This window comes from Panthera onca, chromosome B2 (assembly GCF_046562875.1).
Source record: "Panthera onca isolate mPanOnc1 chromosome B2, mPanOnc1 haplotype 2, whole genome shotgun sequence".
NCBI lineage: Eukaryota > Metazoa > Chordata > Mammalia > Carnivora > Felidae > Panthera > Panthera onca.
In genome coordinates, this window is record NC_138343.1 from 138464127 (window position 1) to 138752484 (window position 288358).

A 288358-nucleotide genomic window follows, 5' to 3' on the forward strand; every position below is an offset into this window, starting at 1 on the left:
TGACACTTTGTATACTTGATACTTTGCATTATACTACTCTATGATGTAGGTACAATTATCTCCATTTCAAGCCAAGGAAACTGAGGCATGGGAAAGTTAAGTAACCTGCTCAAGGCAAAAATTTAGTAATTGACAAAGCCTGTGTTTTAATCCTGGCTCTGACTCCAGAGCCTATGCTCTAAGCTACTATACTAGATAGCTTTTTGGTATAAAATGATACATGAGAGCAAAATGGAAAATCCATAAAACAGGCTATAGTCATCCAAATATAATTCTATTACATATAGAAGATTTCTCTTCACAGGGAAAAGAATTCAACATCATCGATGAGTTTGAGTGTTCTCAATACTTACACTCTTACCTTTCTTTCCTGTAATTGTAAACTGTCTAAATGGCATTCTGAGCTTTTACAAATTCAAATAAAAAGAAACTTTCTAAGGCTTGTTCGCTAGAGGTCACTGTCCTAACTCTGGAGTCTGGTTGGTCTTACTGCACAGGAAGGCAGAATTGGGCAACAAATGATGGCTGCCATTCATGTGTCCAGCAGATGTCACTAGAAACCCGTGGATCCTGAAGTTGATTCTTAGCTAAACAGTTACACTTCATGAAAATAAGCATCTCATTCTGTCAAGGCAGGTTATGCTAAGTTTGTTATTTTAATAAAATTTAAAATATAAAGCTGTTTGGTTGTCAAGACAGTCTACCTAATATTCATACACAATTCACTTATCTTCTAGGAAAAGAAAACAAAATAAGATATCTTGCTTGACATAACAAGGTAACTGAGGGAAAAACAAGAGGGTTAATTGACAGGAATGACAACTCAGACTAGGTTCAAAGTTGTCTTCTCAACAGCTCTTACCAAAAAACATGCCACGCCTAGGATTAGGGATACAAATGAGTGCACACAGCTTTCCATGCTTCCATTGTTCCTCATCAAGGTGCTCTCAAGGGTCTTAGCCTGCTGGAGCTCGAGCTGCCATAACCAAATCCCAAAGACTGAGGGGTATTTTTTTATTTATTTATTTTAAAGTTTATTTATTTATTTTTAGAGAGAGAGAGTGCACGCGAGAGAGAGTGGGGGAGGGGCAGAGAGAGAGAGGGAGAGAGAGAATCCTAAGCAGGCGTCACACTGTTAGCACAGAGCCTGATGTGGGGCTCAAACTCATGAATCTAAGATCATGACCTGAGCCAAAGTCAGACACTTAACTGACTGAGCCACTGAGGCGTCCAGACTGGGGGGCTTTTTAAACCACAGAATTCAGGGACGCCTGGGTGGCTCAGTTGGTTAAGTATCCTACTTCAGTTCAGGTCATGATCTCACATTTCATGAATTTGAGCCCTGCCTTGGATTCCATGCTGACAGCTCAGAGCCTGGAGCCTGCTTCTGATTCTGTGTCTCTATCTCTGCCCCACCTCGGTTTGTGCTCTGTCTCTCTCTCAGTAATAAATAAACATGATAGATAGATAGATGGATAGATAGATAGATAGATAGATAAAAATAAAAATGAACCACAGAATTCATTTCTCACAGTTCTTGTAGCTGGGAATCCAAGTTCAAGGTGCAGGCTCATTGGCTCCCTGGTAAGGACTCTCTACCTAGCTTGCAGACAACCACCTTCTCAATGTTTTCTCACATGGCAGAGAGAAAGAAAACAAGCTCTCTGGTGTCTCTTCTTTCAAGGGCAATAATCCCATCAAGAGGGCCCCACACTCATGAACTCACCTAAACCTAATTATCTCCCAAAAGCCCTATCTCTGAATACCCGTCACACTGGGGGTTAAGGCTTCCACATGTGAATTGGGGCAGGGGAAGGCAGACACAATTCAGTCCATAACACCAAGTTTAGTGGTAATAGAGTTGATCGATACAGCCTTCAGTGAGGACTTGGCTATGTCAGAGGAACCCAGAACACAAGTTCACGGTCATTTATACCACGTTAGGCCTTGGAGGCCACATCAGCCCCCGCAAGGATACACTTGTATTACCTTAGGAATTTATTGCTGCATGATTTAGTTACTTCAGAATTCTAGTTTTTATGCTGTCAGCATGCCTAGGGCAGGCCTACCCATGCCTTACTTCTGGGACTTTGATTTATCAGGAAAGCAGTATTAATCTATCACTTCACAGACAGATGCAGCCTATACGAAACCTTCATGGAGGTCTCTCAGCCTCAGAATCTGGTGTATATCATCCAGTTCCATTTATCACCCATTTCATAAATACAACATTCCAAGAGCAAAAGGCTATCTAATAAGGATGAGTATGGAAATTAACATTTTTGTATTTATAAAGTATTATATAGTAATACTATATATTACATATTGTATATATATAGTATATAAAGTATATATATTATATTATAAAGTATTTATAAATACTTTTATAAATATAAATAAAAATAAACATTTTTATCATTATGACTCAGCTGAAATAATGATAACTTATAGTTCCAGTTAGGAAGATGCTATTTTAGCTATGGTAGAACATACCCCACTTTATCAACACTGTGAAGAGTGTTGAGAAGCATACTGAGAACAAAAGTCATGCGCTTCAGTGACCTGACCAACACAACGCCCAAGTGCTTCTACTTGTACTCTTATTCATTTTGGTTCAAGATGTTTAAATATGTTAAAATAGATCTTTATATCTTGAAATATAAAATGAGTGTTAAAAGCACTGAGGAAAAGAATACTTTTTAGGTAGGCTGGGATACTGAGGATAGATCATTCAAAGACGGGTTTAAAGTGACTGCAGAACCCAACTCAAAAGACAGAACATATTTCTGAAATATTCCATGCATAAATTTTGAATGCCTTTGCAGAGAACATCTCTTCTGTTTCAACTGTCTTCTCTGCCTATAAATCCTATTCATCATTTAAGGTTAAGTTCAGATAGTTCCTTCACTGGAAAATATTCTCCAGCCTCCTCAATCATGGTCAGAATCAACAACTCTGAGCTCTCTTCTCTCAGTACATTTTACAAACTGGCACCACTAAAAAGCTTATCAAGTTAAATGACTGTCAGGCAGGTAACTCGAGGCAGTACATGCAGAAACACAGGCTCCAGAGCAGATCGTGGCATTCGTTTTTCATTCTCCCACATACTAACTGTGTGGCCTTAGATATGTCATTAAGCTTTACCCTGAATCATTTCCTTATCCATAAAATGGAGGTAACTAGGGGTGCCTGACTGGCTCAGCCTAAAGCATGTGACTCTTAATCTTGAGGTTGTGAGTTCAAGCCCCATGTTGGATATAAAGCTTACCTAAAAAAAATAATAAATAGGGGCACCTGGGTGGCTCAGTCGGTTAAGCATCAGACTTCAGCTCAGGTCATGATCTTGTGGTCTGTGGGTTCGAGCCCTGCGTCGGGCTCTGTGCTGACAGCTCTGAGCCTGGAACCTGCTTCAGATTCTGTGTCACCCTCTCCCTCGGCCCCTGCTATGCTCACGCTCTGTCTCTCTCTCTCTCAAAAATAAACAAATATTACAAATAATAATAATAAATCAATGGAGCCATTCTCTTTAAAAAATGGAGGTAATGATACGTTTATCTTACTGGGTTATTAGAATAACTAAATAATATAAAATATGAGAACAGAATAATGCCTCGCATAAAGCTGTCCTTAATAAATGTTAACTTTTACTAGCTCACCTATTAGATTGGTTGTTCTGTACTGTATGTTAAGATCACCTGGGGAGTTTTTTAAAATTTTGATGCCCAGGACCCACCCAAGACCTATTTTAGAAGATTCTAGATGTGGCTTCCCATGTATTAATAAGTTTTAAGGCTCCCCAAGTGAGGTGAATGCTCTAGAGTTGACGGCCGTCGCATCAGATGTTTACCCCTTTGACAAAGGAAATACTTATCTTTGTTTTTTTTTTTTTTTTAATTTTTTTTTTTATTTTTTTAACGTTTTTTATTTATTTTTGAGACAGAGAGAGACAGAGCATGAATGGGGGAGGGGCAGAGAGAGAGGGAGACACAGAATCGGAAGCAGGCTCCAGGCTCTGAGCCATCAGCCCAGAGCCCGATGCGGGGCTCGAACTCACGGACCGCGAGATCGTGACCTGGCTGAAGTCGGATGCTTAACCGACTGCGCCACCCAGGTGCCCCGGAAATACTTATCTTTGTATCCTCAGCATTTGGGTTAATGTCACACATATGGGAGAATTCAATTATATTTGTTGTACTGAACTGATGTGAGAAGATCCAACAGGTCATAAAATCAAAGCAAATCTTCAAAGCACTTTCTAAGATCTAAAGATGGCTTTAGGTATAACTGTTTCCCAGAATTGCATGCACGTACCCCAGAGTAGACAGCTTACCCGCGTACATCAACGACATTTGGGGGATAAGGGATGGTAGAAAAACACTGGTCAGCAGCCAAGTTTTTCATGGAGACCCAGAATTCCTAGTGATAGAATATCAACAAGTATAAGGAGAGGTTAAACCCTCATTTGGAAGGACTGAGAAAATATCTTCGACGTATTAGTGATACTGTCCACTCTCGAAAAACTATTTTCTGGTCATTTCCTGCTCCTTACAACAGGATTGGCAGTGCTCCCAAGAAGCTGAAGTACTTCACCAAGAGGCACGGTGGCTAGTAACACAGAAACTGGTTTGACAGGATAATGCTGAACCATCGAAGATGACGGAAAGATAAAGGATGTGGATTTCAGGAGCTGAAAAAGTAAGCAGGAGTTTTCTCTCTAGAATTTAGAGGTTTTTAGAGCTATGTGGGATCCTAGGGGGATTTTTACATTACTTCAAAAAAGGCTAGGCTCTGGGAGGTGTACAAACTGAAAACATACAGATCTGGACTGTTGAAATGAGAAGCTGTTATTAGGTCCTCTTCTTTGTGGGTCTGCTTTGCGATGATTATTGTAACCACAGAGGAGACAACATTTTCCAGCACTTTGTTTTTTTTTAGTGTTGTTTCACCCGACTATCTTCAATTCAGTATAGCTCGGCTCCAGTGAACATTACAGAATTTTCCTGAAGATTTTAGTTGCAATCAATCAAAAAGCCTTTATTAAGTCCCATATACCCAGACCACTGTACTGGATACTCCAGAGATCAGATTGCATACATGATACAAGCTCTCAAGTGGCTCATCGTTCCAATAATTCACATACAAAATGGTTCAACTATTAACTCGGAGCCTGAGCAGCCTGAGATCATGTGTTTAGTACTTTATGCTTACACTGCAGTTTCCCTGGCTTAACACTGAGAATATTTTAGAGCATCTCAAGTCAAGTACCATTTATTATGAGCCTGGAAACACCTTTTCAGTAGGAACACCAAAAGCCATAGTTTTTTCTCCCCCCCAACCTTAAATCTCCAGTAATAGCCAGTCACATACATGCCACCAAATAATCTTCATGAGTAAATCAGATGGCTGTAAATGCACTGAGTAAAAGATTACTCCTAATAAACTGAAATAGGTCTTTCACATGATGACGGCTGTTGTCTGCGATGAAATAAAAGCCAGAGCTCTCTCACCCTCAACTCTGAGCCCAGTACCACCTCCCTGACCCATTCCTATGTGTGCCTTTTCGCCAACTTCTTCCTTGTCTCTACGTGATCACCAGCCACAGGCAGAAACTGAAACTTCCCTTTCTGAAAGTGAAAAGCATCAAGGGAAGCTCTTGGTACTCTCCCTCTTCAGTGTCTTTCTGTTTTCTTCCCAAGTGTAAGCTTCTGGAACCTTTAAGTCTCTGATAGTAACAATTTCTCCTTAGTTCTTAAGGGAGGAATTGCACAGGAGGTAAGAGAGAGCATAGTACAATTACTCAACAATGAATCATTTTGTTCAAACCTAAACCACCCTCATTGTGTATTGTTTTTTTTATTAACTTGTCTTATTTTTTATTCTTTTTAATTTACATCCAAATTAGTTAGCATATGGTGCAACAATGATTTCAGGAGTAGATTCCTTAGTGCCCTTTACCCATTTAGCCCATCCCCCCTCCCACTACCCCTCCAGGAACCCTACCTAGTTTGTTCTCCATATTTAAGAGTCTCTTATGTTTCGTCCCCCTCCCTGTTTTTATATTATTTTTGCTTCCTTCCCTTATGTTCATCTGTTTTGTCTCTTAAAGTCCTCATATGAGTGACATCATCTGATTTTTGTCTTTCTCTGACTGACTAATTGGTCTGACTAATTTCACTTAGCATGATACCCTCCAGTTCCATCCATGTAGTTGCAAATGGCAAGATTTCATTCTTTTTGATTTCCTAGTAATACTCCATTGTATATATATACCACATCTTCTTAATCCATTCATCCATCGGTGGACATTTGGGCTCTTTCCATACTTTGGCTATTGTCGATAGTGCTGCTATAAACATGGGGGCGCATGTGTCCCTTCGAAACAGCACACCTGTATCCCGTGGATAAATGCCTAGTAGTGCAATTGCTGGGTCGTAGGGTAGTTCTATTTTTAGTTTTTTGAGGAACCTCCATACTGTTTTCCAGAGTGGCTGCACCAGCTTGCATTCCCATCTCATTACGTATTGTTAAACTCACTTCCTTCAGTAATTCACAACTAGGGGAAGCCTCCATCCAGTCTCTTCTAGAGACCTATGGATTCTTTGTTCAGTCTCACATTTAAACTGTACTTAAATTACTGCCACGCACCCCACCACTTTTGAGATATGGGTGAGTTCAAACTTGGAAAATTCTTCCTGCCACCATGACCTAGGCTTTCATGTAGACCATATATTCTCCTTTTTAATTTTCTTAGGACAGATTTGTGAGGGCTCTGACTCAATTCCTCATTGCTGGAATCTCTTATATGTGTTTCCTTCTCCTCCCATTTCTAGCTTCTTTAACCCTATCTGCCTCCTTTTATTCTCAGCTTTTTTTTCTCAGGTTATGAAATATAACTCATTGTAATTTAAAAATAAAACTTCAAATGTGTTTGCGTCTACTCGTGGTCAGTTATAATGATCAAGTCGCAGAGCATCTTTCAAGAAAACATTTGCACATACAATAGTAGTCTTTAAACACACACACACACACACACACGCACATGCACATGCACACACACACACACAGGCAGCAACAGGGAAAGCTCAATCTTTCCAATAAATGGTGCTAGGTCACTTAGATAGCCATACAGAAAAAATATATATAACTTGTCCATACCTCACATCACAAAAATTAATTCCAGATTGATTATAGTTCTATGACAAATAAAGCAATAAAGCTTCTAGAAGATAGCATAGGAAAAAATTCAAACCTTGGGATAGGAAAATCTTTCTTTAAAAGGAAATGAAAAGCAGTCTCAATAAAGAAAGTGACAGAAAAATTAAGCTTCATTAACTTTCTGCTTTTCAACAAAACGCCATTAGGATGGTGTTTTCATTTGCCATGAAAAGGCAAACCAAAAAGTAGGAAAGGATATTTGCAACCAATATAATTGACTCAATATTTCTATCCATTATATATATAGAACTCCTACAAATTAGTAAAAACAGAGAATTTAATAGAAAAATGGACGAGCGACTTTTTCTTTCTTTCTTTTTAAATATATGAAATTTATTGTCAAATTGGTTTCCATACAACACCCAGGGCTCATCCCAAAAGGTGCCCTCCTCAATAACCATCACCCACCCTCCCCCCCCACCCCCCATCCACCCTCAGTTTGTTCTCAGTTTTTAAGAGTCTCTTATGCTTTGGCTCTCTCTCACTCTAACCTCTCTCTTTTTTTTTTTCCTTCCACTCCCCCATGGGTTCCTGTTAAGTTTCTCAGGATCCACATAAGAGTGAACACATATGGTATCTGTCTTTCTCTGTATGGCTTATTTCACTTAGCATCACACTCTCCAGTTCCGTCCACGTTGCTACAAAGGGCCATATTTCATTCTTTCTCATTGCCACATAGTGGACGAGAGACTTGAATCAACACTTTATAAGAGAATAATTTAATTGCCAACACACATTCGAAAAGGGACCCAAATTCATCGATCACTGGGGCAATACAAATTATAATGGCAATGAGAGAGCACAACATTCCCAAGAAATAAAATATAAAAGACACATCTTTGGTGAGGCTAAGAACAAATGAGAAATCGCCTACACTGTGAGCGTAAGTGGGTGCAAGTTGGAAAATGTTGGCATCACCTACTAACATTGAGCATATACAAATACTCTATGACCCCACAGCTTGACTTCTACATGTATACTCAACAGAAGTGCATGCATCTGTACTCTAAAAGATATGTACAAGAATGTCCAGAACAGCATTACTCACAAGAGCAAAAATCTAGGATGAAACGTGCAACATTAGTAGATAAGCAAAATAAATCACGGTACATTTGTACAATGGCATTTTATACAATGAAAAAGAACGAATTCCTGCTATGTGTAACTTTCTTGGATCTCATAAACACAATGTAGAGCGTTAAGAAGCCAGTCATGAACGAATACATACCGTATGATACTAGTTCCAAACCAGGCATTAGAAGGCAGACTAGTGTCAACTTTGGGAAGAGGGTAGCAGACAGGGCAGGGAACACAGGGCTTCTGAGGCATTGTTAATGTTCTATTTCTTACCCAGGTGGTGGTAATTGTGTTCACTTTGAGATAATTGAGCACTTTTTTTCATGAATGTCTACTATGTCATACTATGTGTTATAGAAAAAAATACATATGAGAGAAAAGATAAATGCCTAAATATTAGAACTGGAGATAAGGTCAAAGCTGGACTATTAGCGAGATAAGGAAGGTTCTGCTGAATTCTAGACAGATTGTCTAATACGCTTTAATATATCCTCCTTAGGGATGGCATTAGTCCTAAAGATAGTGTTATGAGCTTATAGATGAGGTTCAAATAGTCATAGCCCTGACAAACTAAGGGCTGTAAAGGTGAGGGTACATGCAAAGGTTAAGTTAAAATGACCCTAGAACTTCTTGCCAAATGAGCAACCTGATACAGTGCATACAACTTTAAGATCAATTTTCCAAAACTGTTGACCAAAGATATTCATGGGGCATGTCTTACTGAAAATATTTTGAATTACTATAATTTAATGTCTTGCATCAAAATGAGACAGAATTGTATTTTACCTAGTCTTTTACAGAAGAATATAAGTCATTAAGAATTTGCGAATTTGCTTATATACTGGGGCTCCAGGGTGGCTCAGTCGGTTAAGCGTCCGACTTCGGCTCAGGTCATGATCTCATGGGTTCGAGCCCTGCATCAGGCTCTGTGATAGCAGCTCAGAGCCTGGAGCCTGCTTCAGATTCTGTGTCTTCCTCTCTCTCTCTGCCCCTCCCCTGCTTGTGCTCTGTGTCTCTCTCTCTCAAAAATAAACATTTTAAAAAATTAGAAAAAAAGAGAATTTGTTTATACAATAGTAAGCACACGTTACACTTTAAAAATTTTTTTTAATGTATATTTATTTTTGAGAGAGAGAGAGACAGAATCCAAAGAGGTTCCAGGCTCTGAGCTATCAGCACAGAGCACAACATGGGGCTCAAAACCACGAACCGAGAGATCATGATCTGAGCCAAAGCCGGTCGCCTAACCAACTGAGCCACCCAGGCACCCCAGCACACATCACACTTAATAAATGCAAGTTGTATATTTATAACAATCTGTACATTTCTAGGTGTCATCTGAAATAGCTTTATTTTCTTCTCATGGCAAGAGCTGAAGTTTTACTTAAACAAAATGTTTTATGTTTCAAAAAGGGAAATATGATGCATTCATGTGACTTTCTTTTTCTCAATTAGATTCTAACCAAGAAATTTTCTTTTTGGGGGTGTCTAGGTGGCTCAGTAGGTTGAGCATCTGACTTTGCCTCAGGTCACAATCTCACAGTTTGTGAGTTCCAGCCCCATATTGTATCCTCTGCTGTCAGCACAGAGCCCACTTTGTATCCTTGGGACCCCCCCCCTCTCTCTGCTCCTCCCCTGCTCACTCTTGAGCTCTCTCTCTCTCTCTCAGAAACAAATAAACATTTTTAATAAAAAAAAGAAATTTTCTTTTTAAGTAATCACATTTTAATAGCCTAATAGTAAAGTAACATTTTGAATAGTCAGTTCTTTCTTTTATTTTTTTTTTTTTAATTTAATGTTTATTTATTTTTGAGCGTGAAAGTGAGCAGGGAGGGACAGAGAGAGGGGGGCACAGAGGATCCAAAGTGGACTCTGCACTGATAACAGAGAGCCAGATGGTGGGGTTCAAACTCACAAACCGTGAGATCATGGCCTGAACCGAAGTCAGACGTTCAACTGACTGAGCCACCAGGCGCCTTGAATAACCAGTTCTTAATCAATCACTATAATTTTCCCACCAGTTATCATTGAGAATGAGGTTGTCAAAGAGACCAGAAGTTTCATGAAATCTCTGTGATTTATCAGGTTGAAAATCAAGAAGTTTTCATTTCAGGGCCATGTAAGACTGTCCGCTAGACTGATCGTACACAGTCTCAGAGGAATCTAAACTCACAAAAAGGCCAGATGCTGATACAAATTGAATGATTAAAGGAGAAAGAAAAGGTTAGGGAATAACTCTAGGTCAATCTACCAGAAGTCAACCAGAAAATAATAGAATGTGTTGGCAAAAGCAGTGAACAAGGAGTCAGAAGACCTACCTTCTAGGTCAACTTTCCTACCAACTAGCTTTGTGACCTTAACTAGTGTTGTGACCTTGGCCAAATCTGCCCTCCCATGGTGCTTCAATAAAGCAGTGGCCTCGTGCCTGAATGGACTTTGTAGAACAGAACTGCCAATGATGAAATAGGTACGAGGTGTTTAGGCGAGGGCTAGGTGGAGTCCCTGCCAAGACTACGCACTAGTCAAATTCCACCTGTAGAAATGTTTAGTTTGGCTCAGAAGGCATCAGTTCTGCGGTGTTTTGAATTTGAATGTGCCGATCACATTTAGAATTGGGAAAACCCTACATAAAAGTCCAGATTTCCAACTTTCCACTGAAAATAGACATACACCAGTGGGCCAGCATACTCATGTTGCAAAAGTTGGGTGATGTGAGAAGAGGCTGTTCCTTTAGAGACGGCACACATATCCCATCCCACATGGGGCTCACACTTCCTGTCGTTGCCTTGATGCTGAAATCAACTGATTTAATCTCCCAACTGAGTTCCATTGATGCCAATACTATACCACAGGGAATATCAACAGACTTGTAGGAGTAAACTGAAAGATCTGTATTCACAATTAACTGGAACATGGGAAGCCCGAACCCGCTCTTGTGAGGTGGAGTCCCTCTGGGAGAGAAATCCGGGAGAAACTTGCCTGCCACCTGTCATCCCCACCATGTAAATAATCACTGCCATACTTGGAGGAGGAGGGAAAATTTCAGTGTTTCTTGCTGTGAAGAGAGACAACTGAGGGGTGCCTGGGTGGCTCATTTGGTTAAGCGTCTGACTCTTGGTGTCAACTCAGGCAATGATCTCACAGTTTGTGAGTCTGAGCCCCATGTCAGGCTCTGTGCTGACAGCTTGGAGTCTGCTTGAGATTCTCTGTCTCCCTTTCTCTCTCCCCTTCCTTCCCCCCCACCTCAAAAATAAATAGACTTTAAAAAAAGGAAAAGAAAGATGGCTGAAAAACTAGACCACTGGATCTGTACTGTTTTCTTCAATTTGGTTATGGGTTGAATTGTGTCCCCTACTCCCATCCTACTCCCTTCTTAACAATGTGACTATTTGAGGGTGCCTGGGTGGCTCAGTTGGTTGAGCGTCCGGCTTCAGCTCAGGTCATGATCTCACGGTTCGTGAGTTCGAGCCCCGCATTGGACTCTGTGCTGACAGCTCAGAGCCTGGAGCCTGCTTCAGATTCTATGTCTCCCTCTCTCTCTGACCCTCCCCTGTTCATGCTCTGTCTGTCTCTGTCTCAAAAATAAACATTAAAAACAATTAAAAAAAAAAAAAAGAATGTGACGATTTGAAAATAAGGACTTTAAAGAGCTAATTAAGGTAAAATGAGGTAATATGGATGGGCTCTAGTCCAATATAACCAATGTCCCTATAAGAAGAAGAGACTGGGACACAGACACGCACACAAGACCATCTACAAGCTAAAGAGGGGCTTTCAAAAGAAATCAACTCAGCTGATGCCTTGATTTTAGGCTTCAAACCTCCAGAACTGTAAGAAAAAAAATTTTTTTACTTAAACCACTCAGTCTCTGGTACTTTGTTATTACGACAGCCCTAGAAAATGAATACAAGTTCCCTGTGGGTTTATTGACATCTTTAGCGTAAAGCTCCATTTTTCTGGGGTGCCTGGGTGGCTTAGTGGGTTAAGCATCCAACACTTGATTTTGGCTCAGGTCATATTCTCATGGTTCATGAGTTGTGACAACAGGGAGCCTTCTTGAAATTCTCTCCCTCTCTCTGTCCCACCCCTGCTTGTGTTCTCTCTCTCTCTCTCTCTCTCTCAAAATAAATAAATAAAATAAGTAAATAAATAAAGCCGCATGTTCCCAGCAACAAAAGCACAAACAAATCTCTGGGATCCCTCCTGAGGCCCTCCACACTCCTGCTATCATCCAGATCAACTGCTCTATGGACCCGCTACACGGCTGGGTCTTCTTTTCTTTCTCTTCTTCTAGCTCCACACTTTCTAGATCACATTTCTTCTTCTTCTTAGTTTCTTCCTCATTTTACTACAGTATACCCTATCTTTATTTTTTTTAATGTTTATTTATTTTTGAGAGAGAGACAGAGTGTGAGTGGGGGAGGAGCAGAGAGAGAGCGAGGCACAGAATCCGAAGCAGGCTCCAGGCTCTGAGCCCGACGCGGGGCCCTAACTCACAAACCGCGAGATCATGACCTGAGCCAAAGTCGGACGCTCAACTGACTGAGCCACCCAGGTACCCCTACTATAGTATACCCTAAAGTAACTTCCTAAGAAATGGTGTACTGCACATAAACTTTCTGAGTCTTTGAATGTCAAAACAAACAAACAAACAAACAAAACTCTCAACCTTTTCCCTTGATTAAGTTTGGGCTAAGATTAGAATTTTAGGTTAAAAATCGGACGGCCAGTCTGCATCCGTTTGCTAGGGCCACTGTAACAAAATATCACAGAGTGGGTGGCTTCACCAACAGATACTCCTTTTCTCACAGTTCTAGAGGCTGGAAGTCTAAAATCAAGACGTCATCAGGGTCAGCTCCTTCTGAGGCCATGAGGGAGGAATTGTCCCATGCCTCTTGCTTAGCTTCTGGGGATTTAAGGACAATCTTTGGGTTCTTTGGCTTGTAGAAGCATCACTCCAATCCTTGTCTTCATCTTTACATGGTGTCTCCTTGTGTGCGTGTCTGCGTCCAAATTTCCTCTTGTTAGAAGGACACCAGTTGCAGTGGGTCAAGGGTTCACCCTATTTCAGGATGACCTCATCTTAACTAATGACATCTTCAATGACCATTGAATACAGCCACATTCTGAGGTACTGGGGGTTAAGATGGCAACATATGAGTTGGGTGGGCAGGGATCAGGAAGCACAATGTAACGCACAATACAGTCTTCTTAGCAAATGATTGAACAATTATCGTTAGCTTGAATAATTAGCTTGAACCTTAGCTTGAACAATTGCCAGGTCCTAAAAGATAAATTTAGATTCTTATCTCACAGCTTACATAAAAATTAACTCTAAGTAGATCAAACAGTTACATATAAGAGCTACAGCTATAAAACTCTGGAAGAATACATAGGGAAAAACCTTCATGACTTGGTTTTGCAGCGTTCTTAAATATAATGGCAAGGGGTGCCTGGGTGGCTCAGTAGGTTACATGTCTGACTCTTTATTTCAGCTCAGGTCATTATTTCACAGCTTTTGAGATCGAGCCCTGCAAGGGGTTCTATGCTGACAGTGCAGAGCCTGCTTGGGATTCTCTCTCTCCCTCTCTCTCTGTCCCTCTCCCCGACTCGTCCTCTCTCTCGAAATAAGTAAATGAACTTTAAAAAAAAAAAAATCTGTTTAGAAAAAATATATATAATAGCTCATTTATTTATGTTAACTCGTTTTACCTCATGTATCTGCTAAGGGAGTAGTGTCCATAATATATAAAAGACACTTACAACTCAATAATAAAAAGACAACCCAATTTTTAAAATGGGCCAATCATTTTGTTAAGCATTTTATCAAAGAAGCTATATGAATGGTTAATAAGTAAGTGAAAATACTCAACCTCATTAGTCATTAGGGAAATACAATTAAAACCACAATGAAATGCTACTTTACTTGACTCTAATAAAAAAGACACAATAACAAGTGTTGGTGAGGATGTGGAAAAGCCGAAACCTTTCTACATAGCTGGTGAAAATGTTAAATGATACAGAAACTTTGGAAAACAGTTTGGAAGTTTCTTTAAAAGTTAAGTATAAACAGAAACTTGTTTCTGATACTTGCTACAATATGGGTAACCTTCAAACGCATTAAGCTAAGAGAAAGAAACCAGATGCAAAAGAGTATACATTGTATGATTCTATTTATATAAAATGTATAGAAAAGGCAAATCTATGGGGAGAGAAGCTAATTAGTGCTTATGTGGAGCTGGAGTGTGACTGAGAATCGACTGTGATTTGGGGAAATCTTTTTTTTTTTTTTCAACGTTTTTTTTTTTATTTATTTATTTTTGGGACAGAGAGAGACAGAGCATGAACGGGGGAGGGGCAGAGAGGGAGGGAGACACAGAATCGGAAACAGGCTCCAGGCTCCGAGCCATCAGCCCAGAGCCTGACGCGGGGCTCGAACTCACGGACCGCGAGATCGTGACCTGGCTGAAGTCGGACGCTTAACCGACTGCGCCACCCAGGCGCCCCTGGGGAAATCTTTTTGAAGTGATGGAAATGTTCTAGAACTGGATTTTGGGCATACCTTCACAACTTTATAGGTTTACTAAAAATCATTGGCATTTTCACTTAATATGGGTGAGTTTTATTATATGTAAATTCTACTTCAATAAAACTCCATAAAGCCATAAAATCATACAGCTTCAGAATTCTTAATGTATCACCCTATATTTTGTAATACTCAATATTGCTGTTAAAAGCCTATGCCAGTCTGATTCATGTTCTTTCTGGATAATCTGGATTGTTTCTTTGCTTTTTTTTTTTTTCATCTCTGGAATTTTTTTTTCTATTTTTATTATCAAAAATATATATAGTATCATTTAGATTGTTAAATATGCTAAAATAGTATCTTCTGAATATATCACTTTGTAACCTGCTTTTTCTTTTCTTTTTTTTCCTCAACATAATGGTGTTGAGAGTTACCCATGTTGATACGTAATAGTTTTAACTATTATACAATAATCTGTTTTTCAATTATAAACACTGTTGCAAGGTATAATCTTATTTATGTTTCTTTAAGAAAAGGTCCTGGTTTCTTCAGAGAATATATCCATAAGTGGAATTACTGAGTCATAGTCTGTGTGCTTCAGTTTTACTAGATAGTTTTCTTTAAATTTATTTATTTCTGAGAGAGAGAGGGAGAGAGAGAGAGAGAGAACATGTGGGGGGGAGGGCAGAGAGAGGGGGAGGGAGACACGGAATTCAAGGCAGGCTCCAGGCTCTGAGCTGTCGGCACAGAGCCCAACGTGGGGCTCGAACCCACGAACCATGAGATCATGATCTGAGCCCAAATCGGACGTTCAACCAACTGAGCCACCCAGGCACCCGTTTACTAGTACTGACAAAATGCTCTTCAAAGTAATTATTCCAGTTTACACTTCCACAACCGTGTCTTGTAGTTCATGTTTCTTCACACCCTCATATGTATGTTCAGGCTTTTACATTTGGGAGGCAAAACACGTTGGCTGAAAATGGAAATGAAAATAATCTTACTTTAGCCTCAAGTTTCTGGTATTCACATCTAAAGATGCGCATCTTGCAGCTCTGGAAAATTCTCCTTTCCTCTTCTCTGTTATTTCTCTTCTCTCTCCCCAGATCCGTCTCGTTTGGCTGTTTTAAGTTGTGAACTGCACAACCGCATAATGACAAATGACTCACCTGCCGTTGACCCCCTGAAATGATACTCTCTGATTCCAGCTTTATTTTTCCATCTCCTTTGGCTCAACTTCCTGAGATCTCTCTTCAGCTTCCCATCCCCCCCACCGCGCCCCAGATATTCCATAACATTTTGGTAAAGAAAATCTCTTTCTCCTTCTCTGAGCATTCCCTTTGCAGAGTCTCCTTCTCCTGTGTTCCCAACAAAGAGTTTGGAAGACGCTACTATTTAGAGAAAAACAAAATTATGTTCTCTTCTGTTGCCTGAATCATCTGTTTACTCTCAGGTCAGTTTTCCTGCTTGCTATTTTGTTCTTGCTCATTAATTTCATGATGTTTTCATCATACAGTAAAACCTTGGTTTGCGAATAACTTGTTCTGCAAGTGTTCCCCAAGAGCAGCAAACATTTCTGATAAATTTTAACTTGATAAATGAGCGATGTCTTGCAACACGAGTAGTAAGTGATGCCGAATGTCACATGATCACAACTGAGCCAATGGTTTCTCTCTCTCTCTCTCTCTCTCTCTCCCTGTGGGATTGTGGGTGATCGTCTCCCATGCTCGGGTGCTCGGTCTCAGGCTGTGGTGTTTGGCAGAAATCAGCGATGGTTCAGAACATTGGAAGGTGCCCACAACTGGCACTAGGGTATTTTTTATCACTTCAAAGTCCCTATGGACAGTCCTTTGCTTTTCCATACCAGAGTAAGCTTAGGAATGCTTTGCTTCATTCTAGGTCAGGCTGCCTGCAGATATAGACCCTTTCCTCTGCTGCCTTATTGCCAGTTACATTAAATACAGTGTATGACGAAAGTTTATTAATACTGTACTGTAGTCAACATCCGTGTGAGTGTATATGATGGCCCCCGTGCAGAAAAACGTTGAAAAGAAAGGCGGTAAGGAGATGATTACAGTGCAAGTTAAGAAGGAAATCATGGAGAAGTACGAACGAGGCATGCGAGTGGCTGAAATTGCAAGATTTTAAAAGAAGTCTACATCTGCATCACGTCTGCAGAGGAGGAGGAGAAAAAGGTGGAGGAATCCCTCACTTCAAATGAGATTAGGGAGATGTGTAAAATGTGAGAAATAGTGCAAAATTTTGTAGAAAAGCACCACCTGAATAAGGCTGTAGCAGTGTGAGCGATGAATCTATTTAACGACAACGCAATGTCACATTTCCAAGAAATCCTCAAAAGGAGGCAAGCAAATGTCATTGGACAGGTTCCTTGTCAAAGCTGCACAAAAAGAAAAAGATCCCATTGAGCCAATAGATAGCAATGATTCTGCTAGTGATCGTGAAAGTCATCCTACACAACGACCCTCCTCTCTCTTGTCTCCCTCACACCAGCCAGGAAGGTTTTCAGAGGTAAGTGCGGGTTCATTTATTTTTCTTTATGTTTTATATTTTATTTATTATTTTGTATTACATTACAGTATTGTAATCATTTTTATATGAATAATTTTGGGTCATGGAATGAATCATCTGAGTTTCCATTCTTTCTTAGGGGAAATTCGCGTTGATATACAAGTTTGCTTTGGATTACAAGCATGTTTCCAGAACAAATTATGCTCACAAAGGAAGGTTTTACTGTCGTATTTATGACTAAAGAATCAGAACAACAGATTGGAAGCTCTGTATCTGTGGACGAGTTTCTCAACTAGCAGGCATTGCTTTAGAAGTCATGTACAGGGCAGGGCGCCTGGGGGGCTCAGTCAGTTGAGCGTCCAACTTCAACTCAGGTCATGATCTCACAGTTCATGAGTTTAAGCCCCACATCGAACTCGTTGTTGTCAGCACAGTGCTCACCTCAGATCCTCTGTCCCCCTCGCTCTCTGCCCCTCCCCCACTTGCACTCTCTCCAAAAAAAAAAAAAAAAAAAAAAAAATGCACGTACAGAGAGTAGCCCCCCATATGCCAGAATGCCAAAGCTGCCATGGTTTTGCCCAGACTTCATTCAAATTCTCCAGATTTTGTCCACTTTATTTAATGCATTTAGAAGAAAAAAGGCCCTCCATTATCCTCTCATTAATTTCTGTGTTTTTAGTGTCCTCCACTGTGCCTGGTTTCTACAAATTTTGAGTGTCCCCAAAATACTGCACAGCAGAGGGCTCTTTCTTTAGCAGCATCTGTTACACATAGTTTCTAAGTAATAGGTCACCTAGTCTGTTTTATTGGTTGTTTCCTCTGTTTTTCATCTTTTCCAAACAAGTTAAAATTCTTACCCGTATTTCTTTTCTTTGTTGTGATGACTATGTATATATTTTTTATTATTGGTCTTTAAATTTTTTATTATTTACTTAATTTATTTATGTATTTTTAAAGTAGGCTCTATGCCCAATGTGGGTTTGAACTCATGACCCTGAGATCAAGAGTCACATGCTCTACCAACTGAGCCAGCCAGGCACTCTTTCTTTTCATTATTGTAAGTTTTGATAGGGATTCAAGAGGGAAAGGTAAAAAAGCATGAGCTCAATTCACCACTTTGAATTTTTTTTTTAATTTTTTTAATGTTTACTTTTTAAGAGAGAGAGAGACAGAGCATGAGTGGGGGAGGGGCAGAGAGAGAGGGAGACACAGAGTCTGAAGTAGGCAACTGAGCAGCTGTCAGCACAGAGCCCAACGTGGGGTTGGAACTCATGAACCGAACAATGAGATCCTGACCTGAGACGAAGTCGGACACTCAACCGACTGAGCCACCCAGGCGCCCCTCAATTCACCACTTTGAACCAGCAGTCTCAAAATTAACTTGAAGATTAAAAAGGAACTTTGTTCCCCAAATAAATGAATTAAACTACATTATTTACACATAATTAAGGTAACGTATTGGGACTTAGTACTATTATGTACTATCATGTAACAAGCACAAATGACTAGTATCTGAACTTTTTCTGATTTTTCGTAGAGAATATTTAAAAATGAAAGGAGAGTACTGCCTTAAGGAGGGGGACCCACAAAGACACTGGGGAACTGCTCAGAAAATCAGCATTACAAAGAAGACAAATTGTCCCACCACTCCTTCAATGTGGCCTCACTGGTTTTCAATCTTATGAGGACACACCCAGGAAAAATCAGTTTTAAAAGATTTAAGAGGGTTTTTTTTTTAATATGAAAAATGTAATAGAGGCCCTCAGTTACTAGAGGATTTATTGCTCACTATTGATTGTCTAGTTTCTACTCATTTGCAATATATTTATTGGCGACTTCTTACTATAAGGCAAAAGACAACTGCTCCAGGCATCAAAAAGAATGAGACAAAACAAAACAAATAAACAGGCCTCACATTCTGGACCTGAAATTGCTTACAGCCTCATGGTGAAATGGCAAGGTAATAGATACACGGGCCCCAGGAGACTCCATGGGACTGAGGAGGAAGGAGCTTCTAAATTTGTCTCAAGACAGGGGGATTGTCGTGGAAGCAATGATGTTTCAGTCCACACTTAGAAGGTTAGGAGTCTGCAGTGTGTGATCTGGGAAAGGCATTCCAAACAGCATTTGAGAAACACAAAGTGTTCAGAGAGCATGGTACACTCGGAGACTGACAAGTGTTTTGATATTTCCGGAGCATGAAGCGTAACGAGAGAAGAATTCTAAGTTGGCACCACATACAGCAAATGCAAATCAGTGTTACATGGACCATTACTGTCACAAAAGCATAAAGAAAGTTATCAAATGCAAAAATACTTTGAAAATAGTACAGAAACTGGCATTTCCTTTTAAGCCAAACTCCCTTAAAATCTCATTAGATGGTCTCTTAACTTCTTCTAACAAATTACTTTGGTCAGGTCAGGTTTTCTCCCTCTTGAAATGGCATTTTCTCATTCCCTAAGAACATATGTTAAAGCTAAAACTAACTTCTCACACACCCATCCTTTATCAGACAGTCATGGATATGTTCCTGTAAACCTCTAAATAGCCGTGTATTTTAGCATTTCAATTTGATCGATGGAATGGAGAGGATTTGAACAGAAAACCTCATTTATCCAATTTTGAGTTAGAAAAATAGGAGTTTCAAGTTGGAAAATACACCTTTCACACTTTAAGAAACCTGAAGTAACCTCTCTTTTCTCATGATCTTATACAAGGAATGTATGGATTTTGAAGGTTAACAAATTCACTAAAAGACACCCAACAGTAAAGACTTTTGAAATAAAATGAATTACTCATTTTAGAGCTCAAACTGAAGAACACACATTAGTATCAAATCAGCGTCCCAAAGACTAACTTATTTTTAAAAAAATCAGAATTGATCATGGAGTTGAAGATGTTTGGTTCCAATTTCGTGGGCCTCACTCTTTCACTTCACATTTCTGGCTTACTTAAATATTCATGGAATATTGTCTATTTGTGAATTCGTTCCAACATCAGTGTTTAAATATAGAATCTTTGATGAGCAAGCACTTACCCAGAGTTTACTTCTAAACAATCCCATATGCCCCCTTTTCACTTTTAACGTTGAAGATGTGTAATAGTTTTTTTCTATTCCTTTCTCAACCAAACAAAAAGGAACATTTTCAACTAGAAATGTTTCTTCCTCACAAATACTTCTATTAGGGACCAATGTTCCAAATCACATTTTGTACAAAGTTTGCGTAGGCAAAATTTTTATCAGATGATCCATTTATATAGATGGAATTTGTCAATCATATACTCCCAGCATCACATTAGGCATGGAGTAGTGAATACAATAAATATAAACATCGTCCCTGCACATCAGGAGCACACTATTTTACCGAGGAGAAATACAGAGGCAACAGGTAACGGTAAAAGGCTACCAATGACTACATGACCAAAAAGGGGTGCAATGTGGCAGTCTCCTATACTTTTCTATCAAAAGTGCCCCTGGAGGAGATCCCCAGCCTCCTCCTCTAGAATTTGTTAATTAGATGTGGGGAGGAGCCAAGGAATCTGCATTCACAGGTGCCAGGTGTTGATTATTACTAAGATGAAAGTAAAAGCAAACTAAGGTGGTGTGCCCAAGGAGTATTTCACTAGGGAAATGAGCAACGGGCTAACCTTACCAGGACAGAGAGGTGTAATTAGGTTTCAGCGGTGGACGAAGGCTGTATGTGTGTGTTTTAAGAAGTGTGATAAACGATGTGCTTGGCTGGGGCAGGAAGAGTTATTTTAGAAGGAGCAAGAATTAAAAGTAAAGCAAGATTTTATTTGGGCCAGGAAAATGTTTGCTTTGTAGACAATGCAAAGGTATTTTTGAGCTGAAGATTCACATGATGAAATCAGCTTTTTAGCAATAGCAATCCTGCAGAGGCATTTAGGGTAAATGTGTGGGGAAAGCCAGGAGACATAGCCTACTTATTCATTCGTTCATTTAACAAGTATACACTGAACACCCAAATTATGTGCATGCCCTGTGCTAAGTGGGAAGAATGCACAGCGTTAAGTACCACAGCATCGAGTCTGTGAGTTGCCTGTGCTTAATTTTTTTTTGTTCCCTAAAATTTCTTCTTGTAGCCTGACTTAATTTAGGACTACCCTAACAGCTTTCAGTTCTGTATTTATGCTAATTTGCCTAGCTATTTGGAGTTCACTGCATTTGCAATTAAAATGTTCTATGTAGTTGTTAGAAAACTACTCTGTAAGTGAGATGAAAAACAATTTTGTTCCATCCAAAATATACTTAAAAGACTGAGAGGGAAAAAAAAAATTAAAGCCATATTGATTGGTAGCCAGATCTTGAAATATAGAGAATAGTTAAGGAAAGTGGTTTAATGGTAATGCATTTATCAGAACAGAGAGGAATCAACTGGTATACATAATGATGATTACTAAAAAAGATTTAAATTTATTTTGTTAATGTATATTTATTTTTGAGAGAGCACAAGAAGGGGAGGGGCAGAGGGAGACACAGAATCTGAAGCAGGCTTCAGGCTCTGAGCTGTCAGCTCAAAGCCCATCACGAGGCTTGAACTCACAAACCATGAGATCATGACCTGAGCCAAAGTCAGACACTTAACTGACTGAGCCACCCAGGCACCCCTGAAAAGGATTTAAATTTAGAAGTATGCTTAATTACATTCTGACTGGAGGCTTGGTCTCTGGGGTAATGATTGGTATATGTCATATATTTCACTGCAGAACTTTTGAACTCCTAATAAGAGGCACAGTCAGATTCCAAACCATTAGTTGTGTTATGAGTTATTGTATCACACATTCCAACCTGTAAGAAATTAGCAAAATTTTCCATCTTCTTTAAATCAACTGAAATCTCTTTTCACAAACCCCATTCCCAACTGATGGGAAATTTATTCCCACATACATACACACACACACACACATACACACACACACACACACACATGTATGTATGTATATATACATACATATGTGTGTATATGTATATAGTTTATTATTTATTTATTATATTATATATAAATATATAGTTTATTATTTATTTTGAGAGACACAGACAGCATGAGCAGGGGAGGGGCAGAGAGAGGGAGAGATAGAATCCCAAGTAGACTCCATGCTGGCAATGCAGAGCCAGATGCAGGGCTTGACACAGGGCTTGATGAGGGGCTCAAACTCACGAAACCGTGAGATCATGACCTGAGCTGAAACCAGGAATTGGACACTTAACCAACTGAACCACCCAGGCGCCCCGGAAATTTATTCTTGTCTTCGTTGCTATGTGTCAGAAGACATGAAAGCTATATGAGAGGTCACAAAATGGTGCCCATCAGCCTACATTTAGCTTGATGTCTTACTGACCCACAAAGTATACTACAAATAAATAAAATGTGTAACTACCACACAGTTTCTACGTAGTTGTCGGAATTAATGTGGGAAGCATTCATGTAAAATTTGCATTTTGAGCTTCTATTACAAAATCGGTATTAATTAGTCTATATTAGTTGTTGGCAACAATTGACTGGACCCAAATAGCCCCTGACCCTCTTAGAAAGGGTGTCTTCTTATGGTTGCCACAGCCCCCAACATCTTTATGATCTTACACATAATGGCTTCAGTCATTTCATGTTACCTCCTGTCCTGTAGGCATTTGATTTTTTTGCCACTCTAGCCCATTGGATTTTGAGGGGGAAATGTGACCTGTGCTAAATAACCCAATAGGCTAACTAAGCATGTGTTGAGCCTGCTCTGAAAACAGGGCCATCAAAACATGAGACTTGGTTTTGAAGTCTTTATGTTCTTAAAACATGAAAGTAACTATGAGAAATGCCAAATTTGTGTTGGATTTTCTAATATCTATTTTATAGCTTAGGGGGTATTTTTAAGTAAATGCAGTGGGGGCACATATGGCACATAAGTAGTTTTTCAATGCTAGGACCATGCAGATCATTACATGAACCCTACGACGGGCCTCAAGAACTTTGCCCCTGAGATTTCAGGTACGGTGGGTCAGAAATTATGGCATCCATGGGGCGCCTGGGTGGCTCAATTGGTTGAACGTTCGGCTTTTCAGCTCAGATCATGATCCCAGGGTCCTGGGATGGAGCCCCATACTGGCCTCTGCACTGAACTTGGAATCTGCTTAAGATTCTCTCTCTCTCTCTCTCTCTCTCTCTCTCTCTCTCTCTCTCTCTCCCTCTGCCCCTCTGCCATTCTCCCCCACTTATGTGCACTCTCTCTCTACAAGAAAAATAATTTAAAAAGGAAACTATAGCATCTATAATTGAAATTACTTGGAATCCTTTGCCAGAGATCACAAATAAAATCAGCACTGTAGCCAGTGAGCTCTCCTCTTCTATGGTAAGGGTATAAAAGTAGCCCAGGGCAGGTAAGGGGAAGCTCCTAATTTTGCTTCTCATTACCTGGGGTCAAAGAGAATGCACATGAGACACACGAAGCTATACCAAATCCCTCTGTTCGTAGCCTATAGCCACATCTGCCCTCATATTTCAGTAAGGCTTAAAGTGTGTTTTTTGTTTTTTGTTTTTGTTTTTTTGCTTCATGCCCAGATGAAGCCGATTTAAGAGTTCAGTAATGAGTGGTGAGAATTGAAACAACTTAAAATACATGAAAATACAAACTTTAAATTCATTGTAAAACAAAGCAAATGTTAAAGATTCCTCTCAAAATGAGATTAGATAATATTAAAATTAACTTGAAATGCATCTGAATTAATTTAAGATTATGTTAGAAAAATCAAAAAAAGGAGGAAGGAGGGACAGGAGAGGAGATAGAACAACTTATACTAAAAGAACTTGCCAGAAATGAGGGGAAATAAAGATTTTGTGTCACTGTTGATGCTGACTATTACAAAAAGTCTAGACAAAAGACTGCTTTTGAAAAAGTTAATGGTCAACATGAGGAAATTTCAAAACATAATACAGTAATATTTCAATAATAACAGCTTAAAAATTGAACAAGAACTGTTTGCAAGGCACTATTCAAAGTTCTTGACATGCATCAACTTTTTTAAGACTCCATAATTGCTTTAGGAAGCAGGAACTATTGTTACCCCATTTTTGCCAGTGAGGAAGTTACAGCTTAGAGTATGTGACACACATAAAGTCAACAGAGTAAATGATTTGTAGAACGGGATTGAAAGCCAGATCTACCTGATTCCACAGCAGAAGCTCAATAGTATTCAAGCTCTATCCAACTGCCTCCCTAAACATTAGAGAAGATACAACAGAGATACAGAGCAACGTTACAGGAAACAGAACAGAATGACAAAGGGACAGTATAGTAAATCTTTTATTTTAATAAGTATATCTGGGTAAAATTCCCATGTTAAAAAAAAGTTATGTTAGGCCATAAGCTGTCTTCTAACTATATACTGTTTATCAGTCAACACATAAGATGAAATGACAGGGGCTCCTGGGTGGCTCAGCCAGTTAAGCATCTGACTCTTGATTTTGGCTCGGGTCATGATCTCACAGCTGGTGAGATCAAGCCCCACATTGGACTCAGCATTAACAGCGTGGAGCCTGCTTGGAATTCTCTCTCTCTCTCTCTCTCTCTCTCTCTCTCTCTTTCTCTCTCTGTCCCTTCCCCACTCACACACTCTCTCTCTCTCAAATAAATAAACATTTAAAAAGATGAAATGACATAAAATTATTAAAAGTCAAAGGATATTAGAAAAAAACTTTAGTCAAATGAAGAGATAAAGTTTTTACTACTACATTAGCATCAAACAAGGTACTCTCAAAACAGGGGCATCCAAAAGTGAGAATTCTTCTCTAAATTGATACATTATTAAATTATATTATTAATTTAATATACCATGAAATACAGACTTGAAGAAAAAATAAGAAATTTTGTACCAGCAAATGTATATTTCACAATAAATTATAACTCTCATGAAGCTTTACTAAGAAACATTGAACCAAAAGGCATAGTGTCTACCTATTTGCAAGAGTGAGAGTGAGCGGGAGAGAGAGGGAGACAGAGAATCCCTGAAGCAGACTCCAGTCTCTGAGCTGTCAGCAACAGAGCCTGACATGGGGCTCAAACTAATGAACCACGAGATCATGACCTGAGCTGAAGTCAGACGCTTAACCGATTGAGCCACCCAGGTGCCCCAGTAATGTTGGGAGAATTTAACTGCCTTCCTCCCTGATATGTGATAGGTGAAAAATAAACAAGGGGATAAGTAAAAAGGAGACCTGAAAAAGGCCTACAGATGAATTTAAAGGTGCAAGTACTCTATAACAGAAAATCATAACTGTCTTTGAAATATCTTAAAATCTTCTGTACTGGACCATAAAGAGACTCTCATTGTATAGGCCAACCTTCCAGAGCCAGAAAAAAAATGGCAAACTCCTTCCTTTTCCCAAGCCCAACCCAGAAGATGCCTTGGAAGGAGGAAAGAATCGCATTGGTCTGAAAAACTACAGTAAAACTGTGGAGAAACCCTTGGGGAGGCAGGAAGCAGTCATGATACAGTTTGAGAGGCAACAGCAGTTTTGGGCAGAAACAGGCTGGGGAGCTGCACAGAGAATACCTGAGGGAGAATTTGACTTGCGCTCTGTTCTCTCCACTACATTGTCCTAGAACTTTCTTGCCCACATCCTCACTCTACAAGGCAAGGAAGGAATGGAAACATTGCAGTGGCCAGGTCGGTTGGATGACAGTACAGTGGCAGCCATTTGAGGGGAGAAGTTCAAAGCCAGTAGCGGCCACCCTGTGGCCTTTGAGCTTCTCTCCTATTTCCTCCCTACCCTAAGCTAGCACTCCCACACATCCATGGCGTATGGGGTTATGATCCAGGTGAGAAATACTCCTGAAAAGAGCAGTGAGCAGTGTCAGGGCAGAGATACAAGGAGAGTTCCTTAGGACATTCTTGCCTTGGTCAGGGAGAGGCGGGGAGGGGGCAAGAGGGAGTAGTCAGGTATAGACTATGACATCAGGGGCTCTTCATCCTGAGATATAGTCACACACGTACACCTACATGCAGGCGAGCGCGCGCACACACACACACACACACACACACACACACACACACACTATACCTTAAACTAACCCAGAAGGTTAGGAAGCAGAACTTAGGCTTCTGTTCATTACTCTGGACCACAGTCCCAGACTACATCAAACATTGGGGAGGAAGACACAAAAGCAATTTACGAAAACATTACCACTCAGGGGCACCTAGATGGCTCAGTTGGTTAAGCGTCCAACTTTTAATTTCGACTCGGGTCATGATCTCAGGGTTCATGAGATCAAGCCCCACACCGGGCTCTGTGCTGACAGTGAGGAGGCTACTTGGGTATTCTATTTCTCCTTCTCTCTCTGCTTGTCTCCTGCTCTCTCTCTCTCTCTCAAAGTAAATAAACATTAAAAAAAAATTACCCCTTATAGTAGAACTCATGGAATATATAGATTACTGTTTCAAAATAAGCCTCTCTCAAAGAAAGAACAAAGGATTTTAGCACCACAAAGTAAGAACAGTAGCAAAGAAGACCCAAATAGATATGCAGGCCATGAAAAGCAACAGTTTAAATCAGGAACTCAATATGCATCATTAAGTCACAAAAATGGGTGCAGCTCATCTTATCTGGAAGCAGAGTGACCAACCATGGTGTTTTGCTAAGTGAAGAGTTTCACTGTCAGTTCTAAAACCAGAAAGGCCTGAGCTTTGGCACCCTATCCAGAAGACAAGAAGTCATTCAGAAGACTTCAGTTAGAAATAAAAGTTAGAAAAAAGTTTTAAATGTTATCAAGTAAAACTGTCAACATTCATGTAATAGGAGATCTAGAAGGAGGAATTATAATTCTTTAATTGTAAAGATTTAATGACTGAGAAATTTTTCAGAATTGATAAAGGCTGAAAAATCTAAGATGGGAAGGGTTCTAAACTGTCAAACAGGATAACACGTTTACTGTAAACATCAAAGAGAGAAAATTCTAAAAGTACACAGAAAGTGGGGTGCCTGGGTGGCTCAAGTCGGTTGAGGGACCAACTTCGGGTCAGGTCATGATCTCGCAGTTCCTGAGTTCGAGCCCCGCATCGGGCTCTGTGCTGGCAGCTCAGAGCCTGGAGCCTGCTTCAAATTCTGTGTCTCCCTCTCTCTCTGCCCCTTCCCCGCTCATGCTCTGTCTCTCAAAAATGAATAAACGTTAAAAAATAAAAATAAAAAAAATAAATAAAAGTACACAGAAAGAGAGCAAAATACCCACAAAAGAACAAGCAGCAGATGAATAGGAAACTTCTCAAAAACAACATTGAATGTAGAAAAGACGATGGTCAAATATTTTCAAAAGTATCAAAAGAGATGAACTTCAAACGTAGAATTTTGTATTCAACTAAACTGCCTTGGATATAGAAGGGTCTAGAAGGCCTCAAGAACTTTGTCACACAAATCTCTCTGAAGGCAATCTTGGAAGAAATATTTCAACAAGAAAAAAAAATAAGAGTAACATAAGATACATGGACGCGACTTAGCGATATGTTCTATGGTATAAAAGAGAAAGGAACAGGGGCGCCTGGGTGGCTCAGTCGACCAAGCATCCGACTTGGGCTCAGGTCATGATCTCGCGGTCTGTGAGGTCAAGCCCCACGTTGGGCGCTGTGCTGACAGCTCAGAGCCTGGAGCCTGCTTGGGATTCTGTGACTCCCTCTCTCTCTCTGCCCCTCCCCCCATTTAGCCCCCTCCCCCACAAGTGAATAAACACCTAAATTTTTTTTAAAAAAGAGAAAGTAAAGGAACAAAAAAGTTCATCCAGGACATAAATTGTAAATATCATAGTGAGGGCAGGGGGGTGGCCTGTCGTGGGAAGAAATGGGATGATAAAAGGGAGATCAAGTATGCTAGAAGACAGAGATGTTTATAAGCTCAAGGAATTGAAAAGTCCTCTAAGTGGGAGCCCCGGGCTATTTCAGGCCGTTTGCACCTTCCGCGGCGGTGGAGGCGGCGCGTGCTCAGCGCCCAGCACCGCGCGTCCGGCGGCCCGGGGCGCGCCCCGCAGGCCCATCGCTCCTCCACCTGCTCCGGAGCGAAGGGAAGGTAAGCGAGCTGAGCTGTGACTCCAGCCAGCCCTTGACCTCCAAGCACGGAGAAGCGGGGGCGGGGCAGGCTGCGCAAACGGCCTCCGGTGCGTCCCCAGACGGCGCTGGTAGGGAGTCGGGGACCCGGCCAGGTGCCAGCACCTAGAGACCTCGGGCGGACCGAAGGGGAGCAAAAAAAGCAAGGGCACTGCCGAGACTGGAAAACTCCCACAACTCCAGAGAGGAAACCAAGGAGGCAGACCAAAAAAAAAAAAAAAAAAAAAAAAATCCGGATTAGGAAGAAGAGGGCATCTGGCAGTGTCCTCGGAGGAGGAGGGGGAGGAGCAGTGACCAATGCGCTCCCAGCTCCTTCACCGAGGCGCAGTTTCCTCCTGGGACTGGCCGGCTCGGCTCGGCTCCCACTTGCCCCTTCCCCCAAGCCCGCGCGTCCCCGCCGCCCACCTGCGCCCTCACCAACACCCTCCACCGCACACGAGCCGCCCGCAGGGCCCCCCCCCCCCCCGAGGCTCCCCGAGTGGGGAGCGAGTTTCCTTTGGTCTCGGTTACCAGCGACCCCTCTCACCCACACACTTGCCCTCCCGGGCAAAGCTGACTTCCTACCTGCCGCTCTCTGCTCCTGCTGCGTCCCACACTCTGCGGTGGGAACACAGGTGACTGGGCTCTGGGTTTGGGGGTGAGGAGGTCCCTTCTGCTTCTCCACTCTTTCCTCTGGCTTCCCACTAAGGGGCCTGGGAGAGCTCCCCTGGCCTTAAAAGGGGCCCAAGCCCCATCTCATCCTGATCTGCCCCCCTCCAAGGCACTGGCAGCAGCAGCAGGTGTGGTCAACGGGGCCCCCAAATGCCCCAACCAACCTGTGCCTCCCAGATGTGACCCACGCTCACTTTTCTTCCTTCCCTAGTCCTTGTTCTAGGTCGGACAGCCCCTTCTGGGACACAGGAAGGGAGGCAGGAGGGGCTGCAGCCCACCACCCTCTCTAAATGGGCTCTGGCCCACCTCACTTCCACCCTGGAATCGATTGCAGTGGTGGAAATGCAACACCTTATATCCGGCTGAGATCCAGGAAGCCCAGGTTCCCTGTGGCAGCCACCTGAGCTGGGCTGGAACCACTGCCCAACCCAGCCACTTTCACCTTAGGCCTCAAGTTCCCCTTTCCTCTCCCCGCTAATAACAAGGAGGTAGCCTTGCCCTCCGCCACCCTTCTGTGCCTCCCCACCCTGCAAGGTTCTGGTTCCGTCTTTCCTCTGTTCACAAACTATTTCTGGACAGTTGTGTTGTTTTTGTTCAATGTTTCCATTCTTTGACATCCATCATTGCTGCTGTGACCAGTGCCCAATGTTCAACCTCATCACCTCCTCCTATTCTGCCCACATTTCCCTCCTCCAAGATGCTCTTAGGGGAAGGGGCTTGGGGCAAAGCAGGTGGGGGTAGGGACCACCCCAATCCCAAGGAAGGTGGGGCCCTGCCCCTAGCATGCTGCAGCAGAGTGAGGAACAGCACTCCTGTGTTGACTGGGGAGGGTGTAGGGACCACCTTCTCTCCCTGTTCTGCCAGTAAGGAGGCAGCCATTATTTTTCCCAGCCTGCCCTCACCCCCAATCTGGCTTCCTATCTGCAGTTACTCGAATTCAAAATAAAACCCCCCTTGGGGCGCCTGGGTGGCTCAGTCAGTTAAAGTGTCCAACTTTAGACTGGGTCATGATCTCGTGGTTTGTGAGTTCGAGCCCTGCATCAGGCTCTGTGCTGACACCTCAGAGCCTGGAGCCTGCTTTGGATTCTGTGTCTCCCTCTCTCTCTCTCTCTGCCCCTCCCTGCTCATGCTCTGTATCTCTCTCCTTCAAAAATAAAGAAACATTAAAATTAATTAATTAATTAACTAATTAATTAAAAACCCTTGAAAAGAAAAGAAATTGACAGAGAAAAATAACCAAGTAATGATCTTAATAATTTAGTGGCAACCACCTAAAAAAATTAGAATATCATAAATATCTTTCAGTCTGACACCCCCTCTCAAAATCTGGATCTATTCAATAAAAAACAGAAAAGAGAAATAAGTAGGAAATATGAAATGAGATGGTATAAAATTCTAAAATGTTATTACATTTAACTAATGTAAATAAATTAAAAACAGAAAGCAAAAGAATCCTAAAACTGGATAAGAAAGCAAAATACAACAAACTGCCTGTAAGATAAAAATATGCAAAAAGTTTGCAGATAAAGGGATGGATACAGATACATGTGGAATAATAATGAAACAAAATAAACGCCAGGAGACTAATTTTAATATGGCAAAATATAATTTTTTGAGCAATAAACACCTTTATTACATGACCAAAAGTAGGAGGAAGGAAGATTTATTTGCCTTTCAGGGCTTTAATTTTCCTTAGAGAGAAGTCTAGTTCCTTGCCCTCTAGTTACATAGTCACCTGCTCGGCCACACTGGTAACATTTATTACCTTCAGCTCCAAAGGAAAATGGAGCATTAAGACTAACAAAATAATCAAGATACAGTTTATAATGACTTAAAGAGAGAGAAAGCAGCAACCAGTAGAATTCCAGGAGATAGATAGACAGATGTAGCTGGAAATTTTAAAGGATGGTCACCAAAATTTATTGATAAAGCATCCTAAGAACAAGTGAAGTTACAGATGCTATAAGTAACATGATTAATAAATTCACATAGATAGCTGTATAATCAATAACAAATTTTCTGAAGCAGACACAGAACCTGAACAAAAATTCCCCAAAACGCCCTCAGCAGGCTTTTGCCTACCTCTTGCTCTCCAGACCTGTGTCTCATGGCCACCATGTACAGTTGCTGTACAAAGCTTGTAAACAGGTATTGGGATTCACCAGCCTCTGTTGGAGAGGCAGGCAGGGGGGAAGGAGGTCGGGAATAGAAATGGATCAACCAACCTTCAGTATCTACCACATCTTGGTTGTATCATTATTCTGCCCTAACTTGAATGATCAAGAACACCTGGGTCTAAAAAAAATTCAAGTCCTACGTTTTTACGTTCAGAATTTCAGACATTGTCGGCTGGCATCCAATGCATCTAAGGCAACTTTTATACTTGCCTCTTCCAAGTTCTTTTGTAGTTTTCCTAATTATTATTCTCTGGAGGTTTTTATGAGCTTTACTTTTATTATAATGTTCTGAAATTATGTGTGACTATGCCTAGCTAGGTCTTTTTAAAGTCATTCTAGGGGCGCCTGGATGGCTCATTCCAGGGGCACCTTGAGTATCTGACTTTGGCTCAGGTCACAATCTCCTTGCTTGTGAGTTCAAGCTCCACATCAGGCTCACTGATGTCAGCCTGTCAGCACAGAGCCTCCCTCAGATCCTCTGTCCTCCTTTCTCTGCCCCTCCTCTGCTTGTGGTCTCCACCACACCCCCCCCCCCAAAATAAATATATATATATATATATATATATATATATATATATATATATATATATATATTTAAAAGTCATTCTATGCAGCACCTTGTGAGCCTTTTTAATCTGGAAACTTGAATAATCCCTTTCCAATTCTAGAAGTTTTCTTCTATTATTTATTTGGCAATATTTTCTCTTATTGAGACTCCAATTAGTTTGCAGATGTTGGTTTTCCTTGATTGTCTTTCTCGCCTATTTTCTGTTTTATAATTTTGGACTGACTTTTTTCTTCTCTATGTATGGTTTTTCTATTCAAAGTGTGTGCATAGCCCAGCAGTGCTGGCCTCACCTGGGAGCTCATCAGAAAAGTAGAAATTCAGGGGTGCCCGAGTGGCTCAGTCTGTTAAGCCTCGGTTCTTGATTTCAGCTCAGGTCAGGATCTCACAGATCATGAATTTGAGCCCACATTGGGCTCTGCCCTGACAATGTAGAGCCTGCTTGGGATTCTCTCTCTCCCTCTCTCTCAAAATAAATAAGTAAACTTAAAAGTAAAATGTAGAACTTCAGGCCTCACCTCAGAACTACTGAGTTAGAGGGGAACCTGGGTGGCTCAGTCGGTTAACCTTCTGACTTCAGCTCAGGTCATGATCTTATGGTTCGTGAGTTCGGCCCCTGTGTCGGGTTCTGTGCTGAGAGCTCAGAGCCTGGAGTCTGCTTCAGATTCTGTGTCTCCCTCTCTCTCTGCCCCTCCCCTGCTCTCTCTCTCTGTCTCTCTCAAAATAAATAAACTTAAATAAATGTAGAACTTCAGGTCTCACCTCAAAACTACTGAATTAGTCTTTGCATTTTAATGAAATCCCCAGGTGATTCTTACGTACATTTAAGTTTGAGGGGTATTGTGGGTTTTTCTCCCACTGTCATCCTCCATCTCTATTGAAATATTCTCATTGTGACATTCATATTTTTTTTGTTGCTGATAGCCCTTTCTTATACCATTTCTTTTTCAAAGTATTTTATTCTGTTTCATATATATATAATATTTTCTTGAAACTAATTAGTCTTATTTCAAGCTCTCTCCTGTTTCATGAGTTATCTGTTTCCTCTGGGATTTGGCTGGTGGGGGGCTGGTGTATCTTGGTCTAGCTCTTTCCTTTTGCTTTTCTTTTTCTTATATATCTGTTGATCCTCGGTAGTTTCTTTATATTTAAGGATAAAAGATGTGGTGGGCTATTTCATGCACTTGCTATAGGTTTCTCCTTCTGCTGCATGAGAATAATAAGCGTGTTTCCCTAAATGGGAATCCATTGTATGTGAGAGAGACATGTTGAGCACACTTTATTTCATCATCAGCCGCCAAGGAGCCAAACTCAGGACTCCCCTTGGAAAACTTATGTCTTCAAATACCTTCCTTAGGAATCGGATTTTTCTTTTTTGTGATGCAGCCTCTCTGGTGGGTGAGGTAGGGAAGTAAGGAGTCGATTGGAACAATTCTTCTGTATTTTCAGTCCCACTTTGCACTGTAGTCTTTTTCCAGTAGGTTCTGTGGTCTCCCAACTACACTGCTACCCGCCCCCCGCCCCCCCCCACCCCCAGGCTATAGTTGAGCCGCATCTTGAGCACAGCCACCCAGGAATGTATCAGCATTGCATGATGCTTTTGTAGACAAGATGATGTGATGTGGGTGGATTTGTATTCAATGGAATAATCTGAAAAGATTGAAAGAGTGCTGTTTGTTTCAAGCTGGGAGAGGGCTTTACCGGTGAAGAGCCGAGACCTTAGTAACCAGACTGTTTTTATAGCAATTGGTATAATGACATTGAGAGTATGCTGATGAAATCTTCAAATGAGGTAAAAGTAGAAGGCTATAAGAGATTTGATAGAAACAGAATTTTTTAAAAGGTGGTGGTAGGTTGCAATGATGGATTTAATCTAAAAGAACAAAGTTTAATATAGGCAAGTATAACATCCGGGACTTTGTCCAAGAAACTAACCACACAGGAGTATAGCTTACAAGCAGCAAATGTGATGTGATATAGATGCTAAAAATAGCAAATGGAATTTTAAGTCATACAGATAGAAGTAGCATAGGGCCATTAATAGGTTTGGTTCTCTCTGCATCAGGCAGTCCTTATTCGTGGTATTGTATTCAGTTTGGGGAGCCATTATTTGGGAGCAAACTTATCCTTTTTTAAAAAATGTTTATTTATTTATTTATTTTGAGGGGAGAGGAGCAGAGAGACAGAAAGAGAGAGACAGAGAGAGAGAGAGAAAATCCCAAGCAGGCTCCATACACAGTGCAGAGCCCAAGGGTGGTCTTGATCCCAAAACCTTTGAAGCAGATCTGAAGACAGTGTTTTGGCTGATGAAATGATCACAGGAAGAATAACTAAAAGAAGTGGAGAGGGGCACCTGGGTGACTCAGTTGATTAAGTGACCACCTCTTGATTTTGGCTCAGGTCATGATCTCCTGGCCCATGGGATCAAGCCCCACATCAGGCTCTGCGCTGACAGCATGGAGCCTGCTTGGGATTCTCTCTCTCTCCTTCTCTCTCTCTCTCTCTCTCCTTCTCTCTCTGTCCCTCCTCTGCTCATGCTCTATCTCTCTCAAAATAAATAAACTTAAAAAAAAAATAAGTGGAGGGGTGCCTGGATGGCTCAGTTGGTTAAGTGTCCAACTTCAGCTCAGGACATGATCTCACAGTTCGTGAGTTCAAGCCCTGCGTCGGGCTCTGTGCTGACAGCTCAGAGCCTGGAGCCTGCTGTGGATTCTGTGTCTCCCTCTCTCTGCCCCTCCCCCATTTGTGCTGTGTCTCTCTCCCTCTCTCTCTCAAAAATAAATAAACATTAAAAAAAAAGAAAATCATCAAAAAAAATTCACATAGGCATTAAGCATTGGCATATGCTCATATTCTTTTCAACTTCGAGATTTTATGAAATATGAGTGAGGAGGAAGGAAATACAGGTTTGATGCTTTATTAAGTTATAAATGAAAAAAGTCAACTCAGCTATTTCCAGAGAACTGATCAGTGCTCTATAAATTGTGGCTTTGATTTCAGCAAGGCCTACAATATGTCTTGTAGCCTCCCATTTGACTTCTCACAGCCTCGGCAATGGAAAAAAGAGAATAGAAAATGGTGATTAATCAGATTTGTTATTCTGGGATAACCAAAATTGAAGAGGCTTGGGCTTCTGATAGAACAATTATCTTAACTGTTAGCTAAACTTTCCCCATTTTCTGTGAATTTCAATGATTCCTTCCATTCCTGTTATGATTGATGTTGAAGTTTAATAAGAGAGTCTTTAACCACGGCTGCATTCTTGGCTACATGATAATTTCTGGAGACCTAAAACTGTTCAGGTTTGTAAGAATACTAGTAATTAGTTCCTTTTAATCAGTTAAAAGAATTAAGTGGTTTCTTTGCTGATTTACAGTTTGAAGGCTAATCTCTGAAAAGCTAGTTTTACACTAAATTTTACCAAATAATTCTGGTATTCTGATTTAAGAGACCCAGGGACACGTTTAACGAGAAATGGTAAATGTTTCTCTTTTTTGCTAAGTGTTAATTTTTTTGGTTAATGCTCTACCTTAATTTCTTTTGATATGCTCAAGACATAGACAAGCATTCCATACTTAACAGAGTTAAGTGACTCATGCATGTTTTACAGAAGCGAGGGGTGCAGCCAGCCCCCCTCCTGTGCACATTTCTCTCTGTTTCCAGCTAAAAGTTCACAGTTACCATCATCATCCCCAAAATGTGTCCTCCTCAATTGGCTCGTCTTTCTCTTTCTTTCCTTCTGTTTCTCTGTGGTTCCTGCTTGGTTAAATCGCAGCCCAAGGAAGTGCTGTGTGCCTCTCCCCGCACGGCTCAGTATGGCTAGAGCAAGATGCACAAACATGTTGCTGGTTCTCACTTTGAATTCCCAGGCACTGTTCTTGAATAGGCCCTTAATGCTCTCTGCCCGTAATGCCATCATCCCGTTCTCCTCTTACACTGCCTTCCAAATCCTCGCTCTACGCAGCTTCCTATTTTCACTAAGAAAACAGGAGCCTGTCTATACCAGCCAGCCACCCATCTACCCATCAAAATGCATCTCAGCTGGCAGCTCTGCGTGTTCATGTTCTCCTGTTACTGTGGATGAGCTATTTGTGCCCCTCGCAAAGGTCAACGCTTGGGGGCCTTTGAACTTTCCACTCCCTCTGTCTGGAGCATGACTCCCTCCTTCACCTTGTCGGTGTCTACACTAAAATACCAGTGAGTGTCTCCTGTTCAAAATAGTAAACTCCACCCCCACCTTCCAGCCTCTTTCCCTGCTTTATTTAGCAGTTATCATCAAATGACATATCATACATTTAGTTTGTTTATTTTGATTATTATTTATCTCTCCATAGATGACTCAACATCAAAAAGATGTCCATAATTTATCTATAAATTAGGAGGATCCCAATAAAAATATCTAGGGATATGTACAAGAGTAGGCAAGTGGATTCTAAAGTTTCATATGGCAAAAGAAATAATAGACAGGAAATCTCTGAAATAAAAGAGCAATAAGGTAGAACCAATCGTACCCTAGAATAAAATATATTATAAAAGCCTGAAGTATTAAAACAGTATTAGACAGGCATATTAATTAACAAAACAGAGACAATATGTGGGAACTTAATGTACAAGACAGGTTGTTTCTCATATCATTGGGGAAAATATAAACATTTCAGTGAATGAATTTGGGACAAGTTTCCCACCTGGGAAAAAATAAAGTCAAATTCAAAGCAATTTGTAAATTTAATGAGAGTCCCTAGAAGTAATTTTTTTAGTACCACTATGTAGTACGTTTCTAAATTCCAAAAAGGATATTTAGATGAGTTAGAATTGTCCAGAAATTTGAAAAAGTAAGACTATTAATTAGGGGAACTGACATTATCAGATATTGAAACAGTATAAACCTATGGTAACTAAAAACTATGGACTAGACACATGAACAGACAAGTTTATCCACATTCATGTTCATCCCTTCCTATTCCTGTTTGTTGAAGATAAAATACAACATTCGACTGAGTAAAGTATTATCTTTAAACTATCTTTTGTGTTATAGTTTAATCGTCCATTACTTTATTAATGGAATTTGAGTTTCCATTAATATAAATAATGTATCCATAAGCAAATTTTAAAATAATGCTTTATCAAGTTGAAGATTGTATTCTATCTTCAACAAATGTGTGTATGTATATTTCGACACACAATACCTACATTCATATAATAAAGTTTAAACAAAGTAGGTGTGTATACACACATCACACACTAGATACACAGGTGTCAACATGGATGAATCTCATAAGCGTTATATTGAGAACTTGAAAAGTGTATTATTCCACTTATATGAAGTTCAAAACATTGCAAAACCAAAAACAAATTGTATAGCAATATATACATATTTAATAAATCTACAGAAAAAGCAAGAGGATAATAAATGCACATCTAATGTGGTGGTTACTTGGTGAACGAGGGGGAAGTGTTTGGGATGAAGGGTGATGGGATTTGGGATGGGGATAGACAGGAAGTGGGGGGTAGAATACATTAACAGCATGTCTGAGACTCATTCTCCTTAGAAAGACCTGCTTGCAAGTTTAGACCTTGGCTTGTGTCTGGGAGCTTGGATTTCATCTTGGGAGAGTTCCCACCATTGGCCGATAAGCATGTTTCGCTGTGCCTAACGACAAACAATGTAATTTATACCAAACACCTGCTATTTTTTCACAAGTCTTGGAGCCTATATGTCCAGCTCCCAGTAAAAACCCTGGGCACTGAGCATCTAATATGCTTCCCTGATAGGCAACATTTCATGATAGGCAACAACACATGTCACAACTCACTGCTGGGAGAATGAAACACATCTCATGTGACTCCCCTGGGACAGGACTCTTGGAAGCTTGCACCTGATTTCCTTGTGCCTTTTCCTTTTGGCGATATTGCTTTGTATCCTTTCACTGTAATGAATCATACGGCAAGCATTACTGGACTCTGAGTCTGTGAGTACTCCTAGCTAATACCGAAATGAATCGCTTGGTCTTAGGAATCTCTTTCAGAGTGGGTTATATAGGTGTTCACTTTTAAATTTTTATGGGGGCCCCTGGGTGGCTCAGTCGGTTAAGCATCCGACTTCGGCTCAGGTCATGATCTCACGGTCTGTGAGTTCGAGCCCCGCGTCGGGCTCTGTGCTGACAGCTCGGAGCCTGGAGCCTGCTTCAGATTCTGTGTCTCCCTCTCTCTCTGACCCTCCCCCGTTCATGCTCTGTCTCTCTCTGTCTCAAAAATTAAAAAAAAATAAAAACGTTAAATTTTTTTTTAATTTTTATGTCTTTCATATATTATAAATATTGTATGTAACCAGTGAATCGAAAGGAAAATAAAGGAAAAATTAATAGTTGCCCAAATAAAGATGAGATGCAACCGTGTAGACAGCATCCCAGTAAAATGAAATAGAATGGCAATGTCTAGCATCAAACCATAGATTACTGTATTCCAGGAACTGAAACTGTGAAAAGGGAATCAGGAAACAATGAAACTGGAAAATTAACCAGAAATAGCCATGGCTGTGAGCCCCGTAACTTCCCCACCAACCCATCTGCCCTCCATGTACTGTTCCTCCTCTTCTTAATCTTCCTCTAGAGTGTGCTGCAAGGATTGAAGCATATTCTTATTTTTCTGTACAGATTGCCTTTTTCTCTATTACTATGTATTGAAAAGACTATGGGGGCATCTGGGTGGCTCAGTCGGTTAAGCGTCCAGCTTCGGCTCAGGTCATGATCTTGGGCTTTGTGAGTCTGAGCCCGTGTCAGGCTCTGTGCTGACAGCGTGGAGCCTGGTGCCTGCTTTGGAGTCTGTCTCCCTCTCTCTCTTCCCCTCCCCTGCTCTGTGTCTCTGTCTCTGAAAAATAAATAAACGTTAAAAATTTTTTAAAAAAAGAAAGGTCTATGAATTACTTTGGCACTTTGTTGAAAATTAATAACCTATATCTGTGTGGAAATATGGATGGATGGAGGGAGGGATTGATGGATTTTATATTCTCCTTTTTTGATATGTGAGTTTATCTATACTCCATTCCTACATTGTCCTGAGGCTGTAGCCTTATAATACTTTTTTAGATTAGGCAGCATAAACCCTCCCAGTTTTGTTTAAAATTGTTTTAGGCACTCTACATCCTTTGCATTTTCATAGAAAATGTGGAATCAGCCTGTAGATTCCTAGGGGAATCTACTTTTCTTTTATTTATTTATTTTTTAATTTTTTTTAACGTTTATTTATTTTTGAGACAGAGAGAGACAGAGCATGAACAGGGGAGGGGCAGAGAGAGAGAGGGAGACACAGAATCAGAAGCAGGCTCCAAGCTCTGAGCCATCAGCCCAGAGCCCGACGCGGGGCTCGAACTCACGGACCGTGAGATCGTGACCTGAGCCGAAGTCGGACGCTTAACCGACTGAGCCACCCAGGTGCCCCTCTACTTTTCTTTTAAATTGCCTTGAACCTTTAACTCACTTTGAGAACAACTGCCATCTTAACCACATTGAGTCTTCATTCCACGGATGTGCTCATCATTCTTGTTTGATTTTAATTCAATACTGCTTTATTTGCTTCACATTGTTTCTGCTTTGGTCACTAGGAACTCTTTCAGTTGGTTCTTGTGTTGTTTTGACATACACATCAGTGTGTGTGCATGCGTGTGTGCATACGTACATACATGTAGCGCTTTCCAGGGAATCACAAGATTCTCCACTCTGGCTGATGAGAATTCAAATGCCTCCTAGTTCTGGGTCTTGTTTAGCTCTCAGCTCCCAAGTGCTTTTCGTTGCCTGGCTTTGTGTTGTTGTTGCCTGTGCATGTGCTGTTCTGAATTTAGCCAAAACTTAAGATGACCTCTCTGCCAATTTCTGGAGTCCTTTCTCCACATAGCTTACTTCTTTCTCTATAGGACTCTGTTCTGTGAATTGTGCCATCTTTCCAGAATCTGATCTCTGTCTCTTCAACTCAGCAAGATTTCCATGCTTTGTTGGCGTTTCCCCTCCCTGAACTGTGGTCATGAAAGAGCCGCCAGGCAGAAAGTAGAGGTCTCATTGGGAGAATATTTTGATATGCTTCTGGGTCTATTGTCCGATGTCTGAAAGCAGTTGTTGTGTACAATTTGCACATTTTTTGGTTGTCGATGTGAAAGGTAAAGGGTGCTACCAGTATTCTACTGTAACAGGAAGAACAACACCCTCTACTGTTTTGGTTGCTATTTAACATGGTATCTATTTTTATAATTGATTACATTTTCTAATATAAATTCCATATGAGGGAATACAGACATGTAAATGTCTTGAACTGTTATTAATTCCATAATTTAGATCTGGAGGTTTTTTAAGCTTTCTATATAGATAATTATGTCAATATAATATTTTTTGCATTTTTCTTTTCAATTCTTAGAATTTTTTTTCTTTCTTTTGCTACTTTGCTTTGAGCTTCCAAGATAATATAGACTCGAAGTGGTAATAATGGGCATCTTTTTTTATTCCTTATTTAAAAAAATTTTTTTAACATTTCTTCATTTTTTGAGAGACAGAGAGAGAGTGCAAGCAGGGGAGGGGCAGAAAGAGGGGGAGACACAGAATCCGAAGCAGGCTCCAGGCTCTGAGCTGTCAGCACAGAGTCCGATGTGGGACTTGAACTCATGAAATGTGAGATCATGACCTGAGCCGAAGTCAGACGCTCAACCTACTGAGCCACCCAGGCGCCCCTATTCTTGATTTTAAAAGCAACATTTGATATTTGCTGTGGCTGTTTATTATTTCTTTTTTTAAATTTTTTTTATGTTTTATTTCTTTTTGAGAGAGAGAGAAAGACAGAGTGTGAGTGGAGGAGAGGCATAGAAAGAGGGAGACACAGAATCTGAAGCAGGCTCCAGGCTCTGAGCTGTCAGCACAGAGCCTGATGGGGGGCTGGAATCCACGGACGTGAGATCATGACCAGAGCCCAAGTCAGAGGCTTAACTGACTGAGCCACTCAGGCGCCCCTCTTTTTTTTATTTCTTATTTATATATTGCGATATAATTGACATATAACATTATATTAGTTCCAGGTATACAACATAATGATTCTGTATTCATATACTGTATACTTGTGAAATGATCACCCAATAAGTCTATTTAGCATCTATTTTTCAAAGCCTGATTGAAATACAAGTTAAGAAAGTTGTCTTTATAATTAGTTTGTGGATTGTTTTTATGGTAAACTGAAAAAAGTGCCCCCTCCCAAAGTTATGTTTTCTTCCTAATCCCTGGAACCTGACATATTACCTTATACAATCCAAGAGTGAAAACTCATTTGTATGGAAAAAGATGTTATTTTTTTTTTTAATTTTTTAATGTTTATTTTTGAGAGAGAGAGACACAGAGACAGAGTGTGAGCAGGGGAGGGACAGAGAGAGGGAGACACAGAATCCGAAGCAGGCTCCAGGCTCTGAGCTGTCAGCACAGAGCCTGATGGGGGGCTTGAGGCCACGAACTGGGAGATCATGACCTGAGCCGAAGTCAGACTCTTAACCGCCAGACCCCCCTGGCAAAAGATAGTATTAAATGAAGAACCTTGAGAGGAGTCTACTCTATGCAGGATGGGGTCTAAATATAATTACATGGTTCCTTATATGAGGAAGGCAGAGGGAGGTTTTACACAGACAGACATAGAGGGGACGGCCAGGTGAAGACAGAGACTGGAGAGATGTAGCTGCGAGTCAAGGAACACAGCAGAAGCTGGGAAAGGCCAGGAACAGATTCTCCCTTAGTGCCTCTGAGATGATCTTGGCCCTGTCAAAACCTTGATTTTTTTACTTCTAGATTTCAGAACTGTAAGAGAATAAGTTTCTGTTGGTTTAAGCCACCAAATTTGTGGTAAATTGTTACAGCAGCCACTGGAAATTAATAGTGATTTTATTTTTAAAAATTATACTAAATCGCATCAGATGTGTTTTTTGTATTTACTGAAATAATATACTTTTTCTCTTTTAATCTTAATATGTGGATTATGTTAATAAATTTTTTAAATTAATTTATTTATTTTTGGGGGGGGGACAAGCAAGGGAGGGGTAGAGAGAGAGGGAGAGAGAGGATCTGAAGCGGGCTCTGCACTCAGAGCGGAGAGCCAGAGGTGGGGCTTCAACTCACAGAACATGAAATCGTGACCTGAGCCAAAGTCGGACGCTCAACCCACTGAGCACCCAGGCATCCCTATATTAATGAATTATTTAATGTTAAAGTAAGTCTACATTCCTGAGACGAACCCAGCTTGTTCATGATGTATATAGGTTTTGTTTGCCCTTCCTGCAGACTCTCATTAATGATATACTGTTTCCTTGTGACTTTAATTATTTTTGACTGTGTGATCCTTATTTTGGGAGGCCAAGTAATGTCCCCTCTCCAAGATGTCCGCATCCTAATCTACATGGATATATTACCTTTCGTGGCAGAAGGGACTTTGCAGCTAGAGTTAAATGGAGGGTCTTGATCGAGGGAGATTATCTTGTAGTAAGCAGGACCCAGCATGATCAGTGGGGTCCTCAGCAGTGAAGGAAGGAGGGAGGAGATGGAAGGGAAGGTGTGTAAGGGAAGTGATGACAGAAACTTGATGGGAAAGACTGGAATTGCCCTTGCTGGCTTTGGAGATGGAAGAAGGAGCCAGCAGCCAATGAATGGGGGCAGCATCTAGGGGCCGGGGGTGGACAAGGAGCTGGATGCTGCCCATAGAGTCTCCAGCCAGAGGAAATGCAGCCCTGCTGACACCTCATTTTAGCCCAGTGAGACCCGCTATTGACTCCTGACACTCAGAACGATAAGATAGTAAGTTTGTGTGGTTTTCAGCCACTAAGTTTGTGGTAATCTGTCCCAGCAGCTACAGAAAACTAACACTTTCATTAATCTTGGGAATATACTTGTAGGGCTTCCTTAAAGCCTTAGATGAAGGAGCAATCTTCCAGAGAGAACTCGTATTTACCTCTAGTTGTCTAGGGGCACTGTTGGCCCAGAAACACTGTGAACTACACTGAGGGCTTCAGGGAATGTACTCTTGAAGCACAACTCCAAATAAAGGCCGGTGCTTTTTAGTATTTCCCTCTCTTCTTGCTCCATTAGACAAGGAAAGTTTTCTCATAGTCCCCTGGATGAGGAAGAGAAGTGAGTTGACTTCTATTTCCCCCGAATCCTGGATTAAAACCCTTTGGGGTCCAGCTTAATGTGAAGAGAGCCTCCAGTTAGATTTCCCAACCCGAGTGGCCCTAGGCTTTGACTTCTGTCCCTTTTACCTCAGGAGGCTATCAAAACCCCAAGTTTAAGTTTGTCTGGAATGAATGGAAAATGCCCTCAAGACAAAAACAATTTCACCGTCCTCTCTGGTTCTCACTTTATTTAGGTTTTGCCTTGTTTTCAGTACTTTCAAAGCTTCTTGTATTTTTTAGTTGTAGATAGCATTTGTAATTTACAGTAACGGGACTGGTCTGAATCACCTAATCCATCATATTCCAGGAAACCTATGAAAAAGTTTGCATTCCAAATCTGTCAACACCATCATCTAAACTTCATGTTGGTCTGATTCCACTCTTACGTTTCTGTTCCTGTTACTCCTGATGCTTTGTTTTTCTGTTTTGTTTATTTGTTCAATTATAATTTTATTTTCAACAGATCTTCACTTGCCAGATTTCTTTGTAGGGTAGGTTGAAGTTGCTTTCCTCCAGAAAGAATTTGCAGTTATTTTCTCAGTTGCCTGGAGGAATGTCAACCTAGTACCAACTTGAAATAATTTGCTTGAAGTTTTATACATCACCCAGGTATTATGAATGGAACCAAAAACATGCACGAAGGCTGTAAATTCTCAGGGAAAATTTTCCCTGTCTTTCCTCTGCTCCAGTGTTGATCCAGGCAAATTTTCCTGCTGCCCCTGCCTGTCCCTCCCCACCCTCATCTTTGGGTAAGTTTGTGTTTGTGTTTTTCCCTCCCTTTACATCTTCAACCACTTCACTGATGATGTTGCCCTTGACATTTAAGCATTATTCAAGGTTCTCTTATAAGACTCCATAATGTGGTCATCTCAAGTCCTGTGTACATATCTTGAATAGAGATCAAAATCAAACCTTAGTAACATCAGGGACTGGCATTTAAATACTATCTTATTTCTTGGCATCTGAGAACAGCTTATTTTATGCCAATTACTTTATATCATTTCAGCGATGCACTTGAAAAGAAAATTTAAGCATTTTAACCATCATTACTAGTTGTTATGCAACAAAAGTGTATAGGGAATCTGATCTGCCATTCTGCTAAAATTCATCATTTTATTTTGACAATGAAATTCATCATATTTATTTTTTTATTTTTAAAATTTTTAATGTTTTATTTATTTTTGAGGTAGAGAGAGACAGAGCATGAGCAGGGGAGGGGCAGAGAGAGAGGGAGACACAGAATCTGAAGCAGGCTCCAGGCTCCAGCCCAGAGCCTGACGTGGGGCTCAAACCAACGAGCCGTGAGATCATGACCTGAGCCAAAGTTGGACGCTTCATCAACTGAGCCACCCAGGCACCCCTGAAATTCATCATTTTAAATTGTCAACTGTCTGAAGGAAATTAAGGGGCTAAAGGACTAAGGAGCTAAGCCTGGAGATCCTAAACTATGCACCAATGTGTTCTGCCTCTAGGAAGCCCTCCCTGATTAGATTCTATATCTATCTATCTATCTATCTATCTATCTATCTATCTACCTATCTATTTAAAGTAGCCTTCATGCCCAATGCGGAGCCCAACATGGGGCTTGAACTCACAGCCCTGAGATCAAGACCTGAGCTGAGATCAAGAGTGGGAAACTTAACCCATTGAGCCATCCAAACACCCCAAATTCCATTTAAATTCAAAATGGATTAAAGACTTGAAGGCAAGACCTGAAACCATCAAACTCCTAGAAGAAAACAGACATTGGTCTTAGCAATATATTCTTTGCACCAGTATCCTCAAGCAAGGGCAACAAAAGCTAAAATAAACAAGTAGGATTACCTCAAACTAAAAAGATTTTGCATGGTGAAGGAAATCAACAAAACAAAAAGGCAGCCTATTGAATGGGAGAAGATACTTGCAAATCATTCATCTGATTAAAGGTGAATATCGAAAATATGTAAAGAACTTACACAACTAAATGTCAAAAAAGCAAATAATATGATTAAAAAATGGGCAGAGGACTAAATAGACATTTTCCCAAAGAAGACTCAGAAGATGCTCAGTGTCACTAGTCATGAAGGAAATACAAATCAAACCTCAGTGAGATACCACCTCACACTGGTAAGATCGACTACTACCAAAAAGACAAAACATAAAAAGCGTTGGTGGGGATGTGGAGAAAAGGGAACCCTGGTGCGTTGTTGGTGGGAATGTAAATTGGTGTAGGCACTATGGAGAATAGTATGGAGATTCCTCAGAAAACTAAGAAGGAACTACCGTATGATGCAGGAATTCTACTTCTGTGTATATGTTCTAAGGACATAAAATCACTGTTTAGAATAAATAGCTATACTTCTGTGTTCATTGCAGCATTATTCAGAGTGGCCAAGATATGGAAACAAACTGAGTGTCTGTTGACAGAAAATGGATAAGGAAGATGTGGTATATACATATATATGTATATATGTATATGAAATTTTATTCAGCCATGAGAAAGAAGGAAATCTTGCCCTTTGTGACCACATGGATGAACCTAGAGGACATTATGCTAAATGAAATAAGCCAGGCATACAAAGACAAATATGGCATCATCTCCCTTACAGGTGGAATCTAAAAGAAAGTTGAGCTCATAGCAGGAATGCTTGGCTGACTCAGTTGGAGGAACGTGCAACTCTTGATCTTGGGGGCGTGAGTTTGAGCCTCATGTAGGGTGTAGCAATTACTTTAATTAATAAAACTTTAAAAATAATAGAATAAAGTTGAATTCATAGTAACGGAGAGAATGGTGGTTTCCAGAGATTGGGGAGCAAGGGGGTAAGTATTGACCAAAGGGTACAAACTTTCAATTATAAGATGAATAAGTTCTAGAAGCCTTATGTACAGCATGATGACTACAGTTAATAATAATATAAAGTATATTTGAAATTTGCTAAGAGGGGGTCCTGGCAGGCTCAGTCAGAAGAGCATGTGACTCTTGGTCTGGCTCATGAGTTTGAGTTCCATGTTGGATGTAGGGTTTACTTAAATAGATAGATGGATAGATAGATAGATAATTAAATAAATAAACAGAAAAAAAAAAGAAATTTGGTAAGAGTAAATCTCAAGTGTTCTTACCACACACACACACACACACACAAGTGGTAACTATGTAAGGTAATGGATATGTTAATTAGTTTTATTGTGCTAATCACTTCACAATGTATAAATATATCTAAATATCATATTGTATACCTTAAATACATACAATTTTTATTGTTCAGTCATACCTCAAAAAAGTTGGCAGGGGGAGGGGCACCTGGCTGGCTCTGCATGAGACTCTTAATCTTGGGGTTGTGAGTTCAAGCCTCATATTGGGCATGGAGCCCATTTTATTATTTTTTATGTTTGTTTTTTTAAGTTTGTTTTCATTTATTTTGAGAGAGAGAGAGATAGAGAGTAAGCAGGAGAGAGGCAGAGAGAGAGGGAGAGAGAGAGCAAGCAGGAGAGAGGCAGAGAGAGAGGGAGAGGGGAGGGACAGGCTCCACACTATCAACACAGAGCCTAATGTGGGGCTTGAACTCACAAACCAGGAGATCATGACCTGAGCTGAAGTCAAGAATCAGACACTTAACCCACTGAGCCACCCAGGCACCCCTAGCATGGAGCTTATTTTAAAATAGATAGATAGGTAGATAAGTAAATAAATGAATGCAAGCTGGCAGGGGAAGTACCCTATCTCCAAATTCGGTTCCATTCTGAAGTACTTGTGCATTTGGACTTCAACATATGTCTTTTGGGAGACACAATTCAGCCCATAGCATCATTCAAAACTGATTAAAAAAAAACCACCTTGAGAACCTTCACATTTGTATTAAAATCTATAAAATTAATATAGAACGGATAGAGTTAGGTCTTCAGAAGACCGTGATTCTGCTAGTCTTACTATAGGCATTAAATTTAGCCAAAAGGGGTGCCTGAGTGACTTAGTTGGTTAAGCTTCTGACTCTCAGTTTTGGCTCAGGTCATGATCTCATGGTTTCATGAGTTCAAGACCTACATTGGGCTCTGTGCTGACAGTGTGGAGCCTGCTTGGGATTCTTTCTCTCTCCCTCTTTCTCTGCCCCTCCCCTGCTCACGCTGTGTCTGTCTCTTTCAAAATAAATAAACTTAAAAAAAAAATTTAGCCAAGAGATGTCAGCCTAAAAACAAAAGAGATACTAGAGATGTTTGCAGTGTTTATTCAGTACAGTCTAGGAAAAAGGAACACTAAAGCTTGGGTATATGTTGTGGAGAAGGATATAGAAGTTCTAGTCACTAAAGTTCCTTTTTGGCATTTACTGATTCAAAGTAACCTTCAGATTATTTGTTTCCCAGGCATCTTGATAGGAAAAACTTTGTCTTGAATAGTAGGGGAATTCTAGTCACTTAAAAGTGATATAGTAGGGACACCTGTGTGGCTCAGTTGGTTAAGCATCTGACTCTTGATTTCAGCTCAGGTCATGATCTCATGGTCATGAGATCGAGCCCTGCATTAGGCTCTACACTGAGATTGGAGCCTGCTTAAGACTCTCTCTCTCTCTCTCTCTCTCTCTCTCTCTCTCTCTCTTCCCCTCTCTCCTTCTTGTGCATTCTCCCCCTCTGTGCAAAAAAAAAAAAAAAAAAAAAAGACATAAAAAATGGTAAATTAACTCATTTGCATTCTAGCAGTGTATATCAGACTCCAGTGTGTTTGATTATCTTTAATTTGTCTATGAGGCACTGATCTACTCTGCATATATTAAGTTAACTTACTAATTTATCAACATATGAGAAACACAGTGATCGCAATTTATTGAAACCCCATGAGGCCTCATTTCAAGGGCCACCTTGACGCCACCCATCATTGTACCTTCTTAAAACAGGTGTTTGGGGCGCCTGGGTGGCTCAGTCGGTTAAGCGTCCGACTTCAGCTCAGGTCGTGATCTCGAGGTCCGTGAGTTCGAGCCCTACGTCGGGCTCTGTGCTGACAGCTCAGAGCCTGGAGCCTGCTTTGGATTCTGTGTCTCCCTCTCTCTCTGCCCCTCTGCTGTTCATGCTCTGTCTCTCTCTGCCTCAAAAATAAATTAAAAAAAAAAAAACATTTAAAAAAATAAATAAATAAAAAGAAACACTTAAAAAAAAAAAACAGGTGTTTGTAGCAGAATGTTCGACCATGTCTAGGGACATAAGTCAATGCCTTTTGGGCAATATAACCTCTTTTATCACAACCTGAGCCTTCTCTGTAACAGCAAAATAATTTGGTCCCTTCCTCAATGACGTGAAATGAACATAAATTTGTGTAGTCATCACAGGCTCTTTCATTTCACAGCAGTGGCATAAAACTCTAAGGTGGGCAAAATACCCCCTTCTCACAGGCAACTTGCAGTAGTGTTCCCTCGGAAAGTCTGGGGGCAACAAGTGAAGGTTGTGTTTGTAGGCCAAGCAAATAATTTGGATCAGGAGTGTGTGTGTTAGAAGTAAGGAAAGATTCATTGTGAGGGCAAAGACGTGAATCTGCTGGTTTATTCGTTGGAAGGGGAAACGTTCAGTTTAAATCGATAGTTACACTATGGAGCCTGGAAATGTAGAAGTTTTCCTTGGTCTTTGACTACTACTACTACTGATGATGATATGTTCTGTTTTACCTTCAGCCATTTGAAGAGCCACCCTTTAACAGACAATGGAACACACCTACCAAACTCAAAATTGCTACTTAATTTAAGCTGGTGAAAGCAAAATGTTTACTTTGTATCTTCAGTATCTTACGACCCTCTTATACCACTTGGTTTCAGTATCAAGTTTGGTGAATTATAGCGTGCCCATTAAAAAAAAATGAGATACAAAAAGATTGAATTATTGTAAAGGGGTGCCTGGCTGGCTCAGTTGGTAGAGCATGTGACTCTTGATCTTGGGGTTCAGTTGGAACCCCACACTGGGTGTAGAGATTACTTAAAAATAAAATCTTAAAAAAAAAAAAAACACCTCACAATCCCGGCACACTAAAATACTTTTCAAATATAGTTTTTCACTTTTTGCATATGTATTTTTAGAGCTGAAATACATTAACAGTTTATCTTACTCCTGTGTACTTAGTAGTCTATCAAATGCATTTCCCATATTTCTTATTCTAACCATTTAAAAAATTACTGTGGTTAAATATGCCTGACATAAAATTTATCATTTTAAGTATTTTAAAATGTACATTTCTGTAGCACTAGGTACATTCACATTGTTGTGCAACCATCATCACCATCCATCTCCAGAACTTTTTCATCATCCCCAGATGAACTCTATACTCCCCATTCCTGCCTTCCCCTGGCAACCACGATCTACTCAGTCTCCATGAATCTGACTATTCTAGGTACCTTATATGAGTGGAATCATGTGATATTTGTCTCATTGTGTCTTATTTACTTCACTCTGCATAATGTCTTCAAGGTTCATGCATGTTGTGGTGTCAGAAATCCCTCCCATTTTCAAGTTAAATAATACTCCTTTATATGTGAATATACCACATTTTACTTATCCATTCATCAATCAATGGATGCTTGGGCTGTTGCCACCTTTTAGTTATTGTGAATAGTGCTGCTATGAACATGGGTGTAAAAATATCTGTTCAAGTCCCTTCTTTCCATTCTTTCGGGCATTTACCCATTCGTGGACTTGGTGGATGATACGGTAATTCTATGTTTAATTTTTGAGGAACCACCATGCCATTCCCCAAGTCTAATCATTTCTATTGACTGTATAATATCCCATTTGTTTTCTATACCTTTATTTCCCAAGCCATTCCAGAATGTTTTCTAAGGATCCTCAAGTTTTCATCCCCCCCCCCCCCCCCATTGGATGGGAATGAGTTTTGGTTTAAACAGGTTTTTGTCCCAGTTAAAAACAAAAGCAAAAACAAAAACTCATGTACGGGAGCACCTGGGTGGCTCAGTTGGTTAAGCATCTGACTTCGTCCTAGGTCATGATCTCACCATTCCCAAGTTCGAGCCCCACGTCGGGCTCTGTGCTGACAGCTCAGAGCCTGGAGCCTGCTTTGGATTCTGTGTCTCCCTCTCTCTGCCCCTCCCCCACTCACGCTCTGTCTCTCTCAAAAATAAACGTTAAAGAAACCCCTTATATACACATATTGTTACTTCTGATAGCTGATAATTAAGTTGATTTTTGCTTCGTGTCATCTCACAACTATTCCCTTGTACCTAGGAAGTGCCCTACCCACAGGAGCAAGTCCTCTCTAGCTAGACCTCTGCTTTCCAATCTGGTCGTCACTAGCACACATTTAAACTTGAATCAGTTAGAGTGAAATAAAAAATAAAAATTCTTTCCCTCAGTTGCACGAGCCACATTTCCAGTACATAATAGTCACATAGAGCTAGTGCTACTGACTTGGGTGACACAGATGTAGAACATTCCCATGATCCCAGAAAGTTCTGTGGTGAGTGCTGCTCTAGACTCTGACCTTTCGGCGAATTGGAGCCTATGAGTTATTCCCAGAAATGACTAAATCCGAAGGGACAGGCCCATGATACCACATTCAGAAGAGAATGTCACAAACTCTAAAACGTGAGTTTCATCGTTTATAATGGGCATATCTCTTCCAGGGGCAGGAATACTTCTGCCTACTATTTCCCCTATCATTCTTCTTCAAAATATGAATTAATGGCCTTAAGTTTTTTGGTGATGGTCACCTAATCCAAGTTGGATCAATTAAATTCCATCTCCTTCCCTTGGAATTTGAAAGCAGGAAAGTGTTCAGTCAAGTCCTCTAGGTGTTTAGAACTATAAAGCCAGGAACATAAGTCCTATCTCACTAGTAAAACAGATTTGGATAAAGTAACAGAAAGAAAATGAAAGCAGGTAAGCAGAGATTAGGGTGCTGTTTAGGGTTTCTGTATTCTGGTTTCTTAGGCCCATCTGCATTCCTGACTTTGGAATCAAGGACAAAACCTACCCACATCCTAATAGTGAATTCTTGTATGCTGAAGTTAACTTAGATTGGTTTGTTTTGTCATACTGGGAATTGGAACCCTAACTAATACACACACGTACATACACTATAGATATGGGTATTGCCATGTTCACATTGTAGAGGTATGCGTGGTTGTGCAAAACATCGTACTTAGTTGTTGCACTGGGCCTCCTCCAGACTCCCTGTAGCTCCTCTGATCTTTCTCTACTTTTCCTCTTGCTTTACTTCCTTCTCATCTCAGTGCTCAGGCTGTCCTCTACTTTTTCCCTCTTCTTTTCCTTCTCTTGATCAAAGTATGCCCTTTGCTATCTTTCCGGCGTGGAAGCTTTATAAAATCAAGCCATGTAACATATTAACAACTGGCTTTATTCTTTAGCCTATATTGCATTTTACTCTCTCAGGCCTAGGTAATTCAGTCAACGTTCATTAATGAATGACTGAATAAATAATCCCCGACAGGCCAAAGCAGTGGATGTTGAGCTTTAGAATCTGGTCTGAATAGAACTGAGTAGGGTAATTGTGCAAATTTAGCACACTACTTTTACTTTAGATGGACTGATTAGGACAGACCTCACCTCTAGGACAGGATGAGTCAACTATGAAAAGAATCCCGGCATCAGCATCTCAGAGGGAAGGGACACATACAAGTGTTCTAGGTAGGAAAATGCTTAGTGTTGCCCAGGAACAGAAAGGAGGCCAGGGTGGACAGAGTGGAGATAGGAAGGCAGAGTAGCATGAGCCCTGGGAGGCAGGGCCTTCAGGCCCTGGTAAAAGGTTATGACAATATCTGAAGAGCAATAGGAAAATTCTAAAGGGATTTAAGCAAGGAAGTGACCTCATCTGAGTTGTGTTAAAAAAAAAAAAAAAAAAAAAAAAAGTCCTTCTGGCTAGTTTGGAGAATGAATTTTAGGACGACAAGCAGGGGACCAATTAGGAGGCTATAACAATTGTTGGCCAAGAGATCATAAGCGCCAGGCCTATGAGGATTGGAGGCCAAAGGACATGGAGCACTTTGTGACCACATTTGAGGTTTTGAAGATAGAAATATAAGCTCTTACTGATGAAAAAGTTGCCCTTTTTACCTTTTAAGTAGCCAGCCCCCATGTTAAAGTTGTTAATGAGTAGACCTAGACCCTAGGGAATCAAGAAGGGCATGCCTCTCCGTTTCATAGGCTCTGGGCTCAGCTCTTACCAAAGTACCTTGAGACCAACAATCCCCCAGCATAAAATCCTGCCATTTTCCTCCCGTTCCTTTGAGTGAACTTGGGAGGTGACTGCTGAAAAAAAGACTCTCAGCAAGAGGACTGCAGCGTTTGGGGTTCGGTGGTACACCCCTAACTTTTAATTTCAATAAATTTTGCTTTTAATTTGGTATTGGTTATTTTACATTGCACAAAGTGAGAGCAGGCATTTTGCTAGCAGCATCTCCCTTTTCATCACGAATATTGTATTCACCGTTTCAACTCCAAACAACCAAGGGCAAAATTCCTTTAAAATAATTCATCTGCCATTAAAAATGAGTTTCCCTTTCACCTATACAAATCTCGTGCATCTGGGACCCGCTTCCCGCCGCACAGACAAATGCTCTCATTGTCTGTGCACCAGTCCCCCTGGATTTTATGCAGCGTGCATTTCCTGCTCGGAGCTGCTTGCTGGCTGTGTGCGTGCTTCCCTCGTCCCCCTGCCCCCATCCGGATCCGAGGCTTTTGTTTCTCACATTTCCTCGAGACGCTATTAAAATGCATGGACTCATCGTTACTAAATAAATGAATGACTAGGAACTTTTTTCTTGGCTGTTAACCTTTAGGCCACTGTCCAGTGAAGTTCTCAAAGGCACGTGAACCCAGCATCTCACGTAAAGGGGCCAATCCACATGCAAACAACCGAAACGTGGACATTATTTCCCAAACTTGTCGTGTTACGGGGACACTTTGGCATTTCTCAGAGAAACGCTTTGCAGGGCCCTCGGGCCGCGGCGCCCCACGCGGCCGCAGCGCTCGCTCCCGCGTCTGCAAGGCGCGAGGAGGGGGCGAGGAGCTGGCCGCCCCGGGCCGAGCGGAGCGGGACCTCCGGGCGGCGACGCTCTGGCCCGAGCTGGCTCGTTGGTTTCCGCGCGGCCGCTCGGGCCCGCGCGGTCCAGTCAGCAGGGGGCGCGCTGGCCGGCGCCGCGGATCTTCGAGCTGCGCGGCCCGACTCGCGTCCGCCATATTGGATGCCGCAGCCGCTGCTGCCAGCGCTTCCTCCTCCGTCTTCGCTGTGCGCTGCTGGTTCCTGCGGCCCGAGCGGCGGGGAGGTGAAACAGGAGTCTGACGAAGGAAGAAGAAGGAGGGGGTGGGGAGTGTAGGGGACGGGGCTAGAGGGCGGAGGACCGAGACCGAGCGGGGCTGAGAAGAGAAGGCGCCGCGGCCCAGCCCCTCCCCCGCCCGCTGCCGACCCGCCCCGGCAGCGCCTGTGTTCCCCAGACCGGCGCTCCGCCCGCCCTAGCGGCCATGCCGGAGCCTCGCTGCCCCTGAGGGAGTCTTTCCCTGCCAGTGCTTGCCCTTCCGCTTCGGCCCCAGGGTCGCAGCGGCCGGGTCTCCCGCCGGCGCCCCTCCTCGCGGCGGCGCCGCCGCCCGCGTCTCGCTCTTCCCACCCAGTGCAGTGGCCGCCGCCTCTTCCGCCGCCGGGCTCGGGGCCTCCGCACCGACAACATGGAGGCTGTGAAAACCTTCAATAGCGAGGTTGGTATTGCAGTCTAGCTTCCCCTCCTACCCATACCTCCCACCGGGACGAGGCCCGCGTGAGCCGGGTGGGTGCGGGCCTGCAGGATTTCCCAGGGTGGGGCGAGTGGCGGCCTAGCTGTGTCGGGGAGGAGGGGGAGGGGTGTTTCTCTGCCCCGCGCCCCTCCCCCGAGTCCGAGGGGAGGGCTGGGGGAGGGCCGCCCCGGGGCGGAGGGAGGTTCCGGTGTCTCCGGCGCCCTATTGAGTGGCTTAGGGGTTGGAGGGAAGGCCCCGTTGGGCCCTCCCCCGGAGGCTCCTGGCTGGTCTCTCGGGGTCAGTTCCGCCGAGGCCTGGCCCGCCCACCTCTTTCGTGAGCTTGCGGGATTTTAACTGCACGCCGGACATCACTGCCCAGACTTCCCCGGGGTCCTTAATGAGGCAGGCACCGATGAGGGTAGTACAGGAAGGGAACCTAACAGGGGTGATGATCTATGGTCACGTTGTACGTACTGTTTATATTTGAGATACTGTTGGCTAGGTAACCTGCCAGCTAGGGACTTACGCTAAGAGAATGGTTGATGGGGACGCAGGATTGTTACTTGTCCCTCCTCTCATCATTAGGGCATAAAGACACAAATGGTAGGCAGAGGTCTGTGCTTCAGGAGAGGGAAGATGTTGGGGAAGCCTTTCCCACGGGCTCATTCATAATGTCAAATCTAACACTAGATTTTAAAGCAGGCGTCCAGTTTTCACTATTTAATTGAATTCACTAGTCTGAAAGGAGACAGGTTTTAATAAAGTACGTTATTTTTTTTTAAAACTCCGACGTAAATAGATCCTAATGCAAACATTAAACATAACGAGCACCTATCTACATAGCCAGAATTATCTTTATCTGTCTTGGAAAGAATTTTAATGTGATGTTAACTAAAGTCGCATGAATTTTATGAACTTCTGATGCGGAAGTGCTGGTACTCTATTCAATAGTGTCATTAACAAAATCTTAAATATTCACCTTTTAAAATACCAGACATGTTACTGTTGATAATATGAAGAGGATAATGCTTTTTTTAAAACTGTCTTACATTTTTTTTTCTTTTATTTCTTCTTCCTTTTCTTTTTTTTTAAGAATTGGCATTTGGGAAGCTTAGCAAAGAGGCTAAATAAAAGTTAGATAACATTCGTGTGAGTTGGGCTCTCCATATTACAGTACACGGCAATGACACAGATGAAAACAAACTTTTTTTTTTTTTTTTTATAAAGGATTTTCTTTTTTGGTATTGGATTTTCTTTCTCTTTTTTAACCATTTAATAAACAGAGCGGTAGACTTGGAAATCTTTTTTCCATTTTATTTATGAATTGACAGCTAATAACTACAAAATTTGGTTTTTTCAGCAATACTATGTAGTGCTTAAAATCTAAAAGAAAAAATATTGGTACTGTATGTTCCAATTTATTGCTAATAGTTTCTCAGCTGTGCGGGAAAGAAAACAGCTCTATGTAGCCATTTTATTTGCTACATACTGTGTTACAGCACTATGGAATGTTAAAGTTTTAAGAATTACATATTTTTAAAAAAAAGCCTTTCTCTTATTTCCAGTGCAGTGATTTGACTTACCCCCACCCACACTTTTTTTTTTTTTTTCTAAGTTTATTTTTTTAGTAATCTCTGCATCCAACGTGGGGCTAGAACTCCCAGCTCGGAGATCAAGAGTCACATGCCTTTCTGACTGAGCCAGCCAGGTGCTCCTACCTCACCCCTTTTTGATGGGTGTTTCTTCTGTTTGTCTAGGGGTTTCCTAATATATATCTTCCCTCACTCCAGCACCCCCCCTCCCCACAAAATTTTGAATAAGATCCCTCATGTGATAGAGTAAAGGTGCTAACTACACTATGGTTGTCACAATAGAGCACAGTGGAATAGAAATGGTATATCAGTTTTTCAATTTAGTATTGCCATTAAGGATAGGGGGCCTAATATTTACATGGCTAGCTGTATATTTAACCTGTTTTCTCATCTAGTCTTTACAGGAATTTGAAATTGGCAGTAGTAGTTCCATTTTAGTGTACGTAGCGCGCTCCCCTTTCTCCCTACGGATTTCAAAGAAGTTAGAAAATCTTTCAACTTTTATTTACTAATCTGCTCAAACTTCACCATGTTTGAATGTGGAGTTAGCTTAAAAATAGCAATATGGAGTCATAGAGTGTTGGGGGAGGGAAGTACTGTCAAAAAAGATTCAGAGGAATATACTTTTTGTTTTAAACACAAAATACATAATCTTTTTTTCTGATTTTGAATATAGTTTCTGTGAATGTAATGCTTGCTGTTGTAGTAATTTTGTTACAAGCAAACATATAGTCATGGGAAATAGTTCAGTAATGAATATTTTCCATTAAATCATGTATCGCAAAGGGTAAAAATAAAAAAAGAATCTTGAGTTATAGTATTAGGAGAAAAGGATGTTTTAGAATGTTTACTTATAATGAATTTGGCTTTTAAAGCCTGATTTAAAATATGCTTAGGTTTTATGGCTTGCTAATTCTCAGGTTATTATTATTTTTTTAAGTTTATTTATTTTGAGAGAGAGAGAGCATGTGTGGGAGAGCTGGAGAGGAGCAGAGAGAGAGGGAGAGAGAATCCCAAGCAGGCTCCATGCCGTCGGCACAGAGCCCAACGTGAGGAGCTCGATTTCACAAACTGTGAGATAACGGCCTGAGCTGAAACCAACAGTTGGACCCTCAGCTGACTGAGCCACCCAGGCACCCCAGTTCTCAGGTTTTTTAATATTGACCCCCTTCCAGCATTGGCTTGAAAATAGGGACATACAGTACCAGAGATTTGAAAGTTAAGAATATTGATTTTTTTTTTTAAGATTTTATTTTTAAGTAATCTCTACATCCAACGTGGGGCTTGACATCACAACCCTGAGATCTAGAGTCACATGCTCTATCGATTGAGCCAGCCAGCCAACCCAAGTTAAGAATATAGATTTTTAATTTACAAACCATGGATGAGTTTCAGTCTGAAAATTCATGCCTTATGCATCGTGTTTCTGAATCATGGTCAACAGGTGCTGCTGCCCCCACCCCTACCCACCATAATCTGTCAAAGGGAGTCTGTGCCCTCTCCTTCCCTGTGTTCAAAATCACTGTCAGAAGATCCTTTATGTGGTAAATTCCTTAGTTATCTTGAGTTCAATGAGATTGAGGTCTAAGAACTGATATTTAAGTGCCCACTGTGCTAGTTTTGTGAGAAAGCCGTCATTTACAGATAAGCGTCATCATTGTGATGAGTTAATCCCAGGAGCAGTAATGTCAGTTCTGAAATGATGAAAGAAAGTTTGTCCACATTGGAATATAAGATTCCCTAAGAGTCAGTGCTTGACCTGGGCAGTTAACTGAGAGAATTATTACCATTACAAGTATTGTAGTTGTAGCTGCTCCGAGATGGTGTCATACCCTTGTTACGGTGGTTTAGAGTTCTCACTTCAGTGAAAGGGGACTCGTTGGTCTGCTTAAATTCTGTTAACTATTTTAGGACCACAGCTGATTACTGGAATGCGGCAGTTTTATGTGAGCTGTCCCTAAGAATGCCACTGAATGGTGGTCATTGTGGTAGGGTTATTACTTTGTTTTTGAAAAGATGGAAAAGACTAGCAATGCATAACTCTTTCCTCAGAAAATCATAACTTAATTGGAGAGGGCACTTTCATGATAAAGGAACTCTTTTTTCAAATAATTTTTTTATTTATTTTAATGTTTTTTTTAAGAGACGGAGAGACAGAGTGTGAGTGGGGAAGGGGCAGAGAGCGAGAGGGAGACACAGAATCCGAAGCAGGCTCCAGGCTCTGAGCTGTCAGCACAGAGCCTGATGCGGGGATCCAACCCACCAGCCGTGAGATCATGACCTGAGCTGAAGTCGGACGCTTAATGGACTGAGCCACCCAGGCGCCCCCATGATCAAGGAGCTCTTAAAGTAATACATGGAAAATATAAGCATCTGTTATGCACTGGCTATACTTAGACAAAGTAACTAGAGGAAATGAATTTTACTTGTGTGTTGGATTCTTTAAATTTTTAAGGACTTATTATACTTCAACAAGTTAACATTAATACTTTAACATAATCAAATACCAGTTAGTGATCAGTTTTTTCCCCCTAGATTCTTTGTATAGCTTGTTGAATTACTATAGTTGTTTTTTCTATCATGATCCATTTCTCTTGCTGCTCAGAAAAGGCTGAGTGGGATAATAAAGAACCAGATATGTAGATTTGAGATGTGTCCAGTAAATTACCACAATGCAAATTTTGGATTTGCCTTGGTTCATAAATTCTGAAATGGTTCTAGTACCTTTTATCATCTTTAGGATGCCTAAATTCTTGGTGTGTTTTGTCCTTAGGATCCTTCAGTTAGTCAAGATTAGCAGATGTAGACTTTTAAGAGTCACGTTAACACCTAGGACATTTTCCTCTTCTGTGTCTTGTCTTTCACACTGAAAGTGAAGTCCCATCTCTGTTTTATTTCATTTCCAGTTTTGTTTCCATAGTGTTCATTTGTCCAACTATAGGACTTTTTATAATCTTCCCACCAGTATCTAGTAGTAGACATGGGATGGTGAACAGTGGAAAAGGTAGAGGGAGTAATAAATAAAAACGTGTGAATTTTGTTTTTATTTGTGTATTTTTCTTTTGTCTGTGGTTCAGGAAAGGAATTTTATGTGAAGCAACCAGAAGACATTGCATTTTTGTTTCATTTTCACCTACCAGGGAATCTGTCTCCTATTTCCTTTCCTTTCCTGTTTTAATCCTTTCCTTTCCTGTTTTAACTTTCTAGTGAGTACTTTGGTTAATTGTATCAATCAAGCCATCTTTTTTGTTTCCACGCTGTGAAACTCTCTTAAAGATAGGCATACTTAGTGTTATAAAGGGAGGAACCCTTCACTAACGCCTCCCTGCTCCAGTGGTTTAGATTAGGGTTTTTCACCCTCAGTACTATTGATGTTTTGGGCTGGATAATTATTTGTTGTGAGGAGCTGTTCTGTGCGTTATATGAAGTTTGGCAGTGATCCTGGCCTCTACCCACAAGGTGCCACTATTGTGACAACCAGAAATGTCTGCACATTATCAAATGCCCCTTGGGGAACAAAATAGACCTTGGTTGAGAATCACTGATTTAATTCCCATTACATGATCTTAGAAAACTGTACTTTCACTCTTAGTGATTACTGTAAGTAATATAATAATAGTTTTTCCTACCAGACGATAAGTTTCATGAGGACAGTGACCATATATTTTCATTGCCTCATATCCTCAGTACATAGCACAGTACCTTAATACATAGTGTGTGTCAAATAAATACTTCTTGAATGAATGAATGAGTGGTATTCTATGGACTGAATGACCTGGATCAAGGTAGTTAACATTTCTGGACATTTGGTTTTCTCCTATGTAAAGAAAATGATTGATTTGAGATATTTAGGTTTCCTGTTAGAAGATTCTTTGATTAAATATAAAATTAATGTGGGGGTAGAAATTTTTTAATTGAAACTCTGATCTGTTTGTAATGTTCAGTTTACTAAGGAGAGATCATTGGGAGGGGACTATTCCATTTGAAGGTTCTAGTTAGATTAAGCTTCATTTTTTGATTATGCTATTTCCAAACCTTTTTTTGCTTTACTGTTTTTCAGTTTAAAGCAATGTATGATAAAAGTTGTGGGGTTTTTCCTTATATTATTTTGAAAATTTAGAAAACAAGGATAATGGAGATTGATAATAATGCTTTTTGAGAACATGCTTGGGAGTGTTATAGTCTTAATTGTTCAAGATTAAATGTAAGCATTTTTTTGGCAAGATTGAAATAGCTCTATCATTTTATTTAGGCTAGCACTGAGTTTGTTATAGTAACTTTGGTTGACATTTAGGGGACATCTGTATTCCCCAGATTCCTAAATAGTCATATTTTATGATCGCTTGCTTCTTTTTTTAGAAGTATAGTTGGCTTAGAATTAGTGATGATATTACTAGTCGCACATGGAATTTCAGATATCTCTTTCTAGGGCCAGTTTTGCTGTTATTGGACAACTTCTAACTCAAAATGGTATGAGAAAATGTAATCAACCTTGACCTTGAACACTGGCTGAGCTCCTGAACTCGAATGAGCTCATTTTATCTGGTTTTGTTTTCTCAACATCTTTCTCTACTCCTCTCTCTCAGGATTGTGCCTCTACTCCTGCTTGTACAGACTGCTTTTTCCAGCAGCATGGACACAAGAAGCATAGTAAGATGATTATAACGCACATAAGGCAGGCCCTTTGGAAAATACTAGGTTTAAATTGGAAGTGAAATGATGTCTTGATTATATGGGCCATACTTGGGAAGTGGAATAAATTTTGTCACTTCGAATATGTTAGTAATCTTAAAGAGAACATCTAGGGAATAGTTGAATTTCTTCACAAAAAGTAGGTTAAGTGGAAAAAAAAGTTATTGTGCTTAATAGTGAGCATAAATCATATATACTCTTGCTGCATTTACTTACATTCTGCTCCACATAACTTTACTGTAATGCAAAAGGAATATAACATTACCTATTTAATGTGAATAAATTGCAAACCTGTTAATTTGGTGGTTGGAAATAAAATACATCTTATATTTTGAGGAAGTTCTTCAAACTATAAGATGATAGATCATTGACAGATATACTGCAGGGTTGGAGAAACAAAAAGACTACATCAAATTTTTGGTTTTCTAATTATGAAGGAGCAGATTTTGGTAGAGCTACTGATATGAGAAATAAATGCTGAAAAGAAATTTTTCTGTAGCCTGTAAATTCTTATGTAAGTTAATTCTATCTCAAGTTTGATGATAAACGATGCATTTGTGCTTTGGTTTTTAATTTTATGCATTTGGTCTTCTGATCTGGTTTTACAAGAATTTCTTACACACCATATTTTAAACTCAGGGAAGGATATGTAAATGCATTGTGTCGTCTACTATAGGTCAGGAAGTGTCTTGGTAACTTTGACCTTACCACATTTGGTCAGAATGGAGAATAGAGAATATTTGTTAACGTGTCTTAAACACAGTTATGGCTATGAAGTTAATGTGTGCCAAATTTGTTTTTACAATAATTCCACAACTTAATATAATTTGTGTAGGTTGATTTGAAAGACCTAGGATTTTATTCTTTCATTTAGCCAATAAAGTGCTTACCCATGTACCAGACACTTTTCTGTCTGCTGGGACACAGTGGTAAACAAGACAAGCAGGAAGCATACCCTTTTTGGAGCTGATGTTCTTTTAATCCTCCCCTGCCTCGATCTGCCTTATGTGCCTGAGTGAGGTGGTGCAGAGCTGGTGAGGCTATGCGGGCAGGCCCGACGCTGGGGCTCTGCACTTTGGGGACCGGCTGGCCGCAGCCCTTCTCACTTCTGGTTGCTCCTCTCAGCATTTTGCCTTAAAGAGTCTAGAATGCTCATCTGTTATTCAAAATAGACATGAGTAAGTAGACTTCTTTCAACAAGAACATGGTCTTATGTTTCAATAGTGGGAAAACAAGATGAGCTACATTAAGTTTTATACCAAATTTTGTATCATGTGTTTATAGAAATCAGTTTTTATTTTGAAATCATAACTATTGCATAACAGCTGTAGGAATGTTTCCCTTTGTCACTGAAGTATTTGTCTCCACATGCAAATGATTAAAAACTTGTCTTAAGTGGTGACGAAACCTTTATGAATTTGGAGAATAAGTTAATAAGTATTTTTATTTTTAAAGCAAACTTTTGCTTAAGTACATGAAAAAATCGGGTTCTCTTTCTTATAAACGCTTATTCTTTGAATTTGATTGGATTCCTTAGGGCTAATTTGAGTAGCTTGTCAGTGAAAGATGAAACACTTTGGATTGTGTATCTTACGTCTTGGTATATAGAATTTTGGAAATGATATAAAGATCTTTTTATACTGGGTCACAGTCCCTAAAAGGTTTACTGGTACATCTGAAACTAATAGTGTTCTATGTCAGTTATATTTTACTTAAAAAAATAAGTTGACCAAATCCTAGTTCATGGCTTTTTAAAATTTAGTAAGATTTTTACACTGTAAAGTTTTATGGTAAAAAAATAAATAGATTGGGGTGTTTGAATTTATTGAAATATTTGAAGTATATGGGTAAAAAGAATGTTGAGTAAGTGAAAATTTTTATAAACCAAAATATATAGCAGATACCTACTTTCTGCAACAGCTGTTTGCTGTGATGAAAGATGTGTGGCTTAGGTCTTTTTGAAATACTTTTGTTTACCATTGTTAAAAGTGAGCCACTTTACAGTATATAGTGTTGTGCTCTGACCCTCTTGACCCCAACCATCAAGTTTCAGTGGAAGTTTAGGATAAGCTTTTGAGAAAAGGATAGGTGCTACTCTCCTTTTACCAACTAGAAAACTGAGGCCACCGTTGTGGTTTTACCAACAAAATGTGACTTTGTAAGTATTAGAGCTGAAACTGGAAGAGACAGACCCAGGTTTCAACCTTTGCTTGAGATATGTTCTTACCCTTGTGTAAAGAACTATCACTCAGTTTTTCACAATTCCTTTTTACTGTCATAATGTCCAAGTATAAATTAGCCTTTTCCCACTTTTGAACTTTATTTTGACAACTTCAGATTTACAGAAAAGTTACAAGAATGAAGGATTTTATGTACACTTCATCTTGACTTCTCTACCTAATTATGTTAATGAACCATTTTTGCTGTTTTGTTCACTCCCTCTTCACATGCACATGAAAACACACAAACTTTTTTGGGCATTTTGATAGGAAATGCAATTCATTTTACTTTTAAGTGGCTGTTTTCTACAAGCAGTGACATTTTTTTACATAGCCATAGTATAGGAATCAACATCAGGAAATTAACCTTGATATAATGCAGTTGTTTGCAGATCTTGATCAGATTTTATTAATTATATCAGTAATGTCCTTAATAACGGAAAGAGTAAATGCTACTCCACACCTTGAATTCATTCATCTTGTTTCTTCAGTATCCTTTACCCTGAAACAGTTGGTTATAACTCTTTGTCTTTTATGACCTTTGATTGTATTGAATGATAATAGGCCAGTTATTTTTAGAATTTTCTCAGTTTGAGTTTTCTTCTGTTGCTTAATGATTAGGTTAAGCTTACACATTTTTCGCATTCTGCAGAAATGATATTGTGTTCTCAGAAAGCACATGGTGTCTATTTATCCCATTAATAGGAATGTTAACTCCCCTCCCCCCTCCCAAGGTTTCTCTGTTGTAAAGATACTATTTATCCCTTTGTAACAAGTATCTTATGGGGAGGTATTTTGAAACTAAGCACATACCTTGTTGCTTATCGAACGTTAACCCATTTGTTTAAGCATCTGTTTAATTCTTGCCTTGAATCAGTACTAATGCCAAAAGGTGATTTTCTAAGTCTATCATTTCTTTATTATTAGCATTCTGTAAGAGCTTTTCCTTCTTCCCCCTTAATGTGTTTATGTATATGTATGCATATCAGTATGAACTCGTGGATTTTTTTTTTTTTTTAATCATTGGGGTTTTTTGATGGAGAGTGTCTCAGTTTTGACCAGTCAGAGCTATTTCAAGCTGTCTTTTGTGTCCTTTTGATGTGTGGTCGTTATGTTTTGAGAATTCTCTTTCTTACATAATAAGATATTCCCACCCCAGCCTTGGAATCAGCCATTCCTCCAAGGAATTCTAGTTTCTTCTTGTGGATATTTATTAGTGGATTAATCTAGAAATTATATATATTATATACATATGTATATAATATATAACAATACTGCATATATGTATACATGTATACATGTATACATATGTACATAAACATATATACACATAAATTTTTGGTTTTTAACTGTCTGCCTATCTAAAAAGCCATGGATTCACCCTGATAACCTCCAGTTCCAGTCCAACAACTGTAGGGTTCATTCTAGCTTTTCCCCTTTCCAATTCTGTAATTACTTTCTCTGACAGCAAGAAAACTAGTTTCTGTTACCCACAGTGTATTTACATACTTGATCAAACCTAAAACACACAGAAAGTAGTTTCAGAATTGCTAAACCATATGTCTCTGAAAACAAACGTATTAATGAGCATTTAATATTTGTTTATAGTTCTCTTTTTTCTTTTTTTTTTTTTTTTTTTTTTACCTGAGGGTATATAGTCAAAATGCTATGTTTAAACATGGCTTGGTTAATTTTTTCCCCTTAATGTGGTTCTGCTATTCATTTGAAGTATAATTAGATTGGGTTTTTTTGTATTCCATTTTGTTTTTTTTCTTCCTTTGTCCATTTTTGGTATTTTATTCCTTTAGTGTGGAAGACATTAAACCCAAATTAACTTTATTCTTCCCTTTTTATTAGTTTCAGCATTTGTAACCATTTATGTTGTGGTTTAAAAATGTTTCTTAACATTTTTCAAATCAAAAAGCCAGAATTCAGAAGTTTAGATGTAGAGAAGGTTTTAGGTGAAAGATGTGTTTCTAATATTGTAGATTCATAGGTGAAAGAAGTGTGTATTCAAAAAGCTTTCATTCTCTTGTGAGTGGAATCTCCATCCACAAGGACCAGTAAACTCTTTCTCTAGAGGACCAAATAGTAAATATTTTTAGGTTGTGTTAGCCACTTGAGGTCTCTTTCACAGATTTTTTTTTTTTTTAACTTATTTTGAGAGAGAGTGCGTGAGTGTGGGGGAGGGGTAGAGAGAGAGGGAAAGGAGGAGAATCCCCAAGCAGGCTCCATGCTGTCAGTGCAAAGCTAGACATGGGGCCTGAACTCATGAACCCGTGAGACCATGACCTGAGTCGAAATCCAATCAGACGCTTACTGACTGAGCCACCCAGGTGCCCATCTTTTACATATTCTTTAAAACAATTTTTTTTGATATTTATTTATGAGAGAGAGAGAGAGAGAGAGAGAGAGAGCAGGGGAGGGGCAGAGAGAGGAGACACAGAATCCGAAGCAGGTTCCAAGCTCTGAGCTGTCAGCACAGAGCCTGATAGGGGGCTCCAGCCCATGAACCGTGAAATCATGATCCAAGCTGAAGTTGCACATTTACCGACTGAGCCATCAGGTGCCCCTCTTTCACATATTCTTGTTGGTCTTTCACAGTTCTTTTAAAATATGAAAATGTTCTTGGCTTGAGGGCCTACAAAAATAGGCCATAGGCCATAACCTTGCTGGCTCCTACTGGAAACTTTGAAACCTGAGAACTTGATTAATAGTATGCTACTTATAATAATTATAATTGAGCAGGAAGATATATTCCTTGTGGCTTTATAATAGGCTTATTTGGACATCAGCAATAGGAACAAACAACTTAAAAAGCTGCCTTAGTGAAAATAATTTATTTAAAATTTTTGAGCACTTACACCAAGTGTAGATGCTATTCTAGGCTCTAGAGATTTAATAGTGTACAAAACAGACTCCACAACAAAACACAACCCTACCCCCCGCCAAAAAAAAAAAAAAAAAATCTGCCCTCGTCAAGTTTACATTCAGTTTTGTGTGTGGATGTTTTCACAGTTTTATAAAATTCATGTTTTTTGTTTTTTTCATTTAGTGACATTTATCTATTAATTGTTTTCAGGGGTGCCTGGGGTGGCTCAGTCAGTTAAGTGTCTGACTTTTGGTTTCAGCTTAGGTCATGATCTCATGGTTCGTGAGTTTGAGCTCTCGGCTGCCAGCACAGAGCCTGCTTGGATTTTCTCTCTCCCTCTCTCCCCGCCCCTCCCCTGCTCATGCTGTCTCTGTCTTTCTCCCCCAAAGTAAATAAACTTAAAAAGAAATACTTACAAAAATAAAAAAATTATTTTCATATTAATTGCAGAGTGAGCATTTTCTTGAAAACTGGATTAAAAATGCAGCAAAAGGGGCACTTTAAAAAGCTTGGCTCATTGCTTCCCATCTACTAATACTACTTTTGTGTGTGTGTGAAGTGTGATTTTTTTTATTTGAAAATGATTCTTAGTCCTGATGCTTTCAGGTTATAGCTATACTAACTCACTAGAAGATGACAAGCTAAGCCTCATTAATTGGGACAAAGAACCCAGACTTAATTTAGTGATAAATATATGTGTGTTGTATAATCTTAATTTAAAAAAAATTTTTTTTAATGTTTATTTTTGAGAGAGAGGGAGAGAGACAGAATGTGTGCGGGGGAGGGGCGGGGGGGGGGGAGGGGGGGAGAAGCTGGCTCCAGGCCCTGAGCTGTCAGGGCAGAGCCCAGCTTGGGGCTCGAACCCATGAACATGAGATCATGACCTGAGCTGAAATCGGATGCTCAATCTACTGAGCTGCCCAGGCGCCCCTGTTATAGAATCTTTAAAAAATATTATTCAGATACATTAGTCTTTAAGGCTTTAACGAATGAATGATAATGGAATGATTCTTAAAAATACCATCTGGGGCGTGCAGGTGGCTCAGTTGGTTAAGTGTCCGACTTTGGCTCAGGTTATGTTCTCACAGCTGGTGGGTTCGAGCCCCGCATCAGGCTCTGTGCTGACAGCTCAGAGCCTGGAGGGAGCCTGCTTTGGATTCTATATCTTCCTCTCTCTCTCTGCCCCTTCCCCACTCAAACTCTGTCTCTCTGTCTCTTAAAAAAAATAAACATTAAAAGAAATTGTTTTAAAATACTGTCTGAAGTTGCTAAATGTAGTTTTCTTGAAATAGGGAGAACATGTCCTGATAGTGTGAGTATTTATTTATCTAATAAAAGCTCCAGAGCTATGTGCAGGTTACCTATCTAGTCCCTGGCTAAATACTGAATAAAACTCATCACAGCGAGTTTTTACAATGTTGTAAGTTTGTTGTAAAAGGATTTTTACCTTTGAGTAGTTTTTCTACAAGCATTTAATTAACCAGTAAGTGCCCTTTTTAAAAACTTTATTGAGGTATGAGTAACTGCTCTTGTAAGGATTATTAACACCTTGAAGTTTTTACACCAAGAAAAATATTACGGTAATTACTCTTATTGAGCAAAATTTTCCAAATTCTTGTTTCTATTTCTGTCAGGAGAACTCAAAACCTTTTTTATAGGCCTGTCTCTGCTTTTGTGGCAATTGTAGGAACAAGGGTTGTAACCAACTTAGCTGAAGGGTATTGACATTTTAAAGGAGTTGGCCAGAGATACCACATCATTCCTTGTACAGAATTTCCCAGTTTTTTAACTCATTTGCATAATCAAAGGATTAAGATGCCTTAGGCCTGTTACAGCTGTAATTAATGATTCGAGATAATTCTGTGAGAACTTCTTTATTTACAAGTCCTTCAAGATCGTTAGACCATTTTTTCATTCTATTTTCCTTAGAATTTTCCAGTTGCTACAATGTAATTATAGCTGATGAAGGTTTTCATGTAATAGGAACTAGTGGTTGGAAAGAATGCTGCAAAGAAGTAGTTGCTGGTTGTTTGAGCTTTATTTTTTATGCATATGTGCCGGCTATCAGGCATTGTATTCTGCAGAGTGGTTATCAGCCTTAAAACTTAGATACCTGTGTTCTGTTTCTCAATTCATATTCCAATAGGGGTGAGAATGGGAATGGATTACTACAAAGTAGTAGTAGATTACTACAAGTAGGTAGTGTAATGAATATTATGTTACAGAAAGTAGTGATACAGCATGTGTAAACTGTGTGTAAGCTCTTTATTGTGTATGTCATGATGTATACAGAATGAGAGAGGAGATGTTATGTGATGCAAAGGATAGATGATTTTCAAGAAAATAGAAGCTTTAGGTAGGGGATGGGGTTGGGTAGATGATGGAAAATGGGCCAGGGATGTTCTGATGAAGGGCCTTTGTACACTGTATGTAAGACCTCATTTTTAATCAAAGAGGATTGGAGATTCTGAAGGGTTTTGAAATTGTGTTTCAGAAAAATGAGTAGTATCTTTGAAACAGGGCAGGACAATGGAGGGATGAGATTAGAAGGGAGGCTAAATTAGTATAGAGAAGATGAGGGGTTCAACTAGAGTGATAATAGGGAGAAGAAAAAGGGATGAATGCAAGAGAAATTTCATAATAATAAGGAGCTAGATATGAGGACAAGTGTGGTGCCAGGGCTTTAGCTAAGTGACAAAGTAAATAAAGGGGTATGGTATCAATCACTAAGAGGGGCAGATCAGGAGGAGCTAAAAACTTGAGAAAGATAATTTGGTGGGTTGGGTTGAAGGGAGATCGTTTTTAATAACCTGGAATAAAAGGAAGATCTTTACTATGGAAGGACTGAAATACTACCCATATCTCAACCACCAAAAGTTACTTTTACTATTTTGCTGAATACAGTAGTAATTTTGAGAGTTTTCTAGGGAGATGATACAGAAAAGAGAAGCAGGCTTAAGGCAAAATCTTGTGGAATCTTTATGTTCTTCAGTTTTTTAATTTATTTTTTTTAAGATAAGACTTCGATCCATTCTGTTATATTGTATTTGTGAATATGAGACATTTGAAAGCAACTCTGTATGCATAGGATGCTTGATTTTAAACTCTGCTTATAATGCAATTGCTTTTCTTCTGTGCAATTGAAATATAAGTTGTATATGGAGAGATCTGTGAGTAAGATTGATTTAATTTTCTTTAAGGTTTTTATTAGAATTTCTTAACATTGAGCTTACTCATATCATTCAGCATTTTATTAGCTCCTGTTAGCCACATCATTCTTTATCTTATTTAACTATGTCTGTAATAACCAATTGTGAACGTGAAATTGTAAAGGTAAAGACTACATCATTAGAAATATAGAACCCGTTATTTATCTGAGAAATTTCAGCTAATATGGTTTGTGGGGATCTGTTTTGAAGAGGATTTAAAAATGAATTATTCTTTCTCATTTTTTTTTTTTTTGGCCATTTCATTATTATTAGTACTTCTAAAATTAAAGGATATAAAACTCATTTCATTTCAATGTTTCACAAAAGACATAGGGAACTGAAATTAAACAAAGTTGGATTGTTTGGATCTCAGGGAAAATTTAAACTAAAGAGTTACTTTTATATATGTGTATGTTTGTTTATATTTATGGATTTTGGTTTCTCCCATGGAGAATCATTTGTTTCCTTTGACTTTAGGGTACTCAGAGACCATTACAGTCATGTGACACATTTGTAGCTATAGGCATAACTGAAGTGTGTGGTTCTATGATTGGGTTTCTTGTTTACTTCCGTGCTTAGACTTGATTTCCAGAAATTACAGATTTTAGACCTGAAAGATGTATATCACTTAACAAACAAACAAAGATGTGTATCACTTAACAAACTCATTTTATGGATGAATAATCAAGACCGAGAGACGATGAAACTTACTTAGTATCAAAGACACATAGTCAGCAACCAAATTAGAATTTCTGCTCTTGTGACTCATTTTAGCATTCTTATTTTTTCAGCGTGTATTTGTTTAGTGAGATTTTGGTAGTACTTAATGTGTGTGTGTGTGTTGGATGTAGAGGAGTGGAAATAGGGAATTTTAGTTGATTATTATCATTTCATGCTGCCCCTGGGTCAGGATAAGGAATGAACTATTATGTTATACTGCTGCTCTCCTGCCCATAAGATAAGGTGCCATAGGAAAATATGCATACCTTGGCAGAGAAGTACCACACAGTAACACCCCTCTAGCCAGCAGTTTTCTAGCAATTCATCCCTCTCCAGAAAAGTGAAAAAGCCATTGGGTCAAAGCTCACGTATCTTACACCTTCTTTGTGGGAAAGGAGTACAATTACTCTGTAAGCCTGTATCCTTAGCATCTTCCTAATGTTCACATTTTAATAGTGGTGGCTACTTTGTAACTACCTTTAGATTTTCTGGGACTGCTGTTTTTACAAGGCTTCTGGTTCAGGTATTTTAAAGCAAGGCTGCAGGGTCACTGTGGTTACTGTCACAGTAGGATGTGATTGTAGTTGACAAGGGAAGAGATAGTTGTGGGGTTACACAAGATAACCTTTAGGATTTCTTTAATATTAACCCTGATGAACAAGTTTTCTAATTAATTTTTCTTGGCTTCAGTTTACTTATTTCAAAAATAAAGATAATGATGCCTTCCTTGACCACCTCTAAGAATTTGTTTAAATATTTAAAATATTGGCTTGTTTTAGAATGTTTAGAAAAGCTCGTTTAAGTAAAATAGTAAAATTATTTTTTCAGTATTTGCGAAGTTAATACAAGTTCTAGGGACACCTGGTTAGCTCGCTCGGTTAAGCGTCTGACTCTTGATTTTGGCTCAGGTCATGATCCCATGGTTGAGGGATTGAGCCCTGTGTTGGGCTCCATGCTGACCGCACAGAGCCTGCTTGGGATTCTCTCTCTGCCCCTCCCTAGCTTGCTCTCTCTCAAAAATAAACATTAAATAAATACAAGTTCTAATATTATGTTTTTAAAATTTTTTTAAGTGATTATTTCAGAGAGAGAGAGAGAGAGAGAGAGAGAGGGAGAGAGTGTGTGTGTGAGCAAGGGAGGGGCAGAGAGAAAGGGAGACACAGAATTGGAAGCAGGCTCCAGGCTCCACACTGTCAGTGCAGAGGCCCATGCAGAACTCCGTCTCACGAACTGTGAGATCATGACCTGAGCTGAAGTTGGATGCTTAACTGATTGAGCCACTGAGATGACCCCAAGAAAATCTATTTTAAAGTTATTAGGAGTATAATTTTGCACTAGAATGTATAAAGTATTTATTTTACACAGATACATATATACACACTTACAGTATTTGTGTATGTACATAGGTGCATATAGAAAATTCTGGAAGGCAATCTACCAGTCTTTTAACAGTGGTCATTTCTTAAGAGAGCAGTAGGTGGATAGTGTGCAGTGAATGAGATCTTTCAATATTTGGAATTTTTCATTTGGAATTACCATGTTACATTTATAATATCCCTCAAACCCAAAATACTACGTTTCTTAGCTTTTGTGAGAAAGAGGGAGTTAGTCTATCTTAATAATAATACTATTTTTTTAATGTTTTATTTTATTTTTGAGAGAGAGAGTGCAAGCAGGGGAGGGGCAGAGAGAGAGGGAGACACAGAATCTGAAGCAGGTTCCAGGCTCTGAGCTGTCAGCACAGAGCCCAACGCGGGGCCTGAACCCATGAACCATGAGATCATGACGTGAGCTGAAGTTGGACATTCAGTCAACTGAGCCGCCTGGGCACCCAATGATACTGCTACTTTTCAATGCTAATTAATATAATGAGATCACATTTTGTATATATCAACTGCACATTTATTTTTAATATTTATTTATTTTGAGATAGAGCACGCACATGAGCAGAGGAGGGGCCGAGAGAGGGGGAGAGAGAATTCCAAGGAGGCTCTGTGATGTCAGTGCAGAGCCCAGTGAGGGGCTGGAATTCATGAACCATGAAATTGTGACCTGAACCAAAATCAAGAGTTGGATGCTTAACCAGCTGAGCCACCCAGGTGCCCCTGACTAAATCCTTTAGAGAGTGAGCTTGCTTGTTAAAGGTTGGAAGATTGTTAAACCTTATTTGACAATTGCTTAAAATTCATACTGAAGTGAAATTTGTTTAGCTGTTACTTGGTCAGTAGATGCATAAGCTTCATAATCTGATGTCTTTTGATCAGAGTCTTCTTGGTTATTAGTTAGGTTGATGCTACTCAATGGCAATGTCTCCACAAGCATCTACCGTCTTACTCAGTGGCTCACTTGTGTATGTTCAGTTGGCTGCTAGCTGGTGGGCTGTTTTGTTGGGTGTTTGGAAACCGAGCGTCTGGGTAGGCAGAAGAACTGGGTTTGGGACATGGTTCTGTAGCTTACTACCAATTTGAATTGCGTTAGGTTACTTACCCTAAATTTATCCATCTATAAAATGAGAACAATATTAATGTGTCATTCTGAAGATAAAAGCGATACAGCCTTTATGATAGTACTTAATAATTGACAAAGTGTATGAAAAGTCATTATTACTATCTTTCTTCTTCATCATGCTACTGCCTGTCCCTTGTTTTAATTCTGTATATTTGTTGCTCATATTTCTGGAATCATTTCACCCGAAGGCCTGGTAGGCTCTTGTTCTTATTCTCTCTCTGATACTTAGTCTTTGGTATTTATTCTTTATTTCTTTAACTGTTATCTCTTCAGGAATGACTTGTATTTTTGCTTTTCTCTTCTGGGATTCAGTCTCATGTTTTTTAGTTATTTTGTATCCATGTGCACGTGAAATTATATTGTTATCACTTGAATCTAAACTTGTATTCCTTCCACAAACTTCTTTTAGACTTTCTCTTTTTTTCTTCTCATTTTATATAAAAGAATATTTTAATTCTTGTCCTTAGGAACTGGAAAGACTATACATATTTGGAAATGAGCCTGTACCAAACACTGGCCAAAGAAAAATCTGCGACTTTATGCCTTATCTTTGTTCTGGTCACTCAGAGATACAGTGTTATCAGCTGTGATTGTTGTTGCTTTTTGCCTCACATTATTTTTGTCTGTGTGTTCAACGTAGTCTACTTTCCCTTCTGCATAGATACAGGACCCCCTTTTCACATTCTAATATGCCACATCTCTGAGGCCTGATGGGAATACTAATATTCTGTGTTATGTTGTCTTGTGACTGACATCACCCATCTGGTATGTTTCACTTTCCCCTGATTGCCACATCTTATTCATTGTTAGAGAAAATATTGTGACTGGGTTTTTCTTTTCCACCTGTCTCATGACAGGGTTCTGACCCTCTTGCCCAGGTAACTGCATACGATTAAGAGATGTTTCAAGAACGAAGCTGCTAGCTATTTCAGATTCCTGTCTTACAAAGTGATGGAACAGCTCTGATGCAGGTTTTCAAGACATGGCTTTTATTTGCTTTTCCTACAGTCTAGTCTTCCGTCCTCCCCGGATGCTCTAGCCTGAACCTAGACTTCCTCTTTATGTCAGTAGTAAAATCATACTCCCAAATACCCAGACTTGAGAACTTGGAATTTTCCTAGTTGCCTCTTTCATTTATATCTTCTCAGTCATAAAATCCAATGAGTTATTTTTAAAAATGTGTTCTGCATCCTTCCTTTTTATTCTTAGTATTAAATAATAAAAATAAAATGTTGATACTTTAGTCCAGGTCCTCATTATGTCCCCCCTTTGGTTTGTTATAGTTAGTTTTGAGTTGGCTTTTAATTTACTATTCTCTGTTCTCTCTAGTTCATACTGTAGAACTAAGTCTTCTTATATTATTAGATTAATTTTTACTACATTAATCTTTTCAGACAACTGTTTTGCTTGAATTGCTTTATACTTTTAAAAACATTTCATATTACCTTTGCGTTCAACTGTGCAGACTTCTTAGCTATGGGTTTCAGGCTTTTTATAAGACTATATTTTAGAAATGAGTAAGATATTTATAAGTAAATGTAGAAGTGTGCTTATCATATACATCGTATATACACAACACTATGAAATGGGAACATTATAGTAATATATGAAGGTATGCATTATATATTCTTATCTATGTGTCTTATTGTTTTGGTACTCTGATTCTCCAGTAGGAAAGCACAGCATTCTATTGATATTCTAATGAATTCCCATTAGGAAATAGCCCTCTTCTCCAATCCTTCTTGAAAATTGCTATTTGTAAAGAGAGATTTATTGATGAGTGTGTTATGAATGTAAATAGTGTGGAAGCAGAATCACAGCTGTTAACAGAAATGCTCTCTTTTTCCAGTCAGCGCATTTCACTTCCGTTTTCTTTATTAAACCTTTTCTCTGTTAGCAAATGCATATACATTTCATTTGTTTGAATGTAGCATTTTTTATCCTGGCACTAAATTATGCCATGTGTTTTGTTTTCATGAGGCAAAATCTTCAGTTTCTCATGGGTCCCCCAAATTTTAAATACCACTTTAGTATATTATTCCTCTGTTAAATGCAAATGAGAATTTGAGAGAAGAGAAACAAAGATCCTCAGCCACTAATAGTTAAGTAAATTGTTTTCCCATACATCAGTTTTTTAATATACACACCTCAAATTAGTGTCTTCACAGAATTACCCGTGATTACATTTTAAAGACATTAGGGATAATTAGCTGACCATGGTGAATTTCAGAATGCTAAGAATCTGCTATATCATAGTAATGGTATGTCACTGACCTCCCCTTCTATGTCAGTAGATTGTTACATATTTGAGGTGAAGTTCTTCAAGGTTTTTGTTGTTGTTGTTCTTGTTGTTGTTGGTTTTTTTTTTTTTTTTTGTTTCTTAAGGGCTTAATATTGTGCATATCTGCAGATCTAGTTAGTGACTGTTGGTTTAATTATATTTAAATCATTGTTTGGCTTTGACCTATTAATTGGTTGAATTTGGCTTGGTATTTCTCAGTTCTTTGTTTTTAGTTGATAACACCTTGATAATAAGACTTTATTGATCTGAGTAAGAATATTGAGTGGTGATGATTAACTCTGAAAGTCAATTTGAAAATTGTATAGAAGAATGATTATTATACAATATTGTAAATGATATTGGGGATTATTTCAGAGTGAAGCATTCTTCTGCTTTGAAATAATTTCTTATTTTCATGAATATTGGCATAGAATTATAAATAAAAGGCTGCAAAGATTTTTTTTTTTTTAATGTTTATTTTTGAGAGAGAGAGCGAGCAAGCAGGGGAGGGGCAGAGAGAGAGGGAGACAGAGAATCGGAAGCAGGCTCCACACTGTCAGCGTAGAGCCTGACATGGGGCTTAAACTCAACAAACCATGAGATCATGACCTGAGCCGAAACCAAGAATGGATGCTTAACAGACTTGAGCCACCCAGGTGCCCAAGGCTGGAAAGATTGAAGTTCAGGGGGGAAAAATAAATGTATATCTTTACCTGTGGTTTTCATATTCCACTTCTTTGAGCAAAATAGATCTGTTTCATTTGAGTGAATTTAAATATGAAGAAGCCTGATAAATTTTTGCCGATTTGTATTTGGTTACTTGATTACCGTTGGAACCCAGTAAGCTGCTTGATCAAAGTTGAATATGCATATATGTGGATACCTGATACGTTCAAGGAACTATTTTAGACATTGTGGAGGATATGAAATAAAAGATACTGATATTGGTTCCTGTTTATTGAAGGTTTACAATATGTGAGGTCAGTGCTTTCCAAAGTGGGTGGATGAATGGAAAGATGGATAGCCAGGTAGGTAGGTAGATAGAGACAGACAGACAGACAGACTAAACAGAGAACAAATTATGACCAAATAAATTTACCCTTGTGATAAGATTGCTGTGAAGGTCATAAGCAGGGTGTATAACAGTTGCAGGAGGATATATACATCACTAGTGGCACAGTGTGATTTAAGATATGAAAGTTAACTCCCTTTTCCCATTTTACTGATTACAACTAGGAAAAAGTCTGAGTTTTGTACCACTATGTCTTTTACATTTCTAGGTATTTGCTGTCTTTAAAAAAATAAAACAGATTGCACTTTAGACTCAGCCTTTGGCAAGAATTATCCAGAGAGAATTTAATCATGTTTTACTTTCCTTATAATTAATTTTAGTATTACCTTCTACTTATGACTGTGGGCTAGCTAGAACAGTGTCTCAAATTTTTACAACCCACAATAAGAAATATAATTTGTGGGGGTACCTGGGTGGCTCAGTTGGTTGAGTGTCCAACTCGTGATTTCAGCTCAGGTCATGATCCCAGGGTCGTGGGATCAAGCCCAATGTCAGGCTCCACACTGAGCATGGAGCCTGCTTAAGATATTCTCCCTCTGCTCCTCTCTCCTGCTCGTGCGCTGTCTCTCTCTCTCTTGCTCTCTCTCAAATTAAAAAAAAAGAAGCAATTTAATATGTGTCATGAGCCAATAGTCACATATGTAAATATAACAGGACACAAGTCTCACCCAAGAGTAGTCAGTGTGTACTTCATTATTTTCTATTTTATTCTGTTTTATTTTAATTGGGCTATAATTACCATGAAAAAGTTTTCATCTAGTTGATTAATTAAATTATGGTTTGAAAAAAAGTAAAAGAAATGCATGAAATAGAAAAAGGAATGTGTGGTAGGACTTTTGTTTAATTGTAAGAAAATTATGTGTGCCTAATAAATTATATTCAGTTATAACACATTTTTCTGAATGTTTTTCTTATTTTTACATTTAATTCTTACATTTATAAAACTAGTTATTACAGATATTTTATATTTGTCATGTAATATATTAGGTGTTTCCATATTTCCATGTTAATAATGTATGTATGTTAGCTTTCTGTCTCTTAGAATACCTTACTAAATTTTTATTCTTGAACATTTTTTAACTGTTATATAAAATGTTGATGTGGGGGCGCCTGGGTGGCTCAGTTGGTTAAGTGTCTGACTTTGGCTCAGGTCATGATCTCGCGGTTCGTGAGTTCGAGCCCCACATCAGGCTGTCTGCTGTCAGCACAGAGCCCTCTTTGGATCCTCTGCCCTCCCCCCGCCCCCCTCTTCCCCTGCCCCACTTTTGTGCACGCTTGCTCTCTCAAAAAAAATACACATTTAAAAAAATGTAAAAATTCCATGATTCTGACTTTTTGCTTCTTAAAATATATGAAGTCACTCATAAACATTTTGTAGCTCTTGTATTTAGCACCATACTACCTTTTCCTTCCAGACATTAGTTTTCAGTTCTAAAATTTTCAAATTTTCAGTTGGTTCTTTTTTGTAGTTTTTCTTTCCTTGATGAAAACTTCTGTTTTTGCGTTTATTTCAAGAATTTGCTCCTTTGCCTTATTGGAGATGATTATGATTTCTTTAAAGTTTGATAATTCCAACATCAGCATCTTCCTGTGGTTGGCATCTGTTGATTATCCTTTCACTTGAGCGTTTTCCTGGTGTGTGTGTGTGTGTGTGTGTTTGTATGTCCAGGAAGTTTGGCTTGTATACTGGACATTTTCAGTATTATATTGTAGGACTTTGTTAAAATCATCTTAAGAATGTTGATTTGTTTTCTTTAGCAGGCATTCAGCTTGGTTAGGTTCAGGATGCAATTTCTGTCTTCCCTTTTTGTAGTGGTTTTGACGTCAGTTCCATCTTACAAGCATTTTGCGTTTTGCTGTTTAGGTGTACTCAAAGCATGTGCCACTCAGGAGTTCGTGGTTTATACAGATTTTTGTTCTCAGAGCCTTTGCTGGGTTTGTTTTGGGCCTGTTTCACGCAAACACAATTCCAGAGTGAGCCCAAGACTTTTAAGTTCCTGCACAGAATTAGAGGATCCTCCTCAGATCTCTGTACAATTCCCATACTCTCTCTAGATCCCAGGGCATCCTTTTCTCTGTTCTCTGGCCAAAAAATCAGGTTCTCTCCGTGTTGAGCCTTCAGAGATGAAGTGGTGAGAGAAAAAAATGGGGATTTTGGATAATAAAGCCCCTTTTCCTAGTTCCTCTATCTGGAAGTTGCTATTCTTCGGGGGGTTTTTAGGTGCTGGCAACAGTTGCTTCTCTCCAACCCATCGCAGGGCCCAGGGGGAAATGGGAGGGGGGAAGAAAAGAAGATTGCTCCTGATGTCCAGCTCAGCAGCATGGAAGAGGCCTTTTACCTGGTGTTCAGGCTGGACACGAGGGGTTTCCTCTAGTGTTTCTGCCTCTAGCATTGGCTGCAGTGATTCTGCCTACTCTCGGGGATCGAAGCCTGTACATAATACAGTTATTTACAACATAAAGCAATATGAAATTTACCTCAGTCCCTTCCCCTGCCATCACCGGTTATTCTACTCCAGTTTCTGGTCAGCTTCCTGTTGTTTCTACTTCTCAGTCCTCAGGTAGCCTCAGGTTGCCTTTGTGTGTTTAGTCTGGCATTTTTAGTTGTACTCAGTGGGGGGAGAGAGGCTGTATTGGCTTGCTCCATCTTGGCTCACTGCCACTCTGGTATACCACTTTAAGAGGTTTTTGTCGTTGTTTTGAGAGAGAGAGAGAGGGTGAGCGAGCGTGAGTGCGAGCAGGGGAGGGGCAGAGGGAGAGAGTGAGAGAATAAGCCCACATTGTGCATGGAGCCTGACTCCGGGCTCAATATCACAAATGTGAGATCATTACCTGAACTAAAATCAAGAGTCACTCAGGCACCCCAAGAGTATTGTTTTATCCACTTTATCCCAAGAATTTGGGAAGGATATGTAAATTTTTGTATTGAATTAAGGGACTACGCAAATAAGTTTTTGTTGTCTAAATTTAGTTTTTTAAGTAGTAGTTTTTTGGAGGAGAGTTGATTATAGTTTTTCTTTGTTACTAACACAGTTTTATTTATTAAAAAAAAAATTTTTAGTGTATTTATTTTTCAGAGAGAGAGCGCATGAGCAGGGGAGGGGCAGAGTGAGAGGGAGACACAGAATCTGAAGCAGGCTCCAGGCCCTGAGCTGTCAGCACAGAGCCCGATGCAGGGTTTGAACTCAACGAGCTCTGAGATCATGACCTGGGCCGAAGTCAGATGCTTAACTGACTGTCCCCCCAGGCACCCCCACTAACACAGTTTTAAACTGTAAGTTAGATTCTAAGATAAATGGCTTCCTTTTTATAAGAGTGTTCAAAACTATACTATTAATCTTAGACCCCTGCCATGGTTGAGAAATAGAATGTTCTCCTTGGTAATATACAAGGTTAATTATTTATGTGAAAATACTTTAGCCCATAGGAAAGCATAATTAGTTACAAAGCATGTAAACATATATGTTTGTCATAATAATTATGTTAGCACTTATACATATCAAATTCTGGCTTTTTAAAAAATACTTATTTTTGATAGAGTGCATATGAGGAAGGGGCAGAGAAGGAGTGACAGAGGATCTGAAGCAGGCTCTGCACTGACAGGCTAACAGTAGCGAGCTGCTGAGTTGGACTCTCAACTGACTAAGCCACCCACCGCCTCACCAAAAGCGTAGTGTGTAGGTTTGATCTTACTAGACAGATGTTTGCATACTTCACATTTATAATTTTAAGAAAATAGGCATCATTTTTCCCGATAATATTTTATACTTCTGTATTTTCTGTTTTTTATTTTAGAAGAGAGCATACGTGAGCTGGGGAGAAGGGCAGATGGGGTGAGAGAAGGGAGAGAGAGAGGACAGCGAGAGAAAGAGGGAATCTTAAGTAGGCTCCATGCTCAGTGCAGAGACTGATTCAGGACTTGATCCCAGGACCCTACGATCATGACCTGAGCCAAAATCAAAAGTCAGATGCTCAACCTACTGAGTCACCCAAGTGCCCCACTTTTTTTTTTTTTTTCAAAGAGGTTCTGGATTTGAGATCCTGACAGAGGTATAGTTTTGCATACCCTTCACTAAATAATAATTACTTTCGTTGTATACTTAATTATACTTTGCAGACTGTTTGTTAGAATATTACCTGTCTCCAGAAGCATGCTGTCTGTTCCATGAGGACAGAAATGTTGTCAGTCTCTTCTATTGGATCCATAGTGCCTGGCACTAATGAGTATTTTTGGATTGAGTGATGAATTGTTGGATTATAGAGAATTTGCATTTTCTGTCATCTTTGGGCTTTTAAAAATATTTTCCAATTTTTCTGTACTAAAATATAATCACAGAAAAGGTTTTAAAGCCTAAAAGCCTTTAAGGTTATATTTTAAAGGAAAAGATTATTTCTTAATTTTCCTCATTGATTTTTAGATTTATAACATTTTAGATTTTATGTGCTGTGATGTTTCAATTACATATGGTTTATTTATTTCAAAGATGCACTTGAAACATTGGAAATTTTTAAAAAGTTTTTTAAAATATTTATTTTTGACAGAGAGAAAGCAAGTGAGGGAGGAACAGAGAGAGAGAGGGAGACAAAGAATCCGAAGCAGGCTCCAGGTTCGGAGCTATCAGCACAGAGCCCAACTCGAGGCTTGAACTCACAAACCGTGAGATCATGACCTAAGCTGAAGTCAGATGCTTAACCGACGGAGCCATCCAGTCACCTCAAAACATTGGACATTTTTATACTGGCACATTATTAGTTTAAAATCAGGAGCTGTGCCTTTGTTAAAAGCTTGATCTGGGGCGCCTGGCAGAATATCTGTAACATATCTTTTGCTCTAAAAAGTTCTGATTGTTCAGGAATATTTCTACTTCAATGGAAATAACCCAAGCTTACGTATAGTTTTCATTCAAACATTTGTTACAAAGAAATATACTTTAAAAAATCTGAGGTAGGGGCAGCTGGGTGGCTCAGAATTTGCGGTCTGTGAGTTTGAGCCCCGCGTCGGCCTCTGTGCTGACAGCTCAGAACCTGGAGCCTGCTTCAGATTCTTTGTCCCCCTCTCTGTCTGCCACTCCCCTGCTCACATCCTCTCACAAAAATAAAAAACATTAAAAAAAAAAAAAATCTGGGGCGCCTGGGTGGCTCAGTCAGTTAAGTGTCAGACTTCAGGTCAGGTCACAATCTCGTGGTCCATGAGTTTGAGCCCTGCGTCGGGCTCTGTGCTGACAGCTCAGAGCCTGGAGCCTGCTTCAGATTCTTTGTCTCCCCCTCTCTCTCTGCCCCTCCCTCACTTGTGCTGTTTCTCTCTCTCTCTCAAAAATGAATAAATGTAAAAAAATAAAAATTTGAGTATAAAGTCACTGTTGGTTTCATTATTCTTTTAGAACATGCTTTTAGTGTTGCATTTTCTTAGTGTTGAATCTGCTACTGTTAATTCTGTTGTTACTTTCTGGTCACATTCTGCTATGTCAAGTGCAACTGATTTTATGTTACTTCAATACATGCTTATTGTATCTAATATTTCATTGTATCTAATATTTATCTCAAATCAAAAAATAATTTGGAAGACCCTGCTATATAGGAGAGGAGAACTTGTATATTAGGGAGTGACAAATTTTGGATGTAGTTGAAGTAAACCTTTTAGTAAAGTATTCCTTCTCAGGTATTACAGTTGGAGAATAATCTCTTTAAAGCGACTATCAGTGAAACAAGTCTCTTACTTACTTTTTTTATTCCTATATGCAAAACACTGAATTTCTATTTTTTTTATGTTTCAAGTTATTTAGGAAATTTTTTTTCATTTTAATTTTGACTTTGAATTATAAAAATAACTTTCACAAAAATATTTTGCAAAAGTTAAAAAAATCTATACAGTCAAGATATAACGAAGAAAAACCATTTACAGCTTTTTTAACTGTGTAAGTTTTCTGTTGGTGTGTAACACATTGCCACAAATTTAGCTTGTGGCTTAAAGGACCACAGATTTATTTTACAAATTCCATGGGTCATGACCCAAGCACTAGTTTGCTGCCTTTGCTGATGGGCTCACCAGGCAGAAATCTAGGAGTCATCTAGGCTGGATGCTCTCATTCAAGACATGGGTTCCTCTTCCAGCTTCATTTAGGTTGCTGACTGAATACAGTTCCTTGCTGTTATAGGGTTGAGGTCTGGTTAGTTCGCTAGCTATGGGCTGGGGTGTTGCTCTCAGTTCCTACCAGCTACCTCAGGTCCTAGTAGTCATGTGGCCCCCTCACACGGCCGTGTGAGAGAGCTAGATCTTTGGTGTCTCTTCTAATGACACTAGTCCTGTTGAGTCAGTCTTATGATCTCTTGTAACTTTACACTCTTACAATCTCATGTCACTTTACCACCATGTAGGCTCTATTTTCAAATACAGTCACATTCGTGGTTGGGGATTCAACATAAGAATTTTGAGGGGAGAGATACTGTGGAGGGCCATTGTGGCAAGTATAGTTAAAACAAGATTGCACTAAAATATGATTATTATATTTTTCAAAGTAACATAGGCGTGTAATTTTTTTAAGGACAAAAGAAATTTTATTTGAAGCTCATCCTTCTCACCTTACGCTGGATCCTCCAAAGAGAAAAATGTTTTAGTTCTTAATACTTTAGTTCCTTTGCTGATTACGTTCATGTATCTAAGCAGTATTTTTGTAATACTGTTCCTTGAATAGTCGATTTTAGATGTTATTGACTTTTTGCAAGAATAGATGAGGCATTAGTTCACTTGTGTTGCTCTTGCTGTCTTTAATACCTCAATTTTGCGTGGTGGGACTCTGGAATTAGGCAGGACAAATTATTTTCCTCTGGGTGTATCTTCTGTGTGTACTGTGGCTTGTGGTTTCCTCTTTATGTCCTCAGTTACTAATCCCCTTAATAATATTTCCAGTTTTTGTAAATTTGTGACATCTTGTTTGCTGATTATACTCCCCTTCCTATTCTGTTTTCATTGTGAGGTTTTGGTTTTTTTGTTATTTTTCCACCTGTTTAAAATTGTATTCCTTTATTGTCCTCCTAATAGGAGGAAGAGGAGAAAAATGTCTGTAGTCAGCTTGCTGTCTTGAATTTAAAGTATCAGGATTGTGTTTGTTCCACAATTTCTGATTTTCTGATTTTGGAGATTTGAGGGATTCTAACTAGTACTATCAAGGCAGTAAAGGATCATTGTTGGGAAAGATGGATTGGATTGATCACTGTTTTAGTTATTTTAGGTTTACATAGTGGGTTAATTCCATTGATCATGGAGCCACACCCTTGAAGGTTTAACAATTAACCTGTAAATGAGCAAGATTTTACCTAAATTTGATTGTTCTCCTGGGTGGTCAGTTAAGTTCTTTTTTGGGCTCTTCCAAGGTAATGATAGAATTCATGTAATACCTATGCTCAAATTGGGAAAGGCACTGAAGTTTTTGAAGTGAGTTCCCTTAAAATAACAGCATGAAGTACAACATTTTGTTAAGTTTTGGGTGATGAGTCACACTCAGCGTGTGGAAGAGGAGGGCATGTGTGTGATGAGTCACACTCAGCGTGTGGAAGAGGAGCGTGTGGAAGAGTCACACTCAGCGTGTGGATCAAGGAGGACATGAATATGCTTTCCAGAGACATGAGATTGCAGTGTTTATCTAAAAGGAAAAAAAAGTGCACAGTTCTAGGATTGAGAAACATTGCCCAAGTTCAGAGTTGGCCTGCTTTTGTAGGTAACTTCTCTTGGAACATACCCTGCCCATTCATGTGTGAATTGGTCCTCGGTTGCTTTCTTGCAACAGGGGTAGAGCTGAGTAGTGTGATAAGAGACCATGTAGTCTTAAAAGTGTAAAATACTTACTGTGGTGACTATTCCTTGGCCTAATCAGTAGTTGACAGCTAGCAACTTTAAAGATCTTTATTCTAAATAAAGCAGCCAGCAGCAACTCACATATCTCAGTGTAGGTAAAAAATTTCTCAAAACTTGATTAAAGTCATTAGAAACTGATTTGATTAGTTGTTGTTTTCATATCTAAAAAATACATTTGATGTGCCTACAAGTTCCTGAAGGGAGTGAAACATAAGGAAGGAATTAATTAGACTGAAATCCAGGCTATTGTTTAATGTCTTTGTGTAAATAAGTCTTGAGTAGCCAAAGGAAAGGACAGGTCAAGACTGGGACTTCATTTCAGTCAGAGGTCAGACAGATACGGAGAGTTTGTATAAATAAAGGATTGTCACATGAGATTAAATAACATTAGAACATAGCATTCGAGGGGAAGAAGCTTGGTTTTCAGACACAGCAGGTATCAGTAGCCCTAGAAAAGTTAAAATAGTCTTAACAAAGGGAATAGTTTGATGGAACAAACTAACAGGAATCAGCAGCCACTTTAGACTTTAGAAAACACTATAGCAGGGAGCCAGCCAGACCCCAAAAAATTGATGTGTAGGATTAAAACATATACATGAGAAAACTGGATATCTAGAGATCCCAAGCTTAGAGTGCATGCAGCCCCGATCTTCTGACCCAAGCATAGTGGTGGGAATCATCAGGCAAATGGGAAAAAAAAAGTCCCAGAGTAAACTTTCATTCTTCTCCAACATTTTCCAATCTAAAACCAGATCACATGTTGAGAATACCGGGAGAATAACATTCCCAATTTTTGGTGAGGGATTGGTATTTCTGATTAGAATGAGGATTGAAATGAAGCTTGGCACTTCCTAATGGCAATATTGTAGCAGAATTAAGTTATCAGTTGGGTATTACAGGTTTATTACTGTCTATCACACATTATGTCATATCCTGTAGATTTAAAGATTAAATATACTCTCTTGATATACATTGGATTATTTATAGAAGTTTTTTAAAAGCTTTGAATGGTCTGACAGTGTATTTCATCACTATTTTCTTTTGCTAAAATACTGAATGTTGTAGTGATAATCGTACAATTCTCAACAAATAGTCTTTAATGCAGGTCCTAGAGGATTGAGTTTGATGTTGAGAGAATTGACAACAGTGAAATATATAGAACACTTAAATTGAGATAGAAGTTGAATAGAAGGAAGAGTGGATAATGACAAGCTGTCTCTGAAGTCATGTGCTTAGTTCACATTAGTTCATTAAATGTATAAATTTATACTCCACCTACTTCAAAGGAACTTTGAAGCAGCTTATCAAAATTAGACACCCATGAAAATACATTTTATTTTTAGATCCAGTAAAACTAATAGTTAAATATAGCACAGAAGTAGATGTCAATAGACATTTGAGATTTATGTTCAGACAAGTAGAAGAAACATCAGCAGGCTCACTTAGAAGCCAAGCCACAGGATGGGAGAAACATTAATTTTTTTTTTTTTTTTTTGATTAAAAAAGTAAGCACATGAAAACTAGCTGAATCATTATCCTGTTTCTGTATTCAAGGAGAAAATACTTTGGGAATTCTTGCATAAGGGATTTTTTGGGGGGTTAAAGATAATTTCTTTAACAGATTGGTAAAACACAGTGTACTTACAGTTTAGTAAAGGCATATGGTGGGGAATTAAATGAAATGATCTGTGTCCATATTCTGATGATGAGATTTAATAAAGAAATGAGATTTTAGAGAATCCAGAATAATGGTTAGCTGGAAGTGTATATATTAAGTGAGCCTTGGAAAAGTACTTTATTATCAGTATTTCTCTGAGTACTGCCTTAAATTTCTCCAGTAGCTGCATTTAAAAAGGGGGAGGAGATGTCTGGTGAAAGATGCCTTTTAAAAATGTTTTATAGGTCTAAATTGCATGTCCCCTAACTCACCCTCCAGCCCTCAACACACACAAAGAGAACAAACGAAGCTTTGGTGTGCTGTGATATGGACGAATACTTGATTGAGACTTGGGGCTTTGCTACACGCAATGTATAGTCAACTTTGCTACATGCAATCTATAGTCAACGCATAAACCTGATGCGTTTTCATCTCCCTAGTAATAGAAGTTATTTTAGAATGGACTTGCAAGTATTGGAGTGAATAGATGTTTGATGGATCCCTTCATATTGTTCATTTAGATGGAGAATACCTACCAGAGAGAAGGATTTTAATTTTAATAATGGCTAGCCTTGTTGAGTAACTTTAATATGTTCTAAAAGCTTTATTATATGTGATGTTTCTGTGAAATGAGTTTCTACTTTGTGAATGAGAAAATGAAACTTCAGAGCTTTAGCAACTTGTAATAAGGTGACATAGTTGGAATTTCTATCCAGGTCTTTCTGTGCAAAGCTTGTACAATGTTGTGTCTTATGTATATTCATTTTAATTTATTCTTTACAAATATTTATTTTTTGAAGATACTGAAGGTACAGTTTGGAGACAAGGAAAAAATCTAAACAAAAAAGACACAGTTTCTATTTTTGAGCTTACTCTCTTGTAAGAGAAGGCAAGAGTGGGTCTCAGACAGGCAGCAGCCAGAGCCTATGAGAAATTCTGGGAAATTGACCTTTACTTTTTATATACAGCTTGGTGTAAGCACCGTAGAATGTGTTGATGTTATTTTGTACCTGGTGAGTAGACTGGCATACGGGTAAGAATTGAAGACAGAAATATATTAAAATTCCCTGTGAGGGGCACCTGGGCAGCTCAGTCGGTTAAACGACTGACTTCATCTCAGGTCACGGTCTCACGGTTCATGAGTTCCAGCCCTGCGTCGGGCTCAGCATTGACTGCTTGGAGCCTGGAGCCTGCTTCAGATTCTCTGTCTTCCCCTCTCTCTCTGCTCCTCCGCTACTGTGCTCGCTCGCGCGCGCGCTCTCTCTCTCTCTCTCTCTCTCTCTCAAAAATAAATAAATATTTTAAAAAATTTCCTGTAAATTTGACAGAGGTAATTTCTTAAATCATCTGATGGGATCTTGACCCTAATGGGTGGCAGTGTCATCAACAGGTGGGTACTTCAACGGAAGGATATTTGTGTGCCGCACAATTGATTTCAGCTTGAACAGCTCTTGTACCATTAATGTCGTATTAACGTAAACTGTATTAAAGGAACTTACGTTCTTTGTCCTTGGTGTTATTGTCATTTGTGACAGTTCTTTTAAAAATCAAGTATTAGTTAAATGATCAATAAATAAATGTCAGAGTGCTATGATGAGTGCTTCAGAGCTGAATGACATACAGTAAGAGCACGAAAGGGGAAGTATTGATCTGGCTGATTCCTCATTGGGTGTTGCTTAAACTAAGATGTATGACTGCACATTAACCAGCAAGGAGGCCATGGTGAGGAGTATTCCAAATAGAGGGAATGGGTCCATTTTAAAGGCTCTGTGGCAGGAAACTGAAAAAAAAGACCATTGTGCCTAGAGCAAAGGGCTCAGGATGGGAGCATGGGGCGAAATGAGACTGGAAAGGTAGACAGGAATTGAACCATGTGTTTATTCAAAGCATGGGAAGTCATTGACCTTTTAAGGGGTATTAGTCAACTGATCAGATTAGTTTTTGAAAAGATAGGCGTGCACATCCATTTAGAGGTGTTGTCTGTGTGAGAGATGAAAGTGATTTGAGCTGTGGTTGTGATGGTGGTAGGAGTAGGAAGAGGAGACAAATATGGGGGAAACTGGGTAAAAATCAGTAGAGTTCATTGATAGATGAAGCAAAACCTGTAGAGGACTCCCTAAATTGCCAGTTGACTAACATTCTGTTTAAGTTACTTTTAAAGTCTGTTCAGATTTATTTTGGCTGTATTCAAATGGCCAAAGCTTAGTTTTCAGACTTGAAATTAATAATCTTGTAGCATTATAGTTAAAATCTTAGCATCACTGAGTACAATGTAAATTTTAATCAGTATTCATTTAAGCTTAGTTATTTGTTCACTGCCTGATTTTTCCCACCTTTTTTTTTTTTTAAATTATTTATTTACTATGAGACAGAGCGAGAGCAATTGCGGGAGAGGGAGGGAGAATCCCAGGCAGGCTCTGCACCATCAGTTCAGAGCCTGATGCAGGATTCGAAATCACATACTATGAGGTCATGATCTGAGCCAAAGTCAGACGCTAAGCCTACTGTGCCGCTCAGGTGCCCCCTGATTTTCCCACCTTTAACTGATTTTCTCTCTAAGCAGTTTTATATCCTTTGCTTATATGAGAAATTTCAAAACAAAATTATTTTTTTTTGGTGTGGGGGATTACTGCTAAACCTTAAATCCTTTGATTTCTAAAAAGTTTTGAGATATAATTTATATACCATACAGTTAACCAATTTGAAGTGTATAATTCAGTGGCATTTAGTATGACTGTACAACATTACCACAATCAATTTTAGAATATTTTTATTACTACCCAAAAGAAATGTTGTACACATTAGTAGTAACATATCATTTCTTCCAAATTCCCCCAGTTTTAGGCAGTCACCAGTAGATATGATTTTTCTGAACATATCATATCAATGGAATCTTGTAATATCTGGTCTTTTTAATATAGTTTTTTTAACTGAGTATAATGTTTTCAAGGTTCATCTATTACGTAGCATGTATCATTCCTTTTTTGATGGCTAATATTCTGAATGGTTTTAACATATTATGTTCATTCATCAGTTGATGGACATTGGGTGGTTTTCCACTTTTTTACATCACTTTTTTATGAGTAATGTTGTAATGACCATTTGTGTACAGTTTTTATGTGAACATTATTTTCAGTTCTTTTGGGTATATACCTGGGAGTGGAAATGCTGTGTCATATTATGTATTACTATGTTTCACTTTTTGAGGAACCACCAAGCCATTTTCCAAAGCTGCTGCCCCATTTTACATTCCCACTAGCATTGTATAAGCTTTCCAGTTTCTGCACATCCTTGCTCACTCTTGTGATTATCTGTCTTTTTGATTATAATCAAGTAAATGTGAAGTGGTAACTCATTGTGGGTTTTTGTTTTTGTTTTTGTTTTTTAATGTTTATTTTATTTTGAGAGAGAGAGAGAGAGAGACAGCAAGCCGGAGCAGGGGAGGGGCAGAGGGAGAGGGAGAGAGAATCTCAAGCAGGCTCTGTCCTGTTCTGTACAAAGCCCCACACAGGGCTTGATCCCACAAACCGTGCCTGAGATCATGACCTGAGCTGAACTCAAGAGTCAGATGCTTAACTGACTGAGCCACCCAGGTGCCCCCTCATTGTGGTTTTGGTTTGCATTTCTCTGATGGCTAATGTTGTTGAACTTGATTTTTAAAAGAAACCAGCACTTTGATTGTATTGAGACTATAAAAATGGAAATGTTTGGTAACTTTCTGTAATTGCTTAGAGACCATTAGTTTTGCTGTATTTAAAATTTGTTCTTTTTTTCCTTTTTTTTTTTGTCAGTTGTATTCCCTGAATGACTATAAACCACCCATTTCTAAAGCCAAAATGACCCAAATTACTAAGGCTGCCATCAAAGCTATTAAGGTGAGTAATAAATTTTACACTTGAGTTTTCAGAAGAAAATACTATACTAATATTTTAGAGGAGGAATAATTGTTAAAGATTATATAGTTGACCATTGAACATCACAGATTTGAACTGCACAGTCCTCTTACATGTGAATTTTTTTTTTGTTCATAGGTACAGTGCAGGTACTGTGGATTTTTTTTTTCTTCCTTAGGAGTTTCCTAATTACATATCCTTTTCTCCAGCTTACTTTGTTGTAAGAATATGGTATATGATACATACAGAAAATATGTGTTAACATTTTGTTATTGGTAAGGCTTCTGGTCAGTAGTACTTAATTTTGAGGGAGTCACAGTTCTGTGCAGATTTTCGACTGTGCAATCAGTTGGTTGCTTCTAACTCTCATGTTGTTTCAGGGTCAACTGTGTATTTTCTTCCTCTTTACAGAGTTAATAAATGTTCTTGGGGAAAAACACAAAAATGAAAATCTGGTTATCACCTGCTAGCTCGCCTACCTAGAGCTAAACATTTAACATTTTGATAAATGTTCTTCCATGAACTTGAAGCTATCATTTTTCTTTACTTTTCATAAGCAAGATTTAAGATAGGGCCACATTGTGGAGAATGTGTTTATGCTGTTGTTTGTCACACTGACTTTACAGAATCTTGGTAAAAGGTTTCTAAATGAAAATTAATGTTTTTTTTAATTCTTTATATTTGAAAATGAGACATTATGAAAAATAATTGAGCCTTATTGTTTATAGGACATTTGAACTGGGGGTAGAGGCCATAGGCATTTCGCCATTGCTCTGATACAGTGGTTTTGAGCCAATCTATGTTGACTCATGGATATTCTGAAAATCTCAGAGAAAGGTTGGACTTTCTGTAGAGAAATATACAGATGCACAAAATTTTGCATAAAATTTCTTGGCCTTAAGGACCTTTTGAAGTTCAACCAAACACCTCTTTCTAAGAGGTTCTTGTCCCCAAAGTTAAGACTCCCTGCTTTAGTAAGCTGTTAAAATTGAGAATGAATGAGTGCTTATTTTTAATTAAGTAGGTTTCAACCTGTGGATATTTGGTGATATGTTTTCCTACTATAAATAAGAACATCAGCCATAACCAGAAGCACCAATTATTTGAATAAGTTGTCTCTGAATAACCGCATTATCTATTAGATTTAACAAATTCCTATTTACAGAGAGAATTGCCACTAGGAAAAAATTCACATAGTTGATTTTTCAGTGTTCTGATGGCCATAGCTTAGTTTTCAGATGTACAGTTAATTTCTTACATCATTATAGTTAAAATCCCTGTTTATATGTGGAAAATCAAAGAGGTGATAAGCGATAAGGACAGTGACCAGTAAGCACTTAGCCAAGAGAACTCTTCCAAAAAAGTGATTTTTCAGGATATCTGATAGGCTTAGTATAGAATATTTACTTTCTTGGGACTTTCTTTATCCTATTTTACATTGTGATCTGATTTTTATGATCATGATCTGGAGAGTGTACAAACATGTATATTATTACCATTTTTATTCTGTGAAAATAATTGATGTATTTTATGTAAGTTGAGCAAGAATACTTTTTAAAAATTGTTTTCAATAAAGTATAGTTGACACATAATGTACTCATTTCGGGTTTATAGCTTTGTGATACAGTATCTCTATTCCTTATCCTGTGCTCAACACGAGTAACTGTCATCTGTCACCATACGTTGCTATTACAGTATCATTAATTATATTCCCGATGCTGTACCTTTTGATAACCTATTTAAGCCACAACTGGAAGCCTGTCTCCCACTTCCCTTCACCTATTTTGCCCATCCCTCCACCCCCTTCCCTCTGAGAATACTTTTTAATTAAAATACTCTGTAAGTATTGGCGTCAACATTATTTCTATTTTTCAGGTGTAGGAAGGACCTAAGAGAAATTAATTTGCAATAGTCAGCATAAATACAGCTAGATTTGAATCCAAGTTTCTCTTAATCAAGAACCTAACTATTGATATACTATACTATTTTGATTTATTGTTATTGCTTTAAATTTTTTAATTTTGAAAATTCAACATCGATGTTGCAAAATATAATGAGCAACGCAGAGTCTTCTATTAGATTTGCCAATTGTTAATATTTTGCTACATTTGGTTTGTTTCTGCACACACAAACACATTTTTTGGCTGAATTGTTTGAGTTTCAGATTTCATTCATAATAACACTTAAATCCCTAAATATTTGATTTTGACTCTCCTAAGAACAAAGACATTTCCTAAGTAATTATGTAGTGCACTGATCACATGCAAGAAATTTCAGGATCCAGTAAGATCGTGCATTACATTTATTTGTCCTGTCACTCAGCCTGACCCAGCTTTTTTTGTTTTGTTTTTTATGTCATTGACATTTTTTAAGAGTTCAGACCAGTTGTTTCGCAGTACTGTATTATTTTAAACTGCATTTAGTACATAACATAAATTGAGATTTGAACTGCCTTTTAAATCAGATTTAAATGATACTGTGGTTCATACTGAGGTAAGTTGTTTTCTTTTTTTTAATCAGTGTTTAGAGGCATGATTATTTTGATGGGCAGTTAACATTGCACACTGTCAGAAAAATCTCACAGATGAACCTACTAGGGAAGAAGGCCTATGTGAATTGATAAACTTTGAATTAAAATTTAGTGAGCAGTTTTACTCAGAATTACATGTAGTAAAATGGCTAGAAGCAGGAAGCATTGTCAAGATGTTTTCCAGAAGAATTATTATTTAATAACAATGATTCAGTATGTAATCAATATTTTGTATGTTAATTTTAAATGCTTAAGTAGTGCTTAACTAACTTTTAAGTAGTTGTTTTCCTTTTTTTTGCTTAAGCAACTTAAACTTGTGAGTAAACTGTTCCTTTATAGTATGAAAATTTTAGCCAAACTTAAATTTGGATATTTTGATTTGATGACTGTTAGTAATGAGGTTTTCCTTTATTTTTTATTTTATAAATATTGGATTTCATGATGCAGTTCAGAGGAATGTTCTTGTGTCTCTTAAGGGCCAGAGGATGGCCCTTAAAAATAGAATTCCTGAGGTGAAAGTATAAATAGAAGCACAATTGAAGTTCTTTAAACAAATATGCTAATATGCAATTGCCATAAACTAAAATATATTACCCTGATTTAAAGATACTGTAGGAGGTCTTTCCCTTCCATGAAAGTAAGAATATACCTTTGCCTGTGTGCTTATTACCAGTACTTTGCTGTCAACATAACCACTTGGGAAAGTATGGTTTTATAAGGACCGTGATTGAATTCTTTTGTATCTCTTAACACACTTTGGATACATAAATTGGCAATTCAACATCATGGGGGGTGGGGTGCTGATCCCCCCACGCATCGAGAATCTGTGTATAACATTGGACTCCCTCAAAACTTAACTACTGATAGGTTACTGTTGACCTGAAGCCTAACTGGTAACATAAATAGTTGATTAAATACAGTATATGTACTATATACTATATTCTTACAATTGAGTAAGCTAGGGAAAATAGGATAATTATTAAGAAAATCATAAGATAAAATACACTTACAGTACTCTATTTATTGAGAAAAATCAGCGTGTAAGTGGACCCACACAGTTCAAACCTGTGTTCAAGGGTCACTTGTACTGACCATGCATGTATGTATGTATATATGTATGTCAAGAATTCTTTACTAATTAGATGTCATAGTTACATGCTTATGAATGGGAGTGACATGTTTGTCTCAAAATTCATGATTAAAAAGTATTGTTTAGATAAACCTTTGAAACTATGTTAAACCTACGTGTAACAGGAAAATTTGAATCTAATTGAACAGATTTTAAAAGTACACTTCATGTTTTTTCTTTCAGTTCTATAAACACGTGGTACAGAGTGTTGAGAAATTCATTCAGAAAGTAAGTATATAATTTTCCATATATACACTAAATGTACTGTAATTCTAGATTAATGCCTTGTGCTCTACTCTTTTAAATCAGATACTCAAGTTTAAATTGTTTTGATGGGCTATTAAAAGTGATTTCACTTATTTTCTAATTAATAAATAAAATGGTAGTGCTTTTTGTATACTTCTAAAAACAATAGCTTTTATTCAGGTAGATGTTATTGTCAATTTGCAGTGCCATAGTGAGCATCATGTCACTTGAAAAAAATGGTGTGCATATGATTGATTTTAAATAGCATTCTAAATTTGTTGCTTTTTATAGCTTTTCAGGAAATTCTTGCTGGTCATTTTAAGCAGAATGCCTAGATAGCAAGACTTTTAGATAAGGTGTGGAGAAGACATTGCCTACCAGCTACTTCTCTTCTGCTAATTCATTTTGTCTCATCCATTAGGACATTATACATCTCAACATCTTATTATGTAGACTTGAAATTCCATTTTCCAGCGTAAGCAGAGGGAGATGAAGTTGAAAACAGCTGTCTTACACACATGTAGTAGTGCTTTTTATAAGCACAGTCTTGGTGATCAGTGCCCTATTCATGCCACAGTTTGGGACAGGAGTACATAGTGCTTAAAATTTTAAAAATGGTATTATGTTTGTACTTTACTGTAATTGAATTTAGGTTTTGTACTCTGCCCATGTCCATGTGCCTAGATGTAACCACAACCAGTTTGAGAATCAGTGGTATATGGCATTAAGGATTCAGCAAGGTAGCAGTGTTTCTTAAAAATAGTTGACTGAGAGAAGGATATGTGAATCAAAGTGAGGTGACTGTGTCACTAAACTAGGTAGGTAACCTTGAGTAAATCAGCTAACCTTTATGTGATTCAGCTTTTATCTAATGTCTTGGTTTCTCAATACTTACGGTATTAGTAAGACATATTTTGAGATGCAGAACTAGTGAAGTGAGGCTAAGACACAAGGTAAAATAAAATAATAAGTGTGCCGTGTGTTTTAGGCAAATCACAGTATAAAATAAAAACGTTGGTGATTTGAAAGATACCCCTGTTCTAAAGCTTTTAAAAGTTTTTTTTAAAACATTTTCAAATGTTGGGGCACCTGGCTGGCTCAGTTGGAAGAAGAGCATGCAACTCTTGATCTTGGAGTCATGAGTTTGAGCCCCACATTGGGTGTCAGGATTACTAAAAATCGATAAATAGATGAACTTAAAAAGACATTCCAGATGTATAAAACAGTGCATCTTAAACCTTTTTGTGCGTAGGATTTAGCTAGGGATCTTTTTTTTTTAACTTTTATTTAAATTCTTGTTAGTTAACATATAGTGTAATAGTAGAATTTATTGATTTATCATTTACATGTAAAACCTGGTGTTTATCACAAGTGCCCTCCTTAATACCTATCACCCATTTAGCCTATCCCCAGCCCACCTCCCGTCTAGCAACCCTTGGTTTGTTCTCTGTCGTTAAGAGTCTCTTATGGTTTGTTTCCCTGTCTCTATTTTCCACCCCCCATGTGTTCATCTGTTTTGTTTCTTAAATTCCACATATGAGTGAAATCATATGGTATTTGTCTTTCTCTGACTTATTTCAGTTAGCATAATATACTCTAGCTCCATCCATGTTGTTGCAGATGGCAAGATCTCATTCTTTTTGATGGCTGAGTAATACTCCTGTGTGTGTGTGTGTGTGTGTGTGTGTGTGTGTGTGTGTACACACCACATTTCTTTATCCTTTCATCAGTTGATGGACATTTGGGCGCTTTCCATAATTTGGCTATTGTTAATAATGCTGCTGTAAACATCAGAGTGCACGTACCCCTTCAAATCAGTATTTTGTATCCTTTGGGTAAATACCTAGTAATAGCTGAGTTGTAGGGTAGTTCTATTTTTAGCTTTTTGAGGAACCTCTGTACTGTTTTCCAGGGTAGCTACACCAGTAGCCACCCCTAACTCCTAACTCCTGGGGGTCATTAATCTGTTCTCTCTCTCTAATTTTGCCATTTCAAGAATGTTATGTAAATGTACCCTTTGAAATTGGCTTGTTTTGCTCATTATAATTTTATTAAGATCCATCCAAATAGAGCTCATGTCTAATGGTTCCTTCTTTTTCATTTTTTTCCCCCTTCTTTTCATTTTGAGTAACATTCCATGGTACTACGCATGTACCCCAGTGTGTCTACCCCATCATGTGAGTCGTTTCCATTTGGGGGGGGCTGTTATTAATAAAGCTGCTAGGAACATTTGTCTATGGATTTTTGTGTGAATGTAAGTTTTCATTTCTCTGGGAAAGTAAGTGCATGTTTCATTTTATAAGAAATTGCTTCTGTTTTCTAGAATGGCTGTACCATTTTATAGTCCCACCAACAATGTATGATCCATCCAGTTTCCACATTCTTGCCGTCATTTGGTGTTACCACAATTTTTTTTTATTTTAGCTATTCTGATAAGTGTATAGTAGTGTCTCATTGTGGTTTCATTTGCATTTAGCTAGTGGCTGATGACATTGAACATACTTTCACATGCTTATTACTTGGCATTTTCAGTGAAATATCTTTTCGTGTCTTTTGCCCATTTTCTAATTGGATGTTTTTTTACCATTGGGTTTTCAGAGTTCTTAACAATATTCTAGATGTAAGTCCTTTGTCAGTATTGTGGTTTGTAAATATTTTTTTCCTAGTTGGTAACTTGTCTTTTCATTCTCTTAACACGCAGGTGTTTTACAGAACAAAGATTTTTTAGTTTTGATGAGGTTCCAGATTGCATATAATTTTTTAATACTAGAGGAAAACTTTTTTTCATCCTGTTCATTTAAAATAAATTTTTTTAATGTTTATTTTTGAGTGAGAGAGAGAGTGAGAGCGAGAGAGCGTGAGACGGGGAGGGGCAGAGAGATAGAGGGGGACACAGAATCTGAAGCAGGCTCCAGGCTCTGAGCTGTCTGCACAGAGCCTCACATGGGGCTCAAACCCATGAACTGCGAGATCTGAGCTGAAGTCGGTTGCTTAACCAACTGAGCCACCCCAGGTGCCCCTCCTTCCTATTCTTACTTGAAGTTTAGTATTGGGGGTGGGAGACAGATAAAACTTAAGTAAAAATGTAGCAGTAGTGGTTGTGGTAGGGAACCAGAAGCCCACTTCACTAGTTTTGTTTTCTGCCCCATAGCCCTTGAGGCCATTGCATAGATACTTTGTTCTATGGAACCCAGTTTGTAAAACCACTGAATTAGAGTATTGCTTATAGTCAGAAGTACTATTTTAACAAATTTATGAGAAGGTCCATTTGTCGATGTATATAGTCAAATGAGAGATCTAAGAAAAATTTGAAGTATGAATTAATGATATTAAACTTGTAATTTTGGGTACCCTCCAACTCCAGAACACCACATATTAGCTTCTCTGTACTGTCCCTTCACCCACCATAGACAGTGCAAGGAAAGGAGAAGTCTGGCAATAGTTTGATAATGTGTTACCTGTGAGTCTAGGTTTTAGCTGTGAAGGATTTATAGATTAATGAGAGATACTAATAAATGAAAAGATAAATCAATAATATATGATGGTATTCCATAGGCTAGAAATACTACTTGAAAGTTTGGCCTCTGGCCTCAGGTGTGGGTTACACAAAGATTTGGGCACTTGGCCAGAGAGTGTTTGAAAACAAATTTTTAGATTCTCACTTTCCTTGTGTACTTGTTACTAAAATTCCTTTGCCCCAGGATATTTTAGATCCATTCTTTTTCCCATACACCTTATATGTACATTTCAAATATATCTCGAGCTTATCAGTCTTTGTTAATGTTTTGCCTATTGTTTTTTATTTAAGAACTTGAGGATGTTTATATAAATGTTTCTTTTTTAATATGACATTTTAACACGTTTACAGAAAAGTGCAGAAAACATGTAAAGCTAAATTTTTTAAAGTTACCTGTGTAACTACCACTCAGTTCAAGAAATAGAGCTTTGACTAAAGTCCCCAAGTGTCTCTTCTTGATCATATCCCTTTAAGTGAACATAGTCTGAATTTTATGTTAGTCATGTCCTTGTTTGGCCTTACAGTATTACTCTATAAGTCTTAATTCTTAAACAATGCTGTTTAACCTGTGTTTTACTTTTGCATAAATGGAATCGTGTATTATGTATTCTTTAGTGCACTAACCCTTTATCTGATAAATCATTTGCAGATATTTTCTTCCATTTGGTCAGATGCCTTTTAGTTTTGCTGATTGTTTCCTTCGCTGTGTAGAAGCATTTTATCTTGAAGTCCCAATAGTTCATTTTTACTTTCCCTTGCCTCTGAAGATATGTCAAGTAAGAAGTTGCTGTGGCTAGTGTTAAAAGGTTGTTGTTGCCAGTTTTCTCCTCTAGGATTTTGATGGCTTCCCGTCTTACGTTTAGGTCTTTCATCCATTTTGAGTTTATTTTTGTGTATGGTATAAGAAAGTGTTCCAGGTTCATTCTTCCGCATGTTGCTGCCCAGTTTTCCCAGTACCATTTACTGAAGAGACTGTCTTTTTTTCCATTGGATACTCTTTCCTGCTTTGTCAAAGATTAGTTGGCCATATGTTTGTGGGTCCATTTCTGGGTTCTCTATTATGTTCCATTGATCTATGTGTCTGTTTTTGTGCCAGTACCATACTGTCTTGATGATTACAGCTTTGTAATACAGCTTGAAGTCCAGAATTGTGATGCCTCCAGCTTTGGTTTTCTTTTTCAGGATTGCTTTGGCTATTCAGGGTCTTTTCTGGCTCCATACAAATTTTCGGATTGTTTATTCTAGCTCTGTGAAGAATGCTGGTGTTATTTTGATAGAGATTGCGTTGAATATGTAGACTGCATTGGGTAGTATCGACATTTTAACAATATTTGTTCTTCCAGTTTGTAAGCATGGAATATTTTTCCTTTTTGTTGTTGTTGTTGTCTTCTTCAATTTCTTTCATAAGCTTTTCTATAATTTTCAGTGTATAGATTTTTTACCTCTTGGTTAGGTTTATGCGTAGATATTTTATGGTTTTTGGTGTCATTGTCAATGGGATCGACCCCTTGATTTTTTTCTGCTTCATTATTGGTGTATAGAAATGCAACCGACTTCTGTACATTGATTTTATATCCTGAGACTTTGCTGAATTCATGTATCAGTTCTAGCAATTTTTTGGTAGTCTTTTGTGTTTTCCACATAGAGTATCATGTCGTCTGTGAAGAGTTTGAAGTTTGATTTCCTTCTTGTCGATTTGGATACCTTTTCTTTGTGTTTTCTGATTGCTAAGGCTAGGACTTCCAACACTATATTGAATAACAGTGGTGAGAGTGGACATCCTTGTCATGTTCCTGACCTTAGGAGGAAGGAACACTCTCAGTTTTTCCCCATTGAGGATGTTCTTAGCGATAGGTCTTTCGTATATGCCATTTATGATCTTGAGGTATGCTCCTTCTATCCCTACTTTCTTGAGGGTTTTAATCAAGAAAGGTTGCTGTATTTTGTCAAGTGCTTTCTCTGCATCTATTGAGAGGATCACATGGTTCTTATTCTTTCTTTGATTAGTGTGATGTATCACATTGTTTGATTTGTGCATATTGAACCAGCCCTCTATCCTAGGAATAAATCCTACTTGATTGCGGTGAGTAATTCTTTAATGTATTGTTGGATTCGGTTTGCTTGTATCTTATTGAGAATTTTTGCTTCTGTGTTCATCAGGGATATTGGTCTGTGGTTCTCCATTTTAGTGCAGTCTTTGTCTGGTTTTGGAATCAAGGTAATGCTGGTCTCGTAAAATGAGTTTGGAAGTTTTCCTTCCATTTCTGTTTTTTGGGACAGCTTCAAAAGAATAGGTGCTAACTCTTCTTTAAATGTTTGGTAGAATTCCCCTGGAAAGCTATCCAGCCCTGGACTCTTGTTTGTTGGGAGGCTTTTGATTACTGATTCAATTTCTTTACGGGTTATGGGTATGTTCAAATTTTCTATTTCTTTCTGTTTCAGTTTTGGTAGTTTTATATGTTTCTAGAAATTTGTCAGTTTCTTCCAGATTACACAATTTGTTGGCATATAATTGCTCTTAATATTCTCGTATTGTTTGTATTTCTGCGATGTTGGTTGTGATCTCTCTTCTTTCATTCATGGTTTTTATTTGGGTTCTTTCTTTTTTTCTTTTTGATAAGTCTGGGTAGGTGTTTATCAATTTTGTTAATTCTTTCAAAGAACCAGCTCCTGGTTTCATTGATCTGTTCTACTGTTATTTTAATTTCAGTATCATTGATTTCTGCCCTAATCTATTATTTTCTTTCTTCTGCTGGTTTTGGGCTTTATTTGCTGTTCTTTTTCCAGCTCTTTTAGGTGTGGGTTTAGGTTGTGTATTTGAGACCTTTCTTCTTTAGGAAGGTCTGGATTGCTATATACTTGCCTCTTATGACTGCCTTTGCTGCCTTCCAGAGGTTTTGGGCTGTTGTGTTTTCATTTTCATTGGCTTCTGTAGATTTTTAAATTTCCTTGGGGTGCCCGGGTGGCTCAGTTGGTTGAGCGTCTGACTTCAGCTCAGGTCATGATCTCACAGTCCGTGAGTTCGAGCCCCGCGTCGGGCTCTGTGCTGACAGCTCGGATCCTGGAGCCTGTTTCAGATTTTGTGTCTCCCTCTCTCTCTAACCCTCCCCAGTTTATGCTTTGTCTCTCTGTCTCAAAAATAAATAAACGTTAAGAGAAAAAAAAAAATTAAAAATTTCCTGTTTAATTTCTTGATTAAACCATTCATTCTTCACTATGGTGTTCTTTAATCTTGAAGTATTCATGGTGTTTCCAAATTTTTTCTTGTGGTTGATTTCGAGTTTCATAGCGTTGTGGTCTGAAAATATGCAGTGTATGATCTCCCATCCTTTTGTACTTGTTGAGGGCTGATTTGTGTCCCAGTATGTGATCTGTTCTGGAGAATGTTCCATGTGCACTCAAGAAAAATGTGTATTCTACTTTAGGATGAAATGTTCTGGATATATCTGTTGAGTCCATCTGGTCCAGTGTGTGCTTCAAAGCCATTGTTTACTTGTTGATTTTCTGCTTAGATGATCTGTCCATTGCTATAAGTGGGGTATTGAAGCCTCCTACTACTATGGTATTATTGTCAGTGAGTTTCTTTATGTTTTTGATAATTGATTTATGTATTTGGGTTCTTTCACATTGGGGGCATAAATGTTTACAATTGTTAGGTCTTCTTGGTGGATAGACCCCTTAATTATGATATAATGCTCTCTTCATCTCTTGTTACAGTCTTTATTTTAAACTCTAGTTCATCTGATATAAGTATAGTTACTCCAGCTTTCTTTTGATGACCATTAGCATGATAGATCCATTAATTTCAATATGCAGGTATCTTTAGGTATTAAATGGGTCTCTTGTAAGTAGTATATAGATGGGTCTTGTTTTCTTATTCATTTTGATACCCTTTGTCTTTTGATTGGAGTGTTTAGTCCATTGACATTAAGAGTGAATACTGAAAGATATGACTTTAGTTGAATTTTGTTGCCTTGTAGACTTGGTGTTTTTCTCTGGTCCTTTCTAGTCTTTGTTGCTTTGGGTCTTTTTTATTCTGTTTGTGTTTTCTCCACTCAAAGAATCCCCCTTAAAATTTCTTGCAACCTGAGGCGCCTGGCTGGTTCAGTCAGTTAAGCGTCCCAACTTCAGCTCAGGTCATGATCTCATGGTTTGTGAGTTCAAGCCCTGCATTGGGCTCTGTGCTGACAGCTCAGAGCCTGGAGCTTGCTTCAGATTCTGTGTCTCCCTCTCTCTTCCCCTCCCCAGCTTGCACTCTGTTTCTCTGTCTTTCTCAAAAATAAATAAATGTTAAAAAATTAAAAAAAAAAAAAGATTTCTTGTAGGCCTGATTCAGTTGTCATGAACTCTGTAGTTTTTGTCTGTCTGGGAAACTCCTTATCTCTTCTACTTTGAATGACAGCCTTGCTGGATTAAGAATTCTTTCTGATTCAGCACATTGAATATATCCTGCTGCTCCTTTTGGTCTGCCAAGTGTATGTGGATAGGTCTGCTGCGAACCTGATTTGGCTTCCCTTAAATGTTAAGGACTTTTTTTTCCCTTGCTGCTCTCACAATTCTTTCCTTGTCTGTGTATTTTGTGAATTTGACTATGATATGCCTTGGTGATGGTCGGTTTTTGTTGAATCTGATGGGATTTCTCTGTGCTTCTTGGATTTTGATGTCTGTGTCCTTTCCCAGACTAGGAAAGTTTTCTTCTATAATTTGCTCACATAAACCTTCTGCCCTTTTTTCTCTCTCTTCATCTCTGGGACTCCTGTGGTTCAGATACTATTCCTTTTTAAAAAGTCACTGAGTTCTCTAAGTCTTGTATCATGCTCTTTTGTCTTTGTTTCCCTCTTCTTCTGCTTCATTATTCTCCATAATTTTATCTTCTAGATCACTGCTTTGCTGCTCTGCTTCATCCATCCTTACTGTTGTGTCCATTTGATATTGCATCTCAGTCATAACATTTTTAATTTCATTTGGACTAGATTTTACTTCTTTTATCTCTGCAGAAAAGAATTCTTTGTTTTTTTTCAACCCCAGCTAGTATTCCTATTATCGTGATTCTAAATTCTAGTTCAGACTTCTTGGAACTTCTGAGGTTGCACACTTTGGGAAAACTTGAATCATCAGAAGTCTCAAAAATGACAGAAAAGTAGTGTGTTTACCATCTAAAAGAAGATACCACTTATTCTTTACACTTATTTTGTGTTTCCAATTTAAGTTATGTAATTAAATGTTGTTTCCTTAAGTAATATGTAGATTGGTTCATAGCAGTAAAGATCTTGTAGGCTCAATTATATACGTTTAGTATTTGTTGAACCTTCCTTCCCAATCTTTGTAGCTTTTATTTCCTTTTATTGTCTTATTGCATTAGCTAGGACTTCCAATATGATATTGAAAAGCATTGGTGAGAGGGGCATCCATACCTTGTTGTCATCCATACTTGGTCTTAGTGGGAAAACTTTTAGTTTTTCTCCAGTGCGTATGATGTTAGTTGTAGGTTTTTTATAGAGCCTGTATCTCTGGATCATGGACTTAACACATGCTTCTTAGTTTTTCTTAATCCTTCTTAGGCAGGACAGGATGGCTATAGTAGACTGGAGTTGGGTATTCTTCCTCCAGGTCATTGAGGCTCTGGTTAAATAGATTCTCCTGAGCGCATACCTTCTTAAGAACAGAATGCTGCTGGCTATCTCAAAATGGTTCCTTTTCTCCCCCTTCTGCCAGAAACAGGAGAGGATTTTTCTCTGGTATTCACTTTGAGAACTCATGTAGTGTCAGGTATGGCCGTGTCCTGGGAACAGCCCTTTACTACATGCTTTTGTCAGCATCCTTCAGTGCTTTGCAAGTACACCCACGTGCTCCTGGTTTTACCATTCTAGCTTTGTTTCCTTTAATGTTAACTTTTTGATTTTTTTTTAATGTTTTATTTATTTTTGAGATAGAGACAGAACATAAGCAGGGGAGGGGCAGAGAGAGAGGGAGACACAGAATCTGAAGCAGGCTCCAGGCTCTGAGCTGTCAGCACAGAGCCCAACATGGGGCTCGAACTCACAGACTGTGAGATCATGACCTGAGCTGAATTTGGACACTTAACTGACTGAGCCACACAAGCGCTCCTAATGTTAACTTTTAATAGCTGAAAATGGCAGCACAAATTCTAATAATAGAATTGTTATATAAATGCTATGTGTTATATAGTGCTGATCTAGCTGCGTTTCAGGGAGGAGACAAGCTGAGAGTCTCCATGCTGCTCTGCCATCTTGATTGCAGTCTCAGTGTAATGAATCATTAGATTATTTAATAGTTCATATATTGCAAAGTATGTGGTCCAAGGAACCTAGAGAGTATTTTTGTCAAAAAACCCTGACTTTGATGGTATTCACATAATAGCTTAGATAACATTAGAATGAAAATCACAAAATATGTTCAAAGATGCATTCTCCCTGTGTTACTGCCTTTCTCTCCCTTTAAAAAGGGCTATTTCTGAAGCACAAAAAATTAGAAATTACTAGAATGTAGTTTGAAGATGTTATAACTGAAAACTCAATGTGACATAAGTTTATGCTTATTATTTAAAGAGTAAAACTTTCTCATACCAGTGGAAAGCCTTAAGAATTACTGCATTTTTAGTACTGGAACTTGAAGAGAAAATTGAAAAAACATTTCACATTTTTGTTTTTAATTTTTCCTTAGGTTTCTAGTTGCTGACTTAGCTAAGTTTACCAATTATTAAGTTATTTTAAAGCATGAGGTCATACTTAAGAATTTTTTTTTTTGTCATTTTATGTGACTAATAGTACCTAATCTATAAGTGAAGGAAAATCTGTCCCACATTTTAATGTATAGTATATCTAAAGATCCTGTGGATGAAGAAATGTTTTTTTCCCTTAGGCCTTACAGCTTATTACTAAACTGCTAATATATTTTTGAAGCTTTGGAATCTTCACAGTAGGCCATAAAGGTCCATTTATTATCTTATATACTCATGATTCTTCTGTGTTGTGAGTTTGTAATCTGAGTGTTTGTACAAATCAAAGAAAAAGATGCATTTCTTAAAAATTTAGTACATTCATTACTTAGCATTCAGTATTAATTTCTGAAGTTCTTATGAGCAACTTCTAAATTCTGTTCAGTCTTACTCTCAGGGTAGTTAGTTATATGAAATATTTCAGATTATTTTGTCTTTAGGAAAATTAAAATGCCAATAAAATACTTAATAAATAATTATTAATCACTTATCTATATTTGTGGCATTAGGGAATAGATACATTTTAACAAAATGAATATCCTGCTTTTCATTAAATTAAAAAATTTTTTTCTCTTTACTAAAATACATTTTTTGCTTGGTTAGGTTTCTGTTTCTTTGAATGTATAGTAATCAGGAAAATAGCCTTGGCCAGATACATGAGCTCAAGGACAAATAATGCTCAATGTTTTTGGAACTTGAGGGAAAACTATTTCAGACTTTCAAAAACCTTAACTTTCAACCTTTAGGTAGGTTCAACTTAAAACTTCATTATCCAAACACCAACATTATTGCCCTTCTATGAAATATTTCAAGTTCTTAACAGTCAGAATGTTGCAATAGATACTGTGAATTGGTGCTAAAGGACTCCTCATTTTCTTGAGTAAATAAGACTTTAAGGATAATGTTCTTGAAGAGTATTTGAAAGGGGGTGCCTGGGTGGCTCAGTCGGTTAAGCGTCCAGCTCTTGGGCTGTGCACTGATGGTGTGGAGCCTGCTTGGGATATTCTCTCTCTCTCTCTCTCTCTCCCTCCCTCTCTCCCTCCCTCTTGCCCCTCCCCTACTCACAGTGTCTCTCTCAAAATCAATAAACTTAAAAAAAAAAGAGTATTTGAAGGAACAAATGAAGCATCATCTTGTCTTTTTGCAGAATGGAATCGCTCATTGCCTCCATTGATAATGCCATTAGAAATGTGTGTGTGCGTGTGCGTGTGCGCGTGCGTGTGTGTTGGGGGTGGATTGAGGTACTTGAGTTTCCAAGGATTTTTCAAGAATGTAATTGTACTTTAGTGCCATATATGATTGCCAGGAAGTTACTTTAGGTGACTTACCTAATTACACCCGAAAGTTGAACCTTGCAGCCATGATTCCATGTTAAGTAACATATGCTTGAGAAGCAGGTTTTCTTATGCTTCTGGATATAGGGACAAACCAGGAGCAGTAAGCTTAATAGTAAAAGGAGTCTTCATTGTGCTCACTTGACCAGATAGGCTAGAAAAGCTTCTGGCAAGAAAGTAGGAGGCTTATATTATATTCCTCAATTTGGGTGGTGGATAAGAATGTTGAGAAACATTTATCAGTGGAGTAGCTTAAAAATATTTTTATAGGATAGATTCTTGTAATCACAATGGTAGTTTCTTATCTTTCTTACAGGTGTGGTAGTTGAGAAAACTTTTGAGACTTTAGGGTCGGTGTATATACAGTGTTATAGTTTGTCTTGTTATTTGTTCCTTCCTTAGTACAGAAACCCCTTTGTTACACATTTCAGATGAAGTTTAATACATGTTGGCCATGCTTTTTTCTAGAGCTCTTTCCTAAATTTGCTGCTTCCTTCCTTGTGGCTTTTCAAAATCATTAAAGAAAAAAAATTTTCTTGTAACAGTGCCTTATTTATTCTTTTATTTGTCATCCAAGCTAGTTATGCAGTACTATTACAGAACTTAGGTGATTGGCAGTTGAACTGGGTGTCTGGAGTAGCCAAAGTAGATTGTTTAAGATGCTATTCTAGAGACAGATGGCGTGGAATAGTCAGTGTCTGAATATTCGTTATGTCTACATAAGCATTGTTTCTGTACTTGTATAGGATTTATAATGAAGGTTACCTTCCTTCTCATTATTCCTTCCCTTCTTACTCTTCTTTTTTCTATCAGTGTAAACCAGAATACAAGGTACCTGGACTTTATGTTATTGACTCTATTGTACGACAATCTCGACATCAGTTTGGTCAAGAAAAGGATGTGTTTGCACCCAGATTTAGTAATAACATCATTAGTACTTTCCAGAATTTATATCGTTGCCCTGGGGATGACAAGGTATGCTTTTTTTTTTTTTTTTTTAAGTCATTACATTACCTTTTGGTCTTAATGAGACTCTGGATTATCTTAATTTATGATTTTGTTACCCTTTAAGTAATTTTGAATTTGAATATTTAGTTATTACACTATCCATGTTCTGAGATTCTTAGAATCTTCTGAAAGTGGAGAGATGTAGATGATTTTGCTAATTTTTAACTTATTGAAGCAGTTGGTTGGTGTTAAACTGGCTATAATAAGCTTTTGGAAATACACTAAAAGCTTATTTATTTGCACACAAAACTAATTCAGTGTTTTGATATTTGACCTGAGCTGATATGCACCTATTAAGTGTCTATGAAACGTGGGTCTGCCAAGCAGTTGATAGAAAATAACTGCATTTATTTTGTTATGGTGGAGTTTCACCAGTGCCAGAAACCACACTGCTGCCTGCCAGTCTGAGTGAATAAATATTCCATACCACATAAAAAGAAGGCTTTGGAACCTGACAGAGAATAAAAAAGTTTATGTGTGTCCAAAGATGTTAGAATTTTACTTATTTTGGATGCTGATTTGGAAATTTAGTAATCTCTTCTGATAGGTTGATTGCACTATTAAATTTTTAAAAAGTCATGTAAGATAAGGACTTTGTCCTGAAGTTCGTTATTTGTTTAAAAAATAAAGTTAAAATGACCTGTAAATACAGCTTTGGTGCTGAGATGAATCCTGATCACCTCAGCAGCCTGAACGCAGTCTCCAGCCAGCCCTAACCAGCGATCTCCTCAGACCTCACATAGAAGCTGGAACCTAGTTGCCATTCTTGCCTTTCGCTAAATGTAGCTTTCATTTGTCTCGTATATCTATCCAGATGAACCTTTTTTTCCAAGTGTGTTAAGCAGATGCAAAATTACAGAAACATGATTTCAGAGGTGGAAAGGACTATAGAAGTATTTGAATCCGTCCTTCCCATCCGCTGCTCAAATAGTCTCTGAAATGACTGTGCTAAGGCTCTGAAAGCAAAAAATTAAAATGTCATTTTTCTTTTTACCTCTAGAGTAAAATAGTGAGAGTATTAAACTTATGGCAGAAAAATAATGTGTTTAAGAGTGAGATTATTCAGCCTCTTCTGGATATGGCAGCAGGGATTCCTCCCCCGGTTGTCACACCTGTTTTGGCCAGTACTACTGCTGCTATGAGCAACACCCCAGGTATGTTCCTTCCTTAGAGATTTGTTCTCTGAATATTCTACTCCTGTTTTTCAGGTGATTATTCATACGTAAAATAACTGTTTGACAGTGCAGGAGAATTTATCTAGCATTAGATAACTGAAAGGAAATGTAATTTGAAGGAAAAATAAACTCAGATTATATATTTGTGTGTAATTCTTTTCTAAAAATGTTTTAAATCCCTAGTAACAAATATAATGAATGTTGGGAAATTGGTTTGTCACTTAGGTTTTTTTCCTGGTTTAGGCTGCCTGTAGTCTTTTAAACTTGCATGTAAATCACCTCAATATTCACAGTCTAGTAGGGGAACTTACTATTTATAAGGAACCCTGAAAAAATTATTTAATGGAGCCAAGAATACTTTCGTAATAATCTGAAAATCCTGTTTTTTGAAGTATATTTAAATGACATTTAAAATTTATAATAATTTAAGTATTAACATTTGGTTTATATTTAGTTTTTGTTGTGTATGTCTGTGTCTATACACCTATACATCCTTGTTTGTTTTTTTTTTTTTAAGTTTATTTACTTAGAGCAACCAGGGGAGGAGCAAAGAGAGAGAGGGAGAGAGAGAATCTCAAGCAGGCTCTGTGCTGTCAGCACAGAGCCCAATATGGTCTATGAGATCATGACCTGAGCCGAAACCAAGAGTTGGACATTTTAACTGAGCCACCAAGGTGTCCTCATATACATCCATTTTAAACAAAAATAGCTTTATATTATACATACTGTTTTATATTTTTAAAAATTATATTTTGAATATTTCCTCCTGTCATTGAATCTTCTTCTATAGTAAGATTTTTAATGACTTCTAAGCATCGTAGGCTCCTTTAAAGTAGTAACTTAGTTAATGAGGACAAGTATGGACAGATCCTTTTGGTATTTTTTTTTCAACCTACCTAATTCTGTAATTATACAATAAAATAAAAACATTTATTTAAGTTTGTATATATTTTATAAAAGTGACAAAGCAAATCTCTCTGCCTTTCCAAGTCTTATTTATTTACTTTACATATTTGTTTGGGTGGGTATGTCTTTTTTAAAAGGAACGCCTGTGACACCTGTTACTCCAGCCAATGTTGTCCAGGGTCTGCCCGATCCATGGGTATCTCAGATAACAAATACAGATACACTTGCCGCTGTAGCTCAGATCTTACAAAGTCCTCAAGGCCAACAGGTGAGCATTTTTTTTGTTACATGAACAGTGATTTAGAGCTCATTTTCATAATGTACCACCTAAATAATACGTGTTCTCTTATTTTGTAAAAATGAGATCACACTAGTACTCGGTAGCTTGCCTTTGTTTTAAATTTAGTAAAACATCGTTATATGTGCTGTTCTATAAAAAATGCATTTTACGCTAAAATATTGATTTAGCACCTAGTTTTTGCCAAGCATTATTAGATGCTGTTGTTACTCCGCTGACAAGACAGGGAGGTCTTCTGTCTTGGGAAAGATGTCTTTCTTAAGTATAAAGCTTTATTTAGATAGTGACACATAAGTGAAAAGAGTGAATTTTTAGAGGGACTAGGTTTTGGAGAAGGGGTCAGAGTTAGGGAGGGTAGCCAAGAGAAGGTGTTTTTGAGGAGTGGCATTTGAAATGAGACTTTGAAATGGAACTAGTCATGGTAGGATTTGAAGATAGCTCATTCTTAGCATCTCCTTTTTTTTTTTTTTTTAACCTGTCCTTTAAAAACCAAATTTATTATGATCTGTGCAATAAAATCCCCCAAACTCTTTTTCCAGATATTCATAAGATTTCAGCCACCCGTAAGTTTTTGTTTAAATGTCACCTCACTAAGTCTTTTAAAAAGTGATTTAAAACTGCACATTCTTAACTGCACATTCTTTCACCCCCATACTTCTTTTTCCTATCACCTGCTTGCCTTCTTTCTTTCTTTTTTTTTTTTTTTTTAAAGTTTATTTTAACTTATTTTGAGAGAGAGCATGTGTGCAAGCAGGGGGTGGGCATGGAGAGAAAGAATCCCAGGCAGGCTCCACACTGTCAGTGCAGAGACCAGTACGGGACTCGATCCCACAAACCAGGAGATTATGACCTGAACTGAAATCAAGAGCCGGATGCCTAACTGACTGAGCCACCCAGGCGCCCCTTTTCTATTACATTATATAATCTATCTTGTATTACATTATATAATTTACTTATTTTGTTCATTCTCTGTCTCTTCCCACTGGAATGTATGAAGGACATACATACAGAAGGACGAGGAGTTTTTTGTTGTTTTGTTCACTCATGTATCTCCAGTATTTAGGTAGCAGATGGTCAGTACCTTGTTGTAGAATGAGTGAATAGTGAGTGTATAGAGCATAACAATGCTGGGTACACAAAAGATCTTTTAGAGTTGAGACGTCTGGAGGATCAGATGGCCTGTGTATATAAGTTAACGATGACAAATCTGAAATGGTAGACCTAAATGTGGGACATGGGTTTCAAAAGACAGAAATGGTAGGCTGAAAAAGAAAGGGCTTAGCAGTGTGGAATTGCCACAGATTTTTATGTTGAAGTCACTTGATCTGAATGGTACTTTAATGGATGAGGGGGGAAAGAAGCCTAGAGATAGCAAGTATTGGTAACAGCGATAAAGGAAAGGAAGTAATGAATATGTGAAAATAGAGTAGTAGACTCTAAAAGGACAGTCTGAGAAAAAAGGGACTATTCTAGAGTTTTAAACGTGTAAAAACGAATGGGGAAACTGAATTGGGTATTAGATAAAATTATCAAATTATTTTATTTTGTGATAATGATATTTTGAAAATAATTCATAAAGAAAATGTTCTCATTTAAAAGACACCTATTCAAATAAATAATTTTGGCAGGAGAAGTGATTTTTCCAGAAGAAATAGTACAAAGAATTTCCAGATGAAATAGTACAAAGAAAGTTAAGAAGACACAGTAATCGGTAGAATATGAAGTCTGAGTAGAGGGAAAAGTAGGGTGCTGCGGTGCTTTGAACCTGACTGAAACAGTAACAGTGCTGTGTGGAAAAATGGGGATGTCAAAAGAGATGTGTAAACCAGAAAATATGATATTAACCCCCTTCACTCCCCCCCTCCCTGCCCCCGCCCCACCCTTCCTCCTCTCACTACCTTTCATCCTCCTTCCCCCTCCCTCCCTCCGTCCTGTGTGTTCTGGAGCAGTAACTCAGCTGTCATATATTTTTGTATTACTTTCTTTGCTCTCCCATTAGTAGCTCATAGTAGTTGTTTATTTGATAGCCAGATGACTCTAGATTGTTTCTTATGTTGCTGTTTTTAGATAGGCCTGAAATTACTTACTTTCGTCTTGGAAGGCTTTTGTACCTTCTCCCACTGTAAATTGATCTTCACTTAAACAGTACACATTCATTGTTTCTATTCTGAAGTGATAATTTTCAGATTCAACCCAGGTTTAGATCTTGATTAGGAAAGTATTAATTACTTGTAAGATGTACGTAGGGTTTATCTAACTATGAAATATCTTCAGGACCTTAACTGTTGTTTCTGCTTTTTCAAAGGATGAGTGAATAGGAGGAACAGGGATTTGCTTTCAATAGTTGTTGGCACTATTCACCTTTAATTTCCTTACTTCGAGACTGCTCCAGGGGACAGATTTCTTACTTTTTCTGCTTTCAGGAGATGTGTTATCTGATGAGAAATCTGAAAGATAGCAGAAGCAGTTGTCACTTGTTCTTTTACAGAGATGAAGGAGTTTATTGAAGAAGGAATGAAAAGCTTAATGAAAAAAAAAAAATCAGTCTGTGTCTGACGAGTTCTTTACCTGTTATGATATGACCACTTTATTAGGCTTAAAGTTCAAGACTTCCCAGAAGCACAGAAGACCTATTAAGGATTTTTTTTAAATCTTTTTTTTTTTTAATTGTTGTTTTGAGTTCATATAAATTTTTATTTTTCCAAAGACTGTAGGATGTAGAATTTTATTGACTGAAAGTTTTAGGTGGGTATTCTTGCAAATAAAACTCAGCATGTGTTCGTAATGACTTTTCCTTTTTTCCCTTCCAGCTTCAGCAGTTGATACAAACTTTACAGCTCCAGCAGCAGAAGCCTCAGCCTTCTATCCTGCAGGCCCTGGATGCTGGGCTGGTTGTGCAGTTGCAAGCTCTCACGGCCCAGCTGACGGCGGCAGCTGCAGCGGCCAACACCCTGAACCCCTTAGAACAGGGGGTGTCTTTCAACAAGGTAGAGATTACGTTATCAGATCTGTTCTGTAGGAAGTGTTCCATTGTATATGCTATCGTGTGGATTCTAAGTCTGTAGACTACGTTTTATTATAGAACTATTATAATATGCATTGGACCGTATAAGACATTATGAATTTTACAAAAAGTTTAGGCTTCCGAAAGAACTCCACTTAAAACATTTAGAATATTCTCTTTTCACTGAAGTTAACTAGTTGGTAAAATTGTTTTTTCACCGTTGAGGCAAATGATAATTTTCTGAATTTTTGAATTTCTTTTATGGATGTTACAAATACACTAATTTTCATGTTCTATGTTGTAAAATTTTAACTTGCTAAAATTATAATTGTTCAAAATGTGGAAATTCAAAGGAGCACTTCTCTACAAGTTGTCAATATGCTGTAATATTATGATAAATTGAGGCCTGACTATAAAGAATAGTGGTTTTAAAGTTGAAAATCATTCATGTGTAATTTATTGTGTGTTAGCCTCAATAGTCTTGTTAATTATGGGACTATTAAGATACCTTGGAAGTATTACCCATATTATTTGTGCTTCTGCTGCTGTATTTTTTAAGGAAAACAAATGTTGATTTGTTTTGTTATTAGACTTTTTTAGCTAGCACCTTAGTCTGAAAATAAATAGCTAAACCACATAAAAAAACCTTTAAATCGGTCATGTAAAAGATAATAGAGCATCCTAAGAAGAGAAATGTACTAGGAATAAATCCATTGATTATAGTTGCAGATGTTTTTCAATCAAGCTTTATTCTCATTGGGAAGCCACTTAAATATTTTAATCCCAGTCTTTTATAAAGCATCAGTATTTATTCCGTGTGTTGTGATTTGTTTTATTACATAAGGCAGTGTATGTCAGAGTACTTTAAAATAAAGATCCACTCAGTTAAATGCTTTGTTATAGCATAACATAAGATTATATAAAACATTTTTGTATTAAATGGTACAGGTAAATTAATGGGATGTTACTGACATTCAGAATAGCATTAGTAACATATTTTCATGTGAAGCACTTTTTAATTTGTCTTTCTCTTTTTTTTTTCCTCCCCCCGCCTCCCCGCCACTTAGAAGTTGATGGATAGGTTTGATTTTGGGGAAGATTCTGAGCATAGTGAAGAACCCAAAAAGGAAATTTCAGCTTCTCAACTGTAAGAATTCTTTCTTTATAACTATAAACTTTTCCCATTACTGCGATAAACATTGGATGGGACATTGCCTCCTGAACCACCAAGTGTACTGTGAATAAGTTGGGATATAATTTCAGGTTGTTGAGCACTCACACTACAGAAAGATGGTGGGGTTGTTGTCTTGTTGCCTCCCTCTATTATTTGGACTCTCAGATCTTTGCAAATATTTGGGATATATCAAAATTCTTTACAGGGAAATTGATAGATGTTGATAAATCTAGTTGTGATATTTTCTGTCTGTATTAGGCTTTATGTTATTTAATTCAGTTGTAAGAATATTTTAAATAATAGGAAAGAAGCTTGCTTCTAATGTCAATGACTACTTCTAGGAAGTCTGCCAGATTCTGGGAGTGTTTCTGACTAAGCAGGAGTAAGGATTAGGACTGTAGGGACTTCATTTTTTTTTTTAAAGATATGGATTGTATATTTTTATTTAGATTAGTGTTTTTTATTTTTCTCAAACAGTTCTGTGCAGCCCTAGGTTCTTGTGGGTTTGAGAAAAGACCAGTGGGGAAGAGGATGTTGGAGAGTGGGGGTGTAGAAGTTGGGGGTTTGGAGGAGGGGTGATGAATGGGGAGAACACCTCTGGGAATCTTGTTTTGAGCAGAGGTTATTAATTTTATATATTGGGATAACATTTTTAAAAAACATTTATATACATAAAAATACAAATATATCCTTTTGGTAAAGATATTCTACTTGAAAAATTAAAAACTAATGTTTTAGATTGTGAATTATAAAGTTAGAGGAGAAATATTTAAGATCATGTTAGATCAGTGTCCTGAACAATGTAAGAATCTCCTTTAATGGTTCTGATAAGGTGTTTTGTAATGTTTTATTTTTATGCCTTATATGATGAGAAGTTAAATAATTTCTTGTTACTGAGTCTTGTATGATTTACTTAACACACACTGATCCGTTTGGCATTCTGAAGCAAGGAAACAAATTTGCTCCATTATCTTTTGAGACATAGCCTTTCAATATTTGAAGTTAGGTATCATTCTTCCCCTTAGGTTTATTTGCTCCAGATGAAGTACACTTTTTTTCAACTGTTTCAAGACTTCTCACCATCCTGATTGCCCCTTTTGGGATGCCCTCTTTTTTGTTCATGTCTTACCTTGTGGCACCCAGAATTCCAGGTGTATTCCAGGTGTGAATTTCCCAGAGTATAGTTAAATTATTATTTCCTCTTACCTAAATACTGTTTCTGTTAACATACCTAATAATTTGAATGCTTTTCTAAAGAAAGCAGATTAGTTTTATAAAGTTTATGGTCAATTACAATTGTAGATTTCACATGTACTGATTGATAGACCATTTCTCCCGCTATCTTATAGTTAGAGAAGGAGTTAAAGTGACGATGTTTAAATACTTTTAACTGTTTTTATGTGTTTTCATTGAGATTTTCTTAAAATGCTCTAATGTAAAAAATACTAATTTATATGCATTTAATAGCTTGAGACCATAATAACAGATCTTCCATCAGAGTATCTTTAACATGTTATCCATCTATTGAAAGACTATTGGAGAGGATCTTTCTATTTTAACATATTAATGTTCTGAGGTATTCCATTTTCTCTTAATATTTCAAAAGTAAACATTATAGTAGAGTATGTTTCATTTAATTGGCATTGGGGGAGTTGAATATTCACTTATTTTCATATTATCTTTACTGGCTTTTAAAATGTATTTCCATTTATTTTTTTCTTCTAGTTCTCATGTTTCAGAATCTGTGAACAATTCAATTTTTCATCAGATAGCAGAACAACTACAGCAGCAAAACCTTGAACATCTCAGACAGCAGCTCCTGGAACAGCAACAGCCTCAAAAGGTTTATATCTCCATCTTGTGGTCTTTAGAGTTATTGCTGCCTGTATTCTGTAAAATGTTGTTTCTCAAGGATGGTGGTTTTTCTTCAACTTTATTACAAGATCAGCCTTTTCAGAACCTTTATATTTTTTGTTACCAGAATGTGTTCTGGATATATGCATGTGCTCGGTACACTCGAGGTGGTGTTCTCGTATTACAACTTGAAACTTCACATGCTTTCCTCTCCGCTCAATTCCCAAACAAGGTCATGATGATTTTGCTTCTGTTGATGGTGATGATGGCAAAATAGATTGCTATTTTTAATTAGGCTATTATCGTGTGGCAGGAGGTTTGTGAGGCATGATAACATTTAATGCTGTGAGATAGATTTTTGATGCCCATTGTACAGTACAGAAAGTTGTACCTTAGTGAAATGAAACATCCATTGCAAAAATATACATCTAATATCATATATCATTAGTCCTAAGATGCATCATTATTTTATGTATGGCTAAGAATTTTTAATCACTTCAAAAGTACAACATCCCATGGAGTTACAAGAATCCTGTAAATTACAGGGATAATATATGAAGAAGAATCGTATCTTAGAATTGATAAAGTGGCAAAGGCAGGGTTAATCCATTACAAAGCCTATTTTTGCTCTATATGAGAAATACAGATATAAACTGTTTAAATAAGACTGTTTTCAAATCCCTACCCCCCCCCCCCCCCCCCACCACCCAATCACACTTTTTCCTAGTATCTAAACGTTTTGGGGGCGCCTGGGTAGCTCAGTCGGTTGAGTGACCAACTTCGGCTCAGGTCATGATCTCACGGTTTGTGAGTTCGAGCCCAGCGTCGCGCTCTGTGCTGACAGCTTGGAGCTTGGAGCCTGGAGCCTGCTTCAGATTCTGTGCCTCCCTCTCTCTCTGCCCCTCCCCCACTCATGCTCTGTCTCTGTCTCAGAAATAAACAAACATTAAAAAAGAATTAAAACTTTTTGGCACTAAAATAATAGTATAAACATTTTTAAAATACGAGTGATACATTGTTAGACAAATGATATATATGAGATGAACAAAAAAGCATCTGGCCTCAAGTATTCTCTTATCTAATGGAGCACATACATCTGTATGAACACAGGGAAGAATTCTAGTTCCTGTGATGGTAGAGGTGCAAGTGAAGGATAGTAGAAATGAAGACAAAAGAGTTCCTTAAAAAAAAATTTTTTTTTAATGTTTATATATTTTTGAGAGGGAGACTAAGCACGAGCAGGGCAGGGGCAGAGAGAGGAAGACACAGAATCTGAAGCAGGCTCCAGGCTCTGAGGTGTCAGCACAGTGCTCAACGCAGGGCTCGAACCCGTGAACTGTGAGATCATGACCTGAGCCGAAGTTGGATGCTTAACTGACTAAACCACCAGGTGCCCCAAAGGGAAGAGTTATTTTAGATTAAAGGTATGGCAAACATTTGAGACACTGCTGGGATCTGAACTTGTCTTTTTCATGCAAACAGTAAACATAAAATGTACATTAATGGTATTTGCTAGGTTGGAACTTACACCTGGAGTTATGAGAATGGAATTCTGCAGTATTTTATGTCAGGCAGATAGGTCTCCCTGAGCATTCAGAGACTTAAAGGTAGAGTACAATGCAGAACATTTGGATGTTGTTTAAAGAAAAGCACAAGTTGTAAATCAATGGAAAAAAACAGGTTGTCAGTGATATAATAAAAAATCACAGAGCTGTCAAAGAGACGGGATAATAGTGAAGGAAAAGTTTATCCAAACAACAGATTTGTCCAGCTATAAATGTGACAGTTTTGATTGTCTTAGATCTAGTTTCATTTTAGGAGGTTTAACAGAAGCAGTAAAATGAAGGTAGTACTTTTAAAATTAGCACCCAAATTATTGAAGTGAAAATTACTAGAAACTTGAGAGAGGGCTATTCTGTCTGAAGAATCTCACCAACTAAAGAAAAACAGAACTCTGGTCTCTTAATTATCCTATACATTATCTCCACAATTTTATTTATTTGTTTTCCTCCACAGATTTAAAGGATACAGTAATATCCTTTTTTTACATTTTTTTTTTTAATGTTTGTTTATTTTGGGGGGAGAGAGCGTGAACAGGGGAGGGGCAGAGAGAGGGAGACACAGAATCCAAAGCAGTCTCCAGGCTCTGAGCTGTCAGTACAGAGCCTGATGCAGGGCTCGAACTCACAAACCGCAAGAACATGACCTGAGCCCGAAGTCCAACACTCAACCAACTCAGCCACCCAGGCATCCCAGTAATAAGATCCTTTTGAAAGAAGTAGATGTTCTTAAAAGCTTCTGTTGTTCAAAAATGAGTGTTAAAGAAAGGGAGTAGTGGAATAAAAGCAACTTTTCTAATATATCAGGTGGATAATGTTCAAATCCTATGGCAAATTTAGAATCAGAAAGTGTATCAACAGAGTAGCCATTCAATTTAATAAAGTGTGTAATTGGCAAACCAGTTGCCTTAGTGTGTTTAAGATAGGGTGACATGTGCAGAAAAAGGAACCATTTTGTTCACCAGTGAGCTCATTCTGGCGGCCTAAAAGTTTTTATGTCTCAGAGAAAAGAGTAGGATTGCTGGTGCCACGCCATTCATTGCAGCCCTGACCACACCTGCATGCAGGTTGAGATCTCATGTCCCTAACAAGAGAAAACCACTGAAAACAGAGCCCTTCCAGGGAGTGACCGAATTGTGAAGGGAGTGATAGTCATGTCAGAAGGGGAATGATTGCTATTGTCTTGAGTAAGTTATAGATCATGATATTGGTAATTGTTTTATCAGGATATTCAGAAGATGTCAGGACAGCTATAGCTCAAAATGAAATGCTGACAATGAAAATAGTATGACTAACAAAAAGGGCTTTTAGAAGAATGTTAGGAATAAAACAATTATGGAAGATTCAACAACTTAATGAAGAGCTGTCATTATGTAACTTACTTTGATTCAGTAATTTTTTATATAGGAGAATATATGGACAAAGTAAATTGAACATGATGAAACCTAAGATGGGTGATAGTATTAAGAGCCTTGAGTTGATGTCTTGGCTCACATAAATTGCATTTCATGGTCTTGAGGTTGTAGGATTATAGCATAGCATATGGGGATTTCAGTAAAGCCTTTGATGAAGTCTTTCCTGTCACTTATACAGAAAAAAGTGGAGGAATGGGGATCTATAACTGATTAAAATGTGACACTTAAGTTTTTATTTTTATTTATTTTTAATGTTTATCTAGAGAGAGAGGGTCTGCAAAAGTGAGGGGAGGGACAGACAGAAAGGAGAGAATCCCAAGCACTTTCCACACTGACAGCTGATCAACACAGGGCTCGATTCCACAAACCATGAGATCATAACTTGAGTCGAAATCAGCAGTTGGACGCTTAACCCATGGAGCCATCCAGGCATCCCTGAAAATGTGACATTTAATGAGTGTTAATCCAACCTCGAAAGAAGTCTCTACTGGCTGCCATTAATCCTCTTCTATTTTTTTAGTATTGATGCTTTACATGAGGACATCATTGAAGCAAGTAGAGATGTATACCAGGACGTATACTAAAGATGTATACCAGTATATCAGAAAAACAGTCATTTGCCACCTGGGTCCAATGGATCCTTTTTAAATATACTTGGCATCATCTTATAGATAATTTACAGAAGTGAGGCTAAAAGAGATAGGGAAGAAAACTTGAGTAATTTTAATATATGTAATTGAAATGCCACCAATTAAATTCAAATGTCCCATGTTCTTGGGGCGCCTGGGTGACTAGGTTAAGCATCCTACTCTTGATTTCTGCTGAGGTCGTGATCTCAGGTTTGTGGGATTAAGCCCCACTTCAGGTTCTGCACTGACATCAGGGAGCCTGCTTGGAATTCTGTCTCTCCCTCCCTCTCTCTCTCTTCACCCCTCCCCTGCTCTCTCTCAAGATAAATACACCTAAAAAAGTGTCACACGTTCTTTTAGCAAAATAGAACAGTCCAGGTGCTTGTTGCACAATGGTGCAAGATAAAGTTCTTCTAGTTATGTGACTAAGTAGATGAAAAGACCCTAGTTTTGTTCTTAGAGACACATTTTTCTGCCATTAGTTTTGGAGTTTGAGAAGTACATTTAGGATGTGGTCGTCTGAAAACTCATAGTCTCATATTTCACTTAGATATTAAATTTCACCATCATCATTGGAATCTAGAATGCTGCTCTTTCTTTGTATTCATCTTTATTTTGTGTAATAATTATGAACTATGTTCCTCTATCACTTTTCTCCTCTTTGCCATTATGTACAGAAATGGAAAAATCTAAATATTCAACCGTGTTCCAAGGAGAGCTTAAAAGCAGACTACAGAGATAGTGTCTCCGTTTTTATTTATACCTTGAAATATACAGTATTTTTAGTAACACAGTAAAACTGGATGATGATGATTTTATTGCACTGTTGAATTACCCTTCTTGACAGTTAATTTGCTTTTGCTTTTGTGTATTATTTTAGTCTTTTTTTTTTTTTTTTTTGAGAGAGAAAGAGCAAGAGAGAGCACGAGTGGACGAAGGGCAGAGAGAATCTTCAGCAGGATCCATGCCCTGCATGGTCGATCTCATGACCGTGAGATCATGAGTTGAGCCGAAATCAAGAGTCAGATACTTAACTTACTGAGCCACCTAGGTGCCCCTATTTTAGTCTTTCTTGAAATAATTGGGAACAATTGATGAATTATAATAGAATAATTCTTAGGATGATGAAATAGCAAAATGTTTCAATATATATAGGAATATAAGACCTCTAAGATCCCAAAATATATCTTAGATATAAAAAAGGATCTAGTGGACTTAATGCTGCTAATTGCAAGATAATAGGATGAATTTTAGTTGAATTTTTAATGTAAATTTTCTCTTCATTCTTCACAAGACCTTTAAGAAAGAATAAAGGTCATGAAATCACAGTCTTTCCAAATGGGTAAAACTAAAAAAAGCAACTCAAAAACTAAAATTAGTTGTGGTGGATCTTGGTGGTTATACCAAGAATTAAGCATTAAATAGAAAAATGGGGTGAAAAACAAGGGTGGGTGGATACAAAGCTTAAGATAAATGGAGAAGTAAGAAAAATCTGATGTGAAGAAAATATGCGTACTGAATCAGGACCAAATAGAAGACTCAGGATGGAATTGATTATTCCTTGCTGTGTGAAAAATTCTATTGTTAGTATACTGTTGTAAAGACCTAAGCCAGGACTGTGCTTAAAAGGTTTTTGTTTGATTTGTTCTGGAAGAATATGCTTGCTTACTGACATTTTGGCCAGTACTGTGGTATGTGGTAGGTGTTTCACAGAAGTCTTCTAATTCCAACTTCAGCTTTATTTCTCAATCTTAAAAATGTTAGTTATCCTTATAGAACCGGTTCCTTCGTAAAATAAGAGACTTGGAACGGTTCTTTAAATGCTCTTTTTGGCTCTTAATTTTTATGTTTTTTTTTTTTTTTTCTTTCAGATTAAATGTCATTAGAGTAAGATTTTTTTTTTTTTTTTTTTTAAACGTTACTCAGGGTGTGCCTGGTTGGCTCACTTAGTTAAGCATCTGACTTCAGCTCAGGTCAAGATCTCGCGTTTCGTGGGTTTAAGCCCTGCATCAGGCTCTGTGCTCACAGCTCAGCCTGGAGCCTGCTTTGGATTCTGTGTCTCCCTCTCTCTCTGCTCCTCCCCTGCTCATGCTCTGTCTCTCTTTCTCTCAAAAATAAATAAACATAAAAAATATTATTAAGATATAATTGACATATAACTATGTAAGTTTAAGGTCTACAACATCATGATTTGATAGATTTATGTATCCCAATTAGCTGACACCTCTGTCATGTCATAAAACTATCATTTCTTTTTGTGGTAGGAATAGTTAAGATCTAGTCTCTGAGCAACTTTGAAATTTATAACGTAGTCACTATGCTGGTATTCCTCTTATAGATGGGACTGAAGTTCACAATTCAAGTAACTTGTTCACAATCACAGAGTCTATAGCAAGGGAACAGACTTTTTGAGTTGCTCTTCTCTGTTAATTATTACAGTAACTCCCAGCTTGTGTACTGCCAGGAACTGTTTTTACTGATCTTCAACACCTGTGAAGATGTTTTAGGAAAGTTTATGTAGGGAGACGTTTTCATAATTAGTTTCCTCATATTTGGTTAACAGCATAGTATATGTAATTCCTGAATCAGGTTCATACTAATAAATATCACATAAGCAGTGTCGCTATATCATGTTGCTGTAAATCTAGTCCCAGCAAAAAAAGGGGGGGTAAGAAGTGTTCAAATTAAAGTGTTCCTTTAATTAGTCTTCATTGCCTAACTTTTATTAGTTTCAGAAATGTTTTATATATCAGAGTAATTCTTAATATTATTTTGCAAATTTCTAGAGATGGAGGTTGAGGAAGGCCCAAGTTAGGAACTGTTTTACAAGATCAGTTAATTTGATAATGGTATTTGAGCTTTGCTTTGCCTTTATACATGTAATATATGACTTTGTTCCTTAATATACAATATTTTAATATTAAAAGTATTACAGCATTTTAATTTATAGCATTTTATAAAAATGCTAATTGCCATTGAAATTCTGGATTCATTTAACTTAGTGGCATTATATATCATTCATGATATAATCCCTTTATTTTTGAAAGTATAATGTTTATATTTTTCCACAGTTTAAAAATTTGAAGACCTACTTGCTCTTACCATTCCATTCTAATATATTCTTTTCACTCATTTATGGAGATGTCCCATGCTCTTAAGTAAACTTGGATTTCTACAAAACTGTAATTTTAGGTTGATTAACATGGGATTTCTATATGTGTTGGGCTCCTTTTTAAAACTTTAATTGTGATATGTGCATGTCTAAATTCTTTTGTAATAATATGCGTACTTTCCTAATGTTTGTGTGTTTGTATCCATTCTCAATAGGCAACCCCTCAGGATAGTCAGGAAGGAACATTTGGATCAGAACATTCAGCATCACCATCACAAGGGAGCAGTCAACAGCATTTCCTCGAACCTGAAGCAAATTTGGATGATTCTATAGATATTCAGCAACAGGTAAAAAGTAAACATTTCTCTGGGTCAAAAATTTTTTTAATTAATTAGAGAAAAATATTATAAAATGTAATAATTTTTATTGTATGTGAAATATTTTTATGTAAAATAATGGTACTGTCCTAAGTATTACTTCTCACACTTAAGCTCCACACTAACCATTTTACTATTAGGCATTGATGCTACTATGGTGAATATTTTGTAAGGCAGAATTGTCAATGTATACTGAAATTTCAATCAGGCATTTTGTTTGCCCTTCTTTTGACTTTCAAGGACATGGATATAGATGAAGGGCAAGATGGAGTGGAAGAGGAGATCTTCGAACAAGAAGCAAAAAAAGTGGCTGTTCGCTCAAGATCAAGAACACATTCACGATCTCGTTCAAGGTTCTACAATAATACTTAAGAATAGCTGTGTGTGAACTTTTAAAAGTTGGCTCTATTTCCTTGTATCAATATTAAAGGAAATGTATTTCTTAGAGTGACATCTTATATTCTCTCAGAAAGAAGTAATTAGAATATCAAAAACAGAAAAATACTTTTTTCTCTTTTTAATCAGATATATCTGTTGCCATTTATTTGAATAATATACATTAATTGCAGCCATATCATAAGAATGGGATTTTGGATTATACCTGATTTTAGTTAGTAATATTATGATGACACCCAGCTTAGGATATTATTGCCTCTGAAAACTGTTAAATCAAACTATAGAGGAACAGTATTAGAAATTCCATTATAATCCTTATATTTTGTTTCATCTTATAATAATACCAAAAATGATCATAAAAATAAAGCTATAAGAATTATCTTTGTAAACATTAAACATAGTATCAAATTGTAAAATATATAATTTTTCTTTGTGAGTTTCTTTTGTGGGCTTTTCAACATAGCTGAGACTCATTAATGTACATGCTTATTCAGATTTGAGTTGAAGATTCCTTAACCTGTTAATTCTCATGTACATGTACATTGTTTTTACTACATATTGTCTTAAAACTTAAAGTCATTAGTTTCCAATATAATATACCCTATTTTTTGCACAATAATACCCCTGGGAATCTGAACAGTATATGCTGGAAGAGGGGCAGTATCTTTGACAACTTTTTCAGTCATTTCTTATATGTTTCAAGAAGTTATTTGTATTTACCTCTTATAAACGAGAACCTGTCAGTTCACCCTTCTCTAGACCCATCTCAGTCATTGAATAATCTTGCTAAAGCAATGACAGTGTTAGAGCTGAAATCTTAGCAGACACTTTGTCTTAATAATATCTCCTTATTCAACATTTTGAAGCAGTGCAGTGGCTATGGTTGATAGGAAAAAAAGAAACAGTGTTTCAGTATCACCTTATATTCTAAAGTCAAGCACCTTGAAATTTGAGAAGTTAAAAACTTAAAAGCAGAATTCTTGAATAGCTAATGGTCTGTTGGAAACATTCTCTCTTCTCTTATTTTAAAAGTGTAACATCTCACTCACCTAAGGAATCTTTTTATTTCTTCAGATTTTTATCCCTATTCTTAACTTTTGTTTGAAAAATGAGTTGGAAGAGACTAAGGAAAGTAAGGCCCTTAGTGGAGTCTCATTCTTTTCTTCCCGGTCTCAGTAAGAATCATTGCAAACAAACATCTATTACTAGTGTGGGCCTGAGCAGTACATAGATTTGAGAAAATGCCTGTTTACTTCACTATACTTAAACATTTTTTAAGAGGTAGCTAAATATAAGATATCCTTGTGTGTGTGTGTATTTTGTTCTTACCTAGAAGTGAGAAATTTGATAGAAGAATAATACTGTCATTAGAAGTAAAATAAGATTTTTTTTTTGGTAGATCGCCAAGGAAACGAAGGTCTCGGTCGCGATCTGGTTCTCGAAAGCGTAAACACAGAAAGCGATCACGCTCACGCTCAAGAGAAAGAAAGAGGAAATCATCACGTTCATACTCAAGTGAAAGGAGAGCAAGAGAAAGGGAGAAAGAACGACAGAAGAAGGGATTACCTCCAATTAGATCTAAAACATTAAGTGGTAAGTGACATGCTTTTACAAAGCTTTGGTTTCAACAAATATTAAGAAAATAATCAACTGGTAAAGTTAACTGTATTTTTAGACTTCTTAAGAAACCAGAAAGTCGTTTGGTAAATGAATAATTTTATCCTTGGTTTTTGTAGGAGAGAGTAGGAAAGAAAAGGAAGAGCAGGTTCTACTGAAACATATCACTGAGAATTCTTTTTTTTTTTTTTTAACGCAAGTTAGAAAATTTAGAACTTTAATGATATATAAAGTGGATTCGGCCTACTGTCTATTACTTGGACACTGTGATTTCTATTCATAGTGTTGTAACCAAGTATGACCACCAGGTCTGGGGAGTAATTATTGAAAGAATCATGTAAATTTTAATGCTAATTATAAACTTACTGGATCAGCTCTGAGGGAGAGATTCCCATTGTACAAACTTTCCCTCCTTTATGTATTAATCTGTAATGTATAATTATAACAAATTTGGTGATTGTGAGAGTTTGAGGGAGAGTTCACTTGGTGGGCATGTGAGTAGTAATTAGTGCCAGATTCTTCCTGAAGATTCCTAGTGAGTTATGATTTCTAAGGTGAACAAACAGACTGCAGAGGGGCAAAGTACATGAAATGGAATAAATTATCATTCTCTTAACATCAGAGAATCAGCTGAACACTGATCTGGTTGTCTGATTTCTCGAGGTTTCCAAATAAATTCTTTGCCATGAGGTAAATAATTGGTATAACTTATCCTGGAGCATCCTGGAAATCTAGGCTTATAATTAAAGGCAGCATCCATCTTATTAAGTTCTGGCAGTTTGAGCAAGCTGATCTTGCCAGAATCTTACGTGATTACAAAAAGTGAGGTATTAATTTAATCATGTCGATATTCCTAACTCTAAAAGTTTCTGTTTGTCACTTCAGGGTGAGAAACCAAATTCAAACATTTTAGTGCTGTCTGATAAAGAAATACCATCAAAGGTGTGACCACAAAATCTCTGTTGTGCCTCCTCCTGTGATTACTGTTAGGACATTCAGAATCACCAGTTTTAGGATAGGGCTTTTACATTCAGTCTCTTTCATTTAGTTCCTCACTTTACCTGTCATATTACAGCTGCTACCATTTACATAGTTAGTGACCATGGAGTTTATTTTCTGTTATGGTGGGGGGTTTTTTTGTTTGTTTGTTTGTTTGTTTATGGGTAAAACACAGTAAGAAGATTCAGAAAGTACATAAGAAAATACAGTGAAAAGTAGGGGCACCTGGGTGGCTCAGTCGGTTAAGGGTCCGACTCCAGCTCAGGTCATTATCTCACAGTTTGACAGTTCGAGCCCCGCGTCGGGTTGACAGCTCAGAGCCTAGAGCTTGCTTCGGATTCTGTGTCTCCCTCTCTCTGCCCCTCCCCTGCTCTCTCTCTTTCTCTGTCTCTCAAAAATACACATTAAAAAAAAAAAAAAGAGGAAAGAAAATACAGTGAAAAATATGTCCCTCATTTTTTTACCTGAAAACTCTCTTTACCCTGAAGCAATCTCAATTTCATGTGGCCCAGCACATTTTAAACACTTAAGATAGTATTTCCCTACCATTGATTCTTAGAACACAAGCGTATTTGTGACTAGTTCAGTGGATATGAAACATCAACAAGCAGTAATGTTCTAGGAATCTATGTCCTCTCCTCCTGGGATGAGGGAGATTGATTATTGCTTTTTGGATTTAAAAAAAAAAAAAGTTGTCTGTGGGAAAAATTTGTAGAGACTACCTTGAAACAGAGGAAACATGGAAAATATGTCAGGGAGATTAAGTTAAAGCAGCTGTGATGTGGTAGACAGAATAATGAAGAGGTGGGAACTCTTCAGTGAAAGAGGTCCAGAAATTTCCTAAGGGTTTGTGGTAGGCTGAATAATGGTCCTCCAAAGATACTCACATCCAGATCCAGATCCACGTGGTAAAAGGGACTTTGCTGATCTGATTAATCAGGATCTTGGGGTAAGAAGATTAACTCGGGTTATCCAGAAGGACCCTTCTGTGTAATCCAGGGGTCCTTTTAGGAAGGAAATAAGAGAGTCAGAAAAGGTGATGTGAAGAGGGAAGGAGAAAGATGAAGATAGGTAAATGCTCAACTGTTGGCTTTGACGATGGAAGTTGGAGTCATTGAGCCAAGGAATGCAGACAGCTCGTAGAAGCTAGCAAATTCTTCCCTAGAGTCTTCAGAAAGAATGCAGGCTTGTTGACACATTTTAGACTGCCAGAACTGTAAGAGAATGCATTTTTGTGTTTTAAGCTACTAAGCTTGTGATATTTTGTTACAGAAATAGAATAAAACTAACATATTGCTCCTGGAGACACTTGTTGAATATTATGTGTGTATAGGGTGAGAGTATGTAAGGGAAAAAATGCTACCAGGGAGTCTGTTAGCTGAACGATTCCTAAAGCTGACACTGGTGTGGAGAACATTTGAGTTCGAATAAACTGTAATAAAGAGACCTGGTTGAAAACCTTCGTTCAGTAGAGATCTTGCAATGGTCATCTCTTAGGGCGGCACTAAAATTAGCTATAGAGTAAAACCTGCTGTAGGCCTGCCCTGTAATAGATTAAAAAAGCATCAAAAAGCTGGAAACTTCATGTTTAAAAATGACATTGGTTTAACCTAAATTTATTGAAACTCCACAAACACATCAGCTGTTGTTAACGTTTTACAAGTAAGTGTCTTCAGGAAAAGAAAATGTTCATGGACGCGTGAACCGTACAGCTTAAAGTAGGTAAGATGTCCCATGTGTAGCTTTGTTTCTTAAAGGGAAGTGTTTTCCCATAAAGTATATTCTAAGTTTTTCATGATAACAGGTTCTAATTCAGCCTTTTCCCTTTTATATCTCCATGCAAATTGTTTCCTTAAGGATAAGGCGCCATCTTCAAATTCAACTGTTGATTAGAAAGAAACATCCACTTAATCATTCCAGCAGAGAAAGATTAAAGGTACACAGCTAGGATTGCAGTGAAGTGTTTTTGTGACTTTGTTGCACATTAGAATTACCTACAGAATTTTAAAACTCCCAATACCCATCTGTCATACCCCATAGCCCTTCATCTTTTAGAGTGAGACCCAGGTATCCACAGGTGATTAAAGTGTACAGCCAAGCTTGAGAACAGGTAACACACAAGAGGTTGATTCATAATAGATGTGAATGGATACCTGGGATTTTAGTGCATTTTAAGTGTAGCAGATAAAAATGTCACTTAAGTTTTAAATATCCATCTTAAATTATTGTTCTTAGTGCTTTTTCCTCAGCTGCTTGCAAGAAGTAACTGTGTCTGTGTGATTTAGAACGTTTGTCTCTTTTATGTCTTGACAGTATGTAGTACTACTTTATGGGTTGGTCAGGTGGATAAGAAGGCAACCCAGCAAGATTTAACCAATCTGTTTGAAGAGTTTGGACAAATTGAATCCATTAATGTAAGTATTACTTCTTATACAGTAGTTTATATAGAGGATTTTCACGCATACAAAGACTCACTTTGGTTCGTAATTAGCCAAATAGTGTCCTTTTTAATATTGCACATCTTTACAAAGATTATTTGACTTTAATCATTTCGTGTTTATTTCTGCTGCTTTGTTTACCTCAATTAATTTTGCCTATGTAGTGGAATTCTAACAAAATATTCTTAGGGGTTTTATAGCAGTATAGCACTTGGTTCCTAAAGTCATCAGATGTTTGGGTTAGCAGGAACCCTATGTGTGACCTAGTTTAATTCCTTTTCTTTTTTTATATAATGAAAATGAGGAAACTGAGTCCCAGAATTGTAATCACCTGCACATGAGCACATAGCTAGTATTGGAGACACAGTTGGACTTGGGGACCCAATATTTTGCCAGTCCACTCCCCTTTCCCCATCTCCCTCTGAGGCAAGAAAATCTGTGTGGCCACTGCATCTCCAGTAACTTGACCATAACTCACTCCTCAACTCGATTCTTGCAGTGCTTTGGCCCCACCCTGTCTCCCTTCTTTGAGTATTTGCTTCTTCCTGGAGGTCTGTTGTATTTCCCTGGGGCTAAAACTAAGTAGTGGAATGTTTTATATTTATTTGCTTGTTTAAGGAGCTTTCTGATTCATTAGCCCTCTGATTTTATTCACTGTTCTACTTTTATGTCTGTTTGGACCTTTTATCATTATTTACCAGGAAATTGGCTGATTTTCCTTTCTAGTCTTAGATCCCAACATTTTTTAAATGGCCGAATTTGACTTTTCCACATTAATAACAGCACTCTTCATATGAATTGACCATTTCATATACTACTTTCGACTATATATGATCTGTTTGGAATCTCACAAAAAGCTGGTTAAGTAATTCCCATGTTGTTATTTTACCAGTGAGGAATCTAAGTGATTCGCCTGAGTTGCACAGACAATAAATAGATGATTGATTGATGTTTCAACTTCGGAGTTTCATATTCCTCTTTCTACACCATGAGAATGTTATAGGCGTTTCTTAATCTTTTGTCTTTTTAAATTTCACCTGTCAAAACATGACTGTTATAGCCCTTCCTTGATCATATAGCCTCTGATTTTGTTTCTGATTTTCTCTTAGCTGAGATATCAGAAATGTATTGACATTTGAAAAAATAGGGATGTGTAGGATCAGTGTCTTTAGGTTCTTATCATGGTGTCCCAGCTTAAACAGGTGATTCTAATGCAGAGTCAGGAATCATTGCTCTGAATAGATCGTGAATCCAAGTAGCATTTGGATTGTCATAATACTTGCGACATTTGTAGTCTTTCTTGTTCCACAGTCATTTGGGCATTAGTTTGCCTTGTCTCTTCCCCTCTTCTTTATTGCCTTTTTTTTTTTTTTTTTAACATTTTTATTTATTTTTGAAGAGAGAGAGAGAGAGCGAGCGCTCGCGTGTGAGCAGGGGAGGGTCAGAAAGAAATGGAGACACAGAATCCAAAGCAAGCTCCAGGCTCTGAGCTGTCAACACAGAGCCCAACATGGGACTCAAACCCACGAACTGAGAAATTATGACCTGAGCAAAACTTGGATGCTTAACCTGCTGAGCCACCCAGGGCGCCCCTGTATTACCTTTAAAGAGCATACTGCTTATAAACAGTAGGCACCGAGTTATTTTGTGAACTGGAATATATTGAATGGCTAGTGATAAAATCCAGGATTTGAAAATTTGGTGAAAAATTTATAAACCTTTCACTTGGTTTTGAGAGAGTTTGAGAACTGAGTAGAAAGTCTGTTAGATTTATCACTTAGTGAAGTTGAAGAAAATTTTTCAGTGCATTGATAAAAGTGTTGGATCTATATTGTAAAAGATGAAGAAGTATGTAAGGGGTCAGATAGACTTCTCTTTTGAGAAGTTTGGGATTGAAGTTTGGAAAGTAGCTTGAAGTGAACTCTGAGTGAAAGTGTAAACACTTAAGGCTATTTTCTTATTCTGGTAAAGCCTTTATCCAGAAACAGTTGGACAAAATGAAGTTTTATACAATTGAAAACTTTAGTTTTATCATTTTTTGTAGATTATAGATTTTATATTAAGGACAAGATACTTCCCTAAACAAAAATCTTCCTCACATTACTAGGTATAACACGTGGAAAAATTGAAGTACTATAAATAAATTCTGTGCTTTCAAATATGTTGGCCCTACAATATTACTTTCTTTTTACCTGGTGGTGTATCCATATCTTTTTACATTTTTAAAAATTTCTTTATTGTGCATTAGAAAAACTTTAATTGACATGTGATAATCAAGATTTTGCTTATGTTATGGCTTAGAGTGCAACCCAAATAAGTTTTGAATTTTTTTTAAACTAAATAATTGGTTGTACATGGATTGTACCAGTAAACAGCCAAAGGAAGAGAAGGGAAAACCATTCAGTATTAGTAATGATTTGTTTCATTAAAACCATAAAATAATGCCAGAATGAATTGCCTTACTTACACCTTATCTAAAGAAAAAATTTTTCTTAATAGATGATTCCTCCCAGGGGCTGTGCATATGTCTGCATGGTTCACCGACAAGATGCTTTCCGGGCTCTTCAGAAACTTAGTTCTGGATCATATAAAATTGGGTCCAAGGTCATTAAGGTAAGATTGGAGAGGAGAGACCCATGCTCTTGTTTTATTGGATTATTAGAATGTATATTAGAATTACATATTTGATCCATCTTCATTTTTTAATGTTACAGGAAAACTTCTAGGAAACTTTATTATTTCAGTGTTGTTGGGTTATCGAATTGGATATAGGTAAAACAATGACTAAAACTTTTAGTCCAGTGATTCTTTGAAATCACACTTGCAGTTCTCTTAGTCGCCCAGGGCACCATTTTAGGAACAGAACTTTTTCATTTTTTATTTTTTATTTTTTATTTTATTTTTTTTTAACGTTTATTTATTTTTGAGACAGAGACAGAGTATGAACGGGGGAGGGTCAGAGAGAGGGAGACACAGAATGTGAAACAGGCTCCAGGCTCTGAGCTGTCAGCACAGAGCCCAACGCGGGGCTCGAACTCAGGGACTGCGAGATCATGACCCGAGCCGAAGTCAGCCGCCCAACTGACTGAGCCACCCAGGCGCCCCAGAACTTTTTCATTTTTATAAGCCTGCCTGCCTGCCTTCCTCCCTCCCTCCCTCCCTCCCTTCCCTCCCTCCCTTCCCTCCCTCCCTTCCCTCCCTCCCTCCCTCCAAGATTTTATTTTTAAATACCCTCCACATCTAAAGTAATCTCCACACCCAACATGGGACTCAAGCCTACAACCCTAACATCAAGAGTTACACACTCCACCGACTGAGCCAGCCAGGCGCCCCAACAAGTTTATCTTTCATTCACTTCTTCCTCCCAGTGCTTCCTAATCATACTTCTTAATTACATTATTATTTTCTCCTTTTTCACATCTTGTGTTATACATCAAAGGCCACTGTGAAGGACTTACATGTTTTGTTTCCCTCTGCCTTTAAACTGTTTACTGTGTATTTTTCTGTGACTAACATTTTATTTCTGCTACTTGGAGATAATTTATTCCATCAGGTTCTGCAACTGAGTTAAAAACTTTAAGATATCTACTTTCAGGGTTATTATGCCCATGCTTTGTCATTTCATGGCAGTGAGTTTCTTTATGTAAACTAAATTGTCTCCTTTCCTGGACTACCAAGATTTTATTTAAATTATTCTAACTATTCTAATTATTGCTAATGTAGGTTGACATTTTTATGGTGAAAAGTAGATTTGATTGTTTCTGGAAATGTGATTTTTATTTTTTTAATTTTATTTTTTTTATTTAAAAAAAATTTTTTTTAACGTTTATTTATTTTTGAGACAGAGAGAGACAGAGCATGAACAGGGGAGGGGCAGAGAGAGAGGGAGACATAGAATCCGAAACAGGCTCCAGGCTCCGAGCTGTCAGCACAGAGCCTGATGCGGGGCTCGAACTCATGGACTGTGAGATCATGACCTGAGCCGAATTCGGACGCTTAACCGACCAAGCCACCCAGGCGCCCCTGGAAATGTGATTTTTTAAAGTGTTAGTAAGAAGTGGAATAAATCCCACATTAGAAATACCATTGCTTTCTAGTGTAGGCTTTATTTTAAAAACAAACAAAAAACAGGACATATATGGAAAAACTTTGGCTACTATTATTTTTCTAGCATCCGGTGAGGCTTTGCTCTCCAACTAGTTTTATTCACATAGTTTACATACAATTTTGAACATTTTACCTTGTTTTTACAGTATACCTGAGCTTTCTTTTTTTCTCTCTTCATTCCTGATAGATTGCTTGGGCTTTAAACAAAGGTGTAAAAACAGAATATAAACAATTTTGGGATGTGGATCTTGGAGTTACATACATACCATGGGAAAAAGTTAAAGTGGATGACTTGGAAGGTTTTGCAGAAGGAGGCATGATTGACCAGGAAACTGTAAATACTGGTAAGAACATTAAGGGTAGTTTTATTGTTTAACAAAAAGTGTGCTTAAAAGGTTGTAATTGATTAGAGTTTGGATCATAAGGGAACTGTGTGTATTTCCTGAATACTGCCCTCCCCAGAAGGAAAAGAAAATGGAAACACTGCCTTTTCCAATGTATATGCTTAATAGGTCTTATTTCATAAGTGTCTGAGTATTGTGTTTTAGAAATCTATAAATGTAGTATTTTTCTTGTATGTCTTTTAAATTTGCTCTTTTAGAAACTAAATATTTCAATTCCTTGCATTTAAATAAGAACTGGGGACTTAAGATGTTTCTTTGAAAAACTTCCTAGATTATTTTGATTAGTATCCATGTTGAGAATGACAGAAATAGAATGTTTAAAGAGCTGTAGTTCTGATGTATGTAATTCTAGGATGCTTATAACTAAATGATCATCTCCCCTGTTTTTTTTCAATTTGTGTTTTTATTTTTAAATTTTTTTTTTCAACGTTTTTTATTTATTTTTGGGACAGAGAGAGACAGAGCATGAACGGGGGAGGGTCAGAGAGAGAGGGAGACACAGAATCGGAAACAGGCTCCAGGCTCTGAGCCATCAGCCCAGAGCCTGACGTGGGGCTCGAACTCACGGACCGCGAGATCGTGACCTGGCTGAAGTCGGACGCTTAACCGACTGCGCCACCCAGGCGCCCCTGTTTTTATTTTTAAAAATACCAGTTATAAATCCACAAAATGATTAGCATCTGTAACCAGTAAGAAATCTTTTTTTTTTTTTTTTTTTTTTTTTTAATTTTTTTTTTTTTCAACGTTTATTTATTTTTGGGACAGAGAGAGACAGAGCATGAACGGGGGAGGGGCAGAGAGAGAGGGAGACACAGAATCTGAAACAGGCTCCAGGCTCCGAGCCATCAGCCCAGAGCCTGATGCGGGGCTCGAACTCACGGACCGTGAGATCGTGACCTGGCTGAAGTCGGACGCTTAACCGACTGCGCCACCCAGGCGCCCCTGTAACCAGTAAGAAATCTTAAAATGGATACTTGAGAAAGTAATTAAAATGTGGTATATGTAGCTTTTATTTCTTCACGTCTTAGCTCTTTTACCAAAATAAGCTAATTTTCAGGGTATTTTCATTTTCAGGCCAATGCACATATTTTCTAAACGCTTTTTCAGTGTTTTCTTCTTGTCAGTCTTTTTTTTTTCTTGATGGATATTCCTCCAAAACATTCATTCATTCAGTAAATATTTTAGTTTCTATTGTGTGCCAACCGTGATTTTAGGAACTGAGATTATAGTAGTGAGACAGACAAAAATCCTTCCTCTGATTGCATGCACATTGTAGTACAGGGGATGACAGCCTGTAGGCCATAGGTCAAATCCTGCTGGCCGGCTATTCTGTAAAATTTTATTGAAATACAGCTGCGCTCACTTACATTTACTTCCTTTATATGACTTTTTTTTCAACAGCAGCTGAGTAGTTGCAACAGAGAACGTATGGCCCACAAAGTCTAAAATACTATAGGGAAAGTTTGCCAACCCATGTTCTAGTGAAAAGAAACATACAATAAAATAGGTAAACTATATAGTATTTCCATGTTGATAAGTTCTAAGAAGAAAAAACAGGGAACAGGGAGGGAGATATAGACAGTGTTGGTGTGGAGCAATGCAGTTTTACATAGTTGAGGAAGATCTAATGGAGAGAGTGCTGTTTGAAGGAGTAAGATGTGGAGCTCTCTGGAGAGAATGCATTCTATACAGAGGGAACAGTAAGTGCAGAGTCTCTTCAAAAATTATAAGACACCAGCATGGTTTGAGCAAAGTTAGTGACAGATGAGTAGGAGGTGAAGTCGGACAGGTGCACAGAGAGACGCAGTCATATAAAGTCTTATTAGTCATCATAATGACTTTGATCTTTACTCTGAAGGAGATGGAGAACCATTGGAGGAATGATGAGAGCTGCTTTGCTTTATTTTTGCGCAACTATATTTTTAGAAAGATTTTCCTTAATTTTTTTTTAACATTTATTTATTTTCGAAAGACAGAGCATGAGCAGGGGAGGGGTAGAGAGAGAGAGGGAGAGACAGAATCCAAAGCAGGCTCCGGGCTCTGAGCTGTCGGCACAGAGCCCGACGCGGGGCTCAAACCCACGAACCGTGAGATCATGACCTGTGCCGAAGTCAGATGCTTAACCAGCTGAGCCACCCAGGCACCCCTGAAAGATTTTTCTTTATTGGGTTAATAATACCTTCCTTGTTGGTCTCCCCTTGTATCTTGTGACACAATATAGAATAAGATTGGTTCCTCTTATATCAGATAGTCTTTGAGGTCTGTGTCTATTATGTCCTTTCTAAGTGGTCTCTCTAGACTAAATATTTTAGTGTCTTTCGTTTGTGTCTTGTGTCATGCTGCTTTGGATTCCTTGGTGTTCTCATCAGATTTATCTGGGCAAAACCTAGGTTGGCCCTTATAGTTGTGGACACATCTTAAAGATGTGTCAAGGTACATGGAGGACTTAGAGATGAAGTAAATGTATACACAGAAATAAAATGAAAATTTTGCACCTACACAGAGGAATCAATTTCAAATATTTTGTTTAGAGTGGGAAACTGTGAAAAGCTCAGAACCTGTTAAAGAGACGGTCCAGACAACTCAGAGCCCAACTCCAGTTGAAAAGGAGACAGTGGTCACAACCCAGGCAGAGGTTTTTCCTCCACCTGTTGCTATGTTACAGGTTAGTGCTGGATGTTTCTGTTATTATTAATGTGTTGTCTTACATGTCTGTTTTTACTCATGTATTTACTTTATAAAACTTGGAAGAAATTGTCCAAAATAAAAAGCAGTTTAGTCCCAACAGTTTTTGGAAAAGAAATTTTTTTTAGAAATGGTGGCCTGTATATTTAAATGTTCATTTATGGCATGCTGTTGCCTGCTTCTATGACATTCACTGTTCTAGGCACCCAGGATAAGGATACATCAGTGAGGAAAAAGCACACAAGTCCCTGCCTTTATGCAGCTTTGGTTTTCAGTAGGAGAGACAAAATGCAAGATGAGTGGGTTTGTGAGATATTATAGAAGGAAAAGGGAGAGAGTATAAGGATTGTCAGGAGTACCTGGACAGGTGCTTATCATTTTAAGTGGTCAGAGTAGATTTAATTGAGAATGTGGCAACAGTTGCTGAGGGAATTAACCATGTGGGTACCTGAGGAAGAGCATTCCAGGCAAAAGGAACAGCCAGTGAAAGGCTCTAGGCCAGGAGTGTGCTTGGTGCTTTCCAAGAATAGTAAGTGGGCTAGAGTGAAGTGAATGAGAGGCAGCTTAGCGGGAGTGCGATCTCTGATAGGACTTTGGTTTTCGCTCTGAGATGGGGCGCTGTTGCAGAATTTTGAAGAAAGGAGTGACTTCATCTGGCTTTAAAGGTTTTAAAAGATCTGGTTTTAAAGGATTGTACTGGCTATTATTTTGAGAATAGACTAGTGGGCATTAGTAAAAGCAGGGAGACTAGTGAAGAGACCGTTGGAGCAATTGAGATGAGAGCGGATGGTGACTCGTGGACTGTTGGTAGTGCAGGGAATCAGAAGTGCTCAGATAATCGGGGTATAGTGATGGTGTGTTGAGTGGGACTTCATGGCATGATTAGATTGGAGTTGTGAGAAAGAGAAGAGGCAAGGTTTTGGTTTGCACAATTGGAAAGATGAAGTTATCATTATCTGAGAAGGGGCAGGACGATGAGTTCAGTTTTGTGCCTGTGAAGTTTGGAGTCTTTCAGACAACGAAGTTGAGATGTTGAATAGACCACTGAGAAATGTGAAATTAGGAAAGGGGTACACCCATGGTACAAGTAAATATTTGCGAATTATTGTACCTAGGATGAGTATAAAATATTTATGATAGGGGTAGAAAATTAACTTAAGAGAAATTCAAGCCATTTTGAAACTGTTACTGACAGGTTTCCTAATGGTTAGGTTGCTTACCGTATGTAGGTATTATAAACTTAGTGGGGGATGGCAGCTGAAAACTGATCACGATATTCGCTCTTCAGGTCGGTGCCCATTTCTGTACATCACTTGAATGTAAAATAGATTTCAGCCTCTGTGTATACTATCTGTTGACAATACTGCCTTGCTGTTACTTTAAGTTAGGGTCACTTACAAGTGTGCAAAAAGGAAAATAACAAGACGACTTAATACAGTGGTTTTTGTTACCTCCTTAGAAAGAAATAGAAATAAGTTACTTCTAGTTGTTCCGAGATGTATTCATTGCAGATGGATAAAATAATTTATGGGCTTTTTATTTTCTATTCACAAAAGATTCCAGTGGCGCCAGCTGTGCCTACAGTTAGTTTAGTTCCACCAGCATTTCCGGTCTCCATGCCGGTTCCTCCTCCTGGATTCAGTCCAATCCCTCCACCTCCTTTTCTGCGAGCGAGTTTTAACCCTTCACAACCACCTCCTGGTAAGGACTTTTCATCTTATGTGTACTCTCCTTAGAATATCATTTAAATTGTTATTTTTCCAGGTTAAAATGCTATACAGAGCATCAGTTCTCAAGCCTTAGCATACGTAGGGGTCCCTCAGAGAGCATGTTAAAGTAGAGTCCTGGGCCTGGCCTCCTTTTGCTTCCCCAAGTCTGAGGTGGGACAAGACACTTGCCTTTCTAACAAGTTCCAGGTGATGCACGTGGTTGGAGGACCACACTTTAAGAAGCACAGATGAGAAAAAAATGGAATCCTTTAAAAGCATTGAAGTACTCTTAAAATAATTTAAAGTTTATGTTGAATTTTTTGTATCAGAATTGTCTATAGTTACCACTCATACATCAGGAAGTATGTATTAATGTATATAGATTGTTATTCCTAAAAATCATTAGGTTTTCATTTTGACATTAGAAATGATAATGTATCTTAAAATGCTAATTGAATTTGTAATACTTTTTTTGACCTAATCTTTGATAAAAGTTTGTTGAATCAACATTTCTAGTTTAGAAACTATAGATTACTTGACACTCGTCAGTTAAATATAAATAATAGCTTGTATAGCTTAGAGATAGAGTTTTTAGTATTAGCCCATGGGAGGTTAGAAGAATGAGAGGAAAGCACAAAGGATCAAATGATATATATTATTTTTCAAAAAGCTGTTTTTATCTTTCTTTGAACTTCATGGATTTGCATATTGTAAGAAAAGAAGTACTTTGATTTCTATAATTTAAGTTCTTAGCCATTGTACAGAATTCCTAAAACTGTCAACAAGGCCAAAAATAAATTCATTGTCTGAGAATGGTTGTAATTTATTTGCTATGTAACATAAAATTTTCACATTATAATTAAATACATAATTTGAAATTAGTGCAGGTTTTATAAGTATTTTATCTTTTTATATTTTAAAGATTGGAAGATTACTCTTGTCAGTTATTTTCTGTATTTGAAATCTGAATTAAAACTTTTTTTCAGGGGCAGCTGGGTGGCTCATTTGGTTAAGCATCCAACTTCGGCTCAGGTCATGATCTTACAGTTTGTGGGTTCGAGCCCTCGCATTGGGCTCTGTCCTGACAACTCAGAGCCTGGAGCCTGCTTCAGATTCTGTGTCTCCCTCTCTCTCTGTCCCTCCCCCTCTTGTGCTCTGTCTCTGTCAAAAATAAACATTAAAAAATTTGTTTTAAAAAAAAAATTTTTTTTTTCAGAAGATAATTTTCAATGATTAACTCATATCATCACATAGACTTTGTAGTATCATTGTCTAGCATTTATTTGTTGATAGTCACAGTATTTTTAGCCACTTTTTTTTTTTTAATGTTTATTGAATTTGAGAGAGCATGCTCAAGAGCAGGGGAGGGGCACAGAGAGAGAGAGATTGGGAATCTCAAGCGGGCTCTGCGCTGTCAGCGCAGGGCCTGATATGGAGCTTAATCTCCTGAGCCATGAATCAGATCACCTGAACTGAAAACAAGAGTCAGACACTAGCTAACTGAGCCACCCAGGCACCCCTTTAGCCACTGTTTTTTTAATTGAATTTAATGGTAGCTCTGTATTTTTAAAAAAATCTTTTGGAATGTTTATTTATTTTTGAGAGAGAGAGAGACAGAGTGCAAGCAGGGGAGGGGCAGAGAGAGAAGACAATAGGCCCCAGGCTCTGAGCTGTCATGTCAGTACACAGTCCGATATGGGGCTCAAACTCACAAATGGCGAGATCATGACCTGAGCCGAAGCCGGACGCTTAACCAACTGAGCCACCCAGGTGCCGCTGGCAGTACTATATTTTAACAATGCAAGGAAACAGATTTATTGTTTGATCATTTGACATTTAAACTTAGTAAAAGTCAATACTTAAGTTGAAGATTTATTTCAATGCTCAAAGCATAATATAGTAACATCCAAGGTTATTAGAATAATTTGATCTAGCAGATAAACAACATATATAGCAAAGAAATACAGCAGCACATTTTACAAATAACATTATTGCATATAGTATTATCAGCAGCTTGAAATACAATATTTAGGGGCGCCTGGGTGGCTCAGTCGGTTAAGCGGCCGACTTCGGCTCAGGTCATGATCTCGCGGTCCGTGAGTTCGAGCCCCACATCGGGCTCTGTGCTGACAGCTCAGAGCCTGGAGCCTGTTTTAGATTCTGTGTCTCCCTCTCTCTGACCCTCCCCCATTCATGCTCTGTCTCTCTCTGTCTCAAAAATAAATAAACGTTAAAAAAAAATTAAAAAAAAAAAAAAGGAAATACAGTATTTAATTTCCCATGTAGTTATTCTAAAATACAAAACAGGTTGTCTGGCTTATGTTAATTTTGATTTTACAGCATCATAGAGAGTGCCATAGGACTTCCACAACTGAGCAAATAAATAGGAAGTGATAGTGATAAGAATTTCTGTTCCTAGCTTATTAAGAATCAAATGTAAGACAGTGTTTATAAAAGTGATTTTTTAAATGGAAAATATATTCACAAATAAAAGGTCATAGTAGTGGAAAGCTGTTTTAAGAATGTAGAATTTCATGTATAGCTGTTGAAATCTTTGAGTTAAAAGAAGTTAAGTCTTCTTTTATTCCTGGTCTTTTTTTCCCTTGTAGGTTTCATGCCACCTCCAGTTCCACCACCTGTTGTACCGCCACCTGCTATTCCGCCAGTAGTACCAACATGTGAGTTTCCTACTTTGAGACTTTTCTTTATTCATGGTAGTGTTAACCTGTTGGTTCTCATTCTTGTGAATTATAAATTTTTTTATGAAAGTTTTAATTTTTTATTTATTTTAATAAAGCATAGTTTTTGAAAAGTTCATTTATTTACTTCCAGAGAGAGAGAAAGAGGTGCACAAGCAGATGGGGGGCAAAGAGAAAGGGAGAAAGAGAATCCCAAACAGGCTCCACACTGTCAGCACAGAGCCCCATGTGGGCTGAGATTATCAGCTGAGCTGAAACCAAGAGTTGGACATTTAGCCAACCAACTGAGTCACCCAGGCCACCCCTATTATGAAAGGTTTTAGAAAAATACTTTTTTTTTGCTAAATGATTTCCAAAAACTAACATTATTATATGATAGTCATTCCATATTCAGATTTGCTCTGTTGTCTCAAAATGTCATTTATAACTGGTTTGTTTTAGTTGAAATTCAGAGAAGAGGCCCCAGATCACATTTGTGTGATTTTGTTTTGTGTATTAAATATCTCAGTCTAGAGGAGTCCTGCTTAGACCTTCCTTTCTTTTTTAATCTTGATTTGCTGAAGAAACACTTCACTTCTCTATGTAAGATCCCAAACAGTGGATTTGATTTTTCCTTCTTTGTGGTATTGAATTTGTTCCTGCATCTTCTGGATTTTTCTGTACATAGGAAGTTTTTTAGCACCAAAGGTTTGCCAAGGATCTGCTCCAACATTTTTCGCAACAGTATTTACCTGGTGGAGTGTTATATAGACTTGATATTATATCACATCAGGAGTCATGCAATTTCTTTTTTTGTTTTTGTTTTTTTGCCATTCAGTTTCTTCTTATCCCACTTCTAATGATTTTAAGATGGATCAGAGCATTCAGAAAATGGAACCTGGTCATTAAAATCCCTTCCAATATTCATCTGATCTTTTCATCCACTGATTATTACTGCTTTTTAATCTACTTTCCATTGTTTGCAAAGTGGTAATCTTTTGAATTTTGTAAGTTTTCTACATTTCTTACCTAGAATTTTTTACTAAAGAAATCTTTCTCTTACCAGCTGGTAGTAGTAACTTATCTTGAGGTACAGTTGTATGGGAGAACTGTGGTAGATGCTAAATTCTTGCCCCTAAGTGCCATTTTTCAGCACAAGTTTAGTTCTGTGGGCATTTCCAGTAATATCCAGTGACTGAAGTGGGGAGAAGAGGCTTTCTCTTACTTCTTCTCTTTCTCTACCTTTCCCTTTCACTTCTTTCTCCTCCAGTTTCTGTAATGTTTGTGGATTAATAGACTTTTACTTTAGAGCAGTTGCACTCATTTTTCATTTTGAAGTTCAATTTGTTTTATCTTTAGTGAGTAAGAGACCTTTCATGTTGCCTCTTTATCCTTTTGAGACGACTACATGAGTTTTGGAGAACTTCTTAGCTTTCTGGCCCATTACTGGTTCAAAGGATTTTATTGTAAAGAGAGTTTATAGGATAGAGAACTTACCTGTAACCCACTTCCCTTATATTTATAACTTCTTTTCTCTCCTTTAGTGTTCAAACAGGATTAGGATCCTTCTTTTTTATTTATTGTTGGTTAATTAGGAAGCATCGTTTATTTTTTCAAAAAATTAGACAAGTATTTAAAAGCCGTTTTTGAATTCAGCATTCAGAGACTCATCCTAGAGCTTACCTCCCCCAGTCATTTCCTTAGCTTATTCATTTTAGAAAATCGGGGATCAGTTTAATGGAGAAGGAGAAATATAGCCGTGTACCAGGTACTGTCCTCATTGTTCACACTGTACTGTTTAATTCTCATAATTCCTACACATGATTGCAGGTGATTTTGTTGCTATTTGATAGCTCTCTTACGTGCTAGCAGTTTGTCCAGATAAGCTAGAGTCAAAATGTGAGGATAAAACAGTTCTTAAAATTCCCAAATAAATGATGTAATGGTGTTGTGACATAAATTGGACTAAAAATTCTGATGGCTTAGTTGTGATTTTATATTCCTCTAGTTCTGGTTTTTTTAAAGATATAAATGACATATACACTTAACAGAGTTTTCTACTCATTCTTTAAAATGGAATGTTGGGGCTCCTGGGTGGCTCATTCGGTTCAGCGTCCGACTTCGGCTCAGGTCATGATCTCGTGGTTCGTGAGTTCAAGCCCCACGTCAGGCTCTGTGCTGATGGCTCAGAGCCTGGAGCCTGTTTCAGATTCTGTGTCTCCCTCTCTCTCTGACCCTCCCCCATTCATGCTCTGTCTCTCTCAGTCTCAAAAATAAATAAACGTTAAAAAAAAAAAAAATGAAAAAAAAAAAGAAAATAAAATGGAATGTTCATAGGGGCTCTGTGGTGGCTAAGTCGGTTGAGTGTCCAACTTCAGCTCAGGTCATGATCTCATGGTTCATGGGTTCGAGCCCCCCCCCCCCCCCCCCCACCCGCCCCCGCCGTCGGGCTCTGTGCTAATAGCCCAGAGCCTGAAGCCTGCTTCTGATTCTGTGTCTCCTTCTGTCTGTTTCTCTCTCTCTCTCTCTCTCTCTCTCTCTCTCTCTCTCTCTCTCTCCCCCTCCCTCCCTCCCTCCCCCCCCCCACTTGCCCTTAGTGTGTGTGTGTGTCTCTCTCTCTCTCTCTCTCTCTCTCTCAAAATAAAAATAAAAATAAACATTAAAAATTTTTTTTGGAAAAAAATTTTTAAAACATGGAATGTTCATACCTTTTTATTTGTAGTCCACATTACCGCTTATGTGATGGGTTTCTAACCTCATTTGATAAAAGTAGAGAATGTAAGGGCGTTAGTACATTATAATTTCAGGGGGTTTGAGCAGATTCGTATTGTTGTGTGTATTTGTCATTCTGCATGAATTATTTCTGTATATTCAGAATTCATGTACTGACATTCTTGGAAATTATGATTTTTTTTTTGTATTACTTCTTAAGTACTGGTCCATATTTTACTAAACACTTTAAAATATTTCCAAAAATTGTTTTCCCTGATTAAAAAAAAGTAAAACTTTCTAAATGTAACTTAGCCTCTTCATGATGACTGATTTGTCATTTTGAGCATCAATTATTATGTAAGTGTTAGGTAATAAAGAGATGCCACAAAATGAAACAGACAAGCTGTGAGAAGTTAGTTTTCATTATAAATAAAATAGAGGGACCAGAAGAGAATTCAGTATGTCACAGTAACTGAGTAGTCTTACCAAACTGGGGAGAGAGGAGAGGAAGTCATTGAAAACTTTGGCAAGGGCAGTGTTGGTCATAGTTAATATTTTAACTTAACACATGATTTGCTTGCCTAATTAAATCTGAAATATATTTTCTCGCTCTTTAAACAGCCTTAGTGCAGCCGCCATTATCCATGACTCCAGAAACCGTGAAAGATGTTGGATTTGGTAGTCTTGTTTTACCGGGTGGTTCTGTTGCCAGCAATCTTGCTACTTCTGCTCTGCCAGCTGGAAATGTTTTTAATCCTCCAACTAAACAAGCAGAGCCTGAAGAAAAAGTACCTCATCTTATAGACCACCAGATTCCTTCTGCTGAAAACACCAGATCAGGTAAAACAAACAGATTCCCCAGAAATACAAAATTAAATCATAAGCACTACTCCTCTACATTGGTGTTTAATTCTGAGATGCCTTGCACATTTGTACCCAGTTCAGTGCACCAGTATTGAAGTGTTGCAATGTTTCAAAAGAGATCACTATCTCCTAAAATTTCTGTTAGAAAAAGTTGGCATTCTGTTCAGGTTAGTGTAGATTTTGGCACCTTTAAGACCTTTCCCTTCCCTTTTTTTTTGGCCTATTGGGACTGCATCAATGCGTTGTTATCAAAATACAGTTTCACAGAATATGTATCCTTAGAGAAAGATTAGAACAAGCAAAGCTTAGGTATAAATAACTTACTTCTTCCGGTATTTTTCAGCCAGGTCTAAAAGAGAAGTATGATATTTCAAAGTAGCCAGTCCTCTTTTATGGCAGCACTGTTAGTATATTAAAATTTGTTTGTGCTTTAGAAAGACTTTTGTTAAAGGTGGAGAATTACTACAATACCTGACATTTTTATTAAACTTTAAATGTTTTGGGGCGCCTGGGTGGCTCAGTCGGTTGAGCGTCTGACTTCCGCTCAGGTCAAGATCTCACTGCTCGTGAGTTCGAGCCCCACATCGGTCTCTGTGCTGACAGCTCAGAGCCTGGAGCCTGCTTCAGGTTCTGTGTCTCCCTTTCTCTTTCTGCCCCTCTCCCGCTCATGCTCTCTCTCTCTGTCTCTCAAAAATAAACAAACATTAAAAAAAAACAAAACCCACCTTTAAATGTTTTATGTAAAGATCTTAGGTAACACCCCACTTATGTCTTAATATATAAATTTCACTATGCATAGTAGTAATTTTAGCTTTAAGTTTTGTTTAGTATCTAGTGCATCTCGATTGTTGGGGGATATAAGCAGCTAACTCTAGGCTAACTACTGGGAAATTAAAGCATTAGTAACTATAAATATAGTTTCCTTTTACATGAATGATTTTTATGTGTGTTATTTTTCCTTTTTCTGTTTTAGTGATTCCAAATGATATTTCAAGTGGCTCTGCAATTTTAGGAGGACAGCCACCAAATGTGACAAGCAATTCTGGAATTTTGGGAGTCCAAAGACCAAATGTGTCGAGTAATTCTGAAATTATTGGAGTCCGGCCATCTAATGTTTCCAGTAGTGCTGGGATTATTGGACCCCAGCCACCAAATATTCTAAATAACTCTGGAATTTTGGGACTACAGCCACCAACTGTGTCAAGTAGTTCTGGACTTTTGGGAGTGCTACCCCCAAATATTCCTAATAATTCGGGACTAATAGGAGTACAGCCACCAAATGTTCCGAACACTGCTGGACTTTTGGGAACACAGCCACCAGCCGGGCCTCAAAACTTACCCCCTTTAAATCTCCCTGGTCAAAGGATGCCTGCAATGCCAATGTTAGACATTCGTCCGGGACTAATACCACAGACACCTGGACCAAGATTCCCTTTAATACAGCCTGGAATCCCACCCCAGCGGGGAATCCCTCCCCCGTCGGTACTTGATTCAGCTCTTCATCCATCACCCCGTGGTCCGTTTCCTCCAGGAGATATTTTTAGTCAGCCAGAAAGACCTTTTCTGGTTCCTGGAAGACAAAGTGTAGACAATGTTACTAATCCAGAGAAAAGGATACCACTCGGGAATGATAACATTCAACAGGAAGGAGATAGAGATTACCGGTTTCCTCCCATGGAAGCCAGGGAAAGCATTAGTAGACCTCCCCCGGTGGATGTTAGGGATGTGGTTGGACGGCCTATAGATCCAAGAGAAGGTCCTGGAAGGCCTCCGTTAGATGGTAGGGATCATTTTGGAAGACCTCCTGTCGATATTAGAGAGAATCTTGTGAGGCCAGGCATAGATCATCTTGGTCGAAGAGACCACTTTGGCTTTAATCCAGAGAAGCCCTGGGGGCACAGAGATTTTGATGAGAGAGAACATCGGGTTCTGCCGGTCTATGGTGGTCCAAAAGGCTTACATGAAGAAAGAGGTCGATTTCGGTCTGGAAATTATCGATTTGATCCTAGAAGTGGTCCTTGGAACAGAGGATTTGGACAAGAAGTTCACAGAGATTTTGATGACCGCAGAAGACCCTGGGAGAGGCAAAGGGATAGGGATGACAGAGATTTTGATTTCTGCAGAGAAATTAATGGAAACCGTCTTGGACGAGATAGAATTCAAAACACCTGGGTCCCCCCTCCTCATGCTCGGGTTTTTGATTTTTTTGAAGGGGCCACTTCTCAACGAAAAGGTGATAACGTGCCTCAGGTTAATGGTGAAAATACTGAGAGACATGCCCAACCACCGCCTTTACCAGTACAGAATGATCCTGAACTTTATGAAAAACTGACATCTTCAAGTGAAATAAACAAGGAGAAGAGTGACACAGTTGCTGATATAGAAAGTGAACCAGTGGTAGAAAGCACAGAAACTGAGGGGACATAATCATCACTCAGTAGGTAAAAGATACCTTTTGTAAAGTTGTCATCTCTCTGTAATAGATTAATGGCTGACTGGACCATAGTTGTTCACTTTTGTCTGCCAGAATTAAGTTAATCTGATGTTCATGTTCACCTTTCTCTTAAAATAATTGTACAACTGACTTGTATAGACATTGTTCTTAATATGAACATGGTAGGTAAACATTTTTTTATTTTTCTGATAAAATATAAATGTTGCCCCCAGATTCTTTTAACTTCAAGGAAATGAATAACAGCTTGTCAGAGACTTCCTATGGAAGAAAGAATTTTTTTAGATACTACCATTAGGTTGGATATGGTAATAGATATATTTCAAAATAGCAAGTGGTGGTATATCTTATCCATATCTTTAGGCTGCTGCAGAATTTTAAAGTAATAGACAAAGCTGTGATATTTTATGCAAAGACTGGCTCTAGATATTTGAGGAGCACAATACAGAGATTTTAAAAAGTGATTTTGTAAAATCTACACTATGGTCTCTGTTTCTCCAAAGTAAGTGTTTGTGATTTGTTCCTCATACTGCAGTGAGTAAAAAAGAAAAAAAAAAAAAAAAAAGAAAACAACATAAATATTAAAGTACGTTTCAATGTTGGGTGAATTTTGTTTTTAGATGCCAATAAAACTTATTTGTTTGATAACAGTGTTCTAGGAATTGTATTTTTTTAATCTACAAATTCTTAAAACGTTGGATCATTAGCAGCATGTGCTTAGTTGTTGCAGAAGTTTTTTTATTACTCTTGATAACAATGAAGAACTGTGTGGTGGAAAAACATGTACTTTGATATAAAAATCATGCAGTCTCATTAGTATGTATGTAATATCTGTATATATTTATTGTGTAAATCCTATGTAGATTTTTCTGTTTCTCTGTATGTCTGTCTTCATGTACATACAGAGAAAAATAGTTGATAGTTTAGATTATAAAATATTCTTTAAAATCGGATAGAAAATTAGAGAAATTGGGCTAATTGACAATGCTCATAGTCAAAACTCTTAGCCTTTATGAAGGTAAAATAAGAAATATTGTAAAGAAATGCATTGACAGTTTGGCAATTCTTTTTTAACATAGTTAGGCATGAAGCCAGAGTTAGCATGGAGCCAGAATTCACATAAATGCTTGCATTGCTTTGTTTCACATTATATTTGCTATTCTGCATAGATAGTGCTAGTACTAAAGTACTTATTGGTCACTTGCCTGAGGTGAATTTCTTAATTGCACAGAATATATAGAGGTGTTGATGGATTTAAAAACATTATATTTCAGGAACAAAGTGTCCATCATGTGTTCTGTAGGCTGTGGGTAACACTGTTCAGATTAGCCTCCAAGGTAAACTGAGTAGCAGAAAAATTGGGGATTGGTTTCCTATTTATTTATTTATTTTTGCTTTTAATTTTCATTTATTTGCTATTTGTTTCTCCTTTGGGTTTTACATATATATACATATATTAAAAACCATTGGTGTTTTTTTTTTTTTTCATTCCTAATGAAGGCTTTTATTTGGTCCTATGAATAGTCCTTTTGTTTCCTGTGCATTCCCAGCCACTCGTCATTTGCTCTATTTCTCTAAAATTCTTAAGCTACATTTGTCAAGCCTGCCTAAAATAAGGATAGAACACACCAGCCCTCTAAAGTTGGATTTAAATGTAAATTTAAAATTGGATTGGTTTGGCTTACCTCTTGATAATCTAAACAGCTGTAAGAGCTTTAAGGTTGGTTCCTGGCCAAAAATCAAGTCATTTCTTCTTAAAGGTTCTGAACAGAAATAGTACATTATTACTTTTGTTATGTGAAAAAGTGGGTAAGCGTGGAAATTTGGTGTTTATTTTTAAGGTAATTCAATATAGTCCAGCAATTTGAGCTGGTTTCAGATCTTTTCCTTAGGGTAACAGGAAAAACTGTGACAGTGGTGCAAAGTATTAACGTTCAGGAATGATTAGCCTTGTCCTTAAGGAAATTATATTGACTGGGATTTCAAACTACTTTAGTTGTATTTACCATTATTAAAATTAAGTGATATTCACTTGGATTAAGTAGCAATAAAAAATGTAGACTTTTCAGTGACTTTTGATCCTAAGTTTTTAATCACTGCTGGGCCTTCATGCGTAAACTTGAAAACAAAATATGTAGAAGCATCGCACTGGTTTGAAGATTCTGGTGGTGACAGTTAACCTAATCAGTTGTCAGTAGTGTATCTAGAAACCTATCTTGGGAGTGTGTGACACTCTTAAAATAGGTCGAGAAAAATTTATGTCTACTCGTTCTCACTTTGTCCTTATTTTGTAGTATAGTATTTAAGTGAAAGGATATTACTCATCCTTATACTGCATTTCCGAAGTTTGTATTTACGTTCACCAGTTTTTTGAATGATGGAGAGAAATTAATTGTCTTTGATTAAGTTTGACGTAGAACCTATCGTGTTTCTGATGCGTTTGATCCCAGTGCTGTCACTAGAATACTAGCCAGTAGAAATAGCAAGGAGTGACCTGACCACTTGAGTACAGTTGTTCGAAGTGCTGCAGGCAGTATCTACATGAGCCACCAAATCAATAGTGTCTTGATTTGTGACGTGTTAGAGAACAATATGACTCTCAGTATAATAGACTACAGTTTTAGTAGATGCTTTCTAAATGTTTTTTTTGCCTTTAAACATTTCGTTAAACATTGGCTTCTGTTTATAGCATAAATACATACAGTGCAGTTTGATCATTTATATTGCAGTTAGAAACTTGTTTTACAGCACAGCAGTCATCTGCAGCACATTGTAGGTGGAATGCTAAATTTATTTCAGTATGTAGGATGGGAAATGTTTAGCATTGGAAGGTGGAATAGTATAAAATTATTTGTTTAAAACTCTGGAAATGACTTTATATAATATTTAATTGATAACATTTGTTCATTATTTAAGCTATTACATTCTTACCAGAGTTTCTTTTGTCCTGATAATTTAGTGGTCTCGTTAAATGTATTGGCCATTTTCACTCATATAAAAGATTATAGTTTATGGAGCCACACGTTTAAGGTTGTTTTGGGGTGGGTCAGTTTTATTACACTCAAAAAGAAAAACTTACCTCTTTCAGTTTGAAAAAGTATTTTTTTTATAAACACCATTGTTCATCAGATCTAAGGTGCCATTTATTGTAAGAAGCATCGTTCAGGAATAAAAACTGTTTCCAGCATGACATGCCAGTGATTATGAGACCCATCCTATTTTGGAAATGTGAAATCTAATGGTGTCTTAGAATCAAAGAAATGCGGTATTCATTATGAACTTTATATAGATATATATATAATCCCTTATTCATTGAGTGATTTAAAGAACATTTTGATGTTTTTTTTGTCATTGTATATATTTCAAATGGGCACAACTTTAAAGAAAAAGTAAATTTTAATATCCAATTAAAAATAATTTTGTTATACCTTATGTGCCTTTATTATTACTTTATGGGGTGCTATATTAATAAAATGTTTTAAGGGCTTTTAACTTTCAGAGAAAGGAAACATTAAAATTTTTCTCTTTAAATGTTTTACATAATGTAGAAGAGGAGAAGCAAGTATCTTTCTATTCATTTTTAAGATAGGCAAAATTAAAAACTAAATATTTGTAAATATAATAAATACTGCAGTGTGGCAGAGAATTATAAATGTTTCCTTAATTGAGGATGCTGTGGTTTTATAAAACTATAACTTAAGTTTTTTAAGCACTAAAATTTTAATTTTCCACTTCAAAAGAAATAAAGGTTACTACTTTTTAATGGGAGATTTAAATACAAGACACCTTGGTTTAGCAAAACTTTCTGGAATTAGAATTCAAAATTAATGGCCCAGATTGTTTTCTTTAGGGGGGTGTATACTTTAGGGATGTACATATTGAAAACAATTTGAAATACTCTGTCTCTGTGGTTCTCAGACAAGAAATATACAACAGAATCACCTGTGGAAATAGGAGGTGGGGGGATGTCACCACAGACTTACAAATACCCTAGGAATTTACAAATTTTACAAATACCCTAGAATCCCCTAGGAAGATACATATTTTTATACACACACACACACACACACACACACACACACACACACTCTCTTCCCTCGGTGTATATGTATGCTTTTTAGACCCCCACAAACTACCACTTCAAATAGATTAAAACATGTAAATACTTAATATGCCATGCACTTGAGATTCTTCAAAAAAATTTTAAGTAAAATACTTTGGTAATATAAAAATTATTTTCAATGTTTCAATAAAGTATATACTTGTGGCAGTTGGCATTGGAGTATGAATAAAAAATAGAGAAGTCATTATCACAGTTCTAAACTCATTAAAGCATTAAGAATTAATCTAAAAGATGAATTAAGGGAAGAAAGGCATGGAAGGAAACATCTTGACATGGTTTTATAGGAAGTGTTTTTGACTCATTTGAGACTTAATTATAGGATACCTCAAAGAAAAATTTACTTGATTTAAATGCTTTGATTATGGAAAGGGACCCTTTGGGACAAGATTGTGAGTGTCAAATTTATCAAGGACTAGTAATATTTCTAGTAGGATTACTTAGATGTGGTTGCATGTCAGAAACTAACGCAGATCGGTGGTTTATTTTGCATGAGCTTTGCTGAGACATTTTTCTTCCCCTCTACTTAATTCTCTCCTGTTTTGGGGTTCTCTTTTCATTCTGTATGTACACTTAGAATTACTCTGCCCTGTTCTAATCATGCTATAGAACAAATAATCTGAGTAACTTGTAAACTGTAACAGTAGATCAAGGGGTAGAATTGTGCTAATGGACTAAGTTTACATCATAGAAGCGGTAGGTGCATCGGATAGTAGGATTGTAGCAGGATTCTCACACAGTCATGACACCAAGGCTTTTCTTTCCAGGAAGCAACTTTATTCATGCCAGCCAGCATGGCTCCGTTGTGTTCGTACCCTAAGAACTGAGCCCCGAACGCCATGTGGCATAGTCTTTTATGCATTTTTGACTTCTTTGTTTTCCATATATGGTAACACACAAACATGCAGTCTGATTAAGTGGTCTCATGTTACAAGGTCGTGAGCGAGGTTATGTTCCTGTGCAGCCAGGTTGCCTTGAGGGTTTTTGTTTTTTGGGTTTTGTTTCTTCATTTTTTAGGGAGGGGACCCTACCACAGGATGACCTATAGTGAAGGAAGTGGAGGAGGGAGCTCTTATGCACAGAGCTCACTAGATGGTAGAGAGTAAACTTACAACTTGTGGCTTTGAGCCCTGAATTCATGAGAAGTAGAGTCTAATGAGCGCGTTACTCTGGCATAGCAATGGCAGATATGTTGCACTTGGTTGACCTGTGTTGTTTGGCCCTCTCCACACTCCATGGGAGCTATCACTATTTTGTCCTACTTTTCTGCCTTTCTCCGAATTCTCCAATCCTTCTCGGGGCACCTGGGTGGCTTAGTTGGTTAAGTGTCTGACTTCTGCTCAGGTCATGACCTTGCAGTTCATAAGTTTGAGCCCTGCGTCGGGCTCTGTGCTTGACAGTTCAGAGCCTGGAGCCTGCTTCGGATTCTGTGTCTCCCCCTCTCTCCCTCTGTCTCTCTCCCTCTCTCTCAAAAATAAATAAGCATTAAAAAAAAAATGTAAAAAGCGTCATCATAGCACTCCAGCCTCCTTTTTGACCCTTTATTCCAAGCAAGGACTATCAGTTGGATATAATTGTATTGAAAGCAGTTTGCTGCCCCTTGGCTTAGCGGTTTCTAGGGTCATTTCTAGTGTTTAAACACCTTGAGTATATGAAATAAATTTTCTCCTCTGTAAAAGACCACTTGAGGAAGCCAGAGGAACAAAAGGAAAGACTAACAACATTGGAACTTTTTAAGAGACCACAGATTTCCATGCCATTAGGTTTTCAAAACTATTTCTAACATTTGCTAGATATATATGTCTTTTAGACAAGTTACTGTGCCTCCAAGCATCATTTCTTAATAACTAATCTGCACGGTTACATTTTTAAAATGGTCATTGGTGATGTTAGCTAGTACTTAATAGATGTGTACTATGTGACAAGAACTGGGATAATTTTATTACCTGTATAAGACTCATGACAATCTTGTATTTTAATACCTATTTTGCTAACAAGCCTGTCACAGATTTATTTCCCAGGGTCACCCAACTTGTAAATACTTGAGGAAAGATTGAAACCCAGGTCTATCATTTTGAAAAATGAGTGTGTAGCACCTGCTAAGGTTCGAGACATACATGGCAGAGGCTCACCAACTGTTAGCTCCTCTTCTCTTTAAAAGGCAAATAAAACAATAAAAAGATGAAAGGCAAATAAATTTGTGCAGGCAGACATAAACTTGAACAGCCAGTCTTCTCCTTCTAGGATAAGGCTTCATTTAAACACTAAACTGAATTTGTATTTTCCTTATTACAAGTACCTGTGGGACTCTCTCCTTTTCCTATAGCTAAATAATCACTCCAGCTGCATTTTCTTAGATTCTGTTTTCAGGGTTTGGGTTTTTCTTAAGGTTATGCTATGATATAATATGGTTAACTTTCTTAAGATGGTATTTTGAGGTTTTTGTTTTTGTTTTTTTTTAATGTTTTATTTATTTTTGAGAGAGACAGAGACAGAGCACAAGAAGGGGAGGGGCGGAGAGAGAGGGAGACACAGAATCCGAAGCAGGCTCCAGGCTCTGAGCTGTCAGGACAGAGCCCTATGCAGGGCTTGAACGGATGAACCACAAGTTCATGACTTGAGCCAAAGTCAGATGCTTAACCGACTGAGCCACCCAGGTGCCCCAATACCATGCTATTTTGGAGGCAAGTTTGTATTGCACTGATACTAAGTAAGTTTTTTTTTACTGCAACTTTCCCACAAATAAAATATCAAAACTTGTTTATCTTTTTTTTTTTTTTAATTTTTTTTTTAACGTTTATTTATTTTTGAGACAGAGGCAGAGCATGAACGGGGGAGGGTCAGAGAGAGAGGGAGACACAGAATCGGAAGCAGGCTCCAGGCTCTGAGCCATCAGCCCAGAGCCCGACGCGTGGCTCGAACTCATGGACTGCGAGATCGTGATCTGAGCCGAAGTCGGACGCTTAACCGACTGAGCCACCCAGGCGCCCCAAAACTTATTTATCTTTTAAAATGTTTAAATATATGTAAAGCGGAGCCAATGGTTGCTTGCAAGTTTATATTTTAGATTGTGGCTGTAGGAGCTCCTGTCAAAATTTGGCATTTATACACTCTATGTATTGACAAAACTTAGTAATCCGTTTTCTTGTGTATAAAGCTCCTATATTAAGAATATTCCATGGCTTGAATTAAGTGAAATATGTCAGGTTGTCTTTACACATAGTAAGCATTCAGTATTGGTCTTTATTCACCACTTGAAATCAGGCAGTTTTAGAGCCCAGCTCTGTTGTCTTTGATAGCAGTGGATAATTTGCAGTCATTTTACTTTTCTCAAATATATAATCTGATTCTAGGTTTTCTTTCTCTTCAAGTCTTCTGTTCAAATCACGAAACTTTGATTCATTTAAGTTTTAATTCATAGCATGTTCTGGTGCTGGCCTTTGATCACCTTTTCCCAAGTCTTTGGACAGATGACTTTAAACATTGTGGCCATATTACTGGCTAATTTGCATGTCAGGGGAACATGCTTATTATATTTGTGAGATTTCTATTTCTACTAATCTTGTCAAAGGTAATTATTATTTTACTTATGATTATTACATGAAATAAAAAGTTCTGCATTTGAACAATGAGTTTTTAGTAACAGGAGTCTTATGTTTATTACTGAACTTTGGTCAGTTTGCATATTAATAAGAATGTTAGTAAATCAGAAGACTTGTGATGAGTAAAATTAACCTTTGAAAGTATAAGGGATAAAACTGTTTCAGAATTGATCTTTCTGTGATGACTGAAATTAGTTTGGACCTTTTAAATAGGAGAGGGTAGCATTTACCATCTCCGTAAGTTCTGAAAAGCATCACATCTTATATAGTGTGGTCATACCCAGGATAAGGATTTAGAGATTGCTAAGTAGTTAAACTATCAGGGCTTACGTTAGGACATTTTTAAAAATTTACTTAATAATATTTTAACTATAGCCCTTTGTTTTTATCATACTACTTTATGAATTGTTAGCCAAATGACCACAAGTTAAAATACATTCTCACTGCAGGGAGAGAAGGGCTTGGGTACGGAGAGGCTTAACATTTTTGACCTCTGTGTTGTGAACATTGTACATAATTTATCTTCAGAAATACACTGTTTGGTAGGATTGTTACCTCTTTTTTACAAATGAAGAAGCAAATTCAAGTCCAGGGTTAAACGGATTTAATTTGCACAGGTGTTTGATGCCAGGTTTTGCTGACTCTGAAGCTATGCTTTACTTTAAAAGATGCTGTTTTGGAAAGGTAGATTTTAATTCATGACCTGTGTAATTACTTTCCTGCTATAACAACATTGCCAAACATCGGGGGTCTTAGAACAACAGAAACTTAGTCCCTCACAGTTCCAGAGGTGAGAAGTCTGAAATCAAGGTGCTGGCAGAGCCATGCCTCTCTCTGAAGGCTCTGGAGGAGAATCCTTCCTTTCCGCTTCATAACTTCTGGGAGTTTTAAGCAGTCCTTGGTGTTCTTGACTTGGAGATGCACCTCAGTCTCTGCCTCTGTTGTCAGATGATGGGCCGTCTTCCATCTCATGTCTTCACATCATCTCTGTGTGTGTCTGTGTGTGTCTAAATTCTCCTCTTATAAGGACATCAGTTCTGTTGGATTAGGAGCCCACCCTACCCCAGTATGGCCTCATCTTAGCTAATTACATCTACAGTGACCCTATTTCCAAATAAGGTCACATTCTGAGGTACTGGGAGTTAAGACTTCAACATATATTTTTGGAGGACACAAGTCATAACAGCCTAGGACTGAATTCTGTAACTATTGAAGATCTAAGTAAACAGACCTTGAAAAATTTAAAACACACACAGTGGGAAAGGTAGTCACATTTTAGAGTGACAAAACACATCTTTATTGAATTCTATTTTTAAATTACTTTGGGTATTACAACAGTCAAATCTCTAGTACAAGAATTGCAAGCCGATAAAACGCAGTAGCACTGCCTAGCTTTTTAGATGAATTTGTAATGCCCATAGTATAAAAGTTAATTTCTTTAGTAATAATTGAATTAAAAGAATTTGGAAAGAAGATGCTGTACTATTAGTATTATATAGCAAAGAATCTTTTTACTGCAAATTATTCTTGCATTAAAAAAATTGACTTTAAAAAGTGGAGGTTTTTTAAAAACTTTATTAAATATAGCTACCCTGAAAATTGCTATGTGTCTTTCCGTTTCACTTCTGTTTGTTTTAAATAGTTTAGCATTTTCTTTTTTGTCTACTCATTAAAAATTTACCTTAAGTGATAGGACTATCACTTTGCCATTTCAGTGGTTTATTAGAAATTAGTTGTATTATTTGCCAAATAAATAACCAATTTATTTGCTATTTTTATTTAGTGTTACAACCTTAATACATTTCTCTATTTCTTTTGGTAGAATTAGCACAATTTGTATTTGATCAAGTAAAAAGAACTTTGTATCAACTGAAGTCAAAGTTACATGAATATATAGGTCTTTACTAAATAGGTGTCTTAACAAAGGCCCCTGTGACTTCATAGAAATTCAGACAGTTCTTCTTGTTTTTGTTTGAAGAACACCAAAGCACTTAAAACACTGCCTGGCATGTCATATTACATAGGTGTTCACTATTGTAATTGTGGATAATGGCCAGTAGAGACTTAGGGACATGCAAAGTAGTGTTGTATTGGTTGCAAATAATTAAGGGATTATTTGTACAGATTTGAATATTCAAAATGAGGAAAGAGAGGATAGGGGAGTTTTGTGTGGTTCTTGGAGCTTTATAGGTCTTTTGAGACTTTTTTTTTTTAACCTCCAAAGCTTCAACTCCTCGAGTTTATTTGTCTGGTGCTTTAGGCTAGTGGCAAGCATCCTGTTGGCCCAAGTGGCTTGCCTGTCATGAAGAGGTGGCTGTGGTCTAATAACAGGAAGAACAGTTAAAAAGCTTCCTTCCTGGGGCACCTGGGTGGCTCAGTTGGTTGAGTGTCTGACTCTTGATTTTGGCTCACGTCATGATCCCAGAGTCATGGGATCGAGCCCTGTATCAGCCTCTACACTGAACACGGAGCCTGCCTGGGATTCTCTCTCCCCCACTCCTCCCCCCTCCCTGTCCCTCTCCCCAGTTCATGCTCTCTCTCTAAAATAAAATTTTTAAAAAGTCTCCTTCCTTTTGTTAATTGCTTAAATATGTCCAGATAGTAGTAATTCAGTGGTTAAAAATAGAGCATTCCTCATTTTTTTATTCAATAAAGCAGGAATTCGAGTTTTAAGAGTATACATTTTTCATGAGACTTGAGAAAGGCTAATTAGAAATGAAGAAACGATTTACACTCCTATGAATATATTCATGCTAAAAATGTTGTTAATCACTGAAATAAACTAAATACTTCCTTAAATTGTGTCTGACTCAGTCCATTGAATGGGAAACCACAGTTAGAAAAATGATTTTCCAGTTTGTTATTAGATCTCCTTATTTGATACTAAGAGTTTGAAAAACATTTAATCCCAAAATAAGTCTGTCAAATAAAATTTGAGATCCAAGAGATTATCTGTTGGAGGAGAGGAGTAAAGTTACTTAACTACTGCCAATTCTGAAATCTCTAGTCACTCATAGTAGCCAGTTTAAGAAGATACATAGGATTCTTGACGCCATTAGCAATCACAAAATGCAACAGTAACTAGTTATCTGTACTTTTAAATGTGAAGCAGTAATTTTTAAATCATAGCTTTACAAAAATAACAGCTAGACTCTTTCGGGATAACGTAAAATTTAATTGTTACCTTGATACAGAAAGCTAATTTTGGAATGGGGCAATCCCTTAACATGTTAAAGCTCTTACCTTTCTTTGCCACCTTGGTCATTTTAAGTTTATTTGTTGGACTAAAGATACAGCTGTAGCTTTAGTCTTTATGTGGAAGAGTCGAAATACGTAGTATACCTGCTGCCAAATTCACAATTCAAAGCCTTTATTTTCTTTTAAGCTGTGTATTTCAAGTTTTCTCTGTAATACAACTTCTATATTCTGGGCAGGTAGAAATCAGTTCACATTTTAATCAGTGCCAGACTAAGGTTGATTTCTAAATTACTATTGGTTTTCAAAGGGTGAAAAAATGGCTTCCCTCACTGCAAAAACAATTGTATTTAACTAATAGTAAAGCTAGGGAATGTGGAAATACTCGTGGATGAAGAGAAAATTTTGATGGGAGGATTCACCTGAGAAACTATAGGGATAACTAGCCTTTAGATCTCATGAGCCTCTAGCTATCTAAGGGTTATAGACAAGGGTATGGCCCTGATTCTTTCTAAGCCACTAAACATCAGATGGAAAGGATTTTAAGAGTATGGAAATGGTGTGACCAGGTCTTGAAAACAATGGTGATATCTAGGTTCAGAGAATTAAAGGAGGCTGGCACTTTGTGATTAGTCATTAAGTCCTTTGAGGTGTAATTGTCTCAGTTTTTCCAAAGGAATACTTGTTAATTTTCCCTTTGTTCTTAGCAATTTGGACAGCTCTCCACTCCTTTTTGTAGCTCTAAGTGTCTTTTTGTCTGGTGGGAAAAAGAAAGTGATTACAGAGCAAGGCCTTTTGTTGGGTTTGGCCTTTACTGTTGTGTTTGTCCTCAAATTATCTACTCGGGCACACCTTACATAGAGCACTTACTCTGACAGGAAGTAGTTAAGCCAGGTTGATTTTTCTTGGTAAATATTTTTGCTATTGTTCAGTGAATAGTCTGACTTTACTTTTGTTTCTGTCTTGGCTGTTTACCTTTTTAATTTAACATTTCAAAGAGTTTCTGATCAAATACAACTCATAGTTGGAAATATGTGTGTGCACACTCATATACACATGCATATATCAGATACCTTCTCCTCAAAGAATCTTCAGCAAACGTAAATTTTCTTTTGATCTTTTTGTAATGGCACTTGACTGTTCTCTCAGGAATCAGACAACTTAAAATCAGTGTCTTGTCTTTAGATTTGAGTCTCACATCTGCTTACCAAACTTGTACTGCTTTAGGAATTAGATCTTTAAATTCTTATTGTCTTATCCGGGCCAGCTCAGTCTTCTTTAAGTGCTCCAGTAACCAGAAATTAATACTAAATGGGTACCCAGTACTAAATATATTCTCAGAGAATGAAGGTGAGCAAGAGCCACCTTTATATATAGTCTTTAAAGCAGTAATATTGGGGCACCTGGCTGGCTCAGTCAGAAGAGCACATGAGTCTTGATTTCAGGGTCATGAGTTCAGGCCCCATGTTGAGTATAGAGATTACTTAAATACAATTTTAAAGACATAAAGCAGTAATATTTCTGACAGCTGGCTAAAGTACTAGCTTTAAATCATTTTTTAGTTACTCATCTTCTAATTGACGATAGCCTAATAATACTCGTTTACTATCCAGTGCTCTTAATGCCATCAGTACTCTGGGTCACTTTGTGGATTTGCTTCAGCTTTTTTCTTGGACCAGCTGAGTCCAAAGCTGCCAAAAGTCAGCTGAGGCTGAACAGGACTTGAGAGAGGAGCCAGAGGGGTGCGGCGGTGAGAGTGACTGCGGTGAGAGTGACTGCGACAGGGGTGGGGGAGTGGCCCTGTCAGCCTTTGACCAGATGCTTTCTGTTCCAGCTCAGAGCCCTTTTCTTTTTCTCTCTTCTCTTTTCCTGTATGGACATATTCTTGGATGTCCTAATTGATGAACCACTACTCTAAACTCCTTTTTATCAAACTGATAAATTCAAAGCAGAGTACTTCGTTGTATTGAGCCGGTGTACCTAGCATTGATTCATAGGAATAAATATGGCATGTTTGGCTCATCATGTATCACAAGTACATATTTGAAATGCCAAGCAGTAGACCTCTTGGGATGGTGATTAAAAAGCAAAAAACCCAGACATTTCTCTGGTTTTGGAATTTAGCCCAGGAAAGAAAACCCCTCGGGTGCTCCTGCTCAGACAGCCAGATACACACCCTTGAGCCCTCTAGTAAATGAGCACTCATGGCGTATTCATGGCATTCCCAATGCCTTTGTGCCACCGTAATTATTCATACACCCTTATGCTTGCTAAGCATAACGTAATCTGGAATTTACTTCTGTAACAGAATCTCTGAAGCTTAGCTAGCACTCTTGCTTCTGGCTTTCCCATATCTTTCTGATCTTACAGCTTTCGTCTACAATTTAAAAAAATCTTTGAAGCCATAGGTGAGGGACTCACGTTATTTTTAACTGTAACTTGCACAGTAGAAAGAACCCGGAGGCTGGGGAAAGTTAACATTGTAATTGATGAGTAATGGAATTTGTTATCTTTTTATGCTACAGCATTTGGGTTTGTTTTTTATCTAGAGCCAGAGTAAAAAATATAGAAGGCGTACCAACATTTCCTTCCCCCCGATGGATAGACACATAAACTTTTACTCCCACAACTATGACAGATACCATTAAGCTCCTTCCTACCGACAGACTCCTTCCTGCTGAGTCCCAGATTTTCCACATTGCTGCTCCAACAGTCGCTGCGAGTCCGTTGTTAGCGTTAGATCTGAAACTTCTTCCTGGTCCTGAAGGAAGTTACCAAAAGTTAAGGGGTTAATTGTATGCCTTTTTAAAGCAGTTATTCTGGTGTCATCCTCTCAAGGTACAGGGCACAGGTTTTTGCTTCTTAAGGTGACATTACATGATGTTACTTGACATTAACACTGTAACGATAATATCCTGTCTTTGCCTTCACTGGCTTTGAGATGCAGTCTAATCTTGCATAAGTTAGTGAATTAAGTGTTTTGTTCTGAATTCTTCCAAGTATTTTTCAAACAAAACTAGGAATATAAAGTTACTTATTAACTTTTTAACTTTATTAACTTTTAATTTCATGGGTGTCCTAATGCCCTGGTTATATTTTGGCCTTATTTTAGCTTATTTTTACCTTATTTTAGGGCAAAGAATCCTTAATGAAGATGTTAAATGGAATAATTACATCTTTTGCCATTTGTTTTAGGTTGGCTTTAACCTTGTCAGTAAAATGGCTTTCAGTTACTGGAAACATGCTATGGCATGACTTTTGAACCCAGTTAATTTTTGTTTCAGATATTAAAATAAATTTTTATTTTTTTAAAAAAGTTAAGGGGACAATTATTTTTGTTGAATTAGATTAGAGGAGGAGGTTTGAGAAGGAAACAGAATTGAAAAGAACTCAGAGAATGGAATTAGGATTAATATATTTGCATTATTTCCCAGAGAAAATAAAACGAGTGAGAGGCCGATGCTAAGATTATTTAAGAAAAGAGCAGGAATTGTTTAGCACCGAAATAACCTAGATTTCTTTTTGAAATGAAAAGGTGAAGTGTAACATTAAGCTTTCGTGTTTATATAGTCCAAGTTCTTAGTATAAAATATTTTAAGATTATGGGTGATCATGGAAATCAATGCATATGGCCTGACTTTGATGTTGAGCACCCTCAAAAATTGGATCCATTTTGTTTATATCAAGAAAAATAAACGTTTCAGATATTTGTCCACTTTGGAACTTGACTGAACTCTGTACCTTGAATTGATTGAAGTGTCTAGTAAAATCTGATTTGTCTAATGTTGGCTTTGAAGTAATTTGATTTTTAATGTGTAACCATACATAGACTTGTTTTTCTATGAGTAGCTTAAGACTTGAGCCAGATAATTGAAATCCTTAGATTTGCTAAACTATAATTGAATTATATTATGTCTAGACTGTCCTTTAACTATACTTATATTCCCTTTCTTAATTCTTATGCTTTTTTGCATGTTTCCAAAGCACATGCAATTTCTGTTCCTTTTGGGAGGAATGGAGACATAACCTAACAACCTTAGACATAACCCTGATTGCTGTATGAACATGTTTACCTTAGGTAAATTCTTTTGCTTGGTTGTAATCCTAGATATCATTTTGTAGTTAGGTTTTGGATAAAGTGCATGGGATTTTCCTAATATGCCCACTATCAGAGATCATCACATCACAGGCCTTAAGTGCACAGATCAAATTGCAATCAGAGATACACTTGGAGGATGTTCACAGTGGTCTTTAAAATATGGAATTTCAGCTTAATTTTTCGTCCTTTGATCAGTCTATACAGCAGACCTGAAAGTGAATCCAACTTGAATTTTCTTTCTTTGGAAGAGAATGGATAACATATCCAAAGCACTTACTCAGTATTAATATTAACTTCAGATGGTTGCAAAGCCTAAAGGAACTCTGTTTAGCGAATGAAGCTAATCAGAGTGAGATTATAACCAACACTGGTTTCTCTCTAGTGGTTGCTCTCTTGAACATGTTCTTGTTTTGCAGTTTAGTTAGTGCGGATGAGAATTGTTGCCTATTATATCTGGGCCTTTTGTTTTAACATATTTTGGTGTGAGATGTGTTTGGTTCTTGAGGAAGATAACTGCTTAATGCAAATCCAGTTCCATTAGCTACACATGAAGGTGCTTCAGTAAATTTATGGATCCAGGAAAAAGAAAAAAGTTTCTGGGGCAAGTTTCCTTGTTTTTTAAAGGATGTTTTTAAGAAGATTTTTAAATGAGACACATTTCTTTGCAGATCACTTTTCTTGGTAATTTTGACAAATATTGCACATGTGGTCTCTTTTCCTTTGTATGAGGGCAACTGCTTAAACAAGTAACCTTTTGATATTTTCAGGAAATTATAAATATGTTATTAAAACATAAATCAGATTTTCAAGTTGTAAAGACTCTATTTGGAAGATAAAATATGATCTAAAATGGCTAGTTAAAATCTTTTGTGAACTAGTCACTTTAAAAAAAAATTTTTAATGTTTATGTATTTTTGAGAGAGAGAGACAGACAGAGCATGAGCAGGGGAAGGGCAGAGAGAGAGGGAGATACAGAATCTGAAGCAGGCTCTAGGCTCCAAGCTGTCAGCACAGAGCCCGATGCAGGGCTCGAACTGCAAGCCATTAGTTCATGACCTGAGCCGAAGTTGGACGCTTAAGTGACTGAGCCACCCAGGTGCCCCTGAACTAGTCACTTTTGATAGTGTAGAGCAGTGAAGCTTTTGGGGCCCAGGTATTAATTTTTTGTCTACACTGAGCATAAATGTAATGTGGACTAATACCCAGCAGCATATGAAAGTTAATATGACAGTTTTTCAAATATGATGGCTAATTTAAAATACTAGGTTATTTTACTTTCGTGTCTTAAAGAAAAGTGTTGATTGTAATGGGTAGGATTTGGGACAAATACAGAAACTTTCCTATTGGAGACTTTACAAAATTATGGTAAAATCACATATTCAGGGGGCACCTGGCTGGCTCAGTAGGTAGAACATGCGACTCTTGATCTTGGGGTTGTGGGTTTGAGCCCCACGTTGGGTGATTACTTAAAAATAAAATCTTTTTTAGAAATTGCATATTTGGCAGAAGAAAGATCATTTTTTACCTGTAAATTTTTGTTCTGGCCAAAAAGAAGATGGTTCTTTTAAGAGAATACTTTTTACGGTTATTCATTTCCTTAAATTATTAAGATATTTTATTAAAGATCCTTCAGTGTAATCCTCAAGCTCAGGTTCCTTTTGTGTACTGTTTTCTGGAGAGCTCATAAAGGGAAGTCACACTGCTTTTGAAGCCTGGGAGAATAGAAAGTATTTCTTAGACAGATTGCTTTCCCTAGGTTACATGCCTCTACCATTCTCTGCCGAATGATTCCAAAACTTTCCCACTCAACACAAAACATGCTTCTTTCCCCGTAACGGAGGACCTTCCTCTTTTCTAGTGGTACAGCTGATGGATGGGAACCACTTGTTTCACCCAGTATCTCTAAGCTTACTTAAAATTATCTGATCTCTGCCACTGGACCATTTGTTCTCAGCCAGGAAGATTTTGCCGCCCTCTTTTGCCCAGGTGACATTTAGCAATGTCTGGAGACATTTTTGGTTGTCATATTTGGGATAAGGTTGGGAATGCTGTTGGTGTCCAGTGAGTATTAGGAGCAAGGATGCTGTTAAATATCCTGCAATGCATAGAACACCCCCTATGACAAAGAATGCTCTCTCCAAATGCAAAAGTGCTGGGGTTAAGAAACCTTACTGTAGTCTTAGGAGCACGTGTCACTCCTTGCCTCCCTCCTGTATTTTTAACTTTTCCCTCTTCACTTGCCCCAAGTTTTCCTATTAATGTGCTTAAGTCTCTCACACAAAGTAAGTGTGCCCTTGACCTTTTCTTCTTTTCTGGTTTCTGGCCTCCATATTTCTTTACAGGAGGATCTTTGGAAAGGGTGTTTCATTTGTTTCCATTTCTTGTTCCTTCTACTCCTCCGTGCACTGTAGTCTGCTTTTGACCTCACCAATCCACTGAAATTGTTCTTTCTAAAGTCATCACGGCCATGCTGGACTCCATGATCTGTTTACCTTTCCCTGGTGTCCTTATCTGGTCTCTACCATAAACATTGTGTTTCATCGATTTGATACAATTTGCAGCTCCTCCAGAGTGTTTGACTGCTTGTCTTGAAGTTTCTTATGGCTGCAGTGGGATCCTCCCCTTCTCTACTGTGCAGACTCCTGTTTATCTTCAGGACTGAGGGCAAGAGTGGCATCTTTAGCCTTTTCTCCTTTCCCCTGGAAAAGTAGCCATTCATGCTGCATGTCTTTATTATTAGAACTTTGTGGTTATGGTGCAATTACTTGTTGACATGTCTGCTCTTCAGAGGCTGAGATCAGATCTTACTTGTGCTCCTGGTGAAGTGTCTGAATCAATACACATTTAGTAAAAATTTCTTGAAAGAATTTATAATTTGGGGTGCCTGGGTGGCTCAGTCGGTTAAACGTCTGACTTCAGGTCAGGTCATGATCTCACGATTTGTAGGTTCAAGCCCCATGTCGGGCTGTGTGCTGACAGCTCAGAGCTTGGAGCCTGCTTCAGAATCTGTGTCTCCCTCCCTTGCTCGCACTCTGTCTCTCTCAAAAATAAATAAACATTAAAATTTTTTTTAAAGAATTTTTAATTTTTTGAAAGAATAATTATTAAAAGAAATTAGAAGAGCCAAAAAAAAAAAAATCAGAGATCTGGAAAAATTTGTTCTTAGCAACATAAAGCCTTTAGACTAGAAACAAGTTCACACTTGGAAGCTTGTTAGAAACTCAGAGTCTCGGGCTCCATCTCAGATGTACTGAATCAGGATCTGCATTTTTTTTGTTTTTGTTTTTGTTTTTGTTTTTGTTTTTAATTTAGAGTATGAGTCGGGGAGAGGGACAGAGGGAGAAAGAGAGAATCTTAAGCAGGTTTTACGCTCAACGTGGCACCTGATGCAGGGCTCAATCCCACGACCCACGGCTCATGACCTGAGCCATAATCAAGAGTCAACACTCAACCGTCTGAGCCACCCAGGCACCCTAGGATCTGCATTTTTAAAAGCTCCTCTGGTGATTTGTAGGAATGATAAAATTTGAGAAACAGGGCTCTAGTTCATTTCTCTTTCCCCTAACAAATGTGGGTTTTCAATATGTTCAGTTGGAATACACGCAATATTTTTGATGTTTGTGAAGATTAGAATACGTCCTTTCGTAATTATATTTCTCATAAAACAGCAGTTAGCAGAAGCCCTGCGGGATACTTATTTCTGACAAGGAAGGGAGATCGTTTTTTAACTAGAAGTGCTTCTTCTTGGTCGATGTAAGAGTTTTGACACCACCTCTGATAATGTTTGTAACAAGAGCTTTGAGTGTATTTCTCATTCTGTCTGAAAATGGAATTTCGTTAAATCTCGTTATAGGCACTGTGAATTTGGACTAAGGAGACAAATGCATAGACTTCTTTTAGTCCTTTCTGATTTGGAGGCAGAGGTCCCACTTTACCAGGAGATACTGGCATTGTGCCCATATGGAGTGGATATAATTTAATGAACTATTTGAAAGGTTTAAAAGTCATTGAAAAATGAGGTGTAGAAATTGGAAACTGTCAAGGCTTTGTTACTGAAAAGTTACTATAGAAGTATAACCCAGCCGTGCTTTTAAGATGAGCATATAATGGTGAGTGCTGTTATATGGCACAGCTTTTGTGTATTAAATATGTAGGGTTTCAACTGTACTATTAAAATTTCTATAACATAATTTCCAAAGATACAAGAAATCTGATTTTTTTGGTTAATGGGTGTGAAAAAAAATGACAGCTCAAAGTTAAATGTTTTGATCAGACATTTAAAGTTCCAAGTCTCTTGTCAAATTCTTTGAAACAGTTTAAAGAAGTGTATTTATTTATTTACATTTTTTATTTTTTAAGTAATCTCTGTGCCCAACATGGGGCTTAAATTCACAGCCCCGAGATAGAGAGTTGCAGGCCTTTACGAACCGAACCAGCCGGGTGCCCCAAAGAAGTTTAAATATTTTAAATGCTGAAACTCTAAATATAAATGCTCAAGGGGTGAAAGTTGGAGAAAGCGTGTTACCACATGGGTGTATCATCGGAATAATGGAGAAACAAATTCACAGAAAATTCAGCAAATACTTACTGAAGAATGTGTATATTTAGTACTTTGATAGATAAAATCGGTGGTGGTAGTAGGTGATGGGAAAGATAGCAGGGGACAGACAGAACACAGTCCTTGCCTTCGAGGAGCTTGCCTTCCAAATGGGAGACCTCCAGTAAACTGTAGTCCAGTATAATGTGCTAAGAGCTGGAACAGAAGGATATACAGGATGCACTGGACACTAGTTGTTAGATTTTGGTTACAAGTTGCATTTGTATTTCAGCAAATGAACTCCCTAAGTCTCAATATCCTTATCTATAAAACGAAAGTAAATATATCTTTCTGGAAGGCTTGTTTTGAGGATTAAATGCAAATACACGTCCGGTGCTTTGTGCAGTACCCAAAATAGACTGATGGCTTAATAACTGTTTGCTCAGTGGCAGTTACTGTGTCACTGTAGAGAATCCTTCCTTCTAGCTTTGTGCCTTCTGCCTTACTTCCTTTTTTCTTTTCTTTTTATATTCATAGCCCTCGTGCATGGATTTGAGGGAGGCTGTCTAGAATCGTGGAGGTCAAATCTAGATGCCTTTGGAAGTTTATTTTCTCTTATTACTCCCCTCTCAATGTCAATATAACCCAAGTTATCTTTCCATTTTTTTTTTAAGTTTCCGGAACGTGAGTGGTGTGGCCCTTTTACAGGATATTGCCTCTCATCATTTAACATCTGCAGTGTCCTGTAAGAAAGTCCTTGGGCTCATGTGGCTATTTAACTGTTAAAAATTAAAAATTCGCGGGGTGCCTGACTGGCTCAGTCAGAAGAGCATGTGACTCTTCATCTCAGGTCGTGAGTTCAAGCCCCATGTTGGGCAGAAGAGTTTACTTAAATTCATTTTCTCGGTCACACCACCTACACTTGAAGGCTCAGCAGCTACATGTGGCTTGTGGCTACCAAACTGGATGACATAGTTGTGGAACACTTCCAAACAGTTCTACTTCACAGCACTATGTAGAGCAGCGATTGCTGACAGTGTAGGACCCAGGAAGTGGGGTGTTTACCTTAGCCGTTTTATGATAAATGGCCATAATTTAAAATTTTATATATATGTTAAAAAAAAGGCCCATTAACTTCTGTTATTTTTCATTCAAGAGTTAAAATGTGGGGCGCCTGGTTGGTTCAGTTGGCAGAACAAGGGACTCTTGATCTCGGGGTCATGAGTTCAAGCCTCCCATTGGGCATAGAGCTTACTAAAAAAAAAAAGAAAGTTAAAATGCTTGAACAATTTTGATTCTTATAAGTATAAATTTTTAATTTTGTACTTTAATTCTCACCTGAAGAGTTTTGCTAAAACATCTTGAGTTTTCAAATAAAATTCAGGAAAGTTAAAACATTTTTAGCCATCTTTAAAATGTTTTTCATGATTACAGATAACAATGTCTAATGAGACAGACTGCTGTAATCCCTTCTTCTTCAGTCTTTCGTATCTTATACTTGCCATTTGTTTTGTGTTTTTTTTTTTTTCTCAACAACTCAGCCTGGTGTTTTCCAGACTGTTCTGTTAGGGGGCTTCATACTGCAGCCACCCTTTACAGCTGCGTTGTTACTGAGGGCGGAAACACGAACACACGTGCTGACAGATAACTTTGAATGAATCCGCAAAAGTAAAAAGACCAAAAAGCTTCTCTACACACTGTTGCTGTTGGCCAATTTACAGTGAGTGGAAGTGTTCAGTTATACTTAACATTCCAGATCAATTTGCCAAGAACCTGACTGTTCTTCCCCCGAGTATCCTCCTGTGTGCCTATCAGGATCCCCCCAGACAGACCTTTTTTTTTAAAAAAAATTCTGTAGCCCTTAAAATGACATTATTTATTTTCTGGCTTCTTGCAATAAAAAGAAATCAGATGTCCTGTCTGATTTTTACTACATGCTTATGATTTGAAGGCATATTCTCTATAAGATAATAATTATTCTTAAAGATTGGGGATCAGATCAGAGTTGAATAGAAAGGGAATAATCCTCTCAAGTTTTTAAAAACAACTTGTATTTAGAGTTTGAAAGCACCGTAGAGATCATTGGCTATATTTTCACACAAGAAAAAACTTAGATCATGCCTTTCACTTACGGTGATGGACCTAGGTAGCAGTATTTTTTTTTTTAATCTTTCCTTCATATAATGTGTGCCTATAATTCACCTAGCATTTATAGTTTGTGCGTCTTCATAGGAATGCAATAAATAAATTTGATCAAAGTGACTCAGAGAGGGCACTTATTTCATCTGTTAGGCTCAGGGTTTTTTTAAATATAAATGGCCAATCATTACAGCTAACTCAAGTATTTGCTTTGGGGTCTTAAAAAGTAACACAGCTACTGGGGCGCCTGGCTGGCTCAATCAGCAGAGCAGGGAACTCTTGATCTCAGGGTTGTAAATTTAAGCTCCACGTTGAGCGCAGAGATTACTTTTAAAGAAGTAACGTGAGGTACTAATACATGTTACGATATGGTCAGCCTGGAAAATACTATGCTAAGGGAAAGAAGCCAGACACAGAAGACCACATATCGTATGATTTATTTATATAAAGTATCCAGAGGAGGCAAATCAATAGAGACAGAAAGTAGAGTAGTGCTTGCCAGGGGCTGAGGGGAAGGGGGAAATGGAGGGTGACTGCTGACGGGTACACGGTTTCTTTTCGAGTGATGAAATGTTCTGAAATTAGATAGTGGTGTTGCTTGTGCGGCTCTGTGAAAATGCTTCAAACTGCTGAATCATACTCTTGAAAAAGGTGAAAGTTGTGCTATGTGAGTTGTTCCTCAGTAAGAAAACGAAAACCAACAATGCGTATAAACCTAGCACATAATTAGCCCTCCGTAAAGATTAGCTGCTACTGCTGTTAGGAACCATTTGTGAATGTTAAGAAAACAATGCTGAAAATCCCGGTAGTGTAATATTATTTTATTTCACTGCCTGAAATACTTATAAGTGGTGTAAGCATTGATAGCTTATTTTAATTATTTTATCACTGGCAGTGCTTATGATACAAAAAAACTGTTTTTCCAAATGCAGATGTTAACTGTAGCGGTATTTTTGTAGGAAAGGATTCCATGTTTTAGTCAGTATTCCAATATCATTTCAACAGTCCTCTTAATATAAACATAAGTACCATTAAAATGGTAAGTTTTATGTCAGTATATTTTACCACAATTTAAAATATAATAATTAAACAAACATGAAGTCTAAAGAGAGTTGTTTATTCTGAATTAGTCTCTATGTGCCATGCTCTAGTCTTGTCTGTTTTCATTAATTCAGAAGAAGATAATCACAGATACAAATCCTTAAAGATAGCAGATTATATATATATACTCAGTTTGGAGCTTTGTAATCATTAACAGCTAACATTTCATGTTTATATATACCAGGTGCTGAATAGGGCACACAGGAAATAAATTCCATACCTTAAATTTATCTCAAAATGTTAGCATAATAAAAGATTCAGTGATTTTGGTGTGTGTGTGTGGGGGGGGGGGTGTTAGCTTCTCACTTCAGCTCCTATATCAGTTGTCAGTAACTCACACAAATAGAAAGCTCTAAGTTTCCGAATCTGTAATAAAGAGGTACTGTAGAGCTTCATGAATGCTGGGAGCAGAAAAAAAAAATCGATAGTTTCAAGGACTTAACATGAGAAATAGTTGCGGACAAAGACAATTTACTAAGTTGTAGCCCTAGTGCCTGGTAATAGCACTTGATGCATTAATGCAAAATGTTTACTCTGGTGCCTGGGTGGCTCAGTTGGTTAAACAGTCTACTTCAGCTCAGGTCATGATTTCACAGTTCGTGGGTTCGAGCCTGCGTCAGGCTCTGTGCTGACAGCTCAAAGCCTGGAGGCTGCTTCGGATTCTGTGTCTCCCTCTCTCTCTCCCCCTCCCCCACTTGCGCTCTGTCTTTCTCTCTCTCTCTCAAAAATAAATAAACATTAAAAAAATTAAAAGTAAAATGTTTACTCAGATATTTGTTCGATAAGTTGACTTACAGGTCCTCATTGGGATAGAATTTGTTAATAAATAACATAAATTGTGGTAGCTGTTATCAAGCTACTTCAACAGGACTAGCATTTGCTTTGAGTGTGAGTCTAGGTTGGGATGGAGATAGCAAGAAATTTTCTCAGTGTTATTGCCTTCAAGGAACTTGGAAAGTCATTGAGGGGAGGGAGGGTGTGGAATACGATAAAGAGCAGTGTAGTAAAACACAAGGCAGAGTGTGGTCCACTGCGTCATTATTTGGTGAAGATGTGAATGAAATGCTACAGATAATCAAAGTGGTGACTGCACTTACGGTGGAAATGATATTTGGGATAGTCCTTGAAGGACTGCCTTAAGATGAAGAAGGAGTGAGAGGTATTCCAGGCAGGAATATTGACCCAACTGGGTTAAAGGTATAAGCCTACGAGTCAACCATGATAAGACCCAGCTGGCTGGAGCTGGCAAGGTCACGTTAGGAATAAGGTGACATGTGGTTTGATTGGTTAGTTTGACACTGGATTACACAGACTCTTAAGCATCAGGAGCTGAGAAGTTCACATTTCGTCAGGCCGTGAGGGAGCCACTAATTTGATGATTTGGTGTTCCAGGAGAGATTAATCTGGTGGTTTTATGTAGGATAGGAGAGTGTGAGTGGAGAGACTAATGGGGTTGCTCAGAGTACCCTTGTGGGTAGCATACGCTTTTCTGTGACACGTAAGACTGGTCCTAGGCAGAATTGTTCTAAGTAAGTTGTTACCTTCCTTTTGCCTTTTATTTTTTTCCACTTTTTCTTCTCATGTCTCTCTTTAGTGCCCCCATCCTCATAATAGATGCTAGACAATTAGTTGTTATTCCTTCAGTTAGTGATTTTAGATATAATCTTTTTTCTTTTCAAACTCACTTTAATAAGTGATTTTTGTAAGCAAAGCTATTCTTGTCAGATTCTCATTAGGGGTTAATGATGAAATGGCAGGGAATCCAACCTTACGGAAAGGGCGCACCCCCGCCCCGTGGAATCACGCTACGGGACAGACCACCTATAAGGGTATCTCACTTTGTGAGATTAAGTGTTTCTCAAAGTGTGGGCCAAGGGTAGCCTGAATTAGAATACCCAAAAGGTTTGTTTACAATGCAGACTGAGCCCTTCCCAAGACTGAGCAAAGCTAAAAGCTTTGTGAGGTGAGGAAACGTGCATCTTTAACCAGAAGTCGGGTCACTTATTACCCATACTAAAGTTTGAGAACCACTGATTGAGGCATTTGTAATTTTCTATGAAATTATTCTAGCAAGTGGCCTTCTTAGATGCCATTTTCTGTATATTAGGTCTTTTCCTAGTGGGATGTTTCCCAGAAGACCATCTTATAGATGGCATCTTATTCTCAGGTGGAAGCCAAACGTACATTACGTAGTCTGATGTTTTGGGGCCCAGTGTGGCCCTTTTTCTTACAGTGCAATCGACTTCTTGATGCCTAGTAAAGTCAACAGTTCCCCCCTTAAGGCATTAACACTGCATAAGCAGCCCATCCTGTGTTGTGTTTAATCTGTCAAATCTCATTAAATCAAATGTCTTTTTTTTTTCAATGTTTATTTTTGAGGGAGAGAAAGCATGAGTGGGGGAGGGGCTGAGAGCGATGGGGACAGAGGATATGAATCGAGCTGTGAAGCGCAGAGCCAGATCACGAACCGTGAAATCATGACCTCAGCCGAAGTCAGACGCTTAACTGACTGAGCCACCCAGGCAGGCGCCCCAAATTCCGTTTCTATAATAATGTCAACATTACCAGTGTCTGGAGTTGAAGGATTCCTGTTTTGCTGTTGGACTACTCCTTTCAAATTCCTGTGATTATTAGGCTTGTCCTTAGAGTGTGTTATAATGATCATTGAACCGGTATTTTTAAATTCTAGCAGCTAAGCTTTAAAAAAAAAAAAGTTGAAATAGGAATTCTAGAACACTCAGAAGCTGGACAAGTGAAAGTAGCCTGTTTTGGGGCGATGAGAGGGATATTATTATGTATAATTTACTTACTGCTGGGTAGAAACACTTGATCTTGGAGTTTCCCTTTTTATCATTGCACCTGGCTCCCCTTTAGCTTTATTGACCTTTGGTTAATATTACCATTTTGTTACTTGACTGATAAGCAAATTAAATACTTAACAGATAAATGGATTTCTTTATATTCCTGATAGGTGGAGTAAGGAATGGAACCCAGAAATATTTATTCCCCATGACTGTAAGATACAGCGTGCTACTTTTCATTCTCGTTTCCTGGTTAACATTGAAACTGAAATATCCCTGTCTAATGCGCCCATGCTGATAATCATAACTGAAATTAGAACCTCTTGTTTGTAGTATGAGAAGAGCCACAATAGGAAGGAAGCAATTTGTTTATCCATCTTCTAACCAACCTATAAAACCCAAGAGTTGTATTTGTTTCAGAAGATACTTATAAGCAGCAATAATGCACTTTGCATTTTGGGTGGATTAGTTCTCTACCTAAGACGCAAATGTGCATTCTGTCTTCTTTCCTAAGAAAAGCACTTAACAAGGCAGATTTTTTTCTGATTTTAACCTTTTTTTTTTTCTGTATATGTAGTTTTTAATTTGGATTGTTTTCTATTAACCTAAAGACATAGCTTTTTTTTTTTATTATTAAATTTATTTATTCTTGAGAGAGAGAGTGAGCAAGGGAGGGACAGAGAATGAGGGAGACAGAGTATCCCAAGCACGCTCCACACTGTCAGTGCAGAGCCTATCGTGGGACCTTTCTGTCTCACGAACCAGAATCAAGAGTCAGGCGCTTACCAACTAAGCCACCCAGGCACCCCAAAACACATGTTTTTTCTTAAAGGAAAAGAATTTTGTAGTCCTGTTTTTAAGACTCCATCATAATACAGATTCATTATTCATGTAACTATATAGTATAGTTAGTTTGATGTGGACTGTAGAGCCTTTTGGTTTGCAACTTAGTTGTTTATTTAAATGAGGAATTAAGTAGCTAACTAGATTCCATCAAGGTGGGTGTTAGTCTCTCCATAAAAAGCCTAACTAGTAAGTTTCCAAGTAGAAAGAAAGATTTTGAAATTTTGATAATTGTCAAAAATAAAATGCTCATAACACAGCATAACTACAGAGTAAAAAAGCCATTAGCCATAGCAAAAAGTAATACTCAGTTTTTCTAGATAGTTCTCCAAAGATCATTTCACATCTACTACAACGTTGCACTGTGCTTTTAGTTATTAAAATAGAGGATCTGCAGTCTCTGCTGTGAAACTCCGAAAAGATGTCACCATTTAAATTTGGACTTAGTAATGTGAAAGCTTTTAGCTGCATATAAAACATTTGTAACTCTTTCAAAGGACAATCCTCATGCCTTCAGGATTGTCAATTCATTTTACTACTTATGTAGTTCTAGATATATCCCCTTTGGGATATACTGTAAGTTTTCCTTTAAAGTTTTTCAAAAAATGTAATTTTGAAGGACTTAGTTTGGAGAGAGTTATTAACATTCATCTCATTTGGCAATCTCCAGTAGGATTTTGCCATTGCTAGATGATTTCATAGGTACAGGATTTTAATTCTGATGGATAGTCATGAGGGGTAGAGTCCTCATTTCATCATCAGCTTTACTAATCATTTGATGAAGATGCGGAATGTTACTGTTTCAGTCTCCTAATGATACATCTTTGAAAATGGACAAGTGAATGGACTTCATAATAATTAACAGCCACAAAAACATCTGCGTTGTAAAATTATTCTCACTGCTGATAAGATTAAATATTTTCTAAGGTCAGTCGGGACTCAGTGAAAGGCTTGTTTTTGGTTTCTTTACATGTGTAGATTTCTATATAATTTATAAGGAGTATACACACACACAGGTGCTTTGGGAACACAGACTGAATCTGAAAATACGTTGTCAGCCTCAGGTGAAATTGTGAAATAAGTGTTTACTTTTTCCTTGCTGTCTTTTCTGCCTTCCTCTGTCCATTTTAAAATTCATCTATCCTTCGCACCTTTCAGATATTTAAAGTTAACCATCCCACCCCATGCACTGTCACTTTCTACAACACACATTTTTATACCGAGCAAAATCTACCCCTAACTGAAATGCATGACTAATAAACGATCAGTTCGCAAGTCCAAATTGAATTCCTCAGCTTCCACCTCTGACCTCCTTCACCCTCTGTCTTCACCCTTCAGACAAGTGAGCATTAAGTAGTTTTCAGCCACAACTCCACCCTGCCTTTGTTTTCTCCCCCGATTGCTCTGTTCCAGTTGATCTCTACCTATACTAGTTACTAAATTGAAATTTTATACTGTGGAATCTCAGATCATATAGTTGCTTTTACTGTTTGGGTGTTTTGTTTTGTTTTTCCTATAATTCTTTAAAAATGTAAAAAAGAAAAGTAAGGGCACCTGGCTGACTCAGTTGGTAGAGCATACGAATCTTGACTCGGGGTCATGAGTTCAGGCCCCACATTGGGTGCAGAGATTACAGGGAAAAAAAAAAATATCTGCCAGAATGCCAGTTATAGCATTGTGGATCCTTAAAACTTGATTCACTTAAAAAAATTATTTTTAATGTTTATTCATTTTTGAGAGAGAGAGACACAGAATGAGAGTGGGGGAGGAGCAGAGACAGACAGAACTCAGAGCAGGCTCCCGGCTCCGAGCTGTCAGCACAGAACCCAACGTGGGGCTCGAACTCACGAACTGTGAGATCATGACCTGAGCTGAAGTCGGACACTTAAGCAACTGAGCCCCAAAACTTAATCCACTTTTAAAAGCAGTGTTGGTGTTTTTGAATTGAGGTTGTTTTCAAAACTGTTTTTACCGTGTTCTTAGTCCCCGTGTAGCATTCTGTCCTGAGCACAGAATTTGTTATCCGAGTGTCTTGAGGACTTGTACAAATCGTTCATCCTGTGTTATCACTTTGTTTATGCTTTTGAGATGTGTGTAACAGAAGCTTCCACAGGGGAAGGAGAACAGAGTGTTGCTCAGAGTTAATTCTTGGAGTGTTAACATTTGGAGCAAAGCAAACAGGACAATTTGTGAGGAAAACTGTGGAGATAGAAAATATTTTATAAAAACGTAACACTCCCACACTGTAGAACTCTTGTGTGAACGTTTATTTCCTTTTAGGAGTACTGGCACTTAACCCAATTCAGTCATTGTTTATTTTTTAAAATTGATTTAGTTTATTTTGACAAATGAGTTTATCAAAATATGCATTTGGCCAAAAAAGAAGAAAAAGAAATAGGTACTCCAAAGGTACTTATTTATTTTTTTTAAAGACTTTATTTTTAAGTAATCACGCCCAACGTGGGACTCAAACTCATAACCCCGAGATCAAGGGTTGCTCACTCTACCCACTGAGCCAGCCAGGTGCCCCTGTTTATTTTTTTGTTGTGAAAAACTTCCACACTGACTTAGTAATTCCCCTGTTTTCTTACTGCTCCTCATAGAGCAGCTGTTTGTTTGTTTGTTTGTTTGTTGTCATTCAAGATAGTTATTTATTTCATGATTATTTTTCTCCTTTTAAATAATACGTGTTCATCATGAAAAATTCAACAAACACCAAAGGTTGTAAAAGTAAAGAATTCAAAATTAGCCAGCCAGCCTGTTCTTCTTCTGCAGAGGCAACCACTGTTTTCCCATGGACCCTTCTAGAGATTTCCAGTGCATATAATCATATCATTGTTTTTCATGCTTGCATAATATTGCAGTGTTTAGTTAACCATAATTTAGTTAACTAATCTACTGAGGCATATTTCATTTGTTTCCTGTTTCTCTCTCTCATACTCAGTCTTGGCAGATGTTATTGCTTTTTTGGACATGTTATTTTAGAGGTTTCAGTATTTACCTAGAATTTCTTGACTTAATCTTTATAATTTTAAAAGCCATTCATTCTTTCAGGGAATGAGAGCTGTTTTTCAGAAAATTGCTTTTGTAATGTCAGGTTATCCTGATGTGAGTGAAGCCTCCTCCTGCAGGCTGAGAGGAGAGAGTATGAAGCATTCAGGCAGGACTGTGATAGACTTGATGGGTTTTCACTTTGTCTTTTCTTGCTAAAAGCTGTGTGTACCTTCGGCATGTGATTCTGGGGCATATTTTGTTGATATGATTGGTTGAATAGGAGGAGGGTTATGTGGTGGTAAATTGCTTTAACAAGGGTTAGTATAGATAGGCCTTGGTCCAAAAAGTGGCTACAGGTGTTGCTGTGGGGGGTGAGGGTAGGGAGTTGTGAAGAAATCTTAGATAGCTTTTTAGTGAAAATCTGCATATTAAAGATAAGCTATTTAAAATTTATTCTTGGAGCACCTGGGTGGCTTTGTTGGTTAAGCATCTGACTCTTGATTTTGGCTCCGGTCCTGATCCCAGGGTCGGGGGATCAAGCCCCACATCAGGCTTGCGCTGACAGTGTGGATCCTGCTTGGGATTCTCTCTCTCAACATAAATTAAAAAAAAAAAAAAAAACATTAAAAAAATAATAAAGCAAGTGTTTAATTATTTGAATAGCAATCCGATTTTCCATATTAGCTGTTAATTCCTCAGAAGCGAGGATAGTGCCTTATTTACCTGTTTGTTCCTGGCGGTGCTTACATGTCGTGCCACGAATATTGACTGATAAATTAATAAATGGAAATGGCGAAAAGGAAATATAGAAACTTTAAATCCTAGTTTTTCAAAGTTAAATAGAAACGTCTTCATTTTTTCTAATCCATTACTCTTACTTAAGCAGTAAAATATTTCTTGAACTCTACATTTAATCTGTGTGTATATTCTGTGCAAAACCCAGCTAACTCACTAATCCTCAGCTGTTTTTCTTATGCTTGTTGAAAAAAAAAAAGAATATGAGCAAGATGAGAGAGGCTTTATTTCCCCACAGTTGGAATAAAATTTGGCTTGATTATTCATCAGTTAAAAGTATCATTTCAAGGGGCGCCTGGGTGGCTCAGTTGGTTGAGCGTCCGACTTCGGCTCAGGTCATGATCTCACTGTTCGTGGGTTCAAGCCCCATGTTGGGCTCTGTGCTCAGAGCTCAAAGCCCGGAGCCTGCTTTGGAGTCTGTGTCTCCCTCTCTCTGCCCCTCTCCCGCTCACACTCTTTCTCTCTGTCTCTCTCTCTCTCTCTCAAAAAATAAACATTAAAAATTTTTTTTTAAAAACAAAAGTATCATTTTGAGCTCTTCATTTTCTGCAGTGGAAAGTTATGGAAATGAAATTTCAAAGAAATTATTTCAGCCTACAAGAATCAGAAATATTCCTGTTAGCTTTTTAAAACTCATGCTTTCCTTTGAACTCATGTACATTATTTCAGTCATACTTGTAGGTGCATGTCTGTTGTGTAATAAGGCATTATATATAATGTGAGGGCTGTCTTTGAGGTCAAGTATTATTTGACATTTTTTCACATGTAGGTAAAATTCACCCATTGAAAATTTAATAAACTTAATAAACCTATCTACAATTAATTTTATTTCTGATAACCTTTGAGACTTAAAAGGAAAACAACCACAGCTTTATGTCTTATTTTGAAAACGAGAAAGCAAAATATTCATGAGAAAATGGGCCATATAATATTTGACAACTGAAAGTTTCAAAGCATTTGAAAATTTTAAATATATAATTATTGTTTTACAATTGGTACCTTTGGTAATCTTTCATGCATATATATTAGAAGTATTTCCAAAAAGATTTTTTTTTTATTTTTAGAACAGCTTTGATACCATGATACTTTATTCTTGCTGTTACCAGCAGGATTAATTTTTTAAATGAAAGTCCTTCCAGTTCATTTCATTCTTTTTGTTAAAGTTCTTTCCATCCTATGATATATATGTGGACTATTTTAATTGGAATATTTAATACTAGTAGAGGAAGGAATTTTTTTCAGTTAAAGATTTTTTAAAGATGGGGCACCTGGGTGACTCAGTCCGTCAACCGTCCCACCTCTGCTCAGTTCATAGGTTCAAGCCCCATGTCGGCTCTGTGCTGACAGCTCAGCCTGGAGGCTGCGTCAGATTCTGTGTCCCCCTCTTTCTCTGCCCTTCCCCCACTCACGCCCTGTCTCTGCCTCTCAAAAATAAAGTAAACATTAAAAAAGATTTTTTAAAGGTTCCAAGAGAATAGATTTTTTTCACTTAAATTCAAATTAGTTAACATATAGTGTACTTTTGGTTTCAGGAGTAGAATTTAGTGATTCATCACTTACATATAAGAGCCAGTGCTCATCCCAACAAGTGCCGTCCTTAATGCCCATCACCCATTTAGCCCATCCCCCCACCCACCTCCTTTCCAGCAACCCTCAGTTCTCTGTATCTAATAGTTGCTTATGGTTTGCCTCCATCTCTGTTTTTATCTTATTTTATATAATCCATATTTTAGATATTCTTCGTTCCTCTGAAAATTCACTTACGGAGAAAATTGCATTTGGGGGTTCTACATTTATACCAGTAGAGGTCGCTGTGCGCCTATGAAAGGAAACCCAGTGTTTCCTGATGGTGAGCTGGTTATGTGTCCTAGAACTAGTATTCATGATTGGTATTTCTGGGAATTCTTCCCCCACCTTAACAAAGTGGCCTGCCCGTCATCATCTAAGAAATAGTCACTTGCTATTTTTCCACGTAGTGGGAACATATCCTAATGTTTAGTAGTGTCATGGCACATCTTCCCATAGTATACTTAGGTGCATCAGCTAAAGCACCAGAAATTTTGTTTTCACACACAAAAAATCATAGCCTCTCAGTGTTTGAAGGAACTTTAATATTCATTAGATTCAGCAGCTATTATTGTAACATTTAAGTTGCTAATCCAAAATAGTCCCAAAGGAATTCTTTTCAGTACAGTCCTCTGCTAGTTAATAGTATGGAGTTTGACTTGTTGAAACTGCTTATCCCTTTGCATCATGGTGTCCGCCTTTCATAGTGTTTCATTCTCTGAGTGCATCAGCAAAAAATTTCATAGGAGAATACTGCTTTATGATGTTACTGCTATAGAGGTATCTGCTAATAATAACAGAGGGGTGTTCAAGAACTAAACAAATATATTTGTTTGTTGTAAACCTGTAATGGCGCCCTGACCAGAGAGTCGAAGCAAATTTGTAAGCTTTAAACTATCCTTGTCAGTGTGATCCAAGTTAGTTTTCAGGTGATTGTAAAGGTGATAAGGAACGTTGTGAAAGAAGCAAGCAGTTGGGAGGCAAGGAACACTTCTACAGACCACTGTGATTGAGCCTTAATTTACAGAAAGAGAATATTGCCCTTGATGCCTTTACACAGTCCTCCAGTGCTAGCTTCCTAGTCCTCGCTGCTCAGTGTAGACTGCAGTGCTAACAACACGGATCCTGGAGGGAGATTGCCTGGATTTGAGTCCTGGTTCTGCCACTTCCTGGTTCTGAGGTTGGCTTACAGTTATCTCCTCTGTACCTCAGTTTCCTCATCTGTAAAATCGGGTTGCTGATAGCATCTGCGGTATGCAGTAATTAAGTTACTAGATGTGAAAGTACTTAGAATAGTACCTAGAATGTAATAAAAACTCAAGCTGCTATTGTTACACACACTCCTCCTTCTAGAACCCATGCTGGGATATGGTAGCTGAAGTCCTAGACTGTTCTGTTCCTGACTGCTCTCTGAGGATCAAAATAGTGTATCCTGTGTTTTCTCTAGCCCTCAATTAATGACATCTGTATCAAGAAACCAGCTAGGTGTATCACTTTTAATGATCTGAGCTTTCTTCATTTTTTTTCTTTAAAGTTGTTCTCATGTTAATTCAATGAGTTTCCTTCTTTTGATCTAATATTTTGCTCTGGAATTTTGCCTGTGGAATATATAATCATATTTCTGTTGCTGTGTTTAATTACTCATATTGACACTTTTTTTACATTTAAATAAATGCCCTAGTTTCAGTGAAAATCACAAGACATGAGTTTTTTTTTTTTCTTAACAGAATTTCTCTGTAACATTTAAATTTGTTACAACATTTCATATCAGAAATTCATTAGGTAATTTATAAGGCATTTGCATTCAACCCACTTAAAAATTTTTAAACAACAACAAAATTAAAACCCGGCCATTTATATAAAAGCTCTATTAACTTTCAAATTCTATAAATAAAAATGTATTACCCACATACCAATTCTGAGTGAGAGAAAACAGCATTTGGCACATCAATGTATAGACACAATTTTATAGGTATGACCGTGGTCTTGAAATGTAAGACCAGTAAATATTTTAAAATTTTATTTTCATTATATACTTTTAAGATCTGTGCCCCTAAGCAATTACCCACATAGTCATTGCTTCTTGGTAGGTGAGATAAGTCAATTATATTAAGACATTTGGTTCCAGCTTGCCCCAATTTATTACAGATACATGAACTTGGAGGAGGGATTATTACCCAAATGGGTTGTCTCATAAACATTTGGCATTTTTTTAGTGGGGGGAGGGTTGGAGAGATTCCCTAAAATAGATAAAAGGCCATTAACTAGAATGTCTTCTGCATTAAGAGGCATGTACTTCTTAGGCGAAGTGTGTTAAATACAATGTTTACTCAGCTATTTCCTGAAAGAATACGCCTTATTAATACCCCTATATCCCACCCAGTTTTATTTATTATTTTTTATTTTTTTTTTAATATATGAAATTTACTGTCAAATTGGTTTCCATACAACACCCAGTGCTCATCCCAAAAGGTGCCCTCCTCAATACCCATCACCCACCCTGCCCTCCCTCCCACCCCCCCATCAACCCTCAGTTTGTTCTCAGTTTTGAACAGTCTCTTATGCTTTGGCTCTCTTCCATTCTAACCTCCCACCCACAGTTTTAAACTAGTCATGTACGTGAACATCCCTTTCCTGTACACACACACACACACACACACACACACACAAAATATCCTGCTCTATAGAACATCACATAGTACAGTATGATGCTGGCTATTTCTTCTATGTAACTGTACTTTAGCTGTTCTGTAAGTCAGCATCAGAGAAGGAGGCAGGCCTTCTTTCTGTACATTTCTCCCAGTTATATTAGCATCTGTTATGAGTGGTGAATTCAGAACGTTGAAGTAATTCAGTTTATCCAGATGGCCCAATGGCTGGGAGACAGAGGAAACGTTTCCTGGACTACATTACGATCTTTTTCTTAAGTTTCAGTTCCAGGGTTTTGTTTTTATGTGATACAATTACCATTAATTTTCAGTGTTTTCTATGTATTTTACAAGTTTAATAAGACTGTTGGAGTTAAAACATCAGTTTCCTAACTGATTTTAGTTTTTCAGAGTGACATTGTAATCAAGACATGTCAATAATCCTGTGATGGATGTTTAGGAAAAAGCCAGGGATACTAATTAGATCATTTTTCAGTATTTTTTTTTTCATTATACCCCTCTCCCTTCTGCCCAGATGTATATATTTCATGTAAAACTTTAGCTAAAGAGTTTTGTTTTAGGAGTATCTGGGAGGCTCAGTCAGTTAAGCGTCTGACTTCAGCCCAGCTCATGATTTCACAGTTCTTGGATTTGAGCCCCGTGTCGGGCTCTTTGCTGACAGCTCAGAGCCTGGAGCCTGCTTCAGATTCTGTGTCTCCCTCTCTCTCTGCCCGTCTCTTGTTTGCTCGCTCTCTCTCAAATACATAAACATTAGAGAGTTTTATTTTAAGTTAGGGCATGGCGGGGGGGGTGGTGCCTGGATGGCTCAGTCAGTTAAGCCTCCAACTCTTGATTTCAGCTCAAATCATGATCTCAAGGTTTATAAGTTCAAGCCCCACATCAGGCTCCATGCTGACAGTGCAGAGCCTGCTTGGGATTTGCTCACTCTCTCTCAAAATAAATAAATAGACTTAATAATAATAAAATAAATTAGGGCATTAGGATAATGTATAGGTGAAGAACATAACTGTGACATTGGGCAAGTTACTTCGTTGCTCTGTTTCTTCTTCTGACATTGGGCAAGTCCCTAGTCATGTGACATCAGGCAAGTTATTCAGTTCCTCTGTTTAAGAGGACTTAGAACTTAATTGTGCAACATGACATTTAGAATAAGACGAGCACGTGGTAGCTATTATTATTTTCATTATTATCTTGATTCTAGAAAGAAGGGTGTTTGGACTACAGACATCAGGAGTACCAGGTTGTACTTGTTGTTAATATTCACTGTTAAGATAAAGTGTCCCAAAAATACAGAGAGAAATGGAATGGCGAGGTGTCTTTAAAGTCTCTCTTTTTAGCAGGACTTGACTTTCAGAAAAGCACACATTTTACAAGATACGTGCAGTATATGGTAATGTACTAGCTATAAAGCCAATGAAAGCTACAGTCTCTGCAATCTTATTTATTTAGAGTATAGCTGACACACAATGTTACATTAGTTTCAGGTGTGTAGTTTAGTGATTTGACAAGTTTCTACATTATGCTACATTCACCGCAAGTTTAGCTACCATCTGCACCCCCCACCCCCATCACATGGCTATTATAATATTGTATTCCTTATGCTCTTTTCTCTTCACCCATTCCGCCCATCCCCCACCCCCTTTCCCTCTTCTGCCATCTTGTTTATTATGTACATAAACATGTAGGAAAGTATAGAGGAACAAGGCAACCATTCAAGAAATCATGCTGCAGCAAAGACTGGAGCCGTAGCAGTAAGAGTGTTTATTACGGCTCACGGTTCATGCATTTTCAGTCTGTCTGAAGAGACAGAGGTAGAGACAAGTCTGTGGAGGAAATAGAAGGTGATTTGTGCAGAGGGAAGCCAGAACGGCCTTCGGAGAACTGGCTCTAGTGACGTGGGTGACTGGGGAGTAATAATGCGCTGAACTGGCTCTCCAGCAGCCACACACAACCTGGAGTGTGATGCTTCATGCTCAGGTGCAAGCCACTGTGATGCCTCTGACCAGCTCCATGGGACTGCACACTCCTTTAGCGTGGTCGAATCTGTCTTGCATGATGAAATAGGAGGAATAGCAGGCTGTGAGGCTGTCTGGAGGTACATATTCTGTCTGAGAGTCTTGAAAAAATTGGCCTTGGGACTTAGCAACGTTTATGGGTCATCGATCAAGAAAAATTAGAGCAGGAAGGCCCTTGACAGATTAGATGATCCATGAATAAGAACTCCAATATGTCAAACTGGGGAGGAGAGGGGAATTTGAAAAGCTATGTTTAATGTGCTTTGTTCCGTAATACACAATAAAACTTTTTAAATTGCAGTATAATTGACATACAATATCCTGTTAGTTTCAGGTGTACATAGTGATTATCTATCTTCAAGATTATGAAATGATCCCCACAGTAAGTGTAGTTACCATCTGTCACCATACAGTTATTATGTTATTGACTATATTCCTTGTGCTGTCCAGTACATCCCCGTGATTTACTTATTTTATTTTTTTCTTTCCTTTTTTTCATTTAAATTTTAGTTAGCATACATTGCAATACTGGTTTCAGGAGGAGAATTCAGTGACGCATCACCTACATACAACACCCAGTGCTCATGACAAGTGCCCTCCTTAGTACCCATCACCCATCTAGCCCATCCCCCACCCACCTACCTCCATCAACCCATAGTTCGTTCTCTGTCATTAAGAGCCTCTTGTGGTTTGTTTCCCTCTCTTCTCTTCCCTACCCCTTCCCGTATGTTCATCTGTTTTGTTCCTTAAATTCCACATATGAGTGAAATCATATAGTATTTGTCTTTGACTTTTTTCACTTAGCATAATACATCACATTGCAAATGGCATCCGCACCATTGCAGGTGGCAAGATTTCATTCTTTTTGATGGATGAGTAATACTCCATTTAATACGCGCGCGTGCGCACACACACACACACACACACACACACACCACATCTTCTTTATCCATTCATCAGTTCTCTATGGGCTCTCTCCATAGTTTGCCTATTGTTGATAATGCTGCTATAAACATTGGGGTGCACATACCCCTTCGAATTTGTAGTTTTATATCCTTTGGGTAAATAACTAATAGTGCATTTGCTGGGTAGTAGGATAGGTCTAATTTTACTTTCTTGAGGAGCCTCCATACTGTTCTCCAGATTGGCTGCACCAGTTTGCGTTCTCACCAACAGTGCAAGCAGGTTCCCCTCTCTCCGCATCGCCACCAATACTTGTCTCTTATGTTGTTAATGTTAGCCATCCTGACAGGTGTGAAAGTGGTTTCTCATCATGGTTTTGATTTGTATTTCCCTGATGATGAATGATGTTGAGCATCTTTTCATTTGTCCACTGGCCATCTGGACGTCTTCTTTGGAAAAGTGTTTATTCATGTCTTCTGCCCATTTCTTAACTGGGTTATTTGTTTTTTGGGTGTTGAGTTTATAGATTTTGAATACTATGATTTATTTTATAACTGGAATTTATACCTCTTAATCCCCTTCAACCTGTTTTGCCCGCCCCCTAACCCTGCCCCCTCTGATAACCAACAATTTGTTTCCTGTGTCGTTAAGCCTGTTTCCATTTTGTTTTGTTTTGTTTGTTTATTAGATTCCACATATAAATGAAATCATATGGTATTTATTTTTCTCTGACTTATTTCACTTAGCACAAGACCCTCTAGGTCCATCCATGTTGTCGCAAATGGTAAGATTTCTTTTTTTTTTTTTTTTCCTAAGTAGGCTCCATGCCTACCATGGGGCTCCAACTTATGACCCTGAGATCAAGAGTCACATGCTCTACCAACTGAGCCAGCCAGTGCCCCAGATTTCTTGTTTTTCCTGTGGCTAAGTAATATTCCATCATATGTATATACCACATCTTCTTTATCCATTCACTTATCGATGGACCCTTAGGTTGCCAAATTAAAACTTTTTCATATCCTCTTGGTAGAGGGAAGATATATGGAATCTGATTATATGCAAAGGATTATAGTAAGAACAGGTTAACTGCAGTTGCTGGGTGATGACCACCCATCTCTCTGCCTTGGTTGCCTCATCTGTAAAGTGGGAGTGCACATACCAGCAGCTGTTTAGAATAAGTATCAGGTGACATCATGGTAAAAATTCCTCGGAAGTTTGGAGAAGCTTAAAAAAAACTTTTGTAAGTGAATAGTGCTGTTTGTTGCACTTCTAGAAACCACATTCGCAGTCTCTGGGAATTAAAGATAAAACAGAATTTCCTCAGGCCCCCTTTAAGTGAACTAGGTAAAGAGAAAAGAGGCAGTAGAATTGGAGTTACCAGCTTCTACAAATAAAAATATCAGACATCTGGTTGAATTCGAATTTCAGATAAACAGTGATTTTCTAGGATAAGTATATCTGAAATTCAAACTCAACTGGGCATCCTGTATTTTACGTTGCATCTGTAATTAATGAGAAACCTAGAATCACAGTAGAGCCAAGACATTGGCTGATGGCTTGATGTCCTAGAACGTGTAGGGGTTTCACCAGTGGCCTTGGTCTCCATGAACTACTGTAGGTAACCTGGAAATGATGTCTCGCTCTCCTGTCTCCTTCCTCCTCATCCTCAGAATTGGGGAGTGTTGGCATTATTGAGCATCGTGTGGCCGTCACTGTAATTATAGAATAATAGTAATGATTATTCTGTATTGACCACCTGATATACTAGACCCTTTACGTAAATTACTAACCCTGTGAGAATAGGCAAAAATATTTCACTTCACAGATGAAACACACGCTCTAGCCCAAGTTACACGGCTAATTTGGATAAAAGGTGGGCTTTCACTCCAGGGTGTGTGATGATAAATCCTGTGTTCCTAACATCCACTCTGCATGTTTTGGATGTAGGTGACTTGTAGCCAACTCAGTGACAGAGAATTGCTGAGAGCTTCCCTCCTTCTCTGTGATGTGAACCTCTCTTCAGAACCCTGTGCTGCGTATTCAGATGCCAAGCTCTGTCCTTCTTCTTTTCAGATTTAGCGTTTGTTCACTTTGTTTGCCTAAAATAATGTTTTATCTTCCTAATTAAAATAGTGCGCTGTGATCCCTTCAGAAATCTTTAGGTCCCCTCCTCACATCTGTAGATTTTCAGCATGGGATGAATGAGCTCATGTCCGCCTTCCATGTGACAAGTTGGAGAAAGACGTACAGGGGCCTACAGAAGCTGCTCTGTGCCCAGCACTGATCTATTCGCCACACACAGTTTTTAAAATGAGCTACATCGAGAAAGAATGGAATCCATTGTTGAAAAATATTTTATCAACCAAATTATGTGGGAAGTTATTTTTATTTTCTTTCAGCTCTATCACCACCACCTTCTCCATCTGATTTCACTTCTGCTGTGTTCTTAGCTGCAGAGATTTTAGAAAGATGACAGTTGGTTGACTATGAAATGTAGGATCTATTTTTATTCCAGATCATCGATTGAAGTTTGACAGACTTAAAGCAATGGCATGTTCTATTCAATTATAAGATTAGTACCTACCCAGTGAGTTCTGTTAGTCTAGACAATGTTCCGGTCTCTAGTAATTAAAGATTACATTTTGGCCTAATTGACTTTGCAGGGAGATTTTAGTTATAGGAATTTAAAATTCACACGCACCCAACCAGCTTCCTCTGTGTGTGCCCGCTTCTCCCCAATTTTATCTCTTCACCCACTTGAAAGCTTCTGAGAGCTTATGTGTGTGCCATGTCCTGCAAAAGCTTGTCTTTGTCATCTTTCTCATTTTTGTAAGCTGTATTTGACAGGTGCATGTGACATTTGGGAAACTGCTTTCAAAGTTGCATTTGGATTTTAGTAGCCAATTTAAATATATGAGAAAGCCACATCTTTTTAAAATTTGAAGCTGAAGGCGTTTTGCATTCAGTATCTTTTAAGTAAGGAATAAAGTGAATGAACAACAACGAAACAGTCCCAGTTTTAAGTATCTTTCAATAACATTTTGGACTAAGGAGCATAGGAGATACTCAAATTCAATACAATCAATTCAGCACAATCCATCCTGCAGTATAAACTGATACTGTTAACTATTTACAGCTGTACATTTGAATTCGCTAACTTTTGAGACCTGGCTGAGATAGATATTTGATATCAGTTTTGCAGAACCCATTTATATGTGGGTTGTTATGTAGAATTAAGTAATAATAAATCATTCAAGACTGAAATGATCAGGAGACAGAGTTTGCAGATTAATGGTAGTAGGGCACATGTGGAAATTCCTTCTCATGCTTATGTCAGTAACGATCATGCATATGGCTATCGATGCCCTTGAGCCAATTTTAAGATATCACTAGCATGCAAATTTTTATCTCTGGTGCTTAGCAATGTGCCAGACCATGCCTAGTTCTCAGTAAGTATTTGTTGAATGAAAATTAAATGTCCTGATTGGAGTGTGTTCATATTTATTATATTTAACAGAGAAATAAAAAGATCTTTGCTTCATTTCATTTTACATGCTCTCCTTATTGTTAAGGAATGTGGGAACAGAAAATTTGAGGTTCTAAAATATTTCAATGAACAACAAAAATAACAGTTTAGAAATATTAATAAAATCATTTATAAACGGCTTTTTCTCAAAAAGCACATAAACACACCTACCTCTTCATGCATGGACACCTATAAACATGAGAAAACAATGCAAGAGACACTGATAAAATAGACCTATGAAGGTATCATCTATTAATTTTTTATTAATGAAATGTACATATGTATATTTTTATCAGCATCTTTTACATCATTTACCTGTTTTTTCCCCAATACTCTGGTATCCCAAAACAAGTATGACAGAATCTCCAGGTACTTTTATATGATAGAATGATAAATTTTGTCCCCGGAAGTCAGAACTTCCTATCATTAAGAATTTGCTCTTAATTTTTTTTTTAACATTTATTCATTTTTGAGAGACAGAGCATGAGCGGGGAAGGGGCAGAGAGAGAAGGAGACACAGAATCTGAAGCAGGCTCCAGGTTCTGAGCTGTCAGCACAGAGCCCGACACGGGGCTCGAACTCACGAACTGTGAGATGATGTCCCAAGCCGAAGTCGGATGTTCAACCGACTGAGCCACCCAGGTGCCCCCAAAATTTGCTCTTACAAGCAGGAGTTATAAAATAGCATTGGCTCTGTATTCAAACTTCCCTTGAGGTGTTATTATTGAATACCGTAGCAGTTAACATCTCTGTTCTGGGGCACATACTGTAAATTCCCTCCTATGCCCAGTGGCATAACAATAGAACTTTGTTCATCCAAATAAATATTAGATACAAATTATCCAGCAAAGTCATCCCTTATATTCTGCTTGTTTCACTGTATTTTTCCAGTAGGAGAAATCCCACTTTTATAATTGAAATCAGTGAGGAAAAAAAGTAAATGAAAACTTGAGGTTTTGCTAGAATTTATTCCCTCAGGTAAGAGTCCTGCCTGTAGAGCCGCTGTGACTGACTGAAAGAATAGACCCACTGAGTATGAAAAGAGAAACATTTTGGAAAATGTGTTGCTACTCCAAGTTTTATATAGTAGCTAACAATGTTGAGTCTCCTTCTCCTGACTTTTTAATCTTCCTGTTAATTTAACTCCAATGAGGGTACTATACAGGGAACTTTTTGGCTAAAAGGGTCTGACCTAGGAATCTTTCTTGGTTACTGAGAAAAGTATAAAGTTATACTGGAGGAAGAGGGAATCTTGTAATTTAATTCTCTAAAAACTATGCTTCCAACCAATGCAAATTGTTTTTTTTTTTTAATTTTTTTTAACGTTTATTTATTTTTGAGACAGAGAGAGACAGAGCACGAACGGGGGAGGGTCAGAGAGAGAGGGAGACACAGAATCTGAAACAGGCTCCAGGCTCTGAGCTGTCAGCACAGAGCCGACTCGGGGCTCGAACTCATATACCGCGAGATCGTGACCTGAGCCGAAGTCGGACGCTTAACCGGCTGAGCCACCCAGGCGCCCCTTATTTTTTTTTTTAATATTTATTTATTTTGAGAGACAGTAAGAAAGACGGAGCACATGAGCAGGGGAGAGGCAGAGAGAGAGAGAGAGAGAATCCCAAGCAGGCTCCGCACTGTCCGTGTGGAGCCCAACACGGGGCTCAATCTCATGAACCATGAGATCATTACCTGAGCCGAAATCAGCAGTTGACTGCCTAACCAACTGAGCCAGCTAGGTGCCCCTGTTTTATCTTTAAGCCATCTTGTAGTAGGTACCCTTAGAACTGCCAGTCTTGCTACCTTTAACATTTGTGCCTCTGGTGGGATAATCTGAAATAGAACAGGCCACCTCTGTGCCCTCGTCCCATTTAACTTGTCCTCAAAATTGCACCAGTCTTCTCTGTTTTCGGTCCAGGATGTGTAGTCAGAATTCACTTTGGCTAAGCTGAGATTCTTTATCACCCTACTTAAAATGAGCATGACGGTATGTCCCCGTTTGCCCCAGAGATCCCTAGTTTATGTCTCTTGTCTCAGTGTGATTATTAATAGTGCTTCTTTTCGATCTTGAAATGTCCTTCCATGGACAAGAAATTATATGGTCCTCATACTTTTAACTGTGAAATCAGATGCATGTAATGTAATAGTCACAAGTCATACAACAACACACGAAGTTGAATGACTTAGAAGGGAGAATGGAAGTTGTCAGAATTTGGCAGGTTCATAACTTGCTGATGTGTTTGAGGAATATTGATGGCACAGAGCTGAAGCCCTGGAGTGACTTTTAGCCTTGAGTTAGACATTTATCTCAGATTTTTGTTGAGTGCCTACCATATGCCTGGTGCCAGGGGGAGCAGTGGTGATACAGCAGTGAATGTGAGAGACCTGGCCGTGTCCTCAAAGAGCCGGCAGGAATTATCCAGTCTGGCTCTGTCCAACCCACATGAACAGGTCACTATAAAACTTTACTTAGTAAACCAAAGATGTTGGCGTATGTTCAGACTGCGTGAATATGTGCAGACTCCGAACATATTCTCATAGTCTCTAATCTCATAGTCTAACGTTGCTACTTTATGGGATCGTAAACTCAGGGTAGTGTTTCTGTGTGAGGAACCACCTGTAAGAGCTTGTGCCCCACTAAATCGGCAAACTGGTCATTTAGTTCCCAAACCACTCAAATCGTCCAGTGCTTATAAGAAATCCTGACTGGGGCACCTGGGTGGCTCAGTCGATTGAGTGTCCGAATTGGGCTCAGGTCACGATCTCACGGTTCCTAGGTTCGAGCCCTGCGTCGGGCTCTGGGCTGACAGCTCAGAGCCTGGAGCCTGCTTCAGATTCTGTGTCTCCCTCTCTCTCTGTCCCTCCCCTGCTCACGCTCTTTCTCTTTCTCTACAAAATAAATAAACATTAAAAAATTTAAAAAAAAGAAATCCTTACTGATTTAGAATTACTTATCCGTGATCTCCCATTGTTCTGAAACACAGCCAGTAAAAACCAGGAAGTGGGTAGCGGAGGCTCCTGAGCAGCCAGAGCAGTTGTGACAAGGCCTGTTTCGGAGGAACACATAGGACCGGGAGGGCTAAGCCAAGCACGACAGCTTTGGGCAGGCCAGGTCATGGCCAGGACAGCTGGTCAAGGTGGATGTGGTCAAGCAAGCAGGCCCAGGGTCTCGTTGTAGGGGGCATCAAGCCATCTGGGAGTTAATGGAGAGAACGTATGCGTTCAAAGGCGGCTTGAAGGACAAGGACGAGGGTCCAGCTTACTCCCGGTCTATATGAACGCGGACAAGTCTCTTATGAAACCCATGTATGGACCGTAGAATGGATTCAGGTTGATACCAGACACCTCTCTAAGATTCTTAGCCATCTGGTTTTCTAGTGCGCGGTTAGTATAGAGATGAAGCTGATGAGCTGTCCTGAGCAAGACAGTCCCGCAACGAGGCTGGCATCTAGTGTGGGCAGGAGACAGCAGCAAGCAGTAACTGGTAGTAGCATCACATTGTGAGCAACAGTAGAAGTCTCTTAACGAAGAGCAAAACCCAGCCAGAGGCCTTGCATTTTGCCGTGTCCAAATATGCCGCTGAACTGGGCTTACATTCCGCATGCAGATTTGTAGTCCTGACAAAATTATCTTATGTGGAATATCCCATTTCTCAACATTGTAGACAACTGAGATTTAATGTTTATTGTAGACAAGAAGTCGTCTGTTTTCTTTCCAAGTTAGTTCACACAACCACAAATCCATATTTAACTCTGAAGCCTCTATTTCTTTCTTGTTTTTTTTTTTTCCTGGTTGATTTTCAAGGGACCAGTTTTTTTAATTTTAGGTATAAGAGGGATGTTGGCTATGGCCTTGACTTTTTCCTGCATGTGTAGAACATTGAGTCCCATCATTTTTCCTCTCAACACCAAATGGCTTTCTGAACGTGCACTGCTTAGTTGTGTTCTCCATTTGAAAACACTTTGAAGTTCTTCATGTGTTAAAAGCACATGAGCCTTTCAGGTTGATCTCATTCAAACCCAGTGTCTCCCACAGAACAGCGTTGAGATGGCAGGGAAGGCACCTGAACTGTCTATGCCCAGATTCCCTCATGCAGAACAGGGATTCCACGAACAGTACCTTCCTCAGAGAGCCATTTGGGGATTGCATGAAATCATGTATGTGTAGTTTTAGCACGGTGCCTTGTATGTACTTGAGTACTCATGACTATTATTTTATTCAGATTTTTTTTCCAAAGGCTCCTACATGCTATAGATTTAGATCTCTTTAAATAACGTTCCAGGAGCCACTTTTTCTCCCTGTTCACAGTGTGTCTGCCCCAATCCCCACCGCATTGTCAAGCCACAAGCTGGCGCTGATTTGAGGGAGGACAGGAGGTAGAGAATCACTCTGATGCCCTTGGACATGAGGGTTCTGGCCCATAAGGAAAAGCCATGGAATATTCTAGAGAGATCAGTGGATGACAGGGACAGGTACATTCCACATTACCTGTTAAAGGAAAGGAGCTTAGTTTTTACTTTGAAAGATGAAAAAATACCATAGCAAACTTTAATTTTCCCTAAAAGTTCACTTCTGACCTTCAGTAACCCTATCAGGAAACAATCACTTTTTCCCCCTTAGGTCTTACACTGCTCTAGACTATAATTCTTTGGGTAGACATTTCATTTTTCGTTTTATGTCAGCCTTATAGTTTGTTTGATTCTGTTGTATGTTTTCCTATCTGAGGAGCAAGCAGAAGGCATCTTATATATATTGGATTTGATGGTTCTTCAAGAATCTAAATGGGAAATGGATGTGGGTCGTGTTCTGACTTGTTTCCAAAGTCAGCTCTTAGGATCCCCATTACTCTCCAGCACAGCTGACCAGCGTCCCCTTAGCAGGGAGAACACTTGGCAGTAAGCAGTTTATGAAAGACACTTTTTTGGAAAGCCCTGAACATTCCTTATACTCCCCAAGGAAACTTTATTTAAAATTACCACTCTTTATTATACTTAGCTAAAAATATTCATCCCATATCGTGCTAAGTGCTCAATTAGGTTGAATATTTACACATACATTAAAACTTAGCAGTGGCTGTATTTACAAAGTGTAAGGGAGCACTAAGTAAATGTCCTGCTCCCTTTACTGGAAGCACCACTCGACTGTGGAAAGGAAAGAGTGGTAGGATTGTACAGGTTTGTGTTTGGGGTGGGAAATTTTCTCTCTTTCTTCCTTCCTTCCTTCCTTCCTTCCTTCCTTCCTTTACTTCTTTCTTTCCCTTTCTTTCCTTTTTCTTTCTTTCCTTCTCTTTCTTTCTTTTCTTTTTTTCTTTTTCTTTCTTTTTCTTTCTTTCTTTCCTTTTCTTTCTTCTTTTCTTTTCTTTCTTTCTTTCTTTCTTTCTTTCTTTCCTTCTTTCTTTTTCTTTCTTTCTTTCCTTTTCTTTCTTCCTTTTCTTTCTTTCTCTCTTTCTTTCTCTTTCTTTCTTTCTTTCTTTCTTTCTTTCTTTCTTTCTTCTTATGATATTGCACCTTCCTTGTGGAATGCACAGACAGGGCCCAGAAGAACAGGGAGCAAGGTTGGAGATAATGAGAGGGCAGAACAAAGGGCAGGTGATGGTGGGTGAGGTTGGGAGACAGGCTCAGTAACTCCTAGGACTCCAGGGGATGTGGGATCTGGCCGAGAGTGCATAGGTAGATGGGGTGGCCGTCGGGAAGGCTCACTGGTAGAGTGTAAGCACACACTACAATAAAGCCTGGATGCTAGGGGCTTGAAGGATGAGTGGAGCATAGGCTATGATTTGTCTAATGTCAGCTGAAAGTCTTCTCTCTGTATTCTTCTGGAGGGGAGTAGCCACTTGGGAGGGAAGGAGGTGGTGAGTTGTCTGTGGGAATTCTTAGTATTCTCTATGCCTGCTTTCCAAATTATACTTTTTAGCTCTGATCACTCTAGTTTGGGGCAAGGAGGTAATGTATAATTTTCACTGAGTTTCCTAACAACCAAAGGTGGGAAGTGGCATTCTTCTGTAACACATGTCACACCCAGGGTCTGGACTTTTCACTGGCAGCTGGGGTACAGTGGAAAGAGCATTGGAAGACTGGGGTTCAGATCTGACCTCTGATACCTACCTTACACCATTGTCACACCTGAGCCCACTTCTCATTCATGAAACTGCCTTAACACCTGTCTTCCCCAAATGTGAGGATAAAAAATGTGCAGAGACCTTGTTCTAGAGACAGTCCTAGCGTATGCTCTATAAATGTTCCATTGGCAATGTCACCTGTAATGAGACCATCATCACCAAGGTTTTAGGTATTTATTTTATTTTATTCATTCATTCATTTATTTATTTTGATAGAGAAAGAGAGTAGGGAAAGGGCAGAGAGAGAGAGGGAGAAAGAGAATCCCAAGTAGGCTCCATGCTCAGCCCAGAGCCCGATGCGGGGCTTGATCTCAGAACCATGAGATCGTGACCTGATCCGAAATCAAGAGCCAGATGCTTACAGATGAGCCACCCCAGGCACTCCATCCCAGAGTATTCTAAGTGTTAAGGGCTTAGTAAGAAACAATTCATTCAGCAAATAGTGCTTACCTGCCATATTTTTTAGGCACTTCAGTAGACACTAGTTCTACCACAGTGGCAACATACACATCCCAGCCTGAAGTTCAAAAAAAATGAAATTGACCTAGTGCCCATTCTGTACTGGTGTGGATGGTGTTACACAACAACAAAAAGATTTATAGGTTTTTTTTTAAATTTTTTTTAACGTTTTTATTTATTTTTGAGACAGAGAGAGACAGAGTATGAATGGGGGAGGGGCAGAGAGAGAGGGAGACACAGAATCGGAAGCAGGCTCCAGGCTCTGAGCCATCAGCCCAGAGCCCGACGCGGGGCTCGAACTCACGGACCGTGAGATTGTGACCTGAGCTGAAGTCGGACGCTTAACCGACTGAGCCACCCAGGCGCCCCAAGATTTATAGTTTTTAACTGCACATATATGTATGTATACAAATACATTTGGCTTCACACAGTAGAAGTTTAACACTCTCAGAGCTATAAAACATCTGACTGTTGGCTGTCCTGGAGGCCAAGTGACCAGTTACCTAAAATGTCTCCCCACCCATTCTCCCCTACAGCTTCTGTGCTGTCCCTGGTGGTCTGTGTGGGGCCTGCCTGGATCAGCATGTACGGAAACTTCCTGGTTTTTTCTTTCCAAGAGGTTGATGTGCACAGTGTGTGCCCAATTTCCTCCTTACTTCTCTGATTGTACTTGTGCTAATTCTAGTGATAATAGCCTTTTGCATATACACACATTCTCTTTATTTGCTTCTGTTCTCTCTTTCCCATCTGAGGAGAGTAAGCACATGCTGGCCTCCCTCCTAGGCATTTCCCCCAAATAATTTTCCGGTGCCTGTGGCTAACACTACGGTGGGTTTATACTTGATAGGGGATTGGATAAGATACTAGTCCCATATCCATAAAGTTTATAGGCTCGTAGAGCTGACAGTTTATAAACCAGGAGCTATAGGACAAGACAGTAAATGCCAGAACATGAGACTTTGTCTACTATTTTTTTTTCAGTTTTCAAATGAAAACAAAAAAAAGCATTAGTATAGATTTTCACATTTTCTGCATTATTATTTGAAATAGCACAGAAAAAGGAAAAGTTGTAACTATTAAGAATGAGCGCATATTGGTAATCAGTTTGGCTTTAGGTCTTGTTTTATTTGTTCACCCGACAGATAATTGAGTGGCCAGGCACTGTGTTGGGTGCTAGAGAAATTAAGTGCCGTCCTCCATTTAGAAGCTCCGAGCGTAATAGTAACAGAAGGCAGGAAAGCATGGAAACCAAATATGTACCCAGTGTGTTGCATGTGACTCCGTGGATCCAGGTCTGGCGGCTAAGAGGAAGTCGTCCGAAAGGCTTCATAAGGAAGGTTAGTCTCCTGCGTTTTGAAGATGGTAGAGGGTGTGATTTTACACAATGAACCCTGTGGGGGTGTGGGGAAACGAGCCTCAGAAAACCAAGTGAACCTCGTTGGGAGGGTGAACGCTTGTAGAGTCTGCTAAGGGAACACACACACACACACACACACACACACACACATGCACACACCGGAAATTGTATAATTTTGAGAAAGGAATGATACAAATATAACGTGATGGCGATTCTAAATGTTTTTTTGACTTTATCCACTAGGGTAGGAAAGATTAAAGGCAGGTCTCGGTTAAACTTTTTTAGGAAGTCAAGACATTTCTTCAAGACGCACTGCTTATTAACCCTAGATGTGAAAAATTTATAAAAGGCAAAAACTACGATGCTTCATATAACTGAATCCCAGGAAATCTTGGCTCTGGACCTGAAAATCTTGAAATAAAATGTTTTCTGGAACATTAATTGGAAGACAGCTTGCTATCACCAAATTGTTAGTCTGCGGTAGAAACTCAAAACTGCTAACAGATGCCTCCTACAGATTTTTAAAATATGGAATTATTTCAGCCAGCTACCAAACCATTGATCTTTGTAATTTTTTAAAACTATGAAATATGCATATAAATCTACATAACTGTTCAACTGAGAAAAAGTGTTCCTCTTTGTACTATATACCATAGACGTCTGATTTCCAAACTGAGATTTGCTCGGATTAGAATTTAGCTATTTAAATTAACTCAGGAGTTTATCTAAAAAACAATTTACATTAAGTTTTTTTAAAAAAATAGAGTTTAAATTTTAGTCCTCGACTTCTTTAGTCATTAACTGTGTAACCTTGGACAGGTTCCTTAACATGCCTAAGAAATGCCCAGGTTCCTTTAAGACCATGCTTCTAATTTCGGCACTTGAGATTCGTACAATGCACATAATAATCTATAGATGTTGGTAAAATATGTAGGAGAACTCCCCAATTATCACATTCGTTAGTTAACGAATTTACTAAGGCCTATGGGAGCAGGCCCACTCTGTGCCCATCTACATGAATCATATTTGCTCCCAGGTAGAAGTGAGATAGGGTGGGGGAGGAAAACAGAAGGCCTTTAGTTAGACTCCACTCCTAGACACGGCTCCAGTCAACTCAAAATGGGAGCACAGGGGGAGACATTAGCTTTTACTCCCCGGTGGCGGAGACAGCGGAGCCCTGAGTTAATACAGACCTGCCACACCCCCCGCCCAGTCCAGCTGACCAGGTGCCTCTTTAAAAAAATAAACAAATGTATCTTTCTCCTATTTTTATAATAAAAATGCCAGTCGTGAAGCCCCTTAACTTTGCAAAACTTCCCTTTTGTAATTATTTTTAACTTTTGCTAAATAGTAAAGAGTATCTGTCCCATTGTACAGATAAAATTGTGTCTCAGAACACACGGATTCTATCTTTATTATTATTTCTATTTTAAAAGTCATGCAAGTAATGCATACTGTAGGAAAAAATATAAGATAGAGATAAGTATGGAAACAATAAAATCACCTAGTCCTAAATTTGGGCATTTTTGTTTGTTTGTTTTTTAGAGAGGGTATGCAAGTGGGCGAGAGGGGCAGAGGGAGAGGGAGAATCCCAAGCAGGCTCCACACTCAGCATGGAGCCCAGCATGGGGCTTGATCCCACAACCCTGGGATCACAGCCTGAGCTGAAATCAAGAGTTGGACGTGAAACCGACTGAGCCACTCAGGTGCCCCAAGGCATATTTTTTATTCCTAAAAATAAAGAAGATTTTTATTTGCCATATAGAATCTATGAGTATATAGGGTAAAACTTTGCAAAAAGAAGGTTTTCACTACTATTTCACTGAAACTAACATAATCTTATGTCAACTGTACCTCAAAAAATATATATATAGAGAGAGATCACAATGAAAAATGCAGGGGTGCCTGGGTGGCTCAGTCGGTTAAGTGTCCAACTCTTGATTTCGGCTCAGGTCATGATCTCATGGTTCATGAGATCGAGCCCTGCGTCAGGCTCCACGCTGACAGTGTGAAGCCTGCTTGGGATTCTCTCCCTCCCTCTCTGTCCCTTCGCCCACTCATGCTCTCTCTCCCCCTCTCTCTAAGTAAACACTTAATAAACTAAAAGTAAAAATAAAAAATGCAGTTGGAAAAAAAGAACGAAATAGTAGCTATAAACATTGGAAAAGCAGTAGTTAAATCATCCTCTTAAAAAAAAGGAAAACTTTCTAGAGAGTAAAGACCATGTAGGTTGGAGGAAACACCTGAGCCTGGTGTCACCCAGAGCTGTGCTTTTCCTATTTTGCCACTGCTCACCAGGTCGCTTTGGGCCACAGGCTTAATCTCTCTGTATCTCTCCACAAAAATGGGGCTAATGATGCCTGTTTGTCCTGGGCGCTGATGGGAATCTATGGTAAAGACACTGTGTAAAGTGAGCGGGTAGCTGTTACCCTAAGTATGTGGCCGTGCGTAATACTGGCATCGAGCACGTGTGGCTGGCCTACTGCTTGAACTGTGACAGTTTTGGGGAGACAGATTTCAAAGGGCTCAGAGATAAATTCAGGAGGTAGCGTTTCAAAAAGGGAAGCGGACACGGGAGGGCTAATGAACTCAATAATGTAATCCAGCTATGATATGCAAAGTGACGCCTAGTCCTGATGAAGAAGAAACAAGGTCTTTGTGCAAACGACAGTTCTGGGGAAAGATGCACGGTCCAAGGTGGCCAGGAAAAGTAGGGCAACGCTCTAGGAAGCCAGCCAGGAGGCTACAGGTTGGTTTGAGATGCAGCTTATGTAAAATACTGAAGACGGCACCAATGTCTTCTACATGTTGCTCAGGGTGAAAACAGTGAGGAAGGGAGAGTGCCACGGCATGGGGCAGGGGGCAGGGGGCAGGGGGCATGGGGCGTTACATTAGCAGACAGAGCAAACACTCGACATAAGAGGGAAAAATCTAAGGAAGATCAGACGACAACGAGAAGACCCCTGTTATTCTCACAGCGGCCCAGGCCTTGAAAAATTACATCGCTGCAAACCAGAATTTATAGGTTGATCTCAAAATTGCTGCAAAGTCCAGAAATTGTGGGAAGCAAGAAAGGATTCCTGTGCTTGGAATTTGCTAGGCGGATGTTTTGATTTTCGAGGAAAGAAGAAGGTAGTTTCCTAGAACTACAGGCCAGTGGACTTGTCATCATTCCCAGTGTGATGCTAAAAAGAGTTAATTGAAAGGTTTGTCAGCTATTAAAAAGGGATTCTGTGTCCCAAAGAACTGGCATAGATTCACTGAGAAGAATTCCTGCCAGAAGTAAGATTGCAGCTTTTAAATAGGGTGATTTGATTGATCCATGAAAAATGTTGTAGATGCTCTGTGTCAGGATGCGAGGAAGGTCTCTAAGAAAGTTGCTAAAGATCTGTTTAGGGAAAGGATGGAGAAATCAGGCCTGGATGGCAGTGCAGCCGACTGGCTCGTCTCCCCCCACCACCCCCCAGATGCTGGCTAGTGGACCAGTGTCAGCCCTACAGGCGGGGCCATAAGGGTGGCCCCCGATCGCATAGTAGAGCACAGGGTCGGTGGGGGGGGGGCAACCCTCTCTACCTGCCGTTGCCTGACTGTGTGAAGCAGAGACAAAGCCACAGCCTCGGTCACAGGGAGGAAAGCAAACTCAAATGGATAAAGAAGAAGCACCAAGATGAAATGAGGGGGGCAAGGGACAAGGACAGCCGGGAACAAGGAGTCACAGGCTGGCACGCGGGGCCAGCGTGGACAAGTCTCCAAGAGGAGGTTTCAGTGCTGTGGCAGCGATGTCTACATTCTGAGTGCTCTTGCAGATCTAAAGAGGCGGAAATGGGACACAGATGTCTAACCTCAGCTTTGCCTTCTTCCATTTCCCTACTACTGATTTGAATGAGGAAATGGATAGCTTGCATGCCGATTAAACCTACGGGTTATATGAAGGTGGAAAAGAAGACTAAAATGTTGCGTGAGTTCTGTCCCTGGGTCCAGAAAACTTACTTGTTGCAAGTGTGAGATAAAGTGATGCTGCTTAATAGTAAGCAGCTCAGTCGGTGGAGCGTGCGTGTCTTGATCTCGAGGTCGTGAGTTGGAGCCCCGTGTTGGGCGTAGAGATTACTGAAAAGACAAATAAATAAAACTTAAAGAAAAAAAAAAAAGTAACCTGTGAGGAAGAGACAGAGTCAGACTCACACGGCTGTCAGACACCAAGGAGAAGGCTCAGGTGTCTACAGCAGCAGAATCTGGTTCTCACTGAGATGCGTGGTCATCCTTGACCATGCTGGCCGGCTCCACACAGATCACACTCCATCTGAAGGTTCGAATTCAGTTCCAGTTTCCATACCTTAAGGGACGTGTTTCAAATGTGTCCCTAGGAGAATGATCCAGATTTGGGGGAGTCTGTATAAGGCAGGTGAGGATTCATATACTCACGTTAGAGAATATTTGAAGGGTTTTATGACCACTGGCTTAGAATAAGTGAAGCGCGTAGAAAGATTGGACTTCTCCTTTGTGACACCAGAGGGCATGGATTCAGGCTTCTTAGCCCTCAAAGGTGACCCAGAAGAAATGGCAGCCTCAGGAGAGGCCCAGCCCCTAGGGAGGCTCCCTGGACAAAGGCCACTTTCAGGGGTGAGAGACAACTCAGGGATCCAAGTGGGCATTGGTCTGAGACATGTAAGCCCCTTTGGACTTGAGATTCTGCGGTTCTGACTCGGTATTCTGTATTTCTGTGTGGTTGTGGTTGCTCAAAGCATCACGTGCAAATTCTGAACTGTTGCTATAGAAGATGTGGCTATTTGAGATGGTCTCCTTTTTTTGGGTGTGTGATTCAAGATTAAAAAGTTTAGTAGGAGCACCCGGGTGGCTCAGGCGGTCAAGCGTCCGACTTCAGCTCAGGACTGCAGTGAAGGACCACGGCTGATTCTCTTACTCTGGGATTGATTTCTTGTTTGGTCATCAGTGAGTGCCTGACACTTAGGAGGTGCTCTATAACTTCCTACTGAAATTACTGGTCATCGATTTCAAATGGACAAGTAGCCTATTAAAAAACTCCTGGGAGGGGCGCCTGGGTGGCTCAGTCAGTTGAGCATCTGACTTCGGCTCAGGTCATGATCTCGCGGTCTGTGAGTTCGAGCCCCACGTCGGGCTCTGTGCTGACGGCTCAGAGCCTGGAGCCTGCTTCGGATTCTGTGTCTCCCTCTCTCTCTCTCTGCCCCTCCCCTGCTCACACTCTGTCTCTCTCTCAAAAACTAAACATTACAAATTTTAAAAATAATAATAATAAAAAGTTTGGGTTCTCTTGTAGGAAAAAGGCATCAGTTTCAACCTGGTTCATTCCCTGATTTGATCATTACCCTTCAGGGTCGAACCTGATTGAAATGAAAGGTAGAAGCAGGTGAAATGAAACTGCAGAATCTAATTTGCATATCGACCCTTCTGGATGCCAGAGAGCAGCACACATTCCTACACGTCAAAGTGAGCTGTGGGTTTTTACTTAATTCTTAAAAAAAAACCAACAACAACGCTTTTCTTTCAGATAGGTAGATTGTTAAGGATAGATATTTTGATATACCTTTATATCTAAAACAAAGTATTGTTGTGGATCTAAAAGGAAGTCCTTCCTCAGAACTTTGGGTGCTAAGTCAAAGGCACAGTGTCATTAACTATAACTGTTAAATGCTGGCAAGGTTCCTGGCTCCGGTCAGTGCTGCCGTGACCACAACCAAAGAGCAGATATTTGCCCTTGTCCTTTTGAAAAGAAGAAGGGTTCAGGAGCCATGGGGGCTTTATTTCCCGTGTGGAGACCACAATCCAGTCCGCTAGTTGCTCTGAGCGGGGAATGTGGGTCCAGGTGGTGGTCACACACACATTCCTCCCGACTCCTCTCGGACAGGCTGGTAGGACACGAGGGAGCTGTTTTCCTGGTCGCAGGTGTCCTTTCTAAACACAGTGTGTAAACGGTGTTAGGTTGATTTTCTGGAGATGGTCTGTGAGGTGGCCGCTTCCTTACTGAGGACGCTGGTTTCCTGTGCTACAGGGTTCGCCTGAAGGCTCCTTGTTTTTGGCACTGAGTGGCTCCTACCCGTGCTTTGCTTTGAGAATGTCGGGTGACCATTTCCCCTCTTATTCTCATCTCCTTTCTCTCAATCTCAGTCTCTCTCTCCCTCTCTCTCTGTCACATACACGCATACCCTGTCACATTTCCACACTCCTCAGATTCCCGCACATTCCGTCTGTCTGAATTTAGACAAAGCTTTGAAGAGCACCTTGTCTAAAGCAGTGCCCACCCTCAGCCTCTGGGACCGTCTTTCACCTACTCCGCGTGCATTTCTGGCACACTTCTGTCCACTTGCTTTAATTCTCTTTCTGCCGGCGTGTGAACTGCCCCAGAACAGAGGCAGTGCTTTACCACCTCTTTGTCCCCAGCTCCTGGAACATCTCAGGCATGTGGTTAAGCTCACAGTAATTACCCGCTGGAGAGAAAGGAGGGAACTTGCAAAGGGAGCATTCTTATAGTCAGGAATAAGTAGGTAAGGATACACATCCTGAAAAACATCTTCAGTTCTAGATTAACCATGTTGCTGTGGAAATGAACACAACCTGTTATGTTGGCTCAGTGTCCCTGAGGTACCCACACAGTTGACGCCCTGGTAGGGCGCTGAATAAAATGCAGAACACCCAGCTCAATTAAATTTCAGATACATAACAAGTGAATTTTAGTGTAAGTTATGTCCCATGCGATATTTGGGACATACTTACACTACAAGTTATTTCTTCAGTGTTTTCATTTGCTATATTTGGCAACCCTATCCCCTGGTTCCCTGATGTGTATTGATTTGCCAGAGTTTAGGATGTTTCAGTGTTCTTTACAGTTTTCCTAAAAGAAATCAGCTCCAGTGTCAGCCTTGCCCTCAATCTGTGGCCCCACCGGTTAGAGCCACGGTGCACTCAGAACCTTTGTTCAACTGAAATGGTGCGATGAACGCTGTTTACACAAGAAACCCCCTTAACTCATCCTCCCTTTCTCCCACTCAAGAAAACACGGAACATAAGTGATAGTGACTGTGACAGGGATAACCTTGAATCCTCTCAACTTCTTATTTAAAAGAAGTAATTTGCAGATTTGCACTTGATCATTGGAACTAAACCCAAGAAATTACTTGAGACGCTTCTCTCAGCTAACTCCCAACTGACCCTGAGATTGAGGACGAGTGGCTAGAATTTAGTGGTAAAAGATGAGGGTTGTGGATTTTATTCACTTCAGAGATGTGTTGCTTTCTTTGCAAGAGAAAAAGTATCTCGGACCCAAGAGGACCTGTCTAAAGAGACAGAGACAGCAGAGTAAAGGGCTTACTTACCTCACTACTAGAAACACACCCCCAGCATGGATATCATGAATAGTCGGTTGGCAGTTTCATTTTTACATGTAACAAAACAAAATTGGAATCCATCTAACCCCATCTTGATGCGGAGGGCCATTTAAGTAGTTGTAGTTAAAGGCTTTTTGAGAACACAGCGATATTACGGGTTTGGCCACCACAATAAAGCACATATCACAATAAAGTGAGTCAAAGTAAGTTTTTGTTTCCCAGTGCATATAAAAGTTATGTTTATACTGCACTGTAGTGTGTAAAGTGTGCAAAATAGCATTATGCTTTTTTGAAAACCATGTATACTTCATTTAAAAATACTCCATTGCTGGGGCACCTGGGTGGCTCAGTCGGTCGAGTGTCCATCTCTTGATTTTGACTCAGGTCATGATTCCAGGTTCATGGGATCGAGCCTTGCTTTGGGCCCTGCACTGAGCGTGGAGCCTGCTTGAGATTCTCTCTCTCCCCCCCCCCCCGCCCCCTCCCCTGTTCACATGCACACATCCTCTGTCTAAAATAAATAAAATAAAAATACTTTATTGCTGAAAAATGCTAACCATCATCTGAGCTTTCAGCAAGTCATAATCACTGATCATAGGTCACAATAACAAATATAATAATAAAAAATTTGAAATATTGTGAGAAGTATCACAATATGACACAAACACAGGAAGTGAGCAAATGCTTTTGGAAAATTTGCACTAATAGACTTGCTTGACACAGGGTTGTCACAAACCTTCAGTTTGTACAGAACACAGTATCTCTGAAGAGCAATAAAGCGAGGTGACACCAGAATATCTTTTTTTATTTTATATCCACCACCAAATGTTTGGTTACTTAACTGTAAAAAAAAAAAAAAAAAAAAATGCCCAGGCAGTTTAAGAAATATAAAAAATATATTTGGGTATATTTGGAATAAACCAAAAATAAAGAATATATCATATATCCACTGAGATAATTTTTTTTAATAAATGTTTTTAAATAATCTCTACGCTCAACATAGGGCTCAAACTCACGACCCTGAGATCAAGTCGTGTGCTCTACTGACTGAGTCAGTCAGGCTCCACTCCACTGAGGTAATCTTTAAATTATTACTTTGAGATATAATTGAGGATTGATATACATTTTTTAAAATGTTTATCTATTTTTGAGAAAGAGAGTTGGGGAGGGGCAGAGAGAGAGAGAGAGGGAGAGAGAGAATCCCAAGCCAGCTCCACGCTGCCAGTGAGGACCCCAGGTGGGGCTCAAACTCATGAACCATGAGATCATGACCTGAGTTGAAATCAACAGCCGGGCGGATGCCCAACCGACTGAGCCACCCAGGTGTCTTGATACACATTTTTTTTTTTCTAAAGACAAACCCTAACATACTACCACTTCTAAATTGTAGCTTGAGTTTCATTTCTTTTTAGTAAATAAGAAATAAATGAGTAGACATACTATTTATTCGGCTCCTTTGCTGGTAGTCAAGTATCTGTTTTCAACACTTTCAACATCCCTGACGAGTTAATATAATGCAAACAAAAGAGTGACATTGAATGCCCGTCTCACTGTCACCCGGGTCCTCCTACTTTAATTTATAACTACCAGTCGTGCGTTGCCTCCTTCCCTGCGGCATGACTCCGTGCCCTGTCCGCTTGTTGCCTTGTGGCATGTTGGTGTAAGTCCAGCCACGACTGTGTTAACCTTGGACAGTTTCTCCAGCGTGGCACTCTATTAAGCATCCTGGGAGATGTTCCAAAGAGTGAGCTATAGAATGTGAAAAGATGTGTGACTTGTCATAATTCCAGAGGGAAAGAAAGCCAGACATTTTGACAACATTTTTGGCAACTCGATTCTCTGGAGATGATTTGCTCGCATGCTTTTTGCTGGCAGCTTAAACCCAACAGTGGGTTCTCGATGCAGAAGAGCCCTTTGTCAGACCGGGTTTATCTTGGAGCCTTGCAGAAGCTTCCTATCACCCGGCCTGCACCAAGCTGGAGCCCTGGCTGGGGGATACAATGCAGTCCTCTATTGCGGAGACATCACCAAAAAGAGGACAGACTTCGGGTTCAAATGTAGGCCCTGCCTTGCAGGAACGGTACGAGCTGAGAGGGTGACTTAGCCTCTAGGAGCTGGTGTCCCCCTCTGTGAAGTGAGGTTAATGACGGCTGCTTGGAGGTCAGGAGCGGAAGTCAGGCCCTCATTCCCCCCACTTCGTACTGCAGTGATAAGTTTGCAATCCCTCTGCGGTCCCCTTGCCAGGATTTGCAAAGGCTTGCTAATAAGCTCAAGCAGTCACTTAAGGAAAAGGATAAATAGTTAAGCGCAAGGTTGTCCCAAGAGGCAGGAAAAGCTTCTTTGAAATCGCCAGAGGCCAGGGAGGACACAGGCTTTTGACCGTGTTAAGTGGCAGGTGGTTGGAAAAATAAGTAGCAGTTTCTTTTGAAGATACAAAGAGACAGTGGAGGGGCGCCTGGCTGGCGCAGTCTGTAGAGTGTTCAGCTCTTGACCTTGGGGTCATGAGTTCATCAGATTCACTGATACTGCTTAAAATCATTGTAGAACAAGTCTTTCCAAACAAAGGTTGTATATGTTAGATCAGTGGCTTCCACACTGTATCCCAGAGGCCGGGGGTCCTTTAAGGAACCGGGCAAACCCGCTTCTAGCCAAGCGGTTCGCCACTCGTGCATCTGACACAGTGGAATCTCATAGCTAGGAACTAGGAAGCTACCTATAAACTCATGCTAGAGTCCCATAGCACTCCTGACTCTGATATGGATGCTTGGAGCTATTCTAAGCTGACTCGTGGCATGTAACAATCTATCATTTTGCTAAGGCACAGATGTGAATAACCTTCCCTGCAAGGCGAGTGAGCAGGGATGTGTCACTTTGCTGGTGAGTTGGCCCCGTTGACCGCCACCTTCGGGGTCTCCAGCCAGCCTTTTTCTACTCATTGTTGCCTACCTGTTTTAGGAGGGAAATGACATACTGTAATGGGATTTGTAATCCGGGGGTCTGGTAACATCTGAGAAGTGTCGCTCACTAGTGTCTAAGGTCTTCCCACTCTGGGCAGCTGGATGGAATGCGGGTGGGACGTGGGACGTGTCCTGGAATGTTCTGTGCCACGTCACCTCGTGAGCACGTGAGGGAATTCTGTGTGGGGTACAGAGGCTGTACACATCAGCTCTCAAACGCTGCAGATGAAGAGTTTTTCTTATCCCAAATCCTGGTCAAGGCTTCTGAGAATATGGTCGTAGAAAGCCGCCCATATTTTTTTAAAAAGCCATATCCTGTTCGATTTTCTGCTTTCATATTTGCCCAGAACGGATATTCCCTGACATTGTGCTGTTTGTAGAAAAAGAGTATCTATCAGTGGCTCATTAACTTGGGTCATGTTTGGAGTTCTCTGTGAGCTTATTAAATAAGACGCTGTGCCTTCTTGAAAACTATTATTCTGCTCCAAAAAATAAAAAGACATGCAGTTCAAGTATATTGTTTCTCCCTGACCTCAGAGTTACTACTCGGTGTACCGAGGGGGCCTCGGTTAAAGCCAGGCTGATGGCTGTTGACCGTGGAGTCGTGGGGCCAAGTCGTGTCCTCACTACGCTGTAGGTGTGAAGGTGACCTTGGCTGTTGCATTTGCCACCACTGCAGGGTGCTCGTTCTGTGGATGTGGAGCCCTAGCACCATCTTGGTTATTTTACGTGCCCTTGAGAGAGACAGAAAGGAAGGCAAATTCACGCAGTTCTGATAACTAACCAGACCGTGTGAACCCATTCACTAGTTCTGCCCAAGCGGGCAAGGAGAGTAACAGTCTCTCTCTCTCTCTCTCTCTCTCTCTCTTTTCTTTCCATTTCACTCACTTAACCTTCTCGTGGTTCTTTTAAGCAGCAAATTCCTGATTTTAAATACGTGTTCTAGATAAACAGATAAAGCATATACAGATAAGATAAAGTCAAGAGCTGATACGGACACAGTGGAGTCCTCCAAGGCGGGGGAGGGGGCTGTGGATGAGGCAGGCTGGGTCCCTGAAGGTACTTCTGGCCACCTGTCCCTTCTCTCCAACCCTGGGGCCTTGCTCCTTCAGGGCTCACTGTCCCACAGGGCTGTGCGTGGATAATCCTGTCCTGAGAACTCCAGTGGTCACTGTTCCTGGGGCTATTTAATGGCAGCCAAGAAAAGCGAGTGGCTTGTCATTTCTTTGACTACAGTCATGTCAATTCTTCACCGCGAATTCAGTTTGCAAATTAGTTTCTGCAGCTATTAAAAAAAAAAAAAGAAAAAAGAAAAAAGCATCTGTTCAACTTGGTGGCCATATAATCTCTCCAGTTCAGTTGTGACGACAGCTGAGGACACCAGATTGAATTTGCTTTAAGCAAACTGGATATATGAAAATTGAAATTAAAAAAGAAAAAAAAGGATGATTGTTCACTTTTCAAAAAGGTTTCTTTGCCTTCTGAAGAAGGTTAACCAATAGGATTTCTTTAAACACCAGTTTTTTCCCAGTACTCTAAAAATGAAATTTACTTACTGCCCTGTGTTTCTAGAGTATACTCTATGCATGAAAGTTGGCATGCCTCTAAAAAATATTAGAAGTCTTTTAAGGTTAACTTTTAAAATTATTTTTAAAAATCTGTTATCTGATGGGTTCAACTTTACTAAATGAATATTAACAGGTTTTGCTCCAGCCTGGGAGAGAGGAAGAATACATCCCACTACTGACCATTTGAATGGGCCAGATTGAAAAACGAGGGTAGTGCATCATGTGACCGTCACATGACAGTCTCTGTTCTTGGAAACCCAAAGTTGAACCTTTTAACCTTTAAGCTAGAAGGAGAGCTGGCCTAAAGCAAGCTCCCATGGAAAAGTCATCAGCATTTAGCATCAGCCTCTAGCCTGGGGGTCTCCGTGTGGTTGAGGTGATTTCACTGCCAAAGGAAAGAGTGTCACAGGGCTGTTTTTTATTACAGAAGGTCTAGATGATTGAAGGGTAGCCAGGAGACCATCAGACTTGCAGGATGGCATTCAGTTGAATTCCCTTTCATTCCCCCTGCCCTTCCCTGAGGAGCCATTGAGAAGCCCTGTGCCAGGAGGGGCCCTGACACAACAGCAAAGCCAAATCTCGGCTTGGCTTGCATGGAGCCTACGCTCTGGTCAGTCTTGAGGCTCTAGAATGGTGCCTTTGATAACTTGCTCTTTTCCTCTTTCTCTTTGTTCTTTTTCATCTCCTCACCCCACCCAAGTGCAAGGCCTCAGGGTGTCAAAGTGCAGACTTACCAGGGCATCTGTGAAATGTTAACACGGATGCTTTGTTTTCCTTTTATCTCAACAAAGTCAAAGGCTTTGAAATTTAAAAAAAAAAATGTATATAAGTGCCCTGATTCCTAGTTACTTGGGGTGGTTCTCTCCTGCAAACAGGAATGGCCGAGAGAGAGAAAGAGAGAGAGAGAGAGAGAGAGAGAGAGAGAGACTGCTGAGAAGTAAAGAGGGAGGAGGGGGGTGGTTTCATGGTTGGGGGAGGGTGAAGAAGGGAGGAACCCTGACTCCATAATGACCAGAGTGCATGGCCTGTGGGATTACTAACGCCCTGATCCATGAGGAAGGTGAGGGGCTCTGGGCCTTTCATTCACTTTTTCAGTCGGTCACAGAGGAGCTCAGAGGCAAGGACAGGAGAGAGAAGATGATGATGGGAGCCGAGCTCACCCAGGGATATGGACCATGGGAGGCCGGTGACGGGGCCTTAGCCGCTTGAGAAGGACTCACAGAGTTGCTCCTGTGACCTAATGATGGATGGAGCATCTGTGCTCTCCTCTGTGTCGCCAGGGCTCCCTGAGAACATGGGTGGCCGAGAAAGAATCCATATCCCTCCTGCCTCCTCTGTGACAGACACTTTCCACATGGCCCCTCCCTAAACCCCCACAGTTAGCCTTGGTGCTGGGATTAATCCCTGTTGTACAGGTGTGCAAACTCACAGTAACCCAAGAATTGCTCCCCACCCACCCCCGTAAGAAGCAGAATCAGAGATGCAATCCTGATGGGTGGGTTCCAGAGTGTACCTTAAACAGTGTACTGAACTGCTTCTCCATAAATGAGCTTTGCTAGAAGGGTCTGCCACACCCTGTGTCTCCATCCCACCAGCTCACATGAGAGTGGACTTCACCACCCGTGGAAACGGCTCTGTCTGTGATGGTCCAGAAATCTGTTATATTTGGATCATTGAAAAGTCCGTGCATTCGGACTTTTTGATCATTCATGCCAAATGGCATAATTTTCCAGGGTATTCTATCTGAGATATTTGAATGAAATGAGTGTGGGACATCATAGGACATACAGCGTTTTAGAGGACAAGAGATCAGAGTGTCTTCTAGACTCCCAATCTTTGTGTACCCTTAGACAAATGGGAGACGTCTGAGCTTCGGTTTGTGAATGTTTAGGATGAGAATTTTGTGCCCTGCAATTCCTAAGTTCTGTTTTAGCCCTAATATGGTGGTTATTTATGTTGTGTTGGAATTAACTATGCACAAAGATTTTATGCACAATACATGTGTGGACATGATGTGATCTCAGTTTAATAAAGGAGCCCTGGGTATCCCCCATCGTGGAAATAAACTTCCCCAATAGGGCATAATTGCCTTTATGTTATTTTAATTATTCTTACACTCTGTACTTGGAAAGACTAGACTTCATACTGTTCTAATCTAATGGGACGTGGGACGTTGCTCCACACATTTTAAGTAGGTTTTTAACTACAGAACAATGAAACATTAGCCAATGATGTTAGGACATGTCTGCACACACTGATACTTTCCGATCTGTGCCAGGCATCCTGCTCCCATATGGGCTGACCAGAAGGATCAGCTGGACGAGGCAGATTGGGGTCTGGCATCCCTGAATAACTCTGGCACTTGCCTTTCGACGAGGCAGGGCAGGCTGGCTGAGGCTTGGATCTGAAAGTCTGTTTGCAAGGACCTAGTTTTCTTGGTACCGCTCCATCACCTCCTTAGTTAGCCCACTGGTGATGAATCCAACGCATTCGTGCCAGAACAGATCACACTCTGGGCAGGTTTTCTGTGGCTGGCTTCATAATCTCACACCTCCTCCTTGTGTAAGCGAACAGGGGAGAGGAAGGCAGTGAATTCTGATCGGTCACTTTGCTGATCACTGGCAATTCTGCCGGGGAAGAAATGGAGGAGATTCATTAAAAAGGGGTCAGAGCCTCTCTGTAGATTCTCTTTCTCAACTGTCATTTAGAAATGATTCTTCAGGCTTTAAGGCCATTTCCAGCCTGCTGATTTGGAAATCAGAACACAATTACTTTAAGGGAGTAAGACGTGAAATAGACCACGAAGCCTTTACCATGGAATTAAAGTTGGGTTGATTTCTATTTCTGCATGCAGCTGCCTCGCCTGTCGTGGGCTCTCTGTGGAGATACTCTGCCTGGTCCCTCCTCCTTCCCTCTTCTGTGACACCTATAATTGACCTGGAAGCCTGGCTCCTGTTTCTAGAACAGGGTTTTTGCAAGTAAGAAAGGATATAGCTATTTGGGAAGCAGGTGTGCTTCCCCTGCTGCCCTGGTCACCGCCGGCCCCTCCTCAGCAGTCCCGCACGTGGGTCACAATGTGGGGTGGCCGTTGGCATGTCTGGCACTTCAGATACCTGGGGTGCAGCAGCTTGTGAAAGGAAAGGCATAAAATACTTGGGGTCAGGCACACTTAGCCTGAGGTCTGTTTCTGCCGCCCTGGAGCCGCGTTGTCTTGGCCAGATAGTCTCATTAGTTCATTAATTAAAGAGGTCAGGTAACCTCCTTGAACCTTATTTTTCTGGTTTGCAGTGTGGGATGCATGAAACTGTCTGATTTGCAGGGCTGTTTGCACAGATGGAGAGAGCCACGTGTGTAAATTACCCAGAACCAGCAGACCCAAGTGAGTTACATCTGTATAGGGACACCTCTAAGTCCATTTGCCTTTATTATACCAGCTCTATAAAAGAATAACTGCATTTCAAAATTACGTTGCAGCAGAGAACATCATCAGTGGCAACTTGAGCTGCAGAAAACTGGTTCTAGAACTTTTACAGTTGCCGTCGACTGTTAACTAACTCTCATCTCCAGGCACTGCTGTGTCTCAGTTTATTTATTTAAAAAAAAAAAAAATCAGTCGCCTGGGTGGCTCAGTCAGTTAAATGTCCAACTTCGGCTCAGGTCACGATCTCATAGTCTATGCGTTCGAGCCCCGCGTCGGGCTCTGTGCTGACAGCTCGGAGCTTGGGGCCTGCTTCGGATTCTGTGTCTCCCTCTCTCTCTGCTCCTCCCCCGCTCATGCTCGCTCTCTCTCTCAAAAGTAAATAAACATTAAAAAATTAGGGGCGCCTGGGTGGCTCAGTGGCTTAAGCATCCGAGACTTCAGCTCAGGTCACGATCTCACAGTCCGTGAGTTCGAGCCCCGCATCGGGCTCTGGGCTGATGGCTCAGAGCCTGGAGCCTGCTTCCGATTCTGTGTCTCCCTCTCTCTCTCTGCCCCTCCCCCATTCATGCTCTGTCTCAAAAATAAATAAACGTTAAAAAAAATTTTTTTTTTAATTAAAATAAAAAGTCATCTTCTGTGCCATGTTCTCATTGACAAGTGGGCGTTTGGGCCTCCTACTCTTTTCTGTGAAATTATAGCCATTATTATGGGGGACAGTGACGCACATTGGCAGCTGCTAACAAGGAGTGCGCTGGCTCTTTAAGGAGTTTGGGATAAGCTACCCATGCGGAGTGTCTGCTCTGGGGCAGACCTGTAGGGCAGCTGGGTGTCTTTTTTTGTGACGAGGCTTTAGATGAAGGAAGCAGCTTATGCTGCTAAAGATGGAGCTGCACAGCACGTATGCACACTTGGGCTTAGTGGTCCAGAACCCAGAATACGCCAAGACGGCACACACAGTGAATGCAAAGAGCAGGAGCTCTTACCGCCGCCGTGGCTTTGATGTCCAGCTCCGCTCTTTGCCACGTGACCCTGGGCAAGGCATTTGTCCAAACCCCAGTCCAAGCCTCTGTTACGAGACGGTTCTATCTGCTTTGCAAGGTTAGGGCTTCTTCATAAGGCACTTAATATGTGAGGGGTCATGGTAGCAACAAAACTAGGCAGAAGAGATGAATAATAATAATAAATAACGAATTCATTGATAACGCAGTGTTGCTAGCCAGAGACAGCTCGTCGAAAAGATGGAGCACTGGCCAGGGAATCAGGACCCGGTTTTCATTCCCACTCAGTGGCTCGGCCACTCTCGTTCCCACGTGAAGCTGGACAAGCTGCCTAAGCCCTCAAATCTCAGCTGCTTCATGTGTAGGCTGGGTCCCCCTTTATAAGAACCAGAAGGTTCATAAATGTGAAGGCACTTCGATAACTGCAGCAGTCTCCAAATACAGGCCTTGTGACCATTATCTCCACCTCTGAATTGTTGTTTGCATGAGTACTTGATGTTTACTTTTTACTATCCACCCTCTTCGGTGGTGGATCATTTTACATGCTCTGAAGCGATTCCGTCAGGGACTTAGGATATACACATCCCCGAAATCCACCAGCATAGAAATTTTTGCCAGAATCCCATAGTAAATTTTCTTCCTCTTTGCTTATTTAAAATGTTTTTGATAAGACAGAAATCTTTACTTCTCTTTCTTGGCAACAAAAGACACAGAAATTGAGCCTGTGTTGGTGTGTATGTGCATGTGTTAGATAGATCATTCTGGTATGTCCCCGCCCTACAATTTGAGTAAATTTGTGTCATTTTCGTTTTATTCCCCGGCGTGGTCTCGGTGCCTTTTACCACACAGTTGCTGATTTGCTCTGTGACAAGCCTATCCTGTTACAACCTGGCAAATCTTATCCACATTGAAGGAAATGGCTCTGTTCCTCTAATGCTGTAGCTACTGATAGTCAAAATGAGCGTATTTTCATTGTCGTTTTCTCTCGAGTAGCTTTTAAGTCAGCATTTGAAGGATGAACACACTAGCAAAATACTTAGAATAATCTGAAGCAATAGATACCTTGGTGCCTATTTTGTTTTGTGTGGATCGTTCACACATTTCACAAAGTTGTGTCTCCCCTTCTGCCAAACACACAGTAGAAAGATGGAACAATTATTCCGCATTTTTCTTAGCACACGTAACAACCAGGATGCCTTCAAAAGTAAATATAACATAAATAAATGGTTGTTTTGGCATCGTCTAAGTTTTACCAGCCACAGAGGCATAAAGATCAAATCGTAATTACTAAATATAGTTTGTCAATTACTGAAATGTATCATTTTGTTACTAATGGGAACTAATTGCCTGAAGTTTCCAAATATTTAACCTAATTCCTGGTTGTACCTAGGGCGTCTGTGAGAGTTCCATTAAACTTTCCAGCCCCAGTTCATTATTATTTTAACAAACTATGGTGAAGTAATTTGGCATAGTGGTTGAAAGCATCAGTTTTAGGGTCAGACTTCCTGTGTGTAGGTCCCACCTCTGCAACGTGTACCTCGGTAAAGTTACCAGTTACAGCTACTTAAACACATCCACCTAGTTGAATTTTATGGCTATGTAGTATGTTCTTACAGCAGGCGTCTGTGCTATCTTTTTTAATGTGGTTTTCAGCTTTTACACAGTTATTTCTTAATTTAAGAAAACCAGCAGATACCCCCCCACCAAAGACACTTCTTAGATCTTAAGACAGCAAAAGATGGGAAATGGGTGCTTTCAGAAGTTTATACCCACTTAGCTTAATCACATTATCGCTTACGGTTTTAATTGACTTCATACACTAACAGTTTGAGACTTCTTTTAAGCCTAGCCGTTGCCACAGACTGAAAAGGTTATACCTGGTTGTGGTCTGTATGGAGCTATGGAGGCAGGGCCGCATGAACCCAATAATGTGATTGGATTGGCCTTCTTTTTAGAACTCACCCACTGAGGTCTTCTTGGGTATATGTGAAGGAAGGAAGGCCCGGCAAGGTTAGGTGACATAGTTACTGGTGGAATCGCGTCTGGAGCCTGGGTGTGCTCACTTCCAGGACAGGGGGCTCTCCTGAACAATTCCAGCACGAGGAGAGAGATGAACACTGCACACTCTCATTCTTCCTGCCCTCCTGGAAGAAGACATGGCGTTGTAAAGCACAGAAATTCATCAAACATTGAAACATTTGCTGTTGTATTGACATCATCTCTTCTTTAGGAATTATCTTGGAAAAAAAAAAAAAAAACTAGGAAAAGTTATTCCATTGACCAGTGATGACCAGTTATTGTTCCTTTTGTCAACAGGCAAGATGATGAATGACGTTCTGGCACCTTCCCGTGTCCCAGGCCTTGTAGAAATAAATGAGACGTGCTTCAAAGTTCTAATGTGCATCACATCGGATCTTGTTTAAGGAAGCGTTAAAAGGAAGCCGCCGTTACCTATTGAGAAGGCTCTGTGCTCTCAGACATTGTTTCTGATTGAATCCACGGGTTGCAAGCATGCCTCCCTGTATTACCTGTTGGAACAGGTTTAATTTTATAAATTTTAAACACAAACTCTATGAGTTTCCAGTTCATAATTGTTCTTTTTGAGGATGCACTCAGATGAACAATATTGCATCTGTAAGAGATATGCACCTTCCACAGGACCAGAATTGATTGGAATATATAAATGGCAACCAACTCCAGCTGTAGCGTGATCCAGAACCAGTGATGGAGAGGGCAGATTGCAAGGAAACCCTGCCGGGGGGAAAAGTCGTATTGTGTTGGAACTACAGATTATTAGAACCATAGCTTTAGCAAACCATGGCTTTTTTCCTTGAACACGACACGCATAGACTGTAGTTCTTGACTGGTGACTTTAATCCCTTATTAGTCGTCTCCTCGGACAGTCTCAAACGTTGAAAGTCTTAAGCTTTCATTGAAAGAACAATGCAGCTTGGAGGAAATCCGGGGTTCAATATAGTCTTCTGGGTATTTCATTCCAGCCTTCAGTGACCCGTTATTACAAACAGCAGGTACCCAGGTGGTAGAAGAGAAGCCTAGTGGGAGAAGAAGGAAATGACAATGAATGGGCATATTACATTGTGTTGTAAACATACTTTATAAGTACATTTCTTCTTAGCTTCTTATTCAGGCAGAGCTTATCAAAGTTTGCTGCAAGTACCAGACCAGGATTTGCGTTTTGGAAATGATCAGTGTTCACAATACCTGCAGGGAAAAAAACAACAACAGCAACAGCAACTCAAATAAGAGCACTCTTTACACCGAAAAGAATATTTTTTATCATTCTTTTGTTTGTTTTGGCTCTGTCACAAATTAAAGTGCTTGGAATACAGTAGTCTGTGGTCTCTTGAAACTTAATCAGTGAGAACCTAACACTTTCACAGTATGCTGTCTACTTTGGACGTTCATAATAAAAATTGAAACTGATTTTGGTTGTTAGTCATTTACTTTGTCTTGTAGCTGGCTCAGCGCATCTTTCGTGGTTCCTCTTTGCCCAGCAGCCAAGCCCTTTGTATCACCCTGTGTCTAGACAGAGAGGTGCATATGTGGTTTGGGTCTTTCACAGTTTCTTACACCGAACTGCTGTCGATTTCTAGACTTGCACAACCACTCTTTGTTCTTTTTTGGAAAGGCTGGGCTATTTACGAGGGCCAAGGCTCTCTCTGATGATGCATTCTGCAACACGGCTTAGAGATTATTCCTCCCCAGGAATATTACGTGTTTGCTTTCTTCAGATTCTGACTGTACTATATTTTCTGTTACATTGATTATAATAGAATTATATTTTGATTATATTTTCCAGTAAATAAGTAGAAAATTGAAGAAGGCTGTGGGTAATTTAGCCACAGCTATAGGCTTTTAGATCGCGTCTATTTTGGTTGAATCCCTGCCCAGTGTTTTAGAGTATATTTTTGTGTATTCCACAATATTCTAGTAAGAAATTTTTAAACTCCAAAGAAATCCAAACACGTGAGCCTATTCAGAAAGCTTAGACCTTGCTTGGCACTAAATTTGGTATGGAAATAAGCAAAGATCCCTTTCCTTCCATTCTTCTGTGGCCAAAGGTACAACTGGCAGATAGATACGCCACATATCTGGCTCCCTGCCCCCACCCCACCTGCTCCCCACAAAGGGAACAGCCTGGATTCGGGGATTCGTGTGGACATTCTAGTGCATATATAAGCAAAGGGATTTTGGAACTCTTAATGTAGAGAAAAAAGACAAATAAATAGAAGGTTCTGGGGTTCCTTTCTGAGGATGGGGTGGGAGGAGAAAGAGTAGGATAGCAAACAAACTTAAGAAATAAGGATCATTCCTTCAGAACCAAGTTCACGCGCAGTCTTAGCACTTAGCTGGAGGTGTACTATCAAGGCAATCTTTTTAAACTCCCAAGAGGCACCCTAACAAGGGCAGACGTTCATGCTTTTGTTCCCTGGATGAATTCCCTTTTCCAAAACCTCCACCACCCTCTGCCTGAGCATCTGGACAAGCTCTCTTTGTGAAGCAGCGTGAATATTTAACACTCCACCCTCCTTCCCTTCCTTCTGCATGCAGCAAAGGAAAGCTTTAAAAAAAATATATTTTTTTTGAGCTAGATTTTAAAATAGTATCAGGTGACTTTGACAGACTGAAGCTATTTGGTATTTACACAATTAGAAAGAATCATTGATGTGAGTTGTTTGGTTTCTAAGTAAACGCTGGCCTCTTCCTTGAATTCTAATACCGAGATCTCATTCAAATAAGATGGTTTCAAGCAGTTCCTTTGTGGTTAATAAATTCTTCAGAGAGGGGAGAAAAAAGCCCATAACATCTGCTTCAGAATGGTCTCTGCACAGAAATTGCACATAGATGATTACTTTTATCAAAAGCAATTTGTTTTAAATGATTTAAGAATACAAGCAGTTAAGAAAGTGGGTGAGTGTGATGCTTTAGAAGAAGGCCTCTTTCCGTTCATTATTAGTAATTTTCCTAAATCCACTATTTCTTGATCCAATTTTTAAAATTGGGGAATATTCCACACTATTGTGGCTGTCATCAAATCACATCGTTTTTATAGCAGGGCTTTCAGAGGGTTGCTTAAAGATTACCAGGAGGGGAGCCTACTGAAGTGCTTAGACTTGGTCTTATTTATTGTCTCATAGGTACTTACTGTACCTTTTAGTATCTATGAGAAACCTTATGTTTACTTCTCTTGTTTCTTCTCAGATACACATCTTTTTCGAAGCATTTTAAAAAAATTTTAATGTTTATTAATTTTTGAGAGAGAGAGAGAGCATGAGCAGGGGAGGGGCAGAGAGAGGGAGACACAGAATCTGGAGCAGGCTCCATCCAGGCTCTGAGCTGTCAGCAGAGAGCTCAGTTGGGGCTCTAGCCATGAGATCGTGACCTGAGCCAAAGTCAAACGCCTAACTGACTGAGCCACCCAGGAGCCCCCAAAGCATTTTCAAAAATCTCATAGAAAAAGACTTTAGCCGTGGGCAATAAGGAAATAAAAGGAATATATATATATATATATACACACACACACATATATATAGATGTATATATATATGTATATATATGTATAAAATATACAAGTTCCAACACTGTGCTCAAATATATTTTCTAAGAAGATATTATGTACAATATTAATACAATTTTAAAATCCACCAAATGATCCATATTTCTGGAAATAAATGTGGCTTTCAGTCGGCTAAGATTGTCAGTATGCACAGTTGGGAAGGAACTTGAATGTACCTTTTATAAATTTTGCCTGGGCGATCGTGGGTGAGGGGAAGATGCGTATTGAATGGAAGGAATTCCTATTCAGAGGATTTTTTAAAAATTTCTTATGAAGACTGAGCCAAATTCTTGTTTTATATGGTCTTAAAGGACCCTTCGTGAAGAGTTGCATTAGTATTTAAAAGCACCACTCCCGGGGCGCCTGGGTGGCGCAGTCGGTTAAGCGTCCGACTTCAGCCGGGTCACGATCTCGCGGTCCGTGAGTTCGAGCCCCGCGTCAGGCTCTGGGCTGATGGCTCGGAGCCTGGAGCCTGTTTCCGATTCTGTGTCTCCCTCTCTCTCTGCCCCTCCCCCGTTCATGCGCTGTCTCTCTCTGTCCCAAAAATAAATAAAAAACGTTGAAAAAAAAAAAATTAAAAGCACCACTCCCCGTCCCCCACCATGTCACGCAAGCTCAGTAAAGAGCCCCAGCTAACAGACATCCATTGGCACCTCACTCACTCTCATTACATTATTCCCATTCTTTTATTACTAATGGACAAAGGAGAAAAGCTAATGAAGGAAAGGGAGTCCTTTTTGCCAGAAATGTCCATGTTCTAAGAGTTTTGTTTCACCTGTGTAGATGGAAGCATATGTACATGCACACACTTCGTGGGCCTGGTGGCCATAGCACAGTGGCCAGAATGCACTCAGGTCACAGAGAAGCAGAACTTCCAAAGACGTGGTCAGCTGGGGAGACCACGGGGAAGGACAGGCCAGCCGGGGGTTCTGTGATAAGAGCTGGGGAGCTTCCCGCCCAGAGAGTGATCACCACCCCCCAAGTCGAGGCCTGCATCTCTGCGTGGGAGGCCCGGTCACAACTGAGGCCCCATCTCTTTCCCAGCTTCTGGCTTTTTTATCAGAATGTTGTACTTCTGTCTTCAAATACCAATATTCCTTCATTCATCCAACACATACTTAATGTAGGACTTACTAAATGCCGGGTGCTGTGTTGATTGCAGGTGGGGTGATGAATTAAAATGATGTCTGTGCTTATCATCAGGATCTGCATATTCAAAAGGAGCGACAGGGGTGTGTCACATATTAGGATACGAGTGCAAAGGAGGCTCACATAGGCAGATAGACGCCACATGTTTCCCTAAAAATGACCAGGTTATTAGCTCAACATTCCAGTGTGGAAAACAGCTTCTGTTTTTTGGCCTTTTTTGTTTTTATTTTTTATTTTTATTTTTTTGCGGTTTTCTAGTCAGTAACAAGTTTATTGTTCATTTGGTTTTCAGAATCTTAGGATTATATTCACGTACAGGAGTCAAACACTCCTGTTCAAAGGTATAGTATTTCCAAGGACTTGCCCGATTCCGGTGGCCTCGCAGCAACGTTTCTTGGGGCCACATTTCACAAATATGTTCTCCGTGGGCCTTCCTCCTCACAGGTTCCAAACAGGACCCCCTCTTTTCTTCTAGATCCCTAAACATTAGCAAGGAAGCAAGTACCACCACCCAGGAAAGTCGCATTAAATTCAACAGGAGATGTGACAAGTTCCAAATATAAGTGGATGGAAACAAAAACTACTCTCAAGCACAATGACTTTGGCTTTAGAGTCTTGGGAAAATTATAAATAGAACACCAGATGCCATTTGTACTATCAAAACACTAGAATTCAGAGTTTCTTAGAAGAGCTCTTTAATTTTTTTTAGAAAAACTACACTTGGGGCACCTGGCTGGCTCAGTTGGTTAAGCATCTGACTCTTGATTTTGGCTCAGGTCATGATCCCAGGGTTATGGGATGGAGCCCCGTGTTGGACTCTGTGCGAGGCGTGGAGTCTGCTTAAGATTCTCTCTCTCCCTTTTTCTCTGCCCCTCCCCCGTTCACAGTCATGGACTCTCTCTCAAAAAAAAAAAAAAAAATACACTACACTTACTGAAACTAAAGGATACATGATAATGAGAGAGTGGGGAGAAATACCTAGAAAGTTATTCTTGGCCCACATTTTCTCTGAAGTGAGTGTGAATTTCCTGGGTCCATCTTAGCAGCACACAAACGACAAGGTTGGTTTCGGTAGATCCCTGTCCCAGTAAACAGATGCGTAGAAGTAGGGTTGACTTCATGTTTTTGGTCTAGTTATATCGCGGTGAGATCTATTGCCATTAAGTACAAAAGAGGGAAACAAAACCAATAGAAAACCAGTAAGTTGTGGATTTCATTCATCGTTGGCTCAGATCTTTTATCTGAAGCAGAAAGATCCATCAGATCTAAGTACAGGAATTTACCCAACTGGAATATAAGACTTGTGATAAGCTTTGGAAATTCTAGCATTTCCATTCAGTGACGAACACTAGGCCCTTGCAGGCAATACGTGTTACTTAAAATAAAGCAAAGTATGAACTAAAGCAAGTGTGTGACCACCACTAAATCATTTGCTAATTATCCTTTCTTGGACTTCAGCCAAGACATGGCAGTCATGCTCCATGTGGCCAAAATTCTACTTACGGTCCAACTAAAAGCAGTAATTCCTCAGTATACTTGGCCATCAAACATTTCAAATTAAGGTTCCACAAGATAACATCCCAATAAACTCTTCTTCTTAGCATCGTAGAGGACTGAGGCTTCTTCAACAAACTTCAGTGTTTAAGGAATTTGAATATGTTGCATAAATGCACTAAAACAAATACTCTTCTGGATATAACCCTACCAGGCTTTGCTGTTACAGAAGGGCCATCAGAAGGCTCATGGTACTGGTCTGGAGAGTGTGGGCAGTGCCAGCCACAGACCCTGGTGCATAAAAAAGCAGCTTCTAGTATAAATAGACACCAACTAAACAGTCACTCTCCCCCCAAGAGTGGGGCAGAGAGAAACCCCACTTAATAGGAGAGCTATGCTCAGTGTATTTCAGTTCATCCCGTAAAACTGAGTTGCTGGGGAGCCTGGGGGGCTCAGTTGGTTAAACGTCCGACTCCGGCTCTGGTCATGATCTCATGGTTCGTGATTCGAGCCCCGCATTGGGAGCCCGCTTTAATCCTCTGTACCGTGACCCCACCCCCCCGCCCCTCCCTACTCGTTCTCTTTCAAATAAGTAAACATTTAAAAAAAAAAAAAAACACCAAGTTGCTAGAAACCAGAACCCCACCCATTTGAGTTGTCTACTCTTGCGTCAGGGAAGTTACTTCTCATCAAGTTTCTTCCATTACCCGTGGAGAAAACAGATTCCTCTATTCACGCACGTCTCTTCAGCCACTCTTAGCTCATTCTTTAATTTGCTTCCTTTTCATTCCTTTCTCCTGATTTGCACTTGGGTTATTTGGGAAGTGTTTGCAGCTGAAGACGCTTCCAAACCCTTCGCGTTGGTTCCCCAGTTGGCTTGCACATTGGAATCACGTGGCTACCTTCAAAACAATACCGATGCCCGTGTCCCTTCCCTAAAGATTGCAATTTCTGGGTATGTCCTGGGCGTTGGGAGTGTGAAAAGGTCCCTGGGGGACGAAGTGGAAGGATCCTAATGTGCAGACTGAGTCTGGGAGCTGCTGGGCTGGAGGAAAGGAAAGAAGGATTTGGTAAGCCTATGCCTGAATCCTAGCTCTGCCTCCTGTTTGTTGTGTGAAGGGGGTGAGTTTTTTAACCTCCATGAGCCCTGGTTTCCTCATCTGTAGAGTAGAGATAATCACGCCCACAGCTTTCTGGTCCGCGTCGTGAAAATACCGTGTACATTAACTGATTCGTGACAGAGCATGGAATGCACTTGGCACAGGAAATGGTGGCTGGCATTATTTATCCCCAGGGTAGAATCAAGTTTAATCATTCCCAAGACTGGGACACACACTGCGGGTGATCAAGTGACGTCAGCTTAATGAAAGTGACGAGGAGTGGAGTGGCAGCCAGGCTCACTGCCACACGGGAGGCTCTCCCCTCCCGACAACTGAATTGTTCATCAATTGCTAGCCTGTTGGAAAGAATGATACAACCTTATACTCAGAGATAAGGCTTTTGTGTCCGTCTGTTTTCCCAGGATGGGGGGAGTCTGCCCGGGGCTTTGGGAACAGGATTTGCCTGGCAGATCAATCTGAGGAAATCTGGGAAGTTGACACTTTTGAAAGGCCAGCTTGACTCTGTGAGTTGATGGCACTTTTGCTGATGGCTCCTGGCCACGGCCCCAGGCACATCCGTAAGGACAGAGGTGGGGCTGTCGCGCGGGCTCCCCACTCCTTACCTATCCTAGGTCGTTGCCCATTAGCGTCTGACACCTGGTTGTATTTTTAGTCTAACGAGTCTCTCTTCTCTAGTTGTTATTTATTGCCTTGCATTCATCTGAAATAAGTGAAAACTAACTTCATTTAAAAAAAGAACTGGGGTGCCTGCGTGGCTCCGTTGAGCGTCTGACTCTTGATTTCGGCTCAGGTCATGATCCCAAGGGTGTGAGAAGGAGCCCCTGCTTAAGAGTCTCCCTCTCCTCTCCCTCTGCCCCTCACCCGCTTGTACTCGCTCTCTGTCTCAAAACAAACAAAACACAAACACGATGCCTTTGGGGATGAAGGTGATTCCTGCATGCAGACACCTTGGGGGAGGAGAGAAAGTCTATCTCATTCTGCCTATTGTGACCCTGGGGAAGTGTCTTCCGTGGGGGAGGAGAGCGGAGGTTAATGGTGTGCCTTCCCTCATGACAGAACCCTGGAAAGGTGGAGCGTCAGAGCTGAATGGCACCTGAACCCCAGGGGTTCCTAGCTGTGCACATGCTGAACTTTATGCAAGATCTTAGGCGTATTGGAATGTTTCTTTGGCAAGGGCCATAGCTTTGCATCAGATTTGCAAAGAGCTTGGTAATCCTCCAATACTTAAGAACCAATTTTATTAAGGAAACTCAGAGGAAGGAAGCTTGAAAGCCCCCCCACCCCACCCCCACCCCCACCCCCACCCCTGGCAGGGCGGTGAGGAGCACAACGGAATAGAGCTCAGGCGGCCACTCCGTGCTGCGGCCCCCGGCCCCCAGCTTCATTGCATGTCTCAGGCAGCAAGGGTGGGTCGGGGCTGTTTAAGCCCGGGTTCAACTAATCCAGTCTGGATCCCAGCCCAAGTCAGACAGTGCTGACGGGATGCAGGACACAGGTCCCATTTCCCTTGAGCGGAGGACTCCATGTGCCCTGAAGGCGCTGGGAATGAGGTAGACTGCTGTAGCTGCTGAAAATTCACGTCGTTTTAACCTGCAGGGAAGAATCAGTCTGGCTCAGGTTCCTAACAGGAATGTGGGCAGGTCTAAAAGAATTCAGGCCACTCGTTGTGGAACGTAGGTGTCTTAGTTCAGGCTGCCATAACAGAACGCCATCAACTGGGAGGCTAATAAACCACAGACATGTCTTTCTCCCAGCTCTGGAGTCTGGGAACTCCAAGATCAAGGCTCTGGCCGATTTGGGGTCTGGTAAGGACCATCTTCCCCCTGCGTCCTCCTCCCTGGGGGGAAGGGACAGGCAGGTAGCTCTCTGGAGTCCCTTTTTATAAAGGTGCTAACCTCGTTCGTGAGGGCTCTGCCCTCACAAGCTAACCACCTCCCAAAAGCTTCCAAATAGCATCACACTGGGGATGAGATTTTGAATTTATGAATCGTGGGGTGGGGGGGTGGGGGGAGGGTGGAGACACACAAATATCGTCTAGACCATTAGGCAAAGACCTAAAGGAAGAAGGGTGGTTTGTGTTTTCTTTTATGTAATTTAGCTTTCGCGTGGGCTCATTGGCCAAACAGAGGCGGGGCGGGATACAGGAATTCGACAGCCGTCCCTATTAAATCCTCACCACGCCAGCAGCCCCTTAACAATGAAAGAGAAAACGTTACCACACAAGGCTCCCTTGTGGCTGAGCTGTAAGCGGCAGGACTTTGCAGGATGCACGGAGAGCACTTTATGGGAGAGGCTTGGAGGGACCCCCGCTCTCCCCAGCAGAGGGTACGGTCTGGTGCTGAGCGGCTCAGGCTACAGAGTCAACCAACGTACCTGGAGTGAACGTCTCAGCTCCGCTGCACGCTGGCCTTCAACCTTCACCTCCTTGAGCCTTAGTGTCCCAGCTGTAAGACAGGGACAGCTGTGCCTGCTTAGTGGGCTAGTTTTGAGGAAGAAGGGACAGAAGGCTTGAAAGCAGCTTCCGTGTCTTACAGACCCCACCTGTTGGGTTGAAGGCATTCTGCACTGTGAAATCGTGTGACTTTAAATTACAGTTCGTGTTGTTAGGAAGGAGGGAATCACGCCTGACCGTTCAAGTCCTAAGTCTCAGATGAAAATACGAGATCTTGGATGACTGCCTTTTGTTTTCCTTTCACATCGGCTGCTGGGTCGTAGGACCTCAAACTTTTCTTGGTTTGTCTTTTAATGACCCAAGTAAAGAAAGAACACATTTTTATTATACATGATTCTAACAAGTACAGACATTTATAGAGTAAAGGTGACTGACTAGTCTGCGTTTTTCCGAAATGGCTAAGAATACACTTTCTAGGGAAACTGCTCTGGCAGAGCCCCCCCCCCCCCCCCCCCCCCCCCCCCCCCCCGCCATGTGGCAAGCCTAGAAAATGTCTTTGATATGCATTTGGTTGCTTTACATGCCTATTGACCTGGCATGATATCACAGCTTTCTTGTGCCAAGGGTGTGAGGAATTTCCGCACCCGGGAAATAGGGGAAATAGTATTTCGACAGGACTGGGGCGTTTCCTCCATCAGAAACTGTCCCAGCTGCTCTGGCAGCGTTGGGCACAAGAGGCTGACTTTGGCAGGAAAGGACGTGGGGGGAAGGAGGCAGGAGATACAGACTGTTCTGGGGGACAGAGTTTCATCATGAGGGCAGAGAATTTGGTGCTACTCTTGCGGGAGACCAACAGGAGACCATTGAGGGTCTGGCGCTGGGGACCAAGGTCAGGCTGACTCCAGAGAGGGAGGGGCTGCTGCTGGCACACCCTGTGCCTCTCTGCATATTGCAGAAGGGAGCCTCTGTGCTCCTAAGGCACACAGCATGGCAAGAGGAGCACAGCTGGAGTTCAGCTCCTGCTCACCCCCTCACAGGTGCATTTGTGCAGTATGCAACTTGTACAACACGCTCAGCAGCCCCAGTACAGACCATCCCACCCCAGCCAGCAAGAACAAGGATAATGTCGAGGGGCCATCCCTTATGCCCAGGTTTTAGAAGCATGGTGAGATGGTGGAGAAGGTACTAGGGAGATGGACAGGTTAAGGACATTCCTTTTCAGATCCTGGAAAGCATCTCCTTCAAGCTTATCTAGGGCTTTGTGGGTGCTCTTGACCTCTCCAATCCCCTTCTGCCCTTCTCTCAAATTCTTCCCCAAGACAGGATCTGTTCCCTTCCTCCATTCAAAGGCCCTGCGCTCCCTCCCCTAACCGCTTTGCTTCAAAGGGCCACAGAGCGAGCTCTCCATGGGTAGGAAGAGGGTCATGCGGAGCCTGGCACAGGGGAACAGCAGGTCTCAGGTCACGGGTGCCCAGCCTCATGCTGGGGGGCCTCTGGTATGTGAGGGATAAACGCAGATGAGGAAGGGAGTTTGGGGCACCTCCCAGAGCATCCTGTCCTTGTCTTGTTCCATGTGGCAGTCTCCCAGGGCTGCCGCTGTCCTCCCCTGCCACCCCTCTTCTCTGCGTCTCTTTTCCTTCTTTCTCACATAAGGACACTTGTCACTAGACTTCGAGCCCACCCAGATAACCCGGGGTGATTCTGTCTAGAAATCTGCAAGCGCATCTGCAAAGAGCCTTTTTCCAGAATAAGGTCACGTTCACAGGTTTCAGAGGTTAGGACATGAACGTATATTGGGGGCCACCATCCGAGCCACTGCATACTATAATCCCAAGCCTGAATATGTCCTAATGGAATTTTCTCTTTTGTCCTTGGGGTCTGCCAGTGTTTTCATTCCAGCCCCGAGGGGAACATGAAATATTCTGGAGTATCGCTTGAACAGTGCGAGGACACTGTCGACTGTGAAACAGAATTCCGTGTAAGGGTCCAAGCTCAGGCCCAAGGAGTGTACCTAGGAAAGACCAAAAGATCTTTAAATCTGTGCTCTCCTCCTTATTTTCATTGTGTTTGCTAATCCAAATGACCGTCCCCTCTCCCCTGAATTATTACAATACCTTCCTCTCAGGCCTCCTTCAGTTTCCTTTCCAGACCTCAAAGGAACCTTCCAGAACGTGCAAAATCTCATTGTGCAAATACACATCACGCACGGAGACACCCACACCCGTGTTCCCATTGCTCTTGAGAATAAAGCCCAGAGCCCTGAGCTGGACCCACACAGGCCTGTGGTGAGCTCTCCAGCCTTCCTTTCCATACAACCCCTGGCTTTCAGAACTCCAGCCACACTGTGTGCTCCTGCCCTCGTGGCTGTTTCGAGACTTTGGAAGCCCGTAGTTTTATTCTGAAGGCTCTCGGCTCATATCCTATCAGACAGATAAGATTGTGGCTGCCATATTCTAACCAAAAAAAAGGTGACGAGATGTTTTGTTTGCATTTTATTAAACACTAATTTCGACTTTGCCGGGTGTTTTTTTGTTTTGTTTTGTTTCTCTTCGGATCTTGAGGACAGCATATTGTTTTCAGGTCTCCTACCTGTCAGGCAGCGCGTACTGAGATCATGGGAATATTGGTTTAGTGACAGAGTGCCTGGTATTTAGTCCCAAATATGCCCATGACTCATGTCACCTGGCAGGTCAGGGTCTCTGTTGCTCAAGTAAATGCCAGGAGCCTCGGAGTGTCCGTTCGGCTTTTGACTTGGCGTCTGGACTCTAACCGCCCACAGAAATATTGTTCAATCGTAGGCCAAATTGACAACTTGGCTATTTCTAGAAGAAAGGCAAGACTTAAAAGTGACTTGGTTAGGTAAGGAGGCACGGAGGCCCTGCCCCGGAGATGGTCGGGAGGGCCATCGTAACACTTCTACGAGGGAAGACGAGGTCACGGTTTACTAGAGGAACCAGAAAGGGCTGTGCTGCGGGGGGAAGAGTCAGGATCTTGAAGGTGGGGGAGAGCGATGGAACCGGATTCGCGAAGAGCTGCCGTTCAAGCTGCACTTTGACCACGGAGAGGGGTGGTCTGGGATTTCGGGGGCAGGAAACGCCAGAGCAAAGGCAGGGAGGCGGGGAGCCGCGTAGCGGGGAGCAGCTCGGAGCCCCAGGCGAGGGGGCAGCGTGCGCGCAGGGGGTGGTAGGACTCGTGGCCTGAGCCCTCTACCTCTGTCTCCGCCGCCCACCTGGAGGGCGGCGTTTTGTTCATTTCAAGAGTTCCACAAATGTTACCGATTCAGTTACAAGATCGCATGTCCTATAGGGCAGGCCCCGTCTGGTACCCGAAACGTAACGGTGTACAAAGCCAAGTCCCTGATTTCGCAGGGCTTCTAATCTAGCGGGAAGAGGCGCGTTGATGTGATCCGCTGGGTGGGTACAGGTGCTACAGAGAGAAGGGAGAAGGGTAAGGGAGGAATGGGAAAGGGGCAGGGGAGGCCACGGCCAGTACTTTGTGCGTGGAGGGCCAGGAAGACCTCCCGGATGACGAGGTGACATCGGCTCGATTAGAGATCAGAAGGGCTCTGTGCAGAGTGTGGAGCCTGCTTAAGATTCTCTCCCTCTCTGCCTCCCCTCCCCCCGACCCCCCTCGCTTGCACACACACGTGTGCACACTCTATTAGGAAAAAAAAGAAAAAGGAGAGGGGTGCCTGGCTGGTTCAGTCAGTGGAGCGTGGGACTCTTGATCTCCAGGTTGTGGGCTTGAGTCCCATGTTGGGTGACACCATCGCGTGAGTTTCCGTGGTTTACGGGGTGTGGGTGTTCTTTCCCAGGGCCCCAGGGACGTCTTAAATGCATCGCTTAGAGTTTTGCTTTGCCAGGAGGCTCGGCTGAGCTGGACAGAGCGGCCTCATCGTGATTGGCGTGCACTTTTGGGGGGGCTGTGACTCTCCTGTGTGTGTATGTCCGTAAGTGTGTTGGAGTCCTGACCGAGTCATCCGATGGGCTCTGTTCTGTCTCCACCGCTGACCAGCTCTGGGACGCAAACATGTGGTTTAGGCTGCTTCTTCTTTTTTAGTTTAATTTTTCACAGAGGGTGCAAGTGAGCGAGGGGCAGAGAGAGAGAGAGAGAGAGAGAGAGAGAGAGAATCTCACACAGGCTCCACACCATCAGCTTGGAGCCCGAAGTGGGGCTCGAACTCATGAACCCTGAGATCGTGCTCTGAGCCAAAGTCGGATGCTTAACCGACTGAGCCACCCAGGCGCCCCGTGATTTAACCTTCTTGAGCCCATTTTCACACGGCTAAATTGGAGATCAGGAAGGTGGGTGCATATGAAGCCGTCGGCGCAGCGCCTCCGATAAACAAGGCGTCCAGCGAGTGTGGCCAGGATTGTGCAGCAGTGATGGTGTAGCGAGGACAGTGCCCAGAGGGTGCACGGTCCTGGTGGTGTCTGTGGCCCAGCCTTGCTCATTCCCCCCCCCGGCAGTCTGGGGCCTCTTTCCCGGCACAGCCTGAAGTGCTCACAAGGTCAGACTAGGAGCCCCATCCTTGTATGCCCTCCCCAGTGAGGGCTAAATACCTATCGATCGGATGGAGACATGAATCACTGACGGAAATTCACCTGGAAAGGGCTCCAGTGAAGCAAGTTTTCCAGGAGAGGAAAATATCGTAGCAAAATCTCAGGAAATGAATTTCTTTCTATCAACTCTGTTTCGCTAAATTCTTCATTGCTGCTTTCGAATCCCATTTTTGTTATCATTAGAGTAGCATTAAAATGATCAAGGACAATTTTTTGTTTTTAACAGTAGCTCTGGGTTTCAATAGTAAAATGTGCCCCTCATGGAGGGTCTGGCATATTTCATGAAAATACATAGTGTGGCAGAGGTGGGGGGTGAGTGACAGCCTTCAGTCCCTCCGCCCTGGCCACTGGCCTGATTGGGAATCTTTGAGGCAGAACCATCAACATGAATCTCACCTTTGAGGGATTTAAAATTTCCCCTTTCATACAAGCAACTTTTTGAGACTTTAGATTAAGGGTGGAGTGGGAGCTCAGGGTACCTTATTGTTAGGATTTTAAAAGCCCCAGGGTGTCTGGGTGGCTCAGTCAGGTAAGCGTCCAACTTGAGCTCAGGTCAGGATCTCACAGTTCGTGGGTCTGAGCCCCACATCAGGCTCTGTGCTGCCAGCTCAGAGCCTGGAGCCTGCTTCGGATTCTGTGTCTCCTTCTCTTTCTCTCTCCCCTCCTCTGCTCTGTCTCTGTCTCTGTCTCTGTCTCTCTCTCTCTCTCAAAAATGAATAAACATTAAAAGCCCCAGAGCCCAACTCGGGCATCAGCCATACGGAGACCGATGTTGCCTAGTGGTACAAGGACCAGGGTGGGAGGGGGACCTGACTGCCCGACACGCCAGGTCCGACCGCCTCTTGAGGACAGCCTTGAGAGAATCAGAGTGGCTGCTTCAAGCCAGTGTCTGAATATCTTAGTATCTCACCAGCCACAAGGCCCTCGTGATCTTTGCATCCAAGCCAGGTTGACCACAGCTGTATGTCACCAAGACTGTGACGAGGCTCTGACGCACGGGGAGAGAACCGCTGCTCATCTATAAACCAGTGACCAGGATGTTTATACAAAATGCTGAGCAAAGGCAGCATCTCTCTCTATCTCACCATCATTCCCGCAGCGTGATTCCATTTTCCACACGTCACTTAGGACGGGAGCGTCCACATCCTGCACCTGAGCAGCCATGACTCTGACCCAGGACAGACAGAGTCCCTCCTCTTTCACTCAACAAAGCCTGATAGCGTGTTGGGGACTGAGGAAGAACACGGCTATTTCTAATCCTTCGAGAAGGTTGAAAACCTTGCTTTCAGTCAATGTCAAGAAAAAATGCTGGCTTTCGTTGCACATTTGCTTTTTGTGTCTAGCCATCCTGGTATGCAGAGGTGTTGGGAGACCTGGAAATGGGAGGAGAGGGGGTATAAATGGCGGTCCGTCATAGCTGTCGGCGTCATCGGGGTCGGCCACGTAAGCAGCCGCTGGACTGCAACCTTGTCTTCATTCACAGGCCACGTGTCGGCCCCCTGACAACTTTAAGTGAGAAGTTCCACCATCTTGGGGGGCCTGGGTGGCTCAGGCAGTTACGCATTTGGCTCTTGATTTCAGCTCAGGTCATGATCTCTTGGTTCGTGGGATTGAGCCCCGTGTCGGGCTCCACACTGACATTGCGGAGCATGCTTGGGATTCTCTCTCTCTCTCTCTCTCTCTCTCTCTCTCTCTCTCTCTCTGCCTCTCCTGCATGCTTTCCCTCGAAATAACCAGCACACCTGTGTGAGGAAGATGGGTGCTATTTCCAGAGCACAAATACACGCGTCAATTTAATGCTATTATTTTTAAGGAGCCAAACTGCTCTGGATAGGTCACCCTAATCAAACCTGGCTTTGTTCATTTCCTTTTCCCTATTTTTCCCGTGACCTCTGGAGAGGGCAGGTGAGGTGTGCTCAATCCAGTTCCCGGGGACCCTGACTCCGTGAGAACGCTGATCCTTCTCAAGACCCTGGTAAAAATCTATATGGCCTCAACAAGGTTATATAACGTTCCCACAAAACCAGAATGAAAATTCCTTGGGCCAAATGCCAGCTGGTTGGTGACTTTGAAATCATTCTCCCACCACCACCCCGAGGGAGAAAACAGAGCGCGTTGCCAGCCGGAAAAGGTCGTGGGACCACTGAGGGTAAAAGGACTCAGTAGAGACCAGCCTCTTGCGGAAGTAGGACTCAAGGATGGAGGTCACCACTATTGGGGCTTTTCCTACGAAAGGACGTACCCTCCCCCTCTGCTCCTCACACACACCCAGCTAGTGACACACACACAAGGAACACACCTTATTTGTGGGGGTACTTTCTAGATGCAGGACACCACAGCAGGCACTTTAAATACATTTTTGCAATCTTCGCAATAGATCTACAAGTGTTCTTTCTCATCTGTGTGATGGGATTTAGAAAGATAGGGTAACTCTCCCAACATCATGGCTAGTTTAAGTGGTCGCGATGAAGCTGAACCCGATATCTGTCCAACCTACCTACCCTCCTACCCACCTACCAGCATCACCCAGACAGAGACTAAGAGAAGGACAGGTAAACACATGCAGGTATTAGGTCCCCTGCCCAGAGCCAGACTAGGCTGGGAGCTGGGTGAAAGGGAGCAGGGCAGGTTCATGTTTTGGGGCAAGTGCCCAGCCAGGACTAACTCCCCTTTCCTTCCTGATGTGCCATATATTTTGGCAGCCTGGTAAAGGAAATCATGAATGTGATGTGGGTTTAAAAAAAATGTTCAAACCCAATGAATCATTGGAAGCCCTTTATCATTCTGGGGCCTCCAGCTTCAAGATGGCTGATCACTTGCCTTGCGTCTTGAAGGTGATTTGGCTAGACAGAAACGTGGCCCGTGAATTCCACCTCAGGCTTTAGATGCTACAGTTCTTGGAGGAAGGAACCAGGAACTGAAGTCTCCAGTGGGATGTGTGGTCTTATTCTACTGGCAGGCAAGCTGTTGGTGGGAATGTGCCACTAAAACGAAGAGAGCTGAAAAGTTGAGAGCCTGAGTCAGGTAGGTGGGGTGGAATGAAGGGGCAGGAAGAAAGTCCGAGTACCAGATGGGTCTGTTATTCAACCTTCAACCGGTACTTTCTGCAGTGCGGGGATACAAGCACCTTCCCACACAGGACATACGTTCTGACGCGTGAGCCACCTGCATGCCCTGTATGTTCTGAGAAAGCCACGAAGAAATGGCTGACGTACTTTCAGTTGTAATAGATGTAACCATGAGAGCAAGAGTCTGAAGAAGAGAATTTGGGGGTGGCGGTGGTGAGAGAGAGTAGAAAGTGTGGCCAAGGAAAAACTCTCCCTAGAGACATTCCAGCTGAGACTGAAGTCTGTGTTGCTTGTAGGTGTGATGGGTGGCTCCCGCCCGGTGTGAAGTAGGAGAATGTTATCATTCTAATTACATCACGTCTGCCGCCGAGCACCATGCAGAGAAAAGAGGGGACCGTGGGTGGGTGCGTGGAAGCAGAGGCTCTCCCTGCTGGTCGGGGGAGCTACAGAAAGTTGAGAGAAGTAGAAATGAGAGAAGAGGGTGTATGTTCTCGAAGAGAGCCTTAGCAGGACTGGGGTGGGGGTATGAGAAGGTGGGAGGGGCAGTGAATGACCACTCAGGGATTTCTGACGGGACAGACGTTTCCTAGACAGAGAAAGTAGTCGCCAGAGCAAATGGGCCCTGTGGTGGTTGTACGGGGTCGTGAAGAGCCCGCGGAAGAGAGAATGAGGAACACTGGCAGGCAGGTGCACGGGTCAGGGGTGGTGGGGAGGTGGGGGGGGAAGAGCAGAGATGGGAGTTCTTGTAAAGGAGTAATCAAATGAGTCTGTTAGATAAAGCCATTGGCATAGTGCTGGAGCCATCTCGATGACTCAGTAAATGGGAGCTGTTGTTTCACTAGGAACTGGCCAGATGTCTTGTAAAAGCCAGGAGAGAACCGACAGAACAGGAGAGGACGGGAGTGGGGCCTGCAGGTCACTCTCAGGGTCACCAAGGGAAAGCCAGAAATCTCTGTAAGAATGGAGTGGGTTTCCATCCTTGAAAACCTGCAGGTGAGAGACATAGACGGTGGTTGGTCAGCCCTGGAAGGTTCGTGTGTCCTCCAGGCTCAAGGCACGGGCTGGAAGCTTCTAGATCTCTGAGTCTTGACCACAACGGCTCCGGCAGCATTTGAACACGGTGCCCAGCCTGGGTCCTGATGCCCTCAGGCCCGTGACCGCTGGCATCAGCAAGCCAGCAAGCGGTTGCCTTCACCCTGCACTGTCTGTTCTCCGTCCCCCGGAGGAGAGGAGTCCGCCCGCTCCTGGAGGCTTCTGCTGTTCTGTTCATTGTTCTGTCTGGTCCCTCCCTCTCCCCTCCACCCCAACCCGTCTGCATTGCCCCGGGCCAGTCGGGCCACTCAGACACAAGGTGCTGAGGACACGCCATTGAGTTAATAAGCAAATGAGAGCTGGGGCCCAGACGTTTTTCTTCGATCCCAAATTCCTTCTCTACCAAAATATACACTCAGTTTAAAACACTTGCTTTTCAGGGGCCCGTGGGTGGCTGAGTCGGTTAAGCGTCCGACTCTTGGTTTTGACAGGCTCAGGTCATGAGCTCACGGTTCCATGAGTTCAAGCCCCACATGGGGCTCCACACTGATGGTACAGAGCCTACTTGGGATTCTCTCTCCCTCTCCCTCTCCCTCAAGATAAATAAATACCATTTTAAAAAGTAAATAAAATATTTGCTTTTTAAAACTTCTAATTGGAAAGTGGAACTTCACTTGAAATCTTTACTCTCAAAGTAGATTTCCACCGACTTTAAACAGGTATCTGACCTGAATAAGTTCCCTGGAGTCACCGTCATCATCAGGAACCAGTTCGCACCTGTCTTCTCACCAGAGAAATGGAGATAATCACATTTACCCATGTCATGGGATGTGAGCTGTGATTACTGATTTTAAATTACTGTTTTTAAACAACAGAACTTGAGTTTTCCCTGTGGGTGCTTTTTAACTACAGACTATTTACCCCTTTTAACACACACACACACACACACACCCCTGCATATGCACACCATCAGTCCTTCTTATGAGACCACACATATTTCCACAAGGTTCACTCGCAATCCTAATGAAAGTGGCTCACGCTGGCTGAGATATCACAGCCACAAAGGCCAGTGTTGCAAGCTGTAAGTAATGTGTTCCTGATTTTAAAAGCTTCCCGCTTATCACTCTCCCCTTTTAAGTTTTTCATCTAAGGCGTATCGAGATCTGAAAAGATGTCAGGGTGAAGCCACTGGGAAATATGATGCGTGGCTTTTGTTTCACATTTGGGACCTTCCCAGGCCTTCCTAGGCCCCAAGAGGAAGGTGGGAAAGGACACAGGTTGTCCCTTCTCGCGGCTTGTCCTTACCAAGAAAGTCCATCCTGTCCCTGGGTCCGCTGGCCCACCCTAGCTGGTTCCCTGCCCTGAATTCTTTCACCTTTAAAGCCTGGGTTCCAGGTTAGGCAGGAGGGTGGGTGGCTTGCCACAGCGAGGGGCATCAGGAGAGTCACGATCCCCTGCGTGGGGCAGTATCTGGAATCTTCCTGAAGGTTCTGCACATCCTCTGCACACACCTGTTCCCCAAATAAAGACTTGTGTGTCAGAGGCACTTTGAATGGCCAACAGGGCGAGGCTGAGAGAAGTTTCTCAAAACCATACGGGGTGGGGGGCATTCTCCTGATGTCCTTAGGACAGCACGTCTCACCGGTTCCCATCCATGCACCCTCCCGTCCTCCAGGGGCTGAGGGCACAACAGTTGTCGGTCACAAGCACTGAAATGTCTTATCACAAGACTCCTTCCTGTGTGATGATAAAACGTGTGCGACCTTTGCATTCTAGTCTGACATATAGGTTTGTTTTAATAGACTAGTCATGGTATAGCTGTATCAAAGCACTTAACTCTGCAGCTCCTCTCTGTCTTTATTTTTTAAGTTTATTTATTTATTTTGAGGGGCGGGAGGGGCAGAAAGCGAGGGAGAGAGAGAATCCCAAGCAGGCTCTGTGCTGTCAGCACAGAGCCCGACGCAGGGCTCAATCCCATGAACCGGGAGATCGTGACCTGAGCCGAAACCAAGAGTCGGACACTTAACCGACTGAGCCACCAGGCACCCCTCCTCTCTGTCTCTAAATGAATGTGGGCTCTAGGAGAATGTTCCGGCAGAAAGGCTCCATGTGCCCCCGTGTCCCGGTTTGCACAGGCGAGTGGTGCCCCGAGCCCTCTCTGGCCATGGGGCCTCCTGCAGAAGGGCCCCAGCAGCTTGCAGAGCGGTCTCCACACTGTCCTCCTGTGCCTTCCAGACACCCCTCACTCTTGCTTTTCCCGTCCGTCTTCCTCCACCGTCACCATTGTATCATTATCTCCACTCTCCTGCCTGGGTGTTCGCCCAGCTCCCACTGTTTCATCTGTGGGAAACTGAGATCAGTACCTCCCTGCCTCTTTTTCCTTCTTGTGTCTCCTGGACCGTTCAGATCGTGCAGACTTCCCTGCCAGTTCCCCAGCTTTGTTTGCTGTTCGAACGCGTGGGCAGAGGTGGAGACCTAAAAGTCAACAAACACACACACACCAAGAGGGCACTGGCAGCTGACGAAGAAGTTCCCAGCGATATCCCACTGGTGGCTGCGTTTATAGTAGAGTAGACGTCACCTCTCCATGCCAGGCTGAGGTCAGAGGTGATTTAGAGCAACAGCACGAATCCCAGATAGAGAATGTTCCTTCCGCACTTCCAGTGTCGGTCCCGTCAGGAAGCCAGCGTCCCCACAGCTTACCCTGGGGACCCAGCACGATACCCGTGATTTAACGGCCCCTTCCCCCCAAAGTGAGTTTGTTCAAGCATCGTAGGTCACAGCACCTTAAAGAAGCTTGTGGTCGCTAATGTTTTCATTTGGCAAATGGTGTGTGTCCCAAATGATGGTGAAAAATGTAGGGAAAAAAATCTTAGCTAAAGTAGAAAATGTGCAGTCATCAGGGATGTAAGAAGCGTCCTGGTGATTTTTTTTCTTTTTCAAAACATGGTCTGAGAGTCTTGTAAATGTAGGTAGTAGTAGGATCACGTGGCATTCGCACCCACTTCCTGTGCATTAGGCTCTGTACTGTAGGCCCGTCCCAGACTTAGTACTCTTTACTCCCTCTGGAGTAAATCCCTATCTCCCCCATTTTACAGATGGCTCAAGGGGACTTAAAAACTTCCCCAAAGTCATTTTGCTTCAAAGTAGCAGAGTCCGTGTCCAAACCCCGGTCCCTCTGACTCAGAAGCTCCAGCATTCGACACACCCAAATCCACACCCACCACTTCTTTCTCGGAGAAAGCTTGCTTTTCTTCTCGATAAGGAACAATATCTAAAACTAACCAGGGCACCAGAACTCTGGAATCACATTTATCTTTGGGGTTTTTAGTGTGTTTCCAGCTTTCTGTTATTTTATATCTAGGGAATGCATTTCGTGAGGCACTGTGTTTATTTTTCTGCTAGAGGTTATCCCGTCTCTTAGGCATTGGAATTATTGGAGTTGGATAAGGAGGTATTTGCATCGATAATTTAGCCAGTGTATCTTCTGGATTCATTTTATTAGTTCTGAAAGCTGCCACAACCAAGTCCTTACGAAGACACGGTTTTCAACATGTTGATAAAACTACCTCAAGAGGGAGCTCCTTGCAAGCCTTAGATTTATTTGGTTCTCTCAGGCCTGGAACTTGGTTTTAAACATATTTTCAGACTGAGGCACAGGGAACAGAGTGGTGGATTGAGGGGCGCCAAAGGGGGTGAAAAGGATCAAGAGGTATAAGCTTCCAATTATAAAATAAATAAGTCACGAGGGCGTAATGTACAAATGGGGAATACAGTCAGTAATACTGTATTAACTTTGTATGGTGACAGATGGTAACTAGACTTATTGTGGAGATCAGTTCACGGTGTATATAAATATCGAATCATTATGTTATACACATGAAACAGAATAGTGTATGTCAATTATACCTCAATAAAAAATATTGTTTTTTCAGAGAGTGGATTGCAATCCTATAGGAAGTTCGTGGAAGAGGCATGAGGAAACAAAATAGAAGTGCAGGAATTTGAATTCTTTGGATGGAGGCCATGAAGATTCAGGGACTTAGAGTCTATAAAAATTACTATAAAGAAAACTTGAAGAAAAAGCTCGTATAATTCTTTTAGTATGTAGAATCACAGTACTAGACCGGCTCAAAGGAAGGCAGGGAGAATTTCTCTTCTCTATTGTTAAGTACTTTGGGGAGGACACAGAAGGGAGGTGGGAGGCAGGATTCTCAGTTCTGCTCAGTATCCAAATACATAATTTAATGGATTGATTTGGTGTCCCAAGGCAGGGGGTGTGAGGGCATTTGTTTTTAACCTTTACAAAAATCATGTTAGCTGTTCTGAAGAAAATGCAGAGACACAGCTAAAAAGGCAGAAGGGAAATGAGAATGCAATTCTAAAAATATATATATTTAATTATTCCAGTAAAAGGTATGACAGGAGGAACAGAGGAATTAAAAAAACAAAACAAACAGTTGGGATAAATAGAAAACAAACCAGAGTAGCAGATTTAAATCCAACCACATCAATAATTAACATTAAATGTAAATGGACTAAATACTCCAATTTAAAGGCAGAGATTGTTATACTGGAATAAAAGAAAGAGCCAATGATACGCTGTCTTTAAATATAAATACAGGTGGGGCGCCTGCGTGGCTCAGTCGGTTAAGCGTCCGACTTTGGCTCAGGTCGTGATCTCACGGTCCGTGAGTTCGAGCCCCGCGTCGGGCTCTGTGCTGACAGCTCAGAGCCTGGAGCCTGTTTCAGATTCTGTGTCTCCCTCTCTCTCTGCCCCTCCCCTGTTCATGCTCTGTCTCTCTCTGTCTCAAAAATAAATAAACGTTAAAAATAAATAAATAAATATAAATACAGGTAGGTTGAAGGTAAAAAGAGGGAGTAAGTATGCCCTATGAACAGTGTGCTTTAGAAAACTGGAGTGCCCATATTAATACTAGATAATAGACTTTAAAATGATACATCTTACCAGAGATAAAAGGGACAATTTTCCAGGAACATATCAGAATCATAAGTCTGTATATACCTAGTAATAGAGCTTAAAATACACGAAGAAAACATTGACAGAATTTAAGAGAGTGATAAACCCACAATTGTAATTGGGGATTGCAACATCTTTCTGTCAGTAACTGATAGAACAGCTGGACAAAAAAGCGTTTCCATTCGTGTCAGCCAATGGATGCTCGACTCACGATAGGTTTCTATTTAATTTTCTTGACTAATGAAGAAGCAGCTGTCTCAGCATCGTCTGTTACACAAAGGATGTCTTCAGATTGATTATCATTGCTGTGAGAGTGAACCTAAGTTCACTTATTGCAGAGGATTTCCTCTTCATTCCCACACTTGAGATCAACCCTGTAGTCTAGACAGGATGAGTTTCTAGTGAACAGAGTAAATTGCTTCTGCCCAAATAAGGCAAGGCCCCTTTCTCCAAGGAGGATTTTGTAACGACTAGAACCCAGGCTGTCAGGGAAGTGGGGGTCCTTGGAGGACCCTCCATGTTCAGTGTTTGATTATGCCGATGAGCCCTTGAGTTTAGACTGGATTTTTACCTGTGTAGTTAAGTGGCACTTGAAATCACAGACCCATTGTCTTACAGCCACTCACTTCCAGACCAGACTGTTTTTGGAAGAGCTGCTTAATGGGATTATTGCACACAAAGAGTGGCCTTCTGCTCCCAGCTTTAGGCAGTCCCCTTTCTCCCCCATCACTTACCAATTCTCAGCTTAGCCATCTCCTGAGAGGAGAATTTTTCAATTTCCTGTAGTGATCAGCTGAACAGTTTTCCCAGCCTGCAGAAATTATGGATTCAAAAAATTGTGGATACTCTATCAGGATAGTACAGAGTAGTTATTTAGGTTACAGCATCTTACGCTTCTGTATCAGTTCAGGTGCATGCGGTTATGGAGACTGGACCCTCGGGACTGGCCTGGAAGTAATTCTTATTTCTGAGTTAATGTTTTCTTAGTTCAATTTAAGCCTTATTCCCTTACGTTCTAACTTATAAGGAGCTGGAAAGTAGAAGATCTCCTATTATTCAGCTCTACAAAATAGATGGAAATAAGGACATACAAGTTTACATTGAACCAAGAAGCCAATTAAAGAAATTGTGCATATTTGGTGATTTGGGAGGAACTATCCAAGATTAAAATATTATAGGGGCACCTGGGTGGCTCAGTCAGTTGAGTGTCTGACTTCAGGCCATGATCTCATGGTTCGTGAGTTCGAGCCCCACATCGGGCTCACTGCTGTCAGTGCGGAGCCTGCTTCAGATCCTCTGTCCCCCAGTCTCTCTGTCCCTCCCCCGCTTCAATTGCTCTCTCTCAAAAAATAAATAAGACATTAAAAAAAGTATTATATTTTGTCAGGCAAGGGGAAGAAGTCTTAAAATGTATTGAACAAACAGGGAGCGAGTCACAGTGGGCTTTTATCTGTAGACCACTAACACACATTAGGTAAAATTTCACCCAGAACAAGAGAAAGTCAGAAAAACATTAGAGACGAATTCATGGAAAAGAGATAAGACTAAGTACTCAGGCTAATCTATGGCATCATTCAACCTACCTTGCCCTGAGACACTCGGGTGCCCAAGCTAATTCTTTAGTTTTAGAATCAAGATTGTGATAAATGCAGTATTTGTTTCTTTTGTACACATTTGGCATCTATTGTTCTTTCCCTCTGGTTTCCTCAGATAGGTTCGTAACGCTACCTGATGCCAAAGAAAGCCTTTGTGTGCCCCTTAAATCCTTGCTGGTCCCCCAGGTGGAATATGGCATTTTCCCATTTTGCCTTGAGTGAAAGGAGTAGAACATAACAGAAGGACTTTTCACTCTAGCCTCCTGAAAGGCCCTACTGTTTCCCCCAAACTTTTCGTAACACCTAGATAATGAAGAGGGGGGAAATTATGGTATCATTTCAGAAATAATCTGATCACCTAAACGAGTTGTTTCTCTTCTAATGATTTAATTACATCGTCCAAAGAAGAAACAGACATTTGGAGCCCATTTATTTTTCTGTTAATAGACGTAAGAAAGTAGAAAATGGGTGAAAAGCCTCTTTTTTCTTTTCTTTTTTATCTTTTTCCTTCAAATTGTTTAATGAGTCAAGAATCATGGCACTTTATTGGAAATATAGTACAGAACTCAAGTCAGAGAGGTCACTTACTAATTTTGTGACCCTGGGTCTCTTCTGAGCCTCAGTATCCTCCTCTCTAGACTGAAAAGTTTAGTCCTTTCCTCTCTGCCTCTGGAAGGTGTGTGAGGGGGACACGCTACAGGTGAGAGGAGCACGCAGACGAGGGGCTCGGTGGCCGCAGCATAGATGTCAGATAGTTAGCAATCTTTGCTACAATCTGGAGCCCTTCTCTGCACCTAGTTATGCCTTCTCGTTACCCGTTTTTCCTTTCCCTAAGTTCAGGCTATTATTCCCACTGTAACATCTTCCCCCTTTTCATTTTCTTTTCAAGAGAGAATGTACATGCAAGGAGGGGAGGGTCAGAGGAAGAGGGAGAGAGAGAATCTTTTTTTTTTTTTTGATATAATTTATTGTCAAGTTAGCTAACAAACAGTATATACAGGATGCTCTTGACTCCAGGAGTAAATTCCCATGATTCACTGCTTCCATACAACCCCCAGTGCTCATCCCAACAGGTGCCTTCCTCGATGCCCATCACCCACTTTCCCCTCTCCCCCATGTTCCCCATCAACCCGCAGTTGTTCTCTGTATTCAAGAGTCTCTTATGGTTTGCCTCTCTCTCTGTTTGAAGCTATTTTTCCCCTGCCTTCCCCCATGGTCTTCTGTTAAGTTTCTCAAGTTCCACATAGGAGTGAAAACACATGATACCTGTCTTTCTCTGCCTGACTTATTTCACTCAGCATAACAGAGGGAGAGAGAATTGTAAGCAGGCTCCACGCCCAGTTGGAGCCCAACTCGGGGCTCGATCTCATCACTGTGAGATCATGACCTGAACTGAACTCAAGAGTTGGACGCTTACTGATGAGTCACCTGGAAGCCCCCCCACCCCCTACTTTTCTTTTTTCTATTTGCTCTTTCGCTTGACTGGTCAACTATCAGGTTTTCCATTATTTATCATGTGCCCAAACTGCACATTTGAAATTTTTGTCTCCAGGACTGTCTTTAAACACCTCTCAATACCTTCCTGTTTTAAGGGATGAATTCTTCAGGATCATTTTTCTAATCTTCAGGGTCCATAGCTTGGTATTCCGTGCTGAGAACCAGGATTTGAGATCTAGTTTGGGAACTTGACTTGATGAAAGAATTAAGGACATTTCTTTCTCTGACTCCCTTTCCTGGGGTTGCTGGGTCCCCCTGCCTTGGCTTTACCCTCAGAGCAGCTGACTCCTGCCTCCAGGACAAACTAATACCTGCTGTTTCCCAAAGCTCCTTTTTTTTTCTTTTCTTTTTTTCTTTTAGCCCCAGATGAAAGCCCCTTTTTAAAGAAGTTTTTTTTTTTTTTTTTTTTTTGAGTTTATTTCAATTTATTTTGAGAGAGAGAAAGAGAGTACAAGCAGGGGGAAGGGATGGGGAGAGAGGGAGAGAGAGAATCCAAAGCAGGCTCCAGGCTTAGCACAGAGCCAGGCTCAGGTCTCGATCCCACAACCCTGGGATCATGACCCCAACCGAAATCAAGGGTCAGGCTCTCAACCGACTGAGCCGCCCAGGCGCCCTTTTTGAAAGAAGTTTAACAACTGATTTGTTGTAAAGCATTCAGCTAGAAAGAAGTTTTATCCTACATTGCTTTTTTTTTTTTTTTTTTAATTTGAAGATCGAATTGGGTTTATTAAATGATTCACGAATTAGGCAGCATTTCATCTAGCAACTAAAGAAGACCTCCTAGGAGCTGTTTAAAATGGAAGCTTTTTTTATGGGAAGTAGGGTGGGGCAAAGAAGTTATTAGCAAAAGAAAAGGTTGTTTTAGGCAAGGTCACCTTCCCTTAGTGGGGAGAGCAGGGGGCGTCTTATAGTGCAGATGACCTCATCTTCCTTTGAGGGATAAAGAGGGCCCATGTGACAGATTACCTCACTGGTATGGACCAGAAAATTCCTGACTGTCCAGTTCATTCTACATTTCTAGGGGAGGCTGAAACTGCAATTGAGCCAGACAGGAAGCCCCAGTTTGGTGGACGTGACTTAAGTGACACCATGTTAGCCTCTGGTTTTCTTCCTTCCTTCCATCCTTCCATCCTTCCTTCCTTCCTTCCTTCCTTCCTTCCTTCCTTCCTTCCTTTTAAAGTTTATTTATTTGAGAGAGAGAGACAGAGATTCCCAGGCAGGCTCCGCACTGTGCCGACAGCCCCCAAAGTGGGGCTCGAACTCCCAAACCGTGAGATCATGCTGAGCCACCCAGGCGCCTCTCCCTGTGGTCTTCTTTTCTAACACTTACAAATCACAATATCACGGTCCACCCCCTGGACTTCGAACATGGATCCCTTATAGCAAAAACAGTCACGACAGTCAAAAGATCCTGGCACATGACTAGAAGCTCATTCTATCATTAATAACTAGCCAGCCCATTATCGTGTCTCATGAAAATGTCTCCCGGGGAGAGGTCACTCAGGTTTGCGGACTTCCATTCCATCTGGTCAGGTTCTCACAGCAGGAATGGTCTCCTTAGTACAGGCTTCATTTTTTCAGGCAGGATCCGTAGCGGGAGGAAGACATACGTAAGGCAAGGCGCGGGGAGAGGGCAAGGATTCCCGAGGTTCCACGCCATGTCCCGTGCTCTCCCCGCACCCCCACGTGGTCACCAACCTGGGAGCCCCTATTCTACGTGACTCTCATCCTTTCACTTTTGAGGGTTAGTGACCCGATTCTTCTTTTGAGGATGTGTCTCATTGATGCAACTCTAAAGCAATTTTAAACCCACAGATTAAGACCATGTGTCTCTTCATGTCACAGTGTTAAAGGAGACTTCAACTCATTCTGAAATCTCTCTTGGAGAATGTCTTAAAGCAGAATTGCAACTTTATAGCTCTATTAGCTCTGCATTATAGCAAGTCTGAGTAGAGTGACCTAGGAAGTCAAATGGAGGCCCACCCAACCTAGAATTCTTCCTCTGACAAAGGCCTCCAGGCTGTTTTGTTGGGCTGGGAAGGTGGATGGCGTCGGGAGTGTGATAAGGTGGAAAGCTATGTTTTCCCTCTTTTGTGTCAGTCTCAGAATGTGAGGAATGTTCCTCAAAGGTGGATCTGTCAGCCTGACCTTTGCTAACTCCTCCTTGAATCCTTGTGTATCCTATCTGCTACCCCTTGGGATGTAAGTTTTACGTTTTTATTATCTGCAGTCATACAGCACTTCCTCTTTTTGTCCTCGAATTACTTCTTTCAAGTTTCGAGGAGAGCGCCTTCAGGATTTGGAGGCACGATTCCATCTGCAATTTCTCTGTTCCGTTCCTCTTGATCCTGGAGGCTTTGATGGTATCTGCTCAGCTTTTGTCTGTCAAGACGGAGAAAGCTAATTTTGGTTCTGAAAATGGAAAATTTTCAAAGGAGCCTTCCTCCATGAGGCACATAGCTTGGGAGGGGGCAGTGATCCTCACTGTGGAGACGCGAGAACACCAGCCGGGGGCTGTTGACAAAGGGTTAAGCATCACGGACAGCATTAGGAGAAGTGAAAAACAGAACTGATCCAAAGCATATAATGTATACTCCAAAGTAAGCCGGGCCCGCCCCTCTTAATGGGATCACTGCAGACACGCCAAATTCTACAGCTAGTCAATTGTATACATATGGTAAAACTTTTCTTACCAGTCAACGTTTGCTGCCATATGATTTTAATTATGTACAGATTGGGTAGCTGGAAGAAAGCACTGGAATTAAATAGAATAAAGTTAAACACAAACCCTTTTATAAGTGGCCCTGGTTTAGGTTAGGATGCATGCAGATGCCTGCGGAGGACAGGAGAGGAATGTGTGTTTTGGGGGGCGGGGGGGATGGGCATGACTCATCTTCAATCTGGGCACCCAGTTGTTTATCTAGAAGGGGAGCATGTACAGGAACGGGGATTATTCTCCTTTTGAAGTTGAAATTTATGCTGATGCTTGTACCTTGTTCCTCACAGGCTTCCTGCCCAGCTACAGGGTCGTCTCTGCAAGATGAAATTGCTCTCTGGGCAAACACTGCCTTTGGTTTTTTTGCAAGGCTGTGGGTTTTTCCATACAGCAGATCGGTAGATTTGAAACCTTTTCCTCCCAACTGGACTTTATTCGTCTGTGCTCCTTGTTTCTCTGGAGTTCATTTTACATAACGGATTAAGATGAATTCAAACTGCATAATGATGCTGTGTAGTTCACTCGGGAAAAGAAACGAAAAGGGAGGCCAGTTTTGCCTCAGTTTGGCCTGGGCCGGGCAGAGAGGAAACCGCTGCTCTGGAATGTGCTTTTCTCAAACTTCACCGCGTGTCTTTGGTTTTCTCTATAACTTACTATTATGGCTTTCACTTACTGGACGTCTTTTGGGGAAGCCACTCTGAATCCCAGCTTTCTCTTTCGGGAGATGAGGGTGGCTGCTGGCTTGCTGAGCTCACTTCCCTGAGGTTTACCTGGAGGTTTCAGGACACAAAACCTGGCCCACATCACAGGCCCTTTAAACAGAGCCCCTAGGGGCCCTGCTTTGAGCCCCTGAGGGAGCAGAGCCAGAGCCCGTGTGTTGAGGGGTAGAATGACCTGGGTCTCTGAAGCCTGTCTTAGGATCACAGCAGCTTCTTTCTTTCTTTCTTTCTTTCTTTCTTTCTTTCTTTCTTTCTTTCTTTTTATGTTTTTATTTATTTTTGAAGGAGAGAGAGAGACAGAGCATGAGCGGGGGAGGAACAGAGAGAGAGGGAGACACAGAATTAGAAGCAGCCTCCAGGCTCTGAGCTGTCAGCACAGAGCCCAACGTGGGGCTCGAACCCACGAACCATAAGATCATGACGTGAGCTGAAGTTGGACGCTTAACCGACTGAGCCACCCAGGCGCCCCCACAGCAGCTCCTTTCAAAGAAGGGGCAGGCTCATGGCCTGTGCCTTCGCCAGTGATACTGGGTACTGGTACTGGGAAGTCAAGGGCAAAAGAAGCAGGCAGAGGGCTAGATCAGGCAGGTAGGGTTCTTCACCCCCCTTTCTGTGGAAAGGAAGCAGAGAAAGCTGGGAACTTTCACAGTCACAGGGCGACGAGCTGGGGGAATCCCAGTCACTGGGGAGGAAGCCACAGCCCCCACTGCTGCTACCTTTGGCCGAGGCAGGCAACGTCCACCCCTGCCCCTCGGCTGATCTGAATGGCCAACGTCTCCCTCCATGTTCACCTGCCTCTCTTTATGAGTATTTGTGAAAATACTCATGTACATGCCCTACCCTACAGACACACACATTCTAGTCTTTCTATTGCTTGGGCTCTGGCCTGAGAATTTTTCTTGGGAAAGTCACCAATTTTAGCCTAGAGGGAGTTATGTTCCCCTCCAAAATAAATGTCCATGGACTGAAATGTCTTGGTCTGGGGGAAATGGCAGAACGACCAATGAGCTAAATGTCACCACGACGTTATGAAACTTCTTGAGGACAGCTTCCACATCTTACCCTCTTTTGTGGACAAATCAAGCCTAAATGAATGACCCATTAATTTCACTTAGTTGAAATGGATTTTTTTAATGGACTGTGGAATACCATATTTAGAGAGATAAAAATGACACCTACCGTCAGACAAGTTCGTTTCTCTACATTTAGGAAGGAAGGAAGGAAGTCATTTGTACTCAACTTCGGGTACAGGTCCTCGTTTCTTCTGTCATATTTATCCCAGGAGCCTTAACATGTTGGTTTCAGGCAAAGGAAACCACTTCCAGAAGCCACATGCAAGGCACCCAGATTCTTGGTTTACGGAACGGAACGCGAGAGAAGGAAGAGACTGGAGTTAGCCGCAAGGGGGCTTGGGCTGTGCAGGGTGGCCCAGTGAGCCAACTTTGTTACTAGTGCGGGGACCCTCTCCCCGTGCTTCTCCCCAGCCTCCAGCCTTCTGGGACCTGCGGTGGCCTCAGCCTCACGCAGACCACCTTGCCCCCACGCCGGGGAGGAAACAGGCTTACCGAGTAAAGCAGGGGCTGGGGCAGCACAGGAGGGGTGACTGCTTCAGCGCCTGGCCCTGGGGGCCCGGTTTTCCCTGGCAGAACATCCGCCTTCTGCGTCGTGTGCTGAGTGGTAGGAGAGGGGCTTGCAAAGTCACAGCTCCTTGAAACAGAGGGGCTGCCCTCAGCGTAGCAGAGAGCACAGACACGTAAACAAACGAATGTAGCACCATGTGAGACTTTGTTACGGGAGGGGGATAAATCAACAATAGGCAGCCCTAGTGCGGAAGCATTAAATAATTATGCCAAGGAGTATGGAGGGAGGCCTTACAGAGGTGGGGATACTGCACGCAGTCTGGAAGGGTGAATAGAGTCATAGGGCAGAGATTCCAGGAAGGTGTTCCAAATAAAGAAGAGTAAACAGTAAAGAGATTAAGACGTGTAGGTATCAGAGAACCTGGCACATTTCTCAATAGCAAAAAAAAAAAAAAAAAAAAAAAAAAAAAAAATTCAGCGTGGTTAGAATACGGGAAACATGGATGAGAGAGAGTTCACTCGGTACGAGGTTGGTACAGCAGATTGGGGCAAAATTGCGCTCACCGTGGTCAATTATAATTTCCACGTTGGCATCTCCCTCAAGGACTGGGAATGGGTCTCACTGCTTCTCTCAGTCCTTCTGAGTTCCCCTGTGGGCATGTGTGTGTTGTTTAAGGCATCTTTATTTGTAACTTTATTTTTTCCAACTTTATTGAGATCGAATTGACATACGACATGTGTAAGTTTAAGGTGTATTGATTTGCTACGTTAATATAGTACAAAATGATTACTGCCATAGCATTAGACAACACCTCCATCCCACTGTGTTTTAAGAATACCCAAAAGATTTTCATTGGATGAATGCATGAATGAATGTTGGTTGGTATTGGAAGTCATTTTAACCCAGACTAATGAGCTGATTAGACTGTACCCTAGTCATATATTACAGAGATTTCTTTGGACTTCATCTCTTGGGGAATATAGAGCCATAAAGTATTCTAAAACAGAGGAGTGATCTAAACATCTGTGTTTGAGGAAGTAGTTCTCACTATAATGTGACAGATTGTCTCGTTTGTGAGAGGCTGGAAGTTGGAAGGGCAGTAAGAAAACTACCGTAATGGTCTGGAGAAGATATCAGAAGGCTTGAGTGAGTAGTGACCTGAGAGAGATTTACAAGGTAGAATTAGAATCCAGCTCCAATTTTCGTGACCAATGGAATGGGAAGGAGGGAAAATCAGTGATCACAGTTGACTCAAATGAAACTAAGCTTGGCTTTCAAATAGATTTCTACTCAAAGATTAAAAAGAGAAAGAATCTAACACTCAGGCACTAAACATAATTAGCTTCTTGATGTTGGTTTAGAATAACAAAATTTAGTGAATAAGAATTGCCTAACCAATAGGATTTACATGGATATGTGATAGAACAGATTTATATAGAGTATGTAACATAAATATTACTTTTATAATGTACAAAATATGCAAATATACAAGTAAAGAGTATATTCAGATGTTGTAAGTATAATCAGGGCAGCTACGTGTGGTCTCACAGGTTGTGCACTGCAGAAGTCTAGGGGGCAACAGTAATAATAGCAATAGGTCACCCTGTAAAGCTATTGTATATCTCCCTTGTGTTTCAGCACAACATATTCCTAGGCTGTTGGCTTTAAAGAACACATAAACTGCCTAGGATGGGAATTTGATGGAATTGCAAAGTTTAATCGTTGGATGGGAGCCCTTCTGTGGCCAGGTCATTAGTGTCCGATGTGTGGTGGGTGGGTGGGATGGTGATGGTATTTTTTCATGTTGAAAATGAGAGACGTCTTTCTCCCTTTAAAGGACTTGAGAGATTATGCTCTTGTACCCCATTCTGACAGCAACAGGAAAATTCAGTTTTTTGTTGGTGGTTATGTTTTAAGGCTTCACGGTGTAGGACTGTCCTGTGCCACTGTGCTCAGTGTTTCTGCATCTTGTTCAAAGCAGGCAATGTGGGATGACACGTGGACCTCGCCATTAGAAGGGATGAATTCACAGAAGCGGACGAAGGAAATACAATCCCTTCTGTTCCTTCATAACAATCAGATGTGGCTTTAAAGTTGGTGTGGATTTTGCTCACATGCTTCAGGGGAAATAGTTTCAAAATGTGACTATGGACCAGAATGTAGGTTTGGCTCGCTCTCAGCTGTGGCCTGTTGTGGCTTGCGTTTCTAAACCATCGCAGCATTTCTCCGTGGCCCGAGACCTCACTGGAGGATGCAGGGGGCTTTGCAGAATGTGTCAGAGAGGAGCATGTTGCTGGATGTCAAACGGCCAAGGGCCAAGGGAAGAGAAAGGAGCCTTGTTAATTTCCAACCCGCCCTGGGCCACTTCGCATTGTAGACTGTCTCCGGATACTCGGGCCCTTGGGACCCAGTTGCCAAACTGGGGTCTGGAATGGGGCCCCGGGCACAGTGCAGGTAGTGTGCAAAGCTTTGTGTTTCTCCACGGTTATTCATCTAGTGGAAACGTGTCAGGCTGCCTCCGCCAGGGCCATGCATTTATTTTAAAGAATTTTAGAAAGGAAATCTATCACTTACCATCTTCCTCCCTCTTTGGGCGTGTTTGTTGTGATTGGAAATCATTCCAGCCCACATGGTTGTGGCTCCCCGCCCCCCCACCCTTTGTGCCCCTATGTTAAACAGCCCTCCGTGCAAATAAACGGAAAAGGGCAGAGTATTTTATTCAGCTACAGAAACAGGAGCAAAGTTAGACTCCAGAGAACGGAATCGTGTGACCATGGCTTGTGTCCCCTGCTGTGTGCTTTCTTTTCTCCTCCACGGGGCCAGGCCAGGAGGTAGGGCAGAGGCTGAGGCCTTGGCCATGCTGGCTGGGAGCCCAGACCCCGGTAATTCTGCTGTAAACAGGACTCCTGGCCCTGGTTTTTGAGTAGAATTTGCCTGGGGTCTATCTGGACTATTCCGATCAGGAGAGGAAATTCTGAGCTGCTCTGAGCTTGATTAAAACCTAACAGGAACGTGGGCTTTCATTTTTGTTCTCTTTGTCCTACTAGACCTGAAAATAACAAGCAATTGATCATTGTATTGTTAGTTCCCAATTGAAAGACTTTTTTTTAATGTGTATTTTATTTTTGAGGAACACACACACACACACACACACACACACACACACACACACTGAGCGTGAATGGGGTGGGGCCAAGAGAGGAGACAGAATCTGAAGCAGGCTCCAGGCTCCAAGGTTTCAGCACAGAGCCTGAAGCAGGGATGGAACTCACAAACCGTGAGATCGTGACCTGAGTTGAAGTTGGACACTTAACCGACTGGGCCACTTGGGCGCCCCTGTGATATATGTGATTATTATATATAATCATTATATTACGTACAATCATCTATGTTCTGGACAAAAGAACTAGAAACCAGCTTATGGCTCTGTGTGAAACAGCAAACCAACAAACAAGATCAGTAGCAAGGTAGGGTGCCTGGGCGGCTCAGTCGGTTGAGCGTCCAACTTCGGCTCAGGTCATGATCTTGGGGTTCATGGGTTCCAGTCCCGCATCCAGCTCTTGTGCTGATAGCTCAGAGCCTGGAGCTGCTTCGGATTCTGTGTCTCCGTCTCTCTCTGCTCCTCCCCTGCTCACGCTCTGTCTCTGTCTCTCAAAAGGTGAATAAACATTAAAAAAATACCTAAAATAATGCAGATTAGGAGCAAGGTTAGAAGTGAAAATGCAAGGGCTCTGTTGGCAGATAATTCACTCTGTTTCTCTATCTGTACAGTGAAGGTAATGTTTACTAATCAAAGTCAATCTGTACTTCTGTTGTGAAGAACAATTACTTCTTAAACGTTCGGCCTTATTATTAATGTTGACCCTTGAAAATGTTAGCAAAATCCGAGACCTTGGTTTACAATTAAAGATGTGTGAAAAACAACATACTCAGGAAGCATCGAATACAATTGTGTTGACTTGTGGCCACTAATACTTTTAATTTTTTACTTGATAATTTATTAGCATGGATGATGATTAAAAAATGGTCAATCCTTGCAGAATACCATATAGTTCATGAAGCACTTTTACATGAGCTATTGAATTTTTTTTAAGTTTTTAGTGTTTCTTTTTGAGAGAGAGAGAAAGAGAGAGACAGACAGACAGAGCATGAGTGGGGGAGGTGCAGAGAAAGAGAGGGAGGCACACAACCCAAAGCAGGCTCCGGGGCTCTGAGCTGTCAGCACAGAGCCTGACGTGGGGCTCAAACTCATGAGCCATGAGATCATGACCTGAGCCGAACTTGAATGCTTAACTGACTGAGCCACCCAGGTGCCCCCCTCTTTAAAAAAAAATTTTTTTAATGTTTACTTATTTTTGAGAGAGACAGAGTGTGAGTGGGGGAGGGGCAGAGAGGGAGAGGGAGAACTATCTTTTTCTTAATGGAATAAAAACTCATACCCTAGGGGCACCTGGGTGGCTCAGTTGGTTAAGTGTCCGACTCTCGCTACCCGCTCAGGTCATGATCTCATGGTCTTGAGATCGAGCTCCGCATGGGGTTCTGCACTGAACGTAGAGCCTGCTTGGGACTCTCTCTCTCCCTCTCTCTCAGCCCCTCTCCCGCTCTTACTCTCTCTTAAGATAAATAAGTAAACATTAAAAGCATTCATACTCTATTTCTCCTGCTCTCAACATATGCTAGTTTTCTTTCCTTAGCCATCACCTATAGCAAAGGGGAGCTTATGAAAGACTCTGTGTTTTGTAAGGTGCTGTCACACATGGTGGGTGGAGAAAGACAAAAACATTTAAGTTGTTAATTGTCTGTATATTGGGGGGGGGGCTGTTTATTTTGTATAGGACCGAGTTCTTGTCATTATTATCATGTCTGTACAAGGAAAAAATGTGGGTTAAATAGCAGACATGATAATTAAGCTCGACATCATCTCATACCATCGCTTGTTAAAAAGATAAATACGCAATAACCAAGTCACCAGACTAACGTAATGAGTTTGCCCCCCTGAGCTACGTCTTGCTGCGTGGCCACCTACCCACCCCCCCCCCCCGCCCCCACCAGAGAGGCTTGCAACATGAAAGACTCACCTTTTTCTGCAGGAAGAGCCTTATTTCTCTTGCCCTGAATCCTCACGCATGAAGTGGAGAAGATATCTCCACGTGGCCCTGTAGCGTATTGCCACGAGTCCTCAAATTATAAATGTGGTATTTAGATTATGTCTGAAGGAAGCTTTATTAAAAGAAGAAAAAATTTAATAACTGTCATATCCTGATAACGGAGGTAACCTGCCATCCCAAAGGGGGCACTGATCTTGAGAGTAAGGTCACCTACAAGGACCCCCTCCTCTGGATTCCCATCTCCTGAGCTCACAGATTCTAGAGGCTCTTCTGTCCTCTCTGGACGGTGGGATGGTGGGAATTCATTCCAGATCTGGCTGGCGCTTGTGGACCTTCCAGAAGCTCCCACACGTCTCGCAATCAGGGCTTGATGTGGGTTCCACGTTCTTGAGGTTTAATTCCCTCTTCCCAAGCTTGGCTTCATCATCATGCAAACACAGAACTAGTATCATTGTGCCTTCTCTCCGCTTCAGAGGTACCCACCCTCTTCCCCACATTGTGGGAGAAGGGACCCCTGCTTAGTTTTCCTCTCTGGTCCCTGAAACTTCATACCAGTCCTTGCCAAGCTTGTCCTAGTGCTGAGCATTATTAAGTTGGGGCATCCGACCCTTATAAGACTTCTGCTTGGAGAGAAACCAAGATTGTCCCCAGCTCCTTCTGGGGACAGGTGCTAATCTGCAGCAGACAACTCGCTGACTCTCCTCTGCCGTCACCATTTCGTGTGAACTTATCACTTTGTTCGATAACTCGAGAGCTTTCACGCTTTTTTTCACCACGACCCACGAAAGAAAATATATTAGACATCGCAATATATAAAGGCATGTGTATGATTGATACAGGTCTGCAGACATCTATCCATGTGAGTTTCCTCACCTTCGCTTCATGCATGCTGATATTTTCCATTCTGTTCTGTTCTACTTATTTGTTTATTCATTTATTTTTAATGCTCATCAAGATTCACTAAATTAATTTTCATGGTTGTCTAAGGAGTCACGAGCTGGGGTTTGAACAACACTGTGTTAATTAATGCATCTGACTCCCTCTCCCCCATTTCTGAGACACTGTGACCTCACTGGGCGCAGGAAAGAAAAAGTGTCTATTTCTTCTTGTATACTTGGTATACTTTGGTGCCCTTCACTAGCAGATGCTCAGGTAAATACTTGTTGAGGGAAGAACTCAGCCTGAGTGTTTCTGCCCATGCTTATCTACCTTGCAGGGCATTTGTAAGAACTGAGTGAGATCATGTATTTAGGGCGAGAACACAGGGCTTTGCACCAACAGATGCTCAATGAACATACGTTTCTTTGTGGTTTTCTAGACTAGCTCTCCCTCCAGTTCACCATCTGATTGCACTGCAGCTTTTGTTTTTTGTTTTATTTTGTTTTTTAAGTGTAATGAGGGTTTGAACTCCATTAGCCTAAGGTCTCAGTCAGCCCAAGGGCTTTATAATTTTCTGAGTTGCCATAGAGTCAGGGCCAAATTGCTCTTCCAGAACAGTCTAAAAGTACAGGAAGGTCTTGGGGGAGAGTTCTTTTGGTCGTACCCTGGCCTGGGACTCATTTCTCCATGAAAAGTAGAGACATGAGCTCATTAGAACTTCTAAAATGAAAATGGCTTCCACGTTTTAAAAGATTATATAGTAAGTTTAAACTTAACATGAACTATAGAGTGTTTTGTGAATTGAAAGTCTCCATGAGGGCTCAATATTTCAGAGCCACAACACCTAAATTAAGTCTGATGTCACAGAAAGGTGGTGACTTTTGATTCCACCAGAAACTGGTGGTGGGGCTCGGGAGATACCATTTCTTCATCCGCAGAAAGGAGAATCTCACACATCCTCAAAATTCTGTGACCTCAACCATGAACTTGGGAGTCCTTCATTTTACATTTGCTGGAGTGTATTAGCCATCGAGGAGATAACATTCCAATGAAAACACACATCTCGGTGGCAAAGTCTGAATCAAATACGATGCCTGAAACCTCTTCTGTCTGTTAACAGTTTTCTTGCTGCTCTCATGTAGCAGCACTAACTGGTGTCTTACTGAGCTGAGAGCCAAAGAGGCAGGTTGTTATCTGTAGAAATTAAGCCTCCGACACCAAGCTCTTGCATGAATCAGCGGCGTCGTTTGTTTCAAATTGTACTTGTCCATGAAATGTGAGCTTTTTGTTTAATGCGGTGTGAACTGATCATTCGCATCTGGGTAATTTAACCAACCCACTTGCTGCTTTCTTCTAGGTCAGAATGGCTCAGAGGATAACGGAGTTTCAAAGTCTAGCGGAATACGAAGTCTTTCGCCTTCGGCTGTCTGGATTCAATTTATGAAGGCCAGTAAGTGAATTCTATCTCCTACCGGCTGGTACCTGTGCTTCTTTACAAGTTCTTAACGAGCAGGCGGTCCTGAAGTTAGAGGGGGTGATTGGGACCGCCTGACCTGCGTCGGACCCCTGTAACTGCCTTGGCATTAAATTCACGAATTTTTCAGACATCTAGGAAAAATAAAATGCTCCGTGTGGAGAGGTTATCAGGGCGGTTCTCTGCCACCAGCTCCATAATACGGAAGCTTCGCATGTGCTCTTTCTAGGCATTGCCCTCTACGGAGGTTCTGATGGAGGAGAAAATCAGATAATAAGTGGTTCACCTTGAAAGCTAAGCTCCCCCCTCCCCCACCCCCCACCCAATGTCAAAAGGGACTCCCTTACCTTTGTTGTTTTCAAAGGAACACGCCTTCAGCTTCCATACAATTCAGGAGATGTGCCCTGGATGCTCGTGGACAGGGAACAAGAAGCTCATGTCAGGCAGTGCTCTTCTCTTAGTTCGTCTTGCCCATTGTGTTGACCTCCGTGTCCTACTCTTCCTTCCCTGTAAGATAAGGTGCTTGTCCAGCCGCGTCCCTCCCCTGAGAATGCCCCTGCATGGGTCCCATCTCCCGCAGGATTAAACCCAGCCTTTGAGCCTGGCTTTCAAGGGCTCCGTGACCCAATCCCCTTCCCAGCCTCGTCTCTAACACCCCGTCCTCACCCTTGGCTCTTGTCCTTTATCTGGTGTGATCTCTAGCCCCTTCTTCCCCTGCCTGCCTTGCAAGACTGCCTCATGGGTCAGCCCCTCGGGGCAGCCTTTCTGGGACCCACTGTACCCGGCTGCTGCACACGCCTCCGCCCTGTACTCACCCCGTCACATCCCGATCACACGTTTCCTTTTCTCTTCCTCCTGCTAGACGGGCGCCCTTCAAGGGCTCCCTCACTGTCGAGGCAGCATAGTGCAGCAATGAAGGGCACGGTGCCCGGAGCCTCACTCCCCAGGGTCTAAACCCGGTTTTGTCATCTACTGACTGTGTTAGACTCCATCTCCTGCCCTACTTCTCTTCTCTATCAAATGGGGGCCATAAAAACCCCTACACTGCAGGCTTTGTGGGTGTGTTAGATGCAACAGCGCATATGAAGTACTCGAGACCGTGGCAGGACCTGGTGAGAGCTACGGAAGCGTTGTCCCTTGTTAGTGTCCACCACGCTAAAGACTAAGTTCCGCGAAACAGCGCATTTTCCCCTTGAAGACGAGTGCCATGCAAATTGCAGCAATGATTTGTAGGCAATGCATAAAATTTCTGGGAATTTTAGAACATTTGGCTGAAGGAAGCTGAATGAAAATAGGGGCGCCTGGGTGGCTCAGTCGGTTGAGCGTCTGACTCTTGATTTTGGCTCAGGTCATGATCCCAGGGTCGTGGGATCGAGCCCCGCATTGGGCTCCTCACTGAGCATGGAGCCTGCTTGAGATTCTCTCTCCCTATTTCTTTCTCTCTCTCTCCAGGCTTGTGCTCTCTCTCTCTCTCTCTCTCTCTAAAATAAAAATTTGAAAATAATACTTTTTAAAAAGAAATATATTTTATGAAATCTTAGGGGTTTCTTCACTTATTCCTCATTACACAGCTGAATCACCAGCTGGGAAGCCTGGGAAGCCATCACCGCTGCTTTGATTCCAGTTGCTTCTAAGTGTATGAGCCTCTTAAAAGTCTCTTAAGCCTGGGGCGCCTGGGTGGCGCAGTCGGTTAAGCGTCCAACTTCAGCCAGGTCACGATCTCGCGGTCCGTGAGTTCGAGCCCCGCGTCAGGCTCTGGGCTGATGGCTCGGAGCCTGGAGCCTGTTTCCGATTCTGTGTCTCCCTCTCTCTCTGCCCCTCCCCCGTTCATGCTCTGTCTCTCTCTGTCCCAAAAATAAATAAAAAACGTTGAAAAAAAAAAAAAAGTCTCTTAAGCCTATTTTAGGTTCCTTTAAAGCCTGTCATCGTTTGGGCTGCTGTAACAAAAATGCCAAAAACTCAAAGGCTTCTAAATAACACAGTTTTATTTCTCACAGTTCTAGAGGCTCAGTCCAAGCTCATGGCACCACGGATTCCATGTCTGGTGAGAGCTCACTTCCTCACACTGTTGCCTTCTCAGTGTTCCCTACACAGCTGCCTCCTAGCTCTCCAGGGCCTCCCTTGTAAGGGCACTAACCCTAGTCCTGGGGGCTCCACCCTTATGACCCAATTGCCTCACAGTGGCCTTCCTTCCTAATGCCTCCAGGGTAGGATTTCTTTCTTTCTTTCTTTTTTTAAATGTTTTTATTTATTTTTGAGAGAGAGAGAGAGTGCTCACAAGTGGGGGAGAGGCAGAGAGAGAGGGAGACACAGAATCCGAAGCAGGCTCCAGGCTCCGAGCTGTCAGCACAGATGCCAATGTGGGGCTCAAACTCAAGAACCACAAGATCATGATCTGAGCTGAAGTTACACACTTAACCAACTGAGCCACCCAGATACCCCTTGAGGGTGGGATTTCAACATATGAATTGGTGGTGGGGGGGACACAAATGTCCAGATAAAAGCACCTCCCACCCCTGCACCTTCACAATATCCGTGACATGTGAAGACGTCTGCTCCCACTACTCTGCTGGTGTTGAACCCGCCATGAATGACCTCCTTTAAAAAAAAAAAATGCCATGTCTTTCCTCATGCCTCATTCTCCTTTTCCTTTCTTCCAAGGCTGTTGCTGTTGATGTCCCACTACCCCACCCCTCACCCCTGCTTCTTCAGGAAGCTCTTCCTCCGCTCACCCGAACAGCCTTGCCTGCTTTCCTTGGCTCCTGGGCAGGACCCTCTCCCTTGCCTGGACCCTCTCTACTGCCCCCAGCAGCTGGGTTGGGGGCCTGCCCAGTCACTCCCTCCTGTTCTTCTAGTGATATATTTCTCCTCAGAGAAGTCACTACAAGAGTGATTTCCAGATTTGAATCTCTAGCCCTGACTCCTCTTTTGAGTTAAAATTGCTCTCTGGCCATTTCAGCTGGCGGGGGGCAGGGGGGGGTGTCTCTTCAGTTTCAGTGTGACCAACCAACTTGGTTTCCCCCACACCTGCACCCAGGGTCTGTCAGGAGAGATCTCTTACAGCCATCTCGTCTTGTAACTACAGCCATCATTGACATGTTCGTGTCCTTCAGCCCCTTGAAAGTGTCACCAAGCGCTGCTCCTCTCTCACAACAGTTTAGATTTGCATCTATTCTCCATGTTTGTCACCTCTGGCAACAGCTTCTGCTCAAGACTCCCGCTCTGGTGCCCCACTGCAGGACTGACGTACAATTTTCCTATCTGCTCAGAAACCTTAAGTGGCTCCTTCTGACTAATCAAGAGCCAAGTCCAGGTCCTTCTGCCTGGATTCCAAAGCGCCATGTAACCTGATCCCAACCTACCGCATCGAACGTATTTCTAGAACCTTCTCCAGACATTTGCAGAATACCTGCTTTCTTCCAGGCACTCTCCTAGGTTCCTAGTGGGATCAAAGGATGAAGGAGGTAGGCCCCCTCCTCCAAGACCTTCACAGTGAGGTGGGAGGTTGGAGGTAGAGAGTGTTGCCAGGCACAAAAATTCTAATTATAACATAGGTGCATTGTCCAAAGCAGAGTAAGTGCCAGGAGGACCCAGAGAAAAGAGTTATCAGTATAGATGCATCCTATGCTATAACTTAGATAGTCACTTTCTGTCAACTTGAAACATATTGATGTTTCTTTTTTACTTTTATTTATCTATTTATTTATTTATTTGAGAGAGGCGGGGAAAGAGAGAGAGAGAGTGCATGTGTGCACACACACAAGCCAAGGAGAGGGGCAGAAATAGAGGAAGAGAATCTTAAGCAGGCTGCACATCCAGCGTGGAGCCCGATGCGGGGCTCCATCCCACGACCGTGAGGTCATGAACTGAACCAAAATCAAGAGTCAGCCAATCAACCGACTGAGACATCCAGGCACCCGTAAACATATCAGTTTCATGAGCCATTTTGTTAGCAACAGATCCAAACGATTCTTGGGAAACCAGACTATTCAACATTTTTTAATAGAAAAGTGTAAGTACTTTACCCCGAAATAGGTTGATTTTTGAGGTAGATTGGAAGGGTGTGCTTTCTTGTCACTAGTCGGGGGGTGGGGGAGGGCTACACTTTGCCTGAATTTCTATTTTTGAAAGAGCTCTTTTAAAACGTATTGCTATTGGTAAATCCTCTATTGAATTTTTATATGAATGTCAACATCCAATACTGGGCTAAAATGAAAATGGTCTTCTCAGAGATTAGCTCTTTTGTCAAATGCATAAATAAGGATGGATTTCAGGGAAGGTGAGACTGATAGTCAATTCTGCACTCTTTTTTTGTGAAAAGCTCTAATTTTAAGAGCACCCCTCAGCTGCTTCCTGTGTGACCCTCACAGATAAATCTGGGGTGAAAACTCTGACCTGAAGCTCCGGTAAGAAGATCTCACATCAAGAGAATTCATTTCTGTGGAATTTCCCAGCCTACACTCATGGTCTGGCATTCATGAGACTCTGTTGTGTTTGGATGAGAAGAAGAATTCTCTGTGACCTTGAAACTTTTGTTTTGGATGGCTCCTCCTTCTATTACTTCCTCATTGCATTAATGGCTGCCCATGGATCCAAGATAAACCACCTTCCCATGCCTGAGAGACTGTAGTTTAAACATTCAATGTTCTGTTGCTGCGTTATTAGGCTCAGCCTCCTAAGTTGCACTGTAAAATTCTAGAAGGTAAACAGATGGGCATATATTTTCATGTGTGTCAAATTACAGGGGACACACACACGTTTTGCTACCTCTTTGAACCCTGAATGAGATTTCAAGAATGTGCACCTCGGGGAGGATCCCTGTCTTTGCATCCCGCCCCAGCCCCACCTCTACTTTTCCCCTCACCTGAACATCTGAGCCAGTGGAGAATAAACAGACAAGTGCCACCCCACCCTGTCCTATGGGCAGCCCTACCTTACAAACACACACACGTTCCCGCACACATACAAGCACACGTATACATACCTGCCTGCAACCCTCTGCCCCCAAATATGCACATACATACTGAAGGCTTTATAAAAGCTCTCTTCAAACATGCACTGGATGTTTGCACAGAGTCCAAGGATGGGAAGAGACTGTCTAGAGGCAATCTCTGAATGTTTCTCTCTTTTGTCTTTGCACTGTACCCTTTCACCCTTCCTCTTAGCCAAAACAGATTTCCATGAGACCTTATTCCTCATGGCTCCTGGCGTTCCTTCTGTCACTGTCTTCTCTCCCTGGCAGAGCTCCAGCCTGAGGTATCCCTCATGTAGATGCTACTGGGATCTGTTTTTCCAGAGGTTATTCCGAGCCTTCCCCACTCTGCCCCTTCCTTTTAGAACCAAAGACATTGGCAAGTCCGTTAGACCACCTGGACAAGAGAGAGCTAAGCCCAGGACGGGGAGCCAGCCCTGAGTCCCATCATTAGCTTGTTCAAACCAGTAGAGCTCTGGTACCAGTAGTTCAGCAATGGCCGAAGCCAGGTACTGATACTGTGATATCAGAGCTCACGGATCTAAATAGGACCCTCATCCCCTAACACTCAGTGGCCAGTTGCACCACCCTCTGAGGAAACCTATGAGCCACACCACCCTATGGCATGTCAGCTTTCATTTGTCAAGTTTGGGCAAGTCACTGTGCCAAAAACCACTGGGTGGGTGTATACACTTTTGCACGAATAGTTTTCAGTCATTATTGCAGACAATCTGGGGCCTCAGCGGTGGGATTTGATTTTAAAAGGATGTGCAAAAATACAGAAAGAGAAGGGTGAGTAAGCAGTGATGGACATGAGAAGATGTTTAGAACAGCAGAAGCCTAAAATGAGCCTGGGCTTGCAAAGATGCAAAGGGTGGTTAAAAGGGCTTTTAAACTATCTTTAGACAGAAGAAAGTGGGAATGGGGATCACAGAGGGGATTTAATGAGCAAAGGGGAGGCTGGGCTAAGGGATCCCTCTAGCCCTGGGAATCAGTGATTCTCCCAGACAGATGTCCGTGTTCCATATGAGGTCCACACACATCCACGGATGTGAACTAGGAAGGTAACTCTAGAGGTGGAAAGATTGGCTACTGAAACGTCGTTAGTGATTATTGCTTTTCACCCAAAATGTTTAATGTGGCTTCCAAAATTACCGAATTGATTCCCAGGGTATAGTTTATTTTCTGCAAGATTCTGATTTGTTCAGGGTGCTCCCTCATGAGCTGATAATACTCTATACTTACACAGCGACTTTCATCTGTGGATCTTAAAGACTTTTATAAGCATCAGTTAGTTCTCAAGCGCGACTTTGAAATTATTTGCACACCTGTGAAGTGTGGCTAGTGAACACTTTTCCACCCAGGCAAAGCCAGAATACTGAGATGGACGGTCTCCTGGGTGTCCGACTGCTTGTGGATGAGACCCTGGTACTGATGCCCAAATGAACTCCAACCTCTTCTCACCGTTTGGTCCCACCACTTACGTCAGATCTTTGTTTCGACGTTAAACTATCAAATAACATGTGGAATTGGGGAGAAATTTCCAGACTTCTAATCAGTGTGTAGATTTGAGAACTGTGTATCCCTTCTGGCTTTACAAAATTGGAGCTGCTTTATAGCCTGTCACACGCATAAACTGAAACACAGAACCAGAGCCGTCTGGAAGGTTCTGGAAGCTTCTGGGACAGGATCGAACACTTTATTGTTGTGTCTCCACCCCACCCCCTGTCCTACTTCCCAAGCCTGTTAACCATTTAACCCTGTTTAACTAGTCATAGGGAATTCCTCCAAGGAATTCCTCCAGGGAATTCCTCCAAGGTCCAAGGTGAAGGGAAAAGCTTGCACATTAGAGGCTCCCCCCAACTCCTACCCCACGGTTCTGACTCTGGCACTGACATTTTCCTAGTTGAAATCCAAACACTACCTGCTGCCTTAATTTCCTCTGCATTTGTCCCTCCTTTTTTTTTTTTTAATTTTTTTTTTTAACGTTTATTTATTTTTGAGACAGAGAGAGACAGAGCATGAACGGGGGAGGGGCAGAGAGAGAGGGAGACACAGAATCGGAAGCAGGCTCCAGGCTCTGAGCCATCAGCCCAGAGCCCGACACGGGGCTCGAACCCACGGACCGTGAGATTGTGACCTGAGCTGAAGTCGGACGCTTAACCGACTGAGCCACCCAGGCGCCCCTGCATTTGTCCCTCCTTAAACCCCTACCATCCAGGGTCTACTCTCTCTCCTCCAATGAATTCACTTTCTAAAAGTCTTCAATGACTTCCGACAATTCCAAAAGGCACTTCTCAGGCCATTCCACCTGACCTCCCTGATGCTATTGCCGGAACTATCCGCCTCCTCGAAAGTCTTTCTTTGACCTCTGTGGCCCTGAAATTCCCATTTTCCTTTCGCCCTTCTGACGATTTCTCTCCCTCCTTCTGAGGGCATTTCACAAGGAATCCCACCAGCCTTTGTGGTCCTGGCTCATCTCTGACCCTCCTCGTGGGATCAAGTCTTGCCTTCCCGTCTCTGACAGGAATGGGGTAGCTCTCCCTGTCTCCCAGACTGAACAGCTGCAAGGTTATATCCATACTTCACTTCTTTTCATTTTCTACACCAAGGGGCTCACTGAGTTTTTGTTTTCCTTCTGAAGTAGCTCTTAACATTCATGGCCACCTCAACTCAGGCCCCAAACCTAGGGCGTTTCCCCCAAACTCTTTTGATCGTGCACATTAACAAAACATGTTCATATATCGACCTCAGATTTTAAAAGTGTTTTTTTTTTTTTTTTTTTTAATGATTGAGATATAATTCACACTTCTGGTTTTAGGTTGCGTATGTATTATACACTGTATTAGTCTTCTGATATTGCCACAGACTAGGTGGCTTAACGAACAGAAATTTATTTTTGCACAGTTTTCGAGGCCAGAAGTCTAAGATCAAAGAGCCATGAGGTTTGATTTCTGGCAAGAGCTCTCTTCCTGGCTTATAGGCCGCTACCTTCTCACTGTGTCCTCACAGGGACTCTTCTCCATGCATGCATAGGAGAGGGGTGGGGGCTGGGGGTGCAGAGGGAGACAGGAGAGAAAGATCTGGTGCCTCTTCCTCTTTCTATTAGGATGCTAGTCCTATTTAAATACGGCCCGACCCTTATGAGCTTGTTTAGCCTTAGTTACCTCCGGAAGGCCCTATCTTCAAATACAGTTATGTTAGGGGTTAGAGCCTCAGCACGTGAATTTGGTAGGGACGCGTGTCTTGTTGGTAACACACACATTTTCTATTAAACTATTTAAAATATGTAAAATATACGCTAAAAAATATGGGCACTTTGAAAGTAAATACACATAAAAATTCCAATATTTTCTTCCCAACATCTTTGTGGATTACCTTAAGCATACCTGGAAGTACACATTGGTCATTCGAAACCACGGACGGTGATGATTGCAATGTCCTAAAGGCTCTGTCCGCTACCAGGCTTCTGCTCTGCCTTCTGATACAGCCTCTGCATTAACCTATATAAAACACTGGTTTCTTCTCCCTTCCTCTGAAAACTTTGGTGCTCTGGGTTGCCCAGAGGACAGGCCAACTTCCAGCTTGACCTTCACGGCACCACATGTCCCACCATGACTTTTGCTTCAAGCCATTATTCTTCCTGATGGCTCGCTTGGGCCCCTTTCTCCTCCTCTGCGGGTCCTGGGCCTCTAGCTTGTTTCTGCACAACCTTGCCTGCTCCCTCCAAAATGTTCTCCCTCCCTCCCCAAAGCTCTGTCTCGTCTCTTGGTACATTTGCTGCTCAACAGCGTTCGTCATACTTTCATGGGTGCCATCGTATTTTTCAGCTGGATCATGAGCTCCCAGAGCTCATGGTCCCGGAGTTTCTTCTCCATCTCCTGTCCTTCTCTTCTCTGGACACAGACTCTGAACCTGTCCTCTGTCACTGCAGTGCTTCTTGGTCCTCCTTCCAGAACGGCAAATCCACAGGGCAGCCTGAGCCTTCTCAGTGGGTGTTCTTGGGCAGAGACAATCTTGGAGGCCTTGGAGGCAAGGACGCCATCTGACTTGCTGGTCACATGTGTACCGTGGACTGAACGTGTTTGGGGCAGGCAACTTAACACTACTACATTCCTCAATTTACTCCAGCTCAGCTTCTTGCAAATGGTATTTCCCAGAAGTTGGTAATGTATTCTCCTAAAGATTTAATAGAAGAAAAGTTGGCTGCTTGTTGAGAAGTATGCTTTTGGCTGCCAACTCGGAGTGCCTTAAATTAATGTTGACAAATGCGAGATGTATTAGCACAGCATCCGTCTCTTTAGTGCCTGATGGGGCTCAAGACGCGCACGTAAATCATTCAGATGACAATTTTCTGGGCTGAGCACTTGGCATTTACCTATCACAAATCAGTGCACCTGTTCACAGATGGCAGCACCGGGACACTGAGGATGATTTGAGATGATGGCCACTCAAGGAGGAAAATGACTTTGAAACATTGAAAAGCAAGCCTGGAGCTATCTCCAAATCTTCTTGAATTCCCCCTTTAAAACTCATCAGCATATGCTGACCTGGACTAAAATGAAGGTATCAGCTTACCTCCTGGACTTTCGCTTTACGGCCCTCTGGCTGGCAACGTAGCCATCCAGTTTCCAATGCGTGCCCGGGGACCGTCAGTGCTGGGATGGATGGCCTCCGAGATCGGTTAGCTGAAACCCACCCTGCTTTGTGAGGTGAATGTGTACAGGCTGAAAATTAGTTTCTGGGTCTGTTTTAGGAGGTGATTGTCCAAAAAACTGAACTGGTTAATATTTTTTTTTTTTTTTTTTTTTAATTTTTTTTTTCAACGTTTTTTAATTTTTTTTTTTTTTTTATTTTTGGGACAGAGAGAGACAGAGCATGAACGGGGGAGGGGCAGAGAGAGAGGGAGATACAGAATTGGAAACAGGCTCCAGGCTCCGAGCCATCAGCCCAGAGCCTGACGCGGGGCTCGAACTCGCGGACCGCGAGATCGTGACCTGGCTGAAGTCGGACGCTTAACCGACTGCGCCACCCAGGCGCCCCTGAACTGGTTAATATTTAAACTACCTATTTTCTTTCCTTACTTGCCTGATGAACTTGGCAGAGTGGGTGAATGTCATAATCGTGTTCGGAGTCCAAAAATCATTTCGCAGTGTGTATTTCAGGTATAATACGGTTCAATGTCCTGAGCCAAGAGTATCCTGCCAACCCCTTTGGGTATCATGCAGTGGCACTGGGGTGTCACACATGACTTGCACAGACCGTGCAGGCTCCCAGCAGGGGATATTTTGCAGATTAGAGTGTACGTGCCGCTCTCCTATAAGGATCAGTTACTGAATTTCCTCTGTGTTTCTTCATACGTTTTCATCGTAGCCACCTGGGTCTCTCACGTTGACAGCAGAGGGCTGATTTGGTGAGAGTGACAGGTTTGGGGAAGGGCCGGTGCTGTTCGCGACAGCTGTTCACAGAATATTTCTTTGAGACTTTTGATCCTTTTCTTTTCATGAGAAACCCACAGAGAAAGACAGGACCCACAGAGAGAAGGGGGCTGGGAGAGGGGAGGAATCAAAGGAAAAAGAAAAGAATGGAAAAAGAATGAAAGGAAGGAAGGGAGGGAGGGGGGGAGTGAGGGAGGAAGGAGGGAGGGAGGAAGACAGAGAAAGTAAGAAAGAAAGAAAAAGAAAGAAAGAAAGAACAAGAAAGAAAGAAAGAGAGAAAGAAAGAAAGAAAGAAAAAGAAAGAAAGAACAAGAAAGAAAGAAGAGGAAGGAAGGAATAAAGGAAAGAAAGGGAGGAAGGGAGAAAGGAAGGAAAGACAAGAAAAGAAAGAAAAAGAGAAGGAAGGAAAAGGAGAGACGGTCTCGCAGTCAAGCCCACCCAGTTTTAAAACACTGCTCCTCTGAGAAGAGTTTAGCTCAGGTCACACTTTCTCGTCCAGCCTCCACCTTCCACTGTGGCTGTTGGCACGGGCCACTGGGACCATTACAGACAGCACCGGGGGTGGGGGGTGGCTGACTGTGCTGGTCTCCTTCTTTCTCCCGGGCTGGTGCTGAGGCCTGAGTGGGGAATACCCACGCTGGCTGCCAAGCGAAGCATTTTCATAGCCTGAGTCACCCAGACGGAGCTTTACTTTGTGAACACAAAACAGGCAAATCACGAACAATCAACCCAATCCTGGCAGGCGGGGGTGAGGATTATCGTGAAGTGCCATTAGGTGCACTCAGGAGAATTCTTAACCCCGTTGTTCTGTGATTCTGTTTTGCGTGAGCGTGATGGCGAACCTCTAACAACGGGCGAATGTTCTCCCCTCCTCACTGTTTTCTCTAACTCCTGCTTTGAAGCACAAAACCGGCTTGAAGTCTGGCAAGTCTGTGTTCATCACTGGGATTTAATTAAAATACACTGAGCCTCGCAGAAGCTTGTGGCTTAGAGTAATGGAAAAGTTTAGGGAATCAGGAACACAGACTGATCCTGGGAAGAAAGGTTAAATTTCCCCTCAAGCACTGGATTTCTTGCCTTCCATCTCCTCCCAGATGTGCCATTTACTCCTTCTTAAAAACAGCAGTCAGTTTTCTAAAAGAGGATCAATTAATTTTATTTCAAGTATGTGGTATTTGCATATACAGAAGCATTACCCAAGTGTTCATACTATTTCATATTCCTTTGTATTGGATTAACTTATAAACATCTATATAAATCCTAAAGTTTATTTATTTATTTTGAGAGAGACAGAGACAGCGCTAACAGGAGAGGGGCAGAGAGAGAGAGAGAGAGAGAGAGAGAGAGAGAGAGAGAGAATCCCAAGCCGGCTCCATGCTGCCAGGGCAGAGGCAGATGCGGGGCTCGAACTCTCGAAACCTTAAGATCGTGACCCGAGCCGAAACCAAGGGTTGGACACTGAAGTGACTGACCCCCGCAGGCGTCCCTATAAACATGTATTTATCGAGCACCTACTATGTGTAGAGCAAATGTGGGGTGCGAGGGACGGCATGGTAAGAACTAGGCTGGCTTGGCTCCTTTCCTCACGGATCTTCTGAAGTCTTTGTGGTGCCTCTTGGTCTCTCCATCGTGTTAAGTGAGCTTGACTTTCACAAAGTGTCAAATACTTAAGAAAAAATAAATGGTTTTGGGGGGTATCTGGGTGGCTCAGTCGGTCACGTGTCCGAGTCTTGATTTTGGCTCAGGTTATAATCTCACGTTTCGCGAGATCAAGCCCCGCATCGGGCTCTGAGCTACCACCGAGGAGCCTGTTGGGGATTCTCCCAGTTTTGAATGCCGCACTCGTCACCAGCATATAATTACATATAATTGAATATATCTCTCTAATGGTGATGATATAGCAGTATTCTTCAAAGCATGATACACACGTTACTCCCACACATCATCCATCATTTCAATAGCTCCGTAAATCAGTTGGTGGAGATGCCCACCGCGTTGCTTTAGTTGTTGGCTGGGAGAAGGCACTTTGGGACAGTGGCCTGACACACAGTTTTGGATCTGAGTCAACTGCATGTGTTTGTAAAAATTCCCATTTTTTTAAGCCTCCCTGCAGGTCCAACAGAATGAGAATCTCAGGAGTTGGGATCAGACATATGCATTTTCAGCAAGGACTCCCCCAGTCATTTTTGTTCAGAGTAAAATTTAAGAGTATTAGTTTCGAGCTTTTCTCATTAAAACCAGTGCAAAAGCAATCAGTCAATTGGTCAAACCAAACAAACCCAATCCAGTGTTTGGGGTGGGGAGCTGATATCAGACAGGTCTGTGATAAGTTTCCATCCCCCGCCCAAAGCAATAAATCATGATATGATATTGCTTATGTTCAGCTTGTTGGGCCAAGGACCTTTGTCACGTCATCTGATTTCTCACTTTCTTCCTTTGCAGAGTGAGGGCTTAGACCTAAGGATCTTTAGGCACCTTTTTTGTTAACATGAACACACTAAGCAGGTACGTGCAGTGGTGGCCAATACTTTTATCCCTTCCTGTCCACGTGACCTTCCTACATTCTACGTGAACATTGGCCGCCAGGAGATTAAGGCAGAGAGGAAGAAGATAGATGATTAGCACAACAGAAACAAGTCTTAGGGAAATTATGCCTTCAGACTTATTTCTAATTATTTCCTCTTGTCTTTTTCTTTCTGTGGAATAATGTTCTTTGTTCTGTTAGTGACTGAGTTCACCGTTTTAAGATTCGTTCTTGTATTAATTCATTTACTGAACACTTAGGAGTGTCTGGTATGTTCTAGGACAGGGCCATGTGTTAAGGATGTGAAAGTGCACACACATTTTGACTTCAAAGGACCTTCCCCCTACTAAAATTGGTACAGTTTAGCCAAAGTAGTCCATTTTCAATTCTAGGCTCTTCTTCCTGAAAGAATGATGTAGGAAATATTTTTTTTTTCAACGTTTTTTTTTTTATTTTTTATTTTTTTATTTTTGGGACAGAGAGAGACAGAGCATGAACGGGGGAGGGTCAGAGAGAGAGGGAGACACAGAATCGGAAACAGGCTCCAGGCTCCGAGCCATCAGCCCAGAGCCTGACGCGGGGCTCGAACTCACAGACCGCGAGATCGTGGCCTGGCTGAAGTCGGACGCTTAACCGACTGCGCCACCCAGGCGCCCCGGAAATATTTTTAAAAACATTAAGACGAAAAAAAAAAAAGACTAGTTTCTTAAATTGCAAACCTAAATTTTTGAAAGACAATTCCTACCCAGTCACATATCACTGTCATCCACATGAGTGAACGGACAAAACCCACAGCTGTATCATATGTTTCAGCCCTTCCCATCACTCATATAATCACATTCCCTGGGAACAAAGTAAGGCAGGTAGAATTTTTAAAGTTTTTGACTTTCTTGCCACAGAGATGCTTATGTTTATTTTATAACACCTACTATATTCCAGATAGTAAGTCTATATGGATTCATTTCCTGCTTTTCTAAATAACTTTTAGAGGCTGACAGTACACCCAAAGGGGGCCTCTAACTCATGACCCCGAGATCAAGAGTCCCATGCTCCACTGACTGAGCCAGCCAGGTGCCCAGAAAGTTTGTACCTTTTAATCCCCTTCACCTATTTTGACTATAAGACCTCCTTTAAAAATAATATGTTGCAGCAGAGGGGCACCTGGGTGGCTCAGTTGATTGGGTGACCGATTTCGACTCAGGTCATGATTTCGCTGCTCTTAGGTTCGAGCCCTGCATCGGGCTCTGTGCTGACAACTCAGCCTGGAGCCTGCTTTGGATTCTGTCTCCATCTCTCTGCCCCTCCCCCCCCCCTCTCTCACACACACACACACACACACATACAACACACACACACTCTCTGTCTCTCAAATATAAATGAACATTAAAAGAAAAAAAATTGTATTTCAGGGGCTTCTGAGTGGCTCAGTTGGTTAAGTGTCCGATTTTGGATGGGATCATGATCTCACAGTTCATGAGTTTGAGCCCTGCATGGGGCTCTAACCTGATAGTGCAGAGCCTGCTTGGGATTCTCTCTCTCTCTCTCTCTCTCTCTCCCTCGCTGTCTGCCCCTCCCCCATTCTCCCTCTTTTTCTCTCTCTCCAAATAAATAAATAAACTTAAAAAAATAAAAAAACAAAAATGATATTTCAAATTAATTTCCTCCTAATTATATTGCAGTGTTTTTAATGACAAAAACTCATGAAAGGGTTAGCGTGTTTCAAAATTCTTGCTCGGTTGATATGACTTAAATGTTTTAAACTAAGGGGTTACCTGAATTTATGAGCTTCTCTGTATATCTTGGATTTGTAAGTGGGGGGAAAGATTTGGATTTATCTTCAATTTATGATCAATTTTATATTCAGCGGAGAACTCTACCATGAAGTCGTTTTACTCAACTATTGTAAATTCCACACAATTTGAACAGATTTTTTTTTTTATGTTTTATTTTTATTTATTTTGAGAGAGAGAGAGAGTATAAGCAGGGAAGGGACAGAGAGAGAGAGGGAGACAGAGAATCCCAAACAGTCTCCACACTGTCAGCACAGAGCCAGACTCCGGGCTCGAACTCATGAACCGTGAGATCATGACCTGAGCGGAAGACCGATGCTTAACCGACTGAGCCACCCAGGTGCCCCTGAACAGATTTTTAATTAAGGTTTACAGGTGAGTCACCATGTAAATTATGCAAACTTTTTCTTCCCCCCACAGAAAAAAACATGTACAGACCTTGCCCTTGTTTTGTAGGAAGGGCCCATGAATGAGCGTTAGAAGGCTTGCTCCCCACCCTCAGCGGCGAGACAGACATTCTGTGCCCTTCGTCTTCCTCTGTTTAAAAAGATTCCTCTGGACTCCCACGTACATCTCCCCGTCACGGAGAGCCGCCTCTGTCATGGTTACGGAGTTAAAACAACTCAGGAAAAAATTGTTTCTACTTCCTTGTTTGGGCGTAAAGTAAGACCCAGGGTTCTGCAGTACGAGTTCAATGGTGAGCTGACCCCCACATGCAACTATGAGGTGGTGGGGGGCGGGGGGGAGTGTCCTGTCCTGGGGCAGCTAGAAGCGTTTTCCCCAGAAGCTGGCAGAAATGTGAACCAACACTCGCTTCACGAGGCAACCCGCAGTGTCCGTGGGGAAGGAAGGCCCCTGCTGGAATGCGACACGGCCCTCGGCTCCCAGGCCTGGACCCACGGTGCACACAGCAGGAGGGCCTGCTGATGGGGCACCTCCACGCTCCTTATGACACAGCTTTCCCGTCTCGGATTTCAGCCCTCTCCCGAAATGTCTCGTGAAATGGAAATCCTGAATGCTCTTTCCTGGTGCATTCTTCCTACGTGCTAAATGACTAATTTCATATAATTGAGGAAGCTTTTTCCAAAGACTAAAACTACACTCACTGCTGGAGAAAGTGTAAAAACATGTGTCGTGTGGGAGGGGGACCGGTATTTAAGGCCTGGCTGCATCTGCTTTTTATGAACACTTCTCACTTCCCTGGACACACGCAGCACCTCCAACAGGCGGCCCCGGGAAGTGCAGTTTTTAAAAGCTGGCTTGGGCCAGCTTTTTACATTTTTATACTGAAAAGTCACCTCCTCCAAAACCTTTGGGGATTCTCAAAATTCCATATATATAAAACAAATTACATATAATACCAATTATATTTTTGGAAATTCTGATATTTAAATACTAATGTTTAACATTTTATATGTATATATAATATATATTTTATGTATATATTCTATATGTATATATAATATATATTTTATGTATATATTCTATATGTATATATAATATATATTTTATGTATATATTCTATATTTATATATAATACATATTTTATGTATATTATATATTTATGTATACATATTTATATACATATACATAAATATATATTTTTAAACATATATAAATGTATATTATGTATATAATATACATAATTATATATATTATACATATATATGTATACACCAGTCACAGGCAGGCCAATGCACTGAACACCCATGTTGGTCCCCCAGGTGGTCCCCACATTACACATGAGGAAACTGAGGAAGCCAGAGGAAATTGTAGGAATTTGTCTTAGGTCAAACAGCTAGAAAGTAATGGAAGTAACATTCCTGTCAGCTCCATTTGCTCCAAAGTGCATCATCTTTTTTTTTTTTTTTTTTTTTTTGATGTTTATTTATTTGGGGGAGAGGAAGAGGGAGAGAGAATCCCAAGCAGGCTCACGCTCAGCGAGAAGCCTGACGTGGGGCTCGATCTCACGATGAGATCATGACCTGAGCCGAAATCAAGAGTCGAACGCTTAACTGACTGAGCCACGCAGACAATCCTCCACAGCTCGTGATCTTAATGTCTGCAGTGTTGCCTCACCTTGATGACACAAGCATCTACTTTAGTTAATGGTTGACTCTGAGGACACGCGAGGGAAGCTTTCCCATATCGACCCCGTGTATTTATTTTGAGCAGCACTTCTATGGCCTCCCATGCCGTGCTCCCGCTTTTCCTTAGCAGGGGCACAAGCAGAGAAGCTATGCAGGCTGTTTGTTCATGCCCTTTATCTGGACTATTTTCTACTCCTTATGTCTAATTTCCTTGTCACCATCTTTCACAGCCACCGAATCAATAGCCACATCTGTCCCTCTCACTTAAATTATGTCTACATATTTGTGGGAGTACCCAGAAGATCAAACTGCATGAAGTACGAAAACACGAAGACCACATTGCCTTGGAGACTGTATTGCAGGATTGAGCTCTGAAATGCAACGCAGTTTTGTATTTTTCCTTTGATCCAGGCTCTGACGGAAGGCTTTGACGTTTTACAAAGTATGCCCATGTCCTTTCGGATGGCAACTCAAATAGGCCTTCAGATAGAGATGTGTCACTTTGGGCATCGAGCTAAGACTGTGGCCGTCAGAAAGCCACCAGGCTGATGATGGACAGGTGACTCCGATCCCCCAGGCTGGGCTTGTTCACTCTCCTCTTGTAGGATGGCATGCTAAGTAGTAGGTTTGGCTGCCCCCTCTTCCTTGGCCCCCAAATGTCCTCAAGTGGGATAAGCCTAACTCACCATGGTCTGGAACTTCCTCTAAGGTGGGAGCCACGTCTTCATATTTTCAGGGGCTTGGGCTGTGCCTGGCAGGCACAGAGTACACGCTTCTTAGCTGATGAAGAAGGAATAAATACATGTACACTCTTTGAGCAAATGGGAGACGAATGGCTTCTGCCTCTTAATATCACACCATTTTTGTGACAGTGTTCCCGTAGAAGAATGTTTCAGCCCACAAGTTGGGAGCCCGTGGGGCAGCCTTTCAAATAAAGCCTCAGTGAAAGAACTGGAAACTTAGAAGATCTCCAAGAAAAAGTGCTCTGCACAATAAGTGGAAAACATGGCTTGACTCGGAGTCTTTCTCACGCCTTCCCCATTTACCCCATTTTGGGACTTCAGGAGGCCCTGAATCTGTAGCCCGTGCTTTAAAATGTGGGGCCCCAACCTAGAGCTGTGCTGGGGTGTATGCCGAAGGAAGTAAACCACAGTGCCTAAATATAAATACAAAAGGCTGAATGTAAACACTGAAGTTTTGGGCGGTAACTTGTAGCAACTTCCACAAATGCTGTATCACAGCAAACATGACAATGACAGTGAAGTCATTTATTTGTTTCAAAAGAAAGTTACTATTTTCTCCAGATACTAATATACCCCACAAACATTTATGAAACCAGTCTTTCTCAATTTGCTTCTATTGCAAACAGATAAGCTGGTGTCTCTATTGCAATAAAAAGCCATGAACATACCAAGGTCTGAGAGGCATTTGGAGAGCAGGCACGTCCTATTACAGCCCCCCCCCCTGCCCCCCACCACGGTCTTCTCAGGGTCTTGCACGTGGTGCCAAGAGAGCCGGTGGAGGCGTGGCCAGGAGGGGACATCCTAGAGGCACAGCTCTAGCTTTTCAATTCTCTTCCACGGATGTCTACATCCAAGATCCCTCCTCTTCAAGGAGGAATTCTGAAAATGTGCGCTCGGCTCAGCCCCACCAGCTGATTATAGGAAAGGCCACCACTTTGAGAATTCAGTCTTTCATCATATTGTAACATGGAGATGACATTTCCCCGCCCACCTTAGGACCCCTGACGGAGCCTCCCACAGCCAGAAACGATCCTTGCATTTGCGGGTTCTCTTCCTGTGGCACTTAGAATCTGTCTGGTGAGACAGTTGTTTATATGCACCTCGTGTCACATCCTAGGCTGCTTTCACGACTGACTCGTTCTCTGTGTTCGTGTTTTCCTCAGCCCTTGCTTTGGAGGACAGGGAACTTGGATTTGAATCCTGGCTTTCCTGCTTCTACTAGCCATGAAAACCCAGACAACTTATTTCTCCCGTTTCGGCTTTAGCAAAGTAACAATTTCTACCTCCTTGTGTTGATTTGAAGATTAAATAAGGTAGCATGATGCCGGGGGCGCCTGAGCGGTTCGCTCGGTTAAGCGTCTGACTCTTCATTTCGGCTCAGGTCTTGATTTCATGGGTTCGTGGGTTTCAGCCCCGAGTCAGGCTCTGTGCTGACAGTGCGGAGCCTGCTTGGGATTCTCTCTCTCCCTCACTCCCTCTCTCAAAAATAAATAAAGAAACTTAATTTTTTTTAATGTTTATTTTTCAGAGAGAGAGAGAGGCAGAGAGAGAGGGAGGCACAGAGTCTGAAATAGGCCCCAGGCTCTGAGCTGTCAGCACAGAGCCCAATGTGGGGCTCGAACACACAGATGGTGAGATCATGACCTGAGCCAAGTTGGACGCTCAACCGACTGAGCCACCCAGGTGCCCATAAGTAAATAAACTTAAAAAGAAAGATAGCATGATGCCTGGCACGCTATGGCAACCGATGAATACCATCTGTCATTAATAATGAGACTCGTGGGTAGAACCAAGAATTGACCCAGGATCTTTCCTCATCAGGGAGGAATTCTGCGTGTCTGCTCTCGGCCCACCATTGCAGGAGCTCTGGAAGCCCAAGGCCCTTCTCCCAGTGCCCCTTCTGCTTCGGGACTACGGCTTGGCCAAAACGTCACCCATTCTGCCACTTCTCCACGTGTGACACGCAGACAGGTTTGTATAATGAATCCTTGAGTCACGTGAGTGTGGCAGATTTGTGTATTAAAGGGATTAGACTAAGCTCAGGATGTTCCTATTCTTCCTTCCTGAACTTCGCCCCTCAGGAGGCCAGCATGGAAAAAAGCGTTATTATCCATCTGATAGCAAATACTTCTGAGCAACAGCTTTGCTCAAGAGACCATGCCAAGGCTGTGGCATTTAAAAAGGAGTGTGGTGCAGCCGCTCTGGAAGACAGTGTGGAGGTTCCTCAAAAAATTAAAACTAGATCTACCCTATGACCCAGCAGTAGCACTGCTAGGAATTTACCCAAGGGATACGGGAGTGCTGATGCATAGGGGCACCTGTACCCCAATGTTTATAGCAGCACTCTCAACAATAGCCAAATTATGGAAAGAGCCTAAATGTCCATCAACTGACGCATGGATAAAGAAATTGTGGTTTATATACACAGTGGAATACTACGTGGCAATGAGAAAGAATGAGATATGGCCTTTTGTAGCAACGTGGATGGAACTGGAGAGTGTGATGCTAAGTGAAATAAGCCATACAGAGAAAGACAGATACCATACGTTTTCACTCTTATGTGGATCCTGAGAAACTTGACGGAAGACCATGGGCGAGGGGAAGAAAAAAAAAAAGGTTAGCGAGGGAGGGAGCCAAAACATAAGAGACTCTTAAAAACTGAGAACAAACTGAGGGTTGATGGGGGGTGGGAGGGAGGGGAGGGTGGGTGATGGGTATTGAGGAGGGCACCTGTTGGGATGAGCACTGGGTGTTGTATGGAAACCAATTTGACAATAAATTTCATATAAATAAATAAATAAATAAATGAATAGGAGTGTAAGGCACAGTCTACGGTCCCTGTCACCAAGACAGGGTACAGTGTTAAAAGGCAGCTGAGGACACCAGGGAAGTTTTCCGTGGTAACAGAGTGGCACAAAGGGAAATAAGGAAAGGTCAGGGTGGCTGCAGAGGTCAGATCTGGGAGCAGTGGCCCCTGGTCTCAAGGATTCAGAGGGATCTTGGCAAAGAGCTTGGTGTCTTTGTGTCCTCCATGCTGGAGAGAAGAACACTGTGACAGCAAGTTTGCTTTTCAGGGTAGAACGAGTCCTTGGTTGACTGACTCTGGCAGGAATGAAAGAAAATTCATACCAAATTAAAACAGGCAAAATCTGGAGGTAAGCTCACGAAGGTGGAGTGATCTATGAATTTCACCTCAAGACCTTCCATTTGGAGGTGAGGACCACGAACAGGCCTTGCCAACAGGCAGATCTGAACAGGTCTAGTGATGAGATCCAAAAAGCAATTCCAGTCTTGATGTTTATATCCTATTTTACACAAAGACCACGTGCACTAAAAACTATAGTGTCAAGACTTTCAGCGTCTTCCAGTGTCAAGAGTCTGTGTGATAAATGTTTGTCTTACTAACATTTCTATTGAAATTACATATTATACAGAAAAATGCACTGATTGTAACATACAGCTTTGTGGATTTGCCCAAATGAACACACCTGTGTAGCCCCAGTCCCGCTCGACAAATAGGACCCTTCTAGAACACCTCCCTTCCCTCCACAGTCCCCAGAGGTAACCACTATCCTGCCACCTACACCACAGATTAGTTTCACCTGTTTTTAACTTTCTAGAACTGGAACTACCTGGTACCAATTAATGTATGTCTGGCTTTTTTTCTCTCAACATTATGTTGTAAGTTTCATACAAAAGTTGATTCATTTACCATGCTATATAGTATTCCATAATAGGAATATATGACACTTGATCCATTCTGTTGAGGGACATGTGGGTTGTGTGTTTTTTGGACTCTAACATGCAAGTAATGATGCTAGAAACTTTCTTATCCCTACACTGAGCACAGTTAAGTGCATTTCTGTCGATGTATGCAAGGGGGCAGAATTATGGGGTCAGAGATTCTACATCTGCTTCATTTTTGTAGCCATTTTCTTAAAAGCTTTTCCAAGGTGATTGTATGAATTTATACTCCCACCAGCAGTGTATGAGACATATACACATCTTTGCCGACACTTGAGATTATCGTCTTTTTTCGTTTTAGCCATTTGGATGGTATGTTGTGGGGTTTCTTTGTTGTCTCAGTTTTTAGTTTCCTGATGACTGAAGGATAGCATCTTTTTGCATGTTTATGAGCTATTTGGGTATCTTCTTTTGTGTAGTAACTGTTCCAATCTTTTGCCCATTTTTTAATTGCAATGACTGATTTTTTTTTTTTTATTAATTGATTTGCCTGAGTTCTATATGTCTTCTGGATGCCAGACTTTTATGGGTCCCAATTCTTGCAGATACCTTCCGTCTGGCTGCCTTGGCAGCTTAGCGATTGGCAAATGCCTACAGGAGCAAGGGAAGCCTAAAATTGAGCTCCTGTCTCCAAAATTCCGTTTTTTCAGAGATTTTGGTCCTAGACCTCAGTGTCTGGGAAGTTCTTTAATGGCTCCAAACATGACTGTGTGTGCTTAATAGTTTATCTGGATTTACTGCTAGTTTTTCACTTCAGAAGGGTTGGTCTAATAGAATCTCTTCTTCCATCTCTAGAAGCATAAAGTTAGGAACCAGGTTGTTCATTTGGGGCACTTCAAAGGAAAACTGTAGAACAGAGGAGCATGTGTGATATCCTAAGGGCAGTGCCCCCACCCCCACCCCCACCACCTATTACTCTGAGACTGGGGAAAAACACTTGTGCTGGGCTCAGGCACAGGGTAGGGGGAGTCGGGGTACAGAGAGGGTCAGAGAGTTTAGCTGGTGGCTGTGCTGGGTTGTGCCCTTGTCCCTGGGGACGGGGATAAAATAACCTAGAGAAGGTTTGGAGATCCCAGAGCAGTGTTGCTGGGGTCAGCAGTGTCAGGGGGGTGCCTTGGTGGCTCAGTTGGTTAAGTGCCCGACTTCAGCTCAGGTCACAATCTCACGGTTTGTGGGTTCGAGCCCCGCGTCGGGCTCTGTGCTGACGGCTCGGAGCCTGGAGCCTGCTTCAGGTTCTGTGTCTCCCTCTCTCTCCACCCCTCTCCAGTTTGTGCTCCGTGTCTCTGGCTCCCAAAAATAAATAAAACGTTAAAAAAACTTAAAAAAGAAGAAGAAGAAAAGAGACAGAGACCCAGAGGGAGAACACCATGGGAAGGGAGAGGCAGAGATCACAGCGAGGTGTCTGCCACCCAAGGAACACGGTTGGAGGCAGCGACCAGAAGGGCAGAGGAAGGCATGGGACAGGTTCTCCCCTACAGCCTCACCAGGGATGGTGCCTCTGCTGACACCTTGATTTCAGACTTCCCGTCTCCAGAGCTGGAAGAGAACACCCTTCTGTTGTCTAAAGCCACCCAGTTTGTGGTCGCTTGTTACAGCAGCCTGACAAACTCACGCAACTACTGACTGGAAATGGGTGGGCTGGTGAACCGACCTGAGTTCAATAATGGGGAAGGAAAGACCATTGGATTTCTGTATTGGTCCTCACATTTTATATTAAACTTGGGATTTGAGCCTCTATTTTCCTTACAAGGGTGATCCAGGCGGCCCTGTGTCCACAGTGTTCAGATCTGCCTCTCCCCGCATAGGAGTTCCCGAGTTTCTATCTACCCTGTTATCAACTGCCTTAACTGTATCAATATGGCAAGGGTCCGGGGCTTTGCTTTTCTGGCTCTTGTTTCGCTAAGCTGGTCTAAATTGGCTTGTCAGAACTGACACTGATTGAGGAAATAGGTACAGTTTACAACCATGTGTACTTTGCAGCAAGGAAGAACTCAGGCCAAGGTCCCGCCAGGAAGGGAAGTATCTAAATGACTCAGTGCAGTTGTGATATTTTCTCATATAAATGTGGACTCTCAGGGAAGATCTGTCGGAGCAACGGAAGGGCTCGGGAGAGTCCTCCTCAATTAAGTTGTCCTCGTTGCTTATAGGAATGTCCGAGATTGCATCGTGTATGATCATTCCTTGGTTTCTCAAAGGCATCGTCAGTGTTTCAATTAAAGCACAGATGTCCCTTGAGAAAGTTCATAGCTTAAGCCCTTAGCAGCAGCCAGGGTTGTGTATGGTGTCACTTCCATCCCAGGACCTAGAGGAGATATTGGGGAAGGAACACGGAAGGCCACAGCCTAGGGTAGGGCTCGGACATTACAATGCTCAGCCAATATTCAATAAACATCCATGTGGTAATGATGATAATTACCTTGGAAATCTGGAACCGTATTTCCAAAATGGAAAGGAGTTCATTAATAAAATGAAGAGTCTAGCTTTCCCCCATACAATTGGTGATCAGCCCCACCTACTCTGGGTCAGCTGGTGAGTAGGTCTATGACCACGGGCAGGTTGCTTATCCTTATAGTGACCCAGGTTACTCCTCATCTGTGAAATGGGACAATAATATTGCCTATTGCAATAGGCGGTTACAAGATGCAAATGAAATAAATTGTTTAAAGCATTGAGCTCAGCGCTTGGTGTAGAGTGAACGCTCAATAAACGTTAGGTGTATCACCAGTCTGCGAATTTTCTCTCCCTAGAGTAGCATATAGTTGAGTTTCTTTATGCAGTGCGGGTTTTGTGCTGAAATCATCTATGTTCCACAGAGTGATGCAGGGCTGTGTTGTTAATGTGAATTCAGATATCCGTCCATCAAAGAGCAGTATAGACCTCCTCCATTGGACACAGCCCACACTGTGCCACATAGTACTTATTTTTCATGTTTGAAAATATGTTGAAAAGAAAGCATCAGGATAAGAGGATTCTGTCATTGCTTTTAGCTTGTATAACACTTAAATGGTGCTTACTGTGTGCTTTACAGATATGAGCTCGTTTAATCCCCATAGGATTCCATCTGGTACATGCTATCATTATCCTCATTTACACATGGGGAAACTGAGGTTTGGAGGGATAAGTCATTTCCTAAGGTCACAGAACTAGTGTAAGAACTAGAGCCAGGATTTAAACCAGACATTCTGTCTCCAGTAGGGCCTGTTAGGTGTTACACCAAGCTGTGAGCATGAATGAACACACACACACACACACACACACACACACACACACACACACACATGCATGTGCACACACACACACAGGTATGTCGATGATATTCACCTTCCTTGAAAATGTATGACGGTTGGTGCCTTATAGACATTTCCTAGTGTAATCACATCTGGCTTGATGCAGCATGATATGGCTAGGAAAGGAGAGGCCATGGAATTTTAATAAAGGGGAGCCTCTGCTACCCATGTGGCTTCTGGAAAGCAGAGAGGGCCAGGTGAGAGGTGCCATCTCTAAAGAGCTCTATCAATATTCCTTATCTCCTCCCTCAGATAAAGGTGAACACGAGGCTGCGAGAGTTATCCGTGAGCAGCTCCCAGAAGAAAGGCGAAAAGGGGAGAAGGTGATTTTTCAGAACCTCGTTATGTTAACGAATGGAGGAAGCTAATGTGACAGAGGGAAAGACGGAAGAGACTCCTGCCCCGCGGGGGGCAAAGCCCTGAGCCCCATCACTGAGCAGGGCTTTGCAAAATGTACATGCCCAGCAGGAGAGGGACACGGCTCCGCGGAGGAAACTGCCCACTCGTGTGGGGAGCAGCCCTGAAAGGGCTGTGATGTTCTGAGTCCTGGTCCAGGAACAGCAACACCCTCGCTGTATACTAACCTAGGGGGAGGAAATTCACAGGCTGGTGACAACCTAACACATATCGAATGTTTATCCTGTGCCAAGCCCTGAGCTCTGTGCCTCAGATAAGTTATTTCATTTGCATTTTGTAACCCCCTAGTGAGATGGGTCACATTGTCGTCCCATTTCACCGATGAGGGTGTGCTCCCACTCTCGGGTCCACTCTCCAGTTAGGGAATGAATAGTCATAATGCGGCAGAAGTACAGAGTTGGTCCCCCCCAGACAAACCCTGGGAGGTGTTCACAGACTCAGGCCACTTCGCCGGTCCCGAAGCGTCAGAGGGTTGCCAGGAACTTGGGGTGCGTGTCTGGGCAGAACTGGTAGGAACGGTGGAGACCAGGAGGGGTAACAAGAAGGCTGGAGACCCAGTGGCTGTGGGAGTGGAGGTCAGGAGAGGTGCAGGGCGGCTCCCAGCAGTGTGGGAAACAGGGATGCTCTGACCGAGGCACGAGGCGGGGAGGAAGAGCAGGGAAGAGGGGGGACGGGCAAGGTGGGTGTGCACGGGCCGGCCCTCGGTGGGGTGGGAGTTAGGTGGCAAGGACTCGTTCTCTCGCACTTCGTTTTCTGTCTTCCTCCACGAGTCAGCCCTCGCACTGCTGAAGCTGTGTTGGGCTGGAAGGAAATGGAAGCAAAATGTACCTTTTCCGGGGGGAAGAGATGGGGATGGTGGTCCCGGGGGCCGTGGACCGCTCGGGTGGCCCTCGGACACACCGCCTGCTCGCTCGTTTACTCTTGGCGGAGCTGGTAGCGTTTGGGCTAATGGTCCCCCCTCTGTGGTCATCACCCCGCTGCTCAGCTCGCCGCCGGGATGGTGCCGGTGACACAGCAGAGGCTTTGTCTCGGGACGGCTCGTTTCTAGTACCGCATCCCCGGGACAAGAAGCTGGATTTCTCAGCCACTTCCTCCTCCAGTGGGTAAACCCGGGATGCCCTCGGGTTTCTGCGTGAGCGGGCAGCAACCGGAGCCCTGCCGGCTCCTAACAGTCCCCGAGGTGGGTGCATTTCTCCGTCACAGGGCAGGTCGAGTTAGGCCTCCAGGCACACGACTAATATCCTCTTGTTGTCGAAAACGGTGCTTTTCCAAAGACATTTTCTGAAACCTGGGACCCGTCGGGTCCGCCTAGTCAAAAGGAACCGGGAGGGCTTTATAGATTCGCTTGTGGCCTTGCTGGCAAGGGTACATGTCTGCAGATGATGGAGAAAGGCAGGCGGTGAGGTGGGAGGAAAAAAGCAGAGCAGCCTCCCGGGCTGGGCTCTTGCTTCTTCTCCGGTTCTCAGGGCTGCTTGTTTAAAACAGGCTGCCTGTTTTTATTAGGGAATTACACAAGGGAAAGCGTGTTTGCCGAGGTTCTCATTCCCATGACATGAAGTCATAAAAATATGCAAACGTAGCTCCCCATACCTTCTTGGGAGAAGGGGGATAGAAGGTGGGGGGAAGGAAGGAAGGAAACTATTCCAGAGGCTTAAAGAATAGACAGCAGCTATGTTTTCTTTCTCTCTTTCCTTTTTGGAAAGAAATGGTAAACTATCACCATTTTAAAAATTTGATCCAATAGCGCAGAAGAATTGAGGGCAGAAAGATTTCACCCATCTCATGCCTTTGGGGACCACAGATGTTGATGGTAATTGTATAATAATCTAGAAGAGAAAATTTTAATGTCAAAATGATTTTTTATTTTTTAGTGGAAACCTGTTGTTCATAGTGTAAGGATACAAATCTAATCTCTTATAGAAAGGTTATAAATAGTCTTACAGAAACCTGTATCTGGTTTAAAAGGCTGAACCTGGGATTTTAAAGCTTGTGGCTTTATTTAAAGTTTATAGTTAGAAAGTTCGGGTTAAAAAAAGAAAGAGTAGCTACAAGGTCAAGGTATTATTGCTTTAACTTAAGACAATAAAGATTCATTCATTCTGTATCTGTTAATTCAACGAGTATTTACATTATATGTTAGACACAAAGTTTAAAAAGCAGATTTTTTTTCTGCATGACACTATTTATCTATTCTCTCACTAAAGTTTGCAAATTCTTTTTTTAAAAATGCAATAGGATAAGGCCGTTAGAGAATCAGGTAAGTCTATATGTATTGACATGCAAATATTCCTCATATGCATAAATAGATGTTATAAATGACATATTTGATGAATGTTTACTATAATAGTTATAGGATACCCTGAGACTTTTTCTTTCTTTTGAGACATATTGGACTAAAAAAAATTGACAAGCATATAAATCTCATTTCAAGGTCAGGTTTTAGCTCACTTAGCACCCCAGTTTTGACACACTGAACCAAAGTTGTGTATCATCACCAAATTATAACTTTTGGAGGAGGTACAAAATAGTTCATGTGTGCCTGTTCAACTACACACCAGTATACCTAAAGAGATCTCATAGCTCTTCTTACTAGGAGAAAGCTGCTACGCTAATATCCTGACCAAGACCATTCTCTAGGTAGTTTAATTTTAAAAAATCACTTCCCTTCTAAAGATCCTGTGCGTATATCAGAAGACTCCACATCAACCCTCAACTTCAAATGTGGAGTAAGTTATTGTCAGCAAGCAGAAGTATATCTGTTTTTCCTTTCTTCTGGTCCACTTAGAACTGCGGCATCCAAACCCCAAACGCCGATGCTTTTCAATAAATAGCCGCCACAGCACGTACATAACAGAAGGTTAGGAAGACTGTGCTGTTGAAGAGAGAGTGGAAATGTCTGAACATAATGAACGGGGTTGGGAGGAAGTAAAAGGAATTTAGGGAGAGTCCACCCAGAGAGGCTGTGATGAAGTCCAAGAGCAAGTTTAATGGGATGAGGGAATTGAGAAAGTGGAACTTAGGGCCATAAAGGGAAACTTGAGAGGAAAGGCGTGCTCATATTTTGTAAGTTTTGCATTTCACGGAAATTTTATGGGCTTAGCAAACACATTTCCTATGCCGAAGGCTCCAGTGAAAATAAATGCTGGCTGTATAACCACCTTGTGGCAAGAATTGACCGGACATCTTTAAGGTGTATAGCATTATAATAGGTACTATATTCAAGCAGTGGAGCTGAAAGTCTGAAGTTTTGATTCAGAAAATAATTAACTTAAAGAGGCAGCACAGCAAACAGCCCGTGGAGACAGAGCTTAGAAACAGTGGTTTGAAAAACACCTTAGGTATAAGAGAGGGAGATTTGTTTACTGATCTCAGAGCATGTGCTACAGGGGCAGGGATCGTTGAGAGTCTTCTCCGGGAACAGAAGACCTTGCTGGCACCACAAGCCCTGCCACTGCGCTCTCCTGCAGACCTGCCCCCTCCAATACACGCTTGGCTGGAGCCCATCCAAGGTGGCACCACAAGCCTGGCATCGTGCGGGCAGCCCTGACCAGGGCCAGCACCACTCCACAGTGACTCCTACCCCAGGAAGAGGAAAAGATAACCACATACATCAGTCCCACCGGGGCCTGAGCAGTGGGTTGGGAGTAGACATCTGGTCTGATTGCGGGCCCCGCCCACCAACAAAAGCTCCTTGGGGCAGCACGTAGAAAGTGCCCTGCAGTTCGGTGCTGCTGCATCTCTGGCAAACGTCTGGTCTGACTCAACTCAAACCCAAGACAGCTCCAGACTGGGCCACTGACAACTGCAGGGACCAAATCCTGCCCACAGCAGGCATAGAGAGCCATTGCAGATGACTTACTAAGGGCAAAACAGCTTAGGCATAAAAGCAGGGCACACATACCACATATAGGAGATACCCTGGAAGCACCAGGTTTGGGTGAACAGGGACATGGCACCATAGGGCACTACAGGACCGCTTTCTCACAAGGTCACTACTTTTAAGAGCAGGAGACATAGCTGACTTTCCTAATATGTAGAGATAAATACAGACAGTTAGACAAAATGAGGAGACAGAGGAATATGTCCCAAATGAAAGAACAGGACAAAATAACAGCAAGAGACCTAAATGAAATGGAGATAAGTAATATGCCTGATAGAGAATTTCAAGTAATGGTCATAAAGAAACTCTCTGGGCTTGAGAAAAGAGTGGGGAACCTCAGGGAGACCCTCAACAAAGAGTTGGAAAACATAAAAAAGAACCAATCAGAGGGGTACCTGGGTGGTTCAGTTGTTTAGGTGTCCAACTCTTGATCTCAGCTTGGGTCTTGATATCAGAGTCATGAGTTTGAGCCCTGAGTTGGGCTCCATGCTGCGTGTGGAGCCTTTTTTTTTTTTTTAAGAACCAATTAGAAAATGAAGAACTCAATAACTGAAATTAAAAATACACTGGATGGAATAAATAGCAGGCTAGAGGAAGTAGACGAATGAATTTGTGACCCAGAGGGCAGAGTAAGGGAAATTAATCAAACTGAACAGTAGAGAGAAAAATAACAATAAACAATGGAAATAGACTTAGGGAACTCAGTGGCACCATCAAGTGTAATAACATTTGCATTATAGAAATCATGGGAAGAGAAGAGAGAGAAAGGGGGGGCAGAAAATTTATTTGAAGAAAAAAGAGCTGAAAACTTCCTGAATATGGGGGAGGAAACAGAAATCCAGATGTAGGAGGCACAGGGAGCCCCCAACAAAATCAACCCAAGGAGATCCACACCAAGACACAGAGTACTTAAAATGACAAAAAGTAGTGATAAGGAGAGAATTTTCAAAGCAGCAAGAGAAAAGAAAATAGTAACATGCAAGGGAAACCCCATAAGGCTTTTAGTTGATTTTTCAGCAGAAACTTTGCAGGCCAGAAGGGAGTGGCATGATATATTCAAAGTGCTATAATCTGCAGCCAAGAATACTGTATCCAGTGAGGCTATCATTCAGAATAGAAGGAGAGATAAAGGGTTTTCCAGACAAACAAAGTTAAAGGAATTTTACCCAGTCCTTACAAGAAAGGTTACAGAGGACTCCTTGAGTAGAAAGGAAAGACCATAAGTAGGAATAAGAAAAGTAGGAAGCAAGGAAGCAGTAAAAATAAGCATACCTATAAAAATCAATTAAGGGACTAACGAAATAAAAGGATATAAATTATGACACCATATACCTAAGATGTAGTGGGGAGAGGAGTGAAGAATGGGTTCAAATTTAAGTGGCTATCAACTACTATATGCATATGATGTTATATACAAAGCTAATGGTAGCCACTAATCAAAAACCAGTAATAGATGTGCCAAAAATAAAGAGAAAGTAATCCAACTATATCACTAAAGGAAGCCAGTGAACCATGAGAGAAGACAGCAAGAGAAAAACAGAGAAGAACTGCAAAAACAACCGTGAAACAGGTGACAAAATGGCAACAGGTACATACTTATCAATAATTACTTGTAATTAAATGTAAACTTGTAAATGGACTAAATGCTTCAATCAAAAGACATAGGGTGACAGAGTGGATTAAAAAAAAAGAAAAGGAAGCAAGGCCCATCTATCTGCTGCCTACAAGAGACTCATTTTAGACCTAACGACACCTGCAAAGTGAAAGCGAAGGATGGAAGAGCGCTTACCATGCAAATGGAAGTGAAAAGAAAGCAGGGGTAGCCTCTTATATCAGACAAAATAGACTTCAAAATAGACTATAACAAGTGGCAAGGAAGGACACTGTGTAGTCATAAAGGGAACAAGCCAGTAAGAAGATATAACAATTATAAATATGGGATGGGAGCACCCAAATCCATGAAGCAGCTAATAACAAACATAAAGGAACTAATAGTAATATAATACTAGTAGGGGACATTGACCCTTCTTACATCAATGGACAGTTCATCCAAACAGAAAATCAACGAACCAGTAGCTTTGAATGACACATTGGGCCAGATGGATCTAACAGATATGTTCAGAACATTCCATGCTAAAACAGAAGAATACATATTCTTTTCAAGTGCACATGGAAAATTCTCCAGAATGTACCACATATTAGGCCACAAAACATGTCTCAGCAAATTAAAAAAAAAAAAATTGAAGTCATACCATGCATCTTTTCTGACCACTATGAAACTAGAAAGCAAACACAAGAAAATATTTGAAAAGAACACAAATACATGGAGGTTAAATCACATGCTAGTAAACAGTGAATGTGTCAGCCAAGAAATCAAAGAGGAAATTAAAAATACATGGAGACAAATGAAAATGAAGACACAGTGGTCCAAAAGTCTTTGGGGTGAAGCAAAAGCTATCCTAAGAGGGAATTTCATAACAATATAGGTCTACCTCAAGACGCAAGAAAAAATCTCAAACAATCTAACCTGACACCTAAAGGAGCTGCAAAAAAGAACAAGCAAAACCTAAAACCAGTAGAAGGAAGGAAATAATAAAGACTAGAGCAGAAATAAATGAAATAGACACTAAAAAAACAATAGAATAGATCAATGAAACCATGAGCTGGTTCTCTGAAAAGATCAGCAGAATTGATAAACTGAAAAATTTTTTTTTAAATTATTTTTGAGAGAGAGAGAAAGACAGAGAGCAAGCAGGGAAGGGGCAGAGAGAGAGGGAGACACAGAATCAGAAGCAGGCTCCAGGCTCTGAGCTGTCAGCACAGACCCTGATGCAGGGCTCGAACTCACAGACTGTGAGATCATGACCTGAGCTGTAGTTGGCCGCCCAACTGACTGAGCCACCCAGGCGCCCCTAGAATTGATAAACTTTTAGCCAGACTCATCAAAGAGAGAGACAGACAGACAGAAGACTCAAACAAAATCAGAAATGAAAGAGGAAAAATAACAACCAACACCATAGAAAAACAAGAATTGTAAGAGAATATTATGAAAAACTTATATGCCAACAAATTGAACAACCTAGAAGAAATGGATAAATTCCTAGAAACATATAACGTCCCAAAACTGATTCAGGAAGAAATAGAAAATTTGAATAGACCAATTACCAGCAAAGAAATTGAATCAGTAATAATAATAATAAAAAAAATCCCAACCAACAAAAGTCCAGGACTGGATGGCTTCCCAGGTGAATTCTACTAAACTTTTATTTATTTACTTATTTATTTATTTATTTATTAATGTATTTATTATTATTGTTTTTTAATTTTTTAACATTTATTTTAGGGAGAAAGAGAGGGAGAGAGAGAGAGGGAGAAGGAGAGAGAGAGAGAGAGAGAGAGAGAGAGAGAGAAGCAAGAGAGTGTGTGCACAAGTAGGAGAGTGGCAGAGAGAGAGGGAGACACAGAAATCCAAAGCAGAACCTGACACGGGGCTTGAACTCATGAACCACAAGATCATGACTTAAGCCGAAGTTGGATGCTTAACTGACTAAACTACCCTGGTGCCCCTCAACCAAACTTTAAAACAAGTCTTAATACCTATTCTTTTAAATCACTCCAAACAATGGAAGAGGAAGGAGACTTCCAAATTTATTCTATGAGGCAGGTATTATCCTGATACCAAAACCAGATACCTGATACCAAAACCAATATCTAACAATACATTTAAAGAATCATTCACCGTGATCAGGTGGGATTTGTTCCTCGGTTGCTGGGGTGGTTCAATATTGGCAAATCAATCAATGTCATACATCACATCAATAAGAAAAAGGATAAGAACTATATGATCATTTTAGTAGATGCAGAAAAAGCATTTGACAAAGTACAGTCTCCATTCATGATGAAAACTGTCAACAAAGTAGGTTTAGAGGGAACAAACCTCAACATAATAAAGGCCATACTTGAAAACCTCACAGCTAAAATCATCCTCCATGGTGAAAAATTGAGAGCTTCCCCTAAGGTCAGGAAAAGACAGGGATGTCCACTCTTACCACTTGTATTCATCGTACTACTGCAAGTCCTAGCCTCAGCTATCAGACAACACAAAGAAATAAAAGGCATCCAAATTGGTAAGGAAGAAGTTAAACTTTTACTGTTTGCAGATGATATGATACTATATATAGAAAACCCTAAAGACTCCACCAGAAAATTACTAGAACTGATAAATTAATTCAGGAAGGTTGCAGTATACAAAATCAATGTACAGAAATCCATCTCATTTCAATACACTAATAATGAAATGGCAGAAAGGGAAATTAAGAAAATAATCCCATTTGAAATTATACCAAAAATAATAAAATACCTAGGAATAAACTTAACCAGAGGTGAAAGACCTGTACTCTGAAAACTATAAAACACCAATGAAAGAAAGTGAAGATGACACAAACAAATGGAAAGATATCCCATGCTCATGGATTAGAAGGGCAAATGTTAAAATTTTCACATTACCCGTAGCAATCTGTAGCAATTCCAATCAAAATACTAACAGCAATTTTAACAGAACTAGCACTAACAATCCTAAAATTTGTATGGAACCACAAAAGACCCTAAATAGCCAAAACAACCTTAAAAAGAAGAACAAAACTAAAAATATCACAATCCCAGATTTCAAGATATAATACAAAGCTGTACTAATCAAAATAGTATGGTACTGGCACAAAAATAGACACATAGATCAATGGAACAGCATAGAAAGCCCAGGAATAAACCTATGAATATATGGTCAGTTTATCTTTGACAAAGCAGGAAAGAATGTACAGTGGGAAAAAGAGTTTTTTCAACAAATGGTTTTGGGAAAACTGGACAGCTATATGCAAAAGAAAGAGACTGGACCACTTCCTTATACCATACCAAAAAAAAAAAAAAAAAAAAATTCAAAATGGATCAAGGACATAAATGTGAGACCTGAAACCATAAAAATCCTGGAAGGGAGCAAAGACAGTAATGTCTTTGGCATTGGCCATAGCAACTTTTTCTATATATGTCTCCTGAGGCAAGGAAGACAAAAGCAAAAATAAACTATTGGGACGACATCAGAATAAAAAGTTTCTGCACAGCAAAGGAAACAATCGACAAAACTAAAAGGCAGCCCACTAAATGGGGGAAGATATTTGCAAATAACGTATCAGTAACCTTTTATCAGTAAAAGGTTAGTATCCAAAATATATAAAGAATTTATACAACTTAACACCCCCAAAATGAATAATCCAATTAAAAAATAGGCAGAAGACATGAACAGAATTTCTCCAAAGAAGACATCCAGATGGCCAACAGACACATGAAAAGATGCTCTACATCACTCATCATCAGAGAAATGCAAATCAAAACCACAATGAGCTATCACCTCCCACCTGTCAGAATGGCTAAAGTAAAAAACACAAGAAACAACAAATTTTGGCCAAGAGGTGGGAGAAAGAACCCTTGTGTATTGTTCATGGGAATGAAAACTAGTGCGGGCACTCTGGAAAACAGTATGGAGGCTCCTCAAAAAGTTAAAAATAGCACTATCCTGGGGTGCCTGGGGAGCTGAGTTCGTTGAACATCCAGTTCTTGATTTTGGCTCAGGTCATGATTTCACCGCTTAGGGGATCAAGCCCCACTTCAGGCTCTGTACTTGACCACATGGAGCCTGCTTGGAATTCTCCTTCTCCCTTTCTGTCTGCCCCTCCCCTGCTTTCTCTCTCTCTCTCAAAATAAAGAAACATTAAAAAAAAATGGAACTACCCTACAATCCAGCAATTACACTTCCAGGTATTTACCCAAAGAATACAAAAATACTAATTCAGAGGGATACATGCACCTCGATGTTTATAGCAGCATTATCTACAATAGCCAAATTATGGACACAGCCCAAGTGTCCATCAACTGATGGATGGATAAAGCAGTTGTGGTATAGATGTACAAGGGAATATTACTCACCCCTAAAAAAGGATGAGATCTTGCCATTTGCAACAACACGGATGGAGCTAGAGGGTATAACGCTGAGCGAAATAAGTCAGAGAAAAACAAATACCATGTGATTTCACTTATATGTGGAGTTTAAGACACAAAACCCAGAAAAAAAGAGACAAAAAACCCAGACTCTTACCTATAGAGAACACTCTCATGGTTACCACAGAGGAGGTGGGTGGGGGATGGGTGAAATAGGTGAAGGGGATTAAGAGTAAACTTATCGTGATGAGCACTGAGCGATGTATGGAATTGTTGAATCACTATATTGTATACCTGAAACTAATATTATACTGTTAAGTACACTAGAATTTAAAAAAAAGGGGCGGGGGGAGATTTATTAAAAAAAAAAAAAAAGTTAGACCCTTTGAACTTGTCAGTGGGAAGGGAAACTGGTCAAATGAATCCAGAGAAGGAAGATCCATGACCCTCACGTGCAGGTGCACACACAGACCCCCCAACTCTACCTCTCAACTACACACCATATACACATTTAAAAAAACTAACTTCTAATTTTTTTTATTTTGAGAGAGAGAGAGAGAGAGAGCGAGAATGCAAGCAGGGAGGGGCAGAGAGGGAGAGGGAGAGAGAGAATCCCAAGCAGGCTCCACACTGTCAGCACAGAGCCTGACATGGGGCTTGAACTCCCGAATCATGAGATCATGACCTCAGCAGAAACCAAGAGTCGGACGCTCAACCAGCTGAGCCACCCAGGCATCCCCGTGCAAATGGTTTTAAGACAATCGATCTAGAGGGTGGATCTAGAGTTTTGGGTTAAACACAGCTTTTTAGAATTATAATCAATCCTGCTACTTTCTTTCTTTCAGAAGTTTGAAAAATGTAGTGAAGTAAATTGTGCAAGTTCCTAAGCAGGCAGAGGAAAGACCCATTTGTATGTGACCAAGTGATCTTCAGAAAGGACAGATGTGGCCTTCCTCGAAAAGGCTATCCTCTAGAAATCTTGACTGTTCCAAAATTAGCCTGGCACACTGGCGGAGTTGCCTGCCTATGCTGGAGAGGCAGCTGGACCGGAGTCACCGTGGTGTTTGCCTCTCTACTGGATCCTGGGGTGCTGGGAGGGAGACGGCGAGTAGCTGTTAACGTTAAGGATATGAAGTATAGAAAAGCACTTAGTGGAAGTAACTGTTGCTGGAATCCTCATTCCTGCCCACGAACAGGTTGTAATACTGCTTTTGAGCTCTGTGGAGACACGTATTAAACACATTTTTTTTTATTTAAAAAAATTTTTTTAATGTTTATTCATTTTCTGAGAGATAGAGAGAGACAGAGCATGAGCGGGAAAGGGGCAGAGAGAGGGAGGCACAGAATCCGAAGCAGGCTCTGAGCCGGCAGCACACAGCCCGACGTGGGGCTCGAACCCACGAACTGGGAGACCATGGCCTGAGCCGAAGTCGGACACTTAACCAGCTGAGCCACCCAGGTGCCCCAAAACATGGTCATTCTTGAGTGGTTGTGTGTGTGTGTGTGTGTGTGTGTGTGTGGTCGTTTCTGTGGCCAGCAGGGCCCAGGCTGCAGCAGAGACTTTATTTACATGGCAGGAAGACTCTCTTAGGTGCTGGGAAAGAGAAAAAGGAGCAAAAAGCCATAACTTGAAAAAAAAGTCTTCCCCAAGTGAGACAGGTGTTTTAAGAAAACTTGTTGTAGAACTCGGGAGGTATGACCATCAGCTCAGTGTCCTTCTATCAGAAATACTGCACCGCACTGGGGAAGATTTTGGAAACAAAATTCAATTCTGCAAACATGGCTCGCACCTTTTATGTGCCAGAAAATGCAGATAAAAAGATGAACTGCGGCGTTTAGCTTTGGGTATTTTAAGTAAAGATTCTGCAAGAGAATATAACAAAATGGGTATCTCTAGGGAGTGGGGTTACAACTAATATTATTTCCAACTTTTTAGAAAATAATAGGAGACTGGCTGATTACTTTCGAGGGCTAGGAAGTGAGTGGATGGGGAGGAAAGCAAGGTTGCCTTTTTTTAAAACCTTCAAGCTGTTCTTGTCTTTGCCAAGCATGGAATTTTGAATTGAATTTTTGGAATCGATTTGATTTCCCGGGGCCTTTGGTCATTCCACAGGGATGCTGATCTCGCTAATGAAGAGGATCCAACATAACTTCCTGATTGTCCCCCAGCTCGCTGGCTCTTCCTTCCCCATTCTCTTTGCTCACCCAAGTTCACCCTGAGAGAGTTCTGTCCCTTCTATCCACAGTCTTTGCCCCAGGGCACTCCAGCCACACCCCGGCCTATGCTTCATTTCTACACGCCTGTTACTGCTCAGTCTCTATCTCCAGGCCCAGTGTCTGCTCTTCTCTCCAGTCTGTTCTCCACCCGCAGCTAGACCAGTGCTTAAAACCCTCCAGTGGGTCTTCTCATTGTTGGAAGGATAAAATCCAAAATTCTTCGCATGCCTACACGAGCATGCATGAGTGGCTCTGATGTGCCCCGTTGGCCTCATCTCCTGTAGCTCTGTCCTTAAACCCTTTCTTCAAATGGCCTCAGCTCTTTCCCACCTCAGAGCCTCAAATTCACCATTTCCCTTTTCTGGAATGTTCCGCTTCAGTCATCCTTCAGAGCTCAGCAAAACGTTGCTTTCTCCAGGGGGTCCCTCTCTAATTCTTTAGGACTGTGTTAACCCTCATTATTAGATGCTCTGTGTTCTTTAGCAGAGGTAGAAAAAAGAACTACCTGCAAAATGATTTATTTACAATCCACCTCCCTCAGATGGTAACCGTTGCTCAGATTAGGTCTTTACTGCCCAGTACAGTGCCAGGTGCTGAGTAGGTGCTCCGTAAGTGGATTGATAAATGAGTTCAGGCATTGGGGAGACTAAGTTTCTCGTCCTAACATTAGATGAATGTTCATCTTTACACAGAGCTGTATCTCTGCAGATTATTCTGTATTGAATGGAGCGGGACTAGGATTGAAGGGGAAGAGAAACTTGTCTCTCTCTCGCTTGGGCCTCACGGCACTGCAGCCTGGACTCTGGTGGGGGGGCTGAGGGGAACACACGCTGGTTCCCTGCGTGGGGCTTGGGCTAAGGAGAGAGACACAGTGTAGGGAGCCCTTGGGACGGTTTCACGTTTGGGGGGACCATGATTAGGCTTTCGCTTTTTTCTTTTCTGTTCTGTAATCCCCTTGTGTTTCCCCGAGGCTTCTGCTAAATTTTGTTGAGTCTTAACAACTTGGTCCTAGCTGTGCTGTGAGGAACCAGGACAGGAGGTGTCCCTGCCTCCACATGGGGCAAGGCTGGAGGAGGGCAAGCTGAGACAGCTTGCAGGAGAGGGCATGGCGATCAGGAACACAATGGCCAGCCGAGGGGACAAGATTCGCAGATGCGACAGTGTTCAAGTGAATGTGCAGGTGTATTTTGGGAGGGGAATGACTATGCCTAGACTTTTTTTTTTTTTATGTTTATTTTTGAGAGAGAGAGAGAGCGCTAGCAGGGGAACGGCAGAAAGAGAGAGAGAGAGAGAGGGAGAGAGAGCATCTGAAGCAGGCTCTGTGCTAACAGCAGAGAGCCGGCTGTGAACCTCAAACTGAGGAATTGTGAGATCCTGACCTGAGCCCAAGTCTGACGCTTAACCAACTGAGCTACCCGGGTGCCCCCCGCCTGGACTTTTCAAGGTTGCCTGGGGTCCTGGGGTCCTGGTTACCAGCTCATTGCTTGTCAGTTCCAAACTCCTCCTTTTTGCCTTTTCTGCAAAAATGGATCTGGGCCTGTGACATACTTTCCTTGCTGGCTGGCCTGTTAAGTGTCCGTACAGGGTGTGTGTATGGGGGGGGGGGGGAGGGGATACTGCAGGAGGACAGAGTTCTGCCTGCTGGTTGTCATGCCCTTGCCTGGCCGGCTCCTGCATTTGGGGGCAGCTTTCTGGCACCAGGGCCCTGCAGTGCTGGCAGTCGTGGCTTCTCCCGGCACCTTGCTCTGTGAGTGACTTTGCAGTGAAGTGCTTCCATGAGACGCCCGTGAGCAGCTCTCCTCACAACCTCGGGGGTAGATTACCAGCAAATTTCA

At 40.7% G+C, this 288358-nt stretch overlaps 2 protein-coding genes and 1 long non-coding RNA gene across 9 annotated transcripts in view; 2 read left to right on the forward strand and 1 right to left on the reverse strand.

The window, feature by feature from the left end:
* The first annotated feature begins 53080 nt into the window (after positions 1 to 53080).
* SCAF8 (SR-related CTD associated factor 8) lies at positions 53081 to 149663 on the forward strand. The gene is given in 23 exon segments (XM_078447503.2): positions 53081 to 53270; positions 53614 to 53697; positions 59891 to 59923; positions 59925 to 59954; positions 88178 to 88261; positions 92122 to 92166; positions 104588 to 104749; positions 105783 to 105936; positions 107001 to 107131; positions 109972 to 110148; positions 111233 to 111312; positions 113065 to 113182; positions 120124 to 120255; positions 120526 to 120638; positions 122081 to 122274; positions 125611 to 125711; positions 128235 to 128348; positions 130030 to 130186; positions 132778 to 132911; positions 134488 to 134632; positions 137250 to 137318; positions 140652 to 140870; positions 141868 to 149663. Coding segments are annotated over 23 exon segments (4011 nt in total). The 5' UTR covers positions 53081 to 53189; the 3' UTR covers positions 143322 to 149663.
* Positions 149664 to 191967: 42304 nt separating this feature from the next.
* TIAM2 (TIAM Rac1 associated GEF 2) overlaps positions 191968 to 288358 on the forward strand; it is a 323817-nt gene continuing 227426 nt past the window's right edge. For 5 of the 7 annotated variants that reach the window (XR_013555828.2, XR_013555829.2, XM_078447496.2 and 2 more), the window contains exons 1-3: positions 191968 to 192162; positions 249317 to 249409; positions 268812 to 268961. The gene's annotated coding sequence lies outside the window, so the exon portion shown is untranslated. Of the gene's footprint in view, positions 192163 to 249316; positions 249410 to 263961; positions 264855 to 266068; positions 266807 to 268811; positions 268962 to 288358 lie in introns of those variants that run through there. The other 2 variants (XM_060616969.3, XM_078447497.2) reach the window with 2 other exon arrangements.
* Positions 249518 to 257902, reverse strand: LOC144616443 (uncharacterized). Its single transcript, XR_013555831.2, has 3 exons — positions 257795 to 257902; positions 249781 to 249940; positions 249518 to 249683 (listed from the first exon to the last, which is right to left on the reverse strand). It is a non-coding gene; the product is annotated as an uncharacterized LOC144616443 (long non-coding RNA).